The following is a 288,358-nucleotide window of genomic DNA, read 5'->3' as shown; positions in this document are numbered from 1 at the left end:
AATCTTATAGAGATTTATAAAATCATGAGGGGCATTGATAGGTTAAATACACAAGGTCTTTTCACTGGGGTGGGAGAGTCCAGAACTAGAGGGCATTCATTTTGGGTGAGAGGGGAAAGATATTAAAAGGACCTAAGGGGCAAATTTTTCACACAAAGGGTGGTGCATGTATTGAATTAGCTGCCAGAAGAAGTGGTGGAGGCTGGTACAATTACAAAATTTAAAAGACATTTGGATGGGTATATGGGCCAAGATTAATTTAGGATACCTGGTCAGCATGGACCGATGGGTTTGTACAACTCTATGGTTCTATTTCTGCATAGTCAGAATCAATTTCACAAGACTAGGAATAGGCCGTCCACAAATTACACCCTGTCCTCAACTGTGGGCTAACTGGACATATTTGAATGCAAGTTTCAGAAAGATGTCTGCAGCTTTTCTATAAAATTGAACATGCTTTCATGATATTTCTGAATATATAATTTTAGCTATTCTCAATTTTAAAGATCAGTCATTTCTCGTGCAGCCGTGTCTACCAGGTAGAGTCATCAACATCCATTCTCTTTCTCTCTTCCTAGAAGGTTTTGATACAGCGATCGAAGAGGGTTTGAGGCATCCGCAAGGACAGGGAGTGGGTGGAAGAGAAGGAGAGAGAATGGACAGAGGGGGCAGAGTGTCAGGGGGTGAGAGAGATAATTGACAGGGGGACAGAGGGTGGGAGGATGAGAACACTGGGGGGAACAGAGAGTGATGGGAATGGAGAAGATTGTGGGGACCGATGGTGAGGGAAAGAGAAAGACTAGTGGGCAGAGGTGGGGAGGAAGAGAATGCAGGGCAGAGGGTGGGGGTTGAGAGAGAATGGATGGGGACAGTGGGTGAGGAGAGATTGGACAGGGGGGCAGAGGGTGGGGGGGGAGAGACTGCCCAAATCCCACCTTCCCCAGGACCGGTGTTGATATCTCACGAACTGGAACTCACTCCTCCCACAGCAGACCTGTGTCAATCATTTCTCAATATATACGTGGTAAAAGCAGTAGAATCATAATTCTGACAGGCCATTCGGCCCATCGAATTCACACTGACATTCCAAATAGCATCCCATCCAGACCCATCTGCTGACCCTACAGCCCTGCAGTTCCTCATGGCTAACCCACTCTAATCGACACACTTCAGCATGGCCAATCCACCCTAAACTGCAGATCTTTGGACTGTGGGAGGAAACCAGAGCACTCGCAGGTAACCTACCCAGACACAAGGAGCAGGACGTGCCAAAGTCCACACAGACAGTTGCCCAAGGATGGAATCAAACATGAACCCCTGGCACTGTGAGGCAGCGGTATTAACCACTGAGCCACTGTGCAGTCCAGAGTTAGCTTTTAACTTTTCACGCAGCCTCAGCAGAGGCTCTCTCCTGACATTTGTGGACCACACCTGCTGTAACCTCCCTTTCCCACATCTTCAGCCCTGAACACATTGGTTCCCGAATCCTGGCACCAGATAGACACCGATGTCATCTGGCCTCCTGCTACCAATTGCAGAGACCGGAGACAATCCCTGTCACTATTCTGTCCCTTACCACCACCTCCCCAATGTTGTTCGTACTCCCAGCATCCAGCCAGTTCGCTCTTCCACTCCCTTGCAGCCCTCTCTCAGATCCCCTTTACCTGCCTCATCCACGCTCACACCTCCTGAGTCAGTGGACAGGGTCAATCAGAAGGGTCTGTCCGGAGAGGAATGACCAACTCCTGGAATAAAATGTCTGGTTATCTTTTTCATAAAAGGTCTGCAGCCTGGCTTTCAGCTCCATTCTCTGAGCCAAATGTCCACCAGCATGTGTTTGCCCTGGATCACAGCATCCAGAGCCTCCCACCTTCTGCAAATCAAAAGACAAGTCCCACCTTACACTCTCCAATGTGTGTTGTGTAACTGCTTAATCATTTCTGGTGGCCGAGCAGAGGCTAAGTTCTACTTGGATTCCAAACTTGGGTATCAATAGACATGAGGATGGCTTCAAATGGACCTTGGGTTGATGTCACACTACATGTGACTCCACTACACTATACAGTCTCTCTCTCTCTCTCTCTCTCTCACACACACACACATGCACGTAAATCAATAGGGTGAATTTGCGGAATTATATTTGCAAATACATTGTATTTTGCTCAAAATGTGCACAATCTGCAGGCAGTCAATGCATGTAATAATTTTATAAATTCCTACTTTGGAAATAGAACCAGTCTGACTCAAGATTAGGATACTGACAGATTTGAACCTCACACCTTCCATGCATTGTCTGAGCTGTCACTTCTTTTTATAAAATAGAGTCATAGAGTCTTAGAGATGTACAGCATGGAAATAGACCCTTTGGTCCAATCCGTCTACGCCGACCAGACATCCCAACCCAATCTAATCCCACCTGCCAGCACCCAGCCCATATCCCTCCAAACCCTTCCTATTCATATACCCATCCAAATGCCTCTTAAATGTTACAATTGTACCAGCCTCCACATCCTCTGGCAGCTCATTCCATACACGTACCACCCTCTGCGTGAAAAAGTTGCCCCTTAGGTTTCTTTTATATCTTTCCCCTCTCACCCAAACGGAATGTCCTCTAGTTCTGGACTCCCCGATCCCAGGGAAAATACTTTGTCTATTTATCCTATCCATGCCCCTCATAATTTTGTAAACCTCTATAAGGTCACCCCTCAGCCTCCGACGCTCCAGGGAAAACAGCCCCAGCCTGTTCAGCCTCTCCCTATAACTCAAATCCTCCAACCCTGGAAACATCCTTGTAAATCTTTTCTGAACCCTTTCAAGTTTCACAACATCTTATGGGTGGCACGGTGGCACAGTGGTAAGCACTGCTGCCTCACAGCGCCAGAGACACGGGTTCAATTCCCGCCTCAGGCGACTGACTGTGTGGAGTTTGCACGTTCTCCCCGTGTCTGCGTGGGCACCCTCCGGGTGCTCCAGTTTCCTCCCACAGTCCAAAGACGTGCAGGTCAGGTGAATTGGCCATGCTAAATTGCCCGTAGTGTTAGGTAAGGGGTAAATGGGTGGGTTGTGCTTCGGCGGGTTGGTGTGGACTTGTGCAGCCTGTTTCCACACTATAATGTAATCTGTAATCTTTCCGATAGGAAGGAGACCAGAATTGCATGCAATATTCCAACAGTGGCCTAACCAATGTCCTGAACAGCTGCAACATGATCTCCCAATTCCTGTACTCAATACTCTGACCAATAAAGGAAAGCATACCAAACGCCTTCTTCACTATCCTATCTCCCTTAAGTTATCTCGAGGATATGACTTAAAAGAAGTTCTAGGATTTGCATATTAATGAACTGAAACCTGCAACCCATTCTAAAAGATGAAAGACTTAACAGCAATCTTGGTTTGTTCAATATATCATTTCAGTTGCATGACACTGATCATTTGCTATAAATTCTGTGTCTTATGATCCTGCTCCACAGCTACTGCTGAAGGAGCAGCGCTCCGAAAGCTAGTGCTCCCAAATAAACCTGTTGGACTATATCCTGGTGTTATGTGATTTTTAACATTGTTTCTCATGAACACAGCCACAACACTTCCTGCTGCTGCCAGTAAACATTACAATGCTGATGAAACGATGCAGTACCTGCAGAGATGAAAATCTTAACAGTTTCTAACGATACTTGCTACTGATTCACTGCTCCTTCTGATATACGACTTTGGTAACGTAGTGCTGGAAGCTGAGTGAGCAGCTTTAAAACAGAAACCTGTTGGATTTTAAATCTTTCAATGTCTGAGTCCGAATTTAGGTAACCTTTATTGCGACCCAACTTTGTTACAGCTTCATAATCTCTCCAGCAAAAAAATTACAAAAAGTAGCTTTCCTTTTCTTCAACAGCTGAAGCTCAAAGCACACACACACACCCCTGACCTCCCCTGCTACCCCAGTTGCTTTATTATTGGTAAGCACTGAGGTGTCCAAAATCTTTCAAGCAGACAAAAGCAAACATTTCTTCTCAATTGGAATGGTTGCTGATATTCCAGTCCCAATGAATCAAGTGGCTCTGTCAGAAGTTGATGTATCATTTGCTTTCAGATTTCTTTCTACATGTCTTCCTGCAAAAATAAATTCACAAAATACGTGATCACAGTCAATACTGTTAAATGAACATAACATAGGTGACAATTCCTGTAGTTTGCCAGATGCCTGATCACATATTATCCAGGACACAGAAACCTGAAAACCCTCATGCAGCCAGATAGCCTTAAGTGTGTATGGAGGAAATCTTCATTTCGGTGACAATAACCTGGAACAAGCTGCCGACAAAGACACTGGAAATGAAGCTGAATCAAGGACAATGAAAATGAAATGTCAAGGCTACTTGAGAAAAACAAACCAGTAAAGTTGCTGAATGACTTTCTGCTGTCCTATTCAATAAAAAAGATGACAAGAAATACAGAATATAACTTCAGTGCTAGATTAGAATGTGAAAAATAATAGCCGCAAGGCTTTTATAACAGCGAATAATGTCAGATATACACCATATGAAGCAACATATGTCTACATTTTATATCAACGTGCCAATCCCTTAGATTCTGCTCCATCCCATGAGTAACTACCCTTTTAATTCTGAACATGAGGAAAGAAGCGATCTTTTTCCACAATGCAAATTGTATATAAATAAACGTATCAAACTGAGGGGAAAAAAATTAATATACCGTTAAGAAGGACAGAGAGCATCTGACACCTGTGCAGAGTCTGCTCCTTCCCTGGATTCACTTCAGTTGCTACAAGTGATTAGTGTTTCCTCCCTCTCTCTCTCCCTCCCAGGATGAGGAATAGAAAGGGCGAAGATATTGCTTTGCTCCCACGATTTCTCCATGATGTGGAAATCCTTGTCTCTCTCCAGCTTTGACAATCGGTTGAAAAACCACTCATGTATGGAACGTGTTCCATCTATTGCTGCTGCAAATGGGGTGTTGCTATTTCAGGCTGTGTACCCGCTTAAAGCTCTTCCCACGGTCAGTTCATTGGAACACTCTCACTCAGGTATGCATACCTCAGTCTCACTGATGTTTGAAACCTTGTGAAGCAGACAGGACAGGAGAGAAATAAAAAAATTCTACTAGATTCAAAGGCCGATGATATTCCCGTGCCAATGAATTGATTGTCTCTATCAGATCTTGTTTTGAGATTTCTGGCTGTAAATCCTCCCTTTCTCGTATCCTGTAAAAGGAGATTACAGAAGACATTGCTGTCTACACAGTATAGAAATTCAAAACAGACAATTCTGGTTTCTGTGGAAAATTCTTTCTTTTCTCCTTCCCTCAAAAATGTGAATCGTAATGCTACAGTCTCCCTCCATTCTTACTCTACTGTGGCTATTATCACCCTCATTCCCGTTCTCCTAAAAATGCTGAAAAATGTTGACTAACAGATCCTGTTGAACATACTGCTGATTCGCAGAATTAACTTGCAGTTCAAAGATAAGAGGACAATAGAATTTTCATAAGATGAATACTGACACATTATTTGACCATTTGAACTAACCGTGAACTAATACATGGCAAGACAATTTATGTAAATTAGATATCCTTCTTAAAGAAAATATCATTGGATTAACTTGCTGTAAATCATGTCACTTTATTATATGTGATTGGTCTTTCTCGTAATTAAGACTACAATTTCTTAAAAAACATATAAATCATGTGCAATTTTCAAATGTAATTGTGCAACTTCATCACGGAACACAGAAGCTTCAATCTCTGTGTTGCTGGATAGAATTGCGTTAAGATACCTTAATTCAATAAACTAATGAACCTTGCTTTTCGAATACACCGCATTTGTCGATTCCTTTAACCGATCTCGAACCAAGAGGCCCCTCTTGAGGAGACGCAGATCTTCATTTTGGTGCTCGGACACGTTTCGGCTCGGACAGATTGTGAACAGCAGTGTACGAGTTAAATGTCCTTCACTATTGAGTGTTGAGGAATCCGGCCTGCCAGACGTGATTATTTAGAGAACGTTTGGTTTTCCTGTCAGTCACGTGGTGTCTGACGTGACCAGTCCAGCCCGAAAGGATCGGTCTTAGCAATGGTTGAGTCTGAGGGACTTGTTAAATGTTTAAAAAGGGGGGAGAGATTAATTGAAGTTGAGGCTGCTTTGGTACTTACGGACAGTGGTCTTCGAAAATTGCTGAACTCTGAGGGGAGGGTTGAAATCTGAATTCCCAAGCTTTATTAATTTTTGGTTTTTTAAAAAAATTCTTTCTCCCGAGCTTCGTTGCTTTCAGAAGTAAAACAAAATCAATCTCCAGAGATTGGTTATTTTCTGGTGTTATCTTTTTATTAGAAAAAAATTCGATCGCTTAAAATTCATTTATTTTCGGTTCGGGTTGTGTTAACTTTGTTAGTTTTCGGTTTAAAAAAAAACTCCGATTGCCTAAACTTTGTTTATTTTCGGGTTCGTTTCATTTGAACTTCGTTATTTTTCGGGTTGTAGCTTCGTTTATTTTGGGGTCGCGTCATTTAAACGTCGTTACTTTTCGGTTTAAAGAAACTCCGATTACCTTCGTTTATTTTCGGGTTCGCGTCGTTAAACTTCGTTACTTTTCGGGTTTTAAAAAAACTCCGATTGCCTTGATTTAGAGATGCCGTTGTTGGACTGGGGTGCACAAAGTTAAAAATCACACAACACCAGGTTATAGTCCAACAGGTTTAATTGGAAGCACTAGCTTTCGGAGCGACGCTCCTTCATCAGGTGATAGTGGAGGGCTCGATCGTAACACAGAATTTATCGCAAAAATTTGCAGTGTGATGTTACTGAAATTATACATTGAAAAATTGATTGTCTGTTAAGCCTTTCATCTGTCAGAATACAGTGATAGTTTCACTTCTTTCATGTGTAAATCACAAAACCCTTTTTTAAAAGTTGCATTCTCGGGTTAGCTGTTAACAGTGGCGATAGCTAGATAATATTTTGAAGGAGTTAGCCCCCTGTGTTCTCTGTCTATGACCTGATGTTTAGATTGATTCTAATCTAAAAAGTGATATAACAGAGTTTTACATAAATTCATACAGTTTTTGAGCTCAGAGTTCTACATGAATGTATGCAGTTTTTGAGCAAAGTGCAATGTAACTCTGCAAGTACAAATTCACCACACAAAATATATGTGTGCATGTGGGTCTTTGTCTGTCTGTGTGTGTCTGTCTGGGTTGGGAGTGTGAGAATGTGTGTGTGTGCGTGTAGTGAGTGCAGAGTGTCTTAAGACTGTGAGGGGGTGCATTGTGAGTGTGTGTGTCTATAAGGGTGTGTGTGGGCGCCTGTGGGCGCGTCTGTGTGTACCTGTGCCCGTGTGTGTTTGTGTGGGAATATATATGTGTGTGTGTGTGTGTGTGTAGTGCAATGGTGATCACCTGTAATGTGACATGAACCCAAGGTCCCGGTTGAGACCCTCCCTATGGGTACCGAACTTAGCTATCAGCCTCTGCTCGGCCACTTTCCTCTGCTGTCTGTCCCGAAGTCCACTTTAGAGGATGGTCACCCTAAGGTCCGAGGCTGAATGTCCTGGACCACTGAAGTGTTCCCCAACTGGGAGGGAACCCTCCTGTCTGTTGATCGTTGTGCGGTGCCCATTCATCCGTTGTCGTAGCCTTTGCTCGGTTTCCCCAATGTACCATGCCTCCAGGCATCCTTGCCTGCAACGTATAAGATAGACAACGTTGGCTGAGTCACATGAGTACCTGCCATGTACAAGGTGGGAGGTGTTCCAACGCATAATAGTGGTATCTATGTCCACAATCTGACACGTCTTGCAGCGTCCACCGTGACAGGGTTGCATGGAGTTGTCCTGAGAGCCGGGCAGTTTGCTACGAACAATGATCTGTTTGAGGTTTAGCGGTTGTTTAAAGGCAAGTAGTGGAGGTATGGGGAAGGTCTTGGTGAGGTGCTCATCCTCATTGATAATGTGTTGCAGGTCACGAAGAACATGGCGTAATTTTTCAGCCCCTGGGAAGTACAGAACAACGAAGGGTACCCTGTCAGTTGCAGCATATGTCTGTCTCCTAAGGAGGTCATTACGGTTCCTTGCTGTGCCACAGACTCCCCTACCCTGGGGAAAAGACTATCCATGCCCTTCACAAACGTCTATAAGATCACCATGCAGCCTCCGATGCTCCAGGGTAAATATTCTCAGCCTATTCAGCCTCTCCATGTAGCTCAAACCCTCAAAATCTGGCAACAGCCTTGTCAATCTTTCGAAGTATCACACATGTTTCCTACAGCAGGGAGACCAGAACTGAACACAGTATTCCAAAAGTGGTCTAACCAATGCCCTGCACATCCACAACTTAACCTCCCAACTCCTGTGCTCTCTGCTCTGACCAATAAAGGCCAGCATACCAAACGCTTTCTTCACTATCCTGCCTACCTGCGACTCCAATTTCAAGGAACTATGAACCTGCAGTCCAAGGTCTCTTTGCTCTACAACACTCGTCTTAACTGTGTCAGTCCTGGCTGGATTCACTTCTCCTTATCAACAGCTCAAGGCCAGGAGCCTGGAACATTTGAGGTCCTTTTCATGTATGGAATTGTTTTTCTTATTCCTTGACTTTTGATATGGTAGTTTACTGGCCTTGTAAGTCTGCTGTTAGGTCGGTTTACCTTTACATTTTTTTTCTGCCTGTCTCCAAAGTCAGGCCCTTATTTCTTTGTTTCCCTGTGCTTTTCTAGATTTCACAATCAATGTTAATTTTCCATTACACCAGCTGGGTACCTTTTAAATGCTGTAATTGTACCAGCCGCCACCACTTCCTCTGGCAGCTCATTCCTTACACGCATCATCCTCTGAATATAGGAGTTGCCTCTTCGGTTCATTTTAAATTTCAGTTAATTCATTCCCTTTTGTTACAATGCGGCACACATTCAGACACACCATGTATCGTTTCAGTTTTTGTGACATTAGTATCCAGTTTCGATTGTTGGTCCATTGGTGACGCTGTTGCTTGGTGACAGTGCGGCTCTCCCGGCCCCGCCCATCCCTCCGTGCAGACGTCACGCGGGGGCGAAGGCGGTTGGGAGGAGAAGTCGCTCGAGCGAGGAAGCGGCGGGGGGGCGGCCGTTAGGAAAATGGCGCTGCGCGGCCCGGGGCAGACACCTGTCACTAACCTTGTACTTGTACTTTTTATCGTCACTGATTTTTTTTATATCCTTGTACTTTTCACCCTTGCGGACTAATCTAATTTATAGATTAAGGTGTAGGTTATGTTGGATTAGCTATGCTAAACTACCCATAGTGCCCCGGGATGGGCAGGCTGTGGTGGATTGGTCATGTTAAATTACCCATAGTGCCCTGGGATGTGCAGGTTAGGGTGGATGAGCCATGGGAAATACAGGGTAAAAACAAGGACTGCAGATGCTGGAAACCAGATTCTTGATTAGAGTGGTGCTGGAAAAGCACAGCAGTGCAGGCAGCATCCGAGGAGCAGGAAAATGGACGTTTCAGGTAAAAGCCCTTCATCAGGAATAGAGGCAGAGTGCCTGCAGGGTGGAGAGACAATTGAGAGGAGGGTGAGGATGGGGGTGGTGGGAAAGTAGCATAGAGTCCAATAGGTGAATGGGGGTGGGGATGGAGGGGATAGGACAGGGAGGAGAGTGGGGGAAGGTAGCAAAGAGTATGATGGGTGATTGGGGGTGGGGATGAAGGTGATAGGTCAGAGAGAAGGGGGGAGTGGATGGGTGGAAAGGAAGATAGGCAAGTAAGACATGTCATGGGGACAGTGCTGAGCTGGAAGTTTGGAGCTGGGGTGAGGTGGGGGAAGGGGAAATACAGAGTGAGGGGATGGATATGGGTGGGACACTCTTCAGAGGGCCAGTGTGGAATAGATAGGCCGAATGGCCTGCTTCCACATTGTTGGGATTCTATTGACTCTCCCCAAAAAGGAGCATTTTATCGGCATCTATCTTATCAAGCCCTTTTCAGAATTCTATTGGTTTCAATAAGATCATAGAGGTATACAGCACAGAAACAGACCCTTCGGTCCAACTTGTCCATGGCGACCAGGATTCCCAAACTAAACCAGTCCCACTTGCCTGCATTTGTCCCATAATCCTCTAAACGTTTCTATTCATGTACCCATCCGAATGTCGTTTAAATGTTGTAACTGTACCTGCATCTACCACTTCCTCAGCAAATTCATTCCACACACAAACCACCCTCTGTCATAACAGTGCCCCTCCGGTTCCTTTTAAATCTCTCTCCCCTCACCTTGAAAGAATATGCCCCCTAGTTTTGAGCTCCCCTACACGAAGGAAGAGCCCTTTGCTATTTACCAAACTTCACTCCTTATGATTTTATAAATCTCGATGAGGTCACCCCTCAACCTCCTTGTGCTCAGTGAAAGATGTCCCGGCCTCTCCTTATAACTCAAACCTTCCAGTCCTGGCAATGTCCTAGTAAATCTTTACCGAACCCTCTCTAATAGTCTTCTTCGTATTACAGGGCCACCCGAACTGTACCCAGTACTCTAAACCACCCTGTCTACCAGTGATACAACTTTCAAAGAACTACGTACCTAAACCCCACCTCCCCATGTCTCGGGTTTGGAGAGATACGGGCCGGGTGCTGGCAGGTGGGACTAGATTGGGTTGGGATATCTGGTCGGCGTGGATAGGTTGGACCAAAGGGTCTGTTTCCATGCTGTATATCTCTATGACTCTATGTCTCTCTCTTTTACAACATGACCCAGGGTCCTACAATTAACTGTACACATCCTGCCCTTTGTTTTAGTAAAACAGAAAGCCTTGCGTTCATACCTGTCTCATACACACATACTCCCACACTCTCACAGACTTATACTCCAACACACTTTCACTTTACCAAGCATGCACACACTCTTACATGCACACTCACGCACAAACTCACATGCACACAACCACAGCAATCTCGGTTTGTTCAATATATCCTATCAGTTGCATGACACGGTGATCTTTTGCTCTAAAATGTAATGTCTTTGATCCTGCTTCACAGCTACCCAATGAAGGAGCAGCACTCCAAAAGCTGGTGCTTTCAAATAAACCTGGTGTTGTGTGAGTTTTTAAATTTTATCCACCCTAGTCCAAAACTGGCACCTCCACATCTAGTGAACACAGTCCCAGCGCTGCCAGGAAACTTTACAATGCTGATGAAATGACGTAGTACCTGCACTCCTGAAAAATTTACAATTTCTAACGATACTAGCTACTCATTCACTGCTCGATCTGAAACACAACATTGGAAACTCAGTGCAGGAGGCTGAAAGAAATGAGCAGCTTTAAAACAAAAACCTCTTGGAGCTCAAAACTTTCATTGAGAGTCTGAGCCTAGCAGTAAGTTCAGGTAACCTTAATTGCAATCCAGCTTTGTTACAGCTTCAGATCCCCCCCAGCAAAAAAGCAGAGAAAAAGTAGCTACTTTTCAAACAGCTCAAGACCAAAGTGCATGCACATCCCCCCACAACCACACTTTCCTTAGTATTGGTCACACCGAGTTGTCCCTTTGTAGTTGGATCCTTGGTACAGCCTTAACCTGTGGAAGTATTGCCTCACTCAGTAATTTCAACCTGTATCCAAGTAAGTTGGATGGGCAGTGTCGAGTCAACCACACTACTGTGGGTCTGGAGTCACGTGTAGGCCAGCCTGGGTAAAGAATGCAGCTGGAACGACTGAGTGAATCCTTTTCCACAACGGCAGTTTCCTCCCCTAAAAAGGATGTGAGTGAATCAGATGGGGGTTTTCTCCACCCACCCACCCCCAACAAAAAATGGTTTCATCATTAGATTCTGAACTCCAGTTTCTGACCAAATTCCAATTCCGCCATCTGCCGCGGCTGAATTCGAACCCAGCAGCCCCGAAACTGGGTTGACAGTCCAGTCGATAATGGCACTCGGCCGTCGCCACTTCAGTGCGTCCACAGTTGGGAGGAGCAGGTGAACGGCCTCTCCCTGGTGTGGAGACACTGGTGGGTCAGCAGCTTAAATCGAGCAGGTGAACCCCGTCCTGCACTCGGGGCCCCGAAGGGCCTCTCCCCCTTGTGGAGCCGCTAGTGCCTCTGCAGGTGGCTCACCTGACTGAACCCTCCCCAAACTCTGAGCAGCTGAAAGGCCTCTCCCCCGTGTGGATCTGCCGGTGGGTCAGCAGGGTGGAGGCCTGGGTAAAGGCCTTCCTGCACTGGGGGCAGCTGAACGGCCTCTCTCCCGTGTGGATTCGCCGGTGCGTCAGTAGGTTGGAGGAATTGCGAAAGGCCTTCCCGCACTCTGTGCAGGGGAACGGCCTCTCCCCCAAGTGGATTCGCCGGTGCCTCAGCAGGGTGGAGGCCTGGGTAAAGGCCTTCCTGCACTGGGGGCAGCTGAACGGCCTCACCCCGTGTGGACCCGCTGGTGGGTCAGCAGGGCTGAGGAATCACGAAAAGCCTTCCCGCACACAGGGCAGCTGAAGGGCCTCTCCCCCGTGTGAATCCGCCGGTGGGTCTGAAGGTTGGAGGAATTGCTGAAGGCCTTCCCGCACTCGGGGCAGCTGAAGGGCCTCTCCCCCGTGTGGACCCGCTGGTGGGTCAGTAGGTTGGAGGAATTACTGAAGGCCTTCCTGCACTCGGGGCAGCTGAAGGGCCTCATCCTGTGTGGACCCGCTGGTGGGTCAGCAGTGCGGAGGAATCACGAAAAGCCTTCCCGCACACGGGGCAGCTGAATGGCCTCTCCCCCGTGTGGACCCGCTGGTGGGTCAGTAGGTTGGAGGAATTACTGAAGGCCTTCCTGCACTCGGGGCAGCTGAAGGGCCTCACCCCGTGTGGACCCGCTGGTGGGTCAGCAGGGCTGAGAAATCACGAAAAGCCTTCCCGCACACGGGGCAGCTGAAGGGCCTCTCCCCCGTGTGAATCCGCCGGTGGGTCTGAAGGTTGGAGGAATTGCTGAAGGCCTTCCCGCACTCGGGGCAGCTGAAGGGCCTCTCCCCCGTGTGGATCCGCCGGTGCCTCAGCAGGGTGGAGGAATTACTGAAGGCCTTCCTGCACTCGGGGCAGCTGAAGGGCCTCTCCCCTGTGTGGATCCCGGTGGGTCAGCAGTGCGGAGGAATCACGAAAAACCTTCCCGCAATCGGGGCAGCTGAAGGGCCTCTCTCCCTGTGTGGACTCGCTGGTGGGTCAGCAGGTTGGAGGAATCGCTGAAGCCTTTCCCGCAGACATAGCAGAAGAACGGCTTCTCCCCGGTGTGGCTGCGCCGATGAGTTTCCAGGACAGACGGGACATGGAAACCTTTCTCACAGTCGCCACACTTCCACGGTTTCTCTACGAGGCAGGATTCCTCGGGTTTCTCCATGGCCAACGCTTCAGCCACACACAAACACCGTGAATTTTATTTTTAGATTAGATTAGTTGCAGTGTGGAAACAGGCCCTTCGGCCCAACAAGTCCACACCGACCCACCGAAGCGCAACCCACCCATTCCCCTACATTTATCCCTTTACCTAACACTACGGGCAATTTAGCATGGCTAATTCACCTGACCTGCACATCTTTGGACTGTGGGAGGAAACCGGAGGAAACCCACGCAGACACGGGGAGAATGTGCAAACTCCACACGGTCAGCCGCCAGAGTCGGGAAATGAACCCTGGTCTCTGGCGCTGTGAGGCAGCAGTGCTAACCATTATGCCACCGTGCCGCCTCTCCCCCGTGTGGATCCGCCGGTGGGTCAGCAGGGCTGAGGAATCACGAAAAGCCTTCCCGCACACAGGGCAGCTGAAGGGCCTCTCCCCCGTGTGAATCCGCCCAGTTTCTTTTTCCAGGCCGTATAAATGCTTCAAGCTCCACACTCAGTGAACTGCAACAGTAGGGTCTCTCATCCAGTCCCACTGATGCTGAAAACGTACTCAAACCGGAACCAAAAAGCTTTGCTCCTTCTCACAGAATCATAGTTGGAAAATTGTTGTCGTCCCGATGGAGTCAGTGACTGTCAGACATTGATGTCAAAGTGAGGACTGCAGACATTGGAGAGCCCTTCATCTGTTGATTTTGAAACTTCTGTCTTCAGATCGTCCAATACTCTGTTAAAAAGAGATTACAAAAGTGATCATTGTCAGTGCAGGGTAGAAATTCAGAACAAGGAATTCTACTTTCTGTGGAATATTCTTTTCTTTTGTTATTCCACAAAATTGAAAGCACCATCCCACTCTCTCTCTTCCCGTCTGTTCTCACTCCACTCGAACTAACTCCCCTGAAGATGTTGATTCAGGATCTTACAGGGGCAGAAAAGAAAAAATGTCAAGGCAAATCCACCTGAAAGTGAATATCTTTCACAACACTGGGATACTGCTGAGAGCGAGAAGATCTGCCCCACAGGTCCCTATTAAATTATTCCCCTCTCAGCTCAAATATATGCCCTCTAGTTCTGGACTCCCATACCCAGGGGAAAAGACCTTGGATATTCCCCCAATCCATGCCCCTTATGAACATCCATCAGACAATAGGCAATAGGTGCAGGAGTAGGCCATTCTGCCCTTTGAGCCAGCACCATCATGGCTGATCATCCGCAATCAGTATCCTGTTCCTGCCTTATCCCCATAACCTTGGATTCTACGATCCTTAAGAGCTCTATCCAATTCTTTCTTGAAAGTATCCAGAGACTTGGCCTCCACTGCCTTCTGGGGCAGAGCATTCCATACACTCCGTTCTAAGTGGCCTACCCTTTGTTGTTCAACTGTGTCCTCTGATTCAGGACTCGCCCATCAGCGGAAACATGCTTCCTGCCTTCAGAGTGTCCAATCCTTTAATAATCTTGTACATCTCAATCAGATCCCCTCTCAGCCTTCCAAACTCAAGCGTACGCAAGCCCAGTCGCTCCAATCTTTCAGCGTAAGATAGTCCCGCCATTCTGGGAATTGACCTTGTGAACCTATGCTGCATTCCCTCAATAGCCAGAATGTCTTTCCTCAAATTTGGAGACCAAAACTGCGCACAATATTCCAGGTGCAGTCTCACAAGGGCCCTACACAGCTGCAGAAGGACCTCTTTGCTTCTCTACTCAATTCCTCTTGTTATGAAGGCCAGCATGCTATTCGCTTACTTCACTGCCTGCTGTACCTGCATGCTTACTTTCATTGACTGATGTACAAGAACACCTAGATCTCCTTTACCTAACTTGACTCCATTTAGGTAGTAATCTGCCTTCCTGTTCTTGCCACCAAAGTGGATAACCACACATTTATCCACATTCAACAGCATCTGCCATGCATCTGTCCACCCACCTAGCCTATCCAGGTCACCCTGTATTCTCCTAACATCCTCCTCACATTTCACCCTGCCACCCAGCTTTGTGTCATCAGCAAATTTGCTAATATTACTTTTAATACCTTCATCTATATCATTAATGTACATTGTAAAAAGCTGCAGTCCCAGCACTGATCCCTGCGGCACACCACTGGTCACTGCCTGCTATTATTCTTACTTTCATTATCACTATTCTTTGTTTCCTGTCAGCCAACCAATTTTCAATCCATGTCAGTATTTTGCCCTTAATACCATATGCCCTAATTTTGCTCACTAACCTCCTATGTGGGACTTTGTCAAAGACTTTCTGAAAGTCCAGGTATACTACATGCACTGGATCTCCCTTGTCCGTCTTCAGAGTTACATCCTCAACAAATTCCAGAAGATTAGTCAAGCATGATTTCTCCTTCATAAATCCACACCAACTCTGACCTATCCTGTTACTGCTATCCAGATGTGTTGTAATTTCACCTTTATAATTGACTCCAGCATTTTTCCCACCACTGAGGTCAGACTAACTGGTCTATAATTCTGTTTTCTCTCTCCCTCCCTTCTTAAAAAGTGGGACAACATTAGCCACCCTCCAATCTGCAGGAACTGATCCTGAATTTATAGAATATTGGAAAATGATCACCAATGCATCCACGATTTTTCCCCAATCTACCTGCATGTTGAAATCCCCCATAACAACTGTACTAATATCTTTGCGAAGGCCAATTTCAGCTCCTTATTCAACTTACACACTACATCCAGGCTACTGTTTGGGGGCCTGTAGATAACTCCCGTTGGGGTCTTTCTACCCTTAGAATTTCTCAGTTCTTGCCATACTGACTCTACATCCCCTGATTCTAGGTCCCCCCGTGCAAGGGACTGAATATCATTCCTTACCAACAGGGCTACTCCACCCCCTCTGTCAGTTAGTCTGTCCTTATGATAGCACGTATACCCTCGAATATTCATTTCCCAGGCTCTGTCCACTTGAAGCTACATCTCAGTTATCACCACATCATCGTAACTGCCAATTTCCAAATGAGCCTCAAGCTCATCCACTTTATTTCTAATGCTTCGTGCATTCATATTTAATATTTTTAATTTGTTACTCCCCTCACCCTTCCTATCAATCCCTATTTCACTTGACCTTACGGCATGATCCTTTTCTTTTGAGTTTTCTGCTCCATTGATTCCATTGTCTTTCTTGACTTCTCTTGTTCTAACTTTCTTCTTAAACTTCCAGTTTGTCCCCTCTACCGCCCCCCCCACCCCCACCCTACTATTTAATTTAAACGCAGCTGTGTTGCAGTGGCAAACCTACCTGCCAGAATGCTGGTCCCCTACCTATTAATGCGCAACCCGTCCCTCTTGTATAATTTATCCTTACCGCTAAAGATCAGCCTCTCATGCTCGAGGGAAAATATCTCTGGCCTATTCAGCCTCCCCCTGTAGCTCAAACCCTCCAACCCTGGCAACAGCCTTGTAAATCTTTTCCAACTCCTGTCAAAGTTTCACAACATCTTTCCTCTAGCAGAGAGACCAGGACTGAATGCAGTATTCCGAAAATGGTCTCACCAATGTCCTGTACAGCTGCAACATGACCTCCCAACCCCTATACTCAATGCTCTGACCAATAAAGGAAAGCATCCCAAATGCTTTCTTCACTATGTTCCTGAGACTCCGCTCTCAAGAAACTATGAATCTGCACTCCAAGGTCTCTTCGTTCTACAACTTAACATTTGTATAAGTACATGAATAGGAAAGGTTCGGAGGGATATGGCCCAATCTAGGTGGGACTAGCTTAGTTTCTGAATATAGTCAGCATGGACTAGTTGGACTGAAGGGTCTGTTTCTGTGCTGTCTGACTAACTATTCTGTATTGGTCTTGAAACCATTTTCTTGCCTTTTCCCTCAAACATCCACTTCTTCGTTGTTCCCAAATCAGATGAGTTCAGCCTTGAATATATTCAATGATCCTCTAACTGCAGGGAGACATCCCCACTTCTGAACTCAATTCCTCTTGCTAATATATCACTTGCCTTGCTGACTGCTTGCTGCACCTGTCTGACAACTGGCAGTGACTGGTGTAGGAGGACGCTGAGGCCCCTTTGCACATCCACACATCATTCCTGATGAAGGGCTGGTGCCTGAAACATCAACTCTCCTGCTCCTCGGATGCTGTCTGACCTGCTGTGCTTTTCCAGCACCACACTTTTCGACTCTGATCTCCAGCATCGGAAATTCACCTCCTTTCTGCTTTTTTTTCCACAACAAAGGCTGTAACTTTACATTGTGGCACTCCATTTGCCATGTGTTTGCCAACTGTGGTCTTCTCCACATCGTGGAGACTGAACATAAACTTGGAGAATGGTTCGCCGAGCATCGCAGCTGGGTCCGCAGAAGCCGACTGAACCTCCCAGTCACCACCCATTTTAATTCCCCTTCCCAATATGACCATCTTTGGCCTCTTCCATTGCCACAACAAAGCAAACTGCAAATTGGAGGAACAACACCTCATCTTGTGCCTGGGCAGCCTGCAGCCCTGAGGATCAACATTGAGTTCTCCAATTTCAAATCACCTCCCTTAACCACTCTGGAAAAAGGTGGTGAGAAAAGAGAGTACCGTGCTCAGAGATGTTGGACAGGGGAAGGGCATTGCAGTCTGGGGTGAAGCTCAATCTTCATTCAGAGAGAGAGAGGAGAGCAATAGCAGCTTCAGAAGCTCATGGTCCAACTTCTGCATTTAGACAATGGGGGGGCTCTGATAGGCAGGAGGACAATTCGAACTCTGGACTCCTCCCGTGGGTTAAACTTGTATGTCTGATGATCTTGCTCTATGGGTTATTGACTGTGTACATTATGCAACTCACGGTGGTGCCCGTTCGGTCGCCCTCTTTCTCCTGACAGCTTGGTGGCATCCCCGCCTCCAACAACGAGCTCAAAGGGTTAGCGGCCAGTGTCTTATTTGTCAGGAACATAACCCTGGAAAAGGCTTGCCTTGCACTCCGGGTAGAACTCCCTTGCCGGAGGGTCCCTTTGAGACACTTCAACTGGACTTCATTGAGTTGCAGAAATGTCAGTGCTATAAATATGTTTAGCTTATTGTTGATGTTTTTTCTAAGTGGATTGAAGCCTACCCTTCCCCTAACACTGCTGCTGAGACTGTGAAGATTTTGCTTAAGGAAATTATTCCCTGCTTCGGTATACCTGCGTGCATTAGCTTGGACAATGGATCGCACTTTGTTGGTAATAGTAATGAAGAACTCTTGATGAAGTACAGATTTGAGACGGCCCAAGGAATTCCTTATGAACTCAACTTGCAAGCCTCTCTTGGTTCATCCCGGAGACCGTACCTTTGGTAGTCTGGAATTTTACAAAAACTCTTGCAGACAGTTTTAGTTTAATTTTAATCATCCCTTTCCTTTACTAATAGCATCACTGTTACAACATAACCCTGATACCTATAAGCCAGGCTAACTGGATTCTAATAACCCAGGAGAGTAGGACATTGTTCTTCCTTCAAGAGCCCTGGCAGGCTACTCTGTTGTACTATCACAAACAGACTACCTTTATAGCTGAAAACGTGTTGCTGGAAAAGTGCAGCAGGTCAGGCAGCATCCAAGGAGCAGGAGAATCGACGTTTCGGGCATGAGCTCCTGCTCCTTGGATGCTGCCTGACCTCCTGCGCTTTTCCAGCAACACATTTTCAGCTCTGATTTCCAGTCCTTACTTTCTCCTAGAAGACTACCTTTATACACAAGTTTACAAAGGCTATACTGTCACAAACACAAAAAGTTAACAAAAGCACTGCATGTTCTGAACTAGACAGATAATAGTGAAGGACAAGAATTCAAGGGAGAAGTCAATTTGTAGCGAGTTTCATTTTGAGGTCAGAATCAAACATTGTTATTAATTTCACAAAGGAACAGCCATGAATGTTATCACTCGGTGTCCTGTTTATACAGATTTACTGATGTTCAGGCAAACGTTCTTCATTATCTTACACTCCCTGCCTATTTTCTATTGTGCAGCAAATGTGTTGTATAATTCAAAATTAAACATTTTAGTCAAAATGCTTAAGGACAATGAGCCCTCCTACAGTACTGTATGAGCCCTCCTGCCACCTGTTTGCTGATGTCTTTTAACTCTACTGCAGGATCGTATGAGAATTGCTTCAATGGAACCAGCTATGGGTGTGTATGTTCCACATAACATCTCCTGCCCATTTGAGACTTGTCTCACCCACTCCTGTAAGACAAAGGGGCCATATACCTCCTGCCCGTATAGACAAACAGCTTGCGTTCCACTGGCTGGGATACAGCAGGCCTTATGCGGCATAAGTAACCATACCCATCTCCATGTACGGAATCCTTCCCTTGCGCAACATAACTTCCCAACTCATCTACTCAATTAAAGGATGGAGAAAGTTTTCAAAACCCACAAAAGACACTGGAGAAAGAATGGAGGAACTTTTGTGGGTCAGCTTGGATATCAGGGCGGGGGGATGGGAATGAGGGAAGGAAGCTGAATGTGCTGGAGCCAAGGTGGAGGAAGAACAGAGGATGCATAACCGGCTTGAAGCTGCAATGAGGAATATTGCATGTGCTGTACTTGTACCTGTTGCAGTTACTGGTGGGAATCGGGTGCATTTTAAACATAAAAACAGAAAAAATGTCCACCCCCTTTCCAATCTCTATCCTTCAATCCCTCTTCACTGGGGTAATTAAGAAACCTACCTGAGTTTGCGGAAACTGCTCCCTCCCTGAATTCACTCCAGTTGCAACAAAAGAAGAGACTTCTCCGCCTCTCGTCTCTCCGGCCCTCCCAGGATGAGGAGTTGCCCAGAGGGAGGGAGTGTCACTCAAACTGACAGGGCCACTTCTGTCTTGTGACGCCATTAAAGGGGCGGGGCGAGGTGGACAGCAGGCCACCTCACTGCACCTGTGCGGCCCGGCGGCAGAAGGGGAGGAGAATCCCTTCCCTTCAGGGAATTCCCACAGTGTGGAAGCAGGCTACTCTGACCCACGAGTCCACACTGACCTTCCCAAGGGTAACCCACCCACACCCATTCCCCCATCGCTCTACATTTAACCCTGAGTAAGACACCTGACCTGCACACCCCTGGATATTATGCGGAATTTAGCATAACCAATACACCCTAACCTACACATACCTGGGCACTATGGGTAATTTAGCATGACCAATCCACCCTAACCTGCACATCCCTGGGCACTATGGGTAATTTAGCATAACCAATACACCCTAACCTACACATACCTGGGCACTATGGGTAATTTAGCATGACCAATCCACCCTAACCTGCACATCCCTGGGCTCTATGGGTAATTTAGCATAACCAATACACCCTAACCTACACATACCTGGGCACTATGGGTAATTTAGCATGACCAATCCACCCTAACCTGCACATCCCTGGGCACTATGGGTAATTTAGCATGACCAATCCACCCTAACCTGCACATCCCTGGGCACTATGGGTAATTTAGCATAACCAATACACCCTAACCTACACATACCTGGGCACTATGGGTAATTTAGCATGACCAATCCACCCTAACCTGCACATCCCTGGGCTCTATGGGTAATTTAGCATAACCAATACACCCTAACCTACACATACCTGGGCACTATGGGTAATTTAGCATGACCAATCCACCCTAACCTGCACATCCCTGGGCACTATGGGTAATTTAGCATGACCAATCCACCCTAACCTGCACATCCCTGGGCACTATGGGTAATTTAGCAATCAATCCACCCTAACCTACGCATACCTGGGCACTATGGGTAACTTAGCATGATTAATTCACCCTAACCTGCACATCCCTGGGCATTATGGGTAATTTAGCATGACCAACTATGAGTGATTTGGCATGACCAATCCACCCTAACTTGCACATCCCTGGGCACTATGGGTAATTTAGCAGGGTCAACCCACTCTAATCTGGACAAAGTTAAATATCACACAACACCACGTTTTGTCCAACAGGTTTCTTTGGAACCAGCAGCTTTCGGAGTGCTGCTCCTCCATCAGGTGGTTGTGGAGAATAATATCACAAACACAGAATTTATAGCAAAACATTTCAGTGTCCTGCCACTGAAATGATATATTGAACAAACCTGGATTGTTAAATTTTACATCTTTTCAAATGGGTTGCAGGTATCATTACTGTGTAAATCCCACATCTTCTGTCTGTCACCTTCTCAAGATAACTCAAGGTTTTATAGCAAAATGTGACATCTCAGCTCAGACAATGCATTGAAGGTGTGAGGTCAGAGTCTTCTGTGTCCCAATCTTGAGTCAGTCTGATTCTATTTCCAAAACAAAATTCACAAAATATTACATGTATTGACTGCCTGCAGATTGTGCATTTTTTGAGCAAAATAGAATGTATCTGCAAGTTTAATTCTGCAGATACACATTCACTGCCATGGACTTCTATGTGTGCGTATGCGCATGAGCGAGGCAGATAGAGTGAAAAAGAGAGAGAGAGAGAAAGGGGGAGAGAGAGTGGTGCAGGCAGACAGAGAGTGTGTTTGCTAACAACCTCCTTGCCTGGTCAGCCTTTTTCCCTGTCTACAACTTGCTTTTATAGAATCACCTCGCGTACATTGTTATGAATATTGTCTAATAAGAGTAGATGTATTTAGTCGATGAATCAAAACCATCCTAATGGCTGAAACAGCTGACACTCTAATGTTGGACAAGTGGGAAATATTTGCATCAGTTCACCAAAACTCTTCAGAGTTTACATTCATGGGTACGCCAAGCCTCAGCATTAGGACCGGGACATATTGGCGCTGAGATGGAAAGGCCTGTTCCTAGTCCTGCTGGGTTACCCGGTCAGAAGTCAAGGTCAAGGGGAGGCCGCATGGACACACACAACACAATGCAAACGAGCGCCACCTCCTGGAGGCACACCAGAAGACCCCGTCAGAGACATCTTCAGCCTTCATTCGTGAATGGCTCAGCCTGATCATTCTGCCTTTCACTGCACTCTTCCTTATCTTTCTTTCACGAACTATGTTTGATTGTGCCTGATAACCTCTAGTAAACAGAAATTACAGTTTAATACTTTTCTTTATGCACAGAAGGTCAACCACTCCAGCTGCTGGCTATGTGCCCATATCCCCATCCATCCCGAACTCGTACTCGAGCACTTATGCAATTTGAGCAACTTGAAGCTTTCTTTCCCCCTGCCTTTGGAACTGGTCGATTGGAAATCAAAGTCACCCGCGTACAATCCTGTGCTCGGCTCAGTTCACTGTTGTGGCCCTCCTCTCCAGTGATCTCCCAGTTGCCGAGATTTCCCCTTCCTGATGAAATTCCTGATGATGATTCCCAATCCCTGGAGCCTTCTGCCCCTGTCCTTACTGAAGCCGAGGACTAACAGTTCGCTCTCCCAACACTACCTCCTGACAATCCCCCTGCTCTGGGTATAATCCCCCTTTTGCTGACACCCCCAATCTCCTCTTTTTAATAAAAAAGGAGGGATTGTGGGAGAATTTGATCAAAATTGACACAAAACTGTGTGGAAGCCATTTTATCACAAAACAATGTTTGGAGGAAAATGTAGCCTGTTAACAGAATGCTGTCTGAGCCCTGGCTGAGGAATTCTGTTTTGATAGCCTGACCTTGCAGCTGCAGGCTGTCTCTGCTCCTCAGGCCATTAGACTGTGCTGCTTCATAGAATGATGGATTGGTTCTCTCTGTCCCTTATTAGTAATTCGAGCCTAGCTGAACATGCAGTATAAGAAAACATTCAGTTTTGCAGGCATTAGGAAGTGTAGGTCTGGACAATGTATGTGAACCTTACAACTGCCCCTCAGTTGCATAATTAATGGAGAGAGGGGCTTGTGTTTTACATAAAACTTGTAACATTCTGTATTTTATTGGAATACGTCGGACTTTGTTTTGAACTAAGAGGTATTCCCCATGGCAATGAATAAAGCTAGTCAATTGCTCAAGATCTCCTCTCCTGACTACTTTGCTTTAAACATTTTGTCACACGAGTTACTTTGCCCCAACAATACTAATAATTGCATCTAGGGAGAGAGGATTCCTCACGTAGGGCACTCTCAGGATCCTGGGAGACCCCTATTTCTGGTTTACTTTCTAATGAACAAACATTAAGCATTTATTTATTTCTGATTTTGTTTCATTTTTCTTGTTTGATTCCCTGCGCTGACTACACTCTGTGTCTGGATGGGTGACAGGCTGAGATTGTGGGTTTGCTTTCGATTGACTGAATGTTTTCTTGTTCTGGAAGCTGTAAAAGAGGTGTGAAAGCTTCAGCAGAAGTCCAGAAAGCTGAGAACAGACCGACATCTTATTCCGTGGGAACTGGGAGATCAGAGGATAGAGAAATCAGGACCTGAAACCCAAGCTGACACCAGACTACCTGTGCTCAGTGCTTTGGTGAGCAGTGCCAACCCTCTGCCTTTACCTTGCTTCCCATCTGACTCCCCCCTCAATATTCAGGATCCAATCCTTGCCATCCTGAAGCCATGTCTCTGTACGGAGTCTCAGACCATAATTATTCACTTCCAATGTGTGCAGTTAATTCATTCACTTTTGTTACAATGCAGCACACATTCACACTCACCATGTATCATTTCAATTTTTGTGACATTAGTATTCAGTCTTGATTGCTGATACATTTCCTCTCCTTGTCCCTTTCTATTGTTCTCTGATGATCGTTTTCCATATCACTGCATTGCTCACCGGCCATGATTTGGATTGGCCATGCTAAATTGGCCACAGTGCCCTGGGATATGCAGGTTAGGTGGGTTAGCCATGGGAAATGCAGGGTTATAGTTTCATAGTAATAGAAGCAGGAATAGGCCATTTGGCCCTTCCAGCCTGCTCCGCCATTCATTAAGATCATGGCTGATCTATCCATTGTCTGAGCTCCTCCTCCCTGCATTGTCCCAACTATCCTTAATTCCCTTGCAGCTGTACTGCTACCTGATAAACAAATTCTTTCCTTCCATGGGAATATCCTTCTCTTTGCAAGGACCTATTGCACACTTATCAGCTACTAACCACATCATCCAGACACTACGTCGCTGGGCAAATTGACTTAGTTGCTCAATATCCTGTGGGTAGTACATCAGCCATGAAAGAGATGAAATCAAGAGTCCCTCATGACTTCTTAACCGTCCTTTTTCATGTGTTCATGACGTACACGCCAGGAGCCAATCTTTAATCGATTTTCAATTGATACACTGAGTGAAACACTACAGGTGTTTAACTCGGAACTCTATTTCCAATTCAGTGTCAGTATATCGCTCTTTGTCCATCCTCAAATAAGGACCAAATCAAAGCCCGACGTCTGTTCCACCTGAACGTTGATTTTTTTTTAGTTTGCAGATTCCAACCTTTTATTAAAAGTTATTCATGGTACATGAGCATTGCTGGCTGGCCAGCATTTAGTTCCGCTTGAAAAGGTAATGGTGACCTGCCTTCTTCAACTGCTGTGGTCCACACGCTGTACGGTGACCCATAATGTCCTTACGGAGGGTATTCCAGGATTTAGACCCAGCAATACTGAAGGAACAGCAATATATTTCCAAGTCAAGATGGTGAGTGGCTTGGAGGGGTATTTGCAAGAAGTTGTGTTCCCAAGTATCTTTTTCCTGATCCATCTGGACGGAAGTGTTTGTTGGTTTGGAAGGTATTTTCTAAGGATCTTTGGTGAATTTCCGTGTTGTGTCTTGTAGATCATATGCACTCCTGCTTCTGAACAGTCGGGCAGAGGGAGTGGATGTATGTGGAGATGGTGCCAATCAAGCAGGCGACTTTGTCCTGGATGGTATCAAGCTTTTTGAATGTTGTTGAAGCCGCACCCATCCAAACTGGTGGGAGAGTAGTCCATTACACAGTTGACTTGTGCCTTGTCGAAGATGGGCAGGATTTGGGGAGGTTCTTGCCACAATATTCCTGACCTGTTGCCTGCTCTTGTTGCCATTGTGTCTGTTGTTAGTCTAGTTGAGTTTCTGGTCAATGGTAAACCCCAAGGATGTTGATAGCGGGGTGTTTAGTGACAGTAACACTGTTGAATATCACGGGGCAGTGGTCAGATTGTCTCTTTTGGGGATGAGTCATTGTTTGGCATTGGCGTGGCATAAATGTTACTTGCCACTCATCAGCCCATTGGATATTGTTAAGATCTTGTTGCATTTCAAACTGAACTGCTTCAGTTTGTGAGGAATTGTGAACATTGTGCAATTATTGGTGAATATCACCACCTCTGACCTTATGATGGAAGAAGGTCATTGATGAAGATGGTTGAGCCTAAGACACTACCCTATGAATTCCTGCAGAGACGGTTCTGAAACTGAGATGACTGACCTCCAACAACCACAGCCATCTCTCTATGTGCCAGGTATACCTTAACAATTAAGATACACAACAATTATTTTAAAACAAATTGAAGGAATACATACGAGACACCCCTCTTCTGGGAGACGCCAGTGCAAGTTTTTCTGTTCCAGAAACAATCTGATAAATGTTGACTGTCATCAACTTTTTTGATCTTGGCCAGCCACAGCTCCCCTGTCCATTCCCCCCATCACCCACAGATCCCACTGTCTGTTCTCCCCCGCCATCCACAGCGCCCCTTGTCCATTCTCTTTCCATTCCCAGCTTGTTGTCCATTCTCCCTCTATACTTCAAACAGCCTGTCCATTCTATCTCACGCAACCCTCTGCAACCCTGTCATTTCATTCCTCACCCTCTGCCTTCTGACCAGTCCTTCTACACACCCTCTGCCCCATCTATTCTCTCACCACACCCTCTGTCCCATTTCTATTCTTCCAGGCCTCCACCATCTCCTCTCTATCCATTCTCTCTCTCTCCCTCCCCCCACCATCTGCCACCCCCGCCCATTCTCTCTCTCCTGTTGTGGGGAAAAACACCAGGCTCGGATTCAGAATTGATTTTCAATGACAGAGTTTATTGCACAAGGAAATACCGGGGCTCCGGGGAGAGAAAGACACCAACAGCACAGTGTCAGCTGCTAGACTTCTCTCGACCTGGAGAACACGTCAAGAAACTTTTATACATCTTGTGATACAATCGGTCAGGGATGGGATTATTGTCTTTGTAACATGATTTGTTTATGGTAATCATTATAGAATCGTTGATAGTTTTGGTACAGTTTTTGTCAGTTCAGGCACAGCCTTTGTTAATTTCCGCACAGTCGTTGTCAGTTTCAGTGCAGACATTGTCCATTTCAATGTCTGCATGGAAATCCATTGTTGTAGTAATGGGCGCTAATTGCTCTTCCTGAGAAGGAGGATTCTTGCAGCTCTGGCTATTAGCATTTGGTATTGAGTCTGTATCAAGCTGTATCTATAATGGGTGTTGGGTGGAGCCAGACACTTCGGCGGGCAGTGTTCATTACTCGTGTGTATTCTCTCCCCCACCCGCCTTAAACTAATCAATTGGGTTGTGAGTCCAATGTGCTGGCATTCTGGTGACCCCAGGCAGTGTCTGTATCAGCTCTGCTGTTTCTCTCCATATTGTGATCCAGCGGCCATCTTGTGTGTCAGTGTGCCTAGTATCACCCTGCTCAGTGGTCATCTTGTGTATCTGTGTGCCTAGTATCACCGTGCCCTGTGCCATCTCCCACTTCTCCGTCACGCTCACTCTCTCTCCCCCGCCCAATCTCTCTGTCAACCCCACTTATTCTCTCTCGGTTTCCACCCCCCCACAGTTTCTCTCTATCCCCTCCATTCTCTCCCTCTCTGTCCCCCATCCATTCTGTCTCTTTTCTCCCCAGCCCCCACCACACCCGTCCTTTCTCATGCCTCGAACCAGGTTTGACTGCTGTATCAAGCCCTTCAAAGGACACACACCGAGAAAATGGATAGTGATGACTCTACCTGGGAGTCGGGAAGGGTGAGAAATGGAGAAAGTGCGGATTGCAGATGCTGGAGATCAGAGCTGAAAATGTGTTGCTGGAAAAGCGCAGAAGGTCAGGCAGCATTCAAGGAACAGGAGAATCGACGTTTCGGGCATAAGCCCTTCTTCAGGAATTCTCCTGTTCCTTGGATGCTGATCTCAAAATTGAGAATACCTAAAATGATATCTTCAGAAACATCGTTAAATTCAGAAAGCACATTCAAGTTTTTCAAAGAGCTGCTGAAATCTTTCTGAAACTTTCACTGAAATAAGCACAGTCAGGCCACAGCTCAGGAGAGGCTGGGAGGTGTGAATGGGCGAAAGTGAGGACTGCAGGTGCTGGAGATTAGAGTGGTGCTGGAAAAGCACAGCAGGTCAGGCAGCATTTAAGGCTTTTGTCTGAAACGTCGATTTTCCTGCTCCCTTGGATGCTGCCTGACCTGCTGTACATTTCCAGCACCACTCTGATCTTGACTGTAAGGGGTGAATGGCCTAATGAAGTTGTTCCAACTATCTAGAAATAGCGTCACAGAGCACAGAAACATGTCCTTCGGTCTATGCCGACCAGATATCCTGAATTAATCTAGTCACCCATTTGCCAGTATTTGGCCCCTTATCCCTCCGAATCTGTCCTATTCATATCCCCATGCAGATGCATTTTAAATATTATCATACGTACTAGCCTCCACCAATTTCTTTAGCTGACACGCACCACCGTCTGTGCAAAAAGGTTACCCCTCAGAAACCTTTCCCCTCTCACCCTAAACCCATGCCCTCCAGTTCTGGACTCGCCCCCCAAAGTGGTGAAAAGACATACAAAAGTTGAGCATCCAGACAGAATGCAAAAGCAATGAAGTGTCGAACCACAGCGAAAAAACAAATTGTGCCTCTACCCCTTATTTACCCATTGGCATTTGGACTCATAAAATCTGACAGGAACACCAGCATCCCCAGTGAGCATACTGCACATGTTATCCGGTGTCAGCAACGCAGTGCGCATGCCCACCGGTATCAGCAAAACTCTGGGCATGCTCATCGCGTTCCGCAAAAAAAGGCTCGCGACCTTCCTTTGATGGCCCAGTAGGCAACCCTGGAGGACCGGAAGGAGACTGGTTCTCCTGCCAATCAGAGCCAGCCCATTGTCTGAATGCGGAAGTTGGACCATGAGTTTCTGAAGCTGCTACTCCTGCTCCTGTCTTTCTGAATCAACATTGAGCTTCACCCAGGCTGCAAATTCCTTCCTCTGTCTAAGATCTGTGAGTACGGCACTCTCTTTTCTCGCCCCCTTTTCCGTTTCGTTTTCATTCTGGGATTCAATTGTTGATTTGCAGCAACTGAAAGGAAAGAGAGTGAACCCAGGGAAGGGACAGACTCTGGAAACGTGGTCGAGGTCTGTGTCTCAATTGGCAAAATGGACAGGCAGGAGGCTGGAAGGACACAGCAAACCAGGAAGCATCAGGAAGTGGAGAAGTTGATGTTTCGGGTGTAACTCTTCTTCAGGACTGGGGATGGGTGCTGGGGCAGTGGGCTAAAGTGGGGATAAGTGAAAACAGGGAGAGGGTACGGCCTGATGAGTCAATGGGTGGAAGAAATCAGGTTAGTGAAAGGAAAAAGTGGAAATGAGGGGCACGGGGCTGAGAAGGGAGTCGGGGGATGGAAAGGGAGGTTATTTGAAATTGGAGAACTTGATGTTGAGTCCTACAGGCTGTAGTCTGCCCGGGTGGAAGATGGGGTGTTGTTTCCCCAATTTACGGTTTGGTTCGTTGTGGCAATAGAGGAAGCCTAAGATGTTCTTGTCAGAAAGGGAGTGGGAAGGGGAATTAAAATGAGTGGTGACTGGGAGGTCTGGTCAGCCTCTGCGGACCCAGCTGTGATGCTAGCCAAACTGTTCCCCAAGTTACTCTCGGTCTTCCCGATGTAGAGAAGACCACAATTTACAAACACGTGATAAATGCAGTATCTCAATGTGAAGTTATAGCCATTGCTGTGAAAAAAAAAGCAGAAAGGAGATGTATTGTTTAAATGGTGATATATTGGGATGTGGAGCAAGTGAGAACTGCAGATGCTGGAGATTAGAGTCAAGGTGTGGGGCTGGAAAAAGGTAGTAGGTCAGGCAGCATCCGAGGATCAGGAAAATGGACATTTCGTTCCGAGCACTTCATCAGGAATGATGTGTGGATGTGCAAAGGGGCCTCAGCATCCTTCTACACCAGTCACTGCCAGTTGTCAGACAGGTGCAGGTGAAGAGCTTTTCCCTGAAATGTCGATTTTTTTCCTGTTCCTCAGATGCTGCCTGACCGGCTGTGCTTTTTCAGCATCACTCTAATCTCGACTCTGATTTCCAGCATCTACAGTCCTCACTTTTGCCTGGACAGGTGCAGCAAGCAATCAGCAAGGCAAGGGGTATATTAACAAGAGGAATTGAGTTCAGAAGTGGGGATGTCTTCCTGTGTTAGGGGGTCATTGAACATTATTCAAGGCTGAGTTCATCTGATTTTTGAACACCAAAGAAATGGATGATTCTAGGGGAAGGCAAGTAAATGATTTAACACCAGTATAGAACAGTTACAGAGTCAGACACCAACAGAACCAGACCCTTTAGTCAAACTAGTCTAAGGCGGACTATATTCACAAACTAAACTAATTCCACCTACCTGTGATTGGCACATATTCCTCCAAACCTTTCCTATTCATACTTATCCAAATGTCTTTTAAATGTTGTTACTCAACCTGCATCCACATTCATTCCACATACAAACCACTCTGTGTAAAAAGAAAAGTGCCCCCCCCCGCCTTTTTAAAATCCTTTCTCCTCGCACCTTCAAGTTTGCTGCCTAATCTTGAAACCCCCACCTTAGGGAAAGGATACCAGCGGTCACTTCATCTCTGCCCCTCGTGATTTTATAAACCTCTGTTAGGTCACCTCTAAACCTCCTGTGATCCAGTGAACAAGTCCCAACCTATTCATCTCGATGGTTGTGAATCTGCCGATAATCTGTTGAATGTTGGTGCAGGCTTGAAAGACCAAACAGCCTACTCCTGCTTCCAATGCACTGTGTGTGTGTCCAGGACAGCAAGAGAACATAAGGCATCGGAGCAGAAATTGGACCATTCAAGGTTTGCTCTGCCATTCAATCATGGCTGATAGGTTCCTCAGCCACATTCTCCCACTTCATCTCCGTAACCTTCCATCACCTTGAGACTCAAGAACGTCTCCATCTCAATCTTGAATATCCTAGGTGACCTGGCCTGCACAGCCTTCTGTGGCAGTGAATTCCATAGATTCACCGCTCTCTGGCTGAAGAAGTTTCTCCTTATCTCCATGCTGAAAGGTCTTCCCTTTACTCTAAGGCTGTGCCCACTGGTTCTAATCCCTCCAACCAATGGAAACAGCTTTCCAAATTCCACTCTGTCCAGGCTGTTCAGTATTCCTTGTTTCAATTAGGTCCCCACCCCCTCTCCACCCTGAGTGTGGGTCTGTTAATCAGCATGAAGCAGACCCTTCAGGATGAGGTCCAGCAGGGATTAGGTTCAGCAAACTGAGAATGGAGAGAGGGTGTGTGGGGTGGAGATTTTCAACTTCAAAGGAATAAGAGAGGAAACAGAGTTCACTATGAATGAGAATTGATCAGGTGAGCTGATGGGCCAAGAAGTGGCAGTTTAGTTTAAGAGGTGTGTAGTTTGCATTTTGGTCAAGCAATCCAGGCAGGACTGACACCGTTAAGGGGAGTGTTGCAGAACAAAGAGACCTTGGAGTGCAGGTTCATAGTTCCTTGAAAGTGGAGTCACCGGTAGACAGGATAGTGAAGGAGGCATTTGGTATGCTTTCCTTTATTGGTCAGAGCAGAGAGTACAGGAATTGGGAGGTCATGTTGCAGCTGTGTAAGTCCACATTTGGAAGACTGCATTCATTTCTGGTCTCCCTGTTATAGAAAAGATGTTGTGAAACTTTGAAAGGGGTTCGGAAAGATTTTTAAGGCTCCTGTCAGAGTTGGAGGGTTCGAGCTACAGGGAGAGACTCAAATGGCTGGGGATATTTTCCCTAGAGCACTGGAGGCTGAAGGGTGACCTTATAGACGTTTGTAAGGGGCATGGATAGGGTGAATACCCAAGTTACTTTTGCCAAAGTAGAAAGGTCCAAAACTAGAAAGTATATGTTTGAGGTGAGGGAGAATTTTAAAAGGCATTTGGATGGGTACATGAAAAGGAAGGGTTTTGAGGGATATGAGCCACATGCAGGCAAATTGGATTAGGTTGATTTAGGATATCTGTTTGGCCGGACACGTTGGACCAAATGGGCTGTTTCCGTGCTGTATGACTCTAATCTTTGGTGAAAGCAGAAGTGTGATTGTGAAGGCTGGAGTTTCAGAGCAGCTTTCAAAGATGTTTTGCCCTTAATGGGAACAGAAGAAGTTACAATGAAATCTTGCATTTGTGAGACAGCAACTGAATGAGTTGCATCCAGGATTTTGGTGGAAAGTGGGAATTCATTGCACTGTGGGGATGAAGCTCTACCTATTGAGTAATTTCTGCTGGTGAATGAAACCAGGCCTCAAGATTAGGAGGAGTAAATTTAGGACAGAGATGAGGAGGAACTGCTTTTCCTGGAGAGTAGTGAATCTTTGGAATTCTCTGCCCAAAGAAGCAGTGGAGGCAGCTTCATTAAGTATATTCAAGACACAGTTGGATTGGTTTTTGCAATGGTAGGGGAATTAAGGGTAGTTGGGATAATGCAGGGAGGAGGAGCTGAGACAATGGATAGATCAGCCATGATCTTAATGAATGGCAGAGCGGCTGGATGGGCCAAATGGCCTATTCCTGCTTCTATTACTCCGAAACTATAACCCTGCATTTCCCATGGCTAACCCACCTAACATGCACATCCCTGGACATTATGGCCAATCCAAATCAAGGCCAGTGACTAATGTAGTGATGTGGAAATAGAACATCAGAGAACAATTGAAAGGGACAAGAAGAGTAAATGTACCAGCAATCAAAACTAGATTCTAAAGATCACAAAAATTGAAACTAAAACTGGTGTGTCTGAATGTGTGTTGCATTGTAACAAAAGTGAATGAATTGACTACACACATTGAAGTGAATAATTGCAATCTGACACTCTTACAGAGACATGGCTTCAGGATGACAAGGATTGGATCCTGAATATTGAGGGTATCCTCAAATGGGAAGTTAGGTAAAGGTGGAGGGTTGGCACTGCCAATCAAAGCACTGATCACAGGGTAGTCTGGTGTCGGCTCAGATTTCGGGTCCTGATTTCTCTGTCCTCTGTTGATCTCCCTGTTCCCTTCTACACCTTCTGGAACAATAAAACATTCAGTCAATCAAGCCCCAACCCACAATCTCCCAGCCTGTCAACCATCCAGGCACAGTGTAGTCACAGCAGGGAATCACACAAGAAAAATGAAACCAAATTTGAAATAAATAGGTGCTTGTGTTTCATGTTTGTTCATTAGCAAGTAAACCAGAAATAGGGTTCTCCCAGGATTCTTATACTGCCCTATTTGAGGAATTCTCTTCCCCCTTATATCTAACTATTAGTACCCAACAATACTTACACCAACAGAAGTAAGGCATCTGTTCTCAAATAGGTAGAGACATACTGGATGGAAATAGACATTTTCTCTCTCTCATGACCGCACCGCACTACACTTTACTTGCAGAGCTGGGCTAAAATGTCACTTTTTGTTATAAAACTTTAAGTTCTCTTGAGAAGGTGCCTTACAGGTAGTTCTGGGATTTACATGTTAATGATGCCTGCAACCCAATCGAAAAGATCAAAGACTGAACAATCCAGGTTTATTCAACATGTCATTTCAATGACAGGGACACTGTCATGTTTTTCCATAAATTCTATGTCTTATGACCTTATTCTCGACAACCACCTAATGAAGGAGCAGTGCTCCAAATGCTAGTGCTTCCAAACAAACCTGTTGGCCTCCAACCTGGTGTTGTGTGATTTTTAACTTTATCCATTTTAGGGGGGATTTGCAATACAAAATTATCCATAGTGTATAGGGATGTGCAGGTTAGGATGGAATGGCAGTTCTAAATTACCCATAGTGCCCAGGGATGTGCAGGTTAGGTGCATTAGTCAGGAGCGTTAGTATTGTTGGAAACAAGTTTAATAAAATTTAGACGAGACCTCCAAAACTGGAAACAAGACAATTTATTCTACGATCTTGCAAGAAAGGGCATCAAATGCAGAAGCAAATGAGCAAATTAGAACTCAGGTTAATGTACAGTTATACCCTTTGAGCTGAGTGAGGGCATCTCTCCAGACTCCTAATTACCCAATCTCTCTTACTGTGCCAGACCACTGCCCAGCTGCGCTCCACCCTTATTACTTCCCCCTTCCCCAGGTTGGCAACCATCCTTTCTGTAAATGCCAACACATACATTTATTTTGTCAAGATCAGGTTTAACATTTTGTATCAATTCTGCTGGTACATTCCATCCTCGGACATTTCATTAACTTGTATCGTTTTGTATAGCTCAAACATTTCGGTTATCTCAGCTTTTTGCTGAAAGCATAACTTTACAAAAAGAACTTTTTGTTATAGTAATTACACACCAAAGTTAGCATTTAATTAACCACAATTATACACTGAAAAGTCCCTAAATACCTGCAGGGTTAATAGTTCTCTTGCTGTACCCCTTTTCTGTATGCTTTTTCTATATCTGCAAAAACATACTTTACCCATTTCTAACAATTCCCCCATTTCTTTTCTTAACCATTTGTTAATGTTATGTTCTGCCCTCTTTTCACCCTATGGTGTCGAGGTTCACAATCTAGTCGTTTCTGACCTTCTATGTTTGTACCATTATTGGTTGTTGTCCTCCCAAAGACATTACCAGCTTAGTCATTATCCATTTTAACACATTAAACCCTATCAGTAAACCTACAATTATTAGTAGCACATAAATGCCTAAATTCACTAACCGTTTTCCCACCCGGTCAATCTCCAGTTACCCCATCCCCATCCCCATCCTTCATCTTTTCGGAGTTTGTGGTGTAAAATTCCAAGCAGTGGAATGTGGTGAAACGGTTAAAAATTATGTCCCAATACATGTGTGAATCTAACCGGAATGGAGGTGTTGCTTAGTCCCGTGTGAATCTTATTACACACCTCCCCGTGTGAATCTTCTTATCTGTATGTAACCAGAATGGAATGTGTTTTTTAGCCTTGCTCTGCTGTTCACATGAATGTTTATATCTGGAAAAGAGTATATCAGCTGGAAAAGTCTCCAGTTCGGTGAGTCTGCTCCGGGGTTACGTTTAACCGCCGAGCGTGGGTTGTTGGCAACCGCTCTACGAGAACTGACGGCTCCCAGTTCCGGTAACATGTAGAGTGAGTATAAGCCAGACCCGTTGTGCGACGCTGCGGGGAATAAAATGCCCATATTCTAGCAGTCTCGCCTCTTGGTCGTTTGTTCTGTGTCAGACTACTCTCCTACGAACCTGACCTTGAGAATTTTTTAAAACAGAGTTCATCTTCAATTTCTCTTATATTGCTTATCTTTTTCTTTACTATTTCCACCTTATCTTCCACTATGGAAGAGGTGTCTGGGATGAAAGTGCAGCATTCTTTACCAATCAGAGCACAGGTTCCCCCTTTTTCGGCCAAAAGATAGTCTAAAGCCATTTGATTCTGTAAAGCTGTCAGTCTTGTGGCAATCATTTCAGTGGTTATGGCCGATATTTGGGATTGAGTTTCTCCCATCGCGCCAGTGGTATCATTAATTAAATTTTCAAGGGCAGCCGCTATTTCTGTATTTCCACCCCTGCCCTTGTAGTGCCGTAGTTTGGGAGTAGTGTCCACAGTAGACGGTCTCCTTCTGAGACCTCTCTGGTCTTGCGTCTTATACCCCCTCCTTTCTCAGGTTGGGCTCATGCTTTTCTATTCGGAGGTGAGGGACTATATAAGCGAGGTAACAGCAGCCACTCCAACCTTTCTGGTTTTGGGGAAGTGTTTCGTCAACTTCATAACATGACACATTTGATCACACGAACATATTTTTCCCCGGGAATAAATGGATAGGCCTTCAGACCGCATACCCAATATGTTCCATTTAATATTTGGGGAGTGGTCGTGGCAGTGGCTTGACTGGTATGGACACAAGATGATTTTCCCAGTTGGAAAGGTGCAGCATCATTCTGATTACAGAAACAGGTGGTGTTTACTGCTCCTTTCGGTGGGGAAATTCTAAGACTATCAATAGCGCCCTGATTTTTCGGGGCTGGCCTTGGGAACCATCCCGCAAAGCTATATTTGCTCCTTTCAAATCTCCACTTTGTATTATTTGAACCCACATCAAATTATTGTACATCGTACACTTCTTTTTTAGTGAGCGGTATTAACGAGGTGGGGATCCCAGATTCGCCATGGTGTGGGACCTCTGCACAGACCCAACAGTCGGCAAGTCCCTCTTGTTTAGCATAATTCTGGCACAGCGTAGTGAAGTGATTTTTCCCACTTCCTTGAATAGTTAGTACTACTAACATTACAATACTATACCAGTATATACTGCTCCCTGGATGCTGCTGACCTGCTGCGCTTTTCCAGCAACACATTTTCAGCTCTGATCTCCAGCATCTGCAGACCTCACTTTCTCCTCAATACTATACCAGTATCTACCCATGTCTGAACTCTGCCTACCGTCCTGTCTTAACATTTTAGGTGTCACACAGCCCTTACAATCAATAACAATATATATATATCAGCAAACGTTAAAAGAGTCTTTTGTCTCCGTTCATTCTTTCTTTCTTAACTTTCAGAGGGTTGTCTGTAGGATGAGCGTGCCACTCCACCTTTGGGGCATTCACAGGACCTTGAACGCGAGTGTGATGACTCCACCCTTTCTCAGCAGTCCGAATAGCTGTTTCACTAGTTAGGATGGTTAGGAATGGTCCCTCCTAGCACGGGTGCAGTTTGGTATCTTTCCAGGTCATGATCAGGACCCAATCACCCGGTTGTATTCGATGTACTGCAAACTCGAGTGGCGGTGTCTGTACCAACAGGCCTTTATTCCTAAGAATAGACAAAGAAGAGCCGAGCGCCACAGTATAGTTCTTTAAAAACTTATCATTGAACTCTGACCAGCCGTTAGGCAGTCTTTCAGCCTCGATAATGCTTCCCTCTATCCTGTCCACTACAGTAGATTCATTGTGCTTTTTATCCTCAATCAGCCGGGAGGACCCGTCGATAAACAACTGAGCTCCCGCATGCAACGGTACGTCTCTTAAGTTCATTCGCACTTTAGTCTGATATTCAGTAATATCAAAGCTGTCATGTTCTGGATTGACAGGGGCCACCCCCCTCTCTCCGCCACAGAAATGCAGCTGGATTCAAGCAACTGTCTGTGACTAACACAAGGTCATCCTGTTCTATTAAGATTGTCTCATATTTCAAGATCCTAGAGTCTGTGAGCCATTGTCCCGCATTCTGATTTAAGAATTCTTTGCCTTTTACTCCAGAAACTTTGAGACCTTTGTTAGTTAATTTAACACCGCTCGGTCTAAAGCGTAGGGATGATCGTGCTGCTCCCGTATCCACTAAAAACACTGTTTCCTCTCCTTCAGGTCCCACCTTTAAATTTATCAAGGGTTCCTGGTGAGTGTCAGGAGGAGGGAACCCCTGACTCCCCTAATCTTCATCAAAAATCATCAATGATACCGCTTCTCTTTGTTGTCCTAACCTTGGACATTGTCTTTTAAAATGTCCTGTTTTTCCGCAGTAATAACATCCTGCCAGTTGCTTCCTTCCCCTACCATCTGCTCTCTGTCTCTCTTGGCCTCCTCTGTTCTCTGATTCTAACTTTCTCGTCATAATTTCTTCAACTGCTGCAACTATTATTTTAGCTTTTTGTTTTTGTTTCTCCACTTCCCTTCTCACACACACTTTCTGTGCCTCATATAACAGATCTTCTATCTGTTTTTCACTCCAGCCTTCTAATTTCTGTAATTTCTTTTGTATGTCCGGCCATGATTTAGTTACAAATTGGACCTTTAAAAGTCCCTGTGCTACTGGATCATCGGGATTCATTCCCGAATATTTTCTACAGGCTTCTTTTAATCCCTGTAAAAAGGCTGATGGGGCTTCCTCCTTTTCCTGTCTTACTTCAAAAGCTTTAAAAGAATTCTGAGATTTAGGTGCTGCTTCTTTAATACCCAAAATGACCATTTCTCGAAAGTCCCTCATTTTTCCTCTATCGTGTTCATCCATACCCTTCCAACGGAGGTCCACATTGGGGAATTTGGTTTTGGCTGGTATCACTCCCTCACCCACCAGATCTCTCTTTTCCATTCCCTCAGAGCAGCTCTTCTAATCATGCCCCTTTCTTCTCCTGACCGTACCTGATGTGGGGTGCTGACTACTAAGGCTCCCCTAAAGGTAAGTTTCCAACTCTCCTCTACTAATAAGGCTATTGCTACCACTGCCTGCACACACTCTGGCCAGTAATGTAGCTTTCCATTCTTTAATTAACAATGAATTAATGCAGTCATGTTTTAAATTAACCATGAATCAATATGACAGGTCACTGAGAATGTATGAAGGAATCCTGCCAATTAATATTGATTCAGGCTAACACAATTGAATTATTATAAATATTAATTATTAATTATATATATTATATAATTCAGGATGGAAACACAACCAAGTGATTAAAACATTTTTAAAACTGTAATCGCGCAGTTCTGTTTGTTTACCAGTCACTTGTGACTTCTCACTCTGTTTCTGTAATTGTTTTGCTCGAGCACATTCATTTTTAAGAACATCAACAGATTCCATAGCACCTTTTGCAGTTAATTAAATCCCCAATTTGGTGGCAATATCTCATCATGAACGCAAAACTGATTCTTCATGCCTCTCATCACAAAACTGTTGCCATAATCCAATTAACTTTTGTTTTCGTTCCCACTCCCTTGGGCTTAAACTTTAAGGATGACCTTGCTGTCCCCGTATTGACTAGGAAAACTACATCCTCTTTGTAAGGTCCCACCTTTAAATTTATCAAGGGTTCCTGGTGGGTCCCCGGGGGCAGGAACTCCTGACACCCCTATTTTTCATCAAGGTTCATAAACGACACTGCCTTTACTTCCTTTTTTGGATCTGGACACTCTCTCTTAAAGTGACCTGTCTTTCCACAGTAATAACATCCCGCCTGTGGGGATTTCCACTTTGATCCTTGATCCTTGTTCCTGTCTACCAGCCCCCTTAACATCTCCTCCCCGATCCTTTCTCCTCACTTTATTTTCAACATGCTGCCCGCCACCATTCCGGTTTCCTTATCCTTTTAGTTTTGTTCTTTTCTTTATTACCTCATTAACCGTGGCTTATCATTATTTTTGTCTTCTGTTTCTGCTTCTCATGTTACATTGCCAGATTAATTACTGAGCTGATTTAACCAACTGAACAGCTTTAGGGCCACCTCATAGCCATTCCTCATCACCCAATGTTTTGTTTAGATCTTGATTCTTTTCAAGAAATATTGCAATTTTTCTTGCTCCCTGTAATCTCAAATACAGTTTATCAATTGATGCTTGCTTTTCTTTAAAGCCTGTTCCTAACTATACATTTTGGAATCTTACTTGTAAATATATATTTATATATTATAAATTCACTTAGTCAGTGTTTAATATTCAAAATGCAAAATGCACACAGTTCCCAACTCTGAAATCCACCACAATCACCCGGTTCCAGTCCCCTGATTCAAATCCAAAACTAGTCCTCCCAAGTAGTCCTGACCAGTCATTGCTCAATTACAATGCTATAGGTCGTGAAATAACCAGAGCTGCCTTAAAAGGATTTGTCTATTCAAGTTAAAACTTCAACTGTCCTCCATAAATCGCTTTTATGTAAGGATAAAAGAGATTAGTTAGAAACTGATAGTAAAGCAGTTATGACCTGTAAAAAGAACAGTTTATTTCATAATCTTGCAAAATCCTTAACCTTAAAAGAAATCATGTTAAAATTTCCATAATGGAAATCAGATTCAAAACAATTCCGGATCTCAAGCTCCAGGGAACATTCAATCACCAACAAACAAATGTGCATTCACACTGAATCACAAAGGGATAAACTTTCTACGAGCTGTACAGCTCTTTTCACTCTCTCACACTCTCTCACACTCTCTCACACTCTCTCACACTCTCTCACACTCTCTCACACTCTCTCACACTCTCTCACACTCTCTCACACTCTCTCACACTCTCTCACACTCTCTCACACAGACACTTTTTGAGTTTCCCGCAACGACTCCTCTAGCTTTTGAATATTTTTTCTGGACGTCTGGCCATAAGTTAGTTACGAAGTGCACCCTCAGAAGCCCTTCAGCTACTAGCCCTTCTGACACGAAGCATAATCTGATTCCTCTTGACTTTAAGGCTGTTTTTCATTGACATTTTATCATTTTTTTTATCCTTTCCTCGCGTCCAGGATTGTACTTCCAATCTCTTAACATTTTTCCTAAAGGACTGTCCATTGGAATGTGGTCCTCGGACGTCCCTCTCATGTCCCCTTCGACACTTAAACAACTATTCTTGTTTCCCATTTTAATACTCGGCCGTTTCTTTATGTAATTTAGTTAACCTTACTGAGGTCCGGTGTCACCTTCTTCCACACCCACTTCAGGGTCCTAACCTTCGCGTGGGGGATTTCCCCTCTTAACAACCGGTCTAAGGCTGGGTGATCGAATCAGGTAGACACCTTAGTCATCAGATTAATCTAGCCAATTAAACACTTTATTTTGAAAGTTGCCAATTTCCCATACTTCTCGTACGTCCCGTACTTGTCGTACATCCCCGACCACCAAGGCAATACTTAAAGATCCCTTTTCTTACCTTGGTCTGTGCACAAGAGTTACCTGGTCGAATCCGCGCGCCCTTATCCCGCGGCAATACCTGGCAACCACTACCGTTGACTATCCCGGTCGCTTACCGACCGAACTTCCCGCCGCGTGTTTGTGCACCCTGTCCCGCAGCAATTCCCCGGATATATCCACCTGGCAACAGTGACAACTGCTACCTACCCTGGTTGATTGGGTTCGCCTAACCCGGTCGCCCAGAACCCCGGTTCCCTGGATACCCAGATATATCTGACTGGCAACAACTGCCGCTGCCGGCCACCCGGATATATCCACCTGGCAACAGTACCAACAGCCATCCACCCTGGCTGACCAGGTTCGCCTATTCTAGTCACCAGCACTCCGGTTCCCTGGATATATCCAACTGGCAGCAACTACCGCTGCCTACCCCGGTCGCCCGGATAAATCTTTTAAGACCTTTCTTACCCAGGTCTTGTGCACAGAAGAGTCACCCGACCGAACCTGCCGTGTCTGCCCATCTTGTTTTCAGGGTCTCTCAGTCCAGATCACGCTCTCCCAAAGCCGCCGCAGCAACAAGGGGAAACCAGAGATCCCGAAATCAGCGAGGTGCATCTTTTCCGTTTCTCCAAGAATGCCGAGCGACCGGAGCTTGGGATCCCAGAACGAGCCCCCAAATCTGTTAGAAACAAAATTCAATAAAATTTAGACGAGACCACCAAAACTGGAAACAAGACAATTTATTGTGAACTTGCAACTAAGGGCTTCAATTGCAGAAGCAAATGAGCAAATTAGAACTCAGGTTAGTGTACAGTTATACCCTTTGAGCTGAGTGAGGGCATCTCTCCAGACTCCTAATGACCCAATCTCTCTTACTGTACCAGACCACTGCCCAGCTGCACTCCACCCTTATTACTTCCCTCGTCCCCAGGTTGGCAACCTTCCTTTCTGTAAATGCCGACACATACATTTATTTTGTCAAGATCTGGTTTAACATTTTGTATCAATTCTGCTGGTACATTCCACCCTCGGACATTTCATTGACTTGTATCGTTTTGTATACCTTAAGCATTTTGATTATCTCAGCTTTTTGCTGAAAGCATAATTTTTAAAAAATAACTTTTTGTGATAATAAATACACACCAAAGTTAGTGTTTAATTAACCACAATTATACACTGAAAAGTAAAGATACTCTTCCCTAAATACCTGCAGGGTTAATAGTTCTCTTGCTGTACCCCTTTTCTGTATGCTTTTTCTATATCTGCAAAAACAACACTTTACCCCATTTCTAACAGACTATCATTAATTTCACAAGGGAACGGCTGTGAATGTTATCACTTGGTGTCCTGTTCACACAGATTCACCGATGCTGAGGCAAACGTTCTTAATTGCCTTACAGCATCCTGTTATCGCTTGGTGAGCCCAGGTGTCCCTATCTTTAAGTTCTCTCCTCTTTCTGAACCTTCCTGCCTGTTTATTTTCTAGTGCAGTAAATGTATTCAATAATTGTGGGCGGCACGGTGGCACAGTGGTTAGCACTGCTGCCTCACAGCGCCGGAGACCCGGGTTCAATTCCCGCCTCAGGCGACTGACTGTGTGGAGTTTGCACGTTCTCCCCGTGTCTGCGTGGGTTTCCTCCGGGTGCTCCGGTTTACTCCCACAGTCTAAAGATGTGCAGGTCAGGTGAATTGCCCGTAGTGTTAAGTAAGGGGTAAATATAGGGGTATGGGTGGTTTGCGCTTCGGCAGGTCGGTGTGGACTTGTTGGGCCGAAGGGCCTGTTTCCACACTGTATTGTAATCTAATTCAGCATTACATTTTAGTCTGAATGTTTAAAGACAAGTTTTAAGGCTATAGACTTTCTCACCCAGGTGCCCACACCCTCATTCCTCCCTTTGATTGCACCGCGATCACTGAAAGAGAAGGCTAGTCCAAACGAATGCCCTTCAAGGTGGTCCAGCCATCAACATCCTGCAGAGCGGCACCACCATCTTCGCAGCTCATCTGGTCATATTTATCATCGCCATCGACATGTGTGGGTGAGCCATCGGATCGCAAAAGGAGCATCTTCTGGGGCAAATCTATATCACTAAGGGACCGCATAATCTTAGCAATTAAATACCGAACCATACCAATACTGACAAACAAACATAGCTAAATTGATAAGCCAATTGTACCATGAGCCCGATCTGCAGTTTCCCCAACTGGTCCCTTCAGTCATTCTGTCAAGGAATGTCTGGATCTCTTATATCTCAGTAATATTGCCAGTGAGATCGGGAATGCCCATAGTGCATTTATCTTGGACAATGATGCAGACCTCACCCTCCTGGGCAAGTATATAGTCTAAGGCATACTGATTCTGCACAGAGTAAAGACACAGGTCTGATAATCCCAGTTTACTCTGTTCCAGAGCCTCTTTAGTCTTATTTCCTCGAATGGTCAGGCCGCAAAAGAGGGAATTGCGATTCTGTTGACATGTCACCCCTGCCAATCCTTCCAACCTCAGGGTACTCTGGATTCCCCAGCCTATCGGGTGTCCTGTATTGTCACCCAGTCCCTTGGGATCATTCCAGATGGAGCAAGGTTGGTTGAGACCGACCACTTCATCCTCCTCAGATGGAGGTTCCATCGACTTGTCCACTGGCCAGGACAAGGTACTGTTGTGGGAACAAGGGCTCTGATAGTGACCTTATGAGGGACATCTTTGCCATCAAGGACAAGGACATTGGTAGCTTTACCTTAGCTGAAGAAATAATAGTCTGGTTTGGTGTATATTAGGGAGAGTTTGTCAAAATAGGTTACTGAAATGTTACAGCAGGGGGTCTGGTCAGGTCTACAGGAGTAAAGGGTCGACGTTTTGCAAGAGGAGTTGCTTGAGCGCTGCAAAAAATTGGCCAAGTGACTAGAGCACTCGCACTGTATGGGAGACAATGGTCCTCAGAATGCTGTTCCCATTGGGCTCTCCCTTAGCTCTATTGTACATGGTCTTGGTGACAGTATCAGGTTCTGAAAACAGAAAAGGCCTATAAATGCGCATGGGAAGGGTTCCGTTCCAGGTCCATGTGCCACATAAGGCCTACTGTACGCCAGCCAGTGTTACACCAGCCGTTTGTATACACAGACCCGAGGTTTTTGGAAAACGATATTTCTCTTCGCAGGGTCGGCAGTAGGAAGTCTGATGAATAGAATGGAATCGGGGACTGAGGACAGGGCAAGTAAGTCATCTCCCGATAGAGAGGAGTAACATATTACTACCTCTGGGTTGAAGAGCGTTCTGTGGGCCTGTATAAATAAGTTGTTTGTGGATTGAGGAGTTTCCCCTATCAGGCTTCCCTTTTCTCAAGTCGGCCCGTCCTGCAAAATGGGATGGTGTTCCTGGGCGTCCTTAAAATATTTACCATAATAACGGGGTTGATCATTTCTATCCTAACTCGGCTTGCGTCTGCAGGTAAAATAAAAAAAACATGGTAACGACATGGTAACTCTCACTGATTTCTACTGTCCAGATGGACCATCTGGTCTTTCTGATGTAAGAGTCCATTGCAATAATCAATCTTCATCACGTTCCACACGTCAAAGGCGTCTGGTCCGGTGCACTGGACGACATCTCCTCAGCATGGGTGGTGGATAATCTCTGATCATTCCTGGTCGTATCCATACTTAGTGGCTTTCCCCATCAGGATGTTGTACGTGATCAGAAAGGTGAGGAGATAAGCGATCCCCCACATGTCCCTCCTCTTAGTTCAAGTACCTGTAATAAGATTAACATTAGAACAACAGCAAAATTCAAAACCCATCGACAATGGTGCAGTTGGACCCAAGCTGAGTGCCCAGTGACTTTGACCACCATAGGGATGGGAAGTAAAACCTGGAAGGGGCCATCCCAACGAGGTTGGAGATCTTTGCCAGTCCAGTTCTTGACGAGCACCAACGAACCAGGCTCTACCCGTGACGAGGCTGAAAGGGAGGGAACATCGCTGTAGGCCGTACGCTCCTGGGAGTAAAAGGCACGCATAACACTAGTTAGAGCAAGAACATAACCAATCATTGCTTCGGTCATGTGGTGGAAGTGGACTGAGAAGGAAGTTGAATCGTTCCAAGGGGTACGGAGGGGGTGACCAGAGAGACTCTCAGCTGGAGACTGTCGTGTCTTGCCCGCAGACATGGATCGCATCTGGAATAAGGCCACAGGGATTAGCATAACCAGGAGAGGCCAGACTCTGCCACTAATTTGGCAAGTTTAGTCTTGAGTCTGGTTAAAACATTCAACAAGGCCGGCCGCCTGAGGATGATAAGCACCATGCAGTTGCCGACAAATACAAAGCTGGGAACAGAGTTCTCCGTTAATATTACCTACAAAGTGTGGTCCATTGTCTGAGCTAATGTATGCAGGTACACTGAAGCGGGAATTATTCCCTTAAACAAAATTTTCATCACAGTCTCAGCAGTAGCATTAGGAGGAGGAAAGTCTTCAATCCACTTCGAAAAGACATCAGCAATAAGCAAAACACATTTCTAGCAACTCAACTCATTTCTACAACTCAATGATGTCCAGTTGAAGTGTCTCCAAGGGACCCTCCAGCAAGGGAGTTCTCGTAGAGATACTTGAACTAAGAGGTGGAGGATCGCCTACCCACTAACCTGTTTGATCACGTACAACATCCTGATCGGGAAAGCCACTGACTGAGTATCGATGCAATCGGGTACAATCTGAGATTATCCTGATGTCATATGGTGCACCAGATCAGACGCTTTCAACGTGGAGTCGCTTGAGCGATGGCGTGAGCTGCCAGAGGAAGTGGTGGGTGCTGTTACGATGACAAGTTAAAAGGCTCCTGGACGGGCATCTGAATATGAAGGGTTCAGTTGGGTCAGGGCCAAGTGATGGCAAATGCAACTGGAGTCATAGAGATGTACAGCACAGAAACAGACCCTTCGGTCCAACCCGTCCTTGCTGACAAGATAGCCAACCCAATTTCGTCCCAGCTGCCAGCTCCCGCCCCAGAGGGGCCAAGTGATGGCAAACGTGACTAGATTAATTTAGGATATCTGGGCAGGTTGGGTCAAAGGGTCTGTTTCCGTGCTGTGTGACTTTAATTGTCTTCAGTGAGAGCAGAAGTGTGGTTGTGAAGGCTGGACTTTCAGAGCATGTTCTGCCTGACTGGAAGCAGAAGAGTTTGACTGAAGTGTGTCAGTGTTAATGCCTTGATGTCTCATTTTGCTCCCACCTTCTCGGGGTCGATAACCATTTTGTGTCTGGTCCTTCCTCAAGAAGCTGCATTGCAGGTTCACCCTGAATTGACACTTTTTTTTTGCTTCCCAAAATCAGACCTGCTCACTCTCAGCAGTATCCCAGTGTTGTTAGAGATATTAACTTTCAGTTGGAGGTATGTAAAATTCAGAGAGATGTCAGTCTTGATGTTTTTGCTTTTTCTGCCCCTGTAAGATCCTGAATCAGGGGAATTAGTTAGAGCGGAGTGAGAACAGAGGGGGAGAGAGAGTGGGATGGTGCTTTCAATTTTGTGGAACAACAAAAGAATATTCCACAGAAAGTAGAATTGCTTGTTCTGAATTTCTACCCTGCACTGATAGTGATGACTTTTGCAATCTCTTTTTGCAGAGTATTTGAAAATCTGAAGATTGAAGTTTCAAAATTAACAGATGAAGGGCTTATGCCCGAAACATTGACTCTCCTGTTCCTCAGATGCTGCCTGACCTGTTGTGCTTTTCCAGCGCCACATTTTTTGACTGACTCTCCAGCGTCTGCAGTCCTCACTTTGACGTCAATGTCTGACAGTCACTCAATCCATCGGGATCGCAACGATTTTTGACTGTGATTTCTGTGAGAGAGATCAACGCTTTTTGGTTCCTGTTTGAGGACGTTTTCAGTATCAGTGGGACTGGACGAGAGCCCCCACTGTTGCAGCGCACTGTGCGTGGAGCCTGAAACAGTTATACGGCCTGGGAAGGGGATTTCACGGCAGGGAGGGGCTCTACACGTGTTTGTGAGCAGCTGAAGCTGTGGCCATGGAGAAACCTGAGGAATCCCGCCCTGTGGAGGAACCGTGGATGTGTGGCGACTGTGGGAAAGGTTTCCGTGTCCTATCTGCCCTGGAGACTTATCGGCGCAGTCACACTGGGGAGAGGCCATTCCCCTGCACCGACTGCGGGAAGGCCTTCAGACATTCCTCCCAACTGTTGGCCAACCAGCGGGTCCACACGGGGGAGAGGCCCTTCAGCTGCCCAGAGTGCAGGAAGGGCTTCAGCCCATCTTCCACCCTGCTGAGGCATCAATGGATCCACACCGGGGAGAGGCCCTTCACCTGCTCTCAGTGCGGGAAGGGCTTCACCTACTCCTGCAACCTGCGGAATCACCAGCGAGTTCACGTGCCATCGCAGGGGGATTGAAGGAGTGACGGCCAAGTGCCATTATCGATTGGACGATCAACCCGGTTCTGGGGACTCCCGGGTTCGAGTCCCGCCACGACAGATGGCAGAATTGGTATTCAGTCAGAAATGTGGAGTTCGGAATCTAACGATCAGACTGTTTCAGGGAGGGGGTGGTGCGGGGGAGAAAGCCCCCATCTGATTCACTCACCCCCTTGTTAGGGAAGGGAACCGCCATTGTGGGAAAGGATTCACTCAGTCGTTCCAGCTGCATCCTTCACCCGGTCTGGCCTACACGTGACTCCAGACCCACAGCAGTCTGGTTGAGTCTACACTGCCCCTTCCTGGCAAATGAGCGGGGAGAAACTTACTTGGAGACAGGGTATGGGTTGAAATTGCTGAGTGAGGCAATACTTCCTCTGGGTTACGGCTGTACCAAGGATCCGATTACAAAGGGACAACTTGGTGCTGACCAATAGTAAAGACAGTGAGGGGGGTGGGACAGGGGAGGAGTGGTGTGTGCACTTTGACCTTGAGGTGCTCAAAAAGCAACTGCTTTTTCTCTGCCTTTTTCCTGGGTGGGGCGGATCTGAAGCTGTAACAAAGTTGGGTTGCAATAAAGGTTACCTGAACTTACCGCCGGGCTCAGACTCTCATTGAAAGCTTTGAGCTCCAAGAGGTTTTTGTTTTAAAGCTGCTCATTTCTTTCAGCCTCCTGCACTAAGTTTAGAACATAGAACAAAGAACATAGAACAACACAGCGCAGAACAGGCCCTTCGGCCCTCAATGTTGCGCCGACCTGTGAACTATTCTCAGTTCGTTCCCCTACACTATCCCAAAATCAACCATGCGCTTATCTAAGGAATGTTTAAATCTCCCTAATGTGGCTGAGTTGACTACCTTAGCAGGTAGGGCAGTCCACGCCCTTACCACTCTCTGCATAAAGAACTTGCCTCTGACATCTGTCTTAAATCTATCACCCCTCAATTTGTAGTTCTGCCCCCTCGTACAAGCTGATGTCACTATCCTAGGAAAGAGTCTTTCACTGTCTACCCTATCTAATCCTCTGATCATCTTATATGTCTCTATCAAATCCCCTCTTAGCCTCCTTCTTTCCAATGAGAACGGACCCAAGTCTCTCAGCCTTTCCTCATAAGACACTCCCTCCAGACCAGGCAATAACCTGGTAAATCTCCTCTGCACCGTTTCCAATGCTTCCCACATCCTTCCTGCAATATGGGGACCAGAACTATACACAATATTCCGAGTGTGGCCGCACCAGCGTTTTGTATAGTTGCAGCGTGATATTGCGGTTCCCCGGAACTCAATCCCTCTACGAACGAAACCTAACACACTGTATGCCTTCTTAACAGCACTATCCACCTGCGTGGCAACTTTCAGGAATCTATGCACATGGACTCCAAAGTGAATCACCTCACATTTAGCTGCATTGAACTCCATTTGCTACCTCTCAGCCCAATTTTGCAGTTTATCCAAGTCCCCCTGCAACCTATAACATTCTTCCAAACTGTCCAGTACTCCACCGACTTTAGTGTCGTCTGCAAATTTACTAATCCTTCAACCTATGCCTGCGTCTAAGTCATTTATAAAAATGACAAACCGTAGTAGTCCCAAAACAGATCCTTGTGGCACACCACTAGTAACCAGACTCCAGGCTGAATATTTTGCATAAACCACCACTCGCTGCCTTCTTTCAGAAAGCCACTTTCTAATCCAAACTGCTTAATCACCCTCAATCCCATGCCTCTGCATTTTCTCCAACATCCTACCATGTGGAACCTTTACGGAGGTCCATGTACACCACGTCAACTGCCCTACCCTCATCTACATGCTTGGTCACCTTCTCAAAAAGCGCAATGAGGTTTGTGAGACACGATCTGCCCTTGATGAAACCATGTTGACTATCTGAAATCAAATTGTTGCTTGCTAGATGATTATAAATCCGATCTCTAATATTCCTTTCCAAAAGCTTTCCTTCATCAGAAGTAAGGCTCACTGGTCTATAATTACCTGGGTCATCTCTGCTGCCCTTCTTGAACAAGGGCACAACATTTGCAATCCTCCACTCTGGTACGAAACCTGTCGACAATGACGACTCAAATATCAAAGCCAAAGGTTCTGTGATCTCCTCCCTCGCTTCCCAGAGAAACCTCGGATAAATCCCATTTGGCCGAGGGCACTTGTCTACTTTCATTCCTTCTAGAATTGATAACACCTGTGTGCAACTAACTTTGATCCTTTCGAGTCTAATATCTCGTACCTCATTCTTCTCCTCTACAATATTCTCCTTTTCCTGAGTGAAGACCGATGAGAGATATTCATTAACAGATCTCCAATCTCCACAGGGCCTACACTCAACTTCCCACTTCTGTCTTTGATTAGCCCTATTCCTACCCTAATCATCCTTTTATTCCTCACATACCTATAGAAAGCTTTAGGTTCTCCTTTATTCTATTTGGTAATTACTGCTCATGTCCTCTCTTTGCTCTTAACTCTCTCTTTAAATCCTTCCTAGCTGATCTGTAACTCTCCATCGCCTCTTCTGAACCATCTTGCCTCATCAACACATAAGCCTCCTTCTTCTTTGTCACAAGAGATGCAATTTCTGTTGTAAACCACGGTTCCCTTACCTTATCACTTCCTGCCTGACAGGGACATACTTATCAAGGACACACTATATCTGTTCCTTAAACCAGCTCCACATTTCAATTGTTCCCATCCCCTGCATTTTGCTACCCTATTCTATGCATCCTAAGTCTTGCCTAATTGCATTACAATTGCCCTTGCCCCATCGATAACTCTTGACCTGCGGCATGTTCCTATCCCTTTACATCGCTAAATGAAACCTAACTGAATTATGGTCACTCTCTCCAAAGTGCTCACCTTCCACTAAATCAAACACCTGGCCTGGTTCATTACCAAGCACCAGATCCAGTGTGACCTCCCCGCCTGCACACACTGGACAAAAACTGATCCATACGACGTACTAGAGTGAAAGCATTTCCAGTCAATGTTGGGGAAGTTAAAGTCCCCCATAATGACCACCCTGTTTCTTTCACTCCTACCCAGAATAATTTTGCTAATCCCCTCTTCCACCTCCCTGGAACTCTGCGGAGGCGTATAAAAAAACTCCAAGCAGTGTGACCTCTCCTCTCCTGTTTCTAACCTCAGCCCACATTACCTCAGTAGATGAGTCCTCATCAAAAGTTCTGTCAGCCACCGTTATATTATCCTTGACTAACAAGGCCACGCCTCTCCCTCGTTTACCGCCTTGGCTGTTCTTAATGAAAGATCAAGACCCTGGAACCTGCAACATCCATTCCTCACCCTGCTCTCTCCATGTCTCCGAAATGGCCACAACATCCAAGTCCCAGGCACCTATCCGTGCTGCAAACTCACCTACCTTATTGCGGATACTCTGGCGTTGAAGTAGACTCACTTCAAACCAGTTCGCTGTCTGCCAGCACATTCCTGTGACCCTGAAATCCTGTCCCTGTGATTCCTACTCTCATCCTCCTATGCACTACAGCTACATCCCCGGTTCCCATCCCCCTGCTGATCTAGTTTAAACCCACCCTAATCGCACCAGCAAATTTCCCACCCAGGATATTAGTACCCCTCTGGTTCAAGTGAAGACTGTCCTGTTTGTACAAGTCCCACCTTCCCCAGAATGAGCCCCAATTATCCAAAAACCTGAAACCCTCCCTCCTGCACCATCCTTGCAGCCAGGTGTTCAGCTGATATATCTCCCTATTTCTTGCCTTGCTATCACGTGGCACGAGTAACAAACCAGAGATAACCACTCTGTTTGTTCTAGCCCTCAGCTTCCACCCTAGCTCCCTGAAATCCTGCCTTACATCTCTATCCCTCTTTCTGTGGGAGATTAGAAATGTTGTTTTTGCAGATGGGTGAGGTGGTGTAGTGGGGGGAAGGGAAGCAAAATTCTTGTAGCATGTAGCATACGTAAGGCTAAGACTTTAATGAATATAGAGGGTCTTTTCAAGAAAATAGTTTTAAGCTAGGAAATAACTTTAAAGTGTTGTAGTTGACCACAAAAAGAAGCAACAGGGGCATTTCACAATAAAGCTTATAGTATGATAAGAGAAACTGGATAAAAGAACAAGCTGTAACAAACAAGGAACAAAGAATGCAGACAAGGACAGCAGGATGGCCAGATAAGAAAATAACTAACAAGTGAGGTAATCGACTTATGATAGGATGGGAAAAGGGAGGCGTGATTCCGCAACTTGTAAACTGAATAAGAAAGCTAACATGCTCTGTTTTGGCGCGCATTTCTGCTTGATTGCAGAAGCGTCTGGTACTTGCAAGACTTAATAAATTGTTCTTGTTTCCAACGCTTTGTCTCAGGCTGATTGATTTGTGAGTGAGTTCTGTTTCTCACAATTGGGGGCCTCGTTCCGGGATGCAAAACTCAGACCGCTTGACACTCTTGGGATGCCGGGGAGGTGTACCTCGCCGATTTCGGTGATCTCCGACTCCCTTGCTTGTCGTTCGCGGTTTGGGCGAGTACGATCCGGACTGGGAGATTTATGGCCGGACGTCCAGAAAAATATTCAAAAGCTCAAGGAGTCGTTGCGGGAAGCTCAAAGTGTCTGTGAGACACGGCGTCTGTGTGTGTGTGTGTGAGAGAGCGAGAGAGAGAGAGAGAGAAAGAGCTGTACAGCAACGAGAAAGTTTAACCTGTTGTGATTTGGTTTGAATGCACATTTGTTTGTTGGTGATTGAATGTTTCTGCTTTGTTCCCTGGAGCTCGAGATCCGGGACTGTTTTGAATCTGATTTCTGCTATGGAAATTTTAACATGATTTCTTTTAAGGTTAAGGATTTTACAGATTATAAAATAAAATGTTAACTCCTGTTCTTTTTACAGGTCATGACTGCGTTACTATCAGCTTCTAACTAATCTCTTTTATCCTTACATAAAAGTGATTTATGGAGAACAGTTGAAGTCTCAAAAAGCATATAGTTGGTCAGATTAATTGGACGAGTAAGGTGTCTAGTCAGGACCCTGAAGGGGGTGTGGAAGAGGGTGACACCGGACCTCATTAAGATTAATCAAATTAGCAACAATGGGAGGCACGGGGAGTTGCCTGGGTAACGATCGATCTGTAATTAACGGTAAAGGGGAATATATTTCACCCGACAGTCCTTTGGGGAGAATGTTGGGAAATTGGGAACACAACTCCCAGACGCGGGGGAAAGGTAAGGCTATAATGGTAAATTACTATTGTTGTTTTGTCTGAACTAGAGAAAGTATTAAGGCGCCTGGTATTTTTTGGCCCAAATATGGGTCCGATGAGGATTGGCTGTGTCAAGATCTTAATATATATGTCAATCGGAAAGAAGCGTACAGTCAAAAAGAGTCCGATTATGCGGTTTGTTGGATAGGGAGCACGGGAGTAAAATTATGTCCCATGAATAGGGAGGAATCAGGGAAAGAACAGAAAAAGAATGAACAAGGGAAGCCACAATGGGATCCCTTAACATGTTTGCCGCCCCCATATACTACTCCCCGGAACGAGCCTCCAGCTCCCAAAGTAGAACCGAGCCCAGACACAGAAATGGGAACGGACTGTGAACTAAAAGATGCAGAACCTGGGTGGGGGGGGGCAGAGTCACTCGAGCCACCACACGTAAAGGAGGGGCAGAGATATTGGAAAATGTAAAATTATGTCCCTTACGAGAGGTTCCGATTGGGGAAGGTACAATCGGATATGTAAACGCTCCCTTAACTAGCAGTGAAGTTAGGGTCTTTACAAAGGAAATGAAAAGTTTAATAGAGGATCCGGTTGGACTAGCCGAACAATTAGAGCAATTCCTAGGGCCTAATTTATATACCTGGGGAGAACTGATGGCAATTTTAGGAACGTTATTTTCAGGGGAAGAACGAGGTATGATTAGGAGAGCAGCTTTATAGGAATGGGAAAACAGGCACCCAGTTGGGGAAGAAGGGGCCCCAGCAGAACAGAAATTCCCAAATGTTGACCCACATTGGGAAAATAATGACAGAGAACACAGGGAGTCAATGCGGGATCTATGAGAAATGGGAATATTAGGAATTAAAGAGGCGGCACCAAGATCATAAAACTTTGTTAAGGCCTTTGAAGTACGACAAGAGAAGGATGGAACCCCTTCTGCATTTCTTAAAAGGCTCAAGGAAGCCACAAGGAAGTGTTTGGGAATGGATCCCGATAATCAGATAGCACAGGGACACTTAAAGGTCCAGTTTGTAACGAAATCATGGCCGGACATACAAAAGAAATTACAGAAATTAGATGGATGGAGTGAAAGACAGATGGAAGAGGTGTTACGAGAGGCACAGAAAGTGTATGTGAAAAGGGAAGACGAGAAGCAGAAACAGAAAGCCAAAATGATGGTGGAGGCAGTAGAAGAAATAACAAAAAGGAGACTGGGGTCAAGGGATAACAGGAAGGGTAGGGGAGGACACGAAAGACAAAGGTCAGATACCTGGGATAGGAGGCAACAATCCAGAGATAACCACTCTGTTTGTTCTAGCCCTCAGCTTCCACCCTAGCTCCCTGAAAGCCTGCCTTACATCCCTATCCCTCTTTGTTTTGTGGTTAGCACTGCTGCCTCACAGCGCCAGAGCCCCCGGTTCAATTCCCCTCCCACGTCTGCGCGGATATCCTCCCATTTTCCAAAGACGTGCAGGTTAAGGTGAATTGGCCAAGCTAAATTGCTCCGTAGTGTTTGGTGACGGGGAATGGGGCTGGGTGTTTTGCTCTTTGGCGGGTCGGTGTGGACTTGTTGGCCCGAAGGGCCTGTTTCCACACTGGAGGGAATCTGATCTAAAGTTCTGGAATTTATATATTGATGAACTGAAACCTGCAACCCATTCTAAAAGATGAAGGACTCAGCAGCGGTCCAGGTTTGTTCCAAATATTGCATCGGTTGCATGACACTGTGATGTTTTGGTCGTAATTCTGTGTCTTAGGATCCTGCAGCACAGCTACCCGCAGAAGAAGCAACGCTGCAGAAGCCAGTGCTTCCAAATACACCTGGGTGGGCGGGGTTTACCAGAAGGGGCGGGGTTTAGATTGGAGGGCGGGCGGAGCACATGGGCGGGGCGTGTCTCGTGAGAGGGTCGCGGGCTAGTAGGCGGGCCAAGGCGGCTATCCTGGAGGCGCGCGGCTTTGTGGGCGGTTGCGCGTGAGGGCAGGGGGCGTGGTTTGGCTTGGGCGGGGTCCGCGGCGTAGGGGCGGGGTTTGGTTCGCGAGTTGGAAAGGAGTTTGTGTCCAAGAGGCGGGGCTTGGTATCGATGGGGCGGGTTTACATGCAGCGTTCCAAAGTGCGGGGTGAACGAACTGCGTTCGGAAGGGGCGGGGTTTACGAGCTGCGTTCGTAAGGGACGGGGTTAACGAGCTGCGTCCGGAAGGGGCGGGGTTTACGAGCTGCGTCCGGAAGGGGCGGGGGTTTACCATCTGCGTTCGGAAGGGGCGGGGTTTATGTGCCGCTTTGGCGGGTGAAGGGGCGGGACCATGACCAGGGGGCGTGGCCACCCGAAGCCGGAACTATGCCAGCGGCCTGTTTCCTCCGCTGGAGCTTCGGCTGCAGTAAGTAAGGTAAAGCTTTATCAATATTTTCTTTTAAAAAGTTTGTATTTAATAACCAGTAGTGGCTACTCAATATCATCATAAAGTCCCAAAATGCAATTCTTTTCAATCCATAGCAGATCAGCACTAAGAGTTAATTTTCTACGGGATTCAACAGCCTCAGCACTAAAATGGTCTCACAAGGGAACGGCTGTGAATGTTATCACTTGGTGTCCTGTTCACACAGATTCACCGATGCTGAGGCAAACGTTCTTAATTGCCTCACAGCATCCTGTTATCACTTGGTGAGCCCAGGTGTCCCTACCTTTAAGTTCTCTCCTCTTTCTGAGCCTTCCTGCCGGTTTATTTTCTAGTGCAGTAAATGTATTCAATAATTCAGCATTACATTATAGTCTGAATGTTTAAAGACAAGTTTTAAGGCTATAGACTTTCTCACCCAGATGCCCACACCCTCATTTCTCCCTTTGATTGCACCGAGATCACTGAAAGAGAAGGCTCGTCCAAACGAATGCCCTTCAAGATGGTCCAGCCATCAACATCCTGTAAGCGGCACCACCATCTTCGCAGCTCATCTGGTCATATTTATCATCGCCATCGACAATGTGTGGGTGAGCCATCAGATTGCAAAAGGAGCATCTTCTGGGGCAAATCTATATCACTAAGGGACCTCATAAGCATAGCAATTAAATACCTAACAATACCACTACTGACAAACAAACATAGCTAAATTGATAAACCAATTGTACCATGAGCCCGATCTGCAGTTTCCCCAACTGGTCCCTTCAGTCATTCTGTCAAGGAATGCCTGGATCTCTTCTTGTATCTTAGTAATATTGCCAGTGAGATCGGGAATGCCCATAGTGCATTTATCTTGGACAATGGGGAAGACCTTACCCTCCTCGGCAAGTATATAGTCGAAGGCATACCGATTCTGCACAGAGTAAAAGACACAGGTCTGATAATCCCAGTTTACTCTGTTTCAGAGCCTCTTTAGTCTTATTTCCTCGAATGGTCAGGCGGCAAAAGAGGGAATTGCGGTTCTGTTGACTTGTCACCCCTGCCGATCCTTCCAACGTCAGGGTACTCTGGATTCCCCAGCCTATCGGGTGTCCTGTATTGTCACCCAGTCCCTTGGGATCCTTCCAGTTGGAGCAAGGTTGGCTGAGACTGACCTCTGCATCCTCCTCAGATGTAGGTTCCATCGACTTGTCCACTGGCCAGGACAAGGTACTGTTGTGGGAACAAGGGCTCCGATAGTGACCTTATGAGGGACATCTTTGCCATCCAGACCAAGGAAATTGGTAGCTTTACCTTAGCTGAAGAAATAATAGTCTGGTTTGGTGTATATTAGGGAGAGTTTGTCAAAATAGGTTACTAAAATGTTACAGCAGGGGGTCTGGTCAGGTCTACAGGAGTAAAGGGTTGACGTTTTGCAAGAGGAGTTGCTTGAGTGCTGTAAAAAATGGGCCAAGTGACTCGAGCACTAGCACTGTATGGGAGACAATGGTCCTCAGAATGCTGTTCCCATTGGGCTCTCCCTTAGCTCTATTGTACATGGTCTTGGTGACAGTATCAGATTCTGAAAAGAGAAAAGGCCTATAAATGTGCAAGGGAAGGGTTCCATTCCAGGTCCATGTGCCGCATAAGGCCTGCTGTACCCCAGCCAGTGTTAGGCCAGCTGTTTGTATACACAGACCGGAGGTATTGGAAAGTGATATTTCTCTTCACAGGGTCGGCAGTAGGAAGTCTGATGAATAGAATGGAATCGGGGACTGGGGACGGGTCAATTAAGTCATCTCCCGATATACAGGAGTAACATACTACTGCCTCTGGGGTGAAGAGCATTCTGTGGGCCTGTATAAATAAGTTGTTTGTGGATTGAGGAGTTTCCCCTATCAGGCTTCCGTTTTCTCGAGTTGGCCCGACCTGCAAAAAGGGATGGTGTTCCTGGGCGTCCTTAAAATATTTACCGTAATAACGGGGTTGATCATTTTTAACCGCACGAGGCTTGCGTCTGCAGGTAAAATCAAAAAAACATGGTAACTCCCACTGATTTCTACTGTCCAGATGGACCATCTGGTCTTTCTGATGTAAGAGTCCATTGCAATAATCAATCTTCATCACGTTCCACATGTCAAAGGCGTCTGGTCCGCACTGGATGACATCTCCTCAGCATGGGTGGTGGATAATCTCTGATCATTCCTGGTCGCATCCATACTTAGTGGCTTTCCCCATCAGGATGTTGTACGTGATCAGAAAGGTGTGGAGATAGGCGATCCCCCACATGTCCCTCCTCTTAGTTCAAGTATCTGTAATAATATTAACATTAGAACAACAGCAAGATTCAAAAACCCAACTGGACAGGGTCCACTCCTTTTGTTGGGATTCCAGGATTCTCTCCTCCTCTTCCCCCATTTGATTGGTGTGGTCAATCAATTTACAGTGGTGCAGGTGGACCCAAGCTGAGCACCCAGCGACTGTGACCGCTGTATGGGTGGGAAGTAAAACCTGGAAGGGGCCATCCCAACGAGAATGGAGACCTTTGCCAGCCCAGTTCTTGACGAGCGCCAACGAACCAGGCTCTACCTGTGACATGGCTGAAAGGGAAGTAACATCGCTGTAGGCCACATGCTCCTGGGAGTGAAAGGCACGCATCACGTTAGTTAGAGCAAGAACATAACCAATCATTGCTTCGGTCATGTGGTGGAAGTGGACTGAGAAGGGTGCCGAATCGTTCCAAGGGGTACGGAGGGGGTGACCAGAGAGACTCTCAGCTGGAGACAGTCGTGTCTTGCCTGCAGACATGGATCGCATCTGGAATAAGGCCACAGGGATTAGCATAACCAGGAGAGGCCACACTCTGCCACTAATTTGGCAAGTTTAGTCTTGAGTCTGGCTAAAACATTCAACAAGGCCGGCCGCCTGAGGATGATAAGCACCATGCAGTTGCTGACAAATACAAAGCTGGGAACAGAGTTCTCCGTTAATATTACCGACAAAGTTGGTCCATTGACCGAGCTAATGCACGCAAGTATACTGAAGCAGGGAATTATTTCCTTAAACAAAATCTTCACCACAGTCTCAGCAGTAGCATTAGGAGGAGGTTAGGCTTCAATGCACTTCGAAAAGACATCAACAATAAGCAAAACACATTTATAGCAACTCAACTCATTTCTCCAACTCAATGATGTCCAGTTGAAGTGTCTCCAAGGGACCCTCCAGCAAGGGAGTTCTCGTAGAGATACTTGAACTAAGATGTGGGGGATCGCCTACCCACTAACCTGTTTGATCACGTACAACATCCTGATCGGGAAAGCTACTGACTGAGTATCGATGCGATCTGGAACGATCTAAGATTATCCTGATGTCATCTGGTGCACCAGATCAGACGCTTTCAACGTGGAGTTGCTTGAGCGATGGCGTGAGCTGCCAGAGGAAGTGGTGGGTGCTGATACGATGACAAGTTAAAAGGCTCCTGGACGGGCATCTGAATACGAAGGGCTCAGATGGGTCAAGGCCAAGTGATGGCAAATGCAACTGGAGTCATAGAGGTGTACAGCACAGAAACAGACCCTTCGGTCCAACTCGTCCTTGCTGACAAGATAGCCAACCCAATTTAATCCCAGCTGCCAGCATCCGGCCCAGATAGAGGCCAAGTGATGGCAAACGTGACTAGATTAATTTAGGATATCTGGGCAGGTTGGGCCAAAGGGTCTGTTTCCGTGCTGTGTGATTCTAATTGTCTTCAGTGAAAGCAGAAGTGTGGTTGTGAAGGCTGGACTTTCAGAGCATGTTCTGCCCTGACTGGGAGCAGAAGAGTTTGACTGAAGTGTGTCGGTGCTAATGCCTTGATGTCTCATTTTGCTCTCACCTTCTCGGGGTCATTAACCATTTTGTGTCTGGTCCTTCCTCAAGAAGCTGCGTTGCAGGTTCACCCTGAATTGACACTTTTTTTTTGCTTCCCAAAATCAGACCTGCTCACTCTCAGCAGGATCCCAGTGTTGTGAAAGATATTAACTTTCAGGTGGAGGTATCCAAAATTCAGAGAGATGTCAGTATTGATGTTTTTGCTTTTTCTACCCCTGTAAGCTCCTGAATCAGCACCTTAAGGGGAATTAGTTAGAGCTGAGTGAGAACAGAGGGGGAGAGAGAGTGAGATGGTGCTTTCAATTTTGTGGAACAACAAAAGATATTCCACAGAAAATAGAATTGCTTGTTCTGAATTTCTACCCTGCACTGATAGTGATGGCTTTTGTAATCTCTTTTTACAGAGTATTTGAAAATCTGAAGACTGAAGTTTCAAAATCAACAGATGAAGGGCTTATGCCCGAAACATTGACTCTCCTGCTCCTCGGATGCTGCCTGACCTGCTGTGCTTTTCCAGCGCCACATTTTTTGACTGACTCTCCAGCGTCTTCAGTCTTCACTTTGATGTCAATGTCTGACAGTCACTCAATCCATCGGGACCGCAACGATTTTTGACTGTGATTTCTGTGAGAAGGATCAACGCTTTTTGGTTCCTGTTTGAGGACGTTTTCAGTATCAGTGGGACTGGACGAGAGCCCCGACTGTTGCAGCGCACTGTGCGTGGAGCCGGACACAGTTATACGGCCTGGAAAGGGGATTTCACGGCAGGGAGGGGCTCTAAACGTGTTTGTGTGCAGCTGAAGCTGTGGCCATGGAGAAACCCGAGGAATCCCGCCCCGTGGAGAAACCGTGGAAGTGTGGCGACTGTGGGAAAGGCTTCCGTGTCCCGTCTGCCCTGGAGACTCATCGGCGCAGTCACACTGGGGAGAGGCCATTCCCCTGCACCGACTGCGGGAAAGCCTTCAGACATTCCTCTTACCTGTTGGCCCACCAGCGGGTCCACACGGGGGAGAGGCCCTTCAGCTGCCCAGAGTGCGGGAAGGCCTTCAGCACATCCTCCCACCTGCTGAGCCACCAGCGTGTACACACGGGGGATAGGCCCTTCAGCTGCCCAGAGTGCGGGAAGGCCTTTACCCAGGCCTCCACCCTGCTGAGGCACAAGCGGGTCCATACGGGGGAAAGGCCTTTCAGCTGTCCCGAGTGTGGGAAGGCCTTCAGCAATTCCTCCACCCTGCTGACCCACCAGCATGTCCACACGGGGGAGAGGCCCTTCAGTTGCCCTGAATGCGGGAAGACCTTTACCCAGGTCTCCAACCTGCTGAGGCACCAGCGTGTCCATACGGGGGAAAGGCCTTTCAGTTGCCCTGAATGCGGGAAGGCCTTCAACGATTCCTCCACCCTGCGGAGTCACCGGCATGTCCACACGGGGGAGATGCCGTTCACCTGCTCTCAGTGTGGGAAGGGCTTCACCTGCTCCTCCAATCTGCGGATCCACCAGCGTATCCACACGGGGGAGAGGCCCTTCAGCTGCCCCAAGTGCGGGAAGGCCTTCAGCAATTCCTGCGCCCTGTTGAGGCACCAGCATGTCCACACCGGGGAGGGGCCGTTCACCTGCTCTCGGTGTGGGAAGGGCTTCACCTGCTCCTCCACCCTGCAGAGCCACCAGCGGATCCACACAGGGGAGAGACCCTTCAGCTGCTCTCAGTGCGGGAAGGCCTTTACCCACGTCTCCTCCCTTATGACCCACCAGCGTATCCACACGGGGGAGAGGCCATTCACCTGCTCTCAATGCGGGAAGGGCTTCACCTGCTCCTTCAACCTCCAGACCCACCAGCGTATCCACACGGGGGAGAGGCCATTCACCTGCTCTCAATGCGGGAAGGGCTTCACCTGCTCCTTCAACCTCCAGACCCACCAGCGGGTCCACACGGGGGAGAGGCCCTTTAGCTGCCCAGAGTGCGGGAAGGCCTTTACCCAGGTCTCCACCCTGCTGAGGCACCAGCGGGTCCACACGGGGGAGAGGCCCTTCAGCTGCCCCGAGTGCGGGAACGCCTTCAGGAATTCCTCCACCCTGCTGGCCCACCAGCGGGTCCACACGGGGGAGAGGCCCTTCAGCTGCCCCGAGTGCAGGAAGGGCTTCAGGTATTCCTCCCACCTGCTGACCCACCGGCGGGTCCACACGGGGGAGAGGCCCTTCAGCTGCCCAGAGTGCGGGAAGGCCTTTACCCAGGTCTCCACCCTGCTGAGGCACCAGCGGATCCACACCGGAGAGAGGCCGTTCACTTGCTCTCAGTGCGGGAAGGGCTTCACCTACTCCTCCAACCTGCGGAAACACCAGCGAGTTCACGTGCCATCACAGGGGGATTGAAGAAGTGAGCCATTATTGATTGGACTATCAACCCGGATTCCGGGTTTGAATCCCCCCACGACAGATGGCAGAATTAGCATTCGGTCAGAAATGTGGAGTTCGGAATCTAACGATGAGACTGTTTCAGGGAGGGGGTGGTGCGGGGGAGAAAGCCCCCATCTGATTCACTCTCTCCCTCGTTAGGGAAGGGAACCGCCATTGTGGGAAAGGATTCACTCAGTCGTTCCAGCTGCATCCTTTACCCGGTCTGACCTACACGTGACTCCAGACCCACAGCAGTCTGGTTGACACTACACTGCCCCTTCCTGGCAAATGAGTGGGGAGAAACTTACTTGGAGACAAGGTGTGGGTTGAAATTGCTGATGAGGCAATACTTCCTCCGGGTTACGGCTGTACCAAGGATCCGATTACAAAGGGACAACTTGGTGCTGGCCAATAGTAAAGACAGTGAGGGGGGGTGGGACAGGGGAGGTGTGGTGTGTGCACTTTGACCTTGAGGTGCTCAAAAAGCAACTGCTTTTTCTCTGCCTTTTTGCTGGGGGGGATCTGAAGCTGTAACAAAGTTGGGTTGCAATAAAGGTTACCTGATCTTACCACTGGGCTCAGACTCTCATTGAAAGCTTTGAGCTCCAAGAGGTTTTTGTTTTAAAGCTGCTCATTTCTTTCAGCCTCCTGCACTAAGTTTAGAACATAGAACAAAGAACATAGAACAATACAGTGCACAACAGGCCCTTCAGCCCTCAATGTTACGCAACCTGTGAACTATTCTCAGCTCGTTCCCTGACACTATCCCAAAATCAACCATGCGCTTACCTAAGGATTGTTTAAATCTCCCAAATGTGGCTGAGTTGACTACCTTAGCAGGTAGGGCATTCCACGCCCTTGCCACTCTGCATAAAGAACTTGCCTCTGACATCTGTCTTAAATCTATCACCCTTCAATTTGTAGTTATGCCCCCTCGTACAAGCTGATGTCACTATCCTAGGAAAGAGTCTTTCACTGTCTACCCTATCTAATCCTCTGATCATCTTATATGTCTCTATCAAATCACCTCTTAGCCTCCTCCTTTCCAATGAGAACGGTCCCAAGTCTCTCAGCCTTTCCTCATAAGACCCTCCTCCAGACCAGGCAACAACCTGGTAAATCTCTTCTGCACCGTTTCCAATGCTTCCCACATCCTTCCTGAAATATGGGGGCCAGAACTATACACAATATTCCAAGTGTTTTGTATAGTTGCAGCGTGATATTGCGGTTCCCCGGAACTCAATCCCTCTACGAACGAAACCTAACACACTGTATGCCTTCTTCACAGCACTATCCACCTGACTGGCAATTTTCAGGGATCTATGCACATGGACTCCAAGATCACTGGCTTCCTGTTATTCTTCCCAAAGTGAATCACCTCACATTTAGCTGCATTGAACTCCATTTGCCACCTCTCAGCCCAATTCTGCTAATCCATCCACCTCTGCCTGCACCTAAGTAATTTTAAAAATGACAAACCGCAGTAGTCCCAAAACAGATCCTTGTGGCACACCACTAGTAACCGGACTCCAGGCTGAATATTTTCCATAAAACACCACTCGCTGCCTTCTTTCAGAATGCCAGTTTCTAATCCAAACTGCTAAATCACCCTCAATCCCATGCCTCTGCATTTTCTCCAACATCCTACCATGTGGAACCTTTACGGAGGTCCATGTACACCACGTCAACTGCCCTATCCTCATCTACATGCTTGGTCACCTTCTCAAAAAACTCAATAAGGTTTGTGAGACACGATCTGCCCTTGATGAAACCATGTTGACTATCTGAAATCAAATTGTTGCTTGCTAGATGATTATAAATCCGATCTCTAATATTCCTTTCCAAAAGCTTTCCTTCAACAGAAGTAAGGCTCACTGGTCTATAATTACCTGGGTCATCTCTGCTGCCCTTCTTGAACAAGGGCACAACATTTGCAATCCTCCACTCTGGTACTAAGCCTGTAGACAATAACAACTCAAATATCAAAGCCAAAGGCTCTGCTATCTCCTCCCTCGCTTCCCAGAGAAACCTCAGATAAATCCCATCTGGCCGAGGGCACTTGTCTACTTTCACTCCTAGAATTGATAACACCTGTGTGCAACTAACCTTGATCCTTTCGAGTCTAATATCTCGTACCTCATTCTTCTCCTCTACAATATTCTCTTTTTCCTGAGTGAAGACCGATGAGAGATATTCATTAACACCTCTCCAATCTCCACAGGGCCTACATTCAACTTCCCACTTCTGTCTTTGATTAGCCCTATTCCTACCCTAATCATCCTTTTATTCCTCACGTACCTATCGAAAGCTTTAGGGTTCTCCTTTATTCTATTTGTTAAGGACTGCTCATGTCCTCTCATTGCTCTTAACTCTCTCTTGAAATCCTTCCTAGCTAATCTGTGACTCTCCATCGCCTCATCTGAACCATCTTGCCTCATCAACACATAGGCCTCCTTCTTCTTTGTAACAAGAGATGCAATTTCTGTTGTAAACCACGGTCCCCATTACCTTATCACTTCCTCCCTGCCGGACAGGACATACCTATCAAGGACACACTATATCTGTTCCTTAAACCAGCTCCACATTTCAATTGTTCCCATTCCCTGCATTTTGCTACCCTATTCTATGCATCCTAAGTCTTGCCTAATTGCATTATAATTGCCCTTTCCCCATCGATAACTCTTGACCTGTGGCATGTTCCTATCCCTTTACATCGCTAAATGAAACCTAACTGAATTATGGTCACTCTCTCCAAAGTGTTCACCTTCCACTAAATCAAACATCTGGCCTGGTTCATTTGCCAAGCACCAGATCCAGAGTGACCTCCCCTCTTGTCGGCCTTCGACATACTGTGTCAGAAAGCCCTCCTGCGCACATTGGACAAAAACTGATCCATACGAAGTACTAGAGTGAAAGCATTTCCAGTCAATGTTGGGGAAGTTAAAGTCCCCCATAATGACCACCCTGTTTCTTTCACTCCTACCCAGAATAATTTTGCTAATCCCCTCTTCCACCTCCCTGGATCTCTGCGGAGGCCTATAAAAAAACTCCAAGCAGTGTGACCTCTCCTCTCCTGTTTCTAACCTCAGCCCACATTACCTGAGTAGATGAGTCCTCATCAAAAGTTCTGTCAGCCACCGTTATATTATCCTTGACTAACAAGGCCACGCCTCTCCCTCTTTTACCGCCTTGGCTGTTCTTAATGAAAGATCAAAACCCTGGAACCTGCAACATCCATTCCTCACCCTGCTCTCTCCATGTCTCCGAAATGGCCACAACATCCAAGTCCCAGGTACCTATCCGTGCTGCAAGCTCACCGACCTTATTGCGGATACTCTGGCATTGAAGGAGACACACTTCAAATCACTTCACTGTCTACCAGCACATTCCTGTGACCCTGAAATCCAGTCCCTGTCCTTCCTACTCTCATCCTCCTGTGCATTGCAGCTACACCCACCGGTTCCCATCCCCCTGCTGAGCTAGTTTAAACCCACCCGAATAGCACCAGCAAATTTCCCACCCAGGATATTCGTACCCCTCTGGTTCAAGTGAAGACTGTCCTGTTTGTACAAGTCCCACCTTCCCCAGAATGAGCCCCAATTATCCAAAAACCTGAAACCCTCCCTCCTGCACCATCCTTGCAGCCATGTGTTCAGCTGATATATCTCCCTATTCCTTGCCTTGCTATCACGTGGCATGGGTAACAAACCAGAGATAACCACTCTGTTTGTTCTAGCCCTCAGCTTCCACCCTAGCTCCCTGAAATCCTGCCTTATATCCCTATCCCTCTTTCTGTGGGAGATTAGAAATGTTGTTTTTGCAGATGGGTGAGGGGGTGTAGTAGGGGGAAGGGAAGCGGAATTCTTGTAGCATGTAGCATACATAAGGCTACGACTTTAATGAATATAGAGGGTCTTTTAAAGAAAATAGTTTTAAGCTAGGGAATAACTTTAAAGTGTTGTAGTGGACCACAAAAAGAAGCAGCAGGGGTATTTCACAATAAAGCTGAAGTATACTGATTCCGCAATAAAGTGATTCCGCAATTTGTAAACTGAATAAGAACGCTAACATGCTCTGTTTTGGCGCGCATTTCTGCTTGATTGCAGAAGCGTCCAGTACTTAGAAGACTGTAATAAATTGTTCTTGTTTCCAAGGCTTTGTCTCAGGCTGATTGATTTGTGAGTGAGTTCTGTTCCTCACAATTGGGGGCCTCGTTCCGGGATCCAGGACTCAGACCGCTCGACACTCTTGGGATGACCGGGGAGGTGTACCTCGCCGATTTCGGTGATCTCCGACTCCCTTGCTTGTCGTTCGCGGTTTGGGCGAGTACGATCCGGACTGGGAGACCCTGGAAACAAGGCGGGCAGACGCGGCGGGTTAGGTCGAGCAGCTCTTGTGCACAGGACCCGGGTAGGGAAAGGTCTTAAAGGATATATCTGGGCGACCGGGGGCAGCGGTATTTGCAGCAAGAATTGCTGCGGGACGGGGCACACCGAAATGACCAGGTAACTCTGTGCACAGACCAAGGTCAGAAGAGAGACCTTTTATGTCTTGCCTTGGTGGTCAGGACATATAAAAGTATGGGGAATTGGTGATATATAAAATTAAGCATATGTCAATGGAAAACAGCCAGTGTCAGAAGGGCGAGTAGTTGAAGGGCTACTGAGGATGCCCTTCATAACTAACTTATGACCAGACGTCCAGATGAATATTCAAAAGCTAGAGGAGTCGTTGCGGAAAGCTCAAAGTGTCTGTGAGACACGGTGTCTGTGTGTGTGTGTGAGAGAGAGAAAGAGCTGTACAGCAACTAGAAAGTTTAACCCGGTGTGATTTGGTTTGAATGCACATTTGTTTGTTGGTGATTGAATGTTTCTGCTTTGTTCCCTGGAGCATGAGATCCGGGACTGTTTTGAATCTGATTTCTACTATGGAAATTTTAACATGATTTCTCTTAACGTTAAGGATTTTACAGATAATGAAATAAAGTGTTAACTCCTGTTCTTTTTACAGGTCATGACTGCCTTACTATCAGTTTCTAACTAATCTCTTTTATCCTTACATAAAAGTGATTTATGGAGAACAGTTGAAGTCTCAAAAAGCATATAGTTGGTCAGATTAATTGGACGAGTAAGGTGTCTAGTTAGGACCCTGAAGGGGGTGTGGAAGAAGGTGACACCGGACCTCGTTAAGATTAATTAAATTAGCAACAATGGGAGGCACGGGGAGTTGGCTGGGTAACGATCGATCTGTAAATAACGTTAAAGGGGAATATATTTCACCCGACAGTCCTTTGGGGAGAATGTTGGGAAATTGGGAACACAACTCCCGGACGTGGGGGAAAGATAAGGCTACAATGGTAAACTGTTGTTGTTTTGTCTGGACTAGATAAAATATTAAGGCGCCTGGTATTTTTTGGCCCAAATTTGGGTCCGATGAGGATTGGCTGTGTCAAGATCTTAATATATATGTCAATCGGAAAGAAGCGTACAGTCAAAAAGAGTCCGATTATGCGGTTTGTTGGATAGGGAGCGCGGGAGTAAAATTATGTCCCATGAATAGGGAGGAATCAGGGAAAGAACAGAAAAAGAATGAACAAGGGAAGCCACAATGGGATCCGTTGATGTGTTTGCCGCCCCCATATACTACTCCCCGGAACGAGCCTACAGCTCCCGAAGTAGAACCGTGTCCAGACACAGAAATGGGAACGGACTCTGAACTAAAAGATGCAGAACCTGGGGGGGGGGGGGGGGGGGGCAGAGTCACTCGAGCCACCACATGTAAAGGAGGGGCAGAGATAATGGAAAATGTAAAATTATGTCCCTTACGAGAGGTTCCGATTGGGGAAGGTACAATCGGATATGTAAACGCTCCCCTAACGAGCAGTGAAGTTAGGGTCTTTACAAAGGAAATGAAAAGTTTAATAGAGGATCCGGTTGGACGAGCCGAATAATTAGAGCAATTCCTAGGGCCTAATTTATATACCTGGGGAGAACTGATGGCAATTTTAGGAACATTATTTTCAGGGGAAGAACGAGGTATGATTAGGAGAGCAGCTTTATAGGAATTGGAAAAGAGGCACCCAGTTGGGGAAGAAGGGGCCCCAGCAGAACAGAAATTCCCAAATGTTGACCCTCATTTGGAAAATAATGACAGAGAAGATCGGGATTCAATGCGGGATCTATGAGAAATGGGAATATTAGGAATTAAAGAGGTGGCACCAAGATCATAAAACTTTGTTAAGGCCTTTGAAGTTCGACAAGAGAAGGATGGAACCACTTCTGCATTTCTTAAAAGGCTCAAGGAGGCCACAAGGAAGTGTTTGGGAATGGATCCCGATAATCAGATAGCACAGGGACTCTTAAAGGTCCAGTTTGTAACTAAATCATGGCCGGACATACAAAAGAAATTACAGAAATTAAATGGATGGAGTGAAAGACAGATGGAAGAGCTGTTACGTGAGGCACAGAAAGTGTATGTGAAAAGGGAAGACGAGAAGCAGAAACAGAAAGCCAAAATGATGGTGGAGGCAGTAGAAGAAATAACAAAAAGGAGACTGGGGTCAAGGGCTAACAGGAAGGGTACGGGAGGACACGAAAGACAAGGGTCAGATACCTGGGAAAGTAGGCAACAAACCAGAGATAACCACTCTGTTTGTTCTAGCCCTCAGCTTCCACCCTAGCTCCCTGAAATCCTGCCTTGCATCCCTATTCCTCATTTTTTTGTGGTTAGCACTGCTGCCTCACAGCACCAGAGTCCCCGGTTCAATTCCCTACCCCCCCCCCCCCCCCCCCCCCGTGCCGCGTCTGCGTGGGTTTCCTCCCATAGTTCAAAGACGTGCAGGTTAAGGTGAATTGGCCAAGCTAAATTGCTCCGTAGTGTTTGGTGACGGGGAATGGGGCTGGGTGTTTTGCTCTTCGGCGGGTCGGTGTGGATTTGTTGGCCCGAAGGGCCTGTTTCCACACTGGAGGGAATCTGATCTAAAGTTCTGGAATTTATATATTGAGGAACTGAAACCTGCAACCCATTCTAAAAGCAAAGCAGCGGTCCAGGTTTGTTCCAAATATTGCATTGGTTGCATGACACTGTGATGTTTTGGTATTAATTCTGTGTCTTAGGATCCTGCAGCACAGCTACCGGCAGAAGAAGCAGCGCTGCAGAAGCCAGTGCTTCCAAATACACCTGGGTGGGCGGGGTTTACGATCTGCGTTCTGAAGGGGCGGGGCTTACGCGTCGCCTTGGCGGAGGAGGGGGCGGGACCAGGGCCAGGGGGCGTGGCCATCCCGAAGACGGAAGTGTGCCCGCGGCCTGTTTCCTCCGCTGGAGCTTCGGCTGCAGCAAGTAAGGTAAAGCTTTATCAATATTTCTTTTTACAGAGTTTGTATTTAATAACCAGTAATGGCTACTCAATATCATCATAAAGTCCCAAAATGCAATTCATTTCAATCCATAGCAGATCAGCACTAAGAGTTAATTTTCTACGGGATTCAACAGCCTCAGCACTAAAATGGTCTCACAATGGAACGGCTGTGAATGTTATCACTTCGTGTCCTGTTCACTCAGATTCACCGATGCTGAGGCAAACGTTCTTAATTGCCTCACAGCATCCTGTTATCACTTGGTGAGCCCAGGTGTCCCTATCTTTAAGTTCTCTCCTCTTTCTGAGCCTTCCTGCCTGTTTATTTTCTAGTGCAGTAAATGTATTCAACAATTCAGCATTACATTTTAGTCTGAATGTTTAAAGGCAAGTTTTAAGACTATATACTTTCTCACCCAGATGCCCACACCCTCATTCCTCCCTTTGATTGCACTGCGAACACTGAAAGAGAAGGCTAATCCAAACGAATGCCCTTCAAGGTGGTCCAGCCATCAACATCCTGTAGAGCAACACCACCATCTTCGCAGCTCATCTGGTCATATTTATCATTGTCATCGACACGTGTGGGTGAGCCATCGGATCGCAAAAGGAGCATCTTCTGGGGCAAATCTATATCACTAAGGGACCTCATAAGCCTAGCAATTAAATACCCAACAATACCAATACCGACAAACAAACATAGCTAAATTGATAAGCCAATTGTACCATGAGCCCAATCTGCAGTTTCCCCAACTGGTCCCTTCAGTCATTCTGTCAAGGAATGCCTGGATCTCTTCTTGTATCTGAGGAATATTGCCAGTGAGATCGGGAATGCCCATAGTGCATTTATCTTGGACAATGGTGCAGACCTCACCCTCCCGGGCGAGTATATAGTCTAAGGCATACCGATTCTGCACAGAGTAAAGACACAGGTCTGATAATCCCAGTTTACTCTGTTCCAGAGCCTCTTTAGTCTGATTTCCGCGAATGGTCAGGCCGCAAAAGAGGGAATTGCGGTTCTGTTGACTTGTCACCCCTGCCGATCCTTCCAACCCCAGGGTACTCTGGATTCCCCAGCCTATTGGGTGTCCTGTATTGTCACCCAGTCCCTTGGGATCCTTCCAGTTGGAGCAAGGTTGGCTGACACCGACCGCTGCATCCTCCTCAGATGGAGGTTCTATCGACTTGTCCACTGGCCAGGACAAGGTACTGTTGTGGGAACAAGGGCTCCGATGGTGACCTTATGAGGAACATCTTTGCCATCCAGGACAAGGAAATTGGTAGCTTTACCTTTACCTTAAGAAATAATAGCTGGAAATGTGTTGCTGGAAAAGCGCAGCAGGTCAGGCAGCATCCAGGGAACAGGAGAATCGACGTTTCGGGCATAAGCCCTTCTTCATGAATGCCCGAAACGTCGATTCTCCTGTTCCCTGGATGCTGCCTGACCTGCTGCGCTTTTCCAGCAACACATTTCCAGCTCTGATCTCCAGCATCTGCAGACCTCACTTTCTCCTTAAGAAATAATAGTCTGGTTTGGTGTATATTAGGGAGAGTTTGTCAAAGTAGGTTACTGAAATGTTACAGCAGGGGGTCTGGTCAGATCTACAGGAGTAAAGGGTCGACGTTTTAGATTAGATTAGATTAGATTACTTACAGTGTGGAAACAGTGATGAATAGATTGGAATTGGAGACTGGGGACAGGCAAGTAAGTCATCTCCCGATAGAGAGGAGTAACATACTACTGCCTCTGGGGTGAATAGCGTTCTGTGGGCCTGTATAAATACGTTGTTTGTGGATTGAGGAGTTTCCCCTATCAGTCCACACCACCCTGCCGAAGCGCAACCCACCCATACCCCTACACATCTACCCCTTACCGAACACTATGGGCAATTTACCATGGCCACTTCACCTGACCTGCACTTCTTTGGACCGTGGAAGGAAACCGGAGCACCCGGAGGAAACCCACGCAGACACGGGGAGAATGTGCAAACTCCACACAGTCAGTCGCCTGAGGCGGAAATTGAACCCGGGTCTCTGGCGCTGTGAGGCAGCAGTGCTAACCACCGTGCCACCGTGCCGTCCACGGTGGCACAGAGGAGTCGCTTGAGCGTTGTAAAAATGGGCCAAGGGATTCGAGCACTCGCACTGTATGGGAGACAATGGTCTTCAGAATGCTGTTCACATTGGGCTCTCCCTTAGCTCTATTGTACATGGTCTTGGTGACAGTATCAGATTCTGAAAAGAGAAAAGGCCTATAAATGCATAAGGGAAGGGTTCCGTTCCAGGTCCATGTGCTGCATAAGGCCTGCTGTACCCCAGCCAGTGTTAGACCAGCTGTTTGTATACACAGACCCGAGGTATTGGAAAGTGATATTTCTCTTCACGGGGTCGACAGTAGGAAGTCTGGTGAATAGATTGGAATCGGGGACTGGGGACGGGGCAAGTAAGTCTTCTCCCGATAGAGAGGAGTAACATACTACTGCCTCTGGGGTGAAGAGCGTTCTGTGGGCCTGTATAAATAAGTTGTTTGTGGATTGAGGAGTCTCCCCTATCAGGCTTCCCTTTTCTCGAGTCGGCCCGTCCTACAAAAAGGGATAATGTTCCTGGGCATATTTACCATAATAACAGGGTTGATCATTTTTATCTTCATGAGGCTTGCGTCTGCAGGTAAAATTAAAAAAACATGGTAACGACATGATAACTCTCACTGATTTCTGCTGTCCAGATGGACCATCTGGTCTTTCTGATGTAAGAGTCCATTGCAATAATCAATCTTCATCACGTTCCACACGTCAAGGGCGTCTGGTCCGGTGCACTGGACGACATCTCCTCAGCACGGGTGGTGGATAATCTCTGATCATTCCTGGTCGCATCCATAGTTAGTGGCTTTCCCCATCAGGATGTTGTACGTGATCAGAAAGGTGAGGAGATAAGCGATCCCCAAATGTCCCTCCTCTTAGTTCAAGTATCTGTAATAAGATTAACATTAGAACAACAGCAAAATTCAAAACCCAACTGGACAGGGTCCACTCCTTTTGTTGAGATCCAGGATTCTCTCCTCCTCTTCTTCCCTTTTGATTGGTGCGGTCAATCAATTTACAACGGTGCAGTTGGACCCAAGCTGAGCACCCAGCGACTGTAACCGCCGTAGGGGTGGGAAGTAAAACATGGAAGGGGCCATCAACGAGGTTGGAGACCTTTGCCAGTCCAGTTCTTGACGAGCACCAACGAACCAGGTTCTACCCATGACAAGGCTGAAAGGGAGGGAACATCGCTGTAGGCCGCACGCTCCTGGGAGTGAAAGGCACGCATAACATTAGTTAGAGCAAAAACATAACCAATCATTGCTTCGGTCATGTGGTGGACGTGGACTGAGAAGGATGCCGAATCGTTCCAAGGGTACGGAGGCGGTGACCAGAGAGACTGTCAGCTGGAGACAGTCATGTCTTGCCCGCAGATATGGATCGCATCTGGAATAAGGCCACAGGGATTAGCATAACCAGGAGAGGCCAGACTCGGCCATTAATTTGGCAAGTTTAGTCTTGAGTCTGGTTAAAACATTCAACAAGGCCGGCAGCCTGAGGATAAGCTCCATGCAGTTGCTGACAAATACAAAGCTGGGAACAGAGTTCTCCGTTAATATTACCTACAAAGTTGGTCCATTGACCGAGCTAATGCACGCAGGTATACTGAAGCAGGGAATTATTTCCTTCAACAAAATCTTCACCACAGTCTCAGCAGTAGCATGAAGAGGAGGGAAGGTTTCAATCCACTTACAAAAGACATCAACAATAAGCAAAACACATTTATAGCAACTCAACTCATTTCTCCAACTCAATGAAGTCCAGTTGAAGTGTCTCCAAGGGACCTCCAGCAAGGGAGTTCTCGTAGAGATAATTGAACTAAGAGGTGGGGGATCGTCTACCCATGGACCTGTTTGATCACGTACAACATCCTGATCGGGAAAACCACTGACTGAGTATCGATGTGATCTGGAATGATCTGAGATTATCCTGATGTCATCTGGTGCACCAGACCAGACACTTTCAACGTGAAGTCGCTTGAGCGATGAAGTGGTGGGTGCTGATACGATGACAAGTTAAAAGGCCCCTGGATGGGCATATGAATATGAAGGGTTCAGTTGGGTCAGGGCCAAGTGATGGCAAATGCGACTGGAGTCAGAGATGTACAGCACAGAAACAGACCCTTCGGTCCAACCCGTCCTTGCTGACATGATAGCCAACCCAATTTAGTCCCAGCTGCCAGCACCCGGCCCATATAGGTGCCAAGTGATGGCAAACGTAACTAGATTAATTTAGGATATCTGGGCAGGTTGGGCCAAAGGGTCAGTTTCCGTGCTGTGTGACTCTAATTGTCTTCAGTGGAAGCAGAAGTGTGGTTGTGAAGGCTGGACTTTCAGAGCATGTTTTGCCCTGACTGGGAGCATAAGAGTTTGACTGAAGTGTGTCGGTGTTAATGCCTTGATGTCTCATTTTACTCCCACCTTCCCAGGGTCGTTAACCATTTTGTGTCTGGTCCTTCCTCAAGAAGCTGCGTTGCAGGTTCACCATGAATTGACACTTTTTTTTTGCTTCCCTCAATCAGACCTGCTCACTCTCAGCAGGATCCCAGTGTTGTTAAAGATATTAACTTTCAGGTGGAGGTATCCAAAATTCAGAGAGATGTCAGTCTTGACGTTTTTGCTTTTCTGCCCCTTTAAGATACTGAATCAGCACCTTCAGGAGAATTAGATAGAGCAGAGTGAGAACAGAGGGGGAAGAGGGTGTGGGAGTGCTTTCAATTTTGTGGAACAACAAAAGAAAAGAATATTCCACAAAATAGAATTGCTTGTTCTGAATTTCTACCCTGCACTGATAGTGATGACTTTTGTAATCTGTTTTTAACAGTGTATTTGAAGATCTGAAGACTGAAGCTTCAAAATCAACAGATGAAGGGCTGATGCCCGAAACAGTGACTCTCCTGCTCCTCAGATGCTTCCTGACCTGTTGTGCTTTTCCAGCGGCACACTTTTCGACACTGACTCTCCAGCGTCTGCAGTCCTCACTTTGACGTCAATGTCTGACAGTCACTCAATCCATCAGGACCGCACTGATTTTCAACTATGATTCTGTGAGAAGGAGCAAAGCGTTTTGTTTCCTGTTTGAGTACGTTTTCAGCATCAGTGGGACTGAATGAGAGACCCGACTGTTGCAGCGCACTGAGTGTTGAGCCTGAAACAGTTATACGGCCTGGGAAGAGGAATTCCCGGTGGGGAGGGGCTCCACACGCATTTGTGTGTAACTGAAGCTTCGGCCATGGAGAAACCAGAGGAATCCAGCCCTGTGGAGAAACGATGGAAGTGTGGCGACTGCAGGAAAAGCTTCTGTGTCCCATCTGTCCTGGAGACTCATCGGCGCAGCCACACCAGGGAGAGCCCGTTCCCCTGTCCCATCTGCGGGAAGGGCTTCAGCACTTCCTCCACCCTGCTAACCCACCAGCGGATCCACACTGGGGAGACGCCCTTCAGCTGCCCCGAGTGTGCAGGAAGGCCTTCAGCGATTCCTCCACCCTGCTGAGGCACCAGCGGGTCCACACGGGGGAAGAGGCCCTTCAGTTGCCGCGGGTGCGGGAAGAGATTTACCCAGGCCTCCAACCTGCTGACCCTCCAGCGGGTCCACACAGGAGAGAGGCCCTTCAGCTGCCCCCTGTGCGGGAAGGGCTTCACCAGCTCTACCAACCTCCAGAGGCACCAGGGAGTTCATGTACCATCGCAGGGGGATTGAAGGCACGATGGTTGAGTGCCAGTATCGACTGGACTACCAACCCAGTTCCAGGGGCTCCCGGGTTTGAATCCCACTGCAGCAGATGGTGCGATACAGGGTATGGGTTGAAATTGCCGAGTGAGACAACACTTCCTCCAGGTTAAGGCTGTACCAAGGATCCAATTACAAAGGGACAACTTGGTGGTGACCAATAGTAAAGAAGTGAGGTAGGGGGGTGGTGGGGTAGCGTGTGCGTTTTGACCTTGAACTGTTTAAAAAGCAGCTACTTTTTCTCTGCCTTTTTGATGAGGGGGTTTGAAGCTGTAACAAAGTTGGATCTCAATAAAAGTTACCTGAAATTACCCCCGGCTCAGACTCTCATTGAAAGTTTTGAGCTCCAAGGTTTTTGTTTTAAAGCTGCTCATTTCTTTCAGCTTCCTGCACTAAGCTTCCAATGTCACGTATCAGATGGATCAGTGAATGAGCAGCCAGTTTCGTTAGAAATTGTGAATTTTTCAGGAGTGCATAGTGTGTCATTTCATCGGCGTTGTAAAGTTTACTGGCAGCATTGGGAGCTGTGGGCTGTGCTCACTAGAAATGATGTGGAGGAGCCGGTGGTGGACTCGCCTGGATGAAGTTAAAAATCACACAACACCAGGTTATAGTCCAACAGGTTTATTTGGAAGTGTGAGCTTTTGGAGCACTGCTGCTTCATCAGGTAGCTGTAGAGGAGGATCATAAGACACAGATTTTATAGCAAAAGATCACAGTGTCATGCAACTGATAGCAATCTTGGTTTGTTCAATATATCCTGTTAAGTCTTTCACCTTTTAGAATGCGTTGCAGGTTTCAGTTCATTAATATGTAAATCCCAGAACATCTTTTGATTCACATTCTCAAGATGACTGAAGTTTTTTTTTTAAAAAAAAGTGACAACTCAGCCCAGACAGCCCCGATAAAGGTGTGAGGTTCGAGTCTGTCAATGTCCCAATTTTGAATCAGACTGGTTCTATTTCCAAAGTAGGAATTTATAAAATATTACATGGATTGACTGCCTGCAGACTGTGCACTTTTTGAGCAAAATTGAATGTATCTGCAAACATAATTCTGCCAATACAAATTTGCCCAAAAAGTGATATGTGAGTTTATGCATGAGTGCACATAAGAGTGTGATGGAGTATATGCCTGTGAGTGTGTTGGGAGTGTATGTGTGCGTGTCTGAGAGAGCACGTGTGTATGAGTGAGGTATGAATAAAAGCAAGGGCTTGCATTTTGCTAAAGCAAGGACAGTCAGGACTTGTACAGTTAATGGTAGGGCCCTGTGTCATGCTGTAAGAGAGAGACATGGTGGGGTTCAGGTACACAGTTCTTTCAAAGTTGCTTCACTGCGAGACAGGGTGGTTAAGAAGGCATTTGGCATACTTGCCTTCATTGTTCACCACATTGAGTAAAGGAGTTGGGACATCATGTTGAGGTTGTACAGGATGTTGGTGAGGCCACTTTCAGAGTACTGAGTATGGTTCTCGTGTCCCTGTAATAGGAAGAATACTATTAGAGAGGGTTCGGTAAAGATTTACCAGGATGTTGCCAGGACTGGAGGGTTTGAGTTATAATGAGAGGCTGGGACTTTTTTCACTGGAGCACAGGAGGTTGGGGGGGGGGGGGGGTGACATTATTGAGATTGATAAAATCATGAGGAGTGGAGGTAAGGTGAATAGCAAAGGCTCTTCCTTAGCGTTGGGGAGCTCAAGACTAGGGGGGATATTTCTTTAAAGTGACAGGAGAGAGATTTAAAAGGAACCCGAGGGGCAACGTTTTGACAGAGGGCGGTTTACACGTGGAATGAACTTGTTGAGGATGTGGTCAATGCAGGTACGTTTACAAAGTCTAAACGACATTTGGATGGGTACATGAATAGAAAGGTTTAGAGGGATTTGGGCCAAACGCAGGCAAGTGAGGCTGGTTTAGTTTGGGAACCCTGGTCGCCATGGATGAATTGGACCAAAGGGTCTATTTCTGTGCTGTCTACCTCTCTGAACCAGAAGTGATCTTATTGAAACCAGTAGAATTCTGAAAGGGGCTTGACAGGATAGATGCAGATAAAACGCTTTGTGGTGGGAGTCATAGAATCCCAACAATGTGGAAACAGGCCATTCAGCCCATCTATTCCACACTGGCCCTCTGAACAGCATCCCACACATACCCACCCCCTTACTCCATATTTCCCATGGCCAATCCACCCTCAGTTTCACATCCCTGGTCACTATGGGTAATTTAGCACAGCCTATCCACCCTGACCTCTACACCCTAATCTATAAATTACCTTCTCAAAAATGTAATTTAAATGTCAAGTTTTTCTCTAAGAAAAATGTTAGTCTGACAACATTCGGGCGCAGACAGAATTCACACTTATTGTTAGAAAAGCTCTGCATTTGAATGACATTCTTGAGAAGGTAACAAAAAGGAAGTTCTGGGATTAACAAACCAAAGAGCAGAAACCTATTCTAAAAGATGAAGGATTTAATCTAAAATTGTTTGATGTGTCACATTTCCATGACCCTAGACTCCTTTGGATATAAATTATGATCATGATCTCATTCTCCACAATTACCTAATGAAGGAGCGGCGCTCCAAAAGCTAGTGCTTCCAAACAAACCTGCTGGATTATAACCTGGTGTTGTGTGATGTTTAACTTTATCCATGGGAAACACATGAGTTGTGGGACTGGTAACAGTTCTTATTTTGTGATCTATTCCAAGTGAAATTTCTCCTCTGCACAGGCACGGGTGAACAGTTTGTTTTAGTGCTTTGTGCGAGATCGGGCTAGCAGCTTTTAAATCCTTATGTTAAACAGTTCAAGTAAACTGTCAATCAGCAATTATATTCCGAGAGTGGTACTTCCAGCTCTGGTAATCCTGTTGCATCAACAGAGAGGGAGAGGTTGTCACATCTAAAGAGCAGACAGAAAAGTTATTTCGCTTGTTGAGTCGGTTCCTCACTCAGATGAGACTGGATACTGCTTTTAATGGATCATAAATAAATGCTACAATGGAACACCTTAAATTCAAGGAATTTTGAAAGGGCAAACGAACAGTAACTTTGAACAGAGATGTTCTTCCATTTCCAACCTTGGTTGAGCCAAATGAAGCATTTTTACTGATAGCTCCATGATCATGTTCCTGCTGGATTTTTTTCAGGGCAAACAATTTCTGGTGGGAGAAATTCTGCATCCTGGGAAGGCGGGGAAATGAGAAAAAAAGCTGTTGAAAGCTTTGAACTGTGGGCCCATGAGCTCTCGTGGGAGCAGTGCATTTGCCAAAAACATTTCGGAGGAATTCTGTTTACCTGTTGGACTGAAAATAGTTTCCCCACTGAACGTTAAACAGGTATTGAGAACATTGCGCATTATAGTGTGTACCTGAGGACTGGAGGAGGATTGAACTTGCCAACGTGAACCACACTTTGCAGGGAGAGGAAATTTCTCTGGATGGAATAGGTTGATGGAAGTCAACAATTGTCAGATTATTTCATGAAAATAACAGCTGGTATGGGGATCCCAGAAGAGGGGCGTCTGTAATGAGCACACAGAAACAAACCCTTCAGTCCAGGCCAACCAGATATGCTAAATTAATCTAGTGACCCATTTGCCAGCATTTGGCCCATATCCCTCTGAATTCTTCCTATTCATGTCCCCATCCAGATGCATTTTTTTCTTCGGAGAATACTTGGGTGATAGCCAAGATATGCAATATCTCAATATATAATAATAAAGCAGCTCATTTATTCTGAAATTATTTCAATTAGTTGGTCAATTGCCAAATAATAGCTGCATAACTGTTGTCAATATTGATACCCAGGAAAGCTATTTTGTTTAGTATATTTCCTTTGTAAAGATCTTATCCAAATTATAAAATGAATGTATTTTCATATGAAATAAAATTTGCAGTGTTTTATTAAATGGTTGAAAGTAACTTTGCACTTAATTGCTCCATTTGGGTTTAAACATTGTGACTTAGATAAAAGTGATCTTTGCTGGGGGCATCTGAAGCTGTAACAATGTTGGGACACAATAAAGGTTACCTGAACGTTCTGCCGGACTCAGACTCTCATTGAAAGCTTAGAGCTCCAAGTGGTTTTTGTTTTAAAGCTGCTCATTTCTTGCAGCCTCCTGTACTAAGTTTCCAATGTTGTGTATCAGATGGAGCAGTCACTGAGTAGCTGGTTTCGTTAGAAGTTTAAATTTTTCGGGAGTGCAGGCACTGCATCGTTTCATCGGCAGTTTACTGGCAGCACTGGGAAGTATGGGTTGTGTTCATTAGAAAGGAGGTGGAAATACTGCTGTTAGACTAGGTGGGACAAGGTTTAAAAATCACAACACCGGGTTATAGTCCAACAGGTTTATTTGGAAGCACTAGCTTTCAGAGTGCTGCTCCTTCATCGGGTAGCTGTGGAGCAGGATCATAAGACACAGAGTTAAGAGCAAAAGATCAGTGTCATGCAACTGATATGATATATTGACAAATGTAGATTGCTGTTAAGTCTTTCATCTTTTAGAATGGGTTGCAGGTTTTATTTCATTAATGTGTACATCGCAGAACTATTATTAAGTCGTATTCTCAAGATCACTTAAGGTTTTTTTTTAAAAAACAGGTGCCAGCTCAGCCCAGACAATGCATGAAAGGTGAGTCAGTATCCCAATCTTAAATCAGACTGGTTCTATTTCCAAACTAGGAATTTATAAAATATTATATGGACTGACTACCTGCATGTTGTGCGCTTTTTGTGCAAAATTGAATATATCTGTAAATATTATTCTGCAAATGCACCCCATCGTTATATGTGTGTGCGCGCGTGTGTGTGTGCACATGCTTTGTAAATGGAGTGTGATGGAGGAGAAGCCTGTGAGAGGGTGTGTACATCTGAGAGAGAGCGTACGTATGAGAGAGGTATAGATAAAAGTGAGGGGTTGCATTTTCCTAAAATAAGGGCAGGACTTGTACAGAGGGATATGGGGGGGGGGGGGGGGGTGGGGAAGAGGGAGGGGTTCAGGTACATACTTCATTGAAAGTTGCATCACTGGTTAGAAGGGTGCTTCACAAGGCATTCAGCCCACTTACCTTATTTGTTCACACCATTGAATAAAGGAGGTGGGACATCATTTAGAAGTTGTACAGGATGTTGGTGAAGCCACTTGTAGAGTACTGAGAATGCTTCTGGTGGCCCTGTAATAGGAAGAATACTATTACAGAGGGTTCGGTAAAGATTTACCAGGATGTTGCCAGGACTGGAGGGTTTGAGTTATAAGGAGAGGCTGAGACTCTCTTCACTGGAGCACAGGAGATTGAGGGGTGACCTCATTGAGATTGATATAATCATGAGGGTTCTAGGTAACATGAGCATCAAAAATAGCGAGGACCCTGCACGGTTATGTCAAGTGACTGTGGGCGGGGGGGGGGGGGGTGTTGAAATTGTGGCATTTGGACACTTTAAATCCATCAGGAACAGCATCTCCATAGAGCATACTGTGCATGTCAGGTGAGGTGCCAGAAGACTGGAGGTTGGCTAATGTGGTGCCACTGTTTAAGAAGGGTGGTAAGGACAAGCCAGGGAACTTTAGACCAGTGAGCCTGACATCAGTGGTGGGCACATTGTTGGAGGGAATCCTGAGGGACAGGATGTACATGTATTTGAAAAGGCAAGGACTGATTAGGGATAGTCAACATGGCTTTTTGTGTGGGAAATCATCTCACAAACTTGATTGAGTTTTTTGAGGAAGTAACAAAGAGGATTGAGGAAGGCAGAGCAGTAATGTGATCTATATGGACTTAAGTAAGGCGTTTGACAAGGTTCCCCATGGGAAACTGATTAGCAAGGTGAGATCTCAAGGAATACAGAGAGAACTAGCCATTTGGATACAGAACTGGCTCAAAGGTAGAAGACAGAGGGTGGTGGTGGAGGGTTGTTTTTCAGACTGGAGGTCTGCGACCAGTGGAGTGCCACAAGGATCGGTACTCGGTCCTCTATTTTTGTCATTTACATAAATGACTTGGATGCGAGCATAAGAGGTACAGTTAGAGGGAGAGGCTGAACAAGCTGGGGCTGTTTTCCCTGGAGTGTCAGAGGCTGAGGGGTGACCTTATAAAGATTTACAAAATTATGAGGGGCATGGACAAGATAAATAGACAAAGTTTTTCCCTTGGGTTGGGGAGTCCAGAACTAGAGGGCATAGGTTTAGGGTGAGAGGGGAAAGATATAAAAGAGACCTACGGGGCAATTTTTTCACACAGAGGGTGGTACGTGTATGCAATGAGCTGCCAGAGGAAGTGGTGGAGGCTGGTACGAATGCAACAATTAAGAGGCATTTGAATGGGTATATGAATAGGAAAGGTTTGGAGGGATGTGGGCCAGGTGTTGAGGGGCGGGACTAGATTGGGTTGGGATATCTGGTCGGCATGGACGGGTTGGACCGAAGGGTCTGTTTCCATGCTGTACACTTCTGACTCTATGCTGGTTCAGCAAAAGCCGCGCATGCTCTGTCTACAGAAACAGTGCAAACCCTTCTTCACATGGACCAATGAGAAGCCAGACAAGGAGCCTGGTCCTCCTGCCAATCAGAACTCCCCAATTGTCTGAATGCGGAAGATGGACCATCAGGTTCTGAAGCTGCTGCTTCTCTCCAAATGAAGATCGAGCTTCACCTCAGACTGCAACTTCCTTCCTCTATCCGCCATCTGTGAGTATGGCACTGTCTTTACCATTTCATTTTTTTCATTCTGGGGTTAAATTGTTGACTTGCAGCAACTGAAAAGAAAGCGAGTGAATCCAGGGAGGGGACAGAGTCGGGAAACGTTGGTCCAGGTCTGTGTCTCAATTGGCAAACGCACAGCAAATGCAGTCCCACAGTGTGAAGTTATAACCTCGGTTATGAAAAAATAACTGCCAAAAGGAGGTACGTTGCTCAAATGGTGACATATTGGGATGTGGAGAAAGTGAGGACTGCAGATGCTGGAGATGAGAGTCGAAAAGTGTGGCACTGGAAAAGCACAGGTGGTCAGACAGCATCCGAGGAGCAGAAGAATCGACGTTTCAGGCACGAGCCCTTCCTCAGGAATGATGTGTGGATGTAAAAAGTGGCCTCAGCGTCCTTCCACACCAGTCACTGCCAGTTGTCAGACGGATGCAGCAAGCAATCAGCAAGGCAAGAGGTATATTAGCAAGAGGAATTGATTTCAGAAGTAGGGATGTCTTCCTGCAGTTAGGGGGTCATTGAATATATTCAAGGCTGAGTTCATCTGATTTTGGAACAACCATGAAGTGGATGTTTATGGGGGAAGGCAAGTAAAATGGTTTTAAGACCAGTATAGAACAGTTAGAGTCATACAGCACAGAAACAGACCCTTCAGCCCAACTAGTCCATGCTGACTATATTCACAAACTAAACTAGTCCCACCTGCCTGTGTTTGGCCCATATTCCTCTGAACCTTTCCTATTCATGTACTTATCCAAATGTCTTTTAAACGTTGTTACTCAACCTGCATCCACCATTTCCTCTGGACATTCATTCCACACAAACCACTGTTTAAAAAAAAAGGTGCTCCTCGTGTGTTTTTTAAATCTTTCTCCTCTCACCTTAATTTGTAGCCTAATCTTGAAACGACACATGCCAATCACCTTATCTACGCCCCTCATGGTTTTGTAAACCTCTATAAAGAGAGCAATGAACCTTACAGCACAGGAACAGGCCCTTCAGCCCTCCAAGGCTATGCTGATCGAGATACTCTATCTAAACCTGCCACCTATTTTCTAAGGATCTGTATCCCTCTGCTCCTTGCCCATTCATGTCTCTGTCTAGATACATCTTAAATGACGCTATCGATCCCACCCCTACTGCCTCCACTGGCGATGCATTCGAGGCGCCCACCACCCTGTGTAAAGAACTTTCCATGTATATCTCCCTCAAACCTTTCCCCCCCTCACTTTGAACTCGTGATCCTGAGTAATTAAGTCTTCCCCTCTGGGAAAATAATTCTTACTATCCACCCCTGTTTACACCCCTCATGGTTTTTAGGCCTCAATCAGGACCCCCCCCTCAACCTCCTTATTTCCAATGAAAATAATCCTAATCTACTCAATCTCTCCTTATAGCTCGCGCTCTCCATAACAGGCAACATCCTGGTGAGAGCACACGGGGAGAGAGCGAGAGAGGTAGATAGATAGATAGATAGATAGATAGGAGGGCTATCAAATAAATTTTTAAAAAAAAGGGCGGCACGGTGGCACAGTGGTTAGCACTGCTGCCTCACAGCGCCAGAGACCCGGGTTCAATTCCCGCCTCAGGCGACTGACTGTGTGGAGTTTGCACATTCTCCCCGTGTCTGCGTGGGTTTCCTCCGGGTGCTCCGGTTTCCTCCCACAGTCACAAAGATGTGCAGGTCAGGTGAATTGGCCATGCTAAGTTGCCCGTAGTGTTTGGTAAGGGGTAAATGTAGGGGCATGGGTGGGTTGCGCTTCGGCGGGTCGGTGTGGACTTGTTGGGCCGAAGGGCCTGTTTCCACACTGTAATGTAATGTAATGTAATGTAATGAACCTTCTCTGCACTCTCTCCAAAAGTATCCACATCCTTTTGGAAATCTGGCGACCGGAATTGTACGCAGTATTCCAAATGCGCCAAACCAAAATCTTATATAACTTTAACATGACCTGCCAGCTCTTTTACTCAATCCGTCCGATGATGGAACGCGTGTTGTATACTGCCTTGACCACTCTACTGACATGCGTTGCCACCTTCAGAGAACAATAAACCTGAACACACAGATCTCTCTGTACATCAATTTCCCCTAGGACCTTTCCATTTACTGTATAGCTCGCTCTTGAATTGCATCTTCCAAAATGCATCACCTTGCATTTGTCTGGATTGAACTCCATCTGCCATTTCTCTTCCCAACACTCCAATCTACATTCTGCTGTATCATCTGACAGTCCCCTTCACTATCTGATATTCCATCAATCTGAATGTCATCTGCAAACTTGCTAATGAGGCACCCGATACCTTCACCTTTCAACCTCCTGTGCTCCAGTGAAAAAATCCCAGCCTACCCACCAATAGGTGTGAATTCTGTCTGGGTCCCAATGTCGAGTCAGCCTGACATTTTTGATAGAAAAGCTCTGCATTTAAATTACGTTCTTGAGAAAGTTACTGAAAACAGGTTCTGGGATTAACATACCAAAGAACAGAACCCCATTCTAAAAGATGAAAGATCTAATCTAAATTGTTTAATGTATCACATCTCCATGAATTGGACTCTGTTGGCTATAAATAGTCTAATCATGATCTTATTCCCCACAACCACCTGAAGCAGCAGCAGCAGCACTTCAGAGTGCCAGAGATCCGGGTTCAATTCCCACCTCGGGCAACTGTCAGTGTGGAGTTTGCACATTTTCCCAGTGTCTGCGTGGGTTTCCTTCCACAGTCCAAAGATGTGCAGGTTAGGTGACGTGGCCACGCTAATTTGCCTGTAGTGTTAGGTGAAGGGGTAAATGTTGGGGAATGGGTCTGGGTGGGTTGCTCTTCGAAGGGTCGGTTTGGGCTGAAGGGCCTGTTTCCACACTAAGTAATAAAATCTAAAATAAATCTAATCGCTCCGAAAGCTAGGGCTTCCAAACAAACCACGTTATGGCAGCGGCGGGAGGTGTGCATTATATTCACTAAAAACAGTTAAGCAGTTAGATAACACGTTTGAGTGGGAAGTGTGTATAACATGATCTCACAACTCCTATACTCAATGCTATGAGCAATGAAGGAAAGCAAACCAAACGCCGCCTTCACTACTCTGTCCACCTGAGACTCCAGCACTCCAAGGTCTCTTTATTCTGCAACACTCCCCTTAACTGTGTCAGTCCTGCCTGGATCGCTTGACCAAAATGCAAATCTCTGATTTCTCTAAATTAAACTCCAACTGACACTCCTCGGTTCATCAGCCGATCCCATAAATTCCAATTTATAGTGAACTCTTTCCTCTCTTATTCCCTGGAAGCTAAAAAATCTCCATCCCACACTCTCTCCCTCCATTTTCACTTTGCTTATAGCAGAAGAATGTAACCGAGAAACTTATCAGCCATGATTGAATGGAATGAGCAGACCTGATGGCCTAATTTCTGCTCCTATGTCTTGTGGTCTCTTGCTGTACTAGACACCGAGAGAATTGGGACCAGCATTGAACCGATCATGACTGGATATGGATCTACCTGCATCTAGGTGGATGGGCTGGAACTTTTTCACTGGCGCATAGGAGGTGGAGATGTGACCTTATCAAGGTTTATAAAATCATGAGGGGAGAGATGAGGTGAACGACAGGTGTCCTTCCCCTAGGGTTGGGGTTTCAAGATTAGGGAGCAAATTTTGATGGTGACAGGAGAAAGATTTTAAAAAGACTTGAAGGGCACAATTTTTTTTATACAAAGTGGTGCACATGCGGACTAAATGTCTAGAGGAAGTGATGGATGCAGGTACAGTAACGACGTTTAAAAGACATTTGGATAAGTTCATGAAAATGAAAGGTTTGGAGGGATATGGGCCAAAACACTGGCAGGTGGGACTGGTTTAGTTTGAGAACATAGTCAGCATGGACTAGTTGGACTGAAGGGTCTGTTTCTGTGCTGCATGGCTCTGTAACTCGGTCCTATACTAGTCTTAAAACCATTTTCTTGCCTTCCCCATAAACATTCACATAAAAATCAGATGAACTCAGCCTTGAATATATTCAATGACCCCCTAACTGAAGGAAGAAATCCCCACTTCGGAACTTAATTCCTCTTGCTAATACACCACTTGCCTTGCTCATTGCCTGCTGCACCTGTCTGACAACTGGCACAGAAGGACACTGATGCCCCTCTGAACATCCACGCATCATTCCTGATGAAGGGCTCGTGCCCAAAACTTCGACTGTCCTACTGCTCGGATGCTGCTTGACCTCCTGTGCTTTGCCAATTGTGGTCTTCTCTACATCGGGGAAAGCAAGCATAAACTTGGGGAACTGAGCATCCCAGCTGGGTCCGCAGAGGCTGAGCGGACTTCCCATTTTAATGCCCCTTCCCACTCCCCTTCTGACATGACTATCTTTGGCTTCCTCCATTACCACAACAAACCAAACCACAAATTGGAGGAACAAAACCTCATCTTCTGTCTGAGCAGTCAACAGCCCGGAGGACTCAACACTGAGTTCTCCAGACCCACAGCAGTGTGGTTGAGGGCAAACAGCACAAGGATTAAACCAAACAGTGAGGGGGAAACAGCACAAGGATTAAACACAGTGAGGGTAAACAGCACAAGCGCCAGTAAAAGCAGACGGAAAGTGAGTGTAAAATGTCACTATGACAGGACAGGCCCCACATTCCTTCCCCTCCGTCCCCCCACAACCTGCCTCACCTTTCACCTCCCGGGCCCAGTACCTTCCAGGTGGCCCCATAGTTGACACAGGGGCCGCCCCACGACCAGTAGAACTCCACCACCCAGGCGGCCGACGAGTTCCCAAGCAGGCCCTTAACCCCATCCGCCTCCAGAATGCTCACCGGCTCCTGCCTGCTGTACAACCGGCCGGTGTGGCCATGACACAGCAGCTGCGCCAGGAAGGCGGCAGTGCCCAGTGACGGGTGTCTGCCCCGGGCCGCACGGCGCCATTTTCCTAACGGCCGCCCTCCCGCCGCTTCCCCGCTCGAGCGACTTCTCCTCCCAACCGCCTTCGCCCCCGCGTGACGTCTGCACGGGGGGGATGGGCGGGGCCGGGGGAGCCTCACCGTCACCAAGCAACAGCCACCTCGCGCTACAACTGCTCATTCACAAAAACAAACTCTCCTGTCTCGCTCTGCAGCTGCAGGGGGGACACTGCCACGTTTCCAGGAGCCCTGTCTACATTGGGAAAGCTCACGGCTCAATTTAAACAGATATTCCGACATCTAACGGAACGGCGTCATATCTAAAGGGGGCAATCTGCATTTTAAAAGGGACGTGGACATTTTAACGGGTATTTCTGCAAATAAAGAGGTTTAAATGGACGAGATTACATTTCAAAGGGATGTGGGCACATTCAAAGGGATATCTTCATATGTAAAGTGACGCAGTTATATCTAAGTGAATCTACATTTCGAAGAGACGTTACCCTATTTATAAGTAGAGACAATAGGTGTGAATTCTGTTTGTGTCCCAATGTTGAGTCAGACTGACATTTTTTTTGAGAAAAGCACTGCATTTAAATTACATTCTTGAGAAGGTAAGTTATAGATTCGGGTGTAGGTTAGGGAGAATTGGCCGTGCTAAGTTACCCATAGTGACCAGGGATGTACAGGTTAGGGTGGCTTGGCCATGGGAAATACGGAGTAAGGGGTTGGGTATGGGTGGGATACTGGTCAGAGGGCCAGAGAGGAATCAATGGACTGAATGGCCCGCTTCCACATTGTCGGAATTCGATGACCCTCCCCACCAAAGGAGCATTTTATCTGCATCTATCCTGTCAAGCCCCTTTCAGAATTCTACCAGTTTCAATAAAAGGATACAGCACAGAAACACACTTCGGTCCAATTCGTCCATGCCGACCAGGATTCCAAACTAAACCAGTCCCACTTGCCTGCATTTGGCCCATATCCCTCTAACCTTTCAATTCACGTACCCATCCAAATGCTGTTTCAATGTTGTCACTGTACCTGCATCTACCACATCCTCAGCAAGTTCATTCCACGTGCAAATCACCCTCTTTCAAAATGTTGTCCCTCCGGTTCCTTTTAAATCTCTCCTCTTCACATTAAAAAAAAATGCCCCCTAGTTTTGAGCTCGCCGACGCTAAGTAAGAGCCCTTTGTTATTCACCTTACCTCCAATCCTCATGATTTTATCAATCTCAATGAGGTCACCCCCCCCACAACTTCCTGTGCTCCAGTGAATAAAGTCCCAGCCTCTCCTTATAACCTCAAACCCTCCAGTCCTTACAACATCCTGGTAAATCTTTATTAAACCCTCTCTAATAGTATTCTTCCTATTACAGGGCCAACAGAACTGTACTGAGTACTCTAAAAGTGTTACATATTAATGAACCAAAGCCCACACCCATTCTAAGAGATGAAGACTATCTAAGTTTGTTCAATATATTCTATCAGTTGCATGACACTGATGTTTTGATATAAGTTCTGTGCCTTATGATGCTGTTCCATGAGGCTTATGTGTTGATGAGGCAAGATGGAACAGATGAGGCGATGGAGAATTACAAATCACGTAGGAAGGATTTAAAGAGAGAGTTAAGAAGAGCAAAGAGAGGACAGGAGCAGCCTTTAGCAAATAGAATACAGGAAATCGCTCAAGCTTTCTATCGATATGTGAGGAATAAAAGGATGATTAGGGTAGGAATAGGGCCAGTCAAAGACAGAAGTGAGAAGTTGAGCATGGACCCTGTATCGGTGTTCACTCAGGAAAAGAATGAGGTACGAGATATTAGACTCGAAAGGATCGAGGTCAGTTACACACAGGTGTTATCAATTTGAGAAGGAGTGAAAGTAGACAAGTCCCCTGGGCTGGATGGGATTTATCCGAGGATTCTCTGGGAAGCTAGGGAGGAGATAGCAGAGCCTTTGGCTTTGATATTTGAGTCGTCATTGTCTACGGGTTTAGTACCGGAGGACTGGAGGATTGCAAATATTGTGCCCTTGTTCAAGTAGGGCAGCAGAGTTGACCCAGGTAATTATAGACCAGTGATCCTTACATCTATTGTAGAAAAGATTTTGGAAAGGATTATAAGAGAAGATTTAAAATCATCTAGTAAGCAACAATTTGATTTCAGACAGTCAACATGGTTTCGTGGAGGGCAGGTCGCGTCTCACAAATCTCATTGAGTTCTTTGAGAAGGTAGATGTAGATGAGGGTAGGGCAGTTGATGTGGTATACTTGGACTTCAGTAAAGCCTTTGATAAGGTTCCACATGGGAGGCTGATGGAGAAAATGCAGAGGCATTGAATTGAGGGTGATTTAGCAGTTTGGATTAGAAACTGGAAGAAGGCAGCGAGTGGTGGTTGATGGAAAATATTAAGTCTGGAGTCCAATTACTAGTTTCGGGACCACTGCTGTTTGTCATTTTTATAACTGACTTAGACACAGGCATAGGTGGATGGATTCGTAAATTTGCAGACGACACTAAAGTCGGTGGAGTACTGGACAGTTTGGAAGAATGTTACAGGTTGCAGGGGGAAATTTGGATAAACTGCAGAATTGGGCTGAGAGGTGGCAAATGGAGTTCAATGCAGCTAAATGCGAGGTGATGCACTTTGGGAAGAATAACAGGATGGCAGAGTACTTGGTCAATGTAAAGATTCTTGGTAGTGTGGATGTGCAGAGGGATCTTGGAGTCCATGTGCGTAGATCCCTGACAGTTGCCACCCAGGTGGATAGTGCTATGAAGAAGGCATACGGTGTGTTAGGTTTCATTGGTAGAGGGATCGAGTTCCGGAACCGCAATATCATGCTGCAACTATACAAAACGCTGGTGCAGCCACACTTGGAATATTGTGTACAGTTCTGGTCACCCAATTACAGAAAGGATGTGGAAGCATTGGAAAAGCAGAGGAGATTTACCAGGATGTTGCCTGGTCTGGAGGGAAGGTCTTATGAGGAAAGGCTGAGAGACTTGGGCCTTTTCTCATTGGAAAGGCAGAGGCTAAGGGGTGATTTGACAGAGACATATAAGATGATCAGAGGATTAGATAGGGTAGACAGAGAAAGACGTTTTCCTAGGATGATCACGTCAGCGTGTACGAGGGGGCATAACTACAAATTGAGGGGGGATAGCTTTAAGACAGATGTCAGAGACAAGTTCTTTACACAGAGTGGTAAGGGAGCGGAATGCCCTACCTGCTAAGGTAGTCAACTCAGCCACATTAGGGAGATTTAAACAATCCTTTCATAAGTGCATGGATGATTTTGGGATAGTGTAGGGGAACGAGAATAGTTCACAGGTCGACGCAACATCAAGGGCCGAAGGGCCTGTTCTGCGCTGGATTGTTCTATGTTCTTTGTTCTAAACTTAGTGCAGGAGGCTGAAAGAAATGAGCAGCTTTAAAACAAAAACTTCTTGGAGCTCAAAGCTTTCAATGAGAGTCTGAGCCTGGTGGTAAGTTCAGGTAACCTTTATTGCAACCCAACTTTGTTACAGCTTCAGATCCCCCCAGCAAAAAGGCAGAGAAAAAAGTAGTTGCTTTTTGAACAGCTCAAGGTCAAAGTGCACACACCACACCTCCCCTTGTCCGACCCCCCCTCACTGTCTTTACTATTGGCCAGCACCAAGTTGTCCCTTTGTAATCGGATCCTTGGTACAGCCGTAACCTGGAGGAAGTATTGCCTCACTCAGCAATTTCAACCCATACCTTGTCTCCAAGTAAGTTTCTCCCCACTCCTTTGCCAGGAAGGGGCAGTGTAGAGTCAACCAGACTGCTGTGGGTCTGGAGTTACGTGTAGGCCAGACCGGGTAAAGGATGCAGCTGGAACAACCGAGTGAATCCTTTCCCACAATGGCGGTTCCATTCTCTAACAAGGGAGAGAGTGAATCAGATGGGGGCTTTCTCCCCCGCACCACCCCCTCCCTGAAACAGTCTCATCGTTAGATTCCGAACTCCACATTTCTGACCGAATACCAATTCTGCCATCTGTCGGGGAGGGATTCAAACCCGGAGTCCCTGGAACTGGGTTGATGGTCCAATCGATAATGGCACTCGGCCATCACTCCTTCAATCCCCCTGCGATGGCACGTGAACTCGCTGGTGGCTCCGCAGGTGGGAGGAGCGGGTGAAGCCCTTCCCGCACTGAGAGCAGGTGAACGGCCTCTCCCCGGTGTGGATCCGCTGGTGGGTCAGCAGGTTGGAGGAATCGCTAAAGGCCTTGCCACACTCGGGGCAGCTGAAGGGCCTCTCCCCGGTGTGGATCCGCTGGTGGCTCCGCAGGTTGGAGGAGCAGGTGAAGCCCTTCCCGCACTGAGAGCAGGTGAACGGCCTCTCCCCGGTGTGGATCCGCTGGTGGGTCAGCAGGTTGGAGGAATCGCTAAAGGCCTTGCCACACTCGGGGCAGCTGAAGGGCCTCTCCCCGGTGTGGATCCGCTGGTGGCTCCGCAGGTTGGAGGAGCAGGTGAAGCCCTTCCCGCACTGAGAGCAGGTGAACGGCCTCTCCCCTGTGTGGACATGCTGGTGGATCAGCAGAGTGGAGGAATTGCTGAATGCCTTCCGGCACTGAGAGCAGGCAAAGGGCCTCTCCTCCGTGTGGATCCGCTGGTGCCTCATCAGGGAGGAGATGTCGGTAAAGGCCTTCCCACACTCGGGGCAGCTGAAGGGCCTCTCCCCTGTGTGCGCCCGCTGGTGCCTCATCAGGGAGGAGACGTCGGTATAGGCCTTCCCGCATTCAGGGCAGCTGAAGGGCCTCTCCCCCGTGTGGACGCGCCGGTGGCTCCGCAGGGCAGAGACGTGGGTAAAGGCCTTGCCACACTCGGGGCAGCTGAAGGGCCTCTCCCCAGTGTGGATCCGCTGGTGCTTCTGCAGGGCGGAGACGTCGGTATAGGCCTTCCCGCACTCAGGGCAGCTGAAGGGCCTCTCCCCCGTGTGGACGCGTCGGTGGCTCCGCAGGGTGGAGGAATAACTGAAGGCCTTCCCACACTCAGGGCAGCTGAAGGGCCTTTCCCCAGTGTGGACACGCTGGTGCCTCATCAGGGAGGAGACGTCGGGAAAGGCCTTCCCGCACTCAGGGCAGCTGAAGGGCCTCTCCCCTGTGTGGATCCGCTGGTGGCTCCGCAGGTTGGAGGAGCAGGTGAAGCCCTTCCCGCACTGAGAGCAGGTGAACGGCCTCTCCCCTGTGTGGACATGCTGGTGGATCAGCAGAGTGGAGGAATTGCTGAATGCCTTCCGGCACTGAGAGCAGGCAAAGGGCCTCTCCTCCGTGTGGATCCGCTGGTGCCTCATCAGGGAGGAGATGTCGGTAAAGGCCTTCCCACACTCGGGGCAGCTGAAGGGCCTCTCCCCTGTGTGCGCCCGCTGGTGCCTCATCAGGGAGGAGACGTCGGTATAGGCCTTCCCGCATTCAGGGCAGCTGAAGGGCCTCTCCCCCGTGTGGACGCGCCGGTGGCTCCGCAGGGCAGAGACGTGGGTAAAGGCCTTGCCACACTCGGGGCAGCTGAAGGGCCTCTCCCCAGTGTGGATCCGCTGGTGCTTCTGCAGGGCGGAGACGTCGGTATAGGCCTTCCCGCACTCAGGGCAGCTGAAGGGCCTCTCCCCCGTGTGGACGCGTCGGTGGCTCCGCAGGGTGGAGGAATAACTGAAGGCCTTCCCACACTCAGGGCAGCTGAAGGGCCTTTCCCCAGTGTGGACACGCTGGTGCCTCATCAGGGAGGAGACGTCGGGAAAGGCCTTCCCGCACTCAGGGCAGCTGAAGGGCCTCTCCCCTGTGTGGATCCGCTGGTGCCTCAGCAGGGCGGAGACGTCGGTAAAGGCCTTCCCGCACTCAGGGCAGCTGAAGGGCCTCTCCCCTGTGTGGACACGCTGGTGGCTCAGCAGGGTGGAGGAATACCTGAAGCCCTTCCCACAATCTGGGCAGCTGTAGGGCCTCTCCCCCGTGTGGTCCTGCTGGTGGGCCAACAGGTGGGAGGAATGTCTGAAGGCCTTCCCGCAGTCGGTGCAGGGGAATGGCCTCTCCCCGGTGTGACTGCGCCGATGAGTCTCCAGGGCAGACGGGACACGGAAGCCTTTCCCACAGTCGCCACACTTCCACGGTTTCTCCACGGGGTGGGATTCCTCAGGTTTCTCCATGGCCACAGCTTCAGCTGCACACAAACACGTGTAGAGCTCCTCCCTGCCGTGAAATCCCCTTCCCAGGCCGTATAACTGTTTCAGGCTCCACACACAGTGCGCTGCAACAGTGCGGTCTCTCGTCCAGTCCCACTGATGCTGAAAACGTCCTCAAACAGGAACCAAAAAGCATTGATCCCTCTCACAGAAATCACGGTCAAAAATCATTGCGGTCCTGATGGATTGTGTGACTGTCAGACATCGACATCAAAGTGAGGACTGCAGACGCTGGACAGTCAGTCGAAAAGCAGAGGAGGTCAGGCAGCATCCGAGGAGCAGGAGAGTCAGTGTTTCGAGCGTAAGCCCTTCATTCGTTGATTTTGAAACATCAGTCTTCAGATTTTCAAATACTCTGCAAAAAGGGATTACAAAAGGGATCATCAGTGCAGGGTAGAAATTCAGAAAAAGCAATTCTACTTTCTGTGGAATATTCTTTTGTTGTACCACAAAATTGAAAGCACCATCCCACTCTCTCTCCCCCTCTGTTCTCACTCCGCTCCAACTAATTCCCCTGAAGGTGCTGATTCAGGATCTTACAGGGGCAGAAAAAGCAAAAACATCAAGACTAACATCTCTCTGAATTTTGGATAACTCCACCCGAAAGTTAATATCTTTCACAACACTGGGATCCTACGGAGAGTGAGCAGGTCTGATTTTGGGAAGCAAAAAAAAGTGTCAATTCAGGGTAAACCTGCAATGCAGCTTCTTGAGGAAGGACCAGACACGAAATAGTTAATGACCCCAGGAAGGTGGGAGCAAAATGAGACATCAAGGCATTAACACCGACACACTTCAGTCAAACTCTTCTCCTGCTTCCAGTCAGGAGAAAGTGAGGACTGCAGATGCTGGAGATCAGAGCTGAAAATGTGTTGCTGGAAAAGCGCAGAAGGGTCATGCCCGAAACGTCGATTCTCCTGCTCCTTGGATGCTGCCTGACCTGCTGCGCTTTTCCAACAACACATTTTCAGCTGCTTTCAGTCAGGGCAAAACATGCTCTGATAGTCCAGCCTTCACAACCACACTTCTGCGTTCACTGAAGACAATTTGAGTCACACAGCACAGAAACAAACCCATGACCAAATCTGTCCGAGTTGGCTATCTGGTCAGCAAGGACGAGTTGGACCGAAGGGTCAGTTTCTGTGCTGTACATCTCTATGACTCCAGTCACATTTGCCATCACTTGGCCCTGACCCATCTGAACCCTTCATATTCAGATGCCCGTCCAGGAGCCTTTTAACTTGTCATTGTACCAGCACCCACCACTTCCTCTGGCAGCTCACGCCATCGCTCAAGTGACTCCACGTTGAAAGCGTCAGGTCTGGTGCACCAGATGACATCAGGATAATCTTAGATCATTCCAGATCGCATCGATACTCAAGTCAGTGGCTTTCCCGATCAGGATGTTGTACGTGATCAAACAGGTCAGTGGGTAGGCGATCCCCCACCTCTTAGTTCAAGTATCTCTACGAGAACTCCCTTGCTGGAGGGTCCCTTGGAGACACTTCAACTGGACTTCATTGAGTTGGAGAAATGAGTTGAGTTGCTAGAAATATGTTTTGCTTATTGTTGATGTCTTTTCTAAGCGGATTGAAGCCTACCCTCCTCCTAACACTACTGCTGAGACTGTGGTGAAGATTTTGTTTAAGGAAATAATTCCCCGCTTCAGTATACCTGCGTGCATTAGCTCGGACAATGGACCACACTTTGTAGGTAATATTAACGGAGAACTCTGTTCCCAGCTTTGTATTTGTCGGTAACTGCATGGTGCTTATCCTCAGGCGGCCGGCATTGTTGAATGTTTTAACCAGACTCAAACCTAAACTTGCCAAATTAATGGCCAAGTCTGGCCTCTCCTGGTTATGCTAATCCCTGTGGCCTTATTCCAGATGCGATCCATGTCTGCGGGCAAGATGCGACTGTCTCCAGTTGAGTGTCTCTCTGGTCACCCCCTCCGTACCCCTTGGAATGATTCAGCTCCCTTCTCAGTCCACAACCAATGATTGCTTCGGTCATGTGGACATGTTCTTGCTCTAACTAGTGTTATGCGTGCCTTTCACTCCCAAGAGCGTGCGGCCTATGGCGATGTTCCCTCCCTTTCAGCCTCGTCACGGGTAGAGTCTGGTGCGTTGGTGCTCATCAAGAACTGGACTGGCAAAGGTCTCCAACCTCGTTGGAATGGCCCCTTCCAGGTTTTACTTCCCACCCCTACGGTGGTCACAGTCGCTGGGCGCTCAGCTTGGGTCCAACTGCACCATTGTAAATTGATTGACCGCACCAATCAAAAGGGGGGGAAAAGGAGGAGAGAATCCTGGAATCCCAACAAAAGGAGTGGACCCTGTCCATTTGGGTTTTTGAATTTTGCTGTTGTTCTAATATTCATCTTATTACAGATACTTGAACTAAGAGGAGGGACATGTGGGGGATCGCTATCTCCTCACCTTTCTGATCACGTACAACATCCTGATGGGGAAAGCCACGAAGCATCGATGTGATTAGGAATGATCAGAGATTATCCACCACCTATGCAGAGGAGATGTCGTCCAATGCACCGGACCAGACGCCTTTGACGTGTGGAATGTGATGAAGATTGATTATTGCAATGGACTCTTACATCAGAAAGACCAGATGGTCCATCTGGACAGTAGACATCAGTGGGAGTTATGTCTTTTTGATTTTACCTGCAGACGAAAGCCTAGTGAGGATAAAAGTGATCAACCCCGTTATTATGGTAAATATTTTAAGGGCGCCCAGGAACACCATCACTTTTTGCAGGACGGGCCAACTCAAGAAAAGGGAAGCCTGATAGGGGAAACTCCTCAATCCACAAACAACTTATTTATACAGGCCCACAGAACGCTCTTCACCCCAGAGGCAATAGTATGTTACTCCTCTCTATCGGGAGATGACTTACTTGCCCCGTCCCCAGTCCCCGATTCCATTCTATTCATCAGACTCCCTACTGCCGACCCTCCGCAGAGAAATACAGTATCACTTTCCAACACCATATGAGCCTTGTGCTACCTGTTTGCTGACATCTTTTCACTCCACTGCATGGTCGTATGAGAATTGCTTTAATGGAACCGGCTATGAGTGTGCAATTGTTCATATTCCACATAACATCACCTGCCTACTTGAGACCTGTCATGCCCACTCGTGCAAGACAAAAGGAGCCTTATACCTCCTGCCCATATACAAAGATGGCTTGCATTCCACTGGCTGGGTAACAACAGGCCTTATGCGTCATAAGTAACTATACCCATCTCCATGTACACACCCGGAACGGAACTATTCCCTTGCGCATTTGTAGGTCTTTTCTCATTTCAGAATGTGATACTGTCGCCAAGACCATGTGCAATAGAGTTAAGGGTGAGCCTAATGGGAACAGAATTCTGAGGACCATTGTCTACCAGATGTCCAGCACAGAAATAGTCCCTTCGGTCCAACTCATCCATGCCGATCAGATATCCTCAATCACTAGTCCCATTTGACAGCACTTGGCCCATATCCCTCTAAACCCTTTCTATTCATATACCCAGTGAGATGCCTTTTAAATGCTGGAATTGTACCAGCCTCCACCACTTCCTCTGGCAGCTAATTCCTTACATGCGCCGCCCTCTGAATACAAGAGTAGCCCCTTAGGGCCCTTTTAAATCTCCCCCCAACCCTAAACCTATTACCCTCTAGTTCTAGATTCCCCATTCCAGGGAAACACCTTGTCTATTTATCCTGTCCATGCCACTCATGATTTTATAGAAATCTGTAGGGTCTCCCCTCAGCCTCTGGTACTCAGGGGAAAACAGCCCCATCCTGATCAGCTCAAACCCTGACAACATCCTTGCCAATCTTTTCTTAACCCTTTCAAGTTTCACAACATCCATGACTCTATGACATCCTTCCTACAGCAGAGAGACCAGTACTGCACACAATATTCCAAATGTGGCCTAACCAATGTCCTGGACAGCTGCAACATAATCTCCCAAATCCTGTACTCAGACGATTGGGAAAGTTTTCAAAGCCCACAAAAGACAACCGGAAAAACATTGAGGTATCAACACCCGGCGGGGGGTGGAGAAGGGAAAGGAAGCCAAAAGTGCTGGAGCCAAGGCAGAGGAAGAACAGAGGATGCACAGCCGGCTTGAAGCTGCATGTGCTGTACTTATACCTGTTGCATTTACTTGTGGAAATCGGGTGCATTTTGAAAAGGAAAACAGAAAAGATATCTACTCCTCCCAATCTCTGTCCTCCTCACCTGGTAACTAACTCCCATACCTGAGTTGACAGGGTCTGCTCCGCCCTGGATTCACTCCCGTTGCTACAAGTGAACAGATTTTCCCGCCCCAGGATTAGCCCAGACGGAGGGATTTTCATTCATTCAGTGTCACTTCCGCGTTGTGACGTCACGAAAGGAGCGGGTGGGCGGGGCCAGGCCGGGAGCACGCACTGCGCCTGCGCTGTCCTGCACTATTTGCAAATATCCCTTCGCTTCAGAGAATCCCCACAGTGTGGGAGCAGGCCACTCGGCCCAACGAGTCCACACCGACCCTCTGAAGGGGAACCCACCCAGACCCATTCCCCTACCGCTCTACACTACCCTGACAAATACACCTAACCTGCACATCCCTGGGCACTATGGCCAATCCCAATCAAGGCCAGTGAGCAATGTTGTGATGTGGGAAATGAACCTCACAGAATGATGGAGACAAGGAGAGTAAATGTACCAGCAATTAAAACTGGATTGCAAAGATCATAAAAATGGAAACCGAAAACAGTGTGTCTGCATGTGTGCTGCACTGTTACAAAAGTGAATGAATTGACTGCACACATTGAAGAGAATAATTATGATCTGAGACTCCCTGCAGAGACATGGCTTCAGGACGACAAGGATTGGATCTTGAATATCGAGGGGGTAGTCAAACGGGAAGCTAGGTGAAGGTAGAGGGTTGGCATTGCTAATGAAAACACTGATCACAGTAATCAGGTGTCAGGTCGGATTTCAGGTCCTGGTTTCTCTGTCCTCTGTTGATCTCCCTGTTCCCACAGAGTAAGATGTTGGTCTGTTCTCAGCTCTGCTGAAGTTTTGATTCTCCAACACCCCACCCCCCACCCCTTTACACCTTCCAGAACAATACAACATTCAGTCAATCGAAACCCAATCCACTATCTCCCAGCCTGACAACCGACCAGACACAGAGTGTAGTCGTACCAGGGAATCAGACAAGAAAAGTGAAACAAAAAAATAGAAATAAATAGGTGCTCATGCTTAATGTTTGTCAATAGGAAGTAAACCAGAAATAGGGGTCTCCCAGGATTCTGATAGTGCCCTACTTGAGGAATTCTCTTTGCTTTATATCTAACTATTAGTACCCAGCTATGACTTACAACAATAGTTATGCCAACAGAAATAAAGCATCTGTTACCAAATAGACAGAGATACACAGCACGGAAATAAACTTTTTAGCTGTAAGCACACACAAGTCCATGGGGGTGAATTTGCATTTGCAGAATTATATTTTCAAATAAATTCTATTTTGCTCAAAAATACACAATCTGCAAGCTGTCAGAACATGTTGTATTTTATAAATTCCTACTTTAGAAACAGAACTTGTCAGATTCAAGGTGGGGATAGACAGACTCTGACTTTTAACGCAATGTCTGAGCTGAGATTGGATTCAATTCCCTACAGTACGGAAACAGGCCCAACAGGTCCACACCAACCCTCCAAAGAGTAACCCACCAGGCCCCATTCCCCATATTTACCCCTGACCAGTGCATGTAACACACTGGGCAATTTAAGCATGGCCAATTCACCTAACCTGCATACTTTTGGATTGTGGGAGGAAACCGGAGCACCTGGAGAAATCTCATGCAGACACGGGGAGTATGTGCAAACTCCACACAGTCTGTGGCCAGTGGCTGGAATTGAACCTGGGTCCCAAGCGCTGTGAGGCAGAATTAAGAACCTCTGAGCCACCATGCCACCCAGATGTTGTTACCTTTTGTGATAAAACCTTATGTTATCGAGATTTACATATGAATGATAGTTGCAACCCACTGTACAAGATGAGAGGTGTAACCATCCAGGTTTGTTCAATATATCAATTCCGTGGCAGGACACTTTAATCTTCTTCCATAAATTCTGTGCCTTATGATCTTGTGCTCCACAACCACCTGATGATGGAGCAGTGCTCCGAAAGCTAGTACTTCTTGGTGTTGTGTGATGTTTAACTTTGTCCAGGTTCGGGTGGATTGACCATGCTAAATTACCCAGTGTTCAGTGTTGTGCGGATTCGGTTGGATTGGCTGTGCTAAATTACCCATGGTGTCCAGGTAGGGTGCAGGTTAGAGTGGATTCGCTATGTTAAACTACCCATAGTGCCCAGTGATGGGTTAGCTGTGGGAAATAGTTTCACAGTAATAAAAGTAGGAGGAGAAAGTGAGGTCTGCAGATGCCGGAGATCAGAGCCGAAAATGTGTTGCTGGAACAGCGCAGCAGGTCAGGCAGCATCCAGGGATCAGGAGAATCGACGTTTTGGGCATAAGCCCTTCTTCAGGAATAAAAGCAGGAGTCAGCCATTTTGCCCATCTAGCCTGCCCCGTTCTTCATTGCGATCATGGCCGATCTATCCATCGTCTCAGCTCCTCCTAGCAGCATTGCCCCAACTACCCTTAATTCCCCAACCATGCAAAAACCCATTTTGAATATACTTAATGAAGAGAATTCCATAGATTCACTACACTCCAGGAAAAGCAGTAGTCCTCACTTTCTCCTCCTCATCTCTGTCCTAAATCTACTCCCCCTAGTCTTGAGGTCTGGTCTCACCCACCAGCAGAAGTGACTGGATAGGGTTCGGCTTCATCCCCACAGTGCAATGAATTCCCATTTTTCGCCAAAATCGCAGATGCACTCCCTTTACTCAGTCGCTGTCTCACAAATGCAAGATTTCATTGGAACTTCTTCTGCTCCCAGGAAGGACAAAACATCTTTGAAAGCTGCTCTGAAAGCCCAGTCTTCACAACCACACTTCTGCTTTCTCCAAAGACGATTGGTGTCATACAGCACTGAAACAAACCCTTTGGTCCAATTCATCTGATCAGATATCCAAAACTAATCTCGTCTCATTTGTCTGCATGTGGCCCATATCCCTCTGAACCCTTCCTATTCATATCCCCATCCAGATGCTTTTCAAATGTTGTAATTTTACCAGCCGCCACCACTCCCTCTGGCAGCTCGTTCCATACATGCTCCACTCTCTGCGTGAAGTTGCCCCTCAGGTCCCTTTGAAATCATTCCCCTCTCACCTCAAACAGGGTAGGACTCCCTTACCCTGGGGAAAAGACCTTGGGTATTCACCATATCCATGCCTCTTACAAACATCTATAAGGTCACCCTTCAGACTCTGATCCTTCAGGTGAGGATCTAAAATTTGAATTTAGGTTATTGTCACATGCAACAAGTATATGTAGATTTTTACTAACCACAAAATGGCTTTTCAATTTAAAATAATAGAACAAAATGGCCGAGAATAATGATTGAACTCTGTGAACTTGTCCTGCTGTTTTGCAGAATTAAGCTAAAATCCGAAGATAAGAGGACAATGGAGTCTGTTTAAAATGAACACTGACACATTAATTGACCAATTGAACTAACCTTGAGCTGCTACCATGCATGATGATTTATGTAATTAAGACTCCTTTCCCAGGAAATATCATTGGATTAACCTGCTGTGAATCATGTCACCTTATTATATTTGATTGGTATTTTCTTGAAATTAAGGCTGTACTGTCTCTTAAAAAAACTTAAATAAATAATGTGTAATTTTCAAATGTAATTGCACAACTTCACCATGGAACACAGAAGCTTTAACCACTGTGTTGCTGGACAGAATTGTGTCAAGATGCCTTATTAAACTGATAACCTTGCTTTGTACAGACTGCATTCCATTGATTCTTTAGACCAATCGCGAACCAAAAGGCCCCTTAAGAGGGGTTTAGATCTTCACTCTGGATAAGTTAGTCTGGCCAATTAACCCTAACCTGCACATTCCTGGGCACTACAGGTAATTTAGCATGACCAATCCGTTCCTGGACACGATGTATAATTTAGCACAGCCAATTCACACAAACCTGCACCTCCCTGGTCACAGTGAGCACTTTAGCATGGTCAATCCACCCTAACCTGTCCAAAGTTTAAAAAAAATCTCACACACCCAGGTTACCGTCCAAAAGGTTTATTTGGAAGGACCAGCATTTGGAGTGCTACTCCTTCATCAGGTGGTTGTGGAGAATAACATCATAAGGCACAGAATTTATAGAAAAACATTAGTGTCCTGCCACTGAAATGATATATTGAACAAACTTGGATCGTTAAGCCTTTCAGCTTTCAGAGTGGTCTGCAGGTATCATTAATATGTAAATCCCAGAACTTCCTGAAAGACACTTTATTGAAATAACTTAAGGTTTTATAACAAAAGATATCATCTCAGCTCAGACCATGCATTAAAGGTGTGAGATCAGAGTCTGTCTGTATCCCAATCTGGAATCAGACTGGTTCTATTTCCAAAGCAGGAATTTATAAAATATTACCTGGATTGACTGCCTGCATGAACTGCCGAGTCTCACCCACGAGCTGAAATAACTGGATAGGGTTGAGCTTCATCCCACAGTGCAAAGAATTCCCATTTTCCACCAAAATCCCAGATGTACTCCCTTACTCAGTTGCTCTCTCACAAATGCAAGACTTCATTGTATTCTTCTGCTCCCAGTAAGGGCAAAACACTGGGCGCCTTCTAGCAGAGCGCTTTAGGGAACATCTCCGGGACACCCACACCAATCAACCACACCTCCCCTTGTCCAACATTTCAACTCTTCCTCCCACTCTGCTGAGGACATGGAGGTCCTGGGCCTCCTTCACCGCCGCTCCCTCACCGCCAGACGCCTGGAGGAAGAACGCCTCATCTTCCGCCTCGGAACACTTCAACCCCAGGGCATCAATGTGGACTTCAACAGCTTCCAAATTTCCCCTTCCCCCACCTCATCCTAGTTTCAAACTTCCAGTCCCCTTGACTTGTCCGGACATGTCCGACCTGCCTAGCTCCTTTTCCACCTATCCACTCCACCCTCTCCTCCCTGACCTATCACCTTCATCCCCTCCCCCACTCACCTATTGTACTCTATGCTACTCTCTCCCCACCCCCACCCTCCTCTAGCTTATCTCTCCACGCTTCAGGCTCTCTGCCTTTATTCCTGATGAAGGGCTTTTGCCCGAAACGTCGATTTGGCTGAAGCTCCTCGGATGCTGCCTGAACTGCTGTGCTCTTCCAGCACCATTGATCCAGGAAAAGGAGATAGGCAGGTCGGACAAGTCCGGACAAGTCATGGGGACAGTGCTGAGCTGGAAGTTTGAAACTAGGATGAGATTTATCAGCTCAGTCGCAGTGCGGAGAGGCAGTTCTTCAAAACATCATTACAACATTATTTCCCAATGACAAAAACAGATTCACGCTGCCTGAACTTATACAAGTGCCCTGTCATCACATCTTTAATCATAGCTTTGAACATTTTCCCTATGGCATATGTTAAGGTAAATGGTGTGCAGTTTCCTGTTCTGGGTCTGCCTTTTTGAAGAAAGGTGTTTTCCAATCTAAAGAAACCTCCCCTGAAACTAATGACATTTGGAAAATTAAAACCAATGCATTAACTATTTCACTAGCTAGTTTTTCTTTAAGGGTCTAGAATGAAATACTTTGGCCAACTGGGACTTGTGAACTCGTAGTTCCAACAGTTTACTCAGTACGACTTCCCTGGTAATTGTAATTGTCTTCAGTTCCTCCTTCCCTTTCAATTCCTGATTTCCAGCTAGTTCTGGGCTGTTACTTGTGTCCTCTCCAGTAAAGACAGATTCAAGCTCTTTTCAATTCATCTACCATCTCTTTATCCTCTGTTATTGAATCCCCAGACTCATTTTCTACAGAACCAACACTTTCTTAACTTTTTTTAAGAAAAGCTGATGAAACTTTCCTTCCTGTTTTTATATTTTTGGCTAACTTTCTAACTCTAATTGCTGTGCTCCTGCCTCCATTATTTCTGATGTTTGCCCCAGCTCTTAACTCTCGCATCAACATGACTGCATATTCTATGGAACTGACCTTGGTTAAGTGTTGCAAAACACACAAGGGCAAATTTTTCATCTCCAGAAAGTCTTAGTACTGAACACGATAACATTCACTTTGAAATATTGTTGATTCAACCTTCACAAGCACACCCTCCAGATTCAAAATCCCACAATGACACCCAGTTCTGTTATGACCTTTAATTTGAAGAGAAATTTGAATATCCAGTGATTAACTGGAAGAACTGTTCATGAGGTTTTCACATTTTTAAACAAAAACAAATCAACTGGATTAATTTAGCAGAATAGCATGTATGGCTTTAAATTGTAAATCTAGTTTTCTTTTGAGTGACAGAGCAGGTCGACACCAGATGAGGATCTAATACCTGGATTTAGGCTGTTGTCAGGAGCTTTTATTAACCACAAAATAGCATCTCAATATAAAGTAATATAACAACATGGCTTCAGGCTACACATTAACACTGTGTTTAAAATGGCTAAAAGCTGCATTTCTGCATTCCTGAGCTAACTGAATCACAGATTAAGCAAACAATGCCTTCTTCATAGTATGGATCTAATTAAGCTAGATAGGACATTACTGACCATCCCAGCTAACCTTGAAGCACAGGTATGAGGAGATAATGCGTGTGAAACAACATTATTTCCCAGGAAATATCATTGGGTTAACCTGTTGTCCATTATGTAATTTTATTGGATTTACTCTGTAATTAAGACTGTACTGTCTCTTAAGAAACATATGAAAATTGATATTTTATTCCAAGTTAATCACGCAGTTTCTCCAAGGAACACAGAATCTTTTAATATCTGTGTTGCTGGACAAATCTTTGCCCGGCCCTTACAAATTAAAGTGTGAAACCTTGCTGAAGCAAACCATAATCCTAGTGTTCTTTTGACCGATCTTGGAACTGAGAGACCCCTCGGGGGGTTGAGATCTTCAACTCTCACTGTGCTTTTGGTGTGACCCATGATTACAGAGACTTGTGGGAACATAGAGGATTTGTAACCCTCACGGGGCAGACGAATAGTAATGCTGTTTTGTCCAAGCAATCTGGCAGCTATCAAGATGTTCAGCTCATGCTGAGGCAATGGATACAGTCTCCAAAGGAATGAGCAGATGGATGCTGCTGCCAAGCAGGCAGCCTTACACCCCAAACTTCTGGTCCCATTGGGTCCCCAGCAAAACCCAGATAGAGACAATATGGGGACAGGTACGCCAGGCCTGGGTATGGGACTGAAATCACAGGGGAGGCCCCCTGCTGAGCAGCACAAACTATGGCCTCAAATAGGATTCTCCCTCAATTCTCAAACCGAAATGTGGGTGATCCCTGATGGACTACTTTGTGTTCCTTCTTTGCTGCTGCCTTTTTCAATTGGTTATGTGCATTATTGTACACACATGGGCAAGGAGGGAATGGTTAGTACTGTATTACAAACCTGGTGTCACCCAGATTTCCAGAAAGCAGATAGGAAAAGAGCTGGAGCATGTTTAATTTGTAAACAAACAGGATGCATGGTTTAAGAGGGATGCCCTGAGGTTGTTAATCACCTCCTTGCCTGGTCAGCCTTTTTTACTTGTCGACAAATTGCTTTTAGAGTCATAGAGATGTACAGCATGGAAACAGACCCTTTGGTCCAACCTGTCCATGCCGACCAGATATCCCAATCCAATCAAGTCCCACCTGCCAGCACCTAGCCCATATCCTTCCTATTCATATACCCATCTAAATGCCTCTTAAATGTTGCAATTGTACCAGCCTCCACCACATTCTCTGGCAGCTCATTTCATACACGTACCACCCTCTGCATGAAAATATTGCCCCTTAGGTCTATTTTATATCTTTCCCCTCTCACCCTAAACCTATGCCCTCTAGTTCTGGACTCCCCGACCCCAGGGAAAAGACTTGGTCTATTTATACTATCCATGCCCATCATAATTTTGTAAACCTCTATAAGGTCACCCTTCAGCCTCCGACGCTCCAGGGAAAACAGCCCCAGCCTGTTCAGCCTCTCCCTATAACTCAAATCCTCCAACCCTGGCAACATCCTAGTAAATCTTTTCTGAACCCTTTCAAGTTTCACAACATCTTTCTGATAGGAAGGAGACCAGAATTGCATGCAATATTCCAACAGTGGCCTAACCAATGTCCTGTACAGCCGCAACATGACCTCCCAACTTCTGTACTCAATACTCTGACCAATAAAGGAAAGCATACCAAACACCTTCTTCACTATCCTATCTACCTACAACTCCACTTTCAAGGAGCTATGAACCTGCACTCCAAGGTCTCTTTGTTCAGCAACACTCCCTAGGACCTTACTATTAAGTAAATAAATCCTGCTAAGATTTGCTTTCCCAAAATGCAGCACCTCGCATTTATCTGAATTAAACTTCATTTGTCATTTCTCAGCCCATCGGGTCCAGATCCTGTTGTAATCTGAGGTAACCCTCTTCACTGTCCACTACACCTCCAATTTTGGTGTCATCTGCAAACTTACTAACTGTACCTCTTATGCTCACATCCAAATCATTTATGTAAATGACAAAAAGTAGAGGGCCCAGTACCGATCCTTGTGGCACTCCACTGGTCACAGGCCTCCAGTCCGAAAAACAACCCTCCACCACCACCCTCTGTCTTCTACCTTTGAGCCCGTTCTGTATCCAAATGGCTAGTTCTCCCTGTATTCTGTGAGATCTAACCTTGCTAATCAGTGTCCCATGGGGAACCTTGTTGAATGCCTTACTGAAGTCCATATAAATCACATCTACTGCTCTGCCCTCATCTATCCTCTCTGTTACTTCTTCAGAAAAACTAAATCAAGTTTGTGAGACATGATTTCCCACGCACAATGTCATTTGACTATCCCGAATCAGTCCTTGCCTTTCCAAATATATGTACATCCTGTACCTCAGGACTCCCTCCAACAACTTGCCCACCAATGACATCAGGCTTACTGGTCTACCACCCTTCTTAAACAGTAGAACCATGTTAGCCAAGCTCCAGTCTTCTGGCACCTCACCTGTGACTATTGATGATAATATCTCAGCAACAGGCCCAGCAATCACTTCTCTAGCTTCCCATGGAGCTCTAGGCTATACCTGATCAGGTCCTGGGGATTTATCCACCTTTATGTTTCAAGACATCCAATACTTCCTCCTCTGTATTTTAGGGTGTAGGTTAGGGTGGATTAGCCATGGGAAATATGGAAAAAGGGGTTAGGTATGGGTGGGATGCTCTTCAGAGGGCCAGTGTGATTCTATGACTCCCACCACAAAGGAGCATTTGATCAGCATCTATTCTGTCAAGCCCCTTTCAGAATTCTACTGGTTTCAATAAGATCACTTCTGGTTCATAGAGGCAGACAACACAGAAATAGACCCTTGGGTCCAACTCGTCCAATTCCCAAAATAACTAGTCCCACTTACTTACATTTGGCCCATATCCCTCTAAACCTTTCTATTCATGTACCCATCCGAATGTCATTTAAATGTTGTAAATGTCCCCGCATCTACCACTTCCTCAGCAAGTTCATTCCATATGCAAACCACCCAGTACCAAAACGTTGTCCCTCAGGCTCCTTTTAAATCTCTCTCCCCTCACTTTTAAAACTATGCCTCCTAGTTTTGAGCACTTCTTCACTAAGGAAGAGCCCTTTGCTATTCACCTTACCTCCACTCCTCATGATTTTATAAATCTCAATGACATCACCACTCAACCTCTTGCACTTCAGTGAAAAGTGTCCCAGTCTCTCCTTATAACTCAAACTCTCCAGTCCTGGCAATGTCTTGGTAAATCTTTACCAAACCCTCTCTAATAGTATTCTTCCTATTACAGGGCCACCAGAACTGTACTTAGTACTCTAAAAGTGGCCTCACCAACATCCTGTACAACCTCAACATGATGCCCCAACTCCTATACTCAATGGTGTGAACAATGAAGGCAAGTGTGCTAAACACCTTCTTAACCACCCTGTCTCCCAGTGATGCAGCTATGCACCTGAATCCTCCCATGTCTCTGTTCTCCAACAAGGCTCAAGGCCCTACCATTACCTGTATCGGTCCGCCCTTCCTTGTTTCAGCAAAATGCAACCCCTTGCTTTTATTCATACTTCTCTCATACATATATACACACATACACCCCCCAACACTCTCACAGGCTTATACTCTTTACCAAGCATGCACACAAACTCACATGCACACACACACAAATAACTCCACAAAGTTAATTTGAATTGGCAGAATTATTTGCAGATACATTCTACTTTGCTCAAAAAGTGCAGAAACTGCAGGCAGCCAATCCATGTAATATTTTATAAATTCCTACTTTGGAAATAGAACCAGTCTGATCCAAGATTGGGGTATGACAGACTCGAACGTCACATCTTTAATGCATTGTCTGAACTGTTAGCCTTTTTAAAAATAAAACCTTAAGTCATCTCAAGAACGTAACTTAAAAGATGTTCTGGGATTTACAGATTAATAAAACCAAAACCTGCAATCCATTCTCAAAGATGGAAGACTTAACAGCAATCTCGGTTTGTTCAGTATATCCTATCAGTTGCATGACACTGTGAGCTTTTGCTATAAATTCTGTGTCTTTTGAACCTGCTCCACAGCTACCTGGTGAAGGAGCAGCGCTCCGAAAGCTAGTGCTTCCAAATAAACCTGTTGGACTATAACCTGGTGTTGTGTGATTTTTCACTTTACCCAGGCCAAGTCCACCACCGGCTCCTCCACATCGTTTCCACTGAACACAGCCCACACCTCCCGATGCTGCCAGTAAACTTTACAATGCCGATGAAATGATGCACTCTACAATCCTGAAAAATTCACAATTTCTAATGATACTGGCTCCTCATTCACCTGATAGACAACATTGGAAGCTTAGTGCAGGAGGCTGAAAGAACTGATCAGCTTTAAAACAAAAACCTCTTGGAGGTCAAAGCTTTCAATGAGAATCTGAGCCCGGCGGTAAGTTCAGGTAACCTTTATTGTGACCCAACTTTGTTACAGCTTCAGATCCCACCCTGCAAAAAGGCAGAGAAAAAGTAGCTGCGTTTTAAACAGCTCAAGGTCAAAGCACATACACTTCCCCCACCTCACATTCTTTACTAATGATTAGCATCCAGTCTTCCCTTTGTAATTTGATCCTTGGTACAGCTGTAACCCGGAAGAAGTATTGCCTCACTCAGCAATTTCAATCCAAGGATGCAACTTGGCCATCACTGTTTCAATTCCCCTACAGGTGAACTTGCTGGTGCCTCCGCAGGGCAGAGGAGCAGGTGTAAGCCTTCCTGCACTGACAGCAGGTGAACGGCCTCTTCCTGGTGTGAACCTGCCGGTGGGTCAGCACGGTGGAGACCTGGGTAAAGCACTTCCCACACTCTGGGCAGCTGAAGGGCCCCTCACCTGTGTGAACCCATTGGTGGGTCAGCAGGGTAGAGGAATTGCTGAAGGCCTTCCCACACTCGGGGCAGGGGAATGGCCTCTCCCCAGTGTGGCTGTGCCAATGAGAGTCCAGGGTAACAGAAACTTTTCCCGCAGTCACCACACTTCCATTGTTTCTCCAAAAGGTGCGATTCCTCTGTTTTCTCCATGGCTGAAGCTTCAGTTACACACAAACACGCATACAGCCCCTCCCTGCCGTCAATTCCTCTTTCCCAGCTGTATAACTGCTTCAGGCTCCACACTCAGTGCGCTGCAACAGTAGGGTGACTCATCCAGTCCCACTGATACTGAAAACATACTCAAACAGGAACCTAAAAGCTTTACTCCTTCTCACATATTAATAGTTGAAAATTATTGCGGTCCCGATGGATTGAGTGACTGTCAGACATTGACGTCAAAGTGAGAACTGCAGACGCTGGACAGTCAGAGTCGAAATGTGTGGTGCTGGAAAAGCACAACAGGTCAGGCAGCATCCAAGGAGCAGGAGAGTCAACGTTTCGGGCATAAGCCCTTCATCTGTTGATTTTGAATCTTTCGACTTCAGATCTTCAAATACTGTGCAAAAAGGGATTATAAAAATTATCACTATCAGACCAGGGTAGAAATTCTCAACAAGCAATTCTACTTTCTGTGGAATATTCTTGTCTTTTGTTATTCCACAAAATTGAAAGCACCATCCCACTCTCTCTCCCCCTCTGTTCTCACTCCGCGCTAACAAGGACGGGTTGGACCGAAGGGTCTGTTTCTGTGCTGTACATCTCTATGACTCCAGTCGCATTTGCCATCACTTGGCCCTGACCCATCTGAACCCTTCATATTCATATGACCATCCAGGCGCCTTTTAACTTGTCATCGTATCAGCACCCACCACTTCCTCTGGCAGCTCACGCCATCGCTCAAGCGACTCCACGTTGAAAGCGTCTGATCTGGTCCACCAAATGACACCAGGAAATTCTCAGATCATTCCAGATCGCATCGATACTCAGTCAGTGGCTTTCCCGATCAGGATATTGTACGTGATCAAACAGGTCAGTGGGTAGGTGATCCCCCACCTCTTAGTTCAAGTATCTCTACGAGAACTCCCTTGCTGGAGGGTCCCTTGGAGACACTTTAACTGGACTTCATTGAGTTGGAGAAATGAGTTGAGTTACTATAAATATGTTTTGCTTATTGTTGATGTCTTTTGTAAGTGGATTGAAGCCTAACCTCCTCCTAACGCTACTGCTGAGACTGTGGTGAAGATTTTGTTTAAGGAAATAATTCCCCACTTCAGTATACCTGCGTGCATTTGCTCGTACAATGGACCACACTTTGTAGGTAATATTAACGGAGAACTCTGTTCCCAGCTTTGTATTTGTCGGCAACTGCATGGTGCTTATCCTCAGGCGGCCGGCCTTGTTGAATGTTTTAACCAGATGCAAGACTAAACTTGCCAAATTAATGGCAGAGAGTGGCCTCTCCTGGTTATGATAATCCCTGTGGCCTTATTCCAGATGCGATCCATGTCTGTGGGCAAGACACGACTGTCTCCAGCTGAGAGTTTCTCTGGTCACTGCCTCCGTACCCCTTGGAACGATTCGGCTCCCTTCTGAGTCCACTTCCACCACATGACCAAAGCAATCATTGGTTATGTTCTTGCTCTAACCAATGTTTTGCGTGCCTTTCACTCCCGGGAGCGTGCGGCCTACAGCGATGCTCCCTCCCTTTCAGCCTCGTCACGGGTAGAGCCTGGTTCATTGGTGCTCGTCAAGAACTGGACTGGCAAAGGTCTCCAACCTCGTTGGGATGGCCCCTTCCAGGTTTTACTTCCCACCCCTACGGCGGTCCCAGTCGCTGGGTGCTCAGCTTGGGTCCAACTGCACCGTTGTAAATTGATTGACCGCACCAATCAAAAGGGGGGAAGAGGAGGAGAGAATCCTGGGATCTCAAAAAAAGGAGTGGACCCTGTCCAGTTGGGTTTTGAATTTTGCTGTTGTTCTAAAGTTAATCTTATTACAGATACTTGAACTAAGAGGAGGGACATGTGGGGGATCGCTTATCTCCTCACCTTTCTGATCACGTACAACATCCTGATGGGGAAAGCCACTAAGTATGGATGCGACCAGGAATGATCAGAGATTATCCACCGCCCATGCTGAGGAGATGTCGTCCAGTGCACCGGACCAGACGCCTTTGACGTGTGGAACGTGATGAAGATTGATTATTGCAATGGACCCTTACATCAGAAAGACCAGATGGTCCATCTGGACAGTAGAAATCAGTGGGAGTTACCATGTCGTTACCATGTTTTTTTGATTTTACCTGCAGACACAAGCCTAGTGAGGATAAAAATGATCAACCCCGTTATTATGGTACATATGCCCAGGAACATAGTCCCTTTTTGTAGGACGGGCCGACTCGAGAAAAGAGAAGCCTGATAGGGGAAACTCCTCAATCCACAAACAACTTATTTATACAGGCCCACAGAACGCTCTTCACCCCAGAGGCAGTAGTATGTTACTCCTCTCTATCGGGAGATGACTTACTTGCCCCGTCCCCAGTCCCCGATTCCAATCTATTCATCAGACTTCCTACTGTCGACCCTGCAAAGAGAAATATCACTTTCCAATACCTCGGGTCTGTGTACACAAACAGCTGGTCTAACACTGGCTGGGGTACAGCAGGCCATATGCGGCACATGGACCTGGAACGGAACCCTTCCCTTGTGCATTTATAGGCCTTTTCTCTTTTCAGAACCTGATACTGTCACCAAGACCATGTACAATAGAGCTAAGGGAGAGCCCAATGGGAACAGCATTCTGAGGACCGTGGGCGGTACGGTGGCACAGTGCTTAGCACTGCTGCCACACAGCTCCAGAGACCCGGGTTCAATTCCTGCCTCAGGCGACTGACTGCGTGGAGTTTGCACATTCGCCACGTGTCTGCGTGGGTTTCCTCCGGGTGCTCCAGTTTCCTCCCACAGTCCAAAGATGTGCAGGTCAGGTGAATTGGCCATGGTAAATTGCCCGTAGTGTTAGCTAAGGGGTAGATGTGTAGGGGTATGGGTGGGTTGCGCTTCGGCGGGGCGGTGTGGACTAATAGGGGAAACTCCTCAATCCACAAATAACATATTTATACAGGCCCACAGAACGCTATTCACCTCAGAGGCAGTAGTATGTTACTCCTCTCTATCGGAAGATGACTTACTTGCCCCGTCCGCAGTCTCCGATTCCAATCTATTCATCATTGTTTCCACACTGTAAGTAACCTAAACTAATCTAATCTAAAACGTCGACCCTTTACTCCTGTAAATCTGACCAGACCCCCTGCTGTAACATTTCAGTAACCTATTTTGACAAACTCTCCCTAATATACACCAAACCAGACTATTATTTCTTAAGGTAAAGGTAAAGCTACCAATTTCCTTGTCCTGGATGGCAAAGATGTCCCTCATAAGGTCACCATCGGAGCCCTTGTTCCCACAACAGTACCTTGTCCTGGCCAGTGGACAGGTCGATGGAACCTCCATCTGAGGAGGATGCAGCGGTCGGTGTCAGCCAACCTTGCTCCAATTGGAAGGATCCCAAGGGACTGGGTGACAATACAGGACACCCGATAGGCTGGGGAATCCAGAGTACCCTGGGGTTGGAAGGATCGGCAGGAGTGACAAGTTAAAAGAACCGCAATTCCCTCTTTTGCGGCCTGACCATTCGAGGAAATAAGACTAAAGAGGCTCTGGAACAGAGTAAACTGGGATTATCAGACCTGTCTTTACTCTATGCAGAATCAGTATGCCTGAGACTATATACTCGCCCGGGAGGGTGAGGTCTGCACCATTGTCCAAGATAAATGCACTATGGGCATTCCCGATCTCACTGGCAATATTAACTAAGACACAAGCAGAGATCCAGAATGACTGAAGGGACCAGTTGGGGAAACTGCAGATCAGGCTCATGGTACAATTGGCTTATCAATTTAGCTATGTCTGTTTGTCGGTGTCGGTATTGGTATTGTTCGGTATTTAATTGCTAGGCTTATGAGGTCCCTTAGTGATATAGATTTGCCCCAGAAGATGCTCCTTCTGCGATCCGATGGCTCACCCACACGTGTCGATGGCGATGATAAATATGACCAGATGAGCTGTGAAGATGGTGGTGCCGCTCTGCAGGATGTTGATGGCTGGACCACCTTGAAGGGCATTCGTTTGGACTAGCCTTCTCTTTCAGTGATCTCGGTGCAATCAAAGGGAGGAATGAGGGTATGGGCATCTGGGTGAGAAAGTCTATAGCCTTAAAACTTGTCTTTAAACATTTAGATTAAAATGTAATGCTGAATTATTGAATACATTTACTGCACTAGAAAATAAACAGGCAGGAAGGCTCAGAAAGAGGAGAGAACTTAAAGATAGGGACACCTGGGCTCACCAAGCGATAACAGGATGCTGTGAGGCAATTAAGAACGTTTGCCTCAGCATCAGTGAATCTGTGTGAACAGGACACCAAGTGATAACATTCACAGCCGTTCCCTTGTGAGACCATTTCAGTGCCGAGGCTGTTGGAAAATTAACTCTTAGTGCTTATCTGCTATGGGTTGAAATGAATTGCATTTTGGGACTTTATGATGATATTGAGTAGCCATTACTGGTTATTAAATACAAACTCTGTAAAAGGAAATATTGATAAAGCTTTACCATACTTGCTGCAGCCGAGACTCCAGTGGAGAAAACAGGCCGCGGGCATACTTCCAGCTTTGGGATGGCCACGCCCCCTTGTCCTTGTCCCGGCCCTCCTCCGCCAAAGCGACTCGTAAGTCCCGCCCCTTCTGAACGCAGATTGTAAAACCCGCCCCTCTTGGTAAAGCCCGCCCACCCAGGTGTATTTGGAAGCATTAGCTTCTGCAGCGCTGCTCCTTCTGCGGGTAGCTGTGCTGCAGGATCATAAGACACAGAATTAATAGCAAAACATGACAGTGTTATGCAACCGATGCAATATTTGGAACAAACCTGGACCGCTGCTGAGTCCTTCATCTTTTAGAATGGGTTGCAGGTTTCAGTTCATCAATATATAAATTCCGGAACTTTAGATCAGATTCCCTCCAGTGTGGAAACAGGCCCTTCGGGCCAACAAGTCCACACCGACCCGCCGAAGAGCAAAACACCCAGCCCCATTCCCCGTCACCTAACACTACGGGGCAATTTAGCTTGGCCAATTCACCCTAACCCACACGTCTTTGGACTGTGGGAGGAAACCCACACAGACGTGGTGGGGGGGGAGGGAATTGAACCGGGGGCTCTGGTGCTGTGAGGCAGCAGTGCTAACCACAAAAAAATGAGGAATAGGGATGCAAGGCAGGATTTCAGGGAGCTAGGGTGGAAGCTGAGGGTTAGAACAAACAGAGTGGTTATCTCTGGTTTGTTGCCTCCTTTCCCAGGTATCTGACCCTTGTCTTTCGTGTCCTCCCCTACTCTTCCTGTTATCCCTTGATCCCAGTCTCCTTTTTGTTATTTCTTCTCCTGCCTCCACCATCATTTTGGCTTTCTGTTTCTGCTTCTCGTCTTCCCTTTTCACATACACTTTCTGTGCCTCACGTAACAGCTCTTCCATCTGTCTTTCACTCCATCCATCTAATTTCTGTAATTTCTTTTGTATGTCCGGCCATGATTTAGTTACAAACTGGACCTTTAAGAGTCCCTGTGCTGTCTGATTATCGGGATCCATTCCCAAACACTTCCTTGTGGCCTCCTTGAGCCTTTTAAGAAATGCCAAGTGGTTTCATCCTTTTCTTGTCGTACTTCAAAGGCCTGAACAAAGTTTTATGATCTTGGTGCCGCCTCTTTAATTCCTAATATTCCCATTTCTCATAGATCCCGCATTGACTCCCGATCTTCTCTGTCATTATTTTCCCAATGAGGGTCAACATTTGGGAATTTCTGTTCTGCTGGGGCCCCTTCTTCCCCAACTGGGTGCCTCTTTTCCCATTCCTATAAAGCTGCTTTCCTAATCATACCTCGTTCTTCCCCTGAAAATAACGTTCCTAAAATTGCCATCAGTTCTCCCCAGGTATATAAATTAGGCCCTAGGAATTGCTCTAATTGTTCGGCTCGTCCAACCGGATCCTCTATTAAACTTTTCATTTCCTTTGTAAAGACCCTAACTTCACTGCTAGTTAAGGGAGCGTTTACATATCCGATTGTACCTTCCCCAATCGGAACCTCTCGTAAGGGACATAACACCCCCCCCCCAGGGTTTTCCATCTTTTAGTTCAGAGTCCGTTCCCATTTCTGTGTCTGGACTCAGTTCTACTTTGGGAGCTGGAGGCTCGTTCCGGGGAGTAGTATATGGGGGCGGCAAACACGTTAAGGGATCCCATTGTGGCTTCCCTTGTTCATTCTTTTTCTGTTCTTTCCCTGATTCCTCCCTATTCATGGGACATAATTTTACTCCCGCACTCCCTATCCAACAAGCCGCATAATCGGACTCTTTTTGACTGTACACTTCTTTCCGATTGACATATATATTAAGACCTTGACACAGCCAATCCTCATCGGACCCAAATATGGGCCAAAAAATACCAGGCGCCTTAATACTTTATCTAGTCCAGACAAAACAACAATAGTAGTTTACCATTATAGCCTTATCTTTCCCCCGTGTCGGGGAGTTGTGTTCCCAATTTCCCAACATTCTCCCCAAAGGACTGTTGGGTGAAATATATTCCCCTTTAACGTTATTTACAGATCGATCGTTACCCAGCCAACTCCCCGTGCCTCCCATTGTTGCTAATTTAATTAATCTTAACGAGGTCCGGTGTCACCTTCTTCCACACCCCCTTCAGGGTCCTGACTAGATACATTACTCGTCCAATTAATCTGATTAACTATATGCTTTTTGAGACTTCAACTGTTCTCCATAAATCACTTTTATGGAAGGATAAAAGAGATTAGTTAGAAACTGATAGTAAGGCAGTCATGACCTGTAAAAAGAACAGGAGTTAACATTTTATTTCATTATCTGTAAAATCCTTAACCTGAAAAGAAATCATGTTAAAATTTCCATAGTAGAAATCAGATTCAAAACAGTCCCGGATCTCAAGCTCCAGGGAACAAAGCAAAAACATTCAATCACCAACAAACAAATGTGCATTCAAACCAAATCACAACGGGTTAAACTTTCTAGTTGCTGTACAGCTCTTTCTCTCTCACACACACACACACACACAGACACCGTGTCTCACAGACACTTTGAGCTTTCCGCAACAACTCCTCTAGCTTTTGAATATTCATCTGGACGTCTGGTCATAAGTTAGTTATGAAGGGCATCCTCAGTAGCCCTTCAACTACTAGCCCTTCTGACACTGGCTGTTTTCCATTGACATATGCTTAATTTTATATATTGCCAATTCCCCATACTTTTATATGTCCCGACCACCAAGGCAAGACATAAAAGGTCTCTCTTCTGACCTTGGTCTGTGCACAGAGTTACCTGGTCATTTCGGTGCGCCCCGTCCCGCAGCAATTCTTGCAGTAAATACCGCTGCCCCCAGTCGCCCGGATATATCCTTGAAGACCTTTCCCTACCTGGTTCCTGTGCACAAGAGTGGCCCGACCTAACCCGCCGCGTCTGCCCGCCTTGTTTCCAGGGTCTCCCAGTCCGGATCGTACTCGCCCAAACCGCGAGCGACAAGCAAGGGAGTCGAAGATCACCGAAATCGGCGAGGTGCACCTCCCCGGTCATCCCAAGAGTGTCGAGCGGTCTGAGTCCTGGATCCCGGAACGAGGCCCCCAATTGTGAGAAACAGAACTCACTCACAAATCAATCAGCCTGAGACAAATCAATCTTGGAAACAAGAACAATTTATTACAGTCTTCTAAGTACTGGACGCTTCTGCAATCAAGCAGAAATGCGTGCCAAAACAGAGCCTGTTCGCTTTCTTATTCAGTTTACAAGTTGCGGAATCACTTTATTGCGGAATCACTTTACTTCAGCTTTATTGTGAAATGCCCCCGCTGCTTCTTCTTGTGGACCACTACAACACTTTAAAGTTATTTCCTAGCTTAAATCTATTTTCTTTAAAAGACCCTCTATATTCATTAAAGTCTTAGCCTTAAGTATGCTACATGGTACAAGAATTCCTCGACCGTTTGTATAATGTTCCCCTTCCCTTCCCCCCACTACACCCCCTCACCCATCTGCAAAAACATTTCTAATCTCCCACAGAAAGAGGGATAGGGATGTAAGGCAGGATTTCAGGGAGCAGGGTGAAAGCTGAGGGCTAGAACAAACAGAGTGGTTATCTCTGGTTTGTTTCCCGTGCCACGTGATAGCAAGGCAAGGAATAGGGAGATATATCAGCTGAACACCTGGCTGCAAGGATGGTGCAGGAGGGAGGGTTTCAGGTTTTTGGATAATTGGGGAAGGTGGGACTTGTACAAACAGGACAGTCTTCACTTGAACCAGAGGGGTACTAATATCCTGGGTGGGAAATTTGCTGGTGCTATTCGGGTGGGTTTAAACTAGCTCAGCAGGGGGATGGGAACCGGGGGGGTGTAGCTGCAATGCACAGGAGGATGAGAGTAGGAAGGACAGGGACAGGATTTCAGGGTCACAGGAATGTGCTGGCAGACAGTGAAGTGATTTGAAGTGTGTCTACTTCAACGCCAGAGTATCCGCAATAAAGTCGGTGAGCTTGCAGCACGGATAGGTACCTGGGACTTGGATGTTGTGGCCATTTCGGAGACATGGAGAGAGCAGGGTGAGGAATGGATGTTGCAGGTTCCAGGGTTTTTATCTTTCATTAAGAACAGCCAAGGCGGTAAAAGAGGGAAAGGCGTGGCCTTGTTAGTCAAGGATAGTATAACGGTGGCTGACAGAACTTTTGATGAGGACTGTTCTACTGAGGTAATGTGGGCTGAGGTTAGAAACAGGAGAGGAGAGGTCACACTGCTTGCAGTTTTTTTTATAGGCCTCCGCAGAGTTCCAGGGAGATGGAAGAGGGGATTAGCAAAATTATTCTGGGTAGGAGTGAAAGGAACAGGCTGGTCATTATGGGGGACTTTAACTTCCCCAACATTGACTGGAAATGCTTTCATTCTAGTACGTCGTATGGATCATTTTTTGTCCAGTGTGTGCAGGAGGGCTTTCTGACACAGTATGTCGAAGGGCCGACAAGAAGGGAGGTCACACTGGATCTGGTGCTTGGTAACGAACCAGGCCAGGTGTTTGATTTAGTGGAAGGTGAGTACTTTGGAGAGAGTGACCATAATTCAGTTAGGTTTCATTTAGCGATGTAAAGGGATAGGAACATGCCACAGGTCAAGAGTTATTGATGGGGCAAGGGCAATTATAATGCAATTATGCAAGACTTAGGATGCATAGAATAGGGTAGCAAAATGCAGGGGATGGGAACAATTGAAATGTGGAGCTGGTTTAAGGAACAGATATTGTGTGCCCTTGATAGGTATGTCCCTGTCAGGCAGGAAGTGATAAGGTAAGGGAACCGTGGTTTACAACAGAAATTGCATCTCTTGTTACAAAGAAGAAGGAGGCTTACGTGTTGATGAGGCAAGATGGTTCAGATGAGGTGATGGAGAGTTACAGATCAGCTAGGAAGGATTTAAAGAGAGAGTTAAGAGCAAAGAGAGGACATGAGCAGTCGTTACCAAATAGAATAAAGGAGAACCTAAAGCTTTCTATAGGTATGTGAGGAATAAAAGGATGATTAGGGTAGAAATAGGGCTAATCAAAGACAGAAGTGGGAAGTTGAGTGTGGGCCCTGTGGAGATTGGAGAGGTGTTAATGAATATCTCTCATCGGTCTTCACTCAGGAAAAGGAGAATATTGTAGAGGAGAAGAATGAGGTACGAGATATTAGACTCAAAAGGATCGAGGTTAGTTGCACACAGGTGTTATCAATTCTAGAAGGAGTGAAAGTAGCCCCGATGGGATTTATCCAAGGATTCTCTGGGAAGCGAGGGAGGAGATAGCAGAGCCTTTGGTTTTAATATTTGAGTCGTCATTGTCTACAGGTTTAGTGAGCCTTACTTCTGTTGAAGAAAAGCTTTTGGAAAGGAATATTAGAGATAGGATTTATAATCATCTAGCAAGCAACAATTTGATTTCAGATAGTCAATATGGTTTCATCAAGGGCAGATCGTGTCTCACAAACCTTATTGAGTTTTTTGAGAAGGTGACCAAGCATGTAGATGAGGATAGGGCAGTTGACGTGGTGTACATGGACCTCAGTAAAGGTTCCACATGGTAGGCTGTTGGAGAAAATGCAGAGGCATGGGATTGAGGGTGATTTAGCAGTTTGGATTAGAAACTGGCATTCTGAAAGAAGGCAGCGAGTGGTGGTTTATGGAAAATATTCAGCCTGGAGTCCGGTTACTAGTGGTGTGCCACAAGGATCTGTTTTGGGACTACTGTGGTTTGTCATTTTTAAAATGACTTAGGTGCAGGCATAGGTGGATGGATTAGCAGAATTGGGCTGAGAGGTGGCAAATGGAGTTCAATGCAGTTAAATGTGAGGTGATTCACTTTGGGAAGAATAACAGGAAGACAGTGATCTTGGAGTCCATGTGCATAGATCCCTGAAAGTTGCCACTCAGGTGGATAGTTCTGTGAAGAAGGCATACAGTGTGTTAGGTTTCGTTCGTAGAGGGATTGAGTTCCGGGGAACCGCAATATCACGCTGCAACTATACAAAACGCCAGTGCGGCCACACTTGGAATATTGTGTATAGTTTTGGTCCCCATATTTCAGAAAGGATGTGGGAAGCATTGGAAACGGTGCAGAAGAGATTTACCAGGTTGTTGCCTGGTCTGGAGGGAGGGTCTTATGAGGAAAGGCTGAGAGACTTGGGTCCGTTCTCATTGCAAAGAAGAAGGCTAAGAGGGGATTTGATAGAGACATATAAGATGATCAGAGGATTAGATAGGGTAGACAGTGAAAGAATCTTTCCTAGGATGGTGACATCAGCTTGTACGAGGGGGCATAACTAGAAGCTGAAGGGTGATAGATTTAAGACAGATGTCAGAGGCAAGTCCTTTATGCAGAGTGTGGTAAGGGTGTGGAATTCCCTACCTGCTAAGGTAGTCAACTCAGCCACATTAGGGAGATTTAAACAATCCTTAGATAAGCGCATGGTTGATTTTGGGATAGTATCAGGGAACGAGCTGAGAATAGTTCACAGGTCGCGTAACATCGAGGGCTGAAGGGCCTGTTGTGCGCTGTATTGTTCTATGTTCTTTGTTCTATGTTCTAAACTTAGTGCAGGAGGCTGAAAGAAATGAACAGCTTTAAAACAAAAACCTCTTGGAGCTCAAAGCTTTCAATGAGAGTCTGAGCCCAGTGGTAAGTTCAGGTAACCTTTATTGCAACCAAACTTTGTTACAGCTTCAGATCCCCCCAGCAAAAAGGCAGAGAAAAAGCAGTTGCTTTTTGAGCACCTCAAGGTCAAAGTGCACACACCACACCTCCCCTGTCCCACCCCCCTCACTGTCTTTACTATTGGCCAGCACCAAGTTGTCCCTTTGTAATCGGATCCTTGGTACAGCCGTAACCCGGAGGAAGTATTGCCTCACTCAGCAATTTCAACCCATATCCTGTCTCCAAGTAAGTTTCTCCCCGCTCATTTGCCAGGAAGGGGCAGTGTAGTGTCAACCAGACTGCTGTGGGTATGGAGTCACGTGTAGGCCAGACCGGGTAAAGGATGCAGCTGGAACGACAGAGTGAATCCTTTCCCACAATGGCGGTTCCCTTCCCTAACAAGGGAGAGAGTGAATCAGATGGGGGCTTTCTCCCCCGCACCACCCCCTCCCTGAAACGGTCTCATCGTTAGATTCCGAACTCCACATTTCTGACCGAATGCCAACTCTGCCATCTGTCATGGCGGGATTCGAACCCAGGAGTCCCCAGAACCGGGTTGATGGTCCAATCGATAATGGCACTCAGCTGTCACTCCTTCAATCCCTCTGCGATGGCACGTGAACTCGCTGGTGCTCCTGCAGGTGGGAGGAGTAGGTGAAGCCCTTCCCGCACTGAGAGCAGGTGAACGGCCTCTCCCTGGTGTGGATCCATTGATGCCTCAGCAGGGTGGAAGATGTGCTGAAGCCCTTTCCACACTTGGGGCAGCTGAAGGGCCTCTCTCCCGTGTGGACCCGCTGGTGAGTCAGCAGGTGGGACGAATACCTGAAGGCCTTCCTGCACTCGGGGCAGCTGAAGGGCCTCTCCCCCGTGTGGACCCGCCAGTGGGTCAGCAGATGGGAGGAATGCCTGAAGCCCTTCCCGCACTGAGAGCAGGTGAAGGGCCTCTCCCCCATGTGGACCCGCTGGTGGGTCAGCAGGTGGGAGGAGCAGGTGAAGCCCTTCCTGCACTGAGAGCAACTGAACTGCCTCTCCTCCATGTGGACACCCTGGTGCCTCAGCATGGTGGAGGCCTGTGTAAAGGCCTTCCCACACTCGGGGCAGCTGAAGGGCCTCTCCCCTGTGTGGACCCGCTGGTGCCTCAGCAGGGCGGAGGAGCAGGTGAAGCCCTTCCCGCACTGAGAGCAGGTGAACGGTCTCTCCCCGGTGTGGACATGCTGGTGGGTCAGCAGGGAGGAGGAATTGCTGAAGGCCTTCCCACACTCGGGGCAGCTGAAGGGCCTCTCCCCCGTGTGGACCCGCCGGTGGGTCAGCAGGTGGGAGGAATCGCTGAAGGCCATCCTGCACTGAGAGCAGGTGAACGGCCTCTCCCCCGTGTGGACACGCTGGTGCCTCCGCAGGGAGGAGGAATCGCTGAAGGCCTTCCCACACTTGGGGCAGCTGAAGGGCCTTTCCCCCGTGTGGACCCGCCGGTGGGTCAGCAGGTGGGAGGAATTGCTGAAGGCCTTCCCACACTCTGGGCAGCTGAAGGGCCTCTCCCCCGTGTGGACCCGCTTGTGGCTCCGCAGGTTAGAGGAGCAGGTGAAGCCCTTCCCGCACTGAGAGCAGCTGAAGGGCCTCTCCCCCGTATGGACATGCTGGTGGGCCAACAGGGTAGAGGAATTGCTGAAGGCCTTCCCGCACTCGGGGCAGCTGAATGGCCTCTCCCCTGTGTGGACACGCTGGTGCCTCAGCAGGTGGGAGGAATACCTGAAGCCCTTCCTGCACTGAGCGCAAATGAAGGGCCTCTCCTCCGTATGGACCTGCTGGTGGGTCAGCAGGTGGGAGGAGCAGGTGAAGCCCTTCCCACACTGAGAACAGGTGAACGGCCTCTCCCCCGTGTGGACCCGCCGGTGCCTCAGCAGGGTGGAGGAATTGCTGAAGGCCTTCCCACACTCTCGGCAGGTGAAGGGCCTTTCCCCCGTGTGGACACGCTGGTGCCTCAGCAGGGTGGAGGCCTGGGTAAAGGCCTTCCCGCATTCTGGGCAGCTGAAGGGCCTCTCCCCCGTGTGGACCCGCTGGTGGGTCAGCAGGGTGGAGGCCTGGGAAAAGGCCTTCCCGCACTCTTGGCAGCTGAAGGGCCTCTCCCCTGTGTGGACCCGCTGGTGGGTCAGCAGGTGGGAGGATGTGCTGAAGGCCTTCCCGCACTCTGGGCAGCTGAAGGGCCTCGTCCCCGTGTGTTTCTGCTGGTGGGCCAACAAGTGGGAGGAATGTCTGAAGGCCTTCCCGCAGTCGGTGCAGGGGAATGACCTCTCCCCGGTGTGACTGCGCCGATGAGTCTCCAGGGCAGACGGGACACGGAAACCTTTTCCACAGTCGCCACACTTCCACGGTTCCTCTACAGGGCGGGATTCCTCAGGTTTCTCCATGGCCACAGCTTCAGCTGCACACAAACACGTGTAGAGCCCCTCCCTGCCGTGAAATCCCCTTCCCAGGCAGTATAACTGTTTCAGGCTCCACACACAGTGCGCTGCAACAGTGGGGGCTCTCGTCCAGTCCCACTGATGCTGAAAACGTCCTCAAACAGGAACCAAAAAGCGTTGATCCCTCTCACAGAAATCACAGTCAAAAATCGTTGCGGTCACGATTGATTGTGTGACTGTCAGACATTGACATCAAAGTGAGGACTGCAGACGCTGGAGAGTCAGTCAAAAAATGTGGCGTTGGAAAAGCACAGCAGGTCAGGCAGCATCTGAGGAGCAGGAGAGTCAATGTTTCGGGCATAAGCCCTTCATCCGTTGATTTGGAAACTTCCCTCTTCAGATTTTCAACTACTCTGCAAAAGGAGATTACAAAAGTCATCACTATCAGTGCAGGGTAGAAATTCAGAACAAGTAATTCTACTTTCTGTGGAATATTCTTTTGTTGTTCCACAAAATTGAAAGCACCATCCCACTCTCTCTCCCCCTCTGTTCTCACTCCGCTCTATCTAATTCTCCTGAAGGTGCTGATTCAGGATCTTACAGGGGCAGAAAAGCAAAAACGTCAAGACTGACATCTCTCTGAATTTTGGATACCTCCACCTGAAAGTTAATATCTTTCACAACACTGGGATCCTGCTGAGAGTGAGCAGGTCTGATTTTGGGAAGCAAAAAAAAAGTGTCAATTCAGGGTAAACCTGCAACGCAGCTTCTTGAGGAAGGACCAGACACAAAATGGTTATCGACCCCGGGAAGGTGGGAGCAAAATGAGACGTCAAGGCATTAACACCGACACACTTCAGTCAAACTCTTCTGCTCGCAGTCAGGGCAAAACATGCTCTGAAAGTCCAGCCTTCACAACCACACTTCTGCTTCCACTGAAGACAATTAGAATCATACAGCACGGAAACAGACCCTTTGACTCAACCTGCCCAGATATCCTAAATTAATCTAGTCACGTTTGCCATCACTTGGCCTCTATATGGGCCGGGTGCTGGCAGCTGGGACTAAATTGGGTTGGCTATCTTGTCAGCAAGGACGGGTTGGACCGAAGGGTCTGTTTCTGTGCTGTACATCTCTGACTCCAGTTGCATTTGCCATCACTTGGCCCTGACCCATCTGAACCCTTCATATTCAGATGCCCGTCCAGGAGCCTTTTAACTTGTCATCGTACCAGCACCCACCACTTCCTCTGGCAGCTCACACCTTCGTTCAAGCGACTCCACGTTGAAAGCAACTGGTCTGGTGCACCAGATGACATCAGGATAATCTTAGATCATTCCAGATCACATCGATACTCAGTCAGTGGCTTTCCCGATCAGGATGTTGTACGTGATCAAGCAGGTCAGTGGGTAGGCGATCCGCCACCTCTTAGTTCAAGTATCTCTACGAGAACTCCCTTGCTGGAGGGTCCCTTGGAGACACTTCAACTGGACTTCATTGAGTTGGAGAAATGAGTTGAGTTGCTGTAAATATGTTTTGCTTATTGCTGATGTCTTTTGTAAGTGGATTGAAGCCTAACCTCCTCCTAACGCTACTGGTGAGACTGTGGTGAAGATTTTGTTTAAGGAAATAATTCCCCGCTTCAGTATACCTGCGTGCATCAGCTCGGTCAATGGACCAACTTTGTAGGTAATATTAACGGAAAACTCTGTTCCCAGCTTTGTATTTGTCGGCAACTGCATGGTGCTTATCATCCTCAGGCGGCTGGCATTGTTGAATGTTTTAACCAAACTCAAGACTAAACTTGCCAAATTAATAGCAGAGTCTGGCCTCTCCTGGTTATGCTAATCCCTGTGGCCTTATTTCAGATGCGATCCATATCTGCGGGCAAGACACGACTGTCTCCAGCTGAGAGTCTCTCTGGTCACCGCCTCCATACTCTGGGAACGATTCGACTCCCTTCTGAGTCCACTTCCACCAAATGACCGAAACAATAATTGGTTATGTTCTTCCTCTAACTAGTGTTATGCGTGCCTTTCACTCCCAGGAGCGTGTGGCCTACAGCGATGTTCCCTCACTTTCAGCCTCGTCACGGGTAGAGCCTGGTTCATTGGTGCTCGTCAAGAACTGCTGGAAATGTGTTGCTGGAAAAGCGCAGCAGGTCAGGCAGCATCCAGGGAACAGGAGAATCGACGTTTCGGGCATAAGCCCTTCTTCAGGAATCAAGACCTGGACTGGCAAAGGTCTCCAACCTCGTTGGGGTGGCCCCTTCCAGGTTTTACTTCCCACCCCTACGGCGGTCAAAGTTACTGGGCACTCAGCTTGGGTCCAACTGCACTATTGTAAATAGATTGACCGCACCAATCAAAAGGGGGAAGTGGAGGAGAGAATCCTGGAATCCCAACAAAAGGAGTGGACCCTGTCCAGTTGGGTTTTTGAATTTTGCTGTTGTTCTAATGTTAATCTTATTGCAGATACTTGAACTAAGAGGAGGGACATGTGGGGGATCGCCTATCTCCTCACCTTTCTGATCACGTACAACATCCTGATGGGGAAAGCCACTAAGTATGGATGCGACCAGGAATGATCAGAGATTATCCACCACCCATGCTGAGGAGATGTCGTCCAGTGCACCGGACCAGGCGCCTTAGACGTGTGGAACGTGATGAAGATTGATTATTGCAATGGACTCTTACATCAGAAAGACCAGATGGTCCATCTGGACAGTAGAAATCAGTGGGAGTCACCATGTCGTTACCATGTGTTTTTGATTTTACCTGCAGACGCAAGCCTAGTGAGGATAAAAATGATCAACCGGTGTTATGGTAAATATTTTAAGGACGTCCAGGAACACCATCCCATTTTGCAGGTCGGGCCTACTTGAGAAAAGGGAAGCCTGATAGGGGAAACTCCTCAATCCACAAAGAACTTATTTATACAGGCCCACAGAACGCTCTTCACCACAGAGGCAGTAGTATGTTACTCCTCTCTATCGGGAGATGACTTACTTGCCCCGTCCCCAGTCCCCAATTCCATTCCATTCGTCAGACTTCCCACTGCCGACCCTGCAAAGAGAAATGTCACTTTCCAATAGCTCTGCTCTGTGTATACAAACAGCTGGTGTAACACCGGCTGGGGTACAGCAGCCTTATGCGGCACATGGACCTGGAACGGAACCCTTCCCTTGCGCATTTATAGGCCTTTTCTCTTTTCAGAACCTGATACTGTCACCAAGACCATGTACAATAGAGCTAAGGGAGAGCCCAATGGGAACAGCATTCTGAGGACCATTGTCTCCCATACAATGCGAGTGCTCAAGTCACTTGGCCCATTTTTTACAGCGCTCAAGCGACTCCTCTTGCAAAACGTCGACCCTTTACTCTTTATGGGCGGCACGGAACCCTTTATGGGCGGCACGGTGGCACAGTGGTTAGCACTGCTGCCTCGCAGCGCCAGAGACCCGGGTTCGATTCCCGCCTCAGGCAACTGACTGTGTGGAGTTTGCACGTTCTCCCCGTGTCTGCGTGGGTTTCCTCCGGGGGCTCCGGTTTCCTCCCACAGTCCAAAGATGTGCAAGTCAGGTGAATTGGCCATGCTAAATTGCCCGTAGTGTTAGGTAAAGGGGTAAATGTAGGGGTATGGGTGGGTTACGCTTCGGCGGGTCGGTGTGGACTTGTTGGGCCGAAGGGCCTGTTTCCACACTGTCAGTAATCTGTAAGTAATCTAATCTTTACTCCTGTAGACCTGACCAGACCCCCTGCTGTAACATTTCAGTAACCTATTTTGACAAACTCTCCCTAATATACACCAAACCAGACTATTATTTCTTCAGCTAAGGTAAAGCTACCAATTTCCTTGTCCTGGATGGCAAAGATGTCCCTCATATGGTCACTATCGGAGCCCTTGTTCCCACAACAGTAACTTGTCCTGGCCAGTGGACAAGTCGATGGAACCTCCATCTGAGGAGGATGCAGCGGTCGGTCTCAGCCAACCTTGCTCCAACTGGAAGGATCCCAAGGGACTGGGTGACAATATAGGACACCCGATAGGCTGGGGAATCCAGAGTACCCTGAGGTTGGAAGGATCGGCAGGAGTGACAAGTCAACAGAACCGCAACTCCCTCTTTGAAGGCCTGACCTTTCGAGGAAATAAGACTAAAGAGGCTCTGGAACATAGTAAACTGGGATTATCAGACCTGTGTCTTTACTCTGTGCAGAATCAGTATGCCTTAGACTATATACTTGCCGAGGAGGATGAGGTCTGCACCATTGTCCAAGATAAATGCACTATGGCCATTCCCGATCTCACTGGCAATATTACTAAGATACAAGAAGAGATCGAGGCATTCCTTGACGGAATGACTGAAGGGACCAGTTGGGGAAACTGCAGATCGGCTGATGGTACAATTGGCTTATCAATTTAGCTATGTTTGTTTGTCGATATTGGTATTGTTAGGTATTTAATTGCTACGCTGATGAGGTCCCTTAGTGATATAGATTTGCCCCAGAAGATGCTGCTTTCGCGATCTGATGGCTCACCCACACGTGTCGAAGGCGATGATAAATATGACAAATGAGCTGCGAAGATGGTGGTGCCGCTCTGCAGGATGTTGATGGCTGGACCACCTTGAAGGGCATTTGTTTAGACTAGCCTTCGCTTTCAGTGATCGCGGTGCAATCAAAGGGAGGAATGAGGGTGTGGGCATCTGGGTGAGAAAGTCTATAGCCTTAAAACTTGTCTTTAAACATTCAGACTAAAATGTAATGCTGAATTATTGAATACATTTACTGCACAAGAAAATAAACAGGCAGGAAGGCTCAGAAAAAGGAGAGAACTTAAAGATAGGGACACCTGGGCTCACCAAGCGATAACAGGATGCTGTGAGGCAATTAAGAACGTTTGCCTCAGCATCAGTGAATCTGTGTGAACAGGACACCAAGTGATAACATTCACAGCCGTTCCCTTGTGAGACCATTTTAGTGCTGAGGCTGTTGAATCCCGTAGAAAATTAACTCTTAGTGCTTATCTGCTATGGATTGAAATGAATTGCATTTTGGGACTATATGATGATATTGAGTAGCCATTACTGATTATTAAATACAAACTCTGTAAAAGGAAATATTGATAAAGCTTTACCTTACTTACTGCAGCTGAGGCTCCAGCGGAGGAAACAGGCCTCGGGCACACTTCCGGCTTCGGGATGGCCACGCCCCCTGGTCCTGGTCCCGCCCCCTCCTCGTCCAAGGCGACGCGTAAGCCCCGCCCCTTCCGAACGTAGATCGTAAACCCCGCCCCCACACTAATCCCCGCCCCTCCTGGTAAACCCCGCCCACCCAGGTGTATTTGGAAGCACTAGCTTCTGCAGCGCTGCTCCTTCTGTGGGTAGCTGTGCTGCAGGATCATAAGACACAGAATTAATAGCAAAACATCACAGTGTCATGCAACCGATGCAATATTTGGAACAAACCTGGACCGCTGCTGAGTCCTTCATCTTTTAGAATGGGTTGCAGGTTTCAGTTCATCAATATATAAATTCCGGAACTTTAGATCAGATTCCCTCCAGTGTGGAAACAGGCCCTTCGGGCCAACAAGTCCACACCGACCCACCGAAGAGCAAAACACCCAGCCCCATTCCCCGTCACCTAACACTACGGAGCAATTTAGCTTGGCCAATTCACCCTAACCCGCACGTCTTTGGACTGTGGGAGGATAACCGCGCAGACGTTGGGGGGGGAATTGAACCTGGGGCTCTGGCGCTGTGAGGCAGCAGTGCTAACCACATAAAAAGGTGACATTTTCTGTTTTTCAGCGGCAGCTGCAACCCAGGAGTGGGGAGTCACTGATTTGAGGTTTTAAATTTGAAGTCAGAGAACAGAGATTCCTGGGAGAGGAGGGATGACTTATTTGTATTTCCTTCTTGCTGTATAAGTCAGTGGGTACTGTTGAGGGGGGATAACGACCTACCAGGGGTATGCACTGGGGCCCAGGTCTCTGGCACAGAGCCTGTCCCTGTTGCACCAGAAGGGAAGGAAGGAAATGAGGAGAGTGTTAGTCATTGGGGACTCAATAGTTAGAGGGTCAGATAGAAGGTTTGTTGGGAATGAACAAGACTCGCGGTTAGTGTGTTGCCTCCCAGGTGCCAGGGTGCGTGATGTCTCGGATCGTATCTTTGGGGTCCTGAAGGGAGAGGGTTTCCAACCCCAAGTCATGGTCCATATAGGTACCAACAACATAGGTAGAAATGTGAGAAACAGAACTCACTCACAAATCAATCAGCCTGAGACAAAGCCTTGGAAACAAGAACAATTTATTACAGTCTTGCAAGTACTGGACGCTTGTACAATCAAGCAGAAATGCACACCAAAACAGAGACTGTTAGCTTTCTTATTCAGTTTACAAGTTGCGGGATCACGCCTCCCTTTTTCCATCCTATCATAAGCCGATTACCTCACTTGTCAGTTATTTTCTCATCTGGCCATCTGCTGTCCTTGTCTGTATTGTTTGTTCCTTGTTTGTTACAGTTTGTTCTTTTATCCAGTTTCTCTTATCATACTATAAGCTTTATTGTGAAATGCCCCTGTTGCTTCTTTTTGTGGTCAACTACAACACTTTAAAGTTATTCCCTAGCTTAAAACTATTTTCTTTAAAAGACCCTCTATATTCATTAAAGTCTTAGCCTTAAGTATGCTACATGGTACAAGAATTCCTCGACCGTTTGTATAATGTTCCCCTTCCCTTCCCCCCCACTACACCCCCTCACCCATCTGCAAAAACATTTCTAATCTCCCACAGAAAGAGGGATAGGGATGTAAGGCAGGATTTCAGGGAGCTAGGGTGGAAGCTGAGGGCTAGAACAAACCGAGTGGTTATCTCTAGTTTGTTACCCATGCCACGTGATAGCAATGCAAGGAATAGGGAGATATATCAGCTGAACACCTGGCTGCAAGGATGGTGCAGGAGGGAGGGTTTCAGGTTTTTGGATAATTGGGGCTCATTCTGGGGAAGGTGGGACTTGTACAAACAGGACAGTCTTCACTTGAACCAGAGGGGTACTAATATCCTGGGTGGGAAATTTGTTGGTGCTATTCGGGTTGTTTTAAACTAGCTCAGCAAGGGGATGGGAACCGGGGGGTGTAGCTGCAATGCACAGGAGGATGAGAGTAGGAAGGACAGGGACAGGATTTCAGGGTCACAGGAATGTGCTGGCAGACAGCGAACTGGTTTGAAGTGTGTCTACTTCAACGCCAGAGTATTCGCAATACGTTGGTGAGCTTGCAGCATGGATAGGTACCCAGGATTTGGATGTTGTGGCCATTTCGGAGACATGGAGAGAGCAGGGTGAGGAATGGATGTTGCAGGTTGCAGGGTTTTGATCTTTCATTAAGAACAGCCAAAGCGGTAAAAGAGGGAGAGGCGTGGCCTTGTTAGTCAAGGATAGTATAACGGTGGCTGACAGAACTTTTGATGAGAACTCGTCCACTCAAGTAATGTGGGCTGAGGTTAGAAACAGGAGAGGAGAGGTCACACTGCTTGGAGTTTTTTTTACAGGCCTCTGCAGAGTTCCAGGGAGGTGGAAGAGAGGATTTGCAAAATTATTCTGGGTAGGAGTGAAAGGAACAGAGTGGTCATTATGGGGGACTTTAACTTCGCCAACATTGACTGGAAATGCTTTCACTCTAGATTCTGGATCAGTGGTGCTGGAAGAGCACAGCAATTCAGGCAGCATCTCGGATGCTGCCTGAATTGCTGTGCTCTTCCAGCACCACTGATCCAGAATCTGGTTTCCAGCATCTGCAGTCATTGTTTTTACCTCATGCTTTCACTCTAGTATGTCGTATGGATCAGTTTTTGTCCAGTGTGTGCAAGATGGTTTTCTGACACAGCATGTCGAAGGGCCGACAAGGGGGGACGTCACTCTGGATCTGGTACTTGGTAATGAACCAGGCTAGATGTTTGATTTAGTGGAAGGTGAGCACTTTGGAGAGAGTGACCATAATTCAGTTAGGTTTCATTTAGCGATGTAAAGGGATAGGAACATGCCACAGGTCAAGAGTTATTGATGGGGCAAGGGCAATTATAATGCAATTATGCAAGACTTAGGATGCATAGAATAGGGTAGCAAAATGCAGGGGATGGGAACAATTGAAATGTGGAGCTGGTTTAAGGAACAGATATTGTGTGCCCTTGATAGGTATGTCCCTGTCAGGCAGGAAGTGATAAGGTAAGGGAACCGTGGTTTACAACAGAAATTGCATCTCTTGTTACAAAGGAGAAGGAGGCTTACGTGTTGATGAGGCAAGATGGTTCAGATGAGGTGATGGAGAGTTACAGATCAGCTAGGAAGGATTTAAAGAGAGAGTTAAGAGCAAAGAGAGGACATGAGCAGTCTTTAACACATAAAGGAGAACCCTAAAGCTTTCTATAGGTATGTGAGGAATAAAAGGATGATTAGGGTAGGAATAGGGCCAGTCAAAGATAGAAGTGGGAAGTTGAGTGTGGGCCCTGTGGAGATTGGAGAGGTGTTAATGAATATCTCTCATCTGTCTTCACTCAGGAAAAGGAGAATATTGTAGAGGAGAAGAATGAGGTACGAGATATTAGACTCGAAAGGATCGAGGTTAGTTGCACACAGGTGTTATCAATTCTAGAAGGAGTGAAAGTAGACAAGTGCCCTGGGCCCGATGGGATTTATCCGAGGTTTCTCTGGCAAGCGAGGGAGGAGATAGCAGAGCCTTTGGTTTTGATATTTGAGTTGTTATTGTCTACAGGCTTAGTACCAGAGTGGAGGATTGCTAATGTTGTGCCCTTGTTCAAGAAGGGCAGCAGAGATGACCCAGGTAATTATAGACCACTGAGCCTTACTTCTGTTGAAGGAAAGCTTTTGGGAAGGAATATTAGAGATAGGATTTATAATCATCTTGCAAGCAACAATTTGATTTCAGATAGTCAACATGGTTTCATCAAGACAGATCGTGTCTCACAAACCTCATTGCATTTTTTGAGGTGACCAAGTATGAAAATGAGGGTAGGGCAGTTGACGTGGTGTACATGGACCTCAGTAAAGCCTGTGATAAGGTTCCACATGGCAGGCTGTTGGAGAAATAGCAGAGGCATGGGTTGTTGTGGTTGTGTTCGCCGAGCTGGGAATTTGTGTTGCAAACGTTTTGTCCCCTCTCTAGGTGACATCCTCAGTGCTTGGGAGTCTCCTGTGAAGCGCTTCTGTGATGTTTCCTCCAGCATTTATCGTGATGGTGTCACCGAGACAGGGGACGAAACGTCTGCAACACAAATTCCCAGCTCGGCGAACAGAACCACAACAACGAGCACCCGAGCTACAAATCTTCTCCCAAACTTTGAAGAGACGTGGGATTGAGGGTGATTTAGCAGTTTGGATTAGAAACTAGCTTTCTGAAAGAAGGCAGCGAGTGATGATTTATGGAAAATATTCAGCTTGGTGTCCGGTTACTCGTGGTGTGCCACAAGGATCTGTTTTGGGACCACTGCGGTTTGTCGTTTTTATAAATGACTTGGATGCAGGCATAGGTGGATGGATTCGCAGAATTGGACTGAGAGGTGGCAAATGGAGTTCAATGCAGCTAAATGTGAGGTGATTCACTTTGGGAAGAATATCAGGAAGGCAGTGATCTTGGAGTCCATGTACATAGATCCCTGAAAGTTGCCACCCAGGTAGATAGTGCTGTGAAGAAGGCATACAGTGTGTTAGGTTTCATTCGTAGAGGGATTGAGTTCCAGAACCGCAACATCATGCTGCAACTATACAAAACACTGGTGCAGCCACATTTGGAATATTGTGTATAGTTCTGGCCCCCATATTTCAGGAAGGATGTGGGAAGCATTGGAAAAGGTGCAGAGGAGATTTATCAGGTTGTTGCCTGGTCTGGAGGGAGGGTCTTATGAGGAAAGGCTGAGAGACTTGGGTATGTTCTCATTGGAAAGAAGAAGGCTAAGAGGGGATTTGAAAGAGTCATCTTGGATGATCAGAGGATTAGATAGGGTAGACAGTGAAAGAATTTTTCCTAGGATGGTGAAGTCAGCTTGTATGAGGGGGCATTACTACAAATTGAGGGGTGATAGATTTAAGACAGGTGTCAGAGGCAAGTTCTTTATGCAGAGAGTGGTAAGGGCGTGGAATGCCCTACCTGCTAAGGTAGTCAACTCAGCCACATTAGGGAGATTTAAACAATCCTTAGATAAGCGCATGGATGATTTTGGGATAATGTCAGGGAATGAGCCGAGAATACTTCACAGGTCGGCGCAACATCGTGGGCCAAAGGGCCTGTTCTGCGCTGTACTGTTCTATGTTCTTTGTTCTATGTTCTAAACTTAGTGCAGGAGGCTGAAAGAAATGAGCAGCTTTAAAACAAAAACCTCTTGGAGCTCAAAGCTTTCAATGAGAGTCTGAGCCCGGTGGTAAGTTCAGGTAACCTTTATTGCAACCAAACTTTGTTACAGCTTCAGATCCCCCCAGCAAAAAGGCAGAGAAAAAGCAGTTGCTTTTTGAGCACCTCAAGGTGAAAGCGCACACACGACACCTCCCCTGTCCTACCCCTCTCACTGTCTTTACTATTGGCCAGCACCAAGTTGTCCCTTTGTAATTGGATCATTGGTAAAGCCCTAACCCGGAGGAAGTATTGCCTCACTCAGCAATTTCAACCCATATCCTGTCTCCAAGTAAGTTTCTCCCCGCTCATTTGCCAGGAAGGGGCAGTGTAGTGTCAACCAGACTGCTGTGGGTCTGGAGTCACGTGTAGGCCAGACCGGGTAAAGGATGCAGCTGGAACGACTGAGTGAATCCTTTCCCACAATGGCGGTTCCCTTCCCTAACAAGGGAGAGAGTGAATCAGATGGGGGCTTTCTCCCCCGCACCACCCCCTCCCTGAAACGGTCTCATCGTTAGATTCCGAACTCCACATTTCTGACCGAATACCAATTCTGCCATCTGTCGTGGCGGGATTCGAACCCGGGAGTCCCCGGAACCGGGTTGATCGTCCAATCGATAATGGCACTCGGCCATCACTCCTTCAATCCCCCTGCGATGGCACGTGAACTCGCTGGTGTTTCTGCAGGTTGGAGGAGTAGGTGAAGCCCTTCCCGGACTGAGAGCAAGTGAACGGCTCTCTCCGGTGTGGATCCGCTGGTGCCTCAGCAGGGTGGAGACCTGGGTAAAGGCCTTCCTGCACTCTGGGCAGCTGAAGGGCCTCTCCCCCGTGTGGACCCGCCGGTGGGTCAGCAGGTGGGAGGAATACCTGAAGCCCTTCCTGCACTGAGAGCAGGTGAATGGCCTCTCCCCGGGTGGACCAGCTGGTGGGTCAGCAGGGTGGAGGAATTCCTGAAGGCCTTCCCGCACTCGGGGCAGCTGAAGGGCCTCTCCCCCGTGTGGACCCGCTGGTGCCTCAGCAGGGTGGAGACCTGGGTAAAGGCCTTCCCGCACTCTGGGCAGCTAAAGGGCCTCTCCCCGGTGTGGACCGCTGGTGGGTCTGGAGGTTGAAGGAGCAGGTGAAGCCCTTCCCGCACCGAGAGCAGGTGAACGGCCTCTCCCCCGTGTGGATACGCTGGTGGGTCATCAGGGAGGAGACGTGGGTAAAGGCCTTCCCGCACTGAGAGCAGCTGAAGGGTCTCTCCCCTGTGTGGATCCGCTGGTGGCTCTGCAGGGTGGAGGAGCAGGTGAAGCCCTTCCGGCACCGAGAGCAGGTGAACGGCCCCTCCCCGGTGTGGACATGCTGGTGCCTCAACAGGGCGCAGGAATTGCTGAAGGCCTTCCCGCACTTGGTGCAGCTGAAGGGCCTCTCCCCCGTGTGGATACGCTGGTGGCTCCGCAGATTGGAGGAGCAGGTGAAGCCCTTCCCACACTGAGAGCAGGTGAACGGCATCTCCCCTGTGTGGACATGCCGGTGACTCCGCAGATTGGAGGAGCAGGTGAAGCCCTTCCCACACTGAGAGCAGGTGAACGGCATCTCCCCTGTGTGGACATGCCGGTTACTCCGCAGGGTGGAGGAATCGCTGAAGGCCTTCCCGCATTCAGGGCAACTGAAGGGCCTTTCCCCCGTATGGACACGCTGGTGCCTCAGCAGGTCGGAGACCTGGGTAAAGGCCTTCCCGCATTCAGGGCAATTGAAGGGCCTCTCCCCCGTGTGGACATGCTGGTGGGTCAGCAGGGTGGAGGAATTGCTGAAGGCCTTCCGCACTCGGGGCAGCTGAAGGGCCTCTCCCCTGTGTGGACCCGCTGGTGGGCCAATAGGTGGGAGGAATGTCTGAAGGCCTTCCCTGGTGTGACTGGGCCGATGAGTCTCCAGGGCAGACAGGACACGGAAGCCTTTCCCACAGTCGCCACACTTCCACGGTTCCTCTACAGGGCGGGATTCCTCAGGTTTCTCCATGGCCACAGCTTCAGCTGCACACAAACACGTGTAGAGACCCTCCGTGCCGTGAAATCCCCTTTCCAGGCCGTAGAATTGTTTCAGGCTCCACGCACAGTGCGCTGCAACAGTGGGGGCTCTCGTTCAGTCCCATTGATGCTGAAAACGTCCTCAAACAGGAACCAAAAAGCATTGATCCCTCTCACAGAAATCATAGTCAAAAATCGTTGCGGTCCCGATGGATTGTGTAACTGTCAGACATTGACATCAAAGTGAAGACTGAAGACGTTGGAGAGTCAGTCAAAAAATGTGGCGCTAGAAAAGCACAGCAGGTCAGGCAGTATCCGAGGAACAGGAGAGTCAATGTTTCGGGCATGAGCCCTTCATCTGTTGATTTTGAAACTTCAATCTTCAGATATTCAAATACTCTGCAAAAAGAGATTACAAAAGTCATCACTATCAGTGCAGGGTAGAAATTCAGAACAAGCAATTCTACTTTCTGTGGAATATTCTTTTGTTGTTCCACAAAATTGAAAGCACCATCCCACTCTCTCTCCCCCTCTGTTCTCACTCCGCTCTAACTAATTCCCCTTAAGGTGCTGATTCAGGATCTTACAGGGGCAGAAAAAGCAAAAAACATCAAGACTGACATCTCTCTGAATTTTGGATACCTCCACCTGAAAGTTAATATCTTTCACAACACTGGGATCCTGCTGAGAGTGAGCAGGTCTGATTTTGGGAAGCAAAAAAAAGGTGACAATTCAGGGTAAACCTGCAATGCAGCTTCTTGAGGAAGGACCAGACACAAAATGGTTAATGACCCCGAGAAGGTGAGAGCAAAATGAGACATCAAGGCATTAACACCAATACACTTCAGTCAAACTCTTCTGCTCCCAGTCAGGGCAAATCATGCTCTGAAAGTCCAGCCTTCATAACCACACTTCTGCTTTCACTGAAGACAATTAGAGTCACATAGCACGGAAACAGACCCTTTGGCCCAACCTGCCCAGATATCCTAAATTAATCTAGTCACGTTTGCCATCACTTGGCCTCTATCTGGGCCGGATGCTGACAGCTGGGACTAAATTGGGTTGACTATCTTGTCAGCAAGGACCAAAGGGTCTGTTTCTGTGCTGTACATCTCTATGACTCCAGTTGCATTTGCCATCACTTGGCCCTGACCCATCTGAACCCTTAATATTCAGATGCCCGTCCAGGAGCCTTTTAACTTGTCATCGTACCAGCACCCACCACTTCCTCTGGCAGCTCACGCCATCGTTCAAGCGACTCCACGTTGAAAGCGTCTGGTCTAGTGCACCAGATGACATCAGGATAATCTCAGATCGTTCCAGATCGCATCGATACTCAGTCAGTGGCTTTCCCGATCAGGATGTTGTACGTGATCAAACAGGTCAGTGGGTAGGCGATCCGCCACCTCTTAGTTCAAGTATCTCTACGAGAACTCCCTTGCTGGAGGGTCCCTTGGAGACACTTACGATAAAACCATAAGACATAGGAGTGGAAGTAAGGCCATTCAGCCCATCGAGTACACTCCGCCATTCAATCATGGCTGATGCGCATTTCAGCTCCACTTACCAGCGTTCTCCCCGTAGCCCTTAATTCCTCTAGACAACAAGAATCTATCAATCTCGGCCTTCAACTGGACTTCATTGAGTTGTAGAAATGAGTTGAGTTGCTATAAATGTGTTTTTCTTATTGCTGATGTCTTTTCGAAGTGGATTGAAGCCTACCCTCCTCCTAACGCTACTGCTGAGACTGTGGTGAAGATTTTGTTTAAGGAAATAATTCCCTGCTTCAGTATACCTGCATGCATTAACTCGGACAATGGACCACACTTTGTAGGTAATACTAATGGAGAACTCTGTTCCCAGCTTTGCATTTGTCAGCAACTGCATGGTGCTTATCATCCTCAGGTGGCCGACCTTGTTGAATGTTTTAACCAGACTCAAGACTAAACTTGCCAAATTAGTGGCAGAGTGTGGCCTCTCCTGGTTATGCTAATCCCTGTGGCCTTATTCCAATTGCGATCCATGTCTCCAGGCAAGACACGACTGTCTCCAGCTGAGAGTCTCTCTGGTCACCGCCTCCGTACCCCTTGGAACGATTCAACTCCCTTCTCAGTCCACTTCCACCACATGACTGAAGCAATGATTAGTTATGTTCTTGCTCTAACTAGTGTTATGCGTGCCTTTTACTCCCAGGAGCGTGCAGCCTACAGCGATGTACCCTCCCTTTCAGCCTCGTCACGGGTAGAGCCTGGTTCATTCGTGCTCGTCAAGAACTGGACTGGCAAAGGTCTCCAACCTTGTTGGGATGGTCCCTTCCAGGTTTTACTTCACACCCCTACCGTGGTCACAATCACTGGGCGCTCATCTTGGGTCCAACTGCACAATTGTAGATGGGTTTTGAATTTTGCTGTTGTTGTTCTAATGTTAATCTTATTACAGATACTTGAACTAAGAGGAGGGACATGTGGGGGATCGCTTATCTCCTCACCTTTCTGATCACGTATAACGTCCTGATGGGGAAAGCCACTAAGTATGGATGCGACCAGGAATGATCAGAGATTATCCACCACCGATGCTGAGGAGATGTCGTCCAGTGCACCGGACCAGATGCTTTTGACGTGTGGAACGTGATGAAGATTGATTATTGCAATGGACTCTTACATCAGAAAGACCAGATGGTCCATCTGGACAGTAGAAATCAGTGGGAGTTATCATGTCGTTACCATGTTTTTTTGATTTTACCTGCAGACACAAGCCTAGTGAGGATAAAAATGATCAACCCCGTTATTATGGTAAATATTTTAAGGACGCCGAGGTACACCATCCCATTTTGCAGGACGGGCCGACTCGAGAAAAGAGAAGCCTGATAGGGGAAACTCCTCAATCCACAAAGAACTTATTTATACAGGCCCACAGAACGCTCTTCACCCCAGAGGCAGTAATATGTTACTCCTCTCTATCGGGAGATGACTTACTTGCCCCGTCCCCAGTCCCCGATTCCAATCTATTCATCAGACTTCCTACTGTCGACCCTGCGAAGAGAAATATCACTTTCCAATACCTCGGGTCTGTGTATACAAACAGCTGGTGTAACACTGGCCGGGGTACAGCAGGCCTTATGTGGCACATGGACCTGGAACGGAACCCTTCCCTTGCGCATTTATAGGCCTTTTCTCTTTTCAGAACCTGATACTGTCACCAAGACCATGTACAATAGAGCTAAGGGAGAGCCCAATGGGAACAGCATTCTGAAGACCATTGTCTCCCATACAGTGCGAGTGCTCGAGTCACTTGGCCCATTTTTTACAGCGCTCAAGCAACTCCTCTTGCAAAACGTCGACCCTTTACTCCTGTAGACCTGACCAGACCCCCTGCTGTAACATTTCAGTAACCTATTTTGACAAACTCTCCCTAATATACACCAAACCAGACTATTATTTCTTCAGCTAAGATAAAGCTACCAATTTCCTGGTCCTGGATGGCAAAGATGTCCCTCATAAGGTCACTATCGGAGCCCTTGTTCCCACAACAGTACCTTGTCCTGGCCAGTGGACAAGTCGATGGAACCTCCATCTGAGGAGGATGCAGCGGTCGGTCTCAGCCAACCTTGCTCCAACTGGAAGGATCCCAAGGGACTGGGTGACAATACAGGACACCCGATAGGCTGGGGAATCCAGAGTACCCTGGGGTTGGAAGGATCGGCAGGGGTGACAAGTCAACAGAACCGCAACTCTCTCTTTGAAGTCCTGACCTTTCGAGGAAATAAGACTAAAGAGGCTCTGAAACCGAGTAAACTGGGATTATCAGACCTGTGTCTTTACTCTGTGCAGAATTGGTATGCCTTAGACTATATACTCCCCCAGGAGGGTGAGGTCTGCACCATTGTCCAAGATAAATGCACTATGGGCATTCCCAATCTCACTGGCAATATTACTAAGATACAAGCAGAGATCCAGGCATTCCTTGACAGAATGACTGAAGGGACTAGTTGGGGAGACTGCAGATCGGGCTCATAGTACAATTGGCTTATCAATTTAGCTATGTCTGCTTATCAGTATTGGTATTGTTAGGTGTTTAATTGCTAGGCTTATGAGGTCCCTTAGTGATATAGATTTGCCCCAGAAGATGCTCCTTTTGCGATTCAATGGCTCACCCACACGTGTCGATGGCGATGATAAATATGACCAGATGAGCTGCGAAGATGGTGGTGCCGCTCTGCAGGATGTTGATGGCTGGACCACCTTGAAGGGCATTCGTTTGGACTCGCCTTCTCTTTCAGTGATCGCGGTGCAATCAAAGGGAGGAATAGGGTGTGGGCATCTGGGTGAGAAAGTCTATAGCCTTAAAACTTGTCTTTAAACATTCAGACTAAAATGTAATGCTGAATTATTGAATACATTTACTGCACTAGAAAATAAACAGGCCGGAAGGCTCAGAAAGAGGAGAGAACTGAAAGATAGGGACACCTGGGCTCACCAAGTGATAACAGGATGCTGTGAGGCAATTAAGAACGTTTACCTCAGCATCAGTGAATCTGTGTGAACAGGACACCAAGTGATAACACTCACAGCCGTTCCCTTGTGAAGTTAATGATAGTCTGTTAGAAATGGGGTAAAGTGTTGTTTTTGCAGATATAGAAAAAGCATACAGAAAAGGGTACAGCAAGAGAACTATTAACCCTGCAGGTATTTAGGGAAGAGTATCTTTACTTTTCAGTGTATAATTGTGGTTAATTAAACACTAACTTTGGTGTGTAATTATTATCACAAAAAGTTATTTTTAAAAAATTATGCTTTCAGCAAAAAGCTGAGATAATCAAAATGCTTAAGGAACACAAAACGATACAAGTCAATGAAATGTCCGAGGATGGAATGTACCAGCAGAATTGATACAAAATGTTAAACCAGATCTTGATGTACTGTCGACAAAATAAATGTGTGTCAGCACTTAAAGAGGAAGGTTGCCAACCTGGGGAAGGGGGAAGTAATAAGGGTGGAGTGCAGCTGGGCAGTGGTCTGGTACAGTAAGAGAGATTGGGTAATTAGGAGTCTGGAGAGATGACCTCACTCAGCTCAAAGGGTATAACTGTACACTAACCTGAGTTCTAATTTGCCCATTTGCTTATGCAATTGAAGCCCTTACTTGCAAGTTCGCAATAAATTGTCGTTTCCAGTTTTGGTGGTCTCGTCTAAATTTTATTGAATCTTGTTTCTAACAGATTTGGGGGCTCGTTCTGGGATCCCAAGCTCCGGTCGCTCGGCATTCTTGGAGAAACGGAAAAGATGCACCTCGCTGATTTAAGGATCTCTAGTTTCCCCTTGTTGCCGCGGCGGCTTTGGGAGAGCGTGATCTGGACTGAGAGACCCTGGAAACAAGACGGGCAGACGCAGCAGGTTCGGTCGGGTGACTCTTCTGTGCACAAGACCCGGGTAAGAAAGGTCTTAAAAGATTTATCTGGGCGACCGGGGTAGGCAGCAGTAGTTGCTGCCAGTCGGATATATCCGGGGAACCGGAGTGCTGGTGACTGGAATAGGCGAACCTGGTCAGCCAGGGTGGATGGCCGTTGGTACTGTTGCCAGGTGGATATATCCGGGTGGCCGGCAGTGGCAGTTGTTGCCAGTCAGATATATCTGGGTATCCAGGGAACCGGGGTTCTGGGCGACCGGGTTAGGCGAACCCAATCAACCAGGTTAGGTAGCAGTTGTTACCGTTGCCAGGTGGATGTATCCGGGTGGCTGGCAGCGGTAATTGCTGCCTGTTGGATATGTCCAGGGAACTGCGGTTCTGAGCGACCGGGTTAGGCAAACCCGATCAACCAGGGTAGGTAGCAGTTGTCACTGTTGCCAGGTGGATATATCCGGGGAATTGCTGCGGGACAGGGTGCACAAACACGCGGCGGGAAGTTCAGTCGGTAAGCGACCGGGATAGTCAACGGTAGTGGTTGCCAGGTATTGCCGCGGGATAAGGGCGCGCGGATTCGACCAGGTAACTCTTGTGCACAGACCAAGGTAAGAAAAGGGATCTTTAAGTATTGCCTTGGTGGTCGGGGATGTACGAGAAGTACGGGACGTACGAGAAGTATGGGAAATTGGCAACTTTTAAAATAAAGTGTTTAATTGGCTAGATTAATCTGATGAGTAAGGTGTCTACCTGATTCGATCACCCAGCCTTAGACCGGTTGTTAAGAGGGAAAATCCCCCACGCGAAGGTTAGGACCCTGAAATGGATGTGGAAGAAGGTGACCACCGGACCTCAGTAAGGTTAACTAAATTACATAAAGAAACGGCCGAGTATTAAAATGGGAAACAAGAATAGTTGTTTAAGTGTCGAAGGGGACATGAGAGGGACGTCCGAGGACCACATTCCAATGGACAGTCCTTTACGAAAAATGTTAAGAGATTGGAAGTACAATCCTGGACGCGAGGAAAGGATAAAAAAAATGATAAAATGTCAATGAAAAACAGCCTTAAAGTCAAGAGGAATCAGATTATGCTTCGTGTCAGAAAGGCTAGTAGCTGAAGGGCTTCTGAGGGTGCACTTCGTAACTAACTTATGGCCAGACGTCCAGAAAAAATATTCAAAAGCTAGAGGAGTCGTTGCGGGAAACTCAAAAAGTGTCTGTGTGAGAGTGAGTGTGAGTGAGTGAGTGTGAGTGAGTGAGTGAGTGAGTGAGTGAGTGAGTGAGTGAGTGAGTGAGTGAGTGTGAGTGAGTGTGAGTGAGTGTGTGTGAGTGTGAGTGTGAGTGTGAGTGTGAGTGTGAGTGTGAGTGAGAGTGTGAGTGTGAGTGAGTGTGAGTGTGAGTGAGTGTGAGTGAGTGTGAGTGAGTGTGAGTGTGAGTGAGTGTGAGTGTGTGTGAGTGTGAGTGTGTGTGTGAGTGTGAGTGTGAGTGTGAGTGTGAGTGTGAGTGAGTGTGAGTGTGAGTGTGAGTGAGTGTGAGTGAGTGTGAGTGTGAGTGTGAGTGTGAGTGAGTGTGAGTGTGAGTGTGAGTGTGAGTGAGTGTGAGTGAGTGTGAGTGAGTGTGAGTGTGTGTGTGTGAGTGAGTGAGAGTGTGTGAGTGAGAGTGTGTGAGTGAGAGTGTGTGAGTGAGAGTGTGTGAGTGAGAGTGTGAGAGAGAGAGTGTGTGAGTGAGAGTGTGAGAGAGAGTGTGTGAGTGAGAGTGTGAGAGAGAGTGTGTGAGAGAGAGAGTGTGAGAGAGAGAGTGTGAGAGAGAGAGTGTGAGAGAGAGAGTGAGTGAGAAAAGAGCTGTACAGCTAGTAGAAAGTTTATCCCTTTGTGATTCAGTGTGAATGCACATTTGTTTGTTGGTGATTGAATGTTCCCTGGAGCTTGAGATCCGGAATTTTTTTGAATCTGATTTCTATTATGGAAATTTTAACATGATTTCTTTTAAGGTTAAGGATTTTGCAAGATTATGAAATAAACTGTTCTTTTTACAGGTCATAACTGCTTTACTATCAGTTTCTAACTAATCTCTTTTATCCTTACATAAAAGCGATTTATGGAGGACAGTTGAAGTTTTAACTTGAATAGACAAATCCTTTTAAGGCAGCTCTGGTTATTTCACGACCTATAGCATTGTAATTGAGCAATGACTGATCAGGACTACTTGGGAGGACTAGTTTTGGATTTGAATCAGGGGACTGGAACCGGGCGATTGTGGTGGATTTCAGAGTTGGGAACTGTGTGCATTTTGCATTTTGAACATTAAACACTGAATAAGTGAATTTATAATATATAAATATATATTTACAAGTAAGATTCCAAAATGTATAGTTAGGAACAGGCTTTAAAGAAAAGCAAGCATCAATTGATAAACTGTATTTGAGATTACAGGGAGCAAGAAAAATTGCAATATTTCTTGAAAAGAATCAAGGCCTAAACAAAACATTGGGTGATGAGGAATGGCCATGAGGTGGCCCTAAAGCTGTTCAGTTGGTTAAATCGGCTCAGTAATTAATCTGGCAACGTAACATGAGAAGCAGAAACAGAAGGCAAAAATAATGATAAGCCACAGTTAATGAGGTAATAAAGAAAAGGACAAAACTAAAAGGAGAAGGAAACCGGAATGGTGGCGGGCAGCATGTTGAAAATAAAGTGAGGAGAAAGGATCGGGGAGGAGATGTTAAGGGGTCTGGTAGACAGGAACAAGGATCAAAGTGGAAATCCCCACAGGCGGGATGTTATTACTGTGGAAAGACAGGTCACTTTAAGAGAGTGTGTCCAGAGCCGAAAAAGGAAGTAAAGGCAGTGTCGTTGATGAACCTTGATGAAAAATAGGGGTGTCAGGAATTCCTGCCCCCGGGGACCCAACAGGAACCCTTGATAAGTTTAAAGGTGGGACCTTACAAAGAGGACGTAGTTTTCCTAGTCGAGACGGGGGCTGCAAGGTCATCCTTAAATTTTAAGCCCAAGGGAGTGGGAACGAAAACAAAAGTTAATTGGATTATGGCAACAGTTTTGTGATGAGAGGCATGAAGAATCAGTTTTGCGTTCATGACGAGATATTGCCACCAAATTGGGGATCGAATTAACTGCAAAAGGTGCTATGGAATCTGTTGAGGTTCTTAAAAATGAATGTGCTCGAGCAAAACAATTACAGAAACAGAATGAGAAGTCACAAGTGACTGGTAAACAAACAGAACTGCGCGATTACAGTTTTAAAAATGTTTTAATCACTTGGTTGTGTTTCCATCCTGAATTATATAATATATATAATTAATAATTAATATTTATAATAATTCAATTGTGTTAGCCTGAATCAATATTAATTGGCAGGATTCCTTCATACATTCTCAGTGACCTGTCATATTGATTCATGGTTAATTTAAAACATGACTGCATTAATTCATTGTTAATTAAAGAATGGAAAGCTACATTACTGGCCAGTGTGCGTGCAGGCAGTGGTAGCAATAGCCTTATTGGTAGAGGAGAGTCAGAAACTTACCTTTAGGGGAGCCTTAGTAGTCAGCACCCCACATCAGGTACGGTCAGGAGAAGAAAGGGGCATGATTAGAAGAGCTGCTCTGAGGGAATGGAAAAGAGAGATCCGGTGGGCGAGGGAGTGATACCAGCCAAAACCAAATTCCCCAATGTGGACCCCCATTGGAAGGGTATGGATGAACACGATAGAGGAAAAATGAGGGACTTTCGAGAAATGGTCATTTTGGGTATTAAAGAAGCAGCACCTAAATCTCAGAATTCTTTTAAAGCTTTTGAAGTAAGACAGGAAAAGGAGGAAGCCCCATCAGCCTTTTTACAGGGATTAAAAGAAGTTTGTAGAAAATATTCGGGAATGAATCCCGATGATCCGGTAGCACAGGGACTTTTAAAGGTCCAATTTGTAACTAAATCATGGCCGGACATACAAAAGAAATTACAGAAATTAGAAGGCTGGAGTGAAAAACAGATAGAAGATCTGTTATATGAGGCACAGAAAGTGTGTGTGAGAAGGGAAGTGGAGAAACAAAAACAAAAAGCTAAAATAATGGTTGCAGCAGTTGAAGAAATTACGATGAGAAAGTTAGAATCAGAGAACAGAGGAGGACAAGAGAGACAGAGAGCAGATGGTAGGGGAAGGAAGCAACTGGCAGGATGTTATTACTGCGGAAAAACAGGACATTTTAAAAGACAATGTCCAAGGTTCGGACGACAAAGAGAAGTGGTATCATTGATGATTTTCGATGAAGATTAGGGGAGTCAGGGGTTCCCTCCTCCTGTGACCCACCAGGAACCCTTGATAAATTTAAAGGTGGGACCTGAAGGAGAGGAAACAGTGTTTTTAGTGGATACGGGAGCAGCACGATCATCCCTAAGCTTTAGACTTAGTGGTGTTAAATTAACTAACAAAGTTCTCAAGGTTTCTGGAGTAAAAGGCAAAGAATTCTTAAATCAGAATGCAGGACAATGGCTCACAGACTCTAGGATCTTGAAATATGAGACAATCCTAGTAGAACAGGATGACCTTGTGTTAGTCACAGACAGTTGCTTGAATCCAGCTGCATTTCTGTGGCGGAGAGAGGGGGGTGGCCCCTGTCAATCCAGAACATGACAGCTTTGATATTACTGAATATCAGACTAAAGTGCGAATGAACTTAAGAGACATACCGTTGCATGCGAGAGCTTGGTTGTTTATCGACGGGTCCTCCCGGATGATTGAGGGTAAAAAGCACAATGAATATACTGTAGTAGACGGGATAGAGGGAAGCATTATCGAGGCTGAAAGACTGCCTAACGGCTGGTCAGGGTTCAATGATAAGTTTTTAACGAACTATATTGTGGCGCTCGGCTCTTCTTTGTCTATTCTTAGGAATAAAGGCCTGTTGGTACAGACACCGCCACTCCAGTTTGCAGGACATCGAATATAACCGGGTGATTGGGTCCTGATCATGACCTGGAAAGATATCAAACTGCACCCGAGCTGGGAGGGACCATTCCTAACCCTCCTGACTAGTGAAACTGCTATTCGGACTGCTGAGAAAGGGTGGAGTCATCACACTCGCGTTAAAGGTCCTGTGAACGCCCCAAAGGCGGAGTGGCATGCTCATCCTACAGACAACCCTCTGAAAGTTAAGGAAGAAAGAATGAACGGAGACAAAAGACTCTTCTAACGTTTGCTTATAGGCAGGGTTCAGAGATGGGTAGATACTGGTATAGTATTGTAATGTTAGTAGTACTAACTATTCAAGGAAATGCGAAAAATCACTTCACTACGCTGTGCCAGAATTATGCTAAACAAGAGGGACTTGCCGACTGTTGGGTCTGTGCAGAGGTCCCACACCATGGCGAATCTGGAATCCCCCCCCCCCCTCAGTAATACCGCTCACTAAAAAAAGTGTACGATGTACAATAATTTGATGTGGGTTCAAATAATACAAAGTGGAGATCTGAAAGGAGCAAATATAACTTTGCGGGATGGTTCCCAAGGCCAGCACCGAAAAATCAGGGCGCTATTGATAGTCTTAGAATTTCCCCACCGAAAGGAGCAGTAAATACCACCTGTTTCTGTAATCAGAATGATGCTGCACCTTTCCAACTGGGAAAATCATCTTGTGTCCACACCAGTCAAGCCACTGCCACGACCACTCCCCAAATATTAAATGGAACATATTGGGTATGCGGTCTGAAGGCCTATCCATTTATTCCCGGGGAAAAATATGTTCGTGTGATCAAATGTGTCATGTTATGAAGTTGACGAAACACTTCCCCAAAACCAGAAAGGTTGGAGTGGCTGCTGTTACCTCGCTTATATAGTCCCTCACCTCCGAATAGAAAAGCATGAGCCCAACCTGAGAAAGGAAGGGGGGATAAGACGCAAGACCAGAGAGGTCTCAGAAGGAGACCGTCTACTGTGGACACTACTCCCAAACTACGGCACTACAAGGGCAGAGGTGGAAATACAGAAATAGCAGCTGCCTTGAAAATTTAATTAATGATACCACCGGCGCGATGGGAGAAACTCAATCCCAAATATCAGCCATAACCACTGAAATGATTGCCACAAGACTGACAGCTTTACAGAATTGAATGGCTTTAGACTATCTTTTGGCCGAAAAAGGGGGAACTTGTGCTCTGATTGGTAAAGAATGCTGCACCTTCATCCCAGACACCTCTTCCATAGTGGAAGATAAGGCAGAAATAGTAAAGAAAAAGATAAGCAATATAAGAGAAATTGAAAATGAATTCCGAAAAGATGAAGGATGGGGATGGGGATGGGGTAACTGGAGATTGACTGGGTGGGAAAACGGTTAGTGAATTTAGGCATTTATGTGCTACTAGTAATTGTAGGTTTACTGATTGGGTTTAATGTGTTAAAATGGATAATGACTAAGCTGGTAATGTCTTTGGGAGGACAACAACCAATAATGGTACAAACGTAGAAGGTCAGAAATGACTAGATTGTGAACCTCGACACCATAGGGTGAAAAGAGGGCAGAAAATAAGATTGCAAAAACAACAAATGGTTAAGAACAGAAATGGGGGAATTGTTAGAAATGGGTAAAGTATGTTTTTGCAGATATAGAAAAAGCATACAGAAAAGGGGTACAGCAAGAGAACTATTAACTCTGCAGGTATTTAGGGACTTTTCAGTGTATAATTGTGGTTAATTAAATGCTAACTTTGGTGTGTAATTACTATAACAAAAAGTTCTTTTTGTAAAGTTATGCTTTCAGCAAAAAGCTGAGATAACCGAAATGTTTGAGCTATACAAAACGATACAAGTTAATGAAATGTCCGAGGATGGAATGTACTAGCAGAATTGATACAAAATGTTAAACCTGATCTTGACAAAATAAATGTATGTGTCAGCATTTACAGAAAGGAAGGTTGCCAACCTGGGGAAGGGGGAAGTAATAAGGGTGGAGTGCAGCTGGGCAGTGGTCTGGTACAGTAAGAGAGATTGGGTAATTAGGAGTCTGGAGAGATGCCCTCACTCAGCTCAAAGGGTATAACTGTACATTAACCTAAGTTCTAATTTGCTCATTTGCTTCTGCATTTGATGTCCTTTCTTGCAAGATTGTAGAATAAATTGTCTTGTTTCCAGTTTTGGTGGTCTCATCTAAATTTTATTAAACTTGTTTCTAACAATATTAACGCTCCTGACTAATGCACCTAACCTGCACATCCCTGGGCACTATGGGTAATTTAGAACTGCCAATCCAACCTAACCTGCACATCCCTACACACTATGGATAATTTTGTATTGCAAATCCCTCCCTAAAATAGATAAAGTTAAAAATCACAACACCAGGTTGGAGACTAACAGGTTTGTTTGGAAGCACTAGCATTTGGAGCGCTGCTCCTTCATGAGGTGGTTGTCAAGAATAAGGTCATAAGACATAGAATTTATGGAAAAACATGACAGTGTCCATGTCATTGAAATGACATGTTGAACAAACCTGGATTGTTCAGTCTTTCATCTTTTTGATTGGGTTGCAGGCTCCATTAACATGCAAATCCCAGAACTACCTGTAAGGCACCTTCTCAAGAGAACTTAAAGTTTTATAACAAAAAGTGACATTTTAGACCAGCTCTACAAGTGAAGTGTAGTGCGGTGCGGTGGGGTCATGAGAGAGAAAAATGTCTATTTCCATCCTGTATGTCTCTACCTATTTGAGAACACATGCCTTACTTCTGTTGGTGGAAGTATTGTTGTAAATCATAGCTGGGTACTAATAGTTAGATATAAGGGGGAAGAGAATTCCTCAAATAGGGCAGTATAAGAATCCTGGGAGAGCTCTATTTCTGGTTTACTTGCCTGGATGTTGACAGGCTGGGAGATTGTGGGTTGGGGCTTGATTGATTGAATGTTTTATTGTTCCAGAAGGTGTAGAAGGGAACAGGGAGATCAACAGAGGACAGAGAAATCAGGACCTGAAATCTGAGCTGACACCAGACTACCCTGTGATCAGTGCTTTGATTAGCAGTGCCAACCCTCCACCTTTACCTAACTTCCCATTTGAGGATACCCTCAATATTCAGGATCCAATCCTTGTCACCCTGAAGCCATGTCTCTGTAGGAGTGTCAGATTGCAATTATTCACTTCAATGTATGTAGTCAATTCATTCACTTTTGTTACAATGCACACACATTCAGACACACCATTTTTAGTTTCAATTTTTGTGATCTTTAGAATCTAGTTTTGATTGCTGGTACATTTACTCTTCTTGTCCCTTTCAATTGTTCTCTGATGTTCATTTTCCACATCACTACATTACACACTGGCCTTGATTAGGATTAGCCATAATGTCCAGGGACATACATGTTAGGTGGGTTAGCCATGGGAAATGCAGGGTTATAGTTTCGGAGTAATAGAAGCAGGAGTAGGCCATTTGGCCCATCCAGCCGTTCCGCCATTCATTAAGATCATGGCTGATCTATCCATTGTCTTAGCTCCTCCTCCCTGCATTGTCCCAACTACCCTTAATTCCCCTACCATTGCAAAAACCCATCCAACTGTGTCTTGAATATACTTAATGAAGCTGCCTCGATTGCTTCTTTGGGGAGAGAATTCCAAAGATTCACTACTCTCCAGGAAAAGCAGTTCCTCCTCATCTCTGTCCTAAATTTAGTACTCCTAATCTTGAGGCCTGGTTTCATTCACCAGCGTGAATTAATCAATAGGTAGAGCTTCATCCCCACAGTGCAATGAATTCCCACTTTCCACCAAAATCCTGGATGTACTCACTCATTCAGTTGCTGTCTCACAAATGCAAGATTTCATTGTAACTTCTTCTGTTCCCATTAAGGGCAAAACATCTTTGAAAGCTGCTCTGAAACTCCAGCCTTCACAATCACACTTCTGCTTTCACCAAAGATTAGAGTCATACAGCACGGAAACAGCCCAGTTGGTCCAACTTGTCCGGCCAAACAGATATCCTAAATCAACCTAATCCAATTTGCCTGCATGTGGCTCATATCCCTCAAAACCCTTCCTTTTCATGTACCCATCCAAATGCCTTTTAAAATTCTCCCTCACCTCAAACATATACTTTCCAGTTTTGGACCTTTCTACTTTGGCAAAAGTAACTTGGGTATTCACCCTATCCATGCCCCTTACGAACGTCTATAAGGTCACCCTTCAGCCTCCAGTGCTCTAGGGAAAATATCCCCAGCCATTTGAGTCTCTCCCTGTAGCTCGAACCCTCCAACTCTGACAGGAGCCTTAAAAATCTTTTCCGACCCCTTTCAAAGTTTCACAACATCTTTTCTATAACAGGGAGACCAGAAATGAATGCAGTCTTCCAAATGTGGACCTACACAGCTGCAACATGACCCCCCAATTCCTGTACTCTCTGCTCTGACCAATAAAGGAAAGCATACCAAACACCTTCTTCACTATCCTGTCTACCGGTGACTCCACTTTCAAGGAACTATGAACTTGCACTCCAAGGTCTCTTTGTTCTGCAACATCCCCCTTAACGGTGTCAGTCCTACCTGGATTGCTTGACCAAAATGCAAACTACACACCTCTTAAACTAAACTGCCACTTCTTGGCCCATCAGCTCACCTGATCAATTCTCATTCATAGTGAACTCTGTTTCCTCTCTTATTCCTTTGAAGTTGAAAATCTCCACCCCACACACTCTCTCTCCATTCTCAGTTTGCTGAACCTAATCCCTGCTGGACCTCATCCTGAAGGGTCTGCTTCATGATAATTAACAGGCCCACACTCAGGGTGGAGACCTAATTGAAACAAGTAATACTGAATAGCCTGGACAGAGTGGAATTTGGAAAGGTGTTTCCATTGGTTGAAGGGATTAGAACCAGTGGGCACAGTCTTAGAGTAAAGGGAAGACCTTTCAGAATGGAGATAAGGAGAAACTTCTTCAGCCAGAGAGTGGTGAATCTATGGAATTCACTGCCACAGAAGGCTGTGCAGGCCAGGTCACCGAGGATATTTAAGATTGAGATGGAGACGTTCTTGAGTCTCAAGGTGATGGAGGGTTACGGAGATGAAGTGGGAGAATGTGGCTGAGGAACCTATCAGCCATGATTGAATGGCAGAGCAAACCTTGAATGGTCCAATTTCTGCTCCGATGCCTTATGTTCTCTTGCTGTCCTGGACACACAGAGTGCATTGGAAGCAGGAGTAGGCTGTTTGGTCTTTCAAGCCTGCACCAACATTCAACAGATTATCGGCAGATTCACAACCATCGAGATGAATAGGTTGGGACTTGTTCACTGGATCACAGGAGGTTTAGAGGTGACCTGACAGAGGTTTATAAAATCACGAGGGGCAGAGATGAGGTGACTGCTGGTATCCTTTCCCTAAGGTGGGGGTTTCAAGATTAGGCAGCAAACTGGAAGGTGCGAGGAGAAAGGATTTTAAAAAGGCAGGGGGGGCACATTTCTTTTTACACAGAGTGGTTTGTATGTGGAATGAATGTGGATGCAGGTTGAGTAACAACATTTAAAAGACATTTGGATAAGTATATGAATAGGAAAGGTTCGGAGGAATATGCACCAATCACAGGTAGGTGGAATTAGTTTAGTTTGTGAATATAGTCCGCCTTAGACTAGTTTGACTAAAGGGTCTGGTTCTGTTGGTGTCTGACTCTGTAACTGTTCTATACTGGTGTTAAATCATTTACTTGCCTTCCCCGAGAAACATCCATTTCTTTGGTGTTCAAAAATCAGATGAACTCAGCCTTGAATAATGTTCAATGACCCCCTAACACAGGAAGACATCCCACTTCTGAACTCAATTCCTCTTGTTAATATACCCTTTGCCTTGCTGATTGCTTGCTGCACCTGTCCAGGCAAAAGTGAGGACTATAGATGCTGGAAATCAGAGTCGAGATTAGAGTGATGCTGAAAAAGCACAGCCGGTCAGGCAGCATCTGAGGAACAGGAAAAAAAAAAAATCGACATTTCAGGGAAAAGCTCTTCACCTGCACCTGTCTGACAATTGGCAGTGACTGGTGTAGAAGGATGTTGAGGCCCCTTTGCACATCCACACATCATTCCTGATGAAATGCTTGGAACGAAATGTCCACTTTCCTGATCCTCGGATGCTACCTGACCTACTACCTTTTTCCAGCCCCACACCTTGACTCTAATCTCCAGCATCTGCAGTTCTCACTTGCTCCACATCCCAATATATCACCATTTAAACAATACATCTCCTTTCTGCTTTTTTTTCACAGCAATGGGCTATAACTTCACATTGAGATACTGCATTTATCACGTGTTTGTAAATTGTGGTCTTCTCTACATCGGGAAGACCGAGTGTAACTTGGGGAACAGTTTGGCTAGCATCACAGCTGGGTCCGCAGAGGCTGACCAGACCTCCCAGTCACCACTCATTTTAATTCCCCTTCCCACTCCCTTTCTGACAAGAACATCTTAGCCTTCCTCTATTGCCACAACGAACCAAACCGTAAATTGGGGAAACAACACCCCATCTTCTGCCCAGGCAGCCTACAGCCTGTAGGACTCAACATCAAGTTCTCCAATTTCAAATAACCTCCCTTTCCATCCCCCGACTCCCTTCTCAGCCCCGTGCCCCTCATTTCCGCTTTTCCCTTTCACTAACCTGATTTCTTCCACCCATTGACTCATCAGGCCGTACCCTCTCCCTGTCTTCACTTATCCCCACTTTAGCCCACTGCCCCAGCACCCATCCCCAGTCCTGAAGAAGAGTTACACCCGAAACATCAACTTCTCCACTTCCTGATGCTTCCTGGTTTGCTGTGTCCTTCCAACCTCCTGCCTGTCTATTTTGCCAATTGAGACACAGACCTCGTCCACGTTTCCAGAGTCTGTCCCTTCCCTGGGTTCACTCTCTTTCCTTTCAGTTGCTGCAAATCAACAATTGAATCCCAGAATGAAAACGAAACGGAAAAGAGGGCGAGAAAAGAGAGTGCCGTACTCACAGATCTTAGACAGAGGAAGGAATCTGCAGTCTGGGTGAAGCTCAATGTTGATTCAGAAAGAGAGGAGCAGGAGTAGCAGCTTCAGAAACTCATGGTCCAACTTCCGCATTCAGACAATGGGGTGGCTCTGATTGGCAGGAGGACCAGTCTCCTTCCGGTCCTCCAGGGTTCCCTACTGGGCCATCAAAGGAAGGTCGCGGGCCTTTTTTTGCGGAACGCGATGAGCATGGCCAGAGTTTTGCTGACACCGGTGGACATGCGCACTGCGTTGCTGACACCGGATAACATGCGCAGTATGCTCACTGGGGATGCTGGTGTTCCTGTCAGATTTTAAGAGTCCAAATGGTAAATAAGGGGTAGAGGCACAATTTGTTTTTTCGCTGTGGTTCGACACTTCATTGCTTTTGCATTCTGTCTGGATGTCTTTTCACCACGTTTGGGGGGCGAGTCCAGAACTGGAGGGCACGGGTTTAGGGTGAGAGGGGAAAGGTTTCTGAGGGGTAACCTTTTTGCTCAGACGGGGGTGCGTGTCAGCCAAAGAAATTGGTGGAGGCTAGTACGTATGATAATATTTAAAATGCATCTGCATGGGGATATGAATAGGACAGATTCAGAGGGATAAGGGGCCAAATACTGGCAAATGGGTGACTAGATTAATTCAGGATATCTGGTAGGCATAGACCGAAGGGCATGTTTCTGTGCTCTGTGACGCTATTTCTAGATAGTTGGAACAACTTCATTAGGCCATTCACCCCTTACAGTCAAGATCAGAGTGGTGCTGGAAATGCACAGCAGGTCAGGCAGCATCCAAGGGAGCAGGAAAATCGACGTTTCAGACAAAAGCCTTAAATGCTGCCTGACCTGCTGTGCTTTTCCAGCACCACTCTAATCTCCAGGACCTGCAGTCCTCACTTTCGCCCATTCACACCTCCCAGCCTCTCCTGGGCTGTGGCCTGACTGAGCTTATTTCAGTGAAAGTTTCAGAAAGATTTCAGCAGCTCTTTGAAAAACTTGAATGTGCTTTCTGACTTTAACGATGTTTCTGAAGATATCATTTTAGGTATTCTCAATTTTGAAGATCAGCATCCAAGGAACAGGAGAATTCCTGAAGAAGGGCTTATGCCCGAAACGTCGATTCTCCTGTTCCTTGGATGCTGCCTGACCTGCTGCGCTTTTCCAGCAACACATTTTCAGCTCTGATCTCCAGCATCTGCAGTCCTCACTTTCTCCATTTCTCACCCTTCCCGACTCCCAGGTAGGGTCATCACCATCCATTTTCTCTCTGTGTGTGTGTGTGTGTGTGTGTGTCCTTTGAAGGGCTTGATACAGCAGTCAAAGCTGGTTCGAGGCATGAGAAAGGACGGGTGTGGTGGGGGCTGGGGAGAAAAGAGACAGAATGGATGGGGGACAGAGAGGGAGAAAATGGAGGGGATAGAGAGAAACTGTGCGGGGGGGGAACAGAGAGAATAAGTGGGGTTGACAGAGAGATTGGGCGGGGGAGAGAGAGTGGGAGTGGCGGAGAAGTGGGAGATGGCACAGGGCAGGGTGATACTAGGCACACAGATACACAAGATGATCACTGAGCCATCAGTTAGCCAACTTGACACACAAGATGGCCGCTGGATCACAATATGGAGAGAAACAGCAGAGCTGATACAGACACTGCCTGGGGCCACCAGAATGCCAGCACAATGGACTCACAACCCAGTTGATTAGTTTAAGGCGGGTGGGGGAGATAATACACATGAGTAATGAACACTGCCCGCCGAAGTGTCTGGCTCCAGCCAACACCCATTATAGAAGTGCTAACAGCTTGATACAGACTCAATACCAAATGCTAATAGCCAGGGCTGCAGGAATCCTCCTTTTCAGGAAGAGCAATTAGCGCCCATTACTACAACAATGGATTTCCATGCAGACATTGAAATGGACAATGTCTGCACTGAAACTGACAACGACTGTGCGGAAATTAACAAAGGCTGTGCCTGAACTGACAAAGACTGTACCGAAACTATCAACGATTCTATAATGATTACCATAAACAAATCATGTTACAAAGACAATATTCCCATCCCTGACCGATTGTATCACAAGATGTATTAAAGTTTCTTGACGTGTTCTCCAGGTCGAGAGAAGTCTCGCAGCTGACACTGTTCGGTTGGTGTCTTTCTCTCCCCGGTGCCCCGGTATTTCCTCGTGCAATAAACTCTGTCATTGAACCTCAATTCTGAATCCGAGCCTGGTGTTTTTTCCCCACAACAGGGGAGAAAGAATGGGCGGGGGTGGCAGATGGTGGGGGGAGGGAGAGAGAGAATGGATAGAGAGGAGATGGTGGAGGCTTGGAAGAATAGAAATGGGACAGAGGGTGTGGTGAGAGAGAATAGATGGGGGCAGCGGGTGGGGTGGAGAGAGAATAGATGGGGCAGAGGGTGTGTAGAAGGACTGGTCAGAAGGCAGAGGGTGAGGAATGAAATGACAGGGTTGCAAAGGGTTGCGTGAGAGAGAATGGTCAGGCTGTTTGAAGTATAGAGGGAGAATGGACAAGAAGCTGGGAATGGAAAGAATGGATAAAGGGCGCTGTGGATGGCGGGGGAGAATAGACGGTGGGAGCTGTTGGTGATGGGGGGAATGGACGGGGGAGCTGTGGCTGGCCAAGATCAAAAAAGTTGATGACAGTCAACATTTATCAGATTGTTTCTGGAACAGAAAAACTTGCACTGGCGTCTCCCAGAAGAGGGGTGTCTCGTATGTATTCCTTCAATTTGTTTTAAAATAATTGTTGTGTATCTTAATTGTTAAGGTATACCTGGCACATAGAGAGATGGCTGTGGTTGTTGGAGGTCAGTCATCTCAGTTCCAGGACCGTCTCTGCAGGAATTCATAGGGTAGTGTCTTAGGCTCAACCATCTTCATCAATGACCTTCTTCCATCATAAGGTCAGAGGTGGTGATATTCACCAATAATTGCACAATGTTCACAACTCCTCACAAACTGAAGCAATTCAGTTTGAAATGCAACAAGATCTTAACAATATCCAATGGGCTGATGAGTGGCAAGTAACATGAATGCCACGCCAATGCCAAACAACGACTCATCCCCAAAAGAGATAATCTGACCACTGCCCCGTGATATTCAACAGTGTTACTGTCACTAAACACCCCACTATCAACATCCTTGGGGTTTACCATTGGTCAGAAACTCAACTAGACTAACAACAGACACAATGGCAACAAGAGCAGACAACAGGTCAGGAATATTGTGGCAAGAAACTGCCCAAACCCTGCCCATCTTCTACAAGGCACAAGTCAACTGTGTAATGGAATACTCTCCCACCAGCTTGGATGGGTGCAGCTTCAAAAACATTCAAAAAGCTTGATACCATCCAGGACAAAGTCGCCTGCTTGATTGGCACCATCTCCACATACATCCACTCCCTCTGCCCGACTGTTCAGAAGCAGGAGTGCATATGATCTACAAGACACAACACAGAAATTCACCAAAGATCCTTAGAAAATACCTTGCAAACCAACAACCGCTTCCGTCTGGAAGGATCAAGCTAAAGATACTTGGGAACACAACTTCTTGCAAGTACCCCTCCAAGCCACTCACCATCTTGACTTGGAAATATATTGCTGTTCCTCCAGTGTTGCTGGTTCTGAATCCTGGAATACCCTCCGTAAGGACATTATGTGTCACCGTACAGCGTGTGGACCACAGCAGTTGAAGAAGGCAGGTCACCATTACCTTTTCAAGCGGAACTAAATGCTGGCCAGCCAGCAATGCTCATGTACCGTGAATAACTTTTAATAAAAGGTTGGAATCTGCAAACTAAAACAAAAATCAACGTTCAGGTAGAACAGACGTCGGGCTTCGATTTGGTCATTATTTGAGGACGGTCAAAGAGCGATATACTGACACTGAATTGGAAATAGAGTTTCGAGTTAAACACCTGTAGTGTTTCACTCAGTGTATCAATTGAAAATCGATTAAAGATTGGCTCCTGGCGTGTACGTCATGAACACATGAAAAAGGATGGTTCAGAAGGCATATGGGACTCTTGATTTTATCTCTTTCATGGCTGATGTCCTACCCACAATCCCATGCGACCCAGATACTCCTCTATCGGCTGTGAGCAATGTTCATGGTGCGCATGTGTGAGATCGGAACGGGGCCCCGCCTTTCGTCGTTCTGATGGACGGTGCGACCAACCTTTGGGAATCCCAGGAGGACCGGAAGGAGTCTGGTCCTCCTGCCAATTAAAACCCCCGCCATTGGCTGAATGCGGAAGTTCGACCATGAGCTTTTGAAGCTCTTCTCTCGCTGAATGAAGATTGAGCTTCAGTATATACTGCATCTTCCTTTCCCTGTTTAACATCTGGGAGTACCGCACTCTCTTTTCTCGCCCCTTTCCCATTTCTTTTCTCATCCTTGGGTTCAGCTGTTGGTTTGTAGGAGCTGAGGGAAAAAGAAAGTCAATCGAGGTGAAGGGACAGACTCTGGAAAAGGTTGGTCTAGATCTGTGCCTGTTAATGTTTGACAGGCTTTGTTTCCTGAGCTTGATACATTCACTTGTCTGGCAAAAAAGGATGGCGTCTTGATCCATGTTGGGGATGGAAATGGATTATGCTGTGGGTGACTTGTTCGTAGTAGTCCAATAAGTATTGGATAAGTAATCATGACACACAAACCTTGAGTTATTGACTGTTTATTCGGGAGCTCACGGGGAGAGCCAAGTCGACCTAATAGTCACAAGTCACTCCGACGAGAAACAGAGAGTTATGTGATTATATAGGTTACAGTCATTTAACAATTAGCAAACTGTTAATTGTAGGATATTGAGCAACTAAGTCAATTTGCCCAGTGACGTAGTGTCTGGACGATGTTGGTTCGTAGCTGATAAGTGTGCAATAGGTCCTTGCTAAGAGAAGGATATTCCCATGGAAGGAAAGAAGTTGTTTATCAGGTATCAGTACATCTGCAAGACTGAGTGTCTCTGTTGAGTCTGGGAATTAAGGGTAGTTGGGACAATGCAGGGAGGAGGAGCACAGACAATGGATAGATCAGCCATGATCTTAATGAATGGTGGAGCAGGGTGGAAGGGCCAAATGGCCTATTCCTGCTTCTATTACTATGAAACTATAACCCTGCATTTCCCATGGCTAACCCACCTAACCTGCACATCCCTGGACACTGTGTGGCCAATTTAGCGTGGCCAATCCAAATCATGGCTGGTGAGCAATGTAGTGATGTGGAAAATGAACATCAGAGAACAATAGAAAGGGACAAGGAAAGGAAATGTATCAGCAATCAAGACTGAATACTAATGTCACAAAAATTGAAATGATACATGGTGAGTCTGAATGTGTGCTGCATTGTAACAAAAGTGAATGAATTAACTGCACACATTGGAAGTGAATAATTATGGTCTGAGACTCCTTACAGAGACATGGCTTCAGGATGGCAAGGATTGGATCCTGGATATTGAGGTGTCGTCAGATGGGAAGCGAGGTAAAGGCAGAGGGTTGGCACTGCTCACCAAAGCACTGAGCACACAGCAGTCTGGTGTCAGCTTGGGTTTCAGGTCCTGATTTCTCTGTCCTCTGATCTCCCTGTTCCCACAGAGTAAGATGTCGGTCTGTCCTCAGCTTTGCTGGACTTCTGCTGAAGCTTTCACGCCTCTTTTACAGCTTCCAGACTAAGAAAACATTCAGTCAATCGAAAGCCAACCCACAATCTCAGCCTGTCACCCATCCAGAACTCAGAGTGTAGTCACAGCAGGGAATCAAACAAGAAAAATGAAACAAAATGAGAAATAAATAAATGCTTAATGTTTGTTCATTAGAAAGTAAACCAGAAATAGGGGTCTCCCAGGACCCTGAGAGTGCCCTACTTGAGGAATTCTCTCTCCCTAGATGTAACTATTAGTATTGTTGGGGCAAAGTAACTTGTGTGTCAAAACGTTTAAAGCAAAGTAGTCAGGAGAGGAGACCTTGACTAGCTTTATTCATTGCCATGGGGAATACCTCTTAGTTCAAAACAAAGTCCGACGTATTCCAATACAATACAGAATGTTACAAGTTTTATGTAAAACACAAGCCCCACTCTCCATTAATTATGCAACCTACACTTCCTAATGCCTGCAAAACTGAATGTTTTCTTATACAGCATGTTCAGCTAGGCTCGAATTACTAATAAGGGACACAGAGAACCAATCCATCATTCTATGAAGCAGCACAGTCTAATGGTCTGAGGAGCAGAGACAGCCTGCAGCTGCAAGGTCAGGCTATCAAAACAGAATTCCTTAGCCAGGGCTCAGACAGCATTCTGTTAAAAGGCTACATTTTCCTCCAAACATTGCTTTGTGATAAAATGGCTTCCACACAGTTTTGTGTCAATTTTGATCAAATTCTCCCACAATCCCTCCTTTTTTATTAAAAAGAGGAGATTGGGGGTGTAAGCAAAAGGGGGAGTATACCCAGAGCCAGGGGGATTGTCAGGAGGTAGTGTTTGGAGATCGAACTGTTATCCTCGGGTTCAGTAAGGACAGGGGCAGAAGGCTCCAGGGATTGGGAATCATCATCAGGGATTTAATCAGGAAGGGGAAATCTCGGCAACTGGGAGATCACTGGAGAGGAGGGCCACAACAGTGAACTGAGCCGAGCACAGGATTGTCTGCGGGGTGACTTTGATTTCCAATTGAGCAGTTCCAAAGGCAGGGGGAAAGAAAGCTTCAAGTTGCTCAAACTCCATAAGGGCTCGCTTGGTATGAGTTCGGGATGGATGGGGATATGGGCACATAGCCAGCAGCCAGAGTGGTTGACCTTCTGTGCATAAAGAAAAGTATTAAACTGTAATGTCTGTTTACTAGAGGTTATCAGGCCCAATCAAACATAGTTCGTGAAAGAAAGATAAGGAATAGTGCAGTGAAAGGCAGAATGATCAGGCTGAGCCATTCACGGATGAAGGCTGAAGATGTGTCTCTGACGGGGTCTTCTGGTGTTCCTCCAGGAGGTGGCGCTCGTTTGCATTGTGTTGTGTGTGTCCATGCGGCCTCCCCTTGACCTTGACTTCTGACCGGGTAACCCAGCAGGACTAGGAACGGGCCTTTCCATCTCAGCGCCAATATGTCCCAGTCCTAATGCTGAGGCTTGGCATACCCATGAATGTAAATTCTGAAGAGTTTTGGGGAACTGATGCAAATATTTCTCACTTGTCCAACATTAGAGTGTCAGCTGTTTCAGCCATTGGGATGGTTTTGATTCATCGACTAAATACATCTACTCTTATTAGACAATATTCATAACAATGTACGCGAGGTGATTCTATAAAAGCAAGTTGTAGACAGGGAAAAAGGCTGACCAGGCAAGGAGGTTGTTAGCAAACACACTCTCTGTCTGCCTGCACCACTCTCTCTCCCCCTTTCTCTCTCTCTCTCTTTTTCACTCTATCTATCTGCCTCGCTCATGCGCATACGCACACATAGAAGTCCATGGCAGTGAATGTGTATCTGCAGAATTAAACTTGCAGATACATTCTATTTTGCTCAAAAAATGCACAATCTGCAGGCAGTCAATACATGTAATATTTTGTGAATTTTGTTTTGGAAATAGAATCAGACTGACTCAAGATTGGGACACAGAAGACTCTGACCTCACACCTTTAATGCATTGTCTGAGCTGAGATGTCACATTTTGCATTAAAACCTTGAGTTATCTTGAGAAGGTGACAGACAGAAGATGTGGGATTTACACAGTAATGATACCTGCAACCCATTTGAAAAGATGTAAAATTTAACAATCCAGGTTTGTTCAATATATCATTTCAGTGGCAGGACACTGAAATGTTTTGCTATAAATTCTGTGTTTGTGATATTATTCTCCACAACCACCTGATGGAGGAGCAGCACTCCGAAAGCTGCTGGTTCCAAAGAAACCTGTTGGACAAAACGTGGTGTTGCGTGATATTTAACTTCGTCCAGATTAGGGTGGGTTGACCCTGCTAAATTACCCATAGTGCCCAGGGATGTGCAAGTTAGGGTGGATTGGTCATGCCAAATCACTCATAGTTGGTCATGCTAAATTACCCATAATGCCCAGGGATGTGCAGGTTAGGGTGAATTAATCATGCTAAGTTACCCATAGTGCCCAGGTATGCGTAGGTTAGGGTGGATTGATTGCTAAATTACCCATAGTGCTCAGGGATGTGCAGGCTGGGGTGGATTGGTCATGCTAAATTACCCATAGTGCCCAAGGATTTGCAGGTTAGGGTGGATTGGTCATGCTAAATTACCAATAGTGCCCAGGGATGTGCAGGTTAGGGTGGATTGGTCATGCTAAATTACCCATAGTGCCCAGGGATGTGCAGGTTAGGGTGGATTGGTCATGCTAAATTACCCATAGTGCCCAGGTATGTGTAGGTTAGGGTGTATTGGTTATGCTAAATTACCCATAGTGCCCAGGGATGTGCAGGTTAGGGTGGATTGGTCATGCTAAATTACCCATAGTGCCCAGGTATGTGTAGGTTAGGGTGTATTGGTTATGCTAAATTACCCATAGTGCACAGGGATGTGCAGGTTAGGGTGGATTGGTGATGCTAAATTACCCATAGTACCCAGGGATGTGCACGTTAGGGTGGATTGGCTATGCCAAATTCCGCATAATATCCAGGGGTGTGCAGGTTAGGTGTATTACTCAGGGTGAAATGTAGAGCGGTGGGGGAATGGGTGTGGGTGGGTTACCCTTGGGAAGGTCAGTGTGGACTCGTGGGTCAGAGTAGCCTGCTTCCACACTGTGGGAATTCCCTGAAGGGAGGGGATTCTCCTCCCCTTCTGCTGCAGGGCCCCGCAGGTGCAGTGAGGTGGCCTGCTGTCCACCTCGCCCCGCCCCTTTAATGGCGTCACAAGACAGAAGTGGCCCTGGCAGTTTGAGTGACACTCCCTCCCTCTGGGCAACTCCTCATCCTGGGAGGGCCGGAGAGACGAGAGGCGGAGAAGTCTCTTCTTTTGTTGCAACTGGAGTGAATTCAGGGAGGGAGCAGTCTCCGCAAACTCAGGTAGGTTTCTTAATTACACCAGTGAAGAGGGATTGAAGGATAGAGATTGGAAAGGGGGTGGACATTTTTTCTGTTTTTATGTTTAAAATGCACCCGATTCCCACCAGTAACTGCAACAGGTACAAGTACAGCACATGCAATATTCCTCATTGCAGCTTCAAGCCGGTTATGCATCCTCTGTTCTTCCTCCACCTTGGCTCCAGCACATTCAGCTTCCTTCCCTCATTCCCATCCCCCCGCCCTGATGTCCAAGCTGACCCGCAAAAGTTCCTCCATTCTTTCTCCAGTGTCTTTTGTGGGTTTTGAAAACTTTCTCCATCCTTTAATTGAGTAGATGAGATCGGAAGTTATGTTGCGCAAGGGAAGGATTCCGTACATGGAGATGGGTATGGTTACTTATGCCGCATAAGGCCTGCTGTATCCCAGCCAGTGGAACGCAAGCTGTTTGTCTATACGGGCAGGAGGTATATGGCCCCTTTGTCTTACAGGAGTGGGTGAGACAAGTCTCAAATGGGCAGGAGATGTTATGTGGAACATACACACCCATAGCTGGTTCCATTGAAGCAATTCTCATACGATCCTGCAGTAGAGTTAAAAGACATCAGCAAACAGGTGGAAGGAGGGCTCATACAGTACTGTAGGAGGGCTCATTGTCCTTAAGCATTTTGACTAAAATGTTTAATTTTGAATTATACAACACATTTGCTGCACAATAGAAAATAGGCAGGGAGAGTAAGACAATGAAGAACGTTTGCCTGAACATCAGTAAATCTGTATAAACAGGACACCGAGTGATAACATTCATGGCTGTTCCTTTGTGAAATTAATAACAATGTTTGATTCTGACCTCAAAATGAAACTCGCTACAAATTGACTTCTCCCTTGAATTATTGTCCTTCACTATTAGGGCGGCACGGTGGCACAGTGGTTAGCACTGCTGCCTCACAGCGCCAGAGACCCGGGTTCAATTCCCGCCTCAGGCGACTGACTGTGTGGAGTTTGCACGTTCTCCCCGTGTCTGCGTGGGTTTCCTCCGGGTGCTCCGGTTTCCTCCCACAGTCCAAAGATGTGCAGGGTCGGGTGAATTGGCCATACTAAATTGCCCATAGTGTTAGGTAAGGGGTAAATGTAGGGGTATGGGTGGGTTTCGCTTCGGCGGGTCGGTGTGGACTTGTTGGGCCGAAAGGCCTGTTTCCACACTGTAATCTAATCTAATCTAATCTAACTATTATATGTCTAACTATTATATGTCTAGTTCAGAACATGCAGTGCTTTTGTTAACTTTTTGTGTTTGTGACAGTATAGCTTTTGTAAACTTGTGTATAAAGGTAGTCTTCTAGGAGAAAGTAAGGACTGGAGATCAGAGCTGAAAATGTGTTGCTGGAAAAGCGCAGGACGTCAGGCAGCATCCAAGGAGCAGGAGCTCATGCCCGAAACGTCGATTCTCCTGCTCCTTGGATGCTGCCTGACCTGCTGCACTTTTCCAGCAACACGTTTTCAGCTATAAAGGTAGTCTGTTTGTGATAGTACAACAGAGTAGCCTGCCAGGGCTCTTGAAGGAAGAACAATGTCCTACTCTCCTGGGTTATTAGAATCCAGTTAGCCTGGCTTATAGGTATCAGGGTTATGTTGTAACAGTGATGCTATTAGTAAAGGAAAGGGATGATTAAAATTAAACTAAAACTGTCTGCAAGAGTTTTTGTAAAATTCCAGACTACCAAAGGTACGGTCTCCGGGATGAACCAAGAGAGGCTTGCAAGTTGAGTTCATAAGGAATTCCTTGGGCCGTCTCAAATCTGTACTTCATCAAGAGTTCTTCATTACTATTACCAACAAAGTGCGATCCATTGTCCGAGCTAATGCACGCAGGTATACCGAAGCAGGGAATAATTTCCTTAAGCAAAATCTTCACAGTCTCAGCAGCAGTGTTAGGGGAAGGGTAGGCTTCAATCCACTTAGAAAAAACATCAACAATAAGCTAAACATATTTGTAGCACTGACATTTCTGCAACTCAATGAAGTCCAGTTGAAGTGTCTCAAAGGGACCCTCCGGCAAGGGAGTTCTACCCGGAGTGCAAGGCAAGCCTTTTCCAGGGTTATGTTCCTGACAAATAAGACACTGGCCGCTAACCCTTTGAGCTCGTTGTTGGAGGCGGGGATGCCACCAAGCCGTCAGGAGAAAGAGGGCGACCGAACGGGCACCACCGTGAGTTGCATAATGTACACAGTCAATAACCCATAGAGCAAGATCATCAGACATACAAGTTTAACCCACGGGAGGAGTCCAGAGTTCGAATTGTCCTCCTGCCTATCAGAGCCCCCCCATTTTCTAAATGCAGAAGTTGGACCATGAGCTTCTGAAGCTGCTATTGCTCTCCTCTCTCTCTCTCTGAATGAAGATTGAGCTTCACCCCAGACTGCAATGTCCTTCCCCTGTCCAACATCTCTGAGCACGGTACTCTCTTTTCTCACCACCTTTTTCCAGAGTGGTGAAGGGAGGTGATTTGAAATTGGAGAACTCAATGTTGATCCTCAGGGATGCAGGCTGCCCAGGCACAAGATGAGGTGGTGTTCCTCCAATTTGCAGTTTGCTTTGTTGTGGCAATGGAAGAGGCCAAAGATGGTCATATTGGGAAGGGGAATTAAAATGGGTGGTGACTGGGAGGTTCAGTCAGCTTCTGCGGACCCAGCTGCGATGCTCGGCGAACCATTCTCCAAGTTTATGTTCAGTCTCCACGATGTAGAGAAGACCACAGTTGGCAAACACATGGCAAATGGAGTGCCACAATGTAAAGTTACAGCCTTTGTTGTGGAAAAAAAAGCAGAAAGGAGGTGAATTTCCGATGCTGGAGATCAGAGTCGAAAAGTGTGGTGCTGGAAAAGCACAGCAGGTCAGACAGCATCCGAGGAGCAGAAGAGTTGATGTTTCAGGCACCAGCCCTTCATCAGGAATGATGTGTGGATGTGCAAAGGGGCCTCAGCATCCTCCTACACCAGTCACTGCCAGTTGTCAGACAGGTGCAGCAAGCAATCAGCAAGGCAAGTGGTATATTAGCAAGAGGAATTGAGTTCAGAAGTGGGGATGTCTCCCTGCAGTTAGAGGATCATTGAATATATTCAAGGCTGAACTCATCTGATTTTGGAACAACGAAGAAGTGGATGTTTGTGGGAAAAGGCAAGAAAATGCTTTCAAGACCAGTACAGAATAGTTAGTCAGACAGCACAGAAACAGACCCTTCAGTCCAACTAGTCCATGCTGACTATATTCAGAAACTAAGCTAGTCCCAACTAGATTGGGCCATATCCCTCCGAACCTTTCCTATTCATGTACTTATACAAATGTTAAGTTGTAGAACGAAGAGACCTTGGAGTGCAGGTTCATAGTTTCTTGAGAGCGGAGTCTCAGGAACATAGTGAAGAAAGCGTTTGGGATGCTTTCCTTTATTGGTCAGAGCATTGAGTATGGGGTTGGGAGGTCATGTTGCAGCTGTACAGGACACTGGTGAGACCATTTTCGGAATACTGCATTCAGTCCTGGTCTCTCTGCTACAGGAAAGATGTTGTGAAACTTTGACAGGAGTTGGAAAAGATTTACAAGGCTGTTGCCAGGGTTGGAGGGTTTGAGCTACAGAGGGAGGCTCAATAGGCCAGAGATATTTTCCCTCGAGCATGAGAGGCTGATGTTTAGCGGTAAGGATAAATTATACAAGAGGGACGGGTTGCGCATTAATAGGTAGGGGACCAGCATTCTGGCAGGTAGGTTTGCCACTGCAACACAGCTGCGTTTAAATTAAATAGTAGGGTGGGGGGGGGGGGGGGCGGTAGAGGGGACAAACTGGAAGTTTAAGAAGAAAGTTAGAACAAGAGAAGTCAAGAAAGACAATGGAATCAATGGAGCAGAAAACTCAAAAGAAAAGGATCATGCCGTAAGGTCAAGTGAAATAGGGATTGATAGGAAGGGTGAGGGGAGTAACAAATTAAAAATATTAAATATGAATGCACGAAGCATTAGAAATAAAGTGGATGAGCTTGAGGCTCATTTGGAAATTGACAGTTACGATGATGTGGTGATAACTGAGATGTAGCTTCAAGTGGACAGAGCCTGGGAAATGAATATTCGAGGGTATACGTGCTATCATAAGGACAGACTAACTGACAGAGGGGGTGGGGTAGCCCTGTTGGTAAGGAATGATATTCAGTCCCTTGCACGGGGGGACCTAGAATCAGGGGATGTAGAGTCAGTATGGCAAGAACTGAGAAATTCTAAGGGTAGAAAGACCCCAACGGGAGTTATCTACAGGCCCCCAAACAGTAGCCTGGATGTAGTGTGTAAGTTGAATAAGGAGCTGAAATTGGCCTGTCGCAAAGATATTAGTACAGTTGTTATGGGGGATTTCAACATGCAGGTAGATTGGGAAAAATCGTGGATGCATTGGTGATCATTTTCCAATATTCTATAAATTCAGGATCAGTTCCTGCAGATTGGAGGGTGGCTAATGTTGTCCCACTTTTTAAGAAGGGACGGAGAGAGAAAACAGAATTATAGACCAGTTAGTCTGACCTCAGTGGTGGGAAAAATGCTGGAGTCAATTATAAAGGATGAAATTACAACACATCTGGATAGCAGTAACAGGATAGGTCAGAGTTGGTGTGGATTTATGAAGGAGAAATCATGCTTGACTAATCTTCTGGAATTTGTTGAAGACGGACAAGGGAGATCCAGTGCATGTAGTATATCTGGACTTTCAGAAAGTCTTTGACAAAGTCCCACATAGGAGGTTAGTGAGCAAAATTAGGGCATATGGTATTAAGGGCAAAATACTGACATGGATTGAAAATTGGTTGGCTGACAGGAAACAAAGAATAGTGATAATGAAAGTAAGAATAATAGCAGGCAGTGACCAGTGGTGTGCCGCAGGGATCAGTGCTGGGACTGCAGCTTTTTACAATGTACATTAATGATATAGATGAAGGTATTAAAAGTAATATTAGCAAATTTGCTGATGACACAAAGCTGGGTGGCAGGGTGAAATGTGAGGAGGATGTTAGGAGAATACAGGGTGACCTGGATAGGCTAGGTGGGTGGACAGATGCATGGCAGATGCTGTTGAATGTGGATAAATGTGTGGTTATCCCCTTTGGTGGCAAGAACAGGAAGGCAGATTACTACCTAAATGGAGTCAAGTTAGGTAAAGGAGATCTAGGTGTTCTTGTACATCAGTCAATGAAAGTAAGCATGCAGGTGCAGCAGGCAGTGAAGTAAGCGAATAGCATGCTGGCCTTCATAACAAGAGGAATTGAGTAGAGAAGCAAAGAGGTCCTTCTGCAGCTGTGTAGGGCCCTTGTGAGACTGCACCTGGAATATTGTGCGCAGTTTTGGTCTCCAAATTTGAGGAAAGACATTCTGGCTATTGAGGGAATGCAGCATAGGTTCACAAGGTCAATTCCCAGAATGGCGGGACTATCTTACGCTGAAAGATTGGAGCGACTGGGCTTGCGTACGCTTGAGTTTGGAAGGCTGAGAGGGGATCTGATTGAGATGTACAAGATTATTAAAGGATTGGACACTCTGAAGGCAGGAAGCATGTTTCCGCTGATGGGCGAGTCCTGAATCAGAGGACACAGTTTAACAACAAGGGTTAGGCCACTTAGAACGGAGTTGAAGAGAAACCTCTTCATCCAGAGGGTGGTGGGTGTACGGAATGCTCTGCCCCTGAAGGCTGTGGAGGCCAAGTCTCTGGATACTTTCAAGAAAGAATTGGATCGAGCTCTTAAGGATAGTGGAATCCAAGGTTATGGGGATAAGGCAGGAACAGGATACTGATTGCGGATGATCAGCCATGATGGTGCTGGCTCAAAGGGCAGAATGGCCTACTCCTGCACCTATTGCCTATTGTCTGATGGATGTTCATAAGGGGCATGGATTGGGGGAATATCCAAGGTCTTTTCCCCTGGGTATGGGAGTCCAGAACTAGAGGGCATATATTTGAGCTGAGAGGGGAATAATTTAATAGGGACCTGAGGGGCAGATCTTCTCGCTCTCAGCAGTACCCCAGTGTTGTGAAAGATATTCACTTTCAGATGGATTTGCCTTGACATTTTTTCTTTTCTGCCCCTGTAAGATCCTGAATCAGTCTTCAGGGGAGTTAGTTCGAGTGGAGTGAGAACAGACGGGAAGAGAGAGAGTGGGATGGTGCTTTCAATTTTGTGGAATAACAAAAGAAAAGAATATTCCACAGAAAGTAGAATTCCTTGTTCTGAATTTCTACCCTGCACTGACAATGATCACTTTTGTAATCTCTTTTTAACAGAGTATTGGACGATCTGAAGACAGAAGTTTCAAAATCAACAGATGAAGGGCTCTCCAATGTCTGCAGTCCTCACTTTGACATCAATGTCTGACAGTCACTGACTCCATCGGGACGACAACAATTTTCCAACTATGATTCTGTGAGAAGGAGCAAAGCTTTTTGGTTCCGGTTTGAGTACGTTTTCAGCATCAGTGGGACTGGATGAGAGACCCTACTGTTGCAGTTCACTGAGTGTGGAGCCTGAAGCATTTATATGGCCTGGAAAAAGAAACTGGGCGGATTCACACGGGGGAGAGGCCCTTCAGCTGCCCTGTGTGCGGGAAGGCTTTTCGTGATTCCTCAGCCCTGCTTACCCACCGGCGGATCCACACGGGGGAGAGGCGGCACGGTGGCATAATGGTTAGCACTGCTGCCTCACAGCGCCAGAGACCAGGGTTCATTTCCCGACTCTGGCGGCTGACCGTGTGGAGTTTGCACATTCTCCCCGTGTCTGCGTGGGTTTCCTCCGGGTCCTCCGGTTTCCTCCCACAGTCCAAAGATGTGCAGGTCAGGTGAACTAGCCATGCTAAATTGCCCGTAGTGTTAGGTAAAGGGGTAAATGTAGGGGAATGGGTGGGTTGCGCTTCGGTGGGTTGGTGTGGACTTGTTGGGCCGAAGGGCCTGTTTCCACACTGCAACTAATCTAATCTAAAAATAAAATTCACGGTGTTTGTGTGTGGCTGAAGCGATGGCCATGGAGAAACCCGAGGAATCCTGCCTCGTAGAGAAACCGTGGAAGTGTGGCGAGTGTGGGAAAGGTTTCCATGTCCCGTCTGTACTGGAGACTCATCGGCGCAGCCACACCAGGGAGAAGCCGTTCTTCTGCTATGTCTGCGGGAAAGGCTTCAGCGATTCCTCCAACCTGCTGACCCACCAGAGAGTCCACACAGGGAGAGAGGCCCTTCAGCTGCCCCGATTGCGGGAAGGTTTTTCGTGATTCCTCCGCACTGCTGACCCACCGGGATCCACACAGGGGAGAGGCCCTTCAGCTGCCCCGAGTGCAGGAAGGCCTTCAGTAATTCCTCCACCCTGCTGAGGCACCGGCGGATCCACATGGGGGAGAGGCCCTTCAGCTGCCCCGTGTGCGGGAAGGCCTTCAGCAATTCCTCCAACCTTCAGACCCACCGGCGGAGTCACACGGGGGAGAGGCCCTTCAGCTGCCCCGTGTGCGGGAAGGCTTTTCGTGATTCCTCAGCCCTGCTGACCCACCAGCGGGTCCACACGGGGTGAGGCCCTTCAGCTGCCCCGAGTGCAGGAAGGCCCTCAGTAATTCCTCCAATCGACTGACCCACCAGCAGGTCCACACAGGGGAGAGGCCCTTCAGCTGCCCCGAGTGCGGGAAGGCCTTCAGCAATTCCTCCAACCTACTGACGCACCGGCGAGTCCACACGGGAGAGAGGCCGTTCAGCTGCCCCCAGTGTAGGAAGGCCTTTACCCAGGCCTCTGCCCTGCTGAGGCACCGGAGGATCCACTTGGGGGAGAGGCCATTCCCCTGCACAGAGTGGGGGAAGGCCTTTAGCAATTCCTCCAACCTACTGACGCACCGGCGAGTCCACACAGGGAGAGGCCCTTCAGCTGCCCCCAATGCAGGAAGGCCTTTACCCAGGCCTCCACCCTGCTGACCCACCGGCAGATCCACACGGGGGAGAGGCCTTTCAGCTGTTCAGAGTTTGGGGAGGGTTCAGTCAGGTGAGCCACCTGCAGAGGCACTAGCGGCTCCACAAGGGGGAGAGGCTCTTCAGGGGCCCCAAGTGCAGGACGGGGTTCACCTGCTCGATTTAAGCTGCTGACCCACCAGTGTCTCCACACCAGGGAGAGGCCGTTCACCTGCTCCTCCCAACTGTGGACGCACTGAAGTGGCGACGGCCGAGTGCCATTATCGACTGGACTGTCAACCCAGTTTCGGGGCTGCTGGGTTCGAATTCGGCCGCGGCAGATGGCGGAATTGGAATTTGGTCAGAAACTGGAGTTCAGAATCTAATGATGAAACCATTTTTTGTTGGGGGGGGTGGGTGGAGAAAACCCCCATCTGATTCACTCACATCCTTTTTAGGGGAGGAAACTGCCGTTGTGGAAAAGGATTCACTCAGTCGTTCCAGCTGCATTCTTTACCCAGGCTGGCCTACACGTGACTCCAGACCCACAGCAGTGTGGTTGACTCGACACTGCCCATCCAACTTACTTGGATACAGGTTGAAATTACTAAGTGAGGCAATACTTCCACAGGTTAAGGCTGTACCAAGGATCCAACTACAAAGGGACAACTCGGTGGTGACCAATACTAAGGAAAGTGTGGTTGTGGGGGGATGTGCGTGACTTTGGTCTTGAGCTGTTTGAAAAGTAGCTACTTTTTCTCTGCTTTTTTGCTGGGGGGGATCTGAAGCTGTAACAAAGCTGGATTGCAATTAAGGTTACCTGAACTTACTGCTAGGCTCAGACTCTCAATGAAAGTTTTGAGCTCCAAGAGGTTTTTGTTTTAAAGCTGCTCATTTCTTTCAGCCTCCTGCACTGAGTTTCCAATGTTGTGTTTCAGATCGAGCAGTGAATGAGTAGCTAGTATCGTTAGAAATTGTAAATTTTTCAGGAGTGCAGGTACTACGTCATTTCATCAGCATTGTAAAGTTTCCTGGCAGCGCTGGGACTGTGTTCACTAGATGTGGAGGTGCCAGTTTTGGACTAGGGTGGATAAAATTTAAAAACTCACACAACACCAGGTTTATTTGAAAGCACCAGCTTTTGGAGTGCTGCTCCTTCATTGGGTAGCTGTGAAGCAGGATCAAAGACATTACATTTTATAGCAAAAGATCACCGTGTCATGCAACTGATAGGATATATTGAACAAACCGAGATTGCTGTGATTGTGTGCATGTGAGTTTGTGCGTGAGTGTGCATGTAAGAGTGTGTGCATGCTTGGTAAAGTGAAAGTGTGTTGGAGTATAAGTCTGTGAGAGTGTGGGAGTATGTGTGTATGAGACAGGTATGAACGCAAGGCTTTATGTTTTACTAAAACAAGAAAGGGCAGGATGTGTACAGTTAATTGTAGGACCCTGGGTCATGTTGTAAAAGAGAGAGACATAGAGTCATAGAGATATACAGCATGGAAACAGACCCTTTGGTCCAACCTATCCACGCCGACCAGATATCCCAACCCAATCTAGTCCCACCTGCCAGCACCCGGCCCGTATCTCTCCAAACCCGAGACATGGGGAGGTGGGGTTTAGGTACGTAGTTCTTTGAAAGTTGTATCACTGGTAGACAGGGTGGTTTAGAGTACTGGGCACAGTTCGGGTGGCCCTGTAATACGAAGAAGACTATTAGAGAGGGTTTGGTAAAGATTTACTAGGACATTGCCAGGACTGGAAGGTTTGAGTTATAAGGAGAGGCCGGGACATCTTTCACTGAGCACAAGGAGGTTGAGGGGTGACCTCATCGAGATTTATAAAATCATAAGGAGTGACGTTTGGTAAATAGCAAAGGGCTCTTCCTTCGTGTAGGGGAGCTCAAAACTAGGGGGCATATTCTTTCAAGGTGAGAGGAGAGAGATTTAAAAGGAACCGGAGGGGCACTGTTTTGACAGAGGGTGGTTTGTGTGTGGAATGAATTTGCTGAGGAAGTGGTAGATGCAGGTACAGTTACAACATTTAAACGACATTCGGATGGGTACATGAATAGAAACGTTTAGAGGAATATGGGACAATTGCAGGCAAGTGGGACTGGTTTAGTTTGGAAATCCTGGTCGCCATGGACAAGTTGGACCGAAGGGTCTGTTTCTGTGCTGTATACCTCTATGATCTTATTGAAACCAATAGAATTCTGAAAAGGGCTTGATAAGATAGATGCCGATAAAATGCTCCTTTTTGGGGAGAGTCAATAGAATCCCAACAATGTGGAAGCAGGCCATTCGGCCTATCTATTCCACACTGCCCCTCTGAAGAGTGTCCCACTCATATCCATCCCCTCACTCTGTATTTCCCCTTCCCCCACCTCACCCCAGCTCCAAACTTCCAGCTCAGCACTGTCCCCATGACATGTCTTACTTGCCTATCTTCCTTTCCACCCATCCACTCCCCCCTTCTCTCTGATCTATCACCTTCATCCCCACCCCCAATCACCCATCGTACTCTTTGCTACCTTCCCCCCACCCTCCTCCCTGTCCTATCCCCTCCATCCCCACCCCCATTCACCTATTGGACTCTATGCTACTTTCCCACCACCCCCATCCCCATCCCCACCCTCACCCTCACCCTCACCCTCCTCTCAATTGTCTCTCCACCCTGCAGACACTCTGCCTCTATTCCTGATGAAGGGCTTTTACCTGAAACGTCCATTTTCCTGCTCCTCGGATGCTGCCTGCACTGCTGTGCTTTTCCAGCACCACTCTAATCAAGAATCTGGTTTCCAGCATCTGCAGTCCTTGTTTTTACCCTGTATTTCCCATGGTCATCCACCCTAACCTGCACATCCCAGGGCACTATGGGTAATTTAGCATAGCTAATCCAACATAACCTACACCTTAATCTATAAATTAGATTAGTCCGCAAGGGTGAAAAGTACAAGGATTTAAAAAAAATCAGTGACGATAAAAAGTACAAGTACAAGGTTAGTGACAGGTGTCTGCCCCGGGCCGCGCAGCGCCATTTTCCTAACGGCCGCCCTCCCGCCGCTTCCTCGCTCGAGCAACTTCTCCTCCCAACCGCCTTCGCCCCCGCGTGACGTCTGCACGGAGAGATGGGCGGGGCCGGGGGAGCCTCACTGTCACCAAGCAACAGCGTCACCAATGGATCAACAATCGAAACCGGATACTAATGTCACAAAAACTGAAACGATACATGGTGTGTCTGAATGTGTGCCGCATTGTAACAAAAGTGAATGAATTAACTGAAATTTAAAATGAACCGAAGAGGCAACTCCTATATTCAGAGGATGATGCGTGTAAGGAATGAGCTGCCAGAGGAAGTGATGGTGGCTGGTACAATTACAGCATTTAAAAGGTACCCAGCTGGTGTAATGGAAAATTAACATTTATTGTGAAATCTATAAAAGCACAGGGAAACAAAGAAATAAGGGCCTGACTTTGGAGACAGGCAGAAAAAAAAATGTAAAGTTAAACCGACCTAACAGCAGACTTACAAGGCCAGTAAACTACCATATCAACAGTCAAGGAATAAGAAAAACAACTCCATACATGAAAAGGACCTCAAATGTTCCAGGCTCCTGGCCTTGAGCTGTTGATAAGGAGAAGTGAATCCAGCCAGGACTGACACAGTTAAGGCGAGTGTTGTAGAACAAAGAGACCTTGGACTGCAGGTTCATAGTTCCTTGAAATTGGAGTCGCAGGTAGGCAGGATAGTGAAGAAAGCGTTTGGTATGCTGGCCTTTATTGGTCAGAGCAGAGAGCACAGGAGTTGGGAGGTTAAGTTGTGGATGTGCAGGGCATTGGTCAGACGACTTTTGGAATACTGTGTTCAGTTCTGGTCTCCCTGCTGTAGGAAACATGTGTGATACTTCGAAAGATTGACAAGGCTGTTGCCAGATTTTGAGGGTTTGAGCTACATGGAGAGGCTGAATAGGCTGAGAATATTTACCCTGGAGCATCAGAGGCTGCATGGTGATCTTATAGACGTTTGTGAAGGGCATGGATAGGGTGAGTACTTAAAGTCTTTTCCCCAGGGTAGGGGAGTCTGTGGCACAGCAAGGAACCGTAATGACCTCCTCAGGAGACAGACATATGCTGCAACTGACAGGGTACCCTTCGTTGTTCTGTACTTCCCAGGGGCTGAAAAATTATGCCATGTTCTTCGTGACCTGCAACACATTATCAATGAGGATGAGCACCTCACCAAGACCTTCCCCATACCTCCATTACTTGCCTTTAAACAACCGCTAAACCTCAAACAGATCATTGTTCGTAGCAAACTGCCCGGCTCGCAGGACAACTCCATGCAACCCTGTCACGGTGGACGCTGCAAGACGTGTCAGATTGTGGACATAGATACCACTATTATGCGTTGGAACACCTCCCACCTTGTACATGGCAGGTACTCATGTGACTCAGCCAACGTTGTCTATCTTATACGTTGCAGGCAAGGATGCCTGGAGGCATGGTACATTGGGGAAACCGAGCAAAGGCTACGACAACGGATGAATGGGCACCGCACAACGATCAACAGACAGGAGGGTTCCCTCCCAGTTGGGGAACACTTCAGTGGTCCAGGACATTCAGCCTCGGACCTTAGGGTGACCATCCTCCAAAGTGGACTTCGGGACAGGCAGCAGAGGAAAGTGGCCGAGCAGAGGCTGATAGCTGAGTTCGGTACCCATAGGGAGGGCCTCAACCGGGACCTTGGGTTCATGTCACATTACAGGTGATCACCATTGCACTACACACACACACACATATATTCCCACACAAACACACATGGGCACAGGTACACACAGACGCGCACACAGGCGCCCACACACACCCTTATAGACACACACACTCACACATGCACCCCCTCACAGTCTTAAGACACTCTGCACTCACTCCATGCACACACACACATACACACACATTCTCACACTCACAACTCCCAACCCCGACAGACACACACACACAGACAAAGACCCACATGCACATATATATTTTGTGTGGTGAATTTGTACTTGCAGAGTTACATTGCACTTTGCTCAAAAACTGCATACATTCATGTAGAACTCTGAGCTCAAAAACTGTATGAATTTATGTAAAACTCTGTTATATCACTTTTTAGATTAGAATCAATCTAAACATCAGGTCATAGACAGAGAACACAGGGGGCTAACTCCTTCAAAATATTATCAAGCTATCGCCACTGTTAACAGCTAACCCGAGAATGCAACTTTAAAAAAAGGGTTTTGTGATTTACACATGAAAGAAGTGAAACTATCACTGTATTCTGACAGATGAAAGGCTTAACAGACAATCAATTTTTCAATGTATAATTTCAGTTACATCACACTGCAAATTGTTGCTATACATTCTGTGTTACGATCGAGCCCTCCACTATCACCTGATGAAGGAGCGTCGCTCCGAAAGCTAGTGTGCTTCCAATTAAACCTGTTGGACTATAACCTGGCGTTGTGTGATTTTTAACTTTGTACACCCCAGTCCGACAGCGGCATCTCTAAATCAAGGCAATCGGAGTTTTTTTAAAACCCGAAAAGTGACGAAGTTTAACGACGCGAACCCGAAAATAAACGAAGCTACAACCCGAAAAATAACGAAGTTCAAATGAAACGAACCCGAAAATAAACAAAGTTTAGGCAACCGGAGTTTTTTTTAAACCGAAAACTAACAAAGTTAACACAACCCGAACCGAAAATAAATGAATTTTAAGCGATCGATTTTTTTCCTATTAAAAAGATAACACCAAAAAATAACCAATCTCTGGAGATTGATTTTGTTTTACTTCTGAAAGCAACGAAGCTCGGGAGAAAGAATTTTTTTTAAAAAACCAAAAATTAACAAAGCTTGGGAATTCAGATTTCAACCCTCCCCTCAGAGTTCAGCAATTTTCGAAGACCACTGTCCGTAAGTACCAAAGCACCCTCAACTTCAATTAATCTCTCCCCCCTTTTTAAACATTTAACAAGTCCCCCAGACTCAACCATTGCTAAGACCGATCCTTTCGGGCTGGACTGGTCACGTTAGACACCACTTGACTGACAGGAAAACCAAACCTTCTAAAAATAATCACGTCTGGCAGGCCGAATTCCTCAACACTCAATAGTGAAGGACATTTAACTCGTACACTGCTGTTCACAATCTGTCCGAGCCGAAACGTGTCACGGCACCAAAATGAAGATCTGCGTCTCCTCAAGAGGAGCCTCTTGGTTCGAGATCGGTCAAAGGAATCGACAAATGCGGTGTATTCGAAAAGCAAGGTTCATTAGTTTATTGAATTAAGGTATCTTAACACAATTCTATCCAGCAACACAGAGATTGAAGCTTCTGTGTTCCGTGATGAAGTTGCGCAATTACATTTGAAAATTGCACATGATTTATATGTTTTTTAAGAAATTGTAGTCTTAATTACGAGAAAGACCAATCACATATAATAAGGTGACATGATTTACAGCAAGTTAATCCAATGATATTTTCTTTAAGAAGGATATCTAATTTACATAAAGTGTCATGCCATGTATTAGTTCAAGGTTAGTTCAAATGGTCAAATAATGTGTCAGTATTCATCTTATGAAAATTCTATTGCCCTCTTATCTTTGAACTGCAAGTTAATTCTGCGAATCAGCAGTATGGTTCACAGGCCATTTTGTAGTATTCTTTTAAATCGAGAAGCCATTTTGTTGAAATAAAAATGTACATATTTTGTTGCCTAAATTCCAACTTTAGATCCTCACACCCACCTCCCAATTCAATCTATCACGACCAGACTAGGCAACAGTTTCTTCCCCCCCAAGCCATCAGGCTCCTTACCACTACATGATTGGACTCTTTTCCATCTGACTATTTTTGCACATTTTCGAATTTCTGCTAGAAAAATGTCTATTATTTATCATTCTTTTATTATGCTGTAACTTGCGTGTTTTGCACTCTGGTCCCTCGAAGTAGAGGAGATGACAGAAACATTGGAAGCTGGTGAGAGAGCGTTCACAAAATTAATCCCGGGAATTGACGTGTTTGCTCATGATGCAATGTTGAGTAGCTTAGCTGAGCATTCGTTCGAGTTTGGAACAATGAGAGGAGATCTGAATGAATAAATATCAGAATTTTAGTGGGCCTCAAAGGTTAGTTGCCAAAAAGGTAGTGTTCATTTGTGGGAGAGTCTCAGACCAGAAGGAATAGCCTCTAATCTTAAGTGTTTGCATATTTATGATGGAGATGAGATGGATATCTTCTCTCAGAGGGTAATGAATGACAGGGCTATTGAAGTTCAATCACTAAGTATAGTCAAGGCAGATGTTGGGCAGAATTTTAATCAATAGGGGAATCAATAATAAGGCATGAATGTGGATGTTTGGATTATAATATTAATCATTATGGTAATAAATGGTGGAGCAGATTCGATGGGGTGAATGGATTATTTTGGCCGAAGAGCTGATAAACATCCTGTGGGACCTTGACAGGGGAGATATGGATAAAATGCTTCAACTTATGTATGATATTCAGACCTAGGGTTCCACAGGATCTGTCAGTCAACATTTTTCAGCATTTTTAGGAGAACGGGAATGAGGGTGATAATAGCCACAGTAGAGTAAGAATGGAGGGAGACTGTAGCATTACGATTCACATTTTTGAGGGAAGGAGAAAAGAAAGAATGTTCCACAGAAACCAGAATTGTCTGTTTTGAATTTCTATACTGTGTAGGCAGCAATGTCTTCTGTAATCTCCTTTTACAGGATATGAGAAAGGGAGGATTACAGCCAGACATCTCAAAACAAGATCTGATAGAGACAATCAATTCATTGGCACGGGAATATCATCGGCCTTTGAATCTCGTAGAATTTTTTAATTTCTCTCCTGTCCTGTCTGCTTCACAAGGTTTCAAACATCAGTGAGACTGAGGTATGCATACCTGAGTGAGAATGTTCCAATGAAATGACTGTGGGAAGAGCTTTAAGCGGGTACACAGCCTGAAATAGCAACACCCATTCGCAGCAGCAATAGACGGAGCACGTTCCATACATGAGTGGTCTTTCAACCGATTGTCAAAGCTGGAGAGAGACAAGGATTCCCACATCATGGAGAAATCATGGGAGCAAAGCAATATCTTCGCCCTTTCCATTCCTCATCCTGGGAGGGAGAGAGAGAGGGAGGAAACACTAATCACTTGTAGCAACTGAAGTGAATCCAGGGAGGGAGCAGACTCTGCACAGGTGTCAGATGCTCTCTGTCCTTCTTAACGGTATATTAATTTTTTTCCCCTCAGATTGATACGTTTATTTATATACAATTTGCATTGTGGAAAAAGATCGCTTCTTTCCTCATGTTCAGAATTAAAAGAGTAGTTACTCATGGGATGGAGCAGAATCTAAGGTATTGGCACGTTGATATAAAATGTAGACATATGTTGCTTCATATGGTGTATATCTGATATTATTCGCTGTTATAAAAGCCTTGTGGCTATTATTTTTCACATTCTAATCTAGCACTGAAGTTATATTCTGTATTTCTTGTCATCTTTTTTATTGAATAGGACAGCAGAAAGTCATTCAGCAACTTTACTGGTTTGTTTTTCTCAAGTAGCCTTGACATTTCATTTTCATTGTCCTTGATTCAGCTCCATTTCCAGTCCCTTTGTCGGCAGCTTGTTCCAGGTTATTGTCACCGAAATGAAGATTTCCTCCATACACACTTAAGGCTATCTGGCTGCATGAGGGTTTTCAGGTTTTTGTGTCCTGGATAATATGTGATCAGGCATCTGGCAAACTACAGGAATTGTCACCTATGTTATGTTCATTTAACAGTATTGACTGTGATCACGTATTTTGTGAATTTATTTTTGCAGGAAGACACGTAGAAAGAAATCTGAAAGCAAATGATACATCAACTTCTGACAGAGCCACTTGATTCATTGGGACTTGAATATCAGCAACCATTCCAATTGAGAAGAAATGTTTGCTTTTGTCTGCTTGAGAGATTTTGAACACTTTGGCAGGAAAAATACGGAGACACCCAAGTGAGGGAGATTCAGTGCACTGACTGTGAAAGGTGCTTGAAACCAGTTACTCAGTTTGGGGAATCAAAGTCTCACCCCTTACGGTGGAGAGAGACTGTGTACCCATTCTGTTGGTAATTTCAAACCCAGAGCGACACAAGGAAAGCTCTCCCCATGGGGAAACTGTCGAAATGTGGGGACTGTGGGAAAGGGTTCCCTTCCCCGTCAAGTGCTGGAGACTCATAGAAGCATTCACAAAGGGGAGAGGCCATTCTCCTGCTCTGTGTGTGGGAAGGGATTCAGTTGGCTGTGCAACCAGCTGATGCACTGGCATGTTCACACCGGGGAGAAGTCATTCACTTGCTCCAAGTACAGGAATACATTCGTCAATTCTTCTGGCCTGCTGAAACATCCTTGGGTCCGCACTGGGGAGAGGCCATTCACCTACTGTCACTGCAGGAAGAGGTTCATGAGTTCATCCACCCTGCAGACATACCAGTGGGTCCACACTGGGAGAGGCTGTTCTCCTGCCCTGAGTGCAGGAAGGGATTTGGTTGGGTGGACAACTTCCGGAGGCACTAGTGAGTTCATGTGCCATCACTGGGATCGAAGGAGCAATGGCCGAGTGGTATTATCAACTGGATTACTACCTCAACTCTGGGAACTCCCGAGTTTGAATCCCGCCATGGCAGATTGGAATTTGGTCAGAAATCTGGAGTTCAGAATCTAATGATGAAACCATTTTTAGGGGGAAAACATCCTCATCTGATTCACTCATGACTTTTTTAGGGAAGGAAACTGCTGTTGTGGGAAAGGATTCACTCAGTCGTCCCAGATGCATCCTTTACCCGGTCTGGCCTACACATGACTCCAGACTCTCAGCAATACGGTCGACTTTAAATCCCTGTCCCCACCCCTGCCCCGGGAAATGAGTGGGGAGAAACTTACTTGGATACAGTATATGGGTTGAAATTGCTGAGTGAGGCATTACTTCCTCCGGGTTAAGACTGTATCAAGGATTCAGTTACAAAGGGACACCTCAGTGCTTACCAATAATAAAGCAACTGGGGTGTCAGGGGAGGTCAGGGGTGTGTGTGTGTGCTTTGAGCTTCAGCTGTTGAAGAAAAGGAAAGCTACTTTTTGTAATTTTTTTGCTGGGGAGATCATGAAACTGTAACAAAGTTGGGTCGCAATAAAGGTTACCTACATTCGGACTCAGACATTGAAAGATTTAAAATCCAACAGTTTCTGTTTTAAAGCTGCTCACTCAGCTTCCAGCACTACGTTACCAAAGTCGTGTATCAGAAGGAGCAGTGAATCAGTAGCAAGTATCGTTAGAAACTGTTAAGATTTTCATCTCTGCAGGTACTGCATCGTTTCATCAGCATTGTAATGTTTACTGGCAGTAGCAGGAAGTGTTGTGGCTGTGTTCATGAGAAACAACGTTAAAAATCACATAACACCAGGATATAGTCCAACAGGTTTATTTGGGAGCACTAGCTTTCGGACCGCTGCTCCTTCATCAGGTAGCTGTGGAGCAGGATCATAAGACACAGAATTTATAGCAAAAGACCAGTGTCATGCAACTGAAATGATATATTGAACAAACCAAGATTGCTGTTAAGTCTTTCATCTTTTAGAATGGCTTGCAGGTTTCAGTTCATTAATATGCAAATCCTAGAACTTCTTTTAAGGCATATCCTCGAGATAACTTAAGGTAGATAGGATAGTGAAGAAGGTGTTTGGTATGCTTTCCTTTATTGGTCAGAGTATTGAGTCCAGGAATTGGGAGATCATGCTGCAGCTGTTCAGGACATTGGTTAGGCCACTGTTGGAATATTGCATGCAATTCTGGTCTCCTTCCTATCAGAAGGATTACAGATTATATTACAGTGTGGAAACAGGCCCTTCGGCCCGCCGAAGCACAACCCACCCATACCCCTACATTTACCCCTTACCTAACACTACGGGCAATTTAGCATGGCCAATTCACCTGACCTGCACATCTTTGGACTGTGGGAGGAAACTGGAGCACCCGGAGGAAACCCACGCAGACACGGGGAGAACGTGCAAACTCCACACAGTCAGTCGCCTGAGGCGGGAATTGAACCCGGGTCTCTGGCGCTGTGAGGCAGCAGTGCTAACCACTGTGCCACCGTGCCACCCATAAGATGTTGTGAAACTTGAAAGGGTTCAGAAAAGATTTACAAGGATGTTGCCAGGGTTGGAGGATTTGAGTTATAGGGAGAGGCTGATCAGGCTGGGGCTGTTTTCCCTGGAGCGTCGGAGGCTGGGGGGTGACCGAATAGAGGTTTATAAAATTATGAGGAGCATGGATACGATAAATAGACAAAGTATTTTCCCTGGGATCGGGGAGTCCAGAACTAGAGGGCATTCCTTTTGGGTGAGAGGGGAAAGATATAAAAGAGACCTAAGGGGCAACTTTTTCACGCAGAGGGTGGTACGTGTATGGAATGAGCTGCCAGAAGATGTTGTGGAGGCTGGTACAATTGTAACATTTAAGAGGCATTTGGATGGGTATATGAATAGGAAGGGTTTGGAGGGATATGGGCTGGGTGCTGGCAGGTGGGATTAGATTGGGTTGGGATGTCTGGTCAGCGTAGACGGATTGGACCGAAGGGTCTGTTTCCATGCTGTACATCTATAAGACTCTATGACTCTATTTTATTAAAAGAAGTGACAGCTCAGACAATGCATGGAAGGTGTGAGGTTCAAGTCTGTCAGTATCCCAATCTTGAGTCAGACTGGTTCTATTTCCAAAGTAGGAATTTATAAAATTATTACATGCATTGACTGCCTGCAGATTGTGCACTTTTTGAGCAAAATACAATGTATTTGCAAATATAATTCCGCAAATTCACCCTATTGACTTACGTGCATGTGTGTGTGTGTGTGAGAGAGAGAGAGACTGTATAGTGTAGTGGAGTCACATGTAGTATGACATCAACCCAAGGTCCATTTGAAGCCATCCTCATGGCTATTGATACCCAAGTTTGGAATCCAAGTTGAACTTAGCCTCTGCTCGGCCACCAGAAATGATTACGCAGTTACACAACACACATTGGAGAGTGTAAGGTGGGACTTGTCTTTTGATTTGCAGAAGGTGGGAGGCTCTGGATGCTGTGATCCAGGGCAAACACATGCTGGTGGACATTCGGCTCAGAGAGATGGAGCTGAAAGCCAAGCTGCAGACCTTTGATGAAAAAGATAACCAGACATTTTATTCCAGGAGTTGGTCATTCCTCTCCGGACAGACCCTTCTGATTGAGTCAGTGGACAGGGTCAGGAGGTGTGAGCGTGGATCAGGCAGGTAAAGGGAATCTGAGAGAGGGCTACAAGGGCGTGGAGGAGCGAACTGACTGGGTGCTGGGATTACGATCAACATTGGGGAGGTGGTGGTAAGGGACAGAATAGTGACAGGGATTGTCTCCGGTCTCCACAGTTGGTAGCAGGAGGCCAGATGACATCGGTGTCTATCTGGTGCCAGGATTCGGGAGCCAATGTGCTCAGGGCTGAAGATGTGGGAAAGGGAGGTTACAGCAGGTGTGGTCCACAAATGTCAGGAGAAAGCCTCTGCTGAGGCTGCGTGAAAAGTTAGAAGCTAACTCTGGACGGCACAGTGGTTAGTACCGCTGCCTCACAGGACCAGGGGTCCATATTTGATTCCATCCTTGGGCAACTGTCTGTGTGGACTTTGGCACGTCCTCCTCCTTGTGTCTGTGTAGGTTACCTGCGAGTGCTCTGGTTTCCTTCCACGGTCCAAAGATCTGCAGTTTAGGATGGATTGGCCATGCTGAAGTGTGCAGATTAGAGTGGGTTAGCCATGAGGAACTGCAAGGCTGTAGGGTCAGCAGATGGGTCTGGATGGGATGCTATTTGGAATGTCAGTGTGAATTCGATGGGCCGAATGGCCTGTCAGAATTATGATTCTACTGCTTTCACCACGTATATATTGAGAAATGATTGACACAAGTCTGCTGTGGGAGGAGTGGGTTCCAGTTCGTGAGATATCAACACCGATCCTGGGGAAAGTGGGATTTGGGCAGTCTCTCCCCCCCCACCCTCTGCCCCCCCCGTCCAATCTCTCCCCACCCACTGTCCCCATCCATTCTCTCTCAACCCCCACCCCTCTGCCCTGCATTCTCTTCCTCCCCACGTCTGCCCACCAGTCTTTCTCTTTCCCTCACCATCGGTCCCCACAATCTTCTCCATTCCCATCACCCTCTGTTCCCCCCAGTGTTCTCATCCTCCCACCCTCTGTCCCCCTGTCAATTATCTCTCTCTCACCCCCTGACACTCTGCCCCTCCATCCATTCTCTCTCCTTCTCTTCCACCCACTCCCTGTCCTTGCGGATGCTTCAAATCCTCTTCGATCGCTGTGTCAAACCCTTCTCGGAAGAGAGAAAGAAAATGGATGTTGATGACTCTACCTGGTAGACACGGCTGCACGAGAAATGACTGACCGTTAAAATTGAGAATAGCTAAAATGATATATTCAGAAATATCATGAAAGCATGTTCAACTTTATAGAAAAGCTGCAGACATCTTTCTGAAACTTGCATTCAAATATGTCCAGTTAGTCCACAGTTGAGGACCGGGTGTAATTTGTGGATGGCCTATTCCTAGTCTTGTGAAATTGATTCTGACTATGCAGAAATAGAACCATAGAGTTATACAAACCCGTCAGTCCATGCTGACCAGGTATCTTAAAATTAATTTTGGCCCATATACCCATCCAAATGTCTTTTAAATTTTGTAATTGTACCAGCCTCCACCACTTCTTCTGGCAGCTAATTCAATACATGCACCACCCTTTGCGTGAAAAATTTACCCCTTAGGTCCTTTTTATATCTTTCCCCTCTCACCCAAAATGAATGCCCTCTAGTTCTGGACTCTCCCACCCCAGCGAAAAGACCTTGTTTATTTAAACTATCAATGCCCCTCATGATTTTATCAATCTCTATAAGGTTTTATAAACCCTCAGCATCCAACGCTGTATGAAAAACAGCCCCAGCCTATTCAGCCTCTTCCTGCAGCTGAACCCCTCCAAACTTTGCAACATATTCGTAAATCGTTTTTGAACCCTTCTAAGTTTCACAACATCATTGCTACTCATGATTAATAGGTTGTGAACAATCTATCTTGTTCAGGGCATAAGAGGGGGCATTTGTTGAGGGGAATTAACTTTCAAACTTTTTTTCTGACCCTGAGGTCCCTTTTTTTCTTTTCCCTCTCAACCGAAATCTATGCCCTCTAGTTTGGGACTCCCCCACCCTGGGGAAAAGACATTCAAAAGTTGAGGAGTCACACAAAATGCCAACGCAATAAAATGTCGAGCTACAGGTTTAAAAAAATGTGGATTCAGCTTTTTTTTTAAACTCCTGTTGACATTTGACATTCGGGGACAAAATCTGGTCAACAACACCAAGATCGCCACAGACCACACTGCGCATACTCCTCGGTGTCAGTAAGTACTGCGCCTGTTCAGTACTTAACAAGAACTGCGCATGCCCCACGTTGCCCCAATTATGGACCGCGACCTTCTTTTGATGGGCCAATGGGGAGCTCGGGATGACCGGCAGGAGCCTGATTCCTTTGTCAATCAGAGCCTTGCTATTGTCTGAATACGGAAGTTTGACCATGAGCTTCTGAAGCTGCTACTGCTGTTGTTCTTCTCTGAATGAAGATTGAGCTTCACCCCAGACTGCAACTTCCTTCCTCTGTCCAACATCTGTGAGTACGGCACTGTCTTTTCTCACCCCCTTTTCCATTTTTTTTTCATTCTGGGGTTCAATTTTTGTTTTGCAGTAATTGAAAGGAAAGGGAGTGAATCCCGGCGAGGGGAGAGAGTCTGGAAAAGTTGGTCCAAGATTGTGTCTCAGTTAGCAAACACATGGCAAATGTAGTAGCACAATGTGAAGTTATCGCATTTGCTGTTTTTAAAAAAAAGCAGAAAGGAGACGCATTGCTTAAATAGTGATATATTGGGATGTGAAGAAAGTGAGGACTGCATATGCTGGAGATCAGAGTCGAAAAGTGTTGGGCTGGAAAAGCATAGCAGGTTCAGGCAGCATCTGAGAAGCAGGAGATTCGACATTTCAGGCACGAGCCCTTCATCAGGAATGATGTGTTGATGTACAAACAGGTCTCAGCGTCCTTCTATATCAGCAAGCAATGAGCAAGGCAAGTGGTACATTAGCAAGAGGAATTGAGTTCAGAGGTGGTGATGTCTTCCTGCAGTTGGGAGAGGGGGGGGGGAGGGGTTCATTGAATATATTCAATGCTGAGTTCATTTGAATTTTCGACAACAAGGAAGTGGATGGTTATGGGGGGAGGCAAGAAAATGGGTTTAAGACCAGTATAGAACAGTTAGACAGGCAGACAGTGCAGAAACAGACTGTTCTGTCCAACTAGTCCATGCTGACTATGTTCTCAAACTAAACTAGTTGCACCTGCCAGTGTTTGGCCCATATCCCTCTGAACCATTCCTATTCATGTACTGATCCAAATGCTTTTTAACCCTTTTTAACTGGACTACATCCACCACTTGAACTGAATTGAATTTATTTATTGTCACATGTACTGAGGCACAGTGAAAAGCGTTGTCTTGCGATCACATAGTTAAGTAGCATACTAAATAATAGGTAAACAGCGGCAAAAACAAAAACAAAGGTTCAGGCAAATCCTGTGTTCTAACAATAGTAGGGTAGAAACTGTAACAAAACTGACTGGTGCGTTTGTTCAGGCTTCTGTACCTTCTCCCCGATGGTAGAGGTTGTAGACAAACATTGCCAGAGTGGGATGGATCTTTAAGAATGCTGGCGGTTTCCCTTGACAGCAGGCCTGGTAGATGGATTCTATAGATGGGAGGTTGGCCTTTATGATTGTCCGGGCTGAGTTCACCACTCTCTGTAACCGTCTCGAATCTTGAATGGTACAGTTGCCATAGCAGGTAATGATACATCCAAGACAGCTTGTTGTGGATGACCACTCCCAGGAGCTTGACACTCTCCTCTCATTCCACCTCTGTGCTGTTAATGTGTATGGGGGCATGAGTAACATCCCGCCAAAAGTCAAATAACGTGTTTCTTGGTTTTGCGATCATTGAGATCTAGTTTGTTTTCAGTGCATCATTTTTCCAGGTCTTCCATCTCCCGTCTGCAGTCTGTTTTGTTGCCATCTGAGATTTGACTGACTATAGTGGTGCCAGTGAACTTGTAAATGGCATTAGTCTTGTATTTGGTGACGCAGTCATGGGTATACAGTGAGTACTGTAGGGAGCTGAGTATGCACCCCTGGAGGGCTCCAGTGTTAAGTGTTAGTGAGGATCACATATTGTCCCCAGTCTTCACTGATTGTGGCCTGTGGGTCAGGAAACTGAGGATCCAGTTGCAGAGAGTGGGGCTTAGTCCGAGATCACGAAGTTTAGTAATCAGTCTCGAGGGGATAACAGTGTTGAAGGCTGAACTGTAGTCAAGTTGGATTCTTACGTACTGTTCTTGGTGTCAAGATGTTCTAGGGAGGAGGGAAGGGCAAATGATATGGCATCTGACGTGGATCCCAATTTGCCGATAGGCAAATTAGAGTGGGGCAAGAGTAGTGGGAAGGCTGGAGTTGATTAATGCCATGACCAGCTTTTCAAAGCAATTCATGACCACCAAAGTTAGGGCAACTGGGCGGTAGTCATTGAGACATGCTACATGAGTCTTCTGAGGCACAGGGATGATTTTGGCCCTCTTGAAACAGGCAGGGACAATGGCCTGCTGCTGGAAGAGGCTGAAGGTGTGCGAGAAGACCTCTGCCAGTTGATCTGCACATGCTCTGAGTGCACGGCCTGGTCCTACGTCTGATCCCATCGCTTTCCTTGGATTCACACGAAGGAAAACTGATCTGACCTCTGGGCTTTCTCTGGACATTCATTCCACACACAAACTACTCTCTTAAAAAAGGGTGCTTCTGATGTCTTTTTAAAATCTTTCTCCTCTCGCCTTAAAAATGTGCTCCCTAATCTTGAAGCTCACATCTGAGCGAAAGGACATCTCTATCCTTTGTGATTTTATAATCCTCTGTGAGGTCACCTCTATGCGCCAGTGAAAAGAAATCCCAGTGTATCCACCTAGATGTAGGTAGATTAATATCCAGTCATGATCTGTTGAATGCTGGTGCAGGCTTGAAAGACCAAATAGCCTACTCCTGCTCCCAAGTTTCTCTCACTGTGTCCAGAACAGCAAGAGACCATAAGACACAGGAGCAGAAATTAGGCCAATCAGCTCACTGGGTCTGCTCCACCATTCAATCATGGCTGATAAGTTTCTCAACCCCATTCTCCAGCTTTCTCCCCTTGAGACTCAAGAACCTATCATCTGTTTCAGTCTTAAATATACTCAGTGACTTGGCTACCGCAGCTTTCTGTGGCAGTAAATTTCATAGATTCACCACTGTCTGGCTGAAGAAGTTTCTCCTTATCTCCATTCGAAAAGATCTTCCGTTTACTCGAAGGCTGTGCCCTCGAGTCCCCATCTCTCCTACCAGTGGAAACATCTCCCCCAACATGCACTCTGTCCAAGCCATTCAGCATTCTTATGTTTCAATTAAATCCCCCCTGAGTGTAGGCCTGTTAATCAGCATGAACCAGACTTTTCAGGATGAGGGAGAGCAGGGATTAGGTTCAGTAAAATGAGAATGAAAGGAGAGTGTGTGGGATGGAGATTTTCAGCTTTTAGGGAATAAGGGAGGAAAGAGAGTTTGCTATAAATTATAATCGATCGGATGGAATAATGGACCGAGGATTGGCAGATGGAGTTTAATTTAGATGAACGTGAGGTGTTGCATTTTAGGAAAGCAATCCAGGACTTAACCAGTTAATGGGGAATGTTGCTAGTGAGGGTGAGAATAGGTGGACAGGGCAGATGAATGCGTGGCTGAGGAACTGGTGCATGGGAGAAAGGATCCAAAAATGTGAATATTGGAATCTCTTCTGGGGTAGAAAAGACCTGTACAAGAAGGATGGATCGCACCCGAATTAGAAGGGGACTAATATATTGCTGGAAGATTTGTGAGAGCTGCTCAGGAGGATTTAAACTAGTAAGGTAGGGGTGGGTGGGGGGCAGGGATTGCTGGGACCCAGAGAAATAGTGAGGAAAGAGATCAGTCTGTGACTGGTCCAGTTGGAAAAGGGACTGAGTTAAACAATCAGAGCAGGAAGTAACAAAGCAGAGAACAAGGTAGGACTGGTAAATTAAACTGCATTTATTTCAATTGCAAGAGGCCGAACAGGGAAGGCAGATGATGGATAGGAACTTGGGACTGAGATATCATGGCAGTTACAGAAACATGGCTCAAGGATGGACAGCACTGACAGCTTAATGTTCTAGAACACACATGGTATTGGATGGATAGAAAGGGGGACAGGAGAGGAGGGAGAGTGACTTTTTTGATAAGGGATATATTACTGTGCTTAGGGAGGATATTCCTGGGAATACATGCAGGAAGCTTATTTGGGTGGAACTGAGAAATAAAAAAAGGGATGATCACCTTATTGGGATTTTATTACAGACTCCCTAATAGTCAGAGGGAAATTGAGAAAAAAATTGTAAGGAAATTTCAGTTATCTGTAATAATAATAGGGTGGTTATGGTCAGGGATTTTAACTTTCCAAACATAGACTGGGACTGCCATAGTGTTTAAAGGCAGTACAAAGGTAGTTGGAGTATACTTAAGAGTAAACTCAGGAGGGCATAAAGGGAACATGAGGTAGCTTCGACAAGTAGAGTTAAGGAGGAATTTAAATGTGTACAAGAAAATTTTCTGATTCAGTAAGTGGATGTTCTGACTAGTGAAGGTGCAAACCGTGACCTACTCTTGGGAAATAATGCAGGGCAGGTGACTGAGCTGTCAGTGGAGGAGCACTTTGGGGCCAGTGACCATAATTCTATGAGCTATAAAAGAGTGATGATAAAGTATAGACCAGATCTAAATTGGAGGATGGCTAACTTGGTATTCGGCAAGATCTTTCAAAAGCTAACTGGGAGCAGATGTTCACAGGTAAAAGGATGGTTAGAAAATGGGAAGCCTTCAAAAATAAGAAACTGAGAGTCCAGAGACAGTATATTCCTGTTAGGGTGAAAGGGGAAAAACTAGGTAAAAACAAGGACTGCAGATGCTGGAAACCAGATTCTAGATTAGATGAAGGGCTTTTGCCCAAAACATCGATTTTCCTGCTCCTCGGATGCTGCCTGAACTGCTGTGTTTTTCCAGCACCACTCTCATCCAGAACCCAGAGTGAAAGGGGAGGCTGGTAGGTGTAGTGAATGCTGAATGACTAGAGGAATTGAGCTTTTGGTTCAGAAAAAGAAGGAAGCGTATGACAAGTACAGACAGAAGAGATCGAGTGGATCCTGACAGTACAAAGGCAGTTGGAGTATACTTAAGAGTAAACTCAGGAGGGGAAAAAGGGAACATGAGATCGCTTCGACAAGTAGAGTTAAGGAGAATCCAAAGGGTTTTTATAAATACATTGAGGAGAAAAGGGTAACTAGGGAGAGAACAGGGCCCCTCAAAGATCAGCAAGACAGCCTATGTGTGGAGCTGCAGGAGTTGGGGGAGATAATAAACAAATATTTTGCATCAGTGTTTACTGTAGGGAAGGACATGGAAGAAGTAGAATGTGTGGAAACAGATGATGATATCTTGAAAAATGTAAAAATGTCCATACTACAAAGGAGGTGGTGCTGGATGTCTTGAAATGCATGCAAGTGGATAAATCCCCAGAACCTGATCAGTTGTACCCTAGAACTCTGTGGGAAGCTAGAGAAGTGATTGCTGGGTCCCTTGCTGAGGTATTTGTATCATTGATAGTCACAAGTGAGGTGATGAAAGACTGGAGGTTGTCTAACGTGGTACCAATATTTCAGAAAGATTGCAAGGAAAAGCCAGGGAACTATCAACCAGTGAGCCTGAAATTGCCGGAGGGCAAGTGGTTGGAGGTAATCCTGAGGGACAGGATTTACATGTATTTGGAAAGGCAAGGACTGATTAGGGATAGTCAGCATGGCTTTGTGCGTGAGAAATCATGCCTCACGAACTTGATTGAATTTTTTGAAGAAGCAACAAGGGATTGACGAGGGCAGAGCAGTCGACATGATCTCCATGAACTTCAGAAAGGCATTCAACAAGGTTCCTCATGAGAGACTGGTTAGCAAGGTTAGATCTCGAGAAATACAGGGAGAACTAGCCATTTGGATACAGATCTGGCTTGAAGGTAGAAGACCGAGGGTGGTGGTGAAGGGTTGATTTTCAGACTGGAGGCCTGCGACCAGTGTTGTGCCACATGGATTGATGCTGGTCCCACTACTTTTCATCATTCATATGAATGATTTGGATGTGAGCATAAGAGGTATAGTTAGTAAGTTTGCAGATGACACCAAAATTGGAGGTGTAGTGGACAGCAAATAAGGTTACCTCAGATGACAATGGGATCTTGATCCGATGGGCCAATGGGCTAAGGAATGGCAGATGGAGTTTAATTTAGATAAATGTGAGGTACTCCATTTGGAAAAGCAAATCAGGTAAGGTCCGAGGGAGTGTTGCTGATCAAAGAAACCTTGTGCTGCAGGTTCATAGCTTCTTGACAGTAGAGTCGCAGGTAGATAGAACAGTGAGGAAGGCATTTGGTATGCCTTCCTTTATCGGTCAGAGCATTGGGTAGGAAAGTTGAGAGGTCACGTTGCAGCTGTATAGGACACTGGTTAGGCCACTTTCGGAATATTGTGTGCAATTCTGGTCTCCTTCCTAACAGGAGGATGCTGTGAAACTTGAAAGGGTTCAGAAAAGATTTACAAGAATGTTGCCGGGTTTGGAGGATTTTAGCTATCTGGAGAGGCAGAATAGACTCGGGCTGTTTTCCTGGAGCATCAGAATCTTTTGTTGGGGGTGGGGGGGGGGGGGGGGGGGGTGACCTTCCACACGTTTATTCTATCCATATTTCTCATGATTTTATAAACAGACAAGGTCTTTTCCCTGGGTTGTGGAGTCCAGAACTAGAGGGAATAGGTTTAGAGTGAGAGGGGAAAGATTTTAAAAGGGACCTCAGGGACAAGTGTTTCATGCAGAGGGTGGTGCATGTATGGAATGAGTGTCAGAGTAAGTGATGGAGGATGGTACAACTAAGGCATTTAAAAGGCATCTGGATGGGTATATGAATAGGAAAGGTTTAGAGCGATAGTGGCCAAGTCCTGGCAAATGGGACAAGATTAGGTTAGGATAACTGGTCGGCATGGACGAGTTGGACTAAAGGGTCTGTTTCCGTGCTGTACACCTCTACGGCTTTACTGCAGGACTCTGAAATTGTTCATGAAAACCACTTCAGTAATCTGCCCAGTTTTAAGACTACAATACACAGGAGCAGAATGAGGCCATTTGGCCCATTGAGTCTGCTCCACCAGTCGATCATGGCCAATATGTTTCTCAACCCCATTCTGTTGCCTTCTCCTCGTAACCCTTGATCCCCTTACTTATCAAAGACCTATCTATCCCTGTCTTAAATGCCCTCAACGACTTGGCCTCCACAGCGCTCTCCAGCAATGAGATCCACAGATTCACCATCCTCTGGCTGCAGAAATTCCTCCTCATCTCAGTTCTGAAGGCATTCCTTCACCCTGAGCCTGTGTCCTCTGGTCCTCGTTTCTCCTACTGGTGGAAACATCTTCCCCACATCCACTGTATCCAGTCAAAGTCACGCAGCACGGAAACAGATCCTTCGGTCCAACCAGTCCATGTTGACCATAATTCCAAAGTAAACTAGTCCCACCTACATGTGCTTGGCACAATATCCCTCTGAACATTTCTTATTCATGTACTTATCCAAATGTCATTTAAATGTTGTGACTGTAAGCGCATCTACCACTTCCTCTGGAAATTCACTCCACACGTGAAGCACTCTGTGTAAAAATGTTGCCCCTTGTTTTGTTTTTAAATCTTTCTGTTCTCACCTTAAAAATATATCCGCTAGTCTTGAAATCCCTCATTCCAGGGAAATGACTCCTGGCATTCATCTTCTCTGTATCCAGCAAGATTTTATAAATCTCAAAGAAGACCTGAAATGTTAGCTTGTTCTCTCTATGTGGACGCTGCCTGACCAGCTGTGATCTCCAGCATTTGTTGTTTTCAGGATGGATTCCAGCATCTGTCGCAATGCGCTCCTAAATGTTGGCTACCTCTTTCCAGATCCTTTGAGACTCAACCTTACTCAACAATCCACTGTGCGGTACAGTCAATAAAGTTCCACATTGCATCTCTTTCAGCACACACGGGCAGCACGTAGCTCAGTGGTTAGCACTGCTGCCTCACAGCACCAGGGACAAGGATTTGACTTCAGCTTCAGGTGACTGTGCAAACTCCACACAGACATTGTCCCCCCGTGACTGTGTGGGTTTCATCCAGATGCTCCAGTTTCCTCCCACAGTCCAAAGATGTACAGTTTAGAATGAATTGGCCATGCTAAATTGCCCCATAGTGTTCAGGGATGTGTGGGTTAGGTATATTAGTCGGAGGTAAATGGAGAGTTGTTGGGCCAAATGGCCTCATTCCGCACTGTAGGGATTCGATGTGGCAACCCCCCAGCTGTTTGCATTTCCTGTAGGGGAAGTGGGTTCGGGCCGAAAGTTCAGTGTGTGTGAAGCGAAAATTAAACGTAGTGCTTTGCTTGAGCTCAAGCTGAGTGACTTGGTGGCGGGATTGGAAAAGGAAGGTACGGTGTCTGTGGTTAGTGATGCTGCCTCATGGCACCAGAGAGCCAGATACAATTCCAGCCTCGGGGCCGTTGTCTGTGTGGATATTGCACATTCTCCGTCTGGTGTTTGCGGCGGATTTCTTCCAGAGCACCTGTTTCTTCCCACTATCCAAAGATGTGCAGGTTTGGGTGAATTAGCCATGTTAAATTGTCCATAATGTCCAGGATGTGTAGGTTAGATGCATTAATCAGGTGTAAATGTAGAGCAATCAGAGTAGGGTAATGGTGCTTTCAATTTCATGGAATTACAAAAGAAAAGAATGTTCCGCATAAAGTCGAATTGCTTGTTCTGAATTTCTACCCTGACTGACAGTGATAACTTTCATAATCTGTTTTTTCCAGTGCATTTGAAGATTTGAAGACTGAAGTTTCAAATTCAGTAGTTGAAGGGCTTATGCCCGAAACAGCAACTCTCCTGCTCCTTGGATGCTGCCTGACCTGCTGTGTATTTCCAGCACCACACATTTTGACTGACTCTCCAGCGTCTGCAGTCTTCATTTTCACGTCAATGACAGACAGTCAATCAATCCATTGGGACTGTAAAGATTTTTGACTATGATTCTGTGAGAAGGAGCAAAACTCTTTGGTTTCTGTTTCAGTACGCTTTCAGCATCAGTGGAGCTGGATGAGAGACGCTACTGTGGCAGCGCATTGAATGTGCAGCCTGTAACAATTATACAGCCTGGAAAGAGGAATTCACGGCAGGGAGGGTTTGTACATGCGTTTGTGTGCAGCTGAAGCTTTGGCCATGGAGAAACCAGAGGAATCTCGCCCCATGGAGAAACCATGGAAGTGTGGTGACTGCGGGAAAGGCTTCAGTGTCCCATCTGCCCTGGAAATTCATCAGCGCAGTCACACCAGGGAGAGGCCGTTCTCCTGCCCAGAGTGTGGGAAGGGATTTATCCGCTCTTCCCACCTGCTGGACCACCGCCGAGTCCACACTGGGGAGAGGCCCTTCCCCTGCTCTGATTGTGGGAAGGCCTTCAGCAAATCCTCTGACCTGCTGAAGCACCAGCGGGTCCACACGGGGGAGAGGCCATTCAGTTGCCCCGAGTGCGGGAAGGCCTTTAGCGATTCCTCTGCCCTGCTGAGGCACCATTGGGTCCACACAGGCAAGAAACCATTCCCTGCCCTGAATGTGGGAAGGGCTTCAGCAGTTCCTCCTCCCTGCTGACACACCAGCGGGTCCACACTGGGGAGAGGCCGTTTGCCTGCCCTGAGTGTGGGAAGAATTTTCCCCAGTTCTCCCAACTGCTGACCCACCAGCGGGTCCACACGGGGGAAGAGTCCATTCTCCTGCTCAGTGCGCGGGAAGGGCTTTGCGGTCTCCTCCAACCTCGTGGCCCACCGACGGGTCCACACGGGGGAAGAGGCCCTTCAGCTGTCGCGAGTGCGGGAGGGGTCTCAGCAATTCCTCCCACCTGCTGAGGCATCAGCAGGTCCACACTGGGGAGAAGCCGTTCTCCTGCCCAGAGTGGAAGAAACGCTTTAACCGCTCCTCCCACCTACTGACCCACCAGCGGGTCCACATGGGAGAGTGGCCGTTCTACTGTCCTGAGTGCAGGAAGGGCTTCAGCAAATCTTCTGCTCTGCTGACCCACCAGCGGGTCCATAGAGGGGAGAGGCCATTCAGCTGCCCAGAGTGCGAACAGGGCTTCAGCGATTCCTCAGACCTGCTGACCCACCGGCGGATCCACTCAGGGAGAGGCCATTCAGCTGCCCTGAGTGTGGCAAGAGGTTCACATTTTCCAGAAACTTGCGAAGACACCAGTGGGGGCACCAGTGCTCCCAACAATCGGATACTGCCAGTAACGCTACTGTGGACTAAACCTTGTGCCCCACTCTGACAATGGGTGCAGTGGGAAAGTTGGTGGGCTTTTAAAAGAATTTCTGGACTGCACACTGCCTCGCACCCCCAAGTGCAACTCTAAAGTGGCTCGGGGCGACATGGTGGCTCAGTGGTTAGCACAGCTGCCTCATAGAGCCATGGACTCGGGTTTGAATCTACTGTTTGATTCTCCCGTGTCTGCATGGGTTTCCTCCGGGTGTTCTGGTTTTGCTCCCACAATACAAAGATGTACAAGTTAGGGTGAGTTGGACTAGCTAAATTGTTCATAGTGTTCAGGGATGTGTAAGTGTGGTGCAGTGGTCAGGGGTAAATGTCGACTGGTCAAAAGTGTGGTGCTGAAAAAGCATAGCAGGTCAGGCAGCATCTGAGGCGCAGGAGAATCGACGTTTTGGGCATAAGTCCTTCATCAGGATTCTCCTACTCTTCGGATGCTGCCTGATCTGCTGTGGTTTTCCAGCACCACATTCTTGACTCTGATCTCCAGTATCTGCAGTCCTCACTTTCTCCAAGTAAATGTAAAGTAATAGGGTTAAGAGAATAGGTCTGGGTGAGTAACTCTACGGAGGGTTGGTGTTGCCTTGTTGGTCCAAAAGGCCTGTTTACATTCTGTAGGGATTCTGTGATTCCATAAACTTTGCTTCCAATGGGCAACACTATTCGGAGTCTGGGACTGCACGTTCCTAAGAATCCGCAGAAACCTAAGACCACAAGAGCAGTGGAGCAGACATTAGGCCATTCAGCCCATTGAGTCTGCTCCACCATTTGTTAGAAACAAAAAATAATTGCAGTTGCTGGAATCCAAAGTAGGCAAGCAGGAGGCTGGGAGAACGCAGCAAGCCAGGTAGCATGAGGAGGTGAAGTTAGCATTTCAGGACTGAAGAAGGGTTCTTCCCAAAACATTGACTTCTGTATCAGAAACAATTTACCAATGTTGCCGGGGGTTGGAGGGTTTGAGCTGCAGGGAGAGGCTATTTGGCTGGGTGAGAGATTTAAAAGGGACGTAAGGGGCAATGTTTTCACGCAGAGGGTAGTGCATGTATGGAATGGGTTTCCAGAGAAAGTGGAGGCTGGTACAATTATACCACTGAGAAGGCATCTGGTTTCGGACATGAACAGGAAGGGTTCAGAAAGATAATGGGCCAAATACTGACAAATGGAACCAAATTAATTTAGGATGTCTTGTCAGCATCGATGAGTTGGACCGAAGGGTCTGTTTCCGTGCTGTACATCCCTCCAAGTGATACTGTTTAAAAATGCCGAGTTGGACAAAATATCCCATTAAGTTCGACACAAACCCACAGCTGAAGACATCAGAAGTCACACAACACCAGCTTACAGACCAACAGGTTTATTTGAAATTACAAGCTTTAGGAGCATTGCTCCATCTTCAATGCTGCAGCTTCATCACTTCACCGACAAAGGAGCAGTGCTCTGAAATCTTGAGTTCAAATAAACCTGTTGGACTCTAACCTGGTGCCGTTTGACTTCTGACCTTGTCCAGCCCAATCCAACACCAGCACTTCCACATCAGAGTTGACTAATGAGATTGGATTTTATTCAGTGTGATTAAGTGAGATGCTCATCTGAAAACTCAAAACTGTTGGAGAGACAAAGAGACACGAGTCAGTGCTACAGCACGGAGACAGGCCCATAGGCCCAAACTGGTCCATGCCGACCAAAATGTCCATCAACAGTAACCCCATTTCCCTGCACTTGGCCACTATCCTTCTCAGCCTTTCCTCTCCATGTGTTTGACCAAATGTCTTTTAAATGTTGTTAATGTACCTACCTCAACCACTTCCACTGGCAGCTCATTCCATACACAAACCACACTCTAAAATCTTTGCCCCACATATGTTTTCAATCACTCCCCTCTAACCAGGTTTGTATGCTCTGTTTGGAGATGTAGGAGTAAAACTTCACAATAAAAGATTAATACAGCCTTTATTCATGACTCATGATTAAACACACTTTCTCTATTTACAGCTGTAATTGAGAGGCTTCTCTGAATTAGTCGACATGTTTGTAACAAGTTGTGAAACATGAAAGGGTTCTGAAAAGATTTACAAAGATACTGCCAGGGTTGGAGGGTTTGAGCTGTTGCAAGAGGCTGAAATAGACTGGGGCTATTTTCCCTGGAGGGTCAGAGGCTGAGGGGTGACCTTACAGACTGTTTCGCTGTAGAAGTGTTTCAGAAAAAACAAATCTCAAACCTTTTTCCGATTGTTGCCTTTGCCAACATCTGTTGGCCATGAGTGAAGTCCCTTAGCCCAGTCGAATCGGACCCTCTGCCTTTTACAACCCCTCTTGGGGAAAAAAAATCAAGATGACAATCTTCTTAAAGGAGTAACATCATCACAACAGAGAGCACACAAACAGAAACATTTCTATCACAAGGTTGTACAGTTAACAGGCCAAGATAATGACTTTTCAATTTAGCCAATCAATTTAAATCCGGTCCTTTGGCTACCAATATCTATTAAATTTAAATGTGATGGTTTTGACAACAGAGGACCAATCCTATTGTAAAAACTCAATATGGCATCAAGGGTATAAAAGAAGGGGACAGTTGGACAGAACTCCAGAGCTAACTCCCCATTGCTAGAGCTAAGAGTCCTCAGCACTAGAGAGAGACATCAGCTCTGACAGTCAGCTGTGAATGAGACAGCATAATTTACAAAAAAAACAGAAGAGCAGGAATTGTAGGAGGCATTCCTGACAAAAGATTCAATAGAAGGATGCTTAGAATATTCTGGAAGATGTAATCTGGGAGACTAATTTCTATTTCTTGTTGTTTTAGTGGGTCTTGTATTTATTGGAACAGCATATGACAAAAATCCTGTTTTATGCCAGAATCGTCAGTAGTTCGAAGGGATTTATTAGGCTTGTTAATAGTTTAGTTCAGTTGTTCACCATTCAAGTTGGATATGTAAATTGCTTTTTGTTGATTTTTAAAGTGTCAGGGATTTATTTTTGTTTTTAAGACTAGAGCAGATGACACCACTTTTCACACTAATTTTCCGATTATAGGGCAATGCGCTCCTCTTTTGGTGTTTCGGTTTGAGATCTCAGAGAGGGGAGGGGATTCAGCATTCGCTTTATAACAGTATTGATGTGCCGTCCTGCTGAATGCAAAGGAGTCATTATTAATCCCAGCCTCTCACTCTGATTGTGGTTGAATCGCTTTAATTTGAATACTGACTCAGAAACTGTACAGACAACCAACTGTTGAAACATAATTTACACTTTATTGTAGGTAGGAACCCAAATATAAAACCCCTCAAGTAAGCAAGTTCACCCTCACCCCCCAAATCTTGGCCATCACCCAAGTGATGGCGGAATTTAACAGTTTCTACCAACAGTGCCCATCTCTGGAAGTTTACAGGGGTTTGATGCAGTGTTGTTCTTCCAAGCACTGCAGCTGAAACGTTCTGGAGTTGAATTCTGGTGGAGTTCCGTCACTTTCAGATTTGTGGTGTAACGTTTCTTTAGATTCTAACACCATCTCCCCACACTTCTGGAGACCTCAGGTCTGTAGCTTACCTTCCTATCCTTGAGGGTTTTCCACCTGTTTGAAACAGCCTGTCCTGCAATTAACCCCTTTACGCCAAGGTAAAAACAATGACTGCAGATGCTGGAAACCAGAGTTGAGATTAGAGTGGTGCTGGAAAAGCACAGCAGTTCAGACAGCATTAAAGGAGCAGGAAAAATCGATGTTTCGGGCAAAAGCCCTTCATCAGGAATACAGGATTCCTGATGAAGGGCTTTTGCCTGAAATATCGATTTTCCTGCTTCCTGTATGCCCTTTACACCAAGGCCTTCCTTCTACAAGCAGAATTAATTGTCCTTTTGTCACACAGTTATTAAACACCATTATCTTATCTGTCCAAAGAAACAGCTCATTGTTTTGCCTCCTTCTTCCCAGCGATGGTTAATGTATGTTATTTGTTAACTCCCTTGTAGCAGTTTCTCATTGGCCCTTTCGTTTCTTGGTCCAGAAAGCGTTATTGCTGACTCATGAAGTTATCAAAGTTCTGGAGTTTCCAGGACCACACCACATTCCTCTCTGCCTCCCCCAGGAATAACGATTGCTCCTGAGATACTCGCAGTTCCTGACATTCCTTGGTATCCCCAAATACAATCCACATGTCAGGAAATCACTCGTGCTGCCCTGACACCAGACAGTCACTGTTGGAACAGAAGGATTATGGGAAGAAAATACAGAAATCCGAAGTGCAAAGAGACTTGGGAGTTCAAGTCCAGGATTTTCTCAAAGTAAACTTGCAGGTTGAGTCAGTAGTTAGGAAGGCAAATGCAATGATGGCATTTATTTTGACAGGACTTGAATACAAAAGCAGGGATGTACTTCTGAGACTCTATAAGACTCTGGTCAGGCCACATTTGCAGCATTGTGAGCAGTTTTGGGCCTCCTATTAGCAAGGATGTGTTGGCCCAGGAGGGTGTTCAGAGGAGGTTCACGAGAATGGTCCCAGGAATGAAATGTTTAACATATGAGAAACTTTTGAGGACTCTGGGACTATATGGAGTTTAGAAGGATGAGGGGGGTTACAATTGAAACCTACAAGATATTGAACGGCCTGGACAGAGTGGATGTTGGAAAGATGTTTCCATTGTTAGGACAAAGTAGGACCCGAGAGTACAGCCTTAAGAGGAAAAGGAAGACCCTTTAGTTGGGAGATAAGGAAAACCTTCTTCAGTCAGAGAGTGGTGTTTCTATGGTATTCACAGCCACAGAAGTGCTGTGGAGGCCAGGTCATTGAGCATATTTAAGATGGAGACAGCAATGTTCTTGAGTATCAAGGGGATCAAGGGTTCCGGGATGAATGGGCTTGAGAAAGTTAACAGCCACGATTGAATGGTGGAGTCGACTCAATGGGATGAATGGCCTAATTTCAGCTCCTATGGTCTTATGATATGTTGATGTGTGGAGGGGTGATGAGTGGGCAAAGAGATGAAGAGGGGAGTAGAATTAAGGGGAAGCTGGATACAGCCACAAGGGAGAAAGAAATACAAGAACTGTACAATAAATGACAGAACTCTTAGGAGCACTGGCATGCAAAGGGATCTGGAAGTGGAAACAGAGGTGGGTATGGTGGTCAAGAAGGCACATAGGACACTTGCCTTTCCTGGGTGTGAGAGTTGGCAAGTTACGTTACAGCTATTTATTTCAACCACATTTGGAATATTGTATGCAGTTCTGGTCACCACGCTATCAGAAGGACGTGGATGCTCTGGGAGAGGGTGCTTTAGTCAAGGGCTAATGTTGCGTAATAGGATTAGGTGAATAAGTCTGTGTCAGTTACTCTTCAGCGGGTCAGTGTGCACATGTTGCGCCGAATGGTCTTTTCCACACTAGGGATTCTATGTTACTCAGAGGTTTTTTTATTCTCCAGGGTGAAAAGATCAACAACAAAAGGGCACAGGTTCAAGGCAAGAGGAGGGCAGTCTACAGGAGAAGTGGAGTGGAAGGTTTTTCACACAGAGGGGTGATGGGTGGTGGAAGGAGGCATCTTAGTAACGTTTAAGGTGTATCTTGATAGACACATGAACGCGAGATGAACAGAAGGATAGAAACTGCACATGGCAATAAATAGCAGGTCCAAGTGAGAATTAAGAATTGGCACAGGCTTGACAGGGGTACCTAAACCAAATAAGAAGGGCTTGTGACTGTGTTGTATTGTACTGATACAGGTTTTCCGCACTATCCAAAAGTGGAGCGTTCATATGAAACCTTTCATAAGGCAAAATAGAGTAAAGCGAAGAAGCAATGAACATTAATTCATTTATATCGTATATACTCAAGTAATAGTCAAATTTTTGACTACTTTTTAAGGTTAAATTTAGGGGGTCGACGGTTACTTGGATACTACTTGAGGGGCTGAAATTCATGCCTGTCAAGATTCATACCGTGGAGAAAGTGAGGTCTGCAGATGCTGGAGATCAAAGTTGAAACTTTATTGCTGGAACAGCACAGCAGGTCAGGCAGCATCCAGGGAACAGGAGATTCGACGTTTCGGGCCCAGGCCCTTCTTCAGGAAGAAGAAGGGCCTGGCCCGAAACGTCGAATCTCCTGTTCCCTGGATGCTGCCTGACCTGCTGTGCTGTTCCAGCAATAAAGATTCATACCATATCATAAGCAGAAGCACAACTGATGAATAAAGCAAAAAAAAATTATGGTAATTCTGAAAACGGAGTGGAACATACAGACAACGGACTGGAAGTCAGGAACAGAGCCGAACAACCGACAGACTGCAGAGCTGGAGTGGAACATGACGGCCATCACACTGTCTCACAAACATGGGTCTGTTGTCTATGAAGAACTAGGCCGAAAATGTGTTGCTGGAACAGCGCAGCAGGTCAGGCAGCATCCAGGGAACAGGAGAATCGACGTTTCGGGCATAAGACCTTCTTCAGGAATGAGGAAAGTGTGTCCAGCAGGCTAAGATAAAAGGTAGGGAGGAGGGACTTGGGGGAGGGGCGTTGGAAATGCGATAGGTGGAAAGAGGTCAAGGTGAGGGTGATAGGTCAGGACGAAGATTGCAGGTTAGGAAGGTGGTGCTGAGTTCGATGGATTTGACTGAGACAAGGTGGGGGGAGGGGAAATGAGGAAACTGGTGAAATCCGAGTTCATCCCTTGTGGTTGGAGGGTTCCTAGGCGGAAGATGAGGCGCTCTTCCTCCAACCGTCGTGTTGTTGTGGTCTGGCGATGGAGGAGTCCAAAGATCTGCATATCCTTGGTGGAGTGGGAGGGGGAGTTGAAATGTTGAGCCACAGGGTGGTTGGGTTGGTTGGTCCGGGTGTCCCAGAGGTGTTCTCTGAAACGCTCCGCAAGTGGGCGGCCTGTCTCCCCAATACAGAGGAGGCCACATCAGGTGCAGAGGATGCAATAGATGATGTGTGTGGAGGTGCAGTTGAATTTGTGGCGGATATGGAAGTTTCCTTTGGGGCCTTGGAGGGAGGTGAGGGGTGAGGTGTGGGCGCAAGTCTTGCACCTCCTGCGGTTGCAGGGGAAGGTGCCAGGAGTGGAGGTTGGGTTGGTGGGGGGTGTGGATCTGACGAGGGAGGCACGGAGGGAGATGTCTTTACGGAATGCTGATAGGGGAGGGGAGGGGAATATATCCTTGGTAGTGGGGTTCGTTTGGAGGTGGCGGAAATGACGGCGGATGATACGCTATACATGGAGATTGGTGGGGTGGTAGGTGAGGACCAGTGGGGTTCTGTCCTAGTGGCGGTTGGAGGGGCGGGGCTCAAGGGCGGAGGAGCAGGAAGTGGAAGAGATGCGGTGGAGGGCATCGTCGACTACGTCTGGCGGGAAATTGTGGTCCTTGAAGAAAGTGGCCATCTGGGTTGTACGTTTTTGGAACTGGTCCTCCTGGGAGCAGATGCAGCGGAGACGAAGGAATTGGGAGAATGGGATGGCATTTTTACAGGCGGTAGGGTGGGAGGAGATGTAGTCCAGGTAGCTGTGGGAGTCGGTCGGTTTGTAGTAGATGTCCGTGTTGATTCGGTCGCCTGAGATAGAAATAGAAAGGTGGAGGAAGGGGAGGGAGGAATCTGAGACTGTACAGGTGAATTTGAGGTCGGGGTGGAAGGTGTTGGTGAAGTGGATGAACTGTTCAACCTCCTCATGGAGGTTCTCCTATGAAGAACTAGGGTCGACTTTTACATGATCAGACTATTTTTCACAACACTTGCAAGAAAAAGAAATCAAACACGTCCAATTCGCCATGCATGGAGAACAGGAAATATACTAAAGGATTTTTTTAAAAAAAAGATTTCCAGCATTCATACACAACTATACATATGCACATGTCCATTTAAATACTGGGTAGGTTGATTCTTTGGAAGATGACAATCGCAAAGAAATGAAGCTCTTCAACAAAATGCTGGATTTGGTAGAAAGATTAATTAGTACCCCCACTCCCCTCCCTCCACAGCCGAATCATCACTGGGCAAGACAAAACCCCAGGATCTAAATAACATACCTACATACACACACACACACACACAATCCTACCCATTTTACGTGCAATTACCTCAAATCACATTTATAAAACATAACCATAGAGGTTTACACAGACTCTCGTACACAATATTGCCGGTGATATTCTACAGCGCTGTGAAGTGCTGCAAATCCCATGATGACAGTATTTCATTTCCAATGTGTTAAATAACATTGTATATTTTATAAAAAAAGATATCTATACATTATACACAATTTAATATCGGAACAGTTCAGTCAGATGGTACAGCCTGCTCTCCAACATGGATTATAGAAGGTGTATGGAGGATTACATAGTGATTCTAATAGAAATTATGTTTGTTTTAGGAACGGGAGTGATTGTGGCTCCAGGCTAATGGCGATCCGCCTTATCCCCCGGGTTCCCCCTCAGCCCAGCCCGGTACCTGGTAGAGTGAAGCCGCGGGTAGCTCCAGGCTCACGATCCAGCACAGCACCGAGTGCAGCCTCTCCTCCAGCTTGTGTTCCGCCGGACTTTACCCCCCGCCGCCGCTACTCCACCTCCCGCCGCCGAAGAAGCCGCGGGCGCCGGCTCTCTCTCCTCCACCGCCGACATTTTTAATTTGTTTTCTCGTTCACCCGGTAACCGTCACCTCCCCCTTCCCGGGCCCCGGGAATTATACACAAATAAACAATAAACCCCACCGGGGACTGTCTCCTTTTCTTCACAACTTTTGTTTGAAAAGTTCCGACTTTAATTTGAAATGTATTTTAAAGGTATTTTCTGAGGGAAACGGTGCCTGTCTGCCCCCCTCCCTCCGTCAGAAACCGCCCGCTGAGTCGATGAGAAAACCGCAGCCTCGCGCCGCCATCTTTGTTTTTCTTCTTCTTTCCGTCTCCTCCTTCAGTGACGCGCGTCATCCACGCTCCGCCCAATCAGAGCGCATCTTACTCCACCTGACCAATGGCGACCGGCGCCGGTTGTTACTGACAGAGTTTGTGTCCAATTGCCAATTTGGGATAAAAAAGGCGGGAGTCACAATTTTTTTCCCCTGTGACTGCACATCTCATTCCTTTTGCTGGTCTCTCCCGCAGGGGAGGGGGAATCCCAAACTAGAGGGCACAGGTTTAGGGTGAGAGGGGAAAGATTTAAAAGGAACCCAAGGATTAAAAAAAAAGTGTGAAAGTTAATTTGCCTCAAGAAAAGCCCCCTCTTACGACCTGAACAAAATAGATTGTTCACAGCCTATTACTCACTAAACAAGAAGGATGTTGTGAAACTTAAAAGAGTTCAGAAATTATTTATAAGAATGTTGCTAGGGTTGGAGGGTTTGAGCTACAGGGAGAGGCTGAATTGGCTGGGGCTATTTTCCCTGGAGCATTGGAGGCTGAGGGGTGACCTTATGGAGGTTTATAAGATCTTGACAGGAATGGATATGAGAAAAAGATAAGGTGTTCCGTGGGGTGGGGGAGTCCAGTACAAGAGGGCATTAGTTTTTGGGTGAAAGGGGAAAGATTTAAAACGGCCCCAAGGGGCAACTTTTTCAAATATAGGTTGGTGTGTGAACTGAATGAGCTGCCAGGAAAAATGGTGGAGGCTGGTACAAATACAACATTTAAAAGGCATCTGGATAGGTACATGAATAGGAAGTTTTAGAGGGATATGGACAAAGTGCTGGCAAATGGGATGAGATTAATTTAGGCTATCTGGTTGGCACATACCGAAGGATTGTTTTTTGTGCTCTACAACTCAATGGTTCTATTTCCACAGAGCCAGAACCAATTGCAAAAGGCTAGGAATAGGCCATTCGCCCCTAACACACTGTCCTCAATTGTGGCCTAAGTAAGCACATTTCAATTCTTAGTGCTATGTAATGAGCCAGACTTTATTAAAAATCTTAAAGCAAATGAACACTTAGGAGGCAGCGATTATAATATGGTAGAGATCAGTGTGCAGTTTGAAAGAGAGAAGGCAAAATTAGATGTAATGGTGTTACAGTTAAATAAAGGGCAATAAGGGAGGAACTGTCAAAAATTGACTGGAAGCAGAGCCTAGTGGGGAAGACAGGAGAGCAACAATGGCAGGAATTTCTGGGTGTAATTGAGGACACAGTACAGCGGTTCATCCCCCCAAAAAAAAAGATTATCGGGCAGCGTGGGGAGGGAGGGGGGAAGAAGACTGCCATGGCTGACAAAGGAAGTCAGGAAATGTATCAACGAAAAAGAGAGCCTATAAAGTGGCCAAGACCACTGGGAAATCAGAAGCTTGGGAAGACTACAAAAACAAACAGAAGATAACAAAGAGAGAAATAAGGCAGGAGAGGATCAAATATGAAGGTAAGTGGACCAGTTATGTTAGAAATGATAGTAAAAGTTTTTTTGCAATACATAAGAAACAAACCAGAGGCAAAAGTAGAAATTGGGCTGCTCCAAATTGGTGCAGGAAGGTTAGTGATGGGAGATAAGAAAATAGCTGAAGAACTTAATAAATACTTTGTGTCAGTTTTCACAGTTGAAGACATGAGTAATATCCTAACAATTAAGGAGAGTTAAGGGGCAGAGTTGAGTATGATAGCCATTACAAAAAAGAAAGTGCTAGAAAAGCTAATAGGTCTAAAAATTGAGAAATCTCCTGGCCCTCCTGGCTACAGCCTAGCGTTCTGAGGGAGGTGGTTGAAGAATTAGCAGAGATGTTGGTTGTAATCTTTCAAAAATCACTGGAGTCAGGCAAAGTCCCAGATGATTGGAAAATCATTGTTGTAAGTCCTTTGTTTAAGAAAGGATCAAGACAAAAGCTGGAAAATTATACGCCGATTAGCCTAACCTCAATTGTAGATAAAATTCTAAAATCTATCGTTAAGGATGAGATTTCTAAATTCTTGGAAGTGCATGGCTGGATTAAAATAAGTCAGCATGGATTTAGCAAGGGGAGGTCGTGCCTGACAAACTTGAAGAGTTAACAAGTAGGTTAGACTTGGGAAACCCAGAGGATGTTATCTACCTAGATTTCCAAAAGGCCTTTGATAAGGTGCCTCATAGGAGGCTGCTGAGTAAAGTGAGGGTCCATGGTATTCGAGTTGAGCTACTGGCATGGATTGAGGATAGGCTGCCTGAGAGAAGGCAGAGAGTTGGGATAAAAGGTTCTTTTTCGGAATGGCAGCTGGTGAGAAGTGGTGTCCCGCAGGGCTCAGTGTTGGGGCTGCAGCTGTTCACTTTATATATAAATGATCTGGATAAAAAAGACTGGGGGCATTCCCACGATGTTCGCTGACAATACATAGTTAGGCAGACAGGCAGGTAGTTCTGAGGAGGTGGGGAGGCTGCAGAAAGATTTGGACAGTTTAGGAGAGTGGTCCAGGAAATGGCTGATGAAATTCAATGTAAGCAAATGTGAGGTCTTGCACTTCGGAAAAATAGAATACAGCATGGACTATTTTCTAAACAGTGAGAAAATTCATAAAGCCAAAGTACAAAGAGATCTGGGACTGCGAGTCCAGGATTCTCTAAAGGTTGACTTGCGGGTTGAGTCCATGCTTAAGAAAGCAAATATAAATGTTGTCATTTATCTCAAGCGAGTTGGAATGTAAAAGCAGCGATGTGCTACTGACACTTTATAAAGCTCTGGTTAGGCTCCATTTAGAATACTGTGTCCAATTTTGGGACCCACACCTCAGTAAGGACATAGTGGCACTGGAGCGTGTCCAGCGGAGATTCACACGATGATCGCTGGTATCATAGGCCTAACAGACGATGAACAGCTGAGGATCCTGGATTTATATTCATTAGAGTTTAGAAGGTTGAGGGGAAATCTAACAGAAACTTACAAGATAGTGCATGGCTTAAAAAGCGTGGATGCTGGTAATTTTTTTTCCATTAGGCAGGGAGACTAGGACCCATGGGCACAGCCTGATAATTAGAGGGGGTCAATTTAGAATGGAAATGAGGAGACATTTCTTCAGCCAGAGAGTGGTGGGCCTGTGGAATTCATTGCCATGGAGCGCAGTGGAGACCGGGACATTAAATGTCTTCAAAGCAGAGATTGATAAATTCTTGGTATCGCAAGGAATCTTGGTATCTCTATGGGGAGAGTATGATAAGTGGAGTTGAAATGCCCGTCAGCCATGATTAAATGGCGGAGTGGACTTATGACCTTACTTCCACTCCTGTGTCTTATGGTCTTAAGGAAGAACTCTTTGCTATTCACTGTACCTCCACTCCTAATGATTTTATAAATCTTAGTAAGGTCACCCCTCAACCCGCTACACTCCAATGAAGACAGTCCCAACCTTTCCTTATAACTCAAACCCTCCAGTCCTGGCAACATCCTGGTAAATCTTTACGGAACTCTCTCTAATAGTATTCTTCCTATCACAGAGCCACCAAAACTGTACTCAGGACCCAGAAAGTGGCCTCACCAACATCCTGTACAACCTCAACATGATGTCCCAACTTCTATACTCAATGGGGTGGACAGTGAAGGCAATGGTGCGAAATGCCTTCTTTACCACCTGTCTACCAGTGATGCAACTTTCAAAGAACTATATACCTGAACCCCCTAACTCCACCCCCCCTCCCCCGCCGCCACCGCCACTGCCAAAGTGTGTGTTCTACAACACAACCCAGGGACCTACCATTAACTATACATAGCAAAGCTGAAAATTCTTCGCCTGAAACCCACTGAAGACGTTACCCAGTAGGTAACGAAACATCTGGAAATGAACCTTGCAGCTCAGCAAGCAAACCTACATCCAAAACCTCAACCTGAGCTACAAATCTTCTCAAAACTCACTATGTCCAGCCCTTCCTTGTTTAGCAAAATGCAACCTCACACTTTTATTCATACCTCTCTCATAGGTGCACACACACATACACCCCACAACACACTCACAGGCTTAAACTCCATCACACTCACACTTCACTCTTATGCACGCACTCAAACACAAACACACACACACAACTCTATGGAGTGAATTTGTATTGGCAGAATTATATTTGCAGATACTTTCAATTTTGCTCAAAAAGCCCACAATCTGCAGGCAGTCAATCCATGCAATATTTTATAAATTCCTACTTTGGAAATAGAACCAGTCTGATTCAAGATTGGAATACTGACAGACTCGAATCTCACATCTTTAATGCATTGTCTGAACTGAGATGTCACTTTTTTTGATAAAACATTAAGTCATCTCAAGAACGTGACTTTAAAGATGTTCTGGGATTTACATATTAATGAATCAAAACCTGCAACCCATTCTAAAAGATGAAGGACATAACAACAATCTAGGTTTGTTCAATATATCCTATCAGTCACATGACACTGTGATCTTTTGCTATACAATCGGTGTATTATTCCCCGGCCAACAGCTACCCGATGAAGGAGCAGCACTCTGAAAGCTAGTGCTTCCAAATAAACCTGTTGGATTATAACCTGGTGTTGTGTGATTTTTAACTTTATCTACCCCAGTCCAACACCGGCACCTCTACACCGTTTCCAGTGAACGCAGCCCACATCTCCCGCTGCTGCCAGTAAACTATACAATGCTGATGAAACGGTGCAGTACTTGCACTTCTGAAAAATTTACAACTTATAACGATACGAGCTACTCATTCACTGCTCCATCTGCTACATGACATTGGAAACTTAGTGCAGGAGGCTGAAATGAAATGAGCAACTTTAAACCAAAAACCTCTTGGAGCTCAAAGCCTTCAATGAGAGTCTGAGCCTGGCGATAAGTTCAGGTAACCTTTATTGTGACCCAACGTTGTTACAGCATCAGATCCCCCCCAGCATAAAGGTGTAGAAAAAGTAGCTGCTTTTTAAATAGCTCAAGGTCAAAGCGTGCACCCCCACCCCACACCACCTTACCTTCTTTACTATGGTTACCACCGAGTTGTCAGTTTGTAATTGGATCCTTGGTACAGCCTTAACTGTAGGAAGTATTGCCTCACTCAGCAATTTCAACCCATACCCTGTAAACAAGTAAGTGTTTACCCACTCAATGACCGGTGGCAGTGGTGGGCAATGAAGAGTCAATCATGCTATTGTGGGTCTGGAGTTACGTGTAGGCCAGACCGGGTAAAGGATGCAGCTGGGACAACTGAGTGAATCCTTCCCTACAACAGCAGTTTCCTTCCCTAAAAAGGGATGTGAGTGAATCAGATGGGTGATGTCCCCCAAACAATCATTTCTTCATGAAGTTCTGAACTCCAGATTTCTGACCGAAATCCAATTCCACCATCTGCCACGGCAGGATTCAAACCTGGCAGTCCCTGGAACTGGGTTGATAGTCCAGTCAATAAGGCAATTGGCTATCCCTCCTTTAATCCCCCTGCGATGGCACATGAACTCGCTGGTGCCTCCGCAGATGGGAAGCGTGGGTAAAGCCCTTCTCACACTGAGAGCAGGTGAACTGCCTCTCCCCAGTGTGCACCTGCCAGTGGGCCAGCAGGATGGAGGAATTGCTGAAGGCCTTCCCACACTCAGTGCAGAAGAACGGCCTCTCTCCGGTGTGCCCCTGCCTGTGGGCCAGCAGGGTGGAGGCCTGGGTAGAGCCCTTCCCACACTCGGGGCAGCTGAAGGGCCTCTCCCCTGTGTGGACCTGCTGGTACCTCACCAGGTCAGAGGAATTGCTGAAGGCCTTCCCGCATTCGGGGCAGCTGAAGGGCCTCTCCCCAGTATGACTGCGCTGATGAGTCTCTAGGATAGAAGGGACACAGAAGCCTTTTCCGCAGGCGCCACACTTCCACGGTTTCTGCACGGGGCGGGATCCATTGGGTTTCTCCATGGCCGAAGCTTCAGCTGCACACAAACGCATGTACAGCCCCTCCCTGCCGTGAATTCCTCTTTCCAGGCCGTATAACTGCTTCAGGTTCCACAATCAGTGCGCTGCAACAGTAGGGTCTCTCATCCAGTCCCATTGATGCTGAAGACGTGCTCCAACAGGAACCAAAAGGCTTTGCTCCTTCTCACAGAATCACAGTCAAAAATTGTTGCAGTCCTGATGGACTGAGTGACTGTCGGACATTGACGTCGAAGTGAGGACTGCAGAAGCTGGAGAGTCAGAGTTGAACAGTGCGGCGCTGAAAAAGTACAACAGGTCCGGCAGCATCCGAGGAGCAGGAAAGTTGATGTTTCGGGCATTAGCCGTTTATCTGTTGATTTTGAAACTTCCATCTTCAGATCATCAAATGCTTTGTAAAAAGAGATTACAAAAGTCATGACTGTCAGTGCAAGGTAGAAATTCAGAACAAGCAATTCTACTTTCTGTAGAACATTCTTTTCTTTTGTTATTCCACACTGAAAATTGAAAGCACCATCCCACTCTCTCTCTCTCTCCCCCTCTGTTCTCACACTGCTCTAACTAATTCTCCTGAAGGTGCTGATTCAGGATCTTACAGGGGCAGAACAGCAAAAACTTCAAGACTGACATCTCTCTGAATTTTGGATAACTCCACTGTTGAGAGTGAGCAGGTCTGATTATGGGAAGCTGAAAAAATAGTGTCAGTTCAGGGTGAACCTGCAATGCAAGTTCTTGAGGAACAACCAGACATGAAGTGGTTAACATCCCTGGAAAGGAGAGAGCAAAATGAGACATCAAAGGCATTAACACCGACACCAGGGAGAAATTGAACATACAGATGTGGCAAGCCAGAGTCAGAGATATACAGCATGGAAACAGTCCAACTCGTCGATGCCAACCAGATATTCTAAATTAATCTAGACCCATTTGCCAGCATTTGGCCCATATCCCTCTCAACCCTCCATTTTATATTTCCATCCAGATACCTTTCAAATGTCATAATTGTACAAGCATCCACCATTTCCTCTGACAGCTCATTCTTTACACGCACCACTCTCTTAATGAAAGAGTGAATTTAGCACAGTGAATCCATCTTACCCATAGTGCCCAGGGGTGTGTAGGTTAAGTTAGCACGGCCAATCCATGCTAACCTGCACATCCCTGGGCACTATGGGTAAAGTAGCACAGCCAATCCACCCTAACCTGCACATCCCTCGACAATATGGGTAACTGAACACTGCCAATCCAACTGAACCCATCCAAATCAGAACACTATGGGTCATTTAACATGGCGAATCCACCCCAACCTGGACAAAGTTACATATAACACAATACCAGGTTACAGTCCAACAAGTTATTTCGAAGCACCGGCTTTCGGAGTGCTGCATCTTATTCAGTTGGTTGTGGAGTACAAGATCATAAGACACAGAATTTATGGAAAAACATTATAGTGTCCTGCCACTGAAATTATATAGTGAACAAACCTGGATTGTTAAGTCTTTCATCGTTTAGAATGGGTTGCAGGTATCAATAATATGCAAGTCCCAGAACTTCCTGTCAGGCTCCTTCTCGAGATAACTTAAGGTTTTATAAGAAAAGGTGACATCTCAGCTCAGATAATGCATGAAAGGAGTGAGGTCAGAGTCTGTCTGTATCCCAATCTTGAGTCAGCCTGCTTCGATTTGCAAAGTGGAATTTACAAAATATTACATGTATTGACTGGCAGCACATTGTGCATTTAGAGTTATACAGTCATAGATGGACAGCATGGAAACAGACCCTTCAGTCCAACTCATCCATGACGACCAGATATCCCAACCCAATCAAGTCCCACCTGCCAGCAACTTGCCCATATCCCTCCAAACTCTTCCTATTCACATGCCCATCCAGACGAGCCTCCACCACTTCCTCTGGCAGCTCATTCCATACACATACCACTCCCTGAGTGAAGAAGTAGCCTCTGAGGTCTCTTTCACCCTAAACCTATGCCCTCTAGTTCTGGACTCCCCCACCCCAGGGGAAAGACTTTGTCCATTTATCCTATCCATGCCCCTCATGATTTAATTAAATCTCTGCAAGGTCACCCCTTAGCCTCTGACGGTCCAGGGAAAACAGCCCTTGCCTATTCAACCTCACTATATAGCTCAAATCCTCCAATCCTAGCAACATCCTTGTAAATCTTTTCTGAACCTTTTCAAGTTTCACAACATCTTTCTGATAGGAAGGAGACCAGAATTGCATGTAATATTCCAACAGTAGCCTAACCAATGTCCCGTGCAGCCGCAACATGACCTCCCAATTCCTGTACTCAATACTCTGACTATTAAAGGAAAGCAGACCAAATGCCTTCTTCACTATTCAATCACTATACTATTCTTCACTACCTGCAACTCCACTTTCAAGGAGCTATGAAACTGCACTCCAAGGTCTCTTTGTTCAGCAACACTCTCTAGGACCTTACCATTAAGTGTATAAGTACTGCTAAGATTTGCTTTCCCAAAATGCAGCACCTCACATTTATCTGAATTAAACTCCATCTGCCACTTCTCAGCCCATTGGCCCATCTGATCAAGATCTCGTTGTAATCTGAGGTAACCTTCTTCGCTGTCCACTACACCTCCAATTTTAGTGTCATCAGCAAACTTATAGCTATACCTCATATGCTCACATCCAAATCATTTATATAAATGATGAAAAGTAGTGGACTCAGCACAGATCCTTGCGGCACTCTACTGGTCACAGGCCTCCTGTCTGAAAAAACAACCCTCCACCACCACCTTCTACCTTTGAGCCAGTTCTGTATCCAAATGGCAAGTTCTCCCTGTATTCCATGAGATCTAACCTTGCTCACCAGTGTCCCATGGGGAACCTTCTCGAACACCTTACTGAAGTCCATATAGATCACATGTATTCTCTGCCCTCATCAGTTCCCTTCGTTAGTTCTTCAAAAAAACTCATTCAAGTTTGTGAGACATGATTTCCCCACACGGAAAGCTATGTTGACTATCCCTAATCAGTCCTTGCCTTTCCAGTACATGTACATCTTGTCCCTCAGTTGGATTCCCTCCAACATCACCGACGTCTGGCTCACTGGTCTATAGTTCCGTGGCTTGTCTTTACCACCTTTCTTTAACAGTGGCACAACGTTAATCAACCTCCAGTCTTCCGACACCTCACCTGTGACTATCAATGATACAAATATCTCAGCAAGAGCCCCAGCAATCACTTCTCTAGATTCCCACAGAGTTCTTGGGTACACTTGATCAGGTCCTGGGAATTTATACACTTTTATTCATTTCAAGGCATCCAGCACTTGCTCCTCTGTAATATGGACATTTTTCAAGATGTCACCATCTATTTCCCATCTATCTTCCATATCCTTTTCCACAGTAAACTCTGATGCAAAATACCCATTTAGTATCTCCCCCACCTCCAGCGGTTCCACATAAAGGCCACCTTACTGATCTTTGAGGGGCCCTATTCTCTCCCTACTTATTCTTTTGTCCTTAATGTATTTGTACAAATCCTTTGGATTCTCTTTAACTCTAGTTGCCAAAGCTATCTCATGTCCCCCGTTTTCCCCTCCTGATTTCTCTCTTAAGTATACTCCTACTCCCTTTATACTGTAAGGCTTCACTCAATCTGTCCTGTCTATACCTGACATATGCTTCCTTCATTTTCTGAACCAAATCCTCAATTTCTCCAGTCATCCAGCATTCCCTATACCTACCAGCCTTTCCTTTCACCCTAACAAGAACATATTTTCTCTTGACTCTAGTTATCACAGTTCTGAAGGCTTCCCATTTTCCAGCCGTCCGTTTACCTGCAAACATTGGCGCACAATCAGCTTTTGAAAGTTCTTGCCTAACACCGTCAAATTTGTCCTTCCTCCAATTTAGAATTTTTGAGCAAAATAGAATGTATCTGCAAATGTAATGCTGCAAATTCAAATTCATCCCCATGGAGAGTGTGGTTCTATGTGTGTAATAGAGAAACCCTGTTTCCATGCTGCATATCCATATGTCTATTTGATAACAGATGCTTTATTTTTGTTGGTGCAAGTATTGTTGTAAATCATAGCTGGGTACTAATAGTTATATGTAAGGGAGAGAGAATTCCTCAGGTAGAGCACTATCAGAATCCTGGGAGACCCCTACTTCAGATTTACTTGGACTAGTTGACAGTCTGGGAGATTATGGATTGGGTCTCAATTGACTGAATGTTTTATTTTTCCCGAACGTGTAAAAGGGGGCGTTAAAGCTTCAGCAGAAATCCAGCAGAGCTGAGAACAGACCAACATCTTACTCTGTGGGAACAGGGAGATCAACAGAGGACAGAGAAATCCGGACCTGAAATCCAAGCTGACACCAGACTACCCTGTGATCAGTGCTTTGATGAGCAGCACCAACCCTCTCCCTTTACTGAGCTTCCCATTTGACTACCCCCTCGATATTCAGGATCCAGTCCTTGCCATCCTGAAGCCATGTCCCTGTAAGGAGTCTCAGATCATAATTATTCTCTTCAATGTGTTCAGTCAATTCATTCACTTCTGTTACAATGCAGCTTACATTCAGTTTTTAGTTTCAGTTTTTGTGATCTTCTGAATCTAGTTTTGATTGCTGGTATATTTACTCTCCTTGTCCCTTTCTATCATTCTCTGATGTTCATTTCCACATCACGACATTGCTCAAAAGCCTTGATTTGGATTGGCCAGGCTAAATTGCCCATAGTGTTCAGGGATGTGCAGGTTAGTTGGGTTAGCCACGGGAAATGCAGGGTTATAGGTTCATTGTAATAGAAGCAGGAGTCAGCCATTTGGCCCGTCCTGCCTGCTTTGCAATTCATTAAGATTATGGCTGATCTATCCATCAACTCAGCTCCTCCTCCCTGCAGTGTCCCAACTATCCTTAATTCCCCAATTATGCAGAAACCCATCTAATTGTGTCTTGAATATACTTAACGAAGCTGCTTTCTATGCTTCCTTGGGCAGAGACTTCCATAGTTTCACTACTCTCCAGGAAAAACAGTTCCTCCTCATCTCTGTCCTAAATCTACTTCCCCTAATCTTGGGGCCAAGTCTCATCTACCAGCAGAAATGACTGGATAGGGTAGGGTTTCATCCCCACAGTGCAATGAATTCCCACTTTCCACCAAATCCCAGATGTACTCACTCAGTTTCTGTCTCACAAATGAAAGATTTCATTGTAACTTCTTCTGCTCTGAGTAAGGGCAAAACATTTTTGAAAGCTGCTTTGAAAGTCCAGTCTTCACAACAACACTTCTGCTTTCACTGAAGATGATTAAAGTCATACAGCACAGAAACAGACCCTTTGGCCCAACTCATCCGTGCCAACTATATATCACAAACTAATCTAGTCCCATTTGCCAGCATTTACTCATCCCTCTAAATCCTTCCTGTTCAAGTACCCATCCAGTGGCTTTTAAATGTTGTCATTGTATCAGCCTCCCCACTTCCTATGGCAGTTCATTCCATGCACGTTTCACCTTGTCTGAAAATATGTTGTCCCTCAGGTCCCTTTCCCTACTCACCTTAAACTTCTGCCCCTTTAGTTCTGGACTCCCCTATCATGGAGAAAAGACCTTGGGTATTCACCCTATCCATGCCCCTTATAAACTTCTTTAAAGGTTACCACTCAGCCTCTGATGCTCCAAAGGAAAATATCTCCCTGGCCTGTTCAGCCCCTTCCTGCAGCTCAAACCCTCCAAATCTGGCAACAGCCTTCTAAGTATTTTCTGACCCCTCTCAAAAGTTTCATAACATCTTTCCTACATCAGAGAGACCAGAATTGAATGCAGTATTCTAAAAATGGCCTAAGCAATGTACTGTACAGCCGCAAAATGATCTTCCAGCTCCTATACTGAATGCTCTGGCCAATAAAGGAAAGCATACCAAACATCTTGTTCACTATACTGTCTATGTAAGACTCCACTTTCAAGGAACTATGAACCTGCACTCCAAGGTCTCTTTGTTCTGCGACACTCCCCTTAACTGTGTCAGTCCTGCCTGGATTGCTGGACCAAAATGCAACATCTCACATTTCTCTGAATTAAACCCCATCTGCTACTCCTTGGCCCATCCAATCAATTCTAATTTATGCTAAACTCTCTTTCCTCTGTTATTCCCTAGAAGCTGAAAATCTCTGTCCCACATACTCTCCCTCCATTCTCTCATTGCTGAACCTAATCCCTGCTGTACCTCATCCTGAAGGGTCTGTTTCATGCTGATTAACAGGCCCACACTCAGAGGGATCTAATGGAAACATACTGAATACTGAATGGCCTGGACAGAGTAGACTTTCAGAGGATGTTTCCATTGGTAGGAGAGACTAGGACCCGAGGGCACAACCTTCGAGTAAAGGGAAGGTGTTTTAGAACGCAGATAAGGAGATACTTCTTCAGTGAAAGAGTGGTGAATCTATGGAATTCATTTCTACAGAAGGTTGTAGAGGCTCGGTCACTGAGGATATTTAAGACTGAGGTAGATAGGTTCCTGAGTATCATGGGAATGGAGAGTTCCAGGGAGAGCGTGGGAGAATGGGGTTGAGAAAACTATCAGCCACGATTGAATGATATGAACAGACCTGATGGGCTGAATGGCCTAATTTCTGCTCCTATGTCTTATGGTCTCTTGCTGTCCTGGCCACAGTGAGAGAATTGGGAGCAGGAGTTGGCCATTTGGTCTTTCGAGCCTGCACAAGCATTGCACAGATCATAATTAAATATGGATCTACTTACATCTAGATGAATAGGCTGGAACTTTTTCACTGGAACATAGGAGGTTGAGAGGTGACCTTATTGAGGTTTATAAAATCACGAGGGGCATAGAGGAGGTCAATATCAGCTGTTGTTTCAAGAATATGGAGCAATCATTTTAAGGTGAGAGGAGAAAAATTTTAAAAAGACATGAGGAGCACATTTTTCGTTTAAGAGCGTGGAGTGTGTGGCAAATGAATATCCAGAGGAAGTAGTGAATGCAGGTACAGTAACAACATTTAAAATAAATTTGAATAAGTGCACAAATAGAAAAGTTTCAGAAGGATATGGGCCAAATATTGGCAGGTGGGACTAGTTTAATTTGTGAATATAGTCAGCATGGGCTAGTTGGACTGAAGGGTCTGTTTCTGTGCTGTATGACTCTGTAACTGTTCTATACTGGTCTTAAAACCATTTTCTTGCCTTCCCCCAAAACCATCCACTTCTTTGTTCATCAAAGGCAAATGAACTTAGCCTTGAATACATTCAATGACGGGCCTAACTGCTGAAAGACATCCACACCTCTGAACTCAATTCCTCTTGCTAATATATCACTTTGCTCATTGCTTGCTGCACCTGTCTGACAACTGGCAGTAACTGGTTTCGAAGGATGCTGAGGCCCCTTTGTCCATCCACACATCTTTCCTGACGAAGAGCTCGTGCCCGAAACGTCGACTCTCCTCCTCAGTGGCTGCCTTACCTGCTGTGGTTTGCCACACTTTTCAACTCTGATCTCCAGCATCTCACTTTCGCCACATCTCAACATATCACTACATAAACAATGCACCTCCTTTCTGCTTTTTTTTTTACATACATCAAAGGCTATACCTTTACATTGTGGCACTGCGTTTGCAAAGTGAGACACAGATCTGGATCAACTTTTCCAGAGGTAAAAACAATGACTGCAGATGCTGGAAACCAGATTCTGGATCAGTGGTGCTGGAAGAGCACAGCAATTCAGGCAGCATCCAAAAAGCTTTCTACAAACCCACCGACTCCCACAGCTACCTGGATTACACCTCTTCCCACCCTACCTCTTGCAAAAATGCTATCCCGTATTCTCATTTCCTCCGCCTCCGCCGTATCTGCTCCCAGGAGGAGCAGTTCCACCATAGAACACACCAAATGGCCTCCTTCTTTAGAGACCGCAATTTCCCTTCCCACGTGGTTAAAGATGCCCTCCAACGCATCTCATCCACATCCCGCACCTCCGCCCTCAGACCCAACCCCTCCAACCGCAACAAGGACAGAACGCCCCTGGTGCTCACCTTCCACCCTACCAACCTTCGCATAAACCAAATCATCCGCCGACATTTCTGCCACCTCCAAACAGACCCCACCACCAGGGATATATTTCCCTCCCCACCCCTCTCAGCCTTCCGCAAAGACCGTTCCCTCCGTGACTACCTGGTCAGGTCCACGCCCCCTACGACCTACCCTCCCATCCTGGCACTTTCCCCTGCCACCGCAGGAACTGTAAAACCTGTGCCCACACCTCCTCCCTCACCTCCATCCAAGGCCCTAAAGGAGCCTTCCACATCCATCAAAGTTTTACCTGCACATCCACTCATATCATTTATTGTATCCGTTGCTCCCGATGCGGTCTCCTCTACATTGGGGAGACTGGGCGCCTCCTAGCAGAGCGCTTTAGGGAACATCTCCGAGACACCCGCACCAATCAACCAAACCGCCCCATGGCTCAACATTTCAACTCCCCCTCCCACTCTGCCGAGGATATGGAGGTGCTGGGCCTCCTCCACCGCCGCTCCCTCACCACCAGACGCATGGAAGAAGAACGCCTCATCTTCCGCCTCGGAACATTTCAACCCCAGGGCATCAATGTGGACTTCAACAGCTTCCTCATTTCCCCTTCCCCCACCTCATCCTAGTTTCTAACCTCCAGCAACATGAACCCCTTGACTTGTCCGGACTTGTCCGACCTGCCCAGCTCCTTTTCCACCTATCCACTCCACTCTCTCCTCCCTGACCTGTCACCTTCATCTCCTCCCCCACTGACCTATTCTGCTACTCTATTCCCATCCCCACCCTCCTCTAGTTTATCTCTCCACGCTTCAGGCTCTCTGCCTTTATTCCTGATGAAGGGCTTTTGCCCGAAACGTCGATTTCGAAGCTTTTCGGATGCTGCCTGAATTGCTGTGCTCTTCCAGCACCACTGATCCAGAATCAACTTTTCCAGAGTCTGTCCCCTCCCTCGATTCACTCTTTCCTTTCATTTGCTACAAATCAATAACTGAACCCCAGAATGAAAAGAAAATGGAAAACGTGTTGACAAAAACACTATTATACTCACAAATTTTAGACAGAGGAAGGAATTTATAGTCTGGGGTGAGGTTTAGTCTTCATTCAGTGACAAAAGAGCAGCATCAGCGGCTTCAGAGCTCACGGTCCAACTTCCGCATTTCGGCAACGGCCGACTCTGATTGGCAGGAGGACCAGACTCCTTCGGGTCCTCCAAGATTCTCCATTGGTCAATGGAAAGGAGCTCGTGCGCCTTTTCGGCGGACACCCAGGAGTATGCGCAGTACTTTGCTGACACCGGCAGACTTGCGCAGTACTTGCTGACACCGGCAGACATGCGCAGTGCTTACTGACACCGCGGAGTATGCTCTGTCACGATGCTGGTGTTACTGACAAAGTTTAGAGTTAAAAATCACAAAACATCTGGTTATAGTCCAACAGGCTTATTTGGAAGCACGGGTTTTTGGAGCGCTGCTCCTTCATCAGGCGGTTGTGGAGTATAACATGGTAACACAGAATTTATGATCTTCTGATCTTATACTCCACAACCGCGTGATGAAGGAGCAGCGCTCCAAAAGCTAAGTGTTTCTAAACAAGCCGTTTGGACTGTAACCTGGTGTTGTGTGATTTTTAACTTTGTACACGCCAGCCCAACACGGGCACCTCCAGATCATGACAAATTTTAAGTGTCCAAATGCGAATACAAGAGAAAAATGCCAACGCCATTTTGTTTTGCCGAAATGTTTTTTTCCCTGTGCCTCTGCGGTTTACCCCTTTTGTATTTTGTCTGGCTGCTCAACGTTCCTGTCTTTACCCCAGGGTAGAGATATTCCAATACTAGAGGGTACAGGTTTAGGGTGAGGAGGAAAGATTTGAAGAGATTCAAAAGACTCGGCATAGAACATTCACCCCCTACAGGGCGAAAGTGACGACTACAGATGCTGGAGATTAGGGTCGGGAGTGTGTGCTGGAAAAGCACAGCAGGTCAGGCAGTGTGCGAGGAGCAGGAGAATCGACGTTTCCGGCAAAACCCTTCATCAGGAAATAGCTACGTGGAATTGCAGAGCTGTAGCATAATCGAGTGGGTCTGGATGGGATGCTATTGGGAAGGTCGGTGTGAATGGCCTGCAGGGATGATATGATTCCACTGCCTTAGCCACGCGTATATTGAGAAATGATTGCCCCAAGTCTGCTGTGGGAGGAGTGGGTTCGTTCGTGGGACACTGATACCAGTTCTGGGGAAGGTAGGATTGTGCTGTCTCTCTCTTCACACTCTGCACCCCCCGACCATTTTCTCCCCCCCCCCCGCCCCCCGCAAATTCTCTCTCCTCACACTGCATCCCCAGTCTCTCCCCATAACCTTCTGAACCCCAGTCCTTCTCTCCCCCCCAACCCCTGTCCCCCTCTCCATTTCTCTCCCTTCTCCACCCCCACCAGCGACCGGCCCCGTCCTTTCTGGTGCCTGAGCACTCTTTGATCGCTGTATCAAGCCCTTTTAAGGAGAAAGAGAGAATGAGTGGTGACGATTCTACCTGGGAAACAGGGTGTGAGAGAAATGACTGATTTTTAAAATTGAGAATAGCTAAAATCATATATTCAGAAACGTTGTTAAAGTCTGGAAGAATGTTCTTTTTTTAAAAAAAACAACCTGTAGAAATCTTTCTGAAACTTGTATTGATATGTGCACAGTTAGGCCACAACCAAGGACAGGCCGTAAGAGTGAATGAGTGAATAAAAGACAAGTTCCACCTCGCCCATGAGGAGAAAGTGAGAACTGCAGATGCTGGAGGTCAGAGTCGAGAATGTGATTCTTAAAAATTACAACAGGTCAGGCAGCATCCAAGGAGCAGGAGAATCAACGTTTCAGACATAAGCCCTTGCCCTCTCCAGTGTGTGTTGTGAAGCTGCTTAACTGCTTAATCATATCTAGTAGCCGAGCAGAGGCTGATAACAAGTTTGGAACACACGAGAATGACCTTAGCTGAGACCGTGGGTCCATGTCTCACTACAGGACACAATACACACAGGACACAGCTACACAATACACACGCAAACTCTCTCTCTCTCTCTCTCTCTCACACACACACACAGACACACACTCAAGTACTCACACGGTCATGCAGACCCACCCTGAAAGACAGGCTCTCTCTCTGACACACATTGAGACACCCCTCACACTCACATCCATGCACACACCTTCTCACACAATTATAGTCCATCACACGCACACTTTACCCAGCATGCACACACACACACACAGACGCTCTGTCTCATGCATACACTCACACAAAGAAGTCTTTGGGGTGAATTGCATTTGCAGGATTATATATTTGGAAATAGAACCAGTCTGACTCGAGACAGGGATACAGACAGACTCTAACCTCACAGCTCTCATGCGTTGTCTGACCTGAGGTGTCACCTCCCTTTATAAAACATTAAGTTACCTGGAGAATGTTACTAAAAAGATGTTCTGGGATTTGCAGATGAATGAACCGAAATCTGCAACCCATTTTAAAAGATGAAAGACTTAACAGGTTTCTTCAATATATCATTTATGTTGCATGACACTATAATCTTTTGCTATATATTCTGTGTCTTACCATCCTTCTCAACAGCTACCTGATGAAGGAACAGCGTTCCAAAACCCAGTGCTTCCAAATAAGCCTGTTGGATTATACCCTGGTGTTTGTGTCATTTTAAAACTATGTTTCCAGTGAATACAGCCCACACCTCCCACTGTTGCCAGTAAACTTTGCAATGCCAATGAAACAATAAACCTGCAGTCCTGAAAAATTTACAATTTCGAACAATACTAGCTACTCATTCACTGCTCCTTCTGAAACCGACACTGGAAACTCGGTGCTGGTGGCTGAAAGAAATGGGAAGCTGTTGGATCTCACAGCTTTCAATGAGAGTTTAAGCCTGACAGTAAGTTCAGGTAACCTTTACTGTGACCCAACTTTGTTACACCTTCAGATCTCCACATCACAAGGGGTACAAAAAGTAGCTTTTCTTTAAAAAAAGCACCTCAAGCTCAAAGTGCACACACTCACCCCCACTCCCCCCACCACACTTTCTTTATTATTGGTCAGTTGAGTTGTCCCTTTGTAACTGGATTCTTCGTACATCCGGGTAAAGCATGTAGCTGGGACGACTGAGTGAATCCTTTCCGCAACGGCAGTTTCCATCACTGAAAAGGACATGAGTGAATCAGATGGGTTTTTGCCCTCTGAAAATGGTTTCATCCTTAGATTCTGAAGTCCAGACTACTGACCGAATCCCAATTCTGCCATCGGCCGCGACAGGATTCGAACCTGAGAGTCCCCAGAGCTGGGTTGTTAGCGGCGCTCGGCCATCGCTCCTTCCATCCCCCTGCGATGGCACGTGAACGCGCTGGTGCCTCCCCAGGTGGGAGGAGCAGGTGAAGCCCTCCCGGCACTGACAGCAGGTGAACGGCCTCTCTCCGGTGTGGACCCACTGGTGGGTCAGCAGTGCAGCTGACTGAGTGAACCCCCTCCCGTACATGGGACACGTGAATGGCTTCTCTCACTTGTGCGTCTCCAGATGGCTGATCCGACTGAAGCCCTTCCTGCACACTGAGCAGGTCAATGGCCTCTCCCCTCTGTGAATACGTCTGTGGGTTTCCAGCACGGATGGGGAAGGGAATCCTTTCCCTCGGTCCCCACATTTCCCCAGTTTCCCCATTGGGGGAGCTTTCCTTGTGTTGGTCTGGGTTTGAAATTACAATCAGAACGGGGACATTGTCTCTCCCCACCATGAGGGATGAGACTTTGATTCCCCCAAGCTGAGTAAATGGTGTGAAGCACTTTTCACAGTCAGCGCACTGAATCTCCCTCACTCGGTGTCTCAGTATTCTTCCTGCCACACCAGTTTCCAAAATCTTTCAAGCAAACAAAAGCAACCATGTTTTCTTGATTGGAATGGCTGCTGATATTCAAGTCCCAATGAATCAAGTGGCTCTGTCAGAAGTTGATGTATCATTTGTTTTCAGATTTCTTTCGGCACGTCTTCCTGCAAAAAAAATCACAAAATAAGTGATCGTTGGCGGGACACTTAAACGAACATAACATGGGTGGCAGTTCCCGTAGTTTGCCAGATTCCTGCTGATCACATAATACCCAGCACACAGAAACCTGAAATCCCTCATGCAGCAGATAGACTTAGGTGTGTTTAGAGGAAAACTTCATTCAAATCTAATCTAATCTAATCTTCAACTAAATGCGTGTACACATATATATCAATATGCCAATCCTTTCAATGCGGCTCAGTTCCATGAGAAACGACACTTTTAATTGTGAACATGAGGAAAAAAGCATTTTCCAGCGTGCAAACTGCATACGTGCAAAACTGAGGGAATACACAAGGAAAATACCTAAAAGAGAGATAGAAAGTATTTGAGCACCTTTGCAGAATCTGTTCCCTCTCTGGATTCACTCCAGTTGCTACAAGTAAACCTCCCTGGGGGTCAGGCAGCCCCGCATCGGGAAGCACTGGGATGGTCCACTACGACCAGTTTACATGGAGAACACATCTCCACATTAAGCAGCCTCGAGGCAAATTTCCCTTCCTTCCACTTAAAGTTCAAGACCCGTCAAAGCGAAATTCCCCAGGTAAGGTTGGAACAATTTCTTCCAGGTGTGCATTAATCATTTCTATGAGCACTTTGTTAAAGTTTGAATATTGCGAGTTTTGATAATTAGTGATTCTGAGCGAAATCACAGTTCGAAAAACAGAATGTAAAAATTTAGAAAGAGTTTATTTTTGCACATCGACGATATGTCTGTACAACAGCATATGACACGACAACAGTGAAGATCTTTTGACCTCATTCTCAAACGTGCCTGCCACACGCCAGATGAAAAGCTGAATACTTCTCTGGAAAAACTGCCGAGCAATGCAGGAGAATGGCACAACGCGTGCGCGTTGGGACCAAAACCCAAAAGAAAAACCATTCTCCCCTATTCATTCAACGTCGTCTTTAGCAGCTTTCCCGTATAACGGCGCTCTGTTCTGCACCTTGCCTTCTCATCCGCTTCCCAAAAAAATCAAGTCTCTGAACTTGATTTGTGCAAAAATGGCCCATTTATTTTCTCAAAAAGCACCGTCGTGAAACGATGTTGGGCTGCCTGGAGAACGAATGGGGCAGAAAACAGGCAAGTGAAATGGTGTCGACCCAGCAGAGCGAAGGTGGGCCGCATGGCGTCTATTCAGAGTGAAATCACAGTTCGACCAACAGAATGTGGGAAGTTAGAAAACGTTTATATTTACACAGCCTCCATACGTCTGCGCAACACCATATAAGACGACAACAGTGAATATCTTTGACATCAGTCTCGAACGTGCATGCCACGCGCCCGACGAAAGGCTGCAGGGACCTGTGGAATACGATGCTGGGCATAGGAGCAGAGTGGCGCAGCGGGAACGTGCAAGACCCAGAGGTCGATGGATCGAAACCATCCCCTGCTGTTGTTCAATGTCTCCTTGAGCGATTTTCCTTTGCGATGGTATTCTGTTCAGCATCTTGCCTTTCAAACGACTTCCTGAGTGTCGAAATGTCCCCTATCATACCGATACTGTCGCGAAACTCACACCGTTCAAGTGACGTGCTTTTGGAGGTCTGAGTGGTCTTCTCCTGTTCTTCGTCGGTTTCCTATGAACTGAATCGCAAAACCACTTCTCTGAGATGCCAATGAGCTGATAATGCGGCGAAGTTGAAACACATGACTTGCTGTTTTAGTCCATTTCCTGCAGTAAAGAAACCAACAGCCATGTAAAAAAGACTTTCTGCGGGATTGCTGTCAAGACAAGTTCTGAACACCAAGCAGGCTGCACAAAAATGCACTGATACCAATTTACCTGAGGGAAGGGTCTCCGGTGTCCATTTCTCTCTGTCCAGACAGCACACCATTTTTCTATCTCTCCGTTAACAGGACCTTTGTAACAAGTTCAAAGTTGCCCATTTCCTACGCATGACTGTAACTGACTTCTCCTGCCTCACGTAATAGTGTGAGAGAGCAGAAGAGTGAATGGGCTCTGCCTTCCACCAGCACAGCTTGCAAGTAGAAACGAAATGGCTCAATTATCCACCAGTGGAGAGAGCCCGGTCCCTGGGGACGGGACAAACAGCAGCGTCCTGGGAGCAGGGACACAGATTGAGAAGCAGATGTCCTTGAAACTCTTCTCTTCTTGCAATTCTGGGAGCAATGTACAATGTATTTCGTACTGAGCAAGTCTCAGCTGCTTCAGGGGGTGGCTGCACCCATGGCTGGTGGCTCGTTAGTCTGGGATATGATTCTAGCTTTGGGTCTTCTAGCGAATGCAGACGTGTGAGAGTTCCGGGGTTCCAATCCCAGGCGAACCATCATTCCTTAAATTGACCTGAGCAAAAATGCCCGATCAATTTTCTCAAAAAGCCGCTTTGTTAAATAAGATCGGACTGCCTGAATTAGGGACGGCGCAGAGCTGCCATTGCAGTGAACACGGCGAAGAGAAACACGTGTTCAAAGTGAAAACAAGTATTGCAGATTTTTCGCCCGCGCAATCCGAGTCTGAATGAATCCTCTACCTGTATTACGCTCAATTCTGAGGGTGACACTTCAGGAAGCGGGGAAGTGAAGTGATTGCAGACACCGCTGAACAGGTTAACGTGAATAGTGCCGTTCTGAGGAATGTCAGCAATGAAGGGAGATTGGAAAGTTTGGGGCAGCTGTCTTTGGTGAACAGAAGACTGAAAGCTGGTCTGATTGAAGTTTTCCACGTCATGAGGGTTTTAGACAGAGGAAATAATGCAGTGAAAATGCTCCCAGGCCTGAAAGGATCGAGAACGATTTGGCAGGGATTTAAAGTCATCAGGAAAATAAGTAAAAGTGACATTAGGAAGACCGTTTTCACACAGGGAGTGGGGTCAGTAAGTCGCTGTCTGACAGTGACAAAGAGGTAGATTCAATGGACACAAAAGGGAATTCGGTGGTCACGTTCAATGTAACAATGTGCAGGTTTACAGGGAGAAGGCGACAGAATGAGACACTTATTTACATATTGTGTTGAACCAGCAGAGCTAAGGTGGGCTGCGTAGCCTCAGTCTGCGCTGTCCCACATTTCGTGATTCTGAGTTGGACCAACAGAACTTCGGAAATTTGACAACGGATATATTCTGCCCACCAGGATACTCCATCACAGAAATGAAGGTATTTTGACATCATTCTCGAAGGTACATGACACAATGCAGATTCAAAACCGAGTATTCCTTTGAATCACTGAGTAATTTGTTAACAGTTATTCAGTTGAGGTGAGCGGAGTTGCGCATTGGGAGCCACTCCAGCTGATAGGTCGAAGCCGTTTTCTCCTGTGTGATAGTCCCACCAGCACTCCAATTTGCTGTGCTTCCGGTCAGAAGATGCAGCTCACTATCCTATACTGACACACGGGCCACGATGACCCAGCTGTGGTGACAAGCTTGTGAAGGTCTGAGTGCTCTTCTCCTGTCCTCTGTCTGGCTGCTATGATCCGAATCATCAAACCTCTCTTCTCCGAGATAGGAATAAACTGGTGAAGGTGAAACACATCAGTTGCGGCGTGTCCCATGCGCAGGAGGCCCTGCAGTAATTCCCCACGCTGTTTCACACAGCAGCATCCTCTCGGTGAATTACTCTTGGCAAAAAAATCGATTGAACCAAATCAGTGTCCGCCACTGGATTTTACTGACACCGTTTATAAAATTCAGGCTCACCGTTAATGTGGAGAGGGGCCGTCAGACTAGAGTTTCCGCTCCTTCTGTTGAATAAAGATAATTTTAACTGTGTCCAGTGAGAGGAAAGGATTTGCTGTTGGTGGGAAACATTTCTATCTGAACTCGCTGTCATTCTCATGATAGATTGAAACATAAAGCTTGGAATCTTTGGATTATGTTGTAAAAGTATTGGTATTATGTTACTCACACCGCGCTGTCACCAACTGAGCGAAGCGGCTGCCCAGAGGGAGGCGGCTGTGTTTCAATCCCGTGATGAACTGGGGGAGTTGCGCATTTACCCAGAAAATGGGCACCCCCCCTTGACACAGGGTTCACAAATCAAACAGATCGCAAAGCTTCACGTGTGATCGAAAGTTTCCGCAATGAAGATTTGTCTCAACAGATATACGGAGTGAACCTACTCCTTTCTTGATTTGAAATGCAAGAAGTTGACATTAGTGAGCCTGACGTGATTCGAACACGCAACCTTCTGATCTGGAGTCAGCCGCGCTACCGTTGCGCCACAAGCTCACGGTTGGGCAGGGATCTCTATTCATGCTTAAGGGAAGTGATCGCACTGCAATGATTTTAAGTTATGAGTAACAACGGAGATCAACAGTTCATGTATGTTCTGTCTCCCCCCACCCCTCCCCCCCCCACCCCCCGCACACCTTCTGTCTCTCGAAACAATTTCCAACTCTACCTCAATAAAAAGGTGAAAGAACTGTGGATTCTGTATATCAGAAACAAAAAACAGGAGTTGCCGGTGACCCTTCCACAGAACTGATGGTGACTGGGAAAACGTTGGTTTATATGCAGGAGATATTGTGGGAGGAAGGCGGATGCAGTTAATGATAGATCAGGACAGAGCCCAAAGCGAGGGAAGAACTGTTGGACAGGAAAAGGAGTTGATAACGATTTGCGTGGGAGGGTGAATGGAGACTGTTCATGGCTAAGAATAGGTAGTGTGTAATGACAGACTATGTGATAACAAGGCTTGGTGTGTGTGGAAGGGACGAGGATACTATGGATTTCAGGCCCTAGAATTATTGAATTCGATATTGGGACCGGAGGGATGTAAGGTCTCCAAGTGAAATATTCGGCGCTCTTCGTTCTGCTGGTGCTGAGCTTCGCTGGAACACTACAGCAAACCTGAGACAGAGATGTTGGCCAGGGAACAGGGTGAGGTGTGGAATTGGCAGGCAACTGGAAGCTCAGGGTCTTTTTTGCAGGTAGAACGTAGATGTTCTGTGCAGCAGTCACCCAGGTTATGCTTCGTTTTTCCCAATGTAGATGAGACCACATTGTGAGCAGCAAATGCAGTAGACTGGGTTGTGGGAAGTGCAGGTAAAGTGCTGCTTCATCTGGAAGGTAAGTTTGGGCCCTTGGATAGTGAGGAGGGAGCAGGTAAATGGGCTGGTGTCACACATTCGGCAGTTGCAGGGGAAAGTGCCGTTGGACTATTGGGGTGGGAATGGGGTTAGGGTTGATGGGAATGAAGGAAGAGTGGACCCAAGGTATAACTCCTGCCCATTTACCTATCTGCCAAAGAGTGGAATTTGTTACGTGTGTACAAGGACATTTTCTAATTCACAATGTGGATGTACATACTGGCGAGGGTGCAAAACCTAAGGGCCAGCAACCATAATTCTATTAACATTAGAATAGTGTTTGAAAATAATATATCAGATCTAAAAGTTGAAGTTCTAAATTGGAGAAATACTCAGGTATTAGGCAAGATCTTTCAAAAGCTGATTGGGGCAGATGTTCGCAGGTTAAAGGACTGCTGGAAAATGGGAAGCCTTCAAATATGAGATAACAAGAGTCCAGACACAGTATATTCCTGTTGGGGTGAAAGGAATGGCTGGTAGGTTTAGATTAGATTAGATTAGATTACAGTGTGGAAACAGGCCCTTCGGCCCAACAAGTCCACACCGACCCGCCGAAGCGCAACCCACCCAGGTTGGGGAATGCTGGATGACTAGAGAAAATGAGATAAAGAAGGATGCATATATCAGGTATCGACAGAGAGATTGAGTGAATCCTTACCGTATAAAGGCAGTACGAGCATACTTAAGAGGGAAATCATGAGGGCAAAAAGGGGACATGAGATAGCTTTGGCAAATAGAGTCATGGATAACCCAAAGGGTTTTTATAAATACATTAAGGACCAAAGGATAACAAGGGAGAGAATAGGGCCCCTCAAAGATCAGCAAGGCGGCCTTTGTGTGGAGCTGCAGTCGATGGGGGGGGGTGTTGCGGGATACTGAACGGATATTGTGCATCAGTGTTCACTGTGGAGAAGGGCAAGGAAGATATAGAATGTGAGAAAGTAGATGGTGACATGTTGAAAAAATGCCCATATTACAGATGAGAAATTGCTGGATATCTTGATATGCATAAAAGTGGATAAATCCCAAGGACCTGATCAGGAGTACCCTAGAACTCTATGGGAAACTGGGGAAGTGATTGCTGGGCCTCTTACTGAGATATTTGTATCATTAATAGTCACAGGTGAGGTGCCGGAAGGCTAGAAGGTGGCTAATGTGGTGCCACTATTTAATAAAGGTGGTAAGGAAAAGCCAGGGAACTATAGACCAGTGAACCTGACATCCGTGATGGGCAAGTTTTTGGAGAGAATCCTAAGAGACAGGATTTACATGTATTTGGAAAGGCAAGAATTGATTAGGGATAGTCAGCATGGCTTTATGCTTGGGAAATCATGTCTCATGAACATGATTGAGTTTTTTGAAGAAGTAACAAAGTGGATTGATTAGGGCAGAGCGATGGACGTGATCTCTCTGGACTTCAGGAAGGCGTTCATCAAGGTTCCTCATGGGAGACTGGTGAGCAAGGTTTAATCTCATGGCATGCAGGGTCAACTAGCCATTTGGATACAGAACTGGCGAGAAGGCAGAAGACAGAGGGTGGTGAAGGAGGGTTGCTTTTCAGACTGAAGGCCTGTGACCAATGGTGTATCACAAGGATTGATGCTGGGTCCGCTACTTTTTGTCATTTATATAAATGATTTGTATGTAAACGGAGGAGGTATAGTTAGCAAGTTTGTAGATAACACCAAAATTGGAGGTGTAGTGGACAGCAAAGAAGGTTACCTCAGATCACAACGGGACCTTGATCAGATGGGCCAATGGGCTGAGGAGTGGCAGATGGAGGTTAATGTAGATAAATATGAGGTGCTGCATTTTGGAAAAACAAATCAGAGCAGGACTTTTACACTTAATGGTAAGTTCCTTGGAAGTGTTGCTGAACAAAGAGACCTTGGAGTTCAGGTTGACAGTTCCTTAAAAGTAGAAACGCAGGCAGATTGGATAGTAAAGAAGGCGTTTGGTGTGCTTTCCTTTGTTGGTCAGAGCATCGAGGATAGATGTTGGGAGCTCATGTTGCCACTGTACAGAACATTGGTCAGGCCACGTTTGGAATATTGCATGTAATTTTGGTCTGCTTCCTATCGGAAAGATGTTGTGAAACTAGAAAAGGTGCAGAAAAGATTTACAAGGATGTTGCCAGGGTTGGAGGTTGGAGGGTAGGAAGGTTTTATGGGAATTTGGGCCAAGTGCTGGCAAATGGGACTAGATTAGGTTAGGATATCTGGGCTGCATGGATGAGTTGGACCGAAGGGTCTGTTTCCGTGCTGTACATCTGTGTCACTCTGTGAGACTCCATGGGATTCTCTGCCCAAGAGAGCAGTTGAGACAGCTTCATGAAGTATATTGAAGACACAGTTGGATGGGTTGGATGGGTTTTTGCATGGTAGGGGAATTAAGGGTAGTCGGGATAGTGCAGGTTGGTGGAGCTGTGATCTTAATGAATGACGGAGCAGGCTCGAACAAATGGTCTACTCCTGCTTCTGTTACTATGAATCTGTAACACTGCATTTCCCGCGGCCGGAGTTTTCCCACGGCACAAAGGAGGTTTTCTAAAGTATATTTAAACCCCTTGCTTTGCTTGAAGTCAAACTGCATTGACTTGGAGGAGAGTGGGATTTGCAAAGTGTCCTCCCCTCCACACGTGCCTCAACTGCAGGGCAGCTGTCCGGCCCGCCCTCCATTGTTGACGTCACAATACGGATGCAGCCCTGTCAGTTTCAGAGTGAAACTCCCTCCCTCTGGGCAACATCTAGGAGCCAAGCAATGTCTCCCCCTTTCCATATACCATCCTCCAGCAGCGAGGGGTAAGGGGAGGTCGGGGTGGGTGAAACACTGTTCACTTGTAGCAACCGGAGTGAATCCAGGCATGGAGCAGACACTCCAAAGGTGCTCAAATACTTTCTATCTCTCTTAAAGCTATTTTGCTTGCGTATTCCCTCAGTTTGGCACGTATACAGTTTGCACCCTAGAAAAGGATTGCTCCTTTCCTCATGTTCACAACTAAAAGGTTAGATTCTCAAGGAACTGAGCAGCATTTAAGGGATTGGCACATTGCTCAAAAAATGTAGTCTGCCCGTGGCCTGTGAGTCGAGGGGTGTGATTCTCGCTTTGGGCTTTCTAGTGCGTGGGCATGCGAGAGATCCCGGGTTCAAACCTCAGGCGAGCCCTTGTTTCTTACACTGCCTTGTGCAAAAACGGCCAGTCGATACTCTCAAAAAGCAGCTTCGTTTAACGAGATCTGACTGCCTGAATTAGGGATGGGGCAGGGCTCCCGTTACAATGAACGCGGCAAGGGCAGCACTTACTCAAAGTGAAAATGCGTTTTACTTCATACAGAGAGTGGTGGGCGTTTGGAACGCGTTGCCAACAGAGGTGGTAGAGGCACCTCCCTCTACCAGCAAATGACACATGTTATAGCAAATGATACATCAACTTCTGACAGAGCCACTTGATTCATTGGGACTTGAATATCAGCAGCCATTCCAATCAAGAAAACATGGTTGCTTTTGTTTGCTTGAAAGATTTTGGAAACTGGTGTGGCAGGAAGAATACTGAGACACCGAGTGAGGGAGATTCAGTGCGCTGACTGTGAAAAGTGCTTCACACCATTTACTCAGCTTGGGGGAATCAAAGTCTCATCCCTCATGGTGGGGATAGACTATGTCCCCGTTCTGATTGTAATTTCAAACCCAGACCAACACAAGGAAAGCTCCCCCAATGGGGAAACTGGGGAAATGTGGGGACCGAGGGAAAGGATTCCCTTCCCCATCCGTGCTGGAAACCCACAGACGTATTCACAGAGGGGAGAGGCCATTGACCTGCTCAGTGTGCAGGAAGGGCTTCAGTCGGATCAGCCATCTGGAGACGCACAAGTGAGAGAAGCCATTCACGTGTCCCATGTACGGGAGGGGGTTCACTCAGTCAGCTGCACTGCTGACCCACCAGTGGGTCCACACCGGAGAGAGGCCGTTCACCTGCTGTCAGTGCCGGGAGGGCTTCACCTGCTCCTCCCACCTGGGGAGGCACCAGCGCGTTCACGTGCCATCGCAGGGGGATGGAAGGAGCGATGGCCGAGCGCCGCTAAAAACCCAGCTCTGGGGACTCTCAGGTTCGAATCCCGTCGCGGCAGATGGCAGAATTGGGATTCGGTCAGTAGTCTGGACTTCAGAATCTAAGGATGAAACCATTTTCAGAGGGCAAAAACCCATCTGATTCACTCATGTCCTTTTCAGTGATGGAAACTGCCGTTGCGGAAAGGATTCACTCAGTCGTCCCAGCTACATGCTTTACCCGGATGTACGAAGAATCCAGTTACAAAGGGACAACTCAACTGACCAATAATAAAGAAAGTGTGGTGGGGGGAGTGGGGGTGAGTGTGTGCACTTTGAGCTTGAGGTGCTTTTTTTTAAAGAAAAGCTACTTTTTGTACCCCTTGTGATGTGGAGATCTGAAGGTGTAACAATGTTGGGTCACAGTAAAGGTTACCTGAACTTACTGTCAGGCTTAAACTCTCATTGAAAGCTGTGAGATCCAACAGCTTCCCATTTCTTTCAGCCACCAGCACCGAGTTTCCAGTGTCGGTTTCAGAAGGAGCAGTGAATGAGTAGCTAGTATTGTTCGAAATTGTAAATTTTTCAGGACTGCAGGTTTATTGTTTCATTGGCATTGCAAAGTTTACTGGCAACAGTGGGAGGTGTGGGCTGTATTCACTGGAAACATAGTTTTAAAATGACACAAACACCAGGGTATAATCCAACAGGCTTATTTGGAAGCACTGGGTTTTGGAACGCTGTTCCTTCATCAGGTAGCTGTTGAGTAGGATGGTAAGACACAGAATATATAGCAAAAGATTATAGTGTCATGCAACATAAATGATATATTGAAGAAACCTGTTAAGTCTTTCATCTTTTAAAATGGGTTGCAGATTTCGGTTCATTCATCTGCAAATCCCAGAACTCTCCAGGTAACTTAATGTTTTATAAAGGGAGGTGACACCTCAGGTCAGACAACGCATGAGAGCTGTGAGGTTAGAGTCTGTCTGTATCCCAGTCTCGAGTCAGACTGGTTCTATTTCCAAATATATAATCCTGCAAATGCAATTCACCCCAAAGACTTCTATGTGTGAGTGTATGCATGAGACAGAGCGTCTGTGTGTGTGTTTGTGCATGCTGGGTAAAGTGTGCGTGTGATGGACTATAATTGTGTGAGAAGGTGTGTGCATGGATGTGAGTGTGAGGGGTGTCTCAATGTGTGTCTGAGAGAGAGCCTGTCTTTCAGGGTGGGTCTGCATGACCGTGTGAGTACTTGAGTGTGTGTCTGTGTGTGTGTGTGAGAGAGAGAGAGAGAGAGAGAGTTTGCGTGTGTATTGTGTAGCTGTGTCCTGTGTGTATTGTGTCCTGTAGTGAGACATGGACCCACGGTCTCAGCTAAGGTCATTCTCGTGTGTTCCAAACTTGTTATCAGCCTCTGCTCGGCTACTAGATATGATTAAGCAGTTAAGCAGCTTCACAACACACACTGGAGAGGGCAAGGGCTTATGTCTGAAACGTTGATTCTCCTGCTCCTTGGATGCTGCCTGACCTGTTGTAATTTTTAAGAATCACATTCTCGACTCTGACCTCCAGCATCTGCAGTTCTCACTTTCTCCTCATGGGCGAGGTGGAACTTGTCTTTTATTCACTCATTCACTCTTACGGCCTGTCCTTGGTTGTGGCCTAACTGTGCACATATCAATACAAGTTTCAGAAAGATTTCTACAGGTTGTTTTTTTTAAAAAAAGAACATTCTTCCAGACTTTAACAACGTTTCTGAATATATGATTTTAGCTATTCTCAATTTTAAAAATCAGTCATTTCTCTCACACCCTGTTTCCCAGGTAGAATCGTCACCACTCATTCTCTCTTTCTCCTTAAAAGGGCTTGATACAGCGATCAAAGAGTGCTCAGGCACCAGAAAGGACGGGGCCGGTCGCTGGTGGGGGTGGAGAAGGGAGAGAAATGGAGAGGGGGACAGGGGTTGGGGGGGAGAGAAGGACTGGGGTTCAGAAGGTTATGGGGAGAGACTGGGGATGCAGTGTGAGGAGAGAGAATTTGCGGGGGGCGGGGGGGGGGGAGAAAATGGTCGGGGGGTGCAGAGTGTGAAGAGAGAGACAGCACAATCCTACCTTCCCCAGAACTGGTATCAGTGTCCCACGAACGAACCCACTCCTCCCACAGCAGACTTGGGGCAATCATTTCTCAATATACGCGTGGCTAAGGCAGTGGAATCATATCATCCCTGCAGGCCATTCACACCGACCTTCCCAATAGCATCCCATCCAGACCCACTCGATTATGCTACAGCTCTGCAATTCCACGTAGCTATTTCCTGATGAAGGGTTTTGCCGGAAACGTCGATTCTCCTGCTCCTCGCACACTGCCTGACCTGCTGTGCTTTTCCAGCACACACTCCCGACCCTAATCTCCAGCATCTGTAGTCGTCACTTTCGCCCTGTAGGGGGTGAATGTTCTATGCCGAGTCTTTTGAATCTCTTCAAATCTTTCCTCCTCACCCTAAACCTGTACCCTCTAGTATTGGAATATCTCTACCCTGGGGTAAAGACAGGAACGTTGAGCAGCCAGACAAAATACAAAAGGGGTAAACCGCAGAGGCACAGGGAAAAAAACATTTCGGCAAAACAAAATGGCGTTGGCATTTTTCTCTTGTATTCGCATTTGGACACTTAAAATTTGTCATGATCTGGAGGTGCCCGTGTTGGGCTGGCGTGTACAAAGTTAAAAATCACACAACACCAGGTTACAGTCCAAACGGCTTGTTTAGAAACACTTAGCTTTTGGAGCGCTGCTCCTTCATCACGCGGTTGTGGAGTATAAGATCAGAAGATCATAAATTCTGTGTTACCATGTTATACTCCACAACCGCCTGATGAAGGAGCAGCGCTCCAAAAACCCGTGCTTCCAAATAAGCCTGTTGGACTATAACCAGATGTTTTGTGATTTTTAACTCTAAACTTTGTCAGTAACACCAGCATCGTGACAGAGCATACTCCGCGGTGTCAGTAAGCACTGCGCATGTCTGCCGGTGTCAGCAAGTACTGCGCAAGTCTGCCGGTGTCAGCAAAGTACTGCGCATACTCCTGGGTGTCCGCCGAAAAGGCGCACGAGCTCCTTTCCATTGACCAATGGAGAATCTTGGAGGACCCGAAGGAGTCTGGTCCTCCTGCCAATCAGAGTCGGCCGTTGCCGAAATGCGGAAGTTGGACCGTGAGCTCTGAAGCCGCTGATGCTGCTCTTTTGTCACTGAATGAAGACTAAACCTCACCCCAGACTATAAATTCCTTCCTCTGTCTAAAATTTGTGAGTATAATAGTGTTTTTGTCAACACGTTTTCCATTTTCTTTTCATTCTGGGGTTCAGTTATTGATTTGTAGCAAATGAAAGGAAAGAGTGAATCGAGGGAGGGGACAGACTCTGGAAAAGTTGATTCTGGATCAGTGGTGCTGGAAGAGCACAGCAATTCAGGCAGCATCCGAAAAGCTTCGAAATCGACGTTTCGGGCAAAAGCCCTTCATCAGGAATAAAGGCAGAGAGCCTGAAGCGTGGAGAGATAAACTAGAGGAGGGTGGGGATGGGAATAGAGTAGCAGAATAGGTCAGTGGGGGAGGAGATGAAGGTGACAGGTCAGGGAGGAGAGAGTGGAGTGGATAGGTGGAAAAGGAGCTGGGCAGGTCGGACAAGTCCGGACAAGTCAAGGGGTTCATGTTGCTGGAGGTTAGAAACTAGGATGAGGTGGGGGAAGGGGAAATGAGGAAGCTGTTGAAGTCCACATTGATGCCCTGGGGTTGAAATGTTCCGAGGCGGAAGATGAGGCGTTCTTCTTCCATGCGTCTGGTGGTGAGGGAGCGGCGGTGGAGGAGGCCCAGCACCTCCATATCCTCGGCAGAGTGGGAGGGGGAGTTGAAATGTTGAGCCATGGGGCGGTTTGGTTGATTGGTGCGGGTGTCTCGGAGATGTTCCCTAAAGCGCTCTGCTAGGAGGCGCCCAGTCTCCCCAATGTAGAGGAGACCGCATCGGGAGCAATGGATACAATAAATGATATGAGTGGATGTGCAGGTAAAACTTTGATGGATGTGGAAGGCTCCTTTAGGGCCTTGGATGGAGGTGAGGGAGGAGGTGTGGGCACAGGTTTTACAGTTCCTGCGGTGGCAGGGGAAAGTGCCAGGATGGGAGGGTAGGTCGTAGGGGGCGTGGACCTGACCAGGTAGTCACGGAGGGAACGGTCTTTGCGGAAGGCTGAGAGGGGTGGGGAGGGAAATATATCCCTGGTGGTGGGGTCTGTTTGGAGGTGGCAGAAATGTCGGCGGATGATTTGGTTTATGCGAAGGTTGGTAGGGTGGAAGGTGAGCACCAGGGGCGTTCTGTCCTTGTTGCGGTTGGAGGGGTTGGGTCTGAGGGCGGAGGTGCGGGATGTGGATGAGATGCGTTGGAGGGCATCTTTAACCACGTGGGAAGGGAAATTGCGGTCTCTAAAGAAGGAGGCCATTTGGTGTGTTCTATGGTGGAACTGCTCCTCCTGGGAGCAGATACGGCGGAGGCGGAGGAAATGAGAATACGGGATAGCATTTTTGCAAGAGGTAGGGTGGGAAGAGGTGTAATCCAGGTAGCTGTGGGAGTCGGTGGGTTTGTAGAAAGCTTTTTGGATGCTGCCTGAATTGCTGTGCTCTTCCAGCACCACTGATCCAGAATCTGGTTTCCAGCATCTGCAGTCATTGTTTTTACCTCTGGAAAAGTTGATCCAGATCTGTGTCTCACTTTGCAAACGCAGTGCCACAATGTAAAGGTATAGCCTTTGATGTATGTAAAAAAAAAAGCAGAAAGGAGGTGCATTGTTTATGTAGTGATATGTTGAGATGTGGCGAAAGTGAGATGCTGGAGATCAGAGTTGAAAAGTGTGGCAAACCACAGCAGGTAAGGCAGCCACTGAGGAGGAGAGTCGACGTTTCGGGCACGAGCTCTTCGTCAGGAAAGATGTGTGGATGGACAAAGGGGCCTCAGCATCCTTCGAAACCAGTTACTGCCAGTTGTCAGACAGGTGCAGCAAGCAATGAGCAAAGTGATATATTAGCAAGAGGAATTGAGTTCAGAGGTGTGGATGTCTTTCAGCAGTTAGGCCCGTCATTGAATGTATTCAAGGCTAAGTTCATTTGCCTTTGATGAACAAAGAAGTGGATGGTTTTGGGGGAAGGCAAGAAAATGGTTTTAAGACCAGTATAGAACAGTTACAGAGTCATACAGCACAGAAACAGACCCTTCAGTCCAACTAGCCCATGCTGACTATATTTACAAATTAAACTAGTCCCACCTGCCAATATTTGGCCCATATCCTTCTGAAACTTTTCTATTTGTGCACTTATTCAAATTTATTTTAAATGTTGTTACTGTACCTGCATTCACTACTTCCTCTGGATATTCATTTGCCACACACTCCACGCTCTTAAACGAAAAATGTGCTCCTCATGTCTTTTTAAAATTTTTCTCCTCTCACCTTAAAATGATTGCTCCATATTCTTGAAACAACAGCTGATATTGACCTCCTCTATGCCCCTCGTGATTTTATAAACCTCAATAAGGTCACCTCTCAACCTCCTATGTTCCAGTGAAAAAGTTCCAGCCTATTCATCTAGATGTAAGTAGATCCATATTTAATTATGATCTGTGCAATGCTTGTGCAGGCTCGAAAGACCAAATGGCCAACTCCTGCTCCCAATTCTCTCACTGTGGCCAGGACAGCAAGAGACCATAAGACATAGGAGCAGAAATTAGGCCATTCAGCCCATCAGGTCTGTTCATATCATTCAATCGTGGCTGATAGTTTTCTCAACCCCATTCTCCCACGCTCTCCCTGGAACTCTCCATTCCCATGATACTCAGGAACCTATCTACCTCAGTCTTAAATATCCTCAGTGACCGAGCCTCTACAACCTTCTGTAGAAATGAATTCCATAGATTCACCACTCTTTCACTGAAGAAGTATCTCCTTATCTGCGTTCTAAAACACCTTCCCTTTACTCGAAGGTTGTGCCCTCGGGTCCTAGTCTCTCCTACCAATGGAAACATCCTCTGAAAGTCTACTCTGTCCAGGCCATTCAGTATTCAGTATGTTTCCATTAGATCCCTCTGAGTGTGGGCCTGTTAATCAGCATGAAACAGACCCTTCAGGATGAGGTACAGCAGGGATTAGGTTCAGCAATGAGAGAATGGAGGGAGAGTATGTGGGACAGAGATTTTCAGCTTCTAGGGAATAACAGAGGAAAGAGAGTTTAGCATAAATTAGAATTGATTGGATGGGCCAAGGAGTAGCAGATGGGGTTTAATTCAGAGAAATGTGAGATGTTGCATTTTGGTCCAGCAATCCAGGCAGGACTGACACAGTTAAGGGGAGTGTCGCAGAACAAAGAGACCTTGGAGTGCAGGTTCATAGTTCCTTGAAAGTGGAGTCTTACATAGACAGTATAGTGAACAAGATGTTTGGTATGCTTTCCTTTATTGGCCAGAGCATTCAGTATAGGAGCTGGAAGATCATTTTGCGGCTGTACAGTACATTGCTTAGGCCATTTTTAGAATACTGCATTCAATTCTGGTCTCTCTGATGTAGGAAAGATGTTATGAAACTTTTGAGAGGGGTCAGAAAATACTTAGAAGGCTGTTGCCAGATTTGGAGGGTTTGAGCTGCAGGAAGGGGCTGAACAGGCCAGGGAGATATTTTCCTTTGGAGCATCAGAGGCTGAGTGGTAACCTTTAAAGAAGTTTATAAGGGGCATGGATAGGGTGAATACCCAAGGTCTTTTCTCCATGATAGGGGAGTCCAGAACTAAAGGGGCAGAAGTTTAAGGTGAGTAGGGAAAGGGACCTGAGGGACAACATATTTTCAGACAAGGTGAAACGTGCATGGAATGAACTGCCATAGGAAGTGGGGAGGCTGATACAATGACAACATTTAAAAGCCACTGGATGGGTACTTGAACAGGAAGGATTTAGAGGGATGAGTAAATGCTGGCAAATGGGACTAGATTAGTTTGTGATATATAGTTGGCACGGATGAGTTGGGCCAAAGGGTCTGTTTCTGTGCTGTATGACTTTAATCATCTTCAGTGAAAGCAGAAGTGTTGTTGTGAAGACTGGACTTTCAAAGCAGCTTTCAAAAATGTTTTGCCCTTACTCAGAGCAGAAGAAGTTACAATGAAATCTTTCATTTGTGAGACAGAAACTGAGTGAGTACATCTGGGATTTGGTGGAAAGTGGGAATTCATTGCACTGTGGGGATGAAACCCTACCCTATCCAGTCATTTCTGCTGGTAGATGAGACTCGGCCCCAAGATTAGGGGAAGTAGATTTAGGACAGAGATGAGGAGGAACTGTTTTTCCTGGAGAGTAGTGAAACTATGGAAGTCTCTGCCCAAGGAAGCATAGAAAGCAGCTTCGTTAAGTATATTCAAGACACAATTAGATGGGTTTCTGCATAATTGGGGAATTAAGGATAGTTGGGACACTGCAGGGAGGAGGAGCTGAGTTGATGGATAGATCAGCCATAATCTTAATGAATGGCAGAGCAGGCAGGACGGGCCAAATGGCTGACTCCTGCTTCTATTACAATGAACCTATAACCCTGCATTTCCCATGGCTAACCCAACTAACCTGCACATCCCTGAACACTATGGGCAATTTAGCCTGGCCAATCCAAATCAAGGCTTTTGAGCAATGTCGTGATGTGGAAATGAACATCAGAGAATGATAGAAAGGGACAAGGAGAGTAAATATACCAGCAATCAAAACTAGATTCAGAAGATCACAAAAACTGAAACTAAAAACTGAATGTAAGCTGCATTGTAACAGAAGTGAATGAATTGACTGAACACATTGAAGAGAATAATTATGATCTGAGACTCCTTACAGGGACATGGCTTCAGGATGGCAAGGACTGGATCCTGAATATCGAGGGGGTAGTCAAATGGGAAGCTCAGTAAAGGGAGAGGGTTGGTGCTGCTCATCAAAGCACTGATCACAGGGTAGTCTGGTGTCAGCTTGGATTTCAGGTCCGGATTTCTCTGTCCTCTGTTGATCTCCCTGTTCCCACAGAGTAAGATGTTGGTCTGTTCTCAGCTCTGCTGGATTTCTGCTGAAGCTTTAACGCCCCCTTTTACACGTTCGGGAAAAATAAAACATTCAGTCAATTGAGACCCAATCCATAATCTCCCGGGAGAGGCCATTCACCTGCTCAGTGTGTAGGAAGGGCTTCAGTCGGATCAGCCATCTGCAGACGCATGAGTGAGTCCACAAGTGAGAGAAGCCATTCACGTGCCCCATGTGCGGGAGGGGTTTCACTCAGTCAGCTGCACTGCTGACCCACCAGCGGGTTCACCCTGGAGAGAGGCCGTTCATCTGCTGTATGTGCCGGAAGGGATTCACCTGCTCCTCCCACCTGCGGAGGCACCAGTGAGTTCACGCGCCATCACAGGGGGATTGAAGGAGCGATGGCCGAGTGCCAAGTGCTTATGCACGAAACGTCGATTCTCCTGTTCCTTGGATGCTGCCGGACCTGTGCTTTTCCAACACCACACTCTCGACTCTGATCTCCAGCATCTGCATTTTTCACCTTCTCCTCGAGAGCAAGGTTGGACTTGTCTTTTATTCACTCATTCACTCCTTACAGCCTGTCCTTTGTTGTGGCCTAACTGCACATACATCAATGCAAGTTTCAGAAAGATTTGTGCAGCTTTTTTTTTGAAAAAAAATAACATTCTTCCCGACTTAAACGAAGTTTCTGAATATATGGTTTTAGTTATTCTCAATTTTAAAAATCAGCTATTTCTCACATGCCGTGTTTCCCAGGTAAAGTCATCACCATCCATTCTCTCTCTTCCCTGAGAAAGACTTCATACAGCGATCAAAGAGGGCTGAGGCACGAGAAAGGACAATTGTGGGGGTCGGGGCGGTGAGGGGGTCGCTGGTGGTGGTGGAGAAGGGAGGGAAATGGACAGGGGTTCAGAGGATTGGGAGAGAGAATAGAAGGTGCAGTGTGAGGAGAGAGAATGGACAGGGGGCAGTGGATGGGGAGAAAATGGACAGGGGGCAGAATGTGAAGAGAGAGACAGCACAAATGCCACCTTCTCCAGGACTCCTGTCAATGTCCCACGAACTGGAACCCACTCCTCCCACATTTCTCAAAATACGCGTGGCTAAGGCAGTGGGACCATATCATCCCAACAGGCCATTCACACCGACCTTCCCAACAGCATCCCACTTAGACTCACTCGTTTACGCTACAGCCCTGCAGTTCCCCATGGCTATTTCCTGACGAAGGGTTTTGCCCGAAACGTCGAGTCTCCTGCTCCTCGGATGCTGCCTGACCTGCTGTGCTTTTCCAGCTCCACAATCTCGACTCTAATCTCCAGCATCTGCAGTCCTCACTTTCCCCCAGTAAGGGGTGAATGTTCTCGTCCTAGTCTTTTAGATCTTTTAAAATCTTTCCCCACACCCTAAACCTTTACCCTCTAGTTTTGGAATACCTCTATCCAGTGGAAAAGACAGAAACGTTGAGCAGCCAAACAAAATGCAAAAGAAATAAAATGTCGAGACACAGGGAAAAAAAATCGGCAAAATGAAATAGCTTCGGCATTTTTCTCTCGTATTCGCATTTGGACGCTTATTATTTGTCATGATCGGGAGGTGCCCGTGTTGCACTAATGTGTACGAAGTTAAAAATCACACAACACCAGGTTACAGTCCAATCGGTTTGTTTGGAAGCACTAGCTTTCGGAGTGCTGCTACTTTATCAGGTGGTTGTGGAATATAAGATCGTAAGATCATAAATTCTGTGTCTTACGATGTTATACTCCACAATCAGCTGATGAAGGAGCAGGGCTCCGAAAGCTAGTGCTTCCAAATAAGTCTGTTGGACTATCACCAGGTGCTTTGTGATTTTTAACTTTAAAATTTGTAACAAATTCCTGCACACTGAGCATGTTCCGCGATGTCAGCAAGTACTGCGCATGACCGCCAGTGTCAGCAAAGCACTGCGCATCCTCTTGGGTGTCCGCAGAAACGGCGTGCGAGCTCCTTTCCATGGAGCAGTGTGGAACCTTGGAGGACCGGAAGGAGTCTGGTCCTCCTGCCAATCAGAGCCGGCCATTGTGGAAATGCAGAGGTTGGACCATGAGCTCTGAAGCTGCTGCTGTTCTTTTCTCTGCATAAGGTTAAACTTCACCCCAGACTGTAACTTCCTTCCTCTGTCTCATATTTGTGAGTACAACAGTGTTTTTCTCACCACTTTTTCATTCTGGGGTTCAAGAGTGAACCGAGGGAGGGGCCAGACTCTGGAGAAGTTGACCCAGGTCTGTGTGTCAACTTGCAAACACATGTCAAATGCAGTACCACAATGTGAAGTTATAGCCTTTGTAGTGTGAAAAAAATAGCAGAAAGGAGGTGCATTGTTTAAATGGTGATATGTTGAGATGTGACGAAAGTGAGATGCTGGAGATCAGAGTTGAATATTGTGGCGCTGGAAAACCACAGTAGATCAGGTAGCAACTGAGGAGGAGGAGAGTCGACGTTTCGGGCACGAGCCCTTCATCAGGAGTGATGTGTGGATAGACAAAGGGGCCTCAGTGTCCTTCTACAACAGTCACTGCCAGTTGTCAGAAAGGTGCAGCAAGCAATGAGCAAATGGTTGACCATTTACTGACCCCTCCCCCCCATGTCAAATGAGTGGGAATAACTTAAATGGATACAGTGTGTGGGTGGAAATTGCTGAGTGAGGCAATACTTCCTTCAGCTTAAGGCTGTACCAAGAATCCAATTATAAAGGGACAACTTGGTGCTGACCAACAGTAAAGAAAGTGGAGTTGGGGGGAGTGTGTGAGCTTTGAGCTGTTTAAAAAAAATGCTTCTTTTCATATACTTTTTTTTGCTGGGGAGATCTGAAGCTGTAACAAAGTTGGGTGGCAATAAAGGTTACTTGAACTTAACCCCAGTCTCAGACTGTCAATGAAAGCTATGAGATCCAATAGGTTTTTGTTTTAAAACTGCCCATTTCTTTCAACCTCTTGCACTAAGTTTCCAATATCGTGTATCAGAAGGAGCAGTGAATGAGTAGCTAATATCGTTAGAAATTGTAAATTTTTCATCTCTGCAGGTATTGCATCATTTCATCGACATTGTAAGGTTTACTAGCAGCACCGGGAAGTGTGGGATGTATTCACAAGAAACAAAGTTAAAAATCATACAACACCGGGTTATAGTCCAACATGTTCATTTGGAAGCACTAACTTTCGGAACACTGCTCCTTCATCAGGTGTTTGTGGAGCAGGACCATAGGAGAATTTATAGCAAAAGATCGCAGTTTCATAGAACATAGAACATAGAAGAATACAGCGCAGTACAGGCCCTTTGGCCCTCGATGTTGCGCCGATCCAAGCCCACCTAACCTATACTAACCCACTATCCTCCATATACCTATCCAATGCCCGCTTAAATGCCCATAAAGAGGGAGAGTCCACCACTGCTACTGGCAGGGTATTCCATGAACTTACGACTCGCTGAGTGAAGAACCTACCCCTAACTTCAGTCCTATATCTACCCCCCTTAATTTAAAGCTATGCCCCCTTGTAATACCCGACTCCATACGCGGGAAAAGGTTCACACTGTCAACCCTATCTAACCCCCTAATCATCTTGTACACCTCAATCAAGTCACCCCTAAACCTTCTTTTCTCTAATGAAAACAGCCCCAAGTGTCTCAGTCTTTCCTCATACGATCTTCCTTCCATCCCAGGCAACATCCTGGTAAACCTCCTCTGCACCCGTTCCAGTGCCTCCACATCCTTCCTATAGTATGGCGACCAAAACTGCACACAATATTCCAGATGCGGCCGCACCAGAGTCTTATACAACTGCATCATGACCTCAGGACTCCGGAACTCAATTCCTCTACCAATAAAAGCCAGTACGCCATATGCCTTCTTCACCGCACTATTTAACTGGGTGGCAACTTTCAGAGATCTGTGTACATGGACACCAAGATCCCTCTGCTCATCCACACTACCAAGTATCTGACCATTAGCCCAGTACCCCATCTTTTTGTTATTCTTCCCAAAGTGAATCACCTCACACTTAGCTACATTGAATTCCATTTGCCACCTTTCTGCCCAGCTCTGCAGCTTCTCTATATCCTGCTGTAACCTGCCACATCCTTCCTCACTGTCAACAACTCCTCCGACTTTCGTATCATCCGCAAACTTGCTCACCCAACCTTCTAACCCCTCTTCCAGGTCATTTATAAAAATGACAAACAGCAATGGTCCCAAAACAGATCCTTGCGGAACACCGCTAGTGACGGCACTCCATGAAGAAACTTTGCCATCAACTACTACCCTCTGTCTTCTTCCATCCAGCCAATTCCTAATCCAAACCTCCAACTCACCCTCAATGCCATATCTCCGTATTTTCTGCAGTAGCCTACCATGGGGAACCTTATAAAACGCCTTACTTCATGCAACAGAAATGATATAGAACAAACTTAGATTGTTGTGAAGTCTTTCATCTTTTAGAATGGGTTGCAGATTTTGGTTCATTAATATGTAAATCCCGGAACTTGTGTGAAGACACATTCTCAAGACAACTTAAGGTGTGTATCCCAATCTTGAGTGAGACTGGTTCTATTTCCAAAGTAGGAATTTATAAAATCTCACATGGATTGACTGCCTGCCGATTGTATTTTGCTCAAAAAGCGCACAATGTATCTGCAAATACAAAATCACACCAAAGCCTTGTATGTAAGTGTGCATGCATGAGAGTATGGGTGAGTGTGTGCGTGCTTAATAAAGTGTGTGAGTGATGGAGTATCAGCCTGTGAGAGGGTGTTTATGTGTGTGTGTCTGAGAGAGGGATCTGTGTGAATGTGAGAGTGTGTGTTTTGTGTGGGTGTGAGAGAGCGTGACAGTGAAGTGGGGTTAACTGTCATGTGACATGAATCCAAGGTCCTGGTTGATGCCATCCTCATGTGTTCCGAACTTGGCTACCAGCCTCTGCTGGGCCACTAAAACTGAATAAGCAGTGACATAGCACACATTGGAGAGGGCAGGGTGGGACTTGTCTTTCGATTTGCAGAAGGTGGGAGGTTCTGGGTGCTGGAAACTAGGGAAAACACATGTTGGAGGACCTTCGGCTCAGAGAGATGCAGCTGGAAGCCAGGCTGCAGACACGATGGGGGAATCATCAAATCCCCTACACTGTAGAAACAATCTACACTGACCCCCATTAGAGCATCCCACCCAATAACCTCCACAGCTAATCCCTGAATTTAGAACACCCAATCCACTCTAAGCTGCACATCTTGGGAGGAAACCAGAGCACCAAGAGATTGGTGGGAGGGGGGTGTAGGAAAGTGCAAACTCCACACAGACAATCACCCTGAGGGTGGGATCGAACTCAACTCCCTGGCACTGTGAGGCAGCGGTGCTAACCACTGAGCTGCTGCCGCGCCGCCTACAGTCTCGATTGAAGGAATCGATTGGCTTCATGCCAGTCCTGGTGACACTCCAGCCCGTTTGGGGAATTGAATTTGCTTCCACAGAGTTTCCACGGTGCAGGGGTCATTGCGTCTCAGCAGCTTCAACGATCCAAAGGGCTCGTCTACGGCGAGAACACGAGTCCACATTTCGCTACAGAGTTAAAGTTCTCTGCACAGTCAGAACCCTGGAACACTCCCACGCAGGCTGCGTGTAATCACGGGGCTTCTCAAGTCACGTTGATGTTCGAAATAATTTCCCCTCCTGGATTCAAACGCTGCTGATATTCAGGCCCTGAGTAAATTTCTTGTGCACGCCTGAACAGCAAATCCTCCTTTGCTAATACCTTGAGAAAACAGATCATTGCTGTCAGTGCAGGGCAGGAAATAGGATAAGAGAATTCTAGCTTGTACCGAACAGCCTTCCCTATCTCCTACCCGAAATCTGTCTCCCATTTCCTCCACCTTTCAATGGATTCCAACTCGAATTCATCCTTCCATCCTCCTGTTTTTGCCCAGCTCCCCTCACCGGAAAGCGCTGACTCTCGGTTCAGTTTCTTAGTCACTTCTTGCCATTCCCAGCATATTTAGTTTTTTTATTTAGTTTTTAAAACAGAAAGGCAGTGGTTTGCTGATGCCAGGATCTGAGTGTAATTGCGCTCACGCTCCAGATTCTCTCTCGCGTCTTTCACAATAATCTGCACTGCACATGTGCAAAGAAGGGGACGCATTCACCAACTCCCCATTCAATCAAGATCCAATCATGCGCACAGCGCCCCCTGTCTATTCTCTCTCGCTATCCCTAGCTCCCCCCGCTCTCCACATGCCACCCTCTGCACCTCCGTCCATTCTATCTCCATACCCTCTGCCCCCTGTCCAGTCCAGTCTCTCGTCCACCCTCTGCTTTCCTCCATCCAGTCCCTCTCCCCACATTCTTTCTCTCTCTCCTCCCACTCTCTGCCCCTCGCCATTCTCTCTCTTCCCCCACCCTCTGCTCTCCATCCATTCCCTCTCTCTCCCCCCACCCTCTCCTAACACTCAATGTTGCTCTCTTTCTCCCCACCCTCTGCCCCCCTTCCATTCTCTCCCGACCCACTGACCCACGTCCATTCTCTCTCCCCACACTCTGCACCCCCATTCTCTCTCTCTCTGACAAACGCTTTGCCCCCCCACCCTGTGCACCCCCAGGTTTTCTCTAACTCCAATGCTCTGTCCCCGTGTCCATTTTTCTCTCTCTCTTCCCCCTACCCTCTGTTTCCCGTCCAATTTCTCTACCTGCACCCCCACCCTAATCCTTTCTTGTGTCGCGAGCCCTCTTTGATCATTGTATCAACCCTTCTCAGGACAGTGAGAGCGCGGATGGTGATGACTCTACCTGGGAGATGGGAGGGTGTGGTGTGAGAAATGGCTGATCTTTAACATTGAGAATCGCTGAAATGATACTTTCAAAAACATCAGTAAAGGTTGAAAGCAAATTCACTTATTTTTAAAAAAAAGCTCCAGACATTTTTCTGAAACTTGCATTGAAATCTGTGCAATTAGCTACAGTTGAGGACAGGCTGTAAGGATGGAATGGCCAATTCCTCATCTTGTGAAGTTGGTTCAGATAAAGTAGTAATAGAGTCATAGAGTTGCAGAGCAGGGAAACAAACCTGTCGGTGCATGCCAACCACATATTCTAAATTAATCTGGTGATCCATTTGCCACCATTTGGCTCATATCTCTCTCAACCCTTCCTATTCATATACCCATCCAGATGCCTTTTAAATGTTGTAATTGTTCCAGCCTCGACCACTGTCTCTGGCAGCTCATTCCATACATATACCACGCTCTGCATGAAAATGTTACCAGTTCGGTCCCATTTAAACCTTTCCCCTCTCACCCTAAACCTATGCCTCTTCAGTTTTGAATTTCCTCTACCCTGGGGAAAAGACATTCAAAAATTGAGCAGCCAGACAAAATGCAAAAGGAATAAACTGTTGAGCCCCAGGAAAACAAAAGAAGTGTGGCTCCAGCCTTTTTTTCTCTCCGATTGGCAGTTGGACCAGCATCTCCACTGGGCGTACTGCGCATGCTTCTCGGTGTCAGGAAGCATTGCGCATGTACGCTGGTGTCAACAAAATACTACGCATGCTCTTTGCTGTTAGCGGAAATGGCGCGCAACATTCTTCTGATCGACCAATGGGAAGCTCTGAAAGACCGGAAGGAGTGTGGTCCTCCTGCAATTGAGAGCCTCCCGCCGATTGTCTGAATGCGGAAGTTGGACAATGCGCTTGTGAAGGTGTTGCTGCTCCTCTCTCTATGAATGAAGATTTAACTTCATCCCAGATTGCAACCTCTTTCCTCTGTCCAACATCTGTGAGTACAACACACTCTTCTCACCCCTTTTCCATTTTATTTTTTCACTCTGGTGTTCAGTTCTTGACTTGCAGCAAAGTTGGTTCAGGTATGTGTCTCAATTGGCAAACACATGGTAAATGTAGTAACGCAGTGTGAAGTTATAGCCTTTCCTATGAAATAAAAACAGAAAGGAGGTAAATTGTTTAAATGGTGATATATTGGGATGTGGAGTAAGTGAGGACTGCAGATACCGGAAATCAGAGTCGAAAATTGTGGCGCTGGAAAAGCACAGCTGGTCAGACAGCATCCGAGGTGCAGAACAGTCAACGTTTTGGGCAAAATCCCTTCATCAGGAATGATGTGTGGATGTACAAACGTGCCTCAGCTACCTTCTGCTCAGGCTTTCAACTCCAGTCAATGCCAGTTGTCACATCGGTGTAGCAAGCAATCAGCAAGGCAAGTGGTATATTAGCAAGAGGAATTGAGTTCAAAGTGTGGATGCCTTCCTGTAGTTATTGAATATATTCAAAGCTGAGTTCGTCTGACTTTTGAATGTCAAAAATAGTTATGGGGAAGGCAAGATTTTTTAAAAAAATTTTTATTAGAAACTTTTTCAAATCTCTCAAGACCTCTATATACAAAAAAGAACAATACCAAAATACAGAAAAATAGCAGTACAACAATGTCATATTATGATACGATTAATAATGAGCTACCTATTATTCTGCTAGAACAAACTTAGCTTAAACTAAACTACAATCAAATTGAATAAAAATAAAATTAAACATAATTTAAGTTACTTTGAATTCTATCACATTACTTTATTCTATTTCACTCACCACACCTCCAGTAAGGCTCCCATCCATGGGAGCACCAGTTATTGCACCCGTATTCCTTTCACCCAGCCTTGCCCTCCCAGGGCCCCATGAGCGCCCGGACTGATTCCCACAGTTATACCACGGCGCTAATTAATACTGCTGATCAGTCTGCATCAATATAATTTAGAAAGGGCTGCCACGTCTTGTAAAACTACTGTTTTGTGGTGCACCATATTTGTGAGGTCATCTTGGGGGGATGCTCCATCACCAGCATATGCCACCCCATAAGCCATGGGGTTTTTTCCAACGTCCAATTAATTAAAATGTTCTTCCCTGCACAGTGCATAAGAATGTTACACAGTCTGTTCCTGTGTTCTCCAAGAGAAGGCAAATTTGGCAACCCCAGAAGAAGAAATACCGGATTCACATTAACTTCAATCCCCCAGGATGTCCTTCAGCTCCCTTACTATAGCACTCCAGTATCTCTGGATCTTACAACATGACCAATAGCAGTGTGTGAGTGCCTATACTAATTTTACATTTGGGACACCCTGGTGATGTGCTTATCTTGAACTTAGCTAGCCTCTCTAGCGTCACATAAGCCCTGTGTAAAATCTTCAATTGCATGCCCTGTGCTTTGTTACATATTGAAATTTTCCTTACATTTTCCCATATATCTTGCCATAATTCTAATGAAATATCCTATCCTAGCTCCCGATTCCACATCCTAGAGAGTCCCTCCACATCCCCTAAGGTACGTCCCTTCTGTAAATGATACAACGTACTAACTGAAAGAGCACCTGTACACAAAGTACTCTTTACTCCACATTTGACCTGTAATGGAGAAAGTGAGGACTGCAGATGCTAGAGATCAGAGCTAAAGAAGGGCTTATGCCCAAAACGTCGAATCTCCTGTTCCCTGGATGCTACCCCGAAACGTCGATTCTCCTGTTCCCTGGATGCTGCCTGACCTGCTGCGCTTTTCCAGCAACACATTTTCAGATTTGACCTGCAATGCTGAGCCGGGAGCGTGGTATTCCTCTGTATATAATTCCTTAGCTGAAAGTACCGGAAAAGGCCCCTATTAGACAATGCATATTTCTGACTTAGCTGGCTAAATGACATCAAGACCTATCCCTTGAATAAATCTCTCAGACAGAAGATTCCCTTATTCTCCCATGACTTAAAGCCGGAGTCCATTGCCCCATGCTTAAATCCTTGGGCTGCCACCAGTGGGGTAATCAGTGAGCCAATTGCCCTTGTCTTGCCTCATTATCCTCCAGGCTTTCACTGTATTTAAAATGATTGTACTCTTACACTGCTCAGTCTCGGATTTCATCTTATCAATGAATAATAGATTAACTAGGGGACATCTCGACTGCAATGCTTCAACGTCAAGCAAAATCGACCCAAGTCCCCTCGTGCCCAGTCACACACACATGCTAAGAAAGCGCTTATTTGATATCTCTTCAAGTCCAAAAGGTCCACTCTTCCTCATCCTGTGAGAGCTGCAATTTGGTAAACTTAATTAGGGGGCGGCTGCGACACCAAATAAAAGAACCGAGCCAACAATTGAGCCTCAGTAATACTCATCTGGGTAGCAACAACAGGAGCATTATCATGGGGTACAACAGGCGAGGAAGAACATTCATTTTAATCAGAGCTATTCGGCCTAACCATGATAACGGTAATCCATCCCACCGCTGCAAATCCTGCTTTATCCTCTCCAGTAATTGTACATAGTTAGCTTTATACAGCTGGTGGAAGGCAGGGGTAATAAAAATTCCCAAATACAAAAACCCTTTTGACGACCATCTAAACAGGAACTGCATTCCATCCTTCAGATCAGGCACCTCCACTAATTCTCTCCCCCCACCCACCCAAATAAATTAATTGTTCGAATCAATCGAGGAACGGACTCCTCCAGATTGGCCAAGAACAAAAGGACGTCATCAGTATATAGGGTGATCTTATGTTCCCCCATTCCCACTCCTGGCGCCACTATTTCAGGATCCCTCCTGATAGCTTCAGCTAATGGCTCAATTGCCAAGGTACATAGCAGTGGTGAAAGAGGACACCCCTGTCGACTACCTCTCCCAGTATTAAAGTTATCTGACTTAGTGCCATTTGTGATGACTGCTGCCTTAGGATCATTATACAACACCACCACCATCTAGCAAAGATTGTCCCCAGACCAAAGCGCTTGAGGACCCCAAACAGGTACAGCCATTCTATCTGGTCAAATGCCTTTTCTGCATCGAGGGAGGCCACCGAACCCAGGATCATCCTTTGCTGGCATACCTGCACCATGTTCAGTACCCTCCTGATATTGTTGGAGGATCTACGGCCCTTAACAAAACCCATCTGATCTTCTTTCACAATACAGAACAACACCTTTTCCAACCTCAGGGCCAGCGTCTTGGGTAGAATTTTAAAATCTACATTCTACAGTGAAATGGGTCTGTATGAAGCACATTCTTCGGGCTCTTTCCCCTTCTTTAAAATGAGGGAGATATTAGCCTTCCTAAGAGAGGGCGTAAAATAATCCTGTGCATATGAATAGCTATACATCCCGACCAACACATTTATGAATTCCTTATAGAATTCACTTGGGAATCCATCTGACCCCAGTGATTTGCCACCTTGGAGATGCTTTATTGCATCCTGCACCTCCTGTATCGTCATAGGCCCATTCAACAGGAAACCTGTTCCGCGTTTATACGAGGGAGATGCAGGATCTCAAAAAAGGCCTGCATTCTCGCTGCACCGTGTTCATCTCCCTCCGACCGATATAACCCTGCAAAGTATTCCCTAAATCTTCTTTAACTCAGGGGTAACTGTACCAGCCTTCTCTCTAACAGACATAATAGATTGGGAAACATTTTTCTTTCTGGCCAGATATCTACCTGGCTTATCTACAAAATCAAACAATCTTTGTTGAGCAAAGCAGACCTTTTTTTTCCCAGTGTGTGCAATGAGTTGGGAGCAGCCCGGAGAGCTGCAGCGTGACCAGTGAAGGCCTATTGTAATATACTTCCTCAGCTATCTGCAGACGGTTTTCCAGTATCTGTTGTTACTCCTTCCTCTGCGTCCTTCTAGTCGTTGAATAAAAAATAATCAGGACTCATAAATATGCCTTAGTGGCCTCCTACAGTATTTCCGGATTACTGGTCGTACCCGAGTTGATATCCCAGAAGGCTCTGAACTCTTGTGATGTACTCAACAGATTTGCTCTCCCTTAACAGGAATGGGCCCATGCACCAGTGCTGTGCATCCATTCCACCACTCTGGATTTTACCATCTAATTACACTGGCACATGGTCCGAGACAGCTATATTGCCAATTTCACAAGCCAATGTTCTGTCCAAGCAATCCAATGGCATTAAAAAGAGTCATTTCCCATGTGGTACTTGTGTGGGTTGGAAGAGAAAGTAAAGTCTCTTCCATTAGGGTGGAGATGCCTCCACACATCCACTAATCCCAACTCCTCGCACATGCCCACCCACTGCTTAGATTGTGCAGGTGTACCTGCCTGGCCCCTTGGCATCCTGTCTACCTCGGGATCCATAAGGCGATTAAAATTCCCCTCCAATGACCATGTGGCGAACCCCAAGACTCATTAATTTAGCAACTGCATCAATTTGAAATATAAGAGGGTGCACCGGGGGGCAATACACATTCAGGACGCCATACTCTTCTCCATGTATTAGAGCTTTAAGAATGACGGGCAGTCCATGTTTGTCCTTAATTTGCTCAATTACCTGGAAAGGGAGGTTCCTTCTTACCAGTATAGCCACTCCTCTACACTTGGAGCTAAAGGAGGAGAAGAATACCCTATCATAACCTCCTTGCTGCAGTTTCAGATGTTCCTTATCAGTTATATGTGTCCCCTGCAGCAGGGCAATGTCCACCTTTTCCTTCCTGAGGCTTGATAGCACCTTCTTTCTTTTTAACGGGGGAATGGCTCCCTTTTACATTCCAGGTGTACCACCTGAACGAATCAGTAGCCATGGCCATCCAGGGCAGCCCGTGGTTTCCCACGAGGAGGAAGCTTATCCGAGGTGCAGAGAGTAACAAAGACATTAACTCTATAAAGTCTAAAAACTGCTCCTATTAACAACTACGATAAATAAAAATCTAACCACCACATATAACTTAGGCAAACGCTCAAATAACCCCAAATTATGTAGAGATCTCTTACCCCTCCTCCCCAAACCCCACCATTGCCACCATCCTGGCTCCTTTCCACTGAGGCTGTGCCCCAAACGCCAGGCAATTCACATATTGAAAAAAAACAAGTCATTTACATTCTGAGAGTTAACAATGGTTACCCATGTCCCCACACCCCTTTCTCCATACATCTTAAGCACAGGTATAGCCACCCCCAATCCAAAAACAAAAGGACAGCAGACAAAGAAAAGGCCCACACAAAACGTAACTGACCGATATACTAAATAATTCCATTTTTTTGTCAAGGCAGTGCGTATAAAGCCGATAACCACAAAAGAGGGGCAAAAAAGTAGCATTGTCTGTAATGATGTCCCTCCCGCCTTCACCCCGACTCGATTTCTTCAATTCAGAGAATTCGCAAAAGTCCTTCGCCTTTTCTGCTGAATCAAAATTATATACCGTCCCTCCATGAGTGAAACGCAATACGGTCAGGGACCTCAAGGCATATTGTATGTTCAGATCCCTTAATTTTCTCTTAACTTCATCAAATGCCCTTTTCTTAATCCAGGCGACTGAGAAGTCCTGAAAATATATTATTCTTGACCCTTTGTGCATTAAAGCCTGTGGATCTCTTCCCAGTCTTCTTGCTGTTTCAATCACGAACTGTTTTTCTTTATAATGCAGGAGGCGCACTAGGACCACGCGGGGCTACGGGTCCGACCCGGACCTGCGCATTTCGATCCAGTGGGCCCGCTCCACACTCAACAGGCCCGACTCCAACTCCAGCCCCAGGAATCCAATAAGGTCTTCGCCTTCGTCACATTCCGGAAGACCCACAAGCGACAAGATTTTTCTTCTACTTTAGTTTTCCAGGTCGTCCACTTGCTCCTGAAGGACCCGAACCTGGTCTTCCAGCGTTTGGATCCTTCCTCCTGAGACCTCCGCCACGGTCTCGATGCCACGGTCCTCTCCTCCGCTGCCTATTCTCTTTGGTCCAACATTTGAATTTCCTGCTCCATGCTTTTCCAGCGTGGCAGATAGTGGTTCCACCGCTGCTCCAATCTTATCTCAGAGTTTGGCAAACTCCGAGAGCAACTGCTGCTGTCCCATTAAATCCAAAGGGACTGCCCTGGGAGTTTGAGCAATGGCTCCAGGCACTCCCGATGCAGTAGGGGAGTGCCCTGCCTGCTGCACCCCTGTCGGCCCCTTCCCTTCATTTCCTTTCATTCTGGTCCTAAAGCTGTCAAAACACAATTATAGCAGCTACAGACGTTCAGTAAGTTTATATTAGCAATTGTTTTCCCCTACGGATGGTTAATGAGGTGGGGGGAGGGGTAAAAGTCCACCTTGCCGGGGGTATGGCACAGAGCACAGCACAGCAGACCACTCAAACCACCGCCATCTTGGGTTTCCAAGAAAATGGTTTTAAGACCATTACAGAACAGCTACAGGGTCATACAGCACAAAAACAGACCCTTCGCTCCAACTAGTCTATGCTGACTATGTTCTCAAACCCAACTAGTCCCATCTGCCAGTGATTGGCCCATATACCTCTGAACCTTTCCTATTCATGTACTTTTCCAAATGTCTTTTAAACATTGTCACTGTACCTGCATCCACTACTTCCTCTGGACACCCATTCCACACACAAAGCACTCTCTGTGAGAAAAAAGTGGAGCTCTTCATGTCTTTTTAAAATCTTTCTCCTCTCCCCTTCAAAATTTGCTGCCTAATCTTGAAAGCCCCACTCTAGGGAAAGGACACCTGCCTTTCACCTCATCTGTACCCTTCATGATATTATAATCCTCTATAAGGTCACCTCTCAATCTCCTCTGCTCCAGTGAAAGAAATCCCTGTCTATCCACCTGGCTGTAGGTATATTCATATTCAGTTATGATGTGTTCAGTGTTGGTGCAGGCTCAAATGGCCAACTCCTGCTCCCAATTCTCTCACTCTGTGTCCAGACAGCATTGGGAGATTGGGAATGGGGAGGGATAGATATCTTGTTTGTTTTTATTTTTAAAATGCATTGATTCCCACAAGTAAAAGCAACAGGTACAAGTACAGCACATGCAGTATTCCTCATTGCAGCTTCAAGGTTTTATGTCCTCTTCTTCCGCGTTGGCTCTAGCACATTCGGCTTCCTCCCACCTCCACCCCCCCCCCCCCCCACCCACCCGCCCCCATCCCTGCCCTGAGCAATTGATGCTTCCATTGTTTATAAAATCAAGAGAGGCATCGATAGGGTAAATAGACAAGGTCGTTTCTCTGGCAGTGTAGAACCAGAGAGTAATAGGATTAGGGTGAGGTGGCCCGGCGAGGCGGAGTGGGGGGCGGAGTGGGGGGCAAGGGATTTAAAAGGGCAATTCATGCAGAACATGTCAGGAAAGAGCTGCCAGAGGAAGTAGTAGATGCTGGTATAATTATGACCCATTTAAAAGGCATCTGGATAGGTTTATGAATAGGAAGGGTTTAGAGGGATATGGGCCAAATGCTGGCAAATGAGACCAGATTCAGTGAGGATATATGGTCAGCACAGACCAGTGGACCAAAGGACCTGTTTCTGTGCTGTATATCTAGATGACTCTGGTTTGCCACGCCAGTCTGTTCAATTTCTCTCTGGTGTCATAGCCTTGATGTCTCACTCCATAACTCCCACACCCCTGTGCGGGCTCGTTAACTATTTTGTGTCTGATTGGTTGTCAAGAAGCTGCATTGTAAATTCATCCTGAATTTAAATACTATATTTTGCTTCCAAAAATCAGACCTGCTCTCTCTCAACAGTATCCCAATGTCGTGGAATATATTAATTTTCAGGTGCAGGTATCCAAAATTCAGAGAGATAACAGTTGTGACTGTTTTGCTCTTCTGTCCCTGTCAGATCCTGAATCAGCACTTTCAGGAGAATTAGAATGGAGTGAGGACAGAGGGAGGGAGCGAGAGAGAGAGAGAGTGGGATGGTGCTTTCAGTTTTGTGGAATAACAAAAGAAAAGAATGTTCTGCAGAAAGTAGAATTGCTTGTTCTGAATTTCTCTCCTGGACTGACAGTGATGACTTTTGTAATCTCTTTTCAGAGTATTTGATCTGAAGATGAAGTTTCAAAATCAACACATGAAGGGCTTATGCCTGAACCATTGACTCTCCTGCTCCTCGGATGCTGCCTGACCCGCAGTTTTCGACTCTGATTCTCCAGCATTTGTGAGTCACTCAATCCATCGGGACTGTAACAATTTTCAACTGTGATCCAATTGGTTCCTGTTTCAGTAAGTTTTCAGCATCATTGGGACTGGAAGAGAGACCCTACTGACGCAGCAACGCACTGAGTGTGGAGCCTGAAACAGTTATCTGGCCAGGAAAGAGGAATTCAAGGCAGGGAGGGGACATACACGCGTTTGTGTGCAACTGTAGCTTCGGCCATGGAGAAACCATGGAAGTGTCGCGACTGCGGGAAAGGCTTCCGTGTCCCGTCTGCCCTGGAGACACATCGGCGCAGTCACACCAGGGAGAAGCCATTCTCCTGTCCTGAGTGTGGGAAAGCCTTCAGTGATTCCTCTGCCCTGCTCAAGCACCGGCGGGTGCACACAGGGGAGAGGCCCTTCAGCTGCCCTGAGTGCAGGAAGAGCTTCAGCAATTCCTCTGCCCGGCTGAGGCACTTGCGGGTTCACACAGGGGAGAGGCCCTTCAGCTGCCCCGATTGTGGGAAGGTGCACACTCGCTCCTCCCACCTCGTGATTCACCAGCGGGTCCACATCAGTGAGAAGCCCTTCCCCTGCCCCAAATGTGGGAACGCCTTCAGCGATTCCTCTGACCTGCTGGCCCACAGGCGGGTCCACACCGGCGAGAGGCCGTTCACCTGCTCTGTCTGCGGGAAGTGCTTTACACGCTCTTCCGACCTGCTGAAGCACCAGCGTGTCCACACTGGGGAAAGGCCCTTCAGCTGCTCTGTGTGCGGGAAGGGCTTTACCCAGGCCTCCCATCTGCTGACACACCGGTGGGTCCACACTGGGGAGAGGCCGTTCACCTGCCTCGAGTGCGGGAAGGGCTTTGCTGTCTCCTCCACTCTACTGACGCACCAGCGGGTCCACACTGGGGAGAGGCTATTTGCCTGCCCCGAGTGTGGGCTGAGGTTCACAATGTCCTGCAGCTTGAACAAGCACCAGCGGAGGCACCAATGCTCCCAACAATCAGATTCTGCCGGTAACGCTGCTGAGGGTCACCCCCAGGACTGAATCTCCTGCCCTTTCTGACAGTGGGGTTAGTGGGAGAGTTGGTAGGGTTTTTTGTTTTCTACTGGGGGAGTGGAGGGGGAAGGTGGGGTGGTGGCTCAGTGGTTAGCACTGCTGCCTCATAGTGCCAGGGACCCAGATTTGATTCCATCCTCAGGGTGACTGTCTGTGTGGAGTTTGCATGTAATTCCCCCCTGTGTCTGCGTGGGTTTCCTCTGCGTGTTCCAGTGTCTTCCCAAAGTCCAAACGTGCGCATGTTTGGGCGAATTGGCCAAGCTAAATAGTCCCATAGTGTTGATGAATGTGTAGGTGTGGTGCATTAATTAGGGGTAAGTGCAGAGTGATAGGGTAGGAGATTGTGTCTGGGTGAGTTACTCTTCAAAGGGTCGCTCTGAACTTGTTGGGCTGAAGGGCCCGTTTCCACACTGTAGTGGTTCTATGTTTCTATGAACCTTGTTCCCAGTGGGCGCTGCTGCTCATTGAGCGCAAGACCCGCACAAACCTACGACCACAAGACCATTGGAGCAGAAGTTAGGATATTTTGACCCATCGAATCTGCTCCACCATTTGTTAGAGACAAAATAAAAAAACTGCAGGTGCTGGAATCTAAAATAGACAAACAGGAGGCTGGGCACAATAAGGCGGGCAGCACCAGGAGCTGGAGAAGTCAGCATTTCAAGTATTTTCCCTCAGGACTGAAGAAGGGTTCTACCCGAAACGTTGACATCTCCATCAGAAATGATTTATCAGGATGTTGTTAGAATTAGAGGGCATAGGTTTAGAGTGAGAGGGGAAAGGTTTAAAAAGGGACCTAAAGGGAAAACTTTTCATGCAGAGTGTGGTGCGTGTATGGATTAAGCTGCCAGAGGAAGTGAAAGAGGCTGGTAGAATTACAGAATTTAAAAGACATTTGGTTGGGGACATGAATAGAAAGGGTTAGAGGGATTTGGGCCAAGTGCTGGCAAATAGGACTAGATTAATTTAGAATATCTGGTCAGCGTGGACGAGTTGGACTGAAGGATCTGTTTCCGCACTGTACCTATCTATGACTACCGGTTCTGATGTAAGTTTAGAATTGAGTAACTTTGAATAATTCAATCTTGTTGAATTCACCTCCTGGAATGTTTCAAATGAACCCCTCCAAGCGATATGATTGAACTACGCCGAGTTGGATAAAGTATCCCATCAGGTTCAACACGAATGCGCAGTTGAAGAAGTTGAAGTCAGAAGTCACACAACACCAGGTTACAGTCCAACAGGTTTATTTGAAATCCCAAGCTTTGGGAGCATTGCTCCTTCATCAGTGCTGCTCCTTCATCACTTCACCTGATGAAGGAACAGTGCTTCGAAAGCTCATGAGTTCAAATCAATCTATTGGGATTCTCACCTGGTGTTGTGTGACTTCTGACCTGTCCACCCCCAGCACCTCCACATCAGAGTTGACGAATGAGATCAGATTTTATTCAGCATGATTTAGTGAGATATTCATCTAGATGTCCTTATGCCTGAAACATCGATTCTCCTGTGCCTCGGGTGCTGCCTGACCTGCTGTGCTTTTCCAGCACCACACTCTCAACTCTGATCTCCAGCATTTGCAGTCCTCACTTTTTCCTGGTTCATGTGGAAACTCAACACTGTCAGAGTTACAAAGAGACGCCAGTCATCGAGTACTATAGCACAGAGATAGGCCCTTCAGCTCAAACCGGTCCATGCTGACCAAAATGTTTGTCAACACTAACCTCATTTCCCTGCACTTGGCCCATATCTTTCTAAAGCTTTCCTATCCATGTATTTGTTGAAACGCCTTTTCAATGTTGTTAATGTACCTGCTTCAACCACTTCCACTGGCAGCTGTTTCCCCAGGCGGACTACACTCTGTTAATATTTTGCCCCACATATTTTCTTCCATCTTTCTCCTCTCACCATAAAAACGCGTCCTTGCTCTTGAAATCCTCCCCCTAGAGAAGACACAGCTACCATTAAGCCAACTCTACCCCTCATGGTTTGAAAATATTGCCTCTCAACTTCCTCTGCTCCAGTGGAAAAACATCCCAGCCTATCCAGCCTAAATTCTAATTTGATAATAATGGCAGTGATGATTTTGGCTGTGTGTGTGTCAAGGATCTCTCATTTCTAAGCCAATGCTGTGCCTCTGAAGTTCACCTGATCTTAAAATGAATGGCACCCCATTCATTTAAAATGTCCATGTTTTCTGTGCAAAGTCGGTCCTGGTCAGGAAATAGGCAGTGGTGTCTTATATTCCCGTAGACTTCTTGTGACCGGGTTCATATGCTCTGTTTTGAGATGTATGAGTCAATCTTCCGAACAAAAGATTAATGCAGCCCTTTATTCATGTCTCATTATTAAAAGCACTTTCTCCATTTACAGATGTGATTGAGAAGCTTCTCCCAATGAATCTTAGCCTGACAAATGCTGTTATCAATCATTTGAAAGTCACTGCAGCTCTGTCACAGCACAGGGGAGGGCTCTTTCAGACACAACGCATCATGCAGAAAATTCTCCCACATTAGTCGAGCAAAGTTGACGTCTTTTTAAGACATTGTGAAACTTGAACGGGTTCAGAAAAGGTTTGGAAGGATGTTGCCAGGGCTGCAAGGTTTGAGCTACAGGGAGAGGCTGAATACGCTGGTACTATTTTCCCTGAAGCTTCAGAGTCAGCCAGAAACATCTGTTGAATCAGGAAACATCTCTTCCTGCAGCAGCCTCAGACAGACTGCTTGCTAAAACCCAAACCAAAACCAGGGGAAAAGAATGGGACAACTGCCCTTTCATTGTAGAAGTGTTTTAGGAAAAAAAACGTCAATCTCTTTTCCCTGATTGTTGCCTTAGCCAGTATCTGTTAACCATTAGCAAAATCTTTAATCCTAGACGAATGAGAAACTCTGCCTTTTACAACCCCTCCTGAAAATAAACCAAGAACAACATAATCTTCTTAAAGGAGCAGCATAATCACAACAAAAAGCACTTGAACTGAAACATTTGTAACAAAAGGCTGTCCAGTTAGCAGGACACGAAAACAGGTTTTCAATTTCACCAATCAATTTAAATCAGCCCCATTGGCTACCAAAAACTTATTAAATTTAAATCGTAAAGTTTTGACAACAGGACCAATCCTATCATAAAGAATTGGTGCTCTCAGTCATCTGTGTATTAGAGAAAGCATCATTGAGAAAAACAGAGAAGGGCATTCCTGACAGAGAAATCGGAGGAGGCATCCCCGACAGAAGATGGCACAGAATATTCCGGAAGACACATAACCTGGTTGTAATCTGAGAGATTAAATTCTATTTTGTGTTATCTGAGTGGGACATGTATTGATTATAACAGCATACCAGAAGAATCTTGATTTATTCCAGAATACTCAGTCGTTTGCCCGGATTTATTCAGTTTGTTAGTAATTTTGTTCATTTGTTTACCGTGAGAGTTGGTTAAATAAATTGCTGATTGTCCATTTTAAAGTGTCAGGAATTTACTTATAACACTACAGCAGGTTACACCACTTATCACACTGACTTTACAGATTAAAGGGCAAAGTGCCACTCTTTGGACGTTTCTGTTTGAGATCTTGGAGAGTGGGTGGGGGAGTGGGAGGGGGAGTTCAGCCTTCGCTTTATAACAGTATTGATGACATTCTCTTGAATGCAATGGAGTCAATATTAATCCCAACCTCTTGGTGTGGTTGTGGGTGAATCACCTTAATTTGGCTCCTGACTCAGAAACCGCACAGAGAATCAACTGCTGAAACAATGATTTGCACTTTATTTCACGTAGCAACCACAAATAAAACCTCTCAAGTTCATTCAGCTTCACGACTCCCCCCCCCCGCCCCCCCACCCACCAAACTTGGCTATCACCCAGTTGATGGCTGAATTTAACCATGTTTCCACCGACAGTGCCCATCTCTGGAAGTGTCCAGGGGTGTGATGCAGTATTATTCTTCTAAGTACTGCTGCTGCTGTATCATTCTGGAGTTGAATTATGGTGGCGTTTCCTCAATTTCAAATCTATGGTGTGACTTTTTTTTAAGACTCTAACATCACCTCACATTGCTGGAGACCTCAGGTCTGTAGCTTACCTTCTTATCCTTGAGGGTTAGCTGTCTGTTTGAAACAGCCTGCCCTGCAATTAACCCCTCTGTGTCAGGGCTTTCCTTCTACAGGCAGAATTAATTGTCCTTTTGTCACACCATTGTAAAATAACATTATCTTACCTGTCCCAAGAAACAACTTATTGTGTTGCCTCCTTCTTCCCAGGGATGGTTAACAAGCCATTTATCGTATTGAATCTGCTCTGCCATTCAACAATGGCTGATATGTTTCTTAACCCCATTCTCCCGTAACCTTTCAGCCCCTTGATACTCAAGAATGAGTGAATAGTGGAGCAGACTCAATGGGCTGAATGGCCTAATTTCACTTCCTGTGGTGTCACAGTTTCTCGTCAGCCCTTTCATTTCTTCCTCCAGAAAGCGTTATTGTTGACTCGTGAAGTTTGGGAAGTTCTGGAGTTTACAGGTGCACACCACGCTCCACTCTGCCTCCTCCCCAGCCTTCAAGTAAAGGGAAGACCTTTTAGAAGAGAAATAAGGAGAACTTCAGACAAAGAGTGGTAATCTATGGAATTCACTGCCCCAGAAGGCTGTTGAGGCCAGATCATTGAATATATTTTCTTGAGTACCAAGAGGATCAAAGGTTATGGGGTTGAGAAACTTATCAGCCATGATTGAATGGTGGAGCAGACTCAATGGGCTGAATGGCATAATTTCTGCTCCTATAGTCTAATGATATGCTGATGTGTGGAGGGGTGAGGATGGGGGAAAAGAGATAAAGAGGAGAATACAATTAAGGTGAAGCTGGATACAGATACATAGGAAATGCACAAATTGTACGATAAATTTCAGACCACATAGAAGCACTGGCATACAGAGGGATCTGACCATATAAATCTCCAAAAGTGGCAACACAGGCGGGTAATGTGATCAAGAAGGCACACAGCACGTTTGTCTTGAGTGTAAGAGTTGGCGAGTTATGTTACAGCTATTTATTCCGGTCACATTCAGAATATTGCGTGCAGTTCTGGTCGCCATACTACCGGAAGGACATGGATGCTCTGGGGAGAGGGTATAGAGAAGGTTCACTAGGACATTACCTGGTCTGGAGGTCTCATTATGAGAAGAGATGGGATAAACCTGGATTATTTTCACTGTAAAGATGGAGGCGGAGGGATGACCTCAACAAAATGATGAGACACACAGATTGGCTGGACCGGGGCGGCATGGTGGCTCAATCATTAGCACTGATACCTCACAGCGCCAGGGAAACTAGTTCGATTTCAGTCTCAGGTGACTGTCTGTGTGGGGTTTGCACATTCTCCCTGTGTCGATATGGCTTTCCTCCGGTTTCCTCTCACAATCCAAATGTGTGGGTTAGGGTGGAGTGGCTATGCTAAATTACCCACTGCCCAGGGATTGACAGGTTAAGTTGGATTGTCCATGCTTAAATTGCCCCACAGTGTTCAGGAATGTGAAAGTTGGGTACATTAGTCAGGGGTAAATGTCGAGTAATAGGGGTAGGGAAATGGGTCTGTGTGGATTATTCTTTGGATGTTTGGTGTTGGACCAGATAGTCTGTTAGATACTCAGAGGCTTTCCCCCAAAGTGGAAAAGTCAACTACAAGAGGGCACAGGTACAAGGTGAGAGGGGGACAGTCTGGGGGAGAATTGAAAGGGAAGGTTTTTCACACAGTTGGATGGTAGATCCCTGGAATGCACTGCCAGTGGATGTAGTGGAAAGAGGCACCTTAGCAACACTTAAGGTGTATCTGGATAGACACATGAATGGGGTGTGAATACAGGGACAGAAACCACACATCAGCAATAAATAGCAGGTCTAAGTTAGGATTAAGACTTGGCACAGGCTTGGGCGGGTAGGGGGCAGTGGGTAAAGTGAACTTTCAAAAAGCAGGGGATACCTGTATGCTGATGAAGGGGTGGGTGGAGGCTCAGGTGGAGCATAAACACTGACAGAGGTCAATTGGATCGACTGTGCTGGAGAGTCAATGGGACAGAGACAAATGTATCTATTTCAGATCTACCCGCACTTCAGCCGCTTCTGTGGACGTTTCCGTAGGGAAGGTGCAATCCCAGGCTTAGAGAGCATCAGCCCCCACTGGAAGTAAAATGGGTGAGAGAGCGGCCAGTCAGCATAAAGGAACCCCTTACCCCTCCCACTTCACCCACAAAACAGGGTTCAAGATGTCACTCTCAGCAGCGGTAACAGCAGAATCAAACCTGAATCCCTGCGCCATCTCACTTGTGAAGTTGCTGGTGTCTCCACATGTTGCACGACTGGGTGAAGCCCTTTCCATACACTGGACAGGTGAACGGCCGCTCCTTGGTGTGGATGCACTGGTGTTTGCGCAGGGTGGAGGAATCACAGAAGTCATTGCTCCACGTGGGACAGGTGAACGGCTTCTCCCCAGTGTGGACGCGGAAGCAGAGCAGCAGGTGACACGACTGGGTGTAGCCCTTCACGCACACGGAGCAGGAAAACGGTTTCTCCCCGGTGTGCATCCGCTGGTGCGGCAGCAGGTGGTGTGACTGAGTGAAGCCCTGCCCACACACGCGGCAGATGAACGGGTTCTTGCTGGTGTGGACCCACTGATGGGCCAAGAGGTGGTGTAACTGAGTGAAGCCTTTCCTGCACTGAATGCTGGTGAACAGCCGCTGCCTGGTGTGCAAACGCCGATGAATCTCCAGTGTAGATGACGAAGGGAAACCATTCTCACACTCCCCACATTTCCACGGTTTCTCCATGGTGCAGGTGCCCTCGTCTGTCTCAGACCATAACAATCAGTTGAAAACTCGCTCACGCTTACAGCATGTGTGTGGTGTTACTGGTGAACCCTCTGATAATTGGAACACTCTCATTCAGTCTATAAAGCTTGTTCCAGTCATTACTCTGCTGTGTGGGTATGTGAGACTCTGGGTTTCCACTCACACTGACGTTTAAAACCTAACTAAGCAGACAGACCTTCGCCCCTTTGTTTTCAAGGCCATCAATATCCACGTCCTCGTGAAGCAAGTGACTGTCAGACTTTGATGTGATGTTTGGTCTGATATTTCTGCCACCAAATTCTTCTCTTGTAATATTCCTATGAAGAGATTGCAAAGGTCATCACAGTCAGTCCATGATAGAAAATCTGAACGTAATTCTAGTTACTGTGGAACATTCTTTCCTCTCAATCCCAAAGATCTTTGTGTAGATCTATATGTAACTGTAAACCAACAGGGTTATGGGGCAGACTGCATACCTCCACGAAGAGTTCACATGGACTCAAGTTGCTGAATGGACCTCTGTAGTGCAGTATTGACACTCTTACTGAAGATCTACAATATGCTGCAGTACGATATTACAAGCCCAGAAACAACTGCAAATCAGACAAGGTCTTTTCAGAACTGGACCATAAACTTCTGAAGCTGCTGCTGCTCTTCCTCTCCCTCTCTGAATGAAGATTGATCTTCACCCAGACTGCAACTTCCTTCCTCTGTCAAAATATTTGTGAACACAGGCCTTTTTTTGAAGGATGGCATGTTTCCTGATCATCACAATTAAAGGGGTGTCTTCCCCCTGATATGCAAGTCAGGGGAGGGCAGGGTCACGTCTTGTGTTGTTGTGTGGAATCTGTGACAGCTGCAACAATTCATCCCAACTCCTGTACTCAGTGCTCTGACTGATGAAAGCAAGCATGCCGAAAGTCTTCTTCACTGCCCTGTCTACCCATGACTCCACTTTCTAGGAGCTATGAACCTGCACCCCTACATCTCTTGCATATGAAACTGATTTGGTGCTTGTTGGTATGTGTTATTATTTGGTGCTTATCTCGAATCTAATTCGGTATTTTATACTGAATGCCATGACTGATGAAGGCCAGTGTGCCAAAAAAGTTCTACCTGTGACTCAATTTTCAGAGAACTGTGAACATGTAACTCCAAGATCCCTCTGTTCCACTGCACTCCTTAAGGTCCTACCATTCACCATGAAATTCCTACCTTGATTTGACTATACAAAATGTAAGACCTCACACTTATCTATATTAAACTCCATTTGCCATTAACCTTCAACCTATGCCCTCTAATTTTGGACTCCCCCACCCAAGGGAAAAGACCTTGCCTATTTACCCTACCCATGCCCCTCATGATTTTATAAATGTCTTTAATGTCACCCCTCAGCCTCCAAAGCTCCAGGGAAAATAACTCCAGTCTATTCAACCTCTTCCTGTAGCTCAAACCCTCCAACCCTGGCAGCATCCTTGTAAATGTTTTCTGAACCCTTTCAAGTTTCACAACACCCTTCCTGCAGCAGAAAGCACAGAATTGCATGCAGTATTGCAACAATAAAGGAACCAATGTCATCTCTGAAGAGGATTTTAAAACAATATTTATAACTACAAGCAAATCAGGTTAGTTGGGCATAACTTTCCCATAGCAGTTTGTTTTGGTTGTCCTTCATTAACCTATGCTTTATAATATATAAGAAAATATTTTGAGGGATGGGATTGTTGCTAGCACGTCCAACATTTCCTCCCCATCCCTCATGGCCTTTGGACCGAGCAATTGGCTACATGCTTGAAGGCAGTTGAGAGTCAACCACATTGTGTCGGTCTGGAGTCACATGATGTGAGCGTGCGCACGCGTGTGTAGGGTTGTGAGTGGTAGATTTCCCTCCCAAAAAGAACACTTTCACAACACTCTGTAATGATTGGACAAAAGTAACAGTTCTGGCAGCATCTATGAGGAGACGACAGTGTTACTGTTTTGAGTCCGGTGGCCCTTCAAAATTAGGCTGGATTCAAAACATTAACTGTTTTCTTTCCACAGATGCTGCCAGACCTGCTGCATTTCCCCAGCAATTGTGCCTTTTGTTGCTGATCTCCAACAGCTGCAATTCATTGTCTTAGCCAATAATGGTTTCCTGGTTGCCAGTACAGAGACAAACTCTCACTTCCAGATCTTTTTATTCATTGAAAATAAAGTCCACTAGCATCCATGATGGGATTTTAATTTTTGTTCTCAGAAGACCGAGATCTCTGGGCTACTTAACCAGTATCACTAGATCACACTCTTCCCTTCACTGACAGTGACATTGACAATCTTGTCCTGAATATTTTTCTTTATTCATTCATGGAACGTGACACTTGGTCTCCCAAAAAATAACCAAGTGCCAATTCAGAGGGCAGTTAAGAGGCAACCACATGACTTTGGAATTCCATGAAAAATTTTAGACCACAACTTTGGGCGTGTAGTTGTGACCGAACACTTAAGGTGCTGGTGTAGAGATCCTTTGGGGCTCCCCCGCCCAGGGTGGTAACCTGCTGACTATGCTTTCTTCGCTGGCGATTTTAAATGACTTCCTGTTGGTTGCATTATCGCTCAAACTTCACAAAGCCCGTCTCAATAATGTCAAGTTTTCTCATGTCTGGGAATTTATTGCCAAGCAGGAAACTCGAGTTCTGAACAAACAACGTACCAGACTCAAAACATCAGCTCTGTTTATCTTTCCACAGATGCTGCTCGACCTGTTGTCTTTCTGCAGTATTCTCTGTGTTTATTAGGCACAAGTGCTGCTTTTCATTCAAGAACTTCAATCCCTGTCCTCTGGTAACTGACTCTGGTCAGTGGCAATTAGTTCTTCTGATCATTAATCTGCCCATTCCCACCGCTTCTTCTCCCATCATTACCAACAGCCCCAGGAAATCTCCAGTTATCCTTCTTTGCTCCAAAGCGAACATTCCCAACCTTGGGAATGTCTCCCCAAAAAGAAAATTCCGCATCCCTGGAAATGAAGCATGGCGGACAGTTGGGAAGAGATTTTGGCAAAATATTCTCAGTTAGGAAATGGAAAAATGTTCATGAAGCAAAACAGAAATCCCAGTCTCCAGCTTTGTGAATCTTTAGAAACTCATTGGTTAGCGGATTTAGAGGAGAATGAAAGATGAACTTTCCGATTGAGCAGAGACAGTCCAGACACAGTCCCCTTGTTAAAGAGGCCGGGAGATTGACTCTGATGTTCTCGGGATATGAACTGATCTGAGACATTGAAAGAATTGTCGTTCCTGCACATCAGGAATTCAAACCCCTTCTCGCCTCCGAGGCAATGAGAGAATTCGGGAACAGGCAAAACACTGAAAGGCTCGAAGGGCGACGGCCCCGGAGTAAGAAAGCTAGTTCCTCGTGACATGGATGTGTCTGCAGACTGTCCCCGGTATCTCCACAATGAATGTCCCAGGCTTTATTATGGAAATTTAAGACTGATAGACGACAATTGTAATTATAGGCGGGGAGGCTGAATTATGAATTCACTAATTGCCTCCTCTAAGCGATGGTGCAGCCCCCGCCGACGCCTGTCTCTGTGGCGCAATTGGTCAGCGCGTTCGGCTATTAACCAAAAGGTTGGTAGTTCGAGCCCACCCAGGGGCGGTGTGTTCCCTGCTTTTTCCTTGGCTTCGAAGCTGTACGCTTTTAATGGGGTCAGGAAAATGTTCCCCAAACGGAAATCCTCTCCACAAAGGGGTTTCTGAATTGAATTAATGTCTAATGTAAGGGACTGCGGATGCTGAAAAGCCGAGACAAAAAGAGAAACTCGGCAGGTTTGACAGTACCTGTCGGAGAAAACAGAATCTTGAAATGTTGTCTCTGATTCTCTTTCCACAGATGTTGCCTGACCTGCTGAGCTCCTCCTGCAATTTCTAGTTTTGTTTTTAACTGAAAGTTCATTTCACCTTTTGGGATGAAACACCTAGACTCGCCATGTGCAGATATTTAACCCTTTCGAATCACTGTGAAGTGATTGGATTCAAACAAACCCTGCTATGATTCACTTTTTCACAGCTCCACAGGCAGACAGGCCTGGGAAGTGAAGTTGTCAGTGTGGTTCTGTATTCGTGGGCCGAGTGGTTAATGCGATGGACTTGAAATCCATTGCGGCTTCCCCACGCAGGTGTGAACCCTGCCGACGACAAAATGAGAAATGTCGTCGAAAAGAAAGGGAACTTACTCCCCGGCTTCTTCTTTCAGATTCAAATCAGAGGAGGGGCAAACGTATTTCACTGACATTGGGACTGGTGGGAATCTGCAACCCACTGCCTGTTCGGGTGGAACAAGCAGATACCCGCAGACCTTCGTTTGAGGCTGTGAACAAAGTGTTTGGAAATGAGATTAGAACAGTGACGGGCATGAAATCGTGATCGAAATGAAGCAGGCACCTGAGGACAAGGGTGTTTCCTTTGCCAGTGAAAGATACTGCTTCACAAAGTTGGGACTATGGAAGGGAATCAGTGACGGTGATTATCTTTGGTTGTTCACCTTGTGAAGGTTCCCATTGCTGCGCATGTCCGTGATAACGTCAGAGCTCTGCATCATGGTGGCGTGAGATATGCACAGGGCCGGGGCGCAATGGATGACGCATCTGACTCCACCTCCCTGTTTGAAATGCAGTTCACAGCTTCTTCAAACACCCCAATTAATCTTTCTCATTGTCCTGAAGCCGGCATACGGTTTGAATTTCCGATCTGCGGGAATGAGAATCTTTTCACTGTCTCGCGTCACTCAATGACCCTGAGGACATCGGAGTCACGTCACAGCGCTGTCAGATGAGGGGAAGCTGAAATAGCACCACACGCTGCTAACGGGCACATTTTACTTTCCCCAACTCACCGCCTCAACCACTGCGGCTCCTGGGAGTGGAAAGGAAACAATCACCAAAACCCAGTCTTAGCTTTGTGAATCTTCAGAAAATCAGCAAACGTTCATCCTTTCGGATTTTCTATCCTGGGATGACAGGGATGGGTTTTGTCACTCTTTTGTAGGACATTGCAAGTGGATGTTTTGCAGAAAAGCACCACAACGCAATCTGATTAATCAGGATCTGGATGTTTTCGGTCTTTGAATGTAAGTGTTGTGCTCAAGAACTTTGTTGTTCACAGTTTATAATACTTATCTTCCTAGTCCCCTGTATCACTTATCGAATTTGTTTAATTTGCGTCTTGTAATCCTTTCACTGTCTGCTAATGAGGATAGCGTTTCCGTGTTTTACCTAAATTATCTTGACCTTGCATCCTCAAGCCTCAAGCTAATTTCACGAGAAACCTTCTCCAGTTCAAAAGCCAACTGTTAATGATGGCTCTGTTTCTTGTCACGTATCCAATTTCAGATCGATGTTGTTAATGTCCCTTTTATTCCTTCAGATCCAGGTTTCGCTCACAGGGCTAGAACAGAACTGTCACCAAATACATTTTCCAATCCACGTTCATCCTATCGAATGTATTAGCATCATCAACACTTCTCATCAAAATAACTCGAGGGACTTTCATCACAATTTTCTGTGAACAGTTCTACATTAGCGTTGCTGAATGAACCCCAAATTTCTTATTTTCGGCCCTGATTATTAATCTCTCAAGGGGTCGCAGTAGTCTGGCGGTCAGTTCCGAGATGCTCCTGATGTATGGTAGTGTGGCTAGTCCTTTTGGTTGTGGTATGTCCTCGTTCCGTGGTATTTCCCTTAGGCATCTGTTGATGAAGTTGCGCGGGTATACGTTTTTGGCGAATACCTTGTACAGGTGTTCCTCTTCTTCTTTTTGCAGTTCTGGTGTACTGCCGTGTGTTGTGGCCCTTTTGAATAGTACCCTGATGCAGCTTCGTTTGTGTGTGTTGGGGTGGTTACTTTCATAGTTTAGGACTCGGTCTGTGTGTGTGGCTTTCCTGTATACCCTTGTAGTGAATTCTCCGTTCGGTGTTCTCTGTACCATCACGTCTAGGAATGGGAGTTGGCTATCCTTTTCTTCTTCTCTCGTGAATCGGACTCATAACGGCACACAAACCAACAGCTACGCTCAGACAACAACTCACCAGAACGAAGGACCCGATACCCAACATGAGCAAAACTAATGTAGTGGACAAAATACCATGCAAGGACTGCACAAAACACTGTATAGGACAAACAGGAAGACAGCTAACAATCCGCATACATGAACATCAACTAGCCACGAAACGACATGACCAGCTATCCTTAGTAGCCACACACGCAGACAACAAGCAACATGAATTCGACTGGGACAACACTACTATCATAGGGCAAGCCAGACAGAGAACAGCCAGGGAATTCCTAGAGGCATGGCATTCATCCACAAACTCCATCAACAAACACATCGACCTGGACCCAATATGCCAACCACTACAGCGGACAGCTGAAACTGACAACCGGAAGCGGCAGGGACAGACCACTATAAACACCGGAGGAAACATCAAAGAAGCGCTTCGCAGGAGGCTCCCAAGCACTGATGATGTCGCCTAGCCAGGGGACGAAACGTTTGCAACAAAAACTTCCAGCTCGGCGAACACAACCACAGCAACGAGCACCCGAGCAATAAATCTTCGCACAAACTTTGATCTTCTGATCATTAATCTGCCCATTCCCACCGCTTCTTCTCCCATCATTACCAACAGCCCCAGGAAATCTCCAGTTAACCTTCTTTGCTCCAAAGCGAACATTCCCAACCTTGCGAATGTCTCCCCAAAATGGAAATTCCTCATCCCTGGACATGAGGCAAGGTGTACAATTGGGAAGAGATTTCGGCAAAATATTGTCAGTTAGGAAATGGAAAAATGTTAATGAAGCAAAACAGAAATCCCAGTCTCCAGCTTTGTGAATCTTTAGAAACTCTTTGGGAAGCGGATTTCGAGGAGAATGAAAGATGAACTGTCCGACTGAGTAGAGACAGTCCAGACACCGTCCCCTTGTTAAAGAAGCCGGGAGATTGACTCTGATTTTCTCGGGACATGAACTGATCTGAGACATTGAAAGAATTGTCGTTCCTGCACATCAGGAATTCAAACCCCTTCTCGCCGCCGAGCCAATGAGAGAACTCGGGAACAGGCAAAACACGGAAAGGCTCGAAGGGCGACGGCCCCGGAGTAAGAAAGCTCGTTCCTCGTGACATGGATGTGTCTGCAGAGAGTGGGATCAGACTGTCCCCGGTGTCTCCACAATGAATGTCCCAGGCTTTATTATGGAAATGTAAAACTGATAGACGACAATTGTAATTCGAGGCGGGGAGGCTGAATTATGAATTCACTAATAGCCTCCCCTAAGCAATGGCGCAGCCAGCCTGATCACCTGTCTCTGTGGCGCAATTTGTCAGCGTATTCAGCTGTGAACCGAAAGTTTGGTGGTTTAAGCCCGCCCAGGGGCGGTGTGTTTGTTGCTCTCCCTCCTTCTACGCAGTCGTGTGTTTTTAATGGGGTCAGGCAAAGAATTTCCAGAACAGCTGCTTCTCATTCTGTCTTCCTGCTGCAGTTTGTCCCGTCTCCAGGAACCGGCCCCTCTCTACTGGCAGAAAATTAAGCCGTTTTGTTTCTAAACTTTTCTCTGACACCTGAGTGACCAGTGACAAGCGTTGCCCTCCTCAACAGAGAACAGGAGAAGACCACTCAGACCTCCACGAGTGTGTCATCTCAACTGTGCACATTGGGCCAGTGTATCAATGTGAAATATTTATGTCCAAGTGTTTTGGGAAGCAGATGAGAAGGCGAGGTGCACAACAGAGCGCCGTTATACGGGAAAGCTGCTAAAGACGACATTGAGTGAATAGGAGAAATTGTTTCCCTTCTGGGTTATGCTCCTATCACGCACCCGCAGACAAATCACCGACGCGCAAATATAAACTCTGTCTAAATTCCCACATTCTCTTTTTTCGAACTGTGATTTACCTCAAAAGCACAAAATTTCAACACTCGCAAAATTCAAACTTTAACAAAGTGCTCATAGATATACTTTGCGAACACCTGGAAAAATTCTTCCAAACGCACCTGGGAAATTTCGGTTTGAGGGCTCTTGAACTTTAAGTGGAAGGACGAGAAATTTGCCTCGAGGCTGTGTAATGTGGAGATGTGTTCCCCATGTTAATTGGTAGTGGTTGGCCATCCCAGTGCTTCCCGATGCAGGGCTGCCCTGACCCACATGGAGGTTTCTTTGATAAACTGTCCCGGGGCTTCCAATCGCACCGTGACGTCATAGGGCGAGCCCCCGGCGATGGGCTGCAGCTGCTGTGACACAATAACGATGCTGGCCCCAGAACATGAATACAAATTAGCTCATGAGTCACGTGGTACTGAATCATTCTTTGGAAAGTTCTTTCAACTTCACGGATTTATATATGAGAGGAGGTAAATGGGCAGGGTTCCACCTCGGTTCCACTCTTCCTTCACTCGCAACACTCCACACCCACCTCCCATTGCACTTTCCCCTGCAACCGCCGAATGTGTAACACCTGCCCATTTACCTGCTCCCTCCTGAATATCCAAGGGTTCGAACATACCTTCCAGGTGAAGCAGCACTTTACCTGCACATTTGCCACAACCTAGTCTACTGCATTCGCTGCTCACAGTGTGGTTTCCCCAACGTAGCATGAAGCGTAAACTGGGTGACAGTTTCGCAGAACATCTCAAAAAATGCCCTGAGCTTCTGGTTGCCCGCCACCCTGTTCCCTGGCCAACATCTCTGTCTCAGGCATGCAGTAGTGTTCCAGAAAAGCTCAACTCCAGACGGAAGAACAAAGCCTCATTTTCCACTTGAAGACCCTTCAACCCCCCTGGTCTTCAATATCGAGTTCCATGTCTTTAGGGCCTGAAATCCGCTATGTCCTATTCTCTCCGATTCACGTAATGTCGCCTTTAGCAGCTTTGCGTGGTCTTATCATGTTCTCTGTACCCTATGTTGAGGAGGGCAATGCTTGTCACTGGCCACCTGGGTATCAGAAAAATGTTTGGAAACAAAACGGTTGAATTATCTGCCAGTGGAGAGTGCCCGGTTCCTGGGGACGGGACAAACAGCAGCAGGGAGACTGAATGAGAAGCAGCTATTCTGGAAACACTTTGCCGCTTGCAATTCTTAGAGCAATCTCAAATGTATTTCACACTGAGCAAGTGTCAGCCAGTTCCAGAGGTGGGGCTGTTACGGGCGATGGGGTGCGCCTGGTTTCTAGCTGGGGTATGCATTTCGCTTTGGGTCTTCTACTACTCCGGCTTGCCAGAGATGCGGTGCTTGAAGAATGTCAGCAATGAAGCGAGATTGGAAAATTGGGACTGCCCTCCACGGAGAACAGAAGCCTTGCAAATCATGAGAGGCCTAGACACAGGAAATAATGTTGTGAAAATGCTCCCACGACTGAAAGGATCCACAACGATTCGGCAGAGTTTTAAAGTCAGAAGGAAAAGAAGTAAAAGTGACATTAGGAAGAACGTTTTCGTGCAGGGAGTGGTTGGTGTCAGTAAGTCCCTGTCTGACATTGACAAAGATGAAGATTCAATGAACCCGAAAGGGAATTCGGTGGTCATGTTCAGATGTGCAGATTCACACGGAAAAGGCACGGAAATACGAATTGAGACACACGTTTACTAACGGTGTAGAACCAGCAGATCAAAGGTGGGCCGCATGGCCTCCGTCTGCGCTGTGACACATGCTATGATTCACAGTGAAATCACAGCCCGACCAACAGAATGTGGGAATTTAGAAATAAGTTTATATTTACACAGCCTCCATACGTCTGCGAAACAGCATATTACACGACAGCAGTGGAGGTCTTTGACATCAGTCTCGGACGTGCCTGCCGCGTGCCAGACGAAAGGCTGAAGGGATCTATGGAAAACACTCCGTGTGGGAAAGTAGAGTGTCGCAGTGGGAGGGTGCTGGGTTCATGTCTCTCAATCGAAACTATCGTCTGCTATTGCTTCCCTTTGTAACGGTACTCTGTTCTATATCTTGCCTTTGCCTCTGCTTCCGAAATCTTCAAGCATCTGAGCTGAATATGTCACTAAACACTGGCCCAACTTACACAATTGAGGGTAAGTGCTTGTGGAGATTTGAGTTGCTTTCCGCCAGTCTGCTCTGAACTGAATCCTAACACCTCTTCTCTGAAATGGGAATGAGCTGGTGAAGTTGAAACAATTCGAATTCTAATCCCTACACTGCGGAAACAGGCCCTCCTGCTCAACAAGTCCTTATCAACCCTCCGAAGAGTAACCCGCCCAGACCCGACATTTACTTCTGAATGATGCGCCTAACCTACCGACCTCTGGGCACTATGGGGCAGTTTAGCATGGTCAGTCCACCTAACCTGCACATCTTTCGACGATGGAAGGAAACCGGAGCACCACAGGAAACCCACGCAGACACAGGGGGATTGAACAAACTCCACACAAACAAGCCGCACAAGGGTAGGATCGAATTCAGGTACCGTTCTGAGACAGCAGTGTTAACCACTGAGCCGCAAAGCCACATTATTTGCGGTCGTATTCATTCCCTGCAATAATTCCCCACTCCCGTTCAGACGTGAATGACAGGACGATCAGCATTTCGAAAGCAGCATCACCATACAGACACAGTTCCCATGATAAGGACACATATCACCGATTGCGAATCACCTCGGAAAGATACAAGTGACAGAGAGTCGCATGGAAATGATGGACTGAACGGCTTCAGGCTGCGGTGGAATGACGTCACGCGTTGATGCCGCCGCTCTCCCTGTCTCTGGGACAGAGTGACTGAGGGAGAAACAATGGCTCATTTTCAACTTCATCTGGGACAGTTGGTGCTCAGATGTTCACTGCTGCCCGTTCGCAGCAAATAAACAGACGCCCGTGTTAGAAAAGTCTTTCTGCAGGATTGCTGTGTAAAGACGAATTCTGAGCACCGAGCCGGCTGCACACAAATACACTCATATGAATTTACCTGAGGGAACAGTTTCTGGTGTCCATTTCGCTCTGTCCCACCAGCACAGCATCTTCCTGTCTCTTTGATTACAGACCTTTGTAATGTAGTTAAAACTTGCCCATTTCCCACGCATTAGTGTAACTGACGTCTCCCATCCCAAGTGATTGAGAGAAGGCGGACGAGCGAATGGGCTCTGCCCTCCCCCAGAACAGGTTGCAAGTCGAAACAAAATGGTTTAATTATCCGCCAGTGGAGAGAGTCCAGTTACTGGGATCGAGACAAACAGCAGCTTCCTGGGCGCAGGGAGACGGAATCAGAAGCAAATGTTGTGGAATCTCTTTGCTGCTTGCGATTCTTGGAGCAACTCAAACGTGTTTCACACTGAGCAATTCTCAGCTGCTTCAGGGGAGGGCGCTTGGAGCGTCCGGGGTCAAGGAAGCGCGCGTCGGCCGCGGCCGGTCGCCCGTTGGTCTAGCGGTATGATTCTCGCTTCGGACCTACCGTTGGGTGGACTTGCGAGAGAGCCTGGGTTCGAATCCCGAACGGAGCCTTCATTGCTTAAGTTGCCTGCTGCAGAAACGCCGACGCAATTTTCTCAAAAAGCACATTTATTAAACGAGATCGGACTGCCTGAAGGAGGGATCGGGCCGAGCTCCCATGACAGCGAACAGGGTGAAAGGAAACACTTGCTCAAAGCGAAAACAAGCATTGCACATCGTTCGCCCGCGCAGTCCGACTCTGAATGAATCCTCCAGCTGCATTATTGCTCAATTGCGAGCGTGAAATTTCAGGAAGCGGGGAAGTGAAGTGATTGCAGATAGCGCTGAACAGGTTGACGTTAATGGTGCCGTGTATGAGGATTGTCAGCAATGAAGGTAGATTGGAAAGTTGGGAAAGTTCTCCTTGGAGAACAGTAGGTTGAAAGCTGGCCTGATTGACGTTATTCAAGTCATGAGGGTCGAGACAGAAGAATAAAGTAGTTCAAATGCTCCCACGCCTGAAAGGATCGACAACGAATCAGCAGAGTTTTAAAATCACGAGGAAAAGAAGTAAAAGTGACATGAGGAAGAACGTTTTCGTACAGGGAGTGATCAGGGTCAGTAGGTGACGCAAACATCAAACAATTTTGTTCCTGAACCCATAGGACAGACGGATGGGAGTGGAAGACAAGAAGAAAGAGAGACACAGAGTGAGCGAGAAAAGGGAGAAAAGTCAGAAAAACAGAAGTTAAGAAAAAACATAGAGAGACTGAGGAAGGGATACAATTCCATTGGGTCCCTGCTTTCTCTATGGTTTCATACACTCCCTCTCATCCATGAGAGACAGGCCTTGCTCCGAGAATCTACGACAGTCTGGCTGGTTCACGGACGGCGTGGGGGTGATGGACGGTGGTTAATCGATCAAAACTGACACTGAGACTCTAACAGTACCCACACTCATTCTCACACACACACACACACACACACACACACACACACGCACACACACACACACGCGCACACACACACACACACACACACACACACACACACACACACACACACACACACACACACATACCCTTTGATACTCACCTCATGCTCCATCCACATGGCAATGGGAACTATGGCTGACAGGACCTGCTTTAAATACCTTCAGGTCTATGACTTAAAGACCCTTCTGTGCCCAAAACTCAGCTCTTCTACCGAGAGTATACCTCCCGCAGGGATGGAGCATTACAAGTTGTGAGTTGAGAGGAAGCGGGGGTGGTGTGAGAGAAAGCAGCAGCTCAATAGTTTAGTCCAAACTATCTGTCTGTCTGTCGCTGTCCTCCTTCCCCCACCTCCTCACCTCACACACAGATTACAGACTTAAAATCCACACAGAGACAAAGCCGCAGTTTCAAACCAGCAGCAGCCACAACACACTTTCATTTAGACAACAAAACACAGGCTTCTGCACCCAAAGGACACAGATTTATTTCACAAGGAAACAAGGATTTTCACACAGCTGAACACAACATTGTCTGAGTATATCTCCGAACTTCTTTGTAAAAGTCAGTGATTCTGTGTCTCACTCTGACCGTATTGCGCTTCCATCTCTGTATTAATGTCTGTTTTTCTGTGTTGATATGACTATCTCTGCAAGCAATGGGACACAGATTATGTCGGAGGGAAGTTTGAGTGTGTCTGTCTGTGTATGAATGACAAACTGTCTGCAGTGGCACACATTGTCCCGGAAGCGTGTGTCTGAAAGTTTCTTTATAGCTGTCTGTGAATCTGATTTTGTGCCTGTGAGTGTTGCTGTGGGCCCAGTTCTGCCTGTAATGGGACAAACTTTGAATCATCACGTTTGTAATTCATTCTTTCAAAGTCAGAGTTTCCCTCTCTCTGAGAAGTACAGTTACACAATGCCGCCTTCTGCTCACAAGCGCCACATTTCGCTGTTCCACTGCATCTGTTTCCTGGGGGAGATCCATCTGAATCTTAATGAGAACAGCCGCAGCAGCACACAGCTGCCTGAGTCAGGTGTGAACTCAGAAGGTGGGATGACTGAGTAAATCCTTTCCCAGAAAAGCAGCAGGTAACAGCTTCTTACCAGTGTGTATTCGTTGGGGTTTCAGAAGGTTTTTTTGAATGGACAAATCGTTTCCCACACACAGAGAGGGGAATGCCCTCTCCCCAGTGTGAACGTACTCATGTATCAGCATTTCATGTTTGTGTTTAAAGCTTTTCTCTCAATGTGAGCATTTGAAATGTCTCTCAGTTTTAACCAGTTGGTGTGCCTAGAGGTTGATAACAGAGAATGCCTTGTTACACTCAGATCAGGGGAATGGCCTCTCCCCAGTGTGATCTCACTGGTGTGTCAGCAGGTAGGATGAGTCACTGAATCTCTTCCCACACTCAGGGCAGATGAATGGACTCTCCCCACTGAGTGCATTCTTGTTTCTCAAGAACGGGTGATTGATTGAATCCCTTCCCACAAACAGTAGATGAATGATTTATCTCCAGTGTGACTGCATCAATGAATTTCCAGCATGTATAGACATTTGTATCCCTTCCCACAGTTTGCACATTTCCATGGTTTCTGTAGTGTAGATCATGTCTCTCCATATTGGATGATCAGCTGATTCCTCACCTAGACACAGGACAGGGTTAATAGACTTATAGAATCCCGACAGTCCACACGTTCACACCAACCCTCTGGGGATAAAGACATCCAGACCTATTCTCCTACCCCATTACTGAACATTTCCCCTTGACTAATGCACCTAACCAACACGTCCCTGAAAACAATGTGCAATTTTACATGGTCAATTCACCTAACCTGTCTATCTTTGAATTGGGAGAAGAAACCAGAGTACCCAGAGGGAGCTGGCACAGACCCAGGGAGAATGTGCAAACTCCACAGAGACAGTCGCCTGAGGCTGGGATTGAGCCATTGTGGCGATACAATCTCTCCCTGCTGTGAATGGTGGGATGCTATTCAATCTGTGGAACTGGTGCAGGACTTGTCCATTTGTCACTGGGTACACTGATGTTTGCAAACTTTTCCCACAGACAAACATTGACAATCTAATGGTTTTCAAATCCTGATGAATTGACTCACTCTAAGATCCTGATTTGCTTGGAATTCTTGCTGATAAGTGTGTCTCTGTGATTCTCTGTAAAACAATTTTCAATCAGGAAAAATAAGAGATTGAGCAATCGTACTGTTTAAGATACTAAAAGGAGTAAAGAATCATAAAAACCTTATAGTGTGGAAGCAGACCGTTTGAATCCACACCCACCCTCTGAAGAGCATCCCACAAAGACTCACCCCATATCCCTGCATTCCCCATGGCTTACCCACCAGCCTGCACATCCCTGCACAATTTAGCATGGCCAACCCACCTAACCCATATACCGTTGAATTGTGGGAGGAAACAGGAGCACCGAGAGGAAACCACACAGACATATGAAGAAAGGGCAAACTCCACGCAGTCACCCGAGTCTGGAATCAAACCCAGGTCCCCAGAGCTGAGAGGCAGCAATGCTAACCATTGGGTCACCATGGAGTTCTTTGCATCCAGCAATTTGTGTGAAAGTCACTCAAATACTGACCGTGACACATTACTGGACTGTCACGAAAAACTCAACTAGCTGACAAATGTCTTTCAGGTAAAGGGCGCGTTCTGGCCCTCCACAAGAGTCAGCCCTCAATGAGAGTTGAGATCGTGAGAGCAGTGGGATACTTACAGACAGATTCCTCCATCTCCATCCCAGGAATAACTGACAGATCCTCACTTCAAGAAGATCAAGATCAGAGTGTATGAAGAAGCATCACCTATAAACTCCGTTCTCAGACACACACTGTCCTCCCGTAGACACAAGTTTTTGTTTCTTTAGAGAGAGGGAGAGACAGAGAGAGAGAATTGCAGCTCACTTACCTTCAAGAACCAGCTGCTCCGTAGCCTCTCCTTCTTAGTGCAGGAGAGACAAACGTTCCTCTTGGTTTGAGATTGCTGTGGGGAAATTCTTCCACTCTAACGCCGTATGAACGAATTTCCCAGAGTTCAGTACTAACTCGAATACAAACACTTCCCAGCAGGTTGTTCCTAAACCCATCCAGTCCCTCCCTCCAGCACTGTCTCTCACTTTTCAACTCCACCAGCTCAGACACCCGCACTGCGCATGCTCCATAAATAACTCGGCGTTGCCTTTTGTTCACTCTGATTGGCTCGGTGTCCCGCCAATTCCAGAATGTCCTCCCGAGCTGCCCCACTTTCTATTGGGCAGGACATGCGGTCAGTCACACAAGAGCTGAAGCATAAGAGAGATATGTGTTCATCTCTGTGCCGGCGTGTGTTTATTGTCCATCCCTCGTTGTCTGAAGGGCAGTGAGGATTTAACCACAATGGAGTCATATGTAAGTCTAACCGGAGAAAGGTGAGCCCAATGGTATCTTACAATAGTTGACAGTCCAGATTTTTAATGACTTAACGGAACACCCCTATCTGGCCTGGTGAGATTTGAACATCTCTCACAGAACATTAACCAGGGTTTGCTAGGACTAGACCAGTTACATTGAGACAAAACCACTGTCTCCTGTGACAGGAATTTCCAGTTTTGGTCAACAAGAGGACACAATGTTTTAGGGAAACCAGAAGTATCTATTCAGAATTTCCATCATGAATTGACAGGAATAACTTCTGTAAAACTTCCTAACAGGATTTTAGGGAGAAGATTTACATATGAAAAGAAGAATCATAATCCATAAGTCCGTGTGTGAGTAAGAATAATACTTATTGTTACGTCATGGAGATCAAACCCTGTTAATTAAATTAACCGCACAGAAAAAGCTCATCTTGCCTCATAATCTGTTAAAATATGAGTGACAGTATTCCTAAATTCCACTACTTAAAGAATTTTTTTTCTAACTCTGATAGTGAACACTGAACAAAACCTCTTCACAAATCCAACACCCCTTTCTTTAACTACTTACCATCTGACCCCAACTCGACACAACTTAATATGCTATTCTATTAACATATTTATTAAACGTTACATGAACTTAATCTCAAGGCCACACAGTCTCCTCTTCATTGATGTTTTCACTTTTCTAGCTGCTGATCTTCCTGGGTGCTCTTCTTTTTACTGTATTTTTCACGTGAACAGGTACCTTTGATGGAGAGTGTTTTCAATTTCTCTGAGAGCAAGTTGCTCTCCCACTAACTTTCAAAATGCCGGGTTTATATCCCCCATATGACACATTTAATTCTTATTTGATTGATTTCCAGGGATCAAAACAATTAAATACAAATCTCATTGTCTTCTGGTATCCTGGGCATAGCTTAAATTAATTACATTTAAATTGTTGTAAAAACATCAAACGGAACACAGGTATCCATTTAACAGCCAATTGCTACATTTGAAACAGCCCGACCTTTTGCTAGCAGCTGTGGCTGTACTTTAAGTTGAGAAAAGCACTCTCTATCTTAAACTGACAATACATGCTTTCGACTTCATAACATTGCATTGATCATTTGTCCTGGACGAAAACGAAGACTCCAACACCATGATGCAACCATGTAAATGTGGAGACTATGGGAAGAGATTGTAGTTACCCATCTAGCTGGAAATTGATTGATACAGTCACACTGGAAATAAGCTTTTGCCTGCCCTACATGTGGAAAGGGATTCACAGTGTATTCCAGCTTCCAGAAAAATTTGCTTATCACACTGAGGAGATACCGTTTAGCTGAACCTCCTGTGGAAAGTGTTTCACACAGTCAGTCACCCTCACTGTGCACCAACGAGTTCAAACTGGGGACAGGCTGTTTATGTGCCATGTATGTGGGAAGGAATTTGCACGGACATCAAACTTGTTGCGACATCAGCGAGTTCACACTGGAGATAAATTATTTACTTGCTCAGAGTTTGCAAAGGGATTCGGATAGTCCCACAACCCGCTGATGCATCAACACATTCATTCTGGTGAGAGTGTGTAAAAGAATTCACTTCTGCCGACACATCAATGAGTTCACACTGGGGAGAGATCATCCACTTGCTCCGAGTGTAATACAAACTGCATTCAGTTTTCTCAGCTCTTCAGTGCAGTTACAACATTGGCATCTACCCAACTATCTGGAAATTTGCCAGATTGCCTGTGCACAAGTAGCAGGACACATCCAACTCAGGATTAATCGTCCTATCAGTATACTCTCGATTATCGATAAAGGTATGCAACATATCGAATAACATCCTCTCAGTACCACCAGTCTCACTCAGGTACTGACCTCATTCTAGGCTTGGTTAAAACATGGACAAAAAAGCTTAATCCTAGAGGTGAGATGAGATTGACAGCCCTTGACCTCAAGGCTGCATTCGACCCGGTGTGGCATCAAGGTGCTTTGATTAGATTCCAGGATGTAATTTACTACTGCGTACGTTATTCTCTCTATAAATCACAACGATCCTCTTGATTAGGTTCCAGTATGTAATTCACTCCCGAGTATGTTATTCTATACACAAACTATCCCGAACCCCTCAATTAGATTATAGCCTGTATTACACACTCAGTTTTCTGTAATACTGGATGTAATCATCCTGATTCCCTCGATTAAATTTCCGTCTGTAGCTCACTTCTGGTTGTGTTATTCTGTCAGTTAACAAGCCCCATCTCTTGATTAGATTCCAGTCTATAAAACCCTTCCTTGCATCTAGCTACCTTTCAGAAAATTTCCATGTTTATTAATTTTGAAATTTTTTCAGCGACCAATCTATAATCGCCCTGTCTAATGTAAAATCACGGTCTTCCATGGCATATATTTTACCCAACATGGCATGCGAATGTGATCGCACTCCATTCTTAATGCAGGAGTCCCACGAGCACGCGCATTGCGCGCTTACAGGCACATGGGCTGGAGTTGGGAACATGCGCATTGATGGTCTGGAAGCCGGAAGGGAGGATGATGTCAATTTCTGTCCAACACTGACAGTGATCGTTCCGAGAAACTCCTCTCACAGATTAGATTAGATTACCTACAGTGTGGAAACAGGCTATTCGGCCCAACCCCAACCCTCCGAAGAGCAACCCACCCAGACCCATTCCCCTACATTTACCCCTAGCCATTCCACCTAACACGATGGGTAATTTAGCATGGCCAATTCACCTAACCTACACAGTTTTGGATTGTGGGAGGGTTTTTTTTTAGATTAGATTAGATTACATTACAGTGTGGAAACAGGCCCTTCGGCCCAACAAGTCCACACCGACCCGCCGAAGCGAAACCCACCCATACCCTTACATTTACCCCTTACCTAACACTACGGGCAATTTGGCATGGCCAATTCACCTGACCCTGCACATCTTTGGACTGTGGGAGGTAACCGAAGCACCTGGAGGAAACCCACGCAGACACGGGGAAAACTCCACACAGACAGTTGCCCGAGGCGGGAACCACCGCCCGAGTCACCGTGCCGCCCTAATGGGAGGGGGGCATTTACAGGGCTTTCCTCGAGTAATGTTTGAATATTTGATTGGAGTCATGTGGTGAGTCTTTCTGACCTCTGTCTCATTCACATGATAATTTTGGTGGTTTGTAGTTTGCTGCGACTGTTAAGCTGCACTCCTCAATCTTACTCATACATGGGACCTGAACGTCTTTACCAGCGATTTGCTATCCCTAATTGTGCTATTCTGAGTTCCAGACTTCAGATCCCTGGAGTTGGATTCTAGTGTGTGGTGCTGGAAAAGCACAGCAGGTCGGGCAGCATCCGAGGAGCAGGAGAATCGATGTTTCGGGCAAAAGCCCTTCATCAGGAAACCCTGGGGTTCGATGTCAGTTTGAACGAGAATGTTGGGCATTTACTGAGCTCCTTGAGTTCAGAGGTTTAGAGCTGGAGAAGATGATAGAGATAGCGAGGGACAAGACTATGAGCAAAGATTGACATTTTATAATGGATCTGCTGCATCACCAGGAGCCTGTGTGCGTCAGCAGGCATAGCAATCATAGATTAAATGAACTTGGTGTGAGGAAGGCGAGAAGCAGCTGTGATCTGGAAGGAAAGGAGGTCACTGGACTTGAAATGTTGACTGTACTGTCTGTCCATTGATGCTCCCAGACCTACTGAGGTTTTCCAGCAAGTTTTGTTTTTGTTTCTGTTTCAGATTTCCTGCATCCACAGTTATTTGTTTCTTGTTTAGCGATTTGGATGATCCAGATTTATGGGGAGGAGAATGTTTCAGGCCTTCAGGTGTGTGACAGAAGAATCAAACTCAAGAGGTGACAAAGGCATAGTGTAATTTTCAGAAGCAGATGAACTGAGGTGGGGCAGGGTCAGAAATTATTCCTGAGATTTGAAGAGGTGGTCCCAATGAAAGTGTGGACATGCAGCTGGTAGCTCTTCTGAGAGGTAAAGCATTTACCAAGATTTCAAGCGGCTACTTCAGCCTCACACATTTGGCATGAGGATAGATGGAAGTGGTGCTGGAGAGTGGTGTTTGCAGTGTGATTTGGACACAATGGATTTGAACTTCTCATTATTTAATTGTGCAAGAGTTCCAAGTATCCAGAATTGGGTATTGGGCAGGTGAAGGCAGTGCGAACCTCAGAGAGAAACATGAGAACAATGATTTTCACATTTTCACTTTACTTGTTTTATTTCCCGCCAAATGACTCTCTCTGTCTGATGGTTGACAGGCTGGGAGATTGTGGGTTGGGCCTTGATTGACTGAATGTTTTATTGTTCGGGAAGGTGTAAAAGGCCGGGGCGGGGTGGGGGGTGGGGGTGCGGTTGGGCGGGCGGGGTGGTGGGCGGGGGATATCAAAGCTTCAATAGAAATCCAGCAGAACTGAGAACAGACAACACCGAGCTCTGTGGGAACAGGGAGATCAACAGAGGACAGAGAAATCTGGACCTGAAATCCAAGCTGACATCAGACTACCATGTTATCAGTGCTTTGATTTGCATTTCCAACCCTCTACCTTCACCGAACTTCCCATTTGATTTGAATGTCACGTACCCTCAATATTCAGGATCCAACTCTTGTCATCCTAAAACTACGTCTCTGTAAGGAGTCTCAGATCACAGTTATTTTCTTCAGTCAATTCGTTCATTTTCTTACAGTGCAGCATACATTCAGACGCAGTCTTTAGTTTCAATTTTTGTGATCTTTTCAATCCAGCTTTGATTAGTGGTACATTTATTCCCTTTGTCCCTTTCTATTGTTCTCTGACATTCACTTTCCACATTACTACATTGCTCACCTGCCTTGATTTGGAATTGCCCATCATGTCCAGGGATGTGCAGGTTAGACAGGTTAGCCATGGGAAATGCAGAGTTATCGTGTCATAGTAATAGAAGCAGGAGTCGGCTACTTGGCCTGTCGAGTTTGCTCCACTATTCATTCAGATGATGGCTGATCTATCCATCATCTCAGCTCCTCCTATCTGCATTATTCCATCTACCCTTAATTCCCCTCCATGGAATATCCCATCCAACTGTGTCTTGAATATAGTTAATGAAGCTGCCTCATCTGCTCCCTTGGGCAGAGAAGTCCACAGAGTCACACGAATTACAACATGGAAAAAGACCATTCAGTCCAACTCACCCATGTTGACCAGGTATCCTAAACAGTCTAGTCCCATTTGCTCGCACTTGGCCCATATCTCCCTAAACCCTTCCAATACATGGAACCATCCAGATGCCTTTTAAATGTCGTAATTATACTAGCCTCCACGACTTCCTCAAGCAGCTAATTCCATACCCGGATCATGCTCTGCGTTAAAACGTTGTCCCGTAAGTCCCTTTTATTTCTTTCTCCACTCACAGTAAATGTATGCCATCTAGTTCTAGACTCCCACAATTGAGAGAAAAGACCTTGTCTGTTTTTCCTATCAATGCGGCAGGATTCCTGAAGAAGGGCTCATGGCCGAAACATCGATTCTCCTGCTCCTTAGATACTGCCTGACCTGCTGCGCGTTTCTCGCAACACATTTTCAGCCCGTATCCTATCAATGCCCCTCATAATTTTGTAAACCTCCATAAAGTCACCCCTCAGCCTCCAAGGCTCCAGAGAAAACAGCCCCAGCCTGTTCAATGTCAACTCTATTTCACTCTGAGCAAGACTCAGCTGGTTCAAGAGGTAGAGCGGGGCTGCAGACATGGCTGCTGTGTGGCTCGTTGGTCGAGGGGTATGATTTTTCGCTTTGGGTCTCCTTCGACACAATGTGCGAGTGATCCCGGTTTCAAATCGCCGTTTGACGTGAATAACAAGACGATCCGCATAGTCAGAAACCGCATCCCGGGGACAGAACGACAAGCCGATGTTCTGGAAACTCTTTGCTGCTTGCAATTCTTGTAACAAAGTGGAATGTATTTCACACTGAGCAAGTTTCAGCTGGCTCAGAGTCTCCAGTGTACATTGCTCTCTTTCCCGCCAACTCTTTCCTATTCACTCAATGTCGTCTTTAGCAGCTTTCCCGTATCACGGCGCACTGTTGTGCACCTCGCCTTCTCATCTGCTTCCCAAAAAACTTCGACGTAAATATTTCACATTGATACACATGCCCAATGCGCACAGTTGAGATGACACACTCGTGGAGGTCTGCAGGGTCTTCTCCTGTTCTCTGTACCCTATATTGAGGAGGGCAATGCTTGTCACTGGTCACTCCGGTGTCAGAGAAAAGTTTAGAAAGAAAACGGTTTAATTTTCTGCCAGTAGAGATGGCGTAGTTCCTGGGGACAGGCAAACGGAAGCAGAGAGACAGAATGAGAAGCAGCTGTTCATAGAGTCATAGAGATGTACAGCATGGAAACAGACCCTTCGGTCCAACCCGTCCATGCCGATCAGATATCCCACCCCAATCTCGTCCCACCTGCCAGCACCCGGCCCATATACCTCCAAACCCTTCCTATTCATATATCCATCCAAACGCCTCTTAAATGTTGCAATTGTACCCGCCGCCGCTACTTTCTCTGGCACCTCATTCCATGCACGCACCACCATCTGCGTGAAAAAGTTGCCCCTTAGGTCTCTTTTCTATCTTTCCCCTCTCACCCTAAATGGATGCCCTCTAGTTCTCGACTCCCCGACCCCAGGGAAAAGACTTTGCCTATTTATCTTATCCATGCCCCTCATAATTTTGTAATCCTCCATAAAGTCACCCTTCAGCCTCCGACGTTCCAAAGAAAACAGCCCCAGCCTGTTCAATGTCAACTATACTTCACTTTGAGCAAGACTCAGCTGGTTCAAGAGGTAGAGCGAGCGGAGGGGGGGTGGGTGGGGTGGGGTGGGGTCAGGCACACCTCTGGTGTGGCTCGTTGGTCTAGGGGTGTGATTCTCGCTTTGGGTCTCCGCCGACGCAAATTTGCGAGAGATCCCGGGTTCCGATCCCGGGCGAGTCCGCGTTTCATGACTTGTGCAAAAGTGCCTATTTAACTTTCTCAAAAAGCACCTTCGTTTAACAAGGTTGGGCTCCCTGGAGTACCAATGGGACAGAAAGCAGCGAAGTGAAATGATTGGAGATAGCGTTGAACAGGTTGACGTGAGTGTTGAGGTGTTTGTGGGATGTCAACGGTGAGGGGCGATTGGAAATTTGGGACAGCTCTCCTCGGAGAACAGAAGTTTGAAATCTGGCCCGATTGAAGCTTTCCAAGTCATGCGAATCTAGAGAGAGAAAGTAATGTAGTCAAAATGCTCCCACGCCTGAAAGGATCGGCCGAGTTTTAAAGTCATGGGGAAAAGAACCAAAGTGACATTTGGAAGAACGCTTTCGTACAGGGAGTGGTTGGGGTCAGTAAATCTCTAAATGACACTTAAAAAGAGGTAGATTCATTAGACACAAACGGGAATTCGGTGGTCATGTTTAAAGTAACCATGTGCAGAATTACATGGACAAGGCAAGAGAATGATACGAATGGAGACCACGTTTACTTACTGTGTCAACCCAGCAGAGCGCAGGTGGGCCGCATGGCGTCTGTCTGCGCTATGGCACATGATTCAGAGTGAAATCACAGTTCGACCAACAGAATGTGGGAAGTTAGAAAGAGTTTATATTTACACAGCCTCCATACGTTTGCGAAAGACCATATAAGACGACAGCAGTGGAGAGGTTGACATTAGTCTCGAACGTGCATGCCACGCGCCAGACGAAAGGCTGAAGGGACCCGTGGAAAACGCCCCTGTGCGTCGTAGCAGAGTGCCGCAGCGGGAGTGTGCTTGGCCCATAGCCCTGAGGTCCTGAGGTCGATGGATCGAAACCATCCTCTGCTATTGTACAGTGTCTCCTGAAGCGACTTTCATTTGCGATGTTACTCTGTTCAGCATCTTGCTTTTCAAACGAATTCCTGAGTGTCCAAATTTCTTTCACGGCGCTCTGTTCTTTTCCTTGCCATGTCATTTGTTTCCCAAAACTTCGGGTATCTGATCTCAATATATTACAAGTCAAATTTACACAGTTGCGCTGGCACCCTTGTGGAGCTCTGAGTTGTCTTGTCCTGTTCTCTGTCGGTGTGTCCTGATGTCGTATGAAACCTCTTCTCTGAGATGGCAATGAACCGGTGAAGTTGAAACACATGACTTGCTGTTTTAGTCCATTTCCTGCAGTAAAGAAACCAACAGCTCTATAATGAAAGACTTCCTGCAGGATTGCTGTATCAAGACAAATTCTGAACACCAAGCAGGCTGCACAAAAATGCACTCATATCAATTTTCCTGAGGGAAGAGTCTCCGGTGTCCATTTCTCTCTGTCCCGACAGCACAGCATCTTTCTATCTCTCCTTTAATAAGACCTTTGGAACAAGTTCAAAGTTGCCCATTTCCTACGCATGACTGTAACTGACTTCTCCTGCCTCACGTAATAGTGTGAGAGAGCAGAAGAGTGAATGGGCTCTGCCTTCCACCAGCACAGCTTGCAAGTAGAAACGAAATGGTTCAATTATCCACCAGAGGAGAGAACCCGGTCCCAGGGGACGGGACAAACAGCAGCGTCCTGGGAGCAGGGAGACAGATTGAGAAGCAGATGTTCTTGAAACTCTTCCCTACTTGCAATTCTGGGAGCAATGCACAAAGTATTTCGTACTGAGCAAGTCTCATCTGCTTCCGGAGGTGGCTGCACCCATGGCTGGTGGCTCGTTAGTCTGGGGTATGATTCTAGCTTTGGGTCTTCGAGCATATGCAGCCGTGTGAGAGTTCCCGGGTTCCAATTCCAGGCGAACCATCATTCCCAAATTGACCTGAGCAAAAATGGCCGATGAATTTTCTCAAAAAGCCGGTTCGTTAAATAAGATCGGACTGCCTGAATTAGGGACGGCGCAGAGCTGCCATTGCAGTGAACACGGCGAAGGAAAATACTTGTTCAAAGTGAAAACAAGTATTGCAGATTTTTCGCCCGCGAAATCCGAGTCTGAATGAAGCCTCCACCTGTATTACGCTCAATTCTGAGGGTGATACTTCAGGAAGCGGGGAAGTGAAGTGATTGCAGACACCGCTTAACAGGTACCGTCCTGAGGAATGTCAGCAATGAAGGGAGATTGGAAAGTTTGGGGTAGCTCTCGTTGGAGAACAGAGGGCTGAAAGCTGGTCTGATTGAAGTTTTCCACGTCATGAGGGTTTTAGACAGAGGAAATAATGCAGTGAAAATGCTTCCAGGCCTGAAAGGATCGACAATGATTTGGCAGAGATTGAAAGTCATCAGGAAAATAAGTAAAAGTGACATTAGGAAGACCGTTTTCACACAGGGAGTGGGGTCAGTAAGTCGCTGTCTGACAGTGACAAAGAGGGAGATTCAATGGACACAAAAGGGAATTCGATTGGCATATTCAATGTAACAATGCGCAGATTTACAGGGAGAAGCCGACAGAATGAGACACTTATTTACATATTGTGTTGAGCCAGCACAGCTAAGGTGGGCCACGTAGCCTCAGTCTGCGCTGTCACACATTTCGTGATTCCGAGTGAAATCGGAGTTGGACCAACAGAACGTAGGAAATTTGACAACGGGTATATTCTGCCCAACAGGATACTTCATCACAGCAATGAAGGTGTTTTGACATCATTCTCGAAGATACATGACACAATGCAGATTCAAAACCGAGTATTCCTTTGAATCACTGAGTAATTTGTTTACAGTTATTCAGTTGAGGTGAGCGGGGTTGCGCATTGGGAGCCACCCCAGTTGACAGGTCGAAGCCGTTTTCTCCTGTGTGATAGTCCCACCAGCACTCCAATTTGCTGTGCTTCCAGTCAGTAGATGCAGATTACTATCCCATACTGATACACGGGCCACGATGACCCAGCTGTGGTGACAAGCTTGTGAATGTCTGAGTGCTCTTCTCCTGTCCTCTGTCTGGCTGCTATGATCCGAATCATCAAACCTCTCTTCTCCGAGATACGAATAAACTGGGGCGGGGGAAGGTGAAGGTGAAACACATTAGTTGCGGTGTGTTCCATGCCCAGGAGGCCCTGCAGTAATTCCCCACGCTGTTTCACACAGCAGCATCCTTTCGGTGAATTACGCTTGGCAAAAAAATCGATTGAACCAAATCAGTGTCCGCCACTGGATTTTACTGACACTGTTTATAAAATTCAGGCTCACCGTTAATGTGGAGAGGGGCCGTCGGACTAGAGTTTCCGCTCCTCCTGTTGAATAAAGATAATTTTAACTGTGTCCAGTGAGAGGAAAGGATTTGCTGTTGGTGGGAAACATTTCTATCTGAACTCGCTATCACTCTCCTGATAGATTGAAACATAAAGCTGGGAGTCTCTGGATTATGTTGTTAAAGTATCGGTATTACGTTATTCACACCGCGCTGTCACCAACTGAACGAAGCGGCTGCCCAGAGGGAGGCGGCTGTGTTTAAATCCCGTGATGAACTGGGGGTGCTGAACATTTACCCAAACAATGGGCACACCACCTCCCTGACACAGTGTTCACAAATCAAACTGACAGCAAAGCTTCTTGATTTGAAATGTAAGAAGTTGACGTCAGTGAGCCTGACATGATTCAAACACGCAACCTTCTGATCTGGAGTCAGACGCGCTGCCGTTGCGCCACAAGCTCACGCGAAGTGTCTGCCCTATATTCATGCTTAAGGGAAGTGATCGCACTGGAATGATTTTACGTTATGAGAAACAACGGAGATCAACAGTTCATGTCTGTTCTGTCTCTCCCTCCTTCTGTCTCTCGAAACAATTACCAAACTCTGCCTCAATAAAAAGGTGAAAGAACTGTGGATGCTGTATATCAGAAACAAAAACCAGGAGTTGCCGGTGACCCTTCCACAGAACTGATGGTGATTGGTTGGTTTATATGCAGGAGATATTGTGGGAGGAACGCGGATGCAGTTAATGATAGATCAGGACAGAGCCCAAAGCGAGGGAAGAACTGTTGGACAGGAAAGGGAGTTGATAACGATCTGCGTGGGAGGGTGTATGGAGACTGTTCGTGGCTAAGAATAGGTAGTGTGTAATGACAGACTATGTGATAACAAGGCTTGGTGTGTGTGGAAGGGACGAGGATACGATGGATTTCAGGCTCGAGAATTATTGAATTCGATATTGGGACCGGGATGTATGCTCCCCAAGTGTAATATTCGGTGCTCTTCGTTCTGCTGGTGCTGAGTTTCGCTGGAACACTACAGCAAACCTGAGACAGAGATGTTGGCCAGGGAACAGGGTGGGGTGTGGAATTGGCAGGCAACGAGAAGCTCAGGGTCTTTTTTGCAGGTAGAACGTAGATGTTCTGTGCAGCAGTCACCCAGTTTATGCTTCGTTTGCCCCAATGTAGATGAGACCACATTGTGAGCAGCAACTGCAGTCGACTGGGTTGTGGGAAGTGCAGGTCAAGTGCTGCTTCACCTGGAAGGTAAGTTTGGACCCTTGGATAGAGAGGAGGGAGCAGGTAAATGGGCTGGTGTCACACATTCGGCAGTTGCAGGTGAAAGTGCCGTTGGACTATTGGGGTGGGA

At 46.4% G+C, this 288,358-nt stretch overlaps 2 protein-coding genes, 2 long non-coding RNA genes, 2 other non-coding genes and 2 pseudogenes across 7 annotated transcripts; 2 read left to right on the top strand and 6 right to left on the bottom strand.

Moving 5' to 3' along the window:
* Positions 1 to 12,085: 12,085 nt before the first annotated feature.
* Positions 12,086 to 28,237, bottom strand: LOC148144251 (uncharacterized; annotated as a pseudogene).
* Positions 28,238 to 58,628: 30,391 nt separating this feature from the next.
* LOC148144250 (uncharacterized) lies at positions 58,629 to 60,971 on the top strand. Its single transcript, XM_087974657.1, has one exon. It carries the CDS (start codon positions 58,725 to 58,727, stop codon positions 60,279 to 60,281), a length of 1,557 nt encoding a protein of 518 aa, XP_087830783.1. The 5' UTR covers positions 58,629 to 58,724; the 3' UTR covers positions 60,282 to 60,971.
* Positions 60,972 to 74,091: 13,120 nt separating this feature from the next.
* Positions 74,092 to 85,119, bottom strand: LOC148144249 (uncharacterized). The gene is made up of 3 exons (XR_015751430.1): positions 84,990 to 85,119; positions 78,539 to 78,643; positions 74,092 to 74,952 (listed from the first exon to the last, which is right to left on the bottom strand). It is a non-coding gene; the product is annotated as an uncharacterized LOC148144249 (long non-coding RNA).
* A 3,448-nt stretch (positions 85,120 to 88,567) lies between these two features.
* LOC148144247 (uncharacterized) lies at positions 88,568 to 125,816 on the bottom strand. The gene is made up of 3 exons (XM_087974661.1): positions 125,732 to 125,816; positions 119,308 to 121,008; positions 88,568 to 90,699 (listed from the first exon to the last, which is right to left on the bottom strand). The coding sequence occupies exons 2-3, from the start codon at positions 120,599 to 120,601 to the stop codon at positions 89,180 to 89,182; spliced, it is 2,814 nt and encodes a 937-aa protein (XP_087830787.1). The 5' UTR covers positions 120,602 to 121,008; positions 125,732 to 125,816; the 3' UTR covers positions 88,568 to 89,179.
* LOC148144248 (uncharacterized) lies at positions 106,379 to 111,655 on the bottom strand. The gene is made up of 2 exons (XR_015751431.1): positions 111,524 to 111,655; positions 106,379 to 107,409 (listed from the first exon to the last, which is right to left on the bottom strand). It is a non-coding gene; the product is annotated as an uncharacterized LOC148144248 (long non-coding RNA).
* On the bottom strand, positions 121,004 to 200,639 carry LOC148144246 (uncharacterized; annotated as a pseudogene). Its single transcript, XR_015751674.1, has 4 exons — positions 200,502 to 200,639; positions 131,537 to 133,400; positions 123,604 to 123,660; positions 121,004 to 121,008 (listed from the first exon to the last, which is right to left on the bottom strand). The product of XR_015751674.1 is annotated as an uncharacterized LOC148144246 (transcript).
* Positions 200,640 to 224,097: 23,458 nt separating this feature from the next.
* Positions 224,098 to 224,169, bottom strand: trnaw-cca (transfer RNA tryptophan (anticodon CCA)). Its single transcript has one exon. It is a non-coding gene; the product is annotated as a tRNA-Trp (tRNA).
* A 40,394-nt stretch (positions 224,170 to 264,563) lies between these two features.
* trnan-auu (transfer RNA asparagine (anticodon AUU)) lies at positions 264,564 to 264,637 on the top strand. Its single transcript has one exon. It is a non-coding gene; the product is annotated as a tRNA-Asn (tRNA).
* The last annotated feature ends 23,721 nt before the right edge of the window (positions 264,638 to 288,358 follow it).

This window comes from Chiloscyllium plagiosum, unplaced genomic scaffold (assembly GCF_037043375.1).
Source record: "Chiloscyllium plagiosum isolate Xiang-an unplaced genomic scaffold, Cpla_swu_hap1 HiC_scaffold_27, whole genome shotgun sequence".
Lineage (NCBI taxonomy): Eukaryota > Metazoa > Chordata > Chondrichthyes > Orectolobiformes > Hemiscylliidae > Chiloscyllium > Chiloscyllium plagiosum.
Note: the sequence above shows the minus strand (reverse complement) of the source record. Positions and strands in the feature narration are given on the sequence as shown.

Bases quoted from the DNA above. Each gene is read 5' to 3' on its own strand.
- LOC148144250 (XM_087974657.1), top strand. From the start codon at position 58,725: ATGGAGAAACCCGAGGAATCCCGCCCCGTGGAGAAACCGTGGAAGTGT.
- LOC148144247 (XM_087974661.1), bottom strand. From the start codon at position 120,601: ATGGAGAAACCTGAGGAATCCCGCCCTGTAGAGGAACCGTGGAAGTGT. The intron at 90,700-119,307 runs GGCCCTTCAGCT...CGGGGGAGAGGC, and splicing joins GCGGGTCCACACAGGGGAGA to CCTTCAGCTGCCCTGAGTGC.